This window comes from Desmodus rotundus, chromosome 5 (genome assembly GCF_022682495.2).
Source record: "Desmodus rotundus isolate HL8 chromosome 5, HLdesRot8A.1, whole genome shotgun sequence".
NCBI lineage: Eukaryota > Metazoa > Chordata > Mammalia > Chiroptera > Phyllostomidae > Desmodus > Desmodus rotundus.
The window spans coordinates 136907135-137154719 of NC_071391.1; the positions used below are offsets into that span (position 1 = coordinate 136907135).

The 247585-nt window shown below is 38.7% G+C and overlaps 3 protein-coding genes, 1 long non-coding RNA gene and 2 pseudogenes across 8 annotated transcripts; 4 read left to right on the forward strand and 2 right to left on the reverse strand.

Annotated features, from left to right (window-relative positions):
• The first annotated feature begins 21955 nt into the window (after window positions 1–21955).
• LOC123478968 (uncharacterized) lies at window positions 21956–41490 on the forward strand. 2 transcript variants are annotated; one of them, XR_008426907.1, is made up of 4 exons: window positions 21956–22325; window positions 22508–22600; window positions 40468–40606; window positions 41062–41490. It is a non-coding gene; the product is annotated as an uncharacterized lncRNA (long non-coding RNA). The 2 variants fall into 2 exon arrangements; XR_006654403.2 differs by having other exon boundaries at window positions 21956–22600.
• An 8423-nt stretch (window positions 41491–49913) lies between these two features.
• Window positions 49914–77013, reverse strand: FAM161A (FAM161 centrosomal protein A). Of its 3 annotated transcripts, none has more exons than XM_024552750.3 (7): window positions 76744–77013; window positions 66138–66373; window positions 63698–64864; window positions 63174–63341; window positions 61481–61580; window positions 54477–54631; window positions 49914–53997 (listed from the first exon to the last, which is right to left on the reverse strand). In XM_024552750.3, the coding sequence occupies exons 1-7, from the start codon at window positions 76945–76947 to the stop codon at window positions 53859–53861; spliced, it is 2169 nt and encodes a 722-aa protein (XP_024408518.1). In that variant the 5' UTR covers window positions 76948–77013; the 3' UTR covers window positions 49914–53858. The 3 variants fall into 3 exon arrangements, with proteins under 3 accessions (XP_024408518.1, XP_045045333.1, XP_024408519.1); XM_045189398.2 differs by having other exon boundaries at window positions 76773–76870; XM_024552751.3 differs by lacking the exon at window positions 63174–63341.
• Window positions 73845–74442, forward strand: LOC112297993 (small ribosomal subunit protein uS8-like; annotated as a pseudogene).
• Window positions 77014–81327: 4314 nt separating the features above from the next.
• CCT4 (chaperonin containing TCP1 subunit 4) lies at window positions 81328–95907 on the reverse strand. The gene is made up of 14 exons (XM_024552748.4): window positions 95632–95907; window positions 92365–92417; window positions 90961–91050; window positions 89740–89848; window positions 89037–89179; window positions 87448–87569; window positions 86979–87111; window positions 85536–85675; window positions 84216–84312; window positions 84024–84134; window positions 83797–83927; window positions 83426–83660; window positions 81784–81897; window positions 81328–81539 (listed from the first exon to the last, which is right to left on the reverse strand). The coding sequence occupies exons 1-14, from the start codon at window positions 95756–95758 to the stop codon at window positions 81525–81527; spliced, it is 1620 nt and encodes a 539-aa protein (XP_024408516.2). The 5' UTR covers window positions 95759–95907; the 3' UTR covers window positions 81328–81524.
• Window positions 95908–99177: 3270 nt separating this feature from the next.
• COMMD1 (copper metabolism domain containing 1) lies at window positions 99178–203341 on the forward strand. 2 transcript variants are annotated; one of them, XM_045189397.3, is made up of 3 exons: window positions 99178–99251; window positions 136489–136770; window positions 203128–203341. In XM_045189397.3, exons 2-3 carry the CDS (start codon window positions 136507–136509, stop codon window positions 203236–203238), a joined length of 375 nt encoding a protein of 124 aa, XP_045045332.1. In that variant the 5' UTR covers window positions 99178–99251; window positions 136489–136506; the 3' UTR covers window positions 203239–203341. The 2 variants fall into 2 exon arrangements, with proteins under 2 accessions (XP_045045332.1, XP_024408515.1); XM_024552747.3 differs by lacking the exon at window positions 99178–99251 and adding an exon at window positions 104145–104359.
• A 31814-nt stretch (window positions 203342–235155) lies between these two features.
• On the forward strand, window positions 235156–237867 carry LOC128780857 (phosphatidylinositol N-acetylglucosaminyltransferase subunit P-like; annotated as a pseudogene).
• Window positions 237868–247585: the final 9718 nt, after the last annotated feature.

Sequence of the window (247585 nt, forward strand, 5' to 3'; positions counted from 1 at the left end):
TTAAATTCTGACCCTTTTCTAAGGCCTCAAATTACTTTTAAAATAGATATATCACATATCTTTTTATCATTTTTTTCTTTCAGTTATAGTTGGTGGATATCAAATCTCTAATAATCTGGAATTGTATTTATATAATCTGATAGTACTATTTGCTACTATTTTCCTTTTTTGTGGTCATTTACTCTAACGTAATTATAATTTTATAGATTCTGACTTACAGAGGTATAATTCACCAAGCTACTTGGTGAATTATTTGGTCCATTAATAGGTGAATGAATAAAAAAGAAATGGCACATATATAGAATGGAATATTATTCAGCTATAAAAAAGAATGAAATCTTGCCATGCACAACAACATGGTTGGTCCTGGAGAGTATTATGCTAGGTAAAATAAGTGAGACACGGAAAGACAAATACCATATGATTTCACAAATACCATACGATACCAAACAATAAATGAACAAACAAACAGAAACAAACTTATAGATACAGGGGACATTTTGATGGCTGCCAGATAAGAGGGGGGTTGGGAGAATGAGTAAAAATAGGGGTAGGGAATAAAAAGTACAAATTGGTAGTTACAAAGTTGTCATGAGATATTAAGTGTAGCATAGTGAATATAGTCAGTAATATTGTAATAACTATGCATGGTGTCTGATGGGTACTAGATTTATCGGAGTGATCACTTTGTAAGTTATAAATATAAATGTCTGATCACTATGCTGTACTCTACCTGAAACCAATATAATATTGTATATCAACTGTAATTGAAAAATAAAAAATTATATTAAAAATAGAAAAAGATTCAGTAGGAAAATGCTAATGAAAAGATGGATATAGCACTTTTTTATTCATCCTTCTACTTGTATATTATTTAGTATATCACTGCAGTATTGTAAATATACAACTGTTTTATGGACTAAGTCATCTGAAGACAGATAATAGCAAGGTCTTCCTAAACCCATTGTATCATCCTTGCCCATTCCTACCCCACTGCCTGTAGGATTCCGTGTAACTCAGTAGGCACCAGTTCCAGTTTCCCCAGTGTTTTTCTACTCACTCTCAATGGACTCTAGACACATTCCCTCAAGCCTCTACTTCAAAACTGAGCACTGAATAAAACCGGCTACACTTGCAACTGGATCTCAATAAACTTGAAAGTCAAAATCCTTATCTTTCACAAGCTCAGTGTGTCTCTGCCCCAGGTCAGCCGCTTGCAAGCCTGTCCATATCGGCTCCAAGTTGGATCCCATTACAGGCCCATGCTCAGGTTGAATCTCCATTCAATGAGAGGCTTCCCAGGTTCCTGGGTCTTCAACCCATTCTGTGGAGACTGCCAGGCCTCAACTTCTGGCCTTACCACATGGGCTTTGAGCTTTTCCTCCTCTCTGCATTATTTAAGGGATGGCCCAACTGTGGTAATCCTCCTTCTGTCTTTTCTCTCAACTCCAAACAATTACATTTATGCCCCCAGGTTTATTCCTTGTAAATAGTATGCTGAATGTTATAGTTTTATTCTGTTCTAGGCATTTGGTTGCCAATGCTAGTTTAAAAAGATTTTTTTTTATCATGATCTACAGTAAAAAAAATACATTTTATATTGTGGCAAGGTACATACAAAAGTTTCCCTTACCATGTGGCAACACAACCTGATGTATTTTTTTATTCTATTAAAGAAATTCAGCCACTAAACTGATTTAACTAACCACTAATGGGTCAAGAATCTTGTTCTAAAGAGTCCCCAGTCTTTTGGCATCTTGTTTATCAGCACCTGGTCAGGTAACAGGAATGTATATCTAAAACAATCACTGCCTTATTTCCTGGATTTTCGAAGGAGAAATCCTTTACTGCAGAAGAACAACAGTTCATAGAATATATAAAAGGTACTTTTAGTTGTTGAAAATGTTGGAGATTTATTTAAAGTCTTCTAAAAAATGTCCACAGTATAGAATTTTGTTAAAGAACACAGGATTAAAAGTCAGGCAACCTGAGTCCTTGACTCACACTGCCACTGAGTGTTAGGAGGTAAATCACTCAGCCCTCTGAACCAAGGGTTCTTGATCTAGAGAATGATGTGTAAATCTGATGATATAGAAACTCTATATAAAAATCTAATAATTCCTTCACTCATTCATTTGACAAATGCTTCATTAAGTATGTGCTAGGTGGGGCTCTCACTGCTTATCTGACAATTCAAGCTGGGAGGGCCAACGTTATAAATTTATCACACATCATATGAGATCATATGCCTGGATTCTTTCTCATAAAATTTATGTTTCATCAGGCATCATAGAGGAATGAGCTGCTTCATATAAATCACATTACACAGAAAAAGAATGCTCATTTATATAAACCACTTAATAAAAATCTCTCTAATATGTAGTAGAGATTATACTGTACCTAATTTCATTAATGGTTTAATTAGTTAACTAATAGTAAGGAACTTAATTTTAAGATTTATAAATTCTTATACAACTTTAATTTAAAATGTCAAAAAATTAACTTTTACTCTAATTCCGTCCATTTCTCCCCCCCCCCAGGACTTTTTAATTCTTTTAGTTTAGTTTAACTTTCATAATACCAAGTGAGTTGGCACAATCAGTGGTCAGAGTATTACTAAAAGCCATTCGTACACCAATGTAGCAATCACTTAACTGTACACAAAAAGTGATTGTGAACTACATAAAATATTACACTAAACCCAAATTAAGTCCCCAAGCCCTCAATTCAGCATAATCCCCCAAATATCCACACCTACCCCCCAATGACCCATGTAAGGGTAAGCGTGATAGAGGACAAGCTGGACTGAAGAGACAGCAGTCTTAAATGATTGGTAATTTTACAAAGACATATGAGTATTGCCATGTGACCACACCCTTAGGGATCACCATTCCCAAGGCTCTGGAAGGGGCTTATATAAATGAAGGGGCCTGAAACTTAAGCTTCACTAGTTTATGATAAATCTGCTTACACAAATATCAATTGTTGAGTGAAGGAGCGAATACAGTGAGCTAGTTATAAGACTGGCTCTGAAGTTAAATGTATTTGTGTTTTATTTTTAAATTCACCATTTATGAGTTTGTGGCGTGAACAAGTTAACTTCTCTGTGCCTCTGTTTTTTAACCTGTGAAAAGGGGATAATGATATCTAATACATAGATAAGAATGTTCTGAGATATTGAAAGAGATAATGTATAAACCATGTAGTTTGGTGTCTGACAGATGGTTAACGCTAATAAATAAGAGCAATACTTATGTGACGGTGTTGATGACAGCACTATATTGAATATAATAAGGTAGGCAGAGGATGTTGAGGGGTATAATGCTTTTTGATCTTATAATAAATGTTTCCCAAACAACCTTGATTTAAAATATTTTTAATTTAAGTATAGGTGGTGCATTCTGATATTTTAAATTCCTTTGGTTGACTTGGTTTTAGTTTTCAAAGTTTTGCAAGATCCTGCAATAAAATCTGATGAAAAATGACTTAAAGAATTTTCTAATTTGAGTGGAACAGTAGCATGAACAAAAAGGGAGTTTAGGGGAAAAATGGCAAAACTTTGTGAACTATTTTCATATTCCCAGGATCCAGAGATATATATAATTTTTATGCTACTGTCAATTTTGAAAGCCATGTCTTCCTTCAGCACCCTCTCTGCTCTGTGGTCTCCTATCTGTCTTGGATCAATTATAGCTGATCTTCACATAATTTTAGCACTAATTTCCATGAATTTTCCTATTCCATGTCCCTCTGTAAAACCTTTGGTTTTGTGTAACTAAAGATGATAGCAGCAGGAGAAAGTTTAGGATGGAAAGAACATTCTGTCATCCACTTCTTGGCTGTGTTTAGTATCACTCCCTTGCTCCTCTAGTAGAGTCTTACCAGTATTTCCAAATGGCTAGATGCTAGCCTAACACATCTAGGGGGCATTAGAAACCTCCAACATGCTTGCTCACTGATCCAGAGATCCCCCAACTCCCCTCAACCAGTTCTTTAGAAGGGAGAGTTGCAGATGTTCTTATATGCACACACACACACACACACATTTCAGCATCCATTGAAAAGATAGGTTTAGTGTTTTAAGAAGCTGAAGAAGTGTATTTACTATAAGTGTTCTGTCTCTGGAAGCATAGATGAAAATCTCTGCTTTGGAGGAAAGTTGCCAAGATGAAACCTGCAAAATGCAAACATCAAGCAGGTATTCATCAATTGTGCTTGGAGACAACTGTGAAGACAGCTGCAGGCAGTTGTAATCATTTTAAAGCTTAAAATGTTAAGCCTTTCACTCAGGGATACAAACAGAGTATAATTAGCAGGACTATGTGCTTTCCAAGTAAGACAGCAGTTTCTTGTTTTTTGTTTTTCTAATTGTGAATACAGGCTTGAGTGTCCTTGAAAGTGATGGCTCATGGAGGCTGCATGTGTATTTTTGTTAAAACATTGGCTCATGAGAGATTGCAAGACTAGACAGTAAGCAGCATAATGTGTAGGTCTGAACTTCACCCCATGCTAGAAGAAAAGCTGTGACAAGGACTTAGAGTGTGTAAAATTATATATATATAATTTTATATATATATTGGTCTCTGCCCCCAGTTGCTGGCATAGCACTCTAAAACCCTTGTAATTATCTAAGTGATAAGTGTCTTTTTGTTCTGAGGCAATGGCTGGTGGGTTCCTGAATGAAGGCTGATCACCAGAAAGACCAAGTCAAGCTTGGAAATTTCAGTCCCACTCCCATCCTCCAGGAAGAGGAGAGAGGCTGGAAACTGAGCTAATGATCAATCATGACTATATGATGAAGCCTCCATAAAAAATCCCAAAAGTATGGGGTTCGGAAAGCTGCCAGGTTAAACACATAAAGGATAGAGGTACCAGGAGGGTGATGTGCCTGGCAAGGGCATGGAAGCTCTGCACCCCTTCCCCCCTTACCTTTCCTTATGCATCTCTTCCATCTGGATGCTTGTCTGTATCCTTTATCATATTCTTTCATAGTAGACTGGTAAATATAAATTGTTTCCCTGAGTTCTGTGAGCTATTCTATAAAATTATCAAACTCAAGGAGGGGGTCATGGGAACCCTGATTTATAGCCAGTTGGTCAGAAGTTCAGGGAAACTTGCAATTGGCATCTGAAGGTGATAAGGGGCAGTCATGTGAGAATGAACCATTAACCTGTGGGATCTGATGCTATCTACAGGTAGATAATGTCATAATTTAGTTAAATTGTGGGACACCTAGCTGGTGTCAGCAAATTGCTTGATGTGTGGAAAACACACACACATGTTGTGTCAGAAGTGTAGTGAAGTGTGGTACTATTGTGAGAGTAAAGGAGAAACACAGGGAGTGTTTTTTCCATATAGAGTGCTCTTGCTATAAGGACTACATTGCAGAGGGTTGGGGGGATGTCTGACACCTCAAGACCAGTAATCAGCTTCGGAAATACTGTCATCGATGATGATTGCATTATCCTGGCCATATGGAGCCAGACCACATCTGGGAATATTCAGAATATATAAACAACTCTGAAAACACAATACTGAGAAAATAAACAACACAAAAAATTCTTTAATGGGCAAAAGATCTGAAAAGACATTTCATGGAAAAGATAAAGAGATGGCAAATAAGCATTCTTCATCATTAGCCATTAGGGAAATATAAATTAAAATCACAGTGACATTTTGCCACCCTTATTAGAATGTCTAAAATAAAAGACTTACCATACTAAGTATTAGCAAGGATATGGATCAACTGGAACTTTCATGTATTGCTAGTGAAAATATAAAGTGATGTATGTATCTGACACAGCTGTCCTACTTCTAGGTATTTACCCAAGATAAACAAAAGCAAATGTTCATACAAAAACTTATACACAAATGTTCATAGAAACTTAGCTTGTAAGAACCCAAAACTGGAAAAAAAATCCAAACATCTCTCAGCAGTTGAATAGATAGGGTAATTATAACACATTCATAAAATGAAACACTATTTAGCAATAAAAAGGAAAAAAAGGATTGATACATTCAACATGGACTGATCCCAAAATAACTATGTCAGTGAAAAAAAAAGCCAGAGGAAAAAAGTACATACTGTATGATTCCATTTATAGAAAATGCAAACTAATGGGGTTGCCTGGGGCTGGGGGTGAAGGCAGGAAGGTGGAATTACAAAGAAGCATGAGGAAGACTTTGAAGGTAATGGGTTTATTCATTATCTTAATTTGGTGATGGTTTCTCAGGCTATAGATAAGTCAAAACTTATCAAATTGTATACTTTAAATATGTGCCTTTTACCATATTGTCAATAACATATGCCAAAAATACCTGATATTAAAGCGGCTAAATAGCATATTTCTAATTTCCTCTTAAAATTTTTTTTGAGGCACAACATATAGTGTATTCACCTTCCCCTTAATCAGATCCTATGAAAAGGCCCACAACCACTCCAGTACCACCATAGACAGGGAGAGTGTAAATAAGTAAGTGCAAACAATAGTAGAAATAGAGGTCTTATTGATTGTGATGAAAATATTTACAAATTTTACAAAAACAGACACCCATTTGAATACATTGCTAGGGCTTCTCCCAGGGCCCAGAAGGAGGCCTATGCAAGTCAGGGACTGATGGAAATGACAAGGAACTCCTAAGCACTCCCTGGATTTGGGGAAGGCGGGGAGAAGTGTCAGGATCCAGCAGAGAAATGGTCTTCTAGCTCCATGGGCTCAGAGCAGTGGTTGGGATATTAAGCAGGTGGCTTGTTCTGAGGTCACAAGCTAGTAAGGCCTAAGGACATACCAATTACACAAGGAATGGGGCAAGTTTTGAAAGGTCACTGGCACCAAACTCTGGAGTTTATGCATGATCACCCAGCACAGACCTGTCTAATCACTCAGGAGATGTATTAGTGTGCTGAGGCACAGGAGTGTAAGACAAGACTCATGGATTCTATTACTGTGCTGCTGCTGTGACTATCTGCTGATCTGTGCCTTGAAGCAGATCATATAATCTCTGGGTGTTGTTTTCAACAATAGTAAAATAGAATAACGAGAATTACCTATTGATGGCATATAATGAGATCTTCCCATGGAAATAATTTTTTAAAAGATTTTATTTATTTCCTTTTAGAGAGAGGAGAAAGGAGGGAGAAGGAGGGCGAGAAACATCAATGTGTGAGAGATACATGGATCAGTTGCCTCTCACATGTCCCCCAAATGGCGACCCGGCCTGCAACCCAGGCATGTGCCCTGACTGGGAATCGAACTGGCAACCCTTTGGTTTGCAGGCTGGCGCTCAATCCGCTGAGCCACACCAGCCAGGGCCAATGGAAATAATTTTTATCCTGTCTGAAATCTGGCCGATCTTTTCCATTATCTGAAGTTCCCTTTGCAGTTGGAAGAAAGAAAATAGGGAAGTTAAAGAAAATTAGATGGCATAGGCAGGTAACTCCAGGTAGGGCACCACTCCAGTTCTGCGCAGGGGCTGCTGACATCCTTCCCTCATGACAAGGAGACTTCACAGGGCCTTCGAAGGAGACTGTGCAGGTGAGGGGTCCTGAAACTTAATCCTCATTTGCTTCAAGTTAAATCTACCTTTGGAAGCTTTCTATTACTTTTTCTCTCCAATTATTTGAAGTTACCATTTATTGGGTACTTACTTTGTGCCAGCCACACATATGCTTGTAAATTTTTCTCAACCTCATCAATACATTAGAATCACCTGGGAAACTTTTAAACTATACCAACCTGGAACTGACTGAAACCACATCTCTAAGGGTGAGGCTTGAGTACCTAATGTTTTCATTATTTTTAAAAGATTTTATCTATTTATTTTTAGAGAGAGGGGAAGGGAGGGAGAATGAGGGGGAGAGAAACATCAGTGTGAGACAGGAACATCAACTGGTTGCCTGTTGCAACTCCACCAACCAGGGACCTGGCCTGCAACCCAGGCACGTGCCCTGACCAGGAACCAGCGACCTTTTGGTTTGCAGGATGATGCCCAACCCATTGAGCCATACCAGTCAGGGCAAGTACCTATCGGTTTTAAAAGCCCCCTAAATGATTCTAATACACAACCAGGGTTGTACCTCTTGGCACACAATGTGATTTTATGTATGTTAACTTCTTTTTTTTCCTTTTAATTACTTTATCGTTGTTCATTTACAGTTGTCTCCATTTTCCCCCACCACTCCCCCCAGCCCTAGCCAGTCCCATCTCCCTCCCTTGCTTCCATCCTCCCCCTTAGTTTTGTCCATGTGTCCTTTACAGTAGTTCCTGAAAACCCTTCCTCCCACTGTCCCCCCCTCCTCCCCTCTGGCTATTGTTAGATTGTTTTTAACTTCAATGTCTCTGGTTATATTTTGTTGGCTTTTTTCTTTTGTTGATTATGTTCCAGTTAAAGGTGAGATCATATGGTATTCGTTCCTTCACCGCCTGGCTTATTTCACTTAGCATAATGCTCTCTCCATTTCCAACTTCTTAAACCCTTACACAAACCTGAGAGGTAGGCCTTGTTATCCTTATATGTGAATAAACTAAGGGGCAGAGAGGTTTAATATCTTACTCAAGATCAAATCACAGAGTTGTAATTCAAACCGATTGGTCTGGCTTCACAGAACACTTGCTATACCAGTTCTTATCTTTATATACCTCTATGAGAAAAAAACACCTTTTAACTCAAACTTCTGCAATTGGCAAAATGCAATGATGAATAAAATATCATGTAATTATTTTCATAGTAAACATGACCTCCTTAACTCTAATCCTATAAGAAGCAATATAGTAAAGCCATATTCCAGAGTTTAGCTCTGAGTTGGAAGAGTACCTTGTATCCAACAAAATGTCTGATTATCTTCACTGTAGAGGAGCTCGTTGGTAATGAAAATCCCTAGTACCAGCTAGGATTGGAATGTGTCTATTTCATGTGGTTTTGGAGATCCTAGATATAAAGTAATGAGTAGTAACCCAGAATATACTGTACCTCAAGCCCCTACTCAGTTTCTCCCTTACATTAGTTCCTAAATCCCACATCTTCCTTTCTCTTGGATTCACTGCTCACTTTGCTAGAACGTTGCCAGATCATTATTGCAATAAAGATCCAAAGGGGGAAATCTTTCTGAATTTTTGGATATGCAAAAGTAACTGTATTTTGCACTCTCACTTGAAAGCTAGTTTTTCTCAATATCATTTTTCCTCAGATCTTTGAAGATACTGTTCTGTTCTCTTGCAGCTGTGTTTTCAATGAAAAAACTGAGGCCACATTGATTCTCATTCCTTTAAGCTTAACCTGTTTATCCCTTTGGAAGATTTTAGGATTTTATCTTTAACCCTGGTGTTCTTCAATTTCGTCATGACATGCCTAGGAATTGGTTCTGTTTCATTCATCTTTGTTAACATTTTTGATTTAAAGACTTGTATCTTTCTTAAACTCTGAGAAATCTTTTATCATTATTTTCTCCTCTGCATTCTCTCCTTTCTTTCTAGTGCCTCTATTACATGGATGTTGAAATTTCTATATCTATTTATTTTATCTTCTGAACTGCATTAAGGGAGAATTTCTCATCTTCTATATTCCACTCACTAATTTATTCTCCAGCTACCCCTCTTCTACTAGTAGATCTACTGATTTTTTAAAAAATAAAAAATATAGTTTCCAACTTAACTTTTTAATGTGATTATGGAATCCTCTCACTTTACACTGAAAATATTAATTTTGCTATGCACTCAAAGAGTGTCTTTGTTTGCTATATTAATTTGCTTTCTCTGAGTGTTTAGTTCTGCTTCTTCAGTGCTTTTCTTACCTTGGGTTAGTTTTCCACAAAATTTTAAGGATTCTTGTAATCTTTATCATTCTATCTGTTAATCCTTAGATTCCTGCTCAATAAATTCAGTATATGTTATGATAGCTTGCCTTTTGTAATGAGAGGGAAGAGATATGCTACTGGGAAGAGTATGTTCATGACTTCTTTTCTGAGGTGGGGTCTCCTGTCCCTCCTGGTGGCCAGGAGCTAGCTGAGGCAGCATGGCCCTCTCTCTCTGGTTTTAGTTCTCATGTCCTTCTTTAGCTTATGAACAATCATTTCTGCTGCCTGTTATTTAGCAGAGGAGTGGGAGACAGGTTGGTGGTCACCAGTCTAGTTACTTGTATATAGTCCCTCAATTAATCACTTTGATGAATGTCCAGGGCTTGTTCCTCTGACTTGTCTCATCATTGATTCTGGAGTTGGTATGACACTGAGCTCCTATCTTTATAGCCCTCTGCTTCTGCAAGTTTTTGGACTGCAGTTTCTTTCAGTGTGCCTTTACTGGAGATCAAACCCACAACCTTGGTGTTTGGGGATGACGCTCTAACCTAGTGAACCACCCAGCCAGGATGTTATTTCTTCTTTATGACTTGGAAGGCTAGCTGAATGTCAGCAACCCTGTGGTCACTCCATAAACATTTTAAACAGCTTTATTGAGGTATAAATAACTTACAATAAACTGCACATATTTAAAGCACACAATTTGTTAAGTTGATATATGTATACATCTGTGAAACTAGCACCACAATTAAGATAATAACCATATTGAACATATCCATTACTCCTGCCACCCCATTCCCATCCAGACATGATGGGGGCGGGGCTCTGCCAGCAGAATTCCCCCAATTGTCACAGATGAGAAATAAAAATGCCCAATGAGTGATTTGCTTGGGGAGGAAAGGTGACCAGTCCCTCAAAGGAGAAAGGTCCTGAATACCTTCTTCCCTACGTTTTTATTGGGTTCAGCTCAGGATACATAGTATGCATGAAAAGCTCATCAACCAGTGCTCAAAATGTTACTGACATCATTTACAGATAATAGTTGAAGAAAGACAGGGATTGTCTCTGGTCAGGGTTGGCTTTGGCTTAAGTGTCTGTTTCATAGCAACAGGGCAGAGCAGGTCTCAAAGGAAACAATGTATATTCTTTCTCTGGCCAGATTTGCCCCTGGGAGCCCTCTGATCCAGTACAAAGTCGCAGCTGCCTCTTGGCATAGTTCCCAGGCTGAATCAGGCAGGGAGAGCAAAGCAGACTAGAGACTAAGAGACTTTTGCAGAAAGACTGAGGACTCAGGCTATGACAAAGCCTAGGGGTGAGGGTCTTTTTGCCCCTTCTCTGAAGACCCCTAAGTCCTTCCCTGATGGCCCATTGTGACAGTGCCTGTCTTAGGTTGTCTCTTCTCCTTTGAGGGATCTTACCCGTCATTGGCTAACCTGTCATCCACCCGGGCCAAGCAGGGGGAAGTGAGGGAGGCAGGGGCTGCACTCCTGCCAGGAGATAATGTCCTGTCTCCTAAGTGGCTCATGTCCCCAACACAGCCCTTTCACTCAGCCCTAGTTGGGGGACAAAAGGCTACAGTCCCTGAAACCAGGCAGGACGGCTCCCAACACAGACACAATGGATAGTGAATAGTATCATTCAGATAAACTACACATCTTGCCACTTATGGTAAGACTGCTACATGCTCTGATTTTTTTCACATTTGCTGTTTAGAAAAGTAGTTCTCAATCTTTATTTTAGTATGCATTAGAATCACCTGGATGGTTAAGCTTATTAAAATACGGATTGCTAGGGTCCTAGCAATCAGAGTTTTTGATTCACTAGGTCTGGGAGAGGGCCTGAGAATCTGCATTTCTGACAAGTTTTCAGATGATGTTGATGTTTCTGGTCCATGAACCACACTGAAAATCACTGTTAGAGAATTTGTAAATTATCTCCCCCATTTCACCTAATTTCTTAAACTTTAGTCCTTCCTTCACCCCAGAATATGGTGTTCTGTGGTACAGTGTACTTATCCTATTACATAACTTATGTGTTAATGTAATGTCCTATTTATGTGTGTGTCTCTCCTACCAGACTATCATCCTCAGCACCTAACACAGTCTGACAGAGTAAGCACTCAATGTACATGATAACTGAATAGGTTCCTTAATTTTGATACTTTAGAAGACACAACTGAAACAATATCTTTACAGTCATAGGATATTTAGAAAGAAGCACTTCTATGTGCTAGAAATAAAATGTGAAAACATCAAGGATCCCTTTATTGATAAAATATGGCAATTTTTAATGTTCAAATTAAAAAATGTTCCTAGAACATTTTCTAGGAAGCATGTTTATTGCAATTCTTTTCAACCAAAACACCACACATTGAAATAATGACTAAAAACAAAGGTCAGGAATGCAAGTTAAGATACTTTACCCATTACTTTTTCAATAATTACTTTAGCATCTGTACTTTGTTCTTCTAAAAATATATTCTTTTCCCTTCAGACTAAACACCCTAAACTACAAAACTATCTAATATAACCAGGCTGTGAAATAACTCTTAAATTGACTCCCAGAGCTGCCAGATATTGAAATATGAACATATTTGCTTTCTCAGATCTATAAACCATTATCTCAAATTACAAAACCAGAAAAGCTCTAGAAACATAAATTTTTCATTCAAGGCAAACTCATTAGGCAGCAAAATCTGACCTGAACAAGGATGTAGTTATTACATAGATTATATAATCTTCATTTATCCTAGTCAAGGTTAATACTAATGCATTTTTATTGCATAAATATTAATGTTATGAGGTGTTGCCCCAGACCCTACTTAGGTATTGCAGAAAGTACAGTATATATACATAGTCCTGTCTAAAAATCCCGACTCTGAATTCAGAAACACATCTGGCCCAAAGGGTTTGCATAAATGATTATGTGTCTACATTAAGAGTGAGATATCAAGTTCTGGCCAAGATGGAGCATAGGTAAAAACCCTTTGCTTCTTCACACAACCAAAAGGAGGATAACAACCAATCTAAAATCAATAAACAACCAGACATACCAGAAAATCAAACTGCATGGAACTATGACAACCAAGGAATTAAAGAAACAGTCAGCCAGACCAACCAGACTGCGCTGAGTGCGCCTATTTCTTTGTCTCGGTGTGCAGAGACAAAGAAATAGAGCCCAAAGGAAAGAACAGAGCAAAACTCCAGAAAGAGAGCTAAGCAATGAGGAGATAGTCAATATATCTGATGGAAGTTCAAAGCCCTAGTAATCAAAATGCTCACAGAACTGATAGATCGTGGTTGCAAAATGAAAGAACAAATGAAGGATACCCAAAGTGAAATAAAGCAAAATATTCAGGGGACCAACAGTGACAGGAAGGAAACCAGGACTCAAATCAACGATTTGGAACAAAAGGAAAAAAATAATCATCCAACTGGAACAGAATGAAGAAACAAGAATTCAGAAAGGTGAAGAGAGGCTTAGGTGCCCCTGGGACAAGGTTCCCAACTTTAAACGTTCCAATATCTGAATTATAGGGGTGCCAGAAGGAGAAGAACAAGAACAAGAACAAGAAATGGAAAACTTATTTGAACAAATAATGAAGGAAAATTTCCCCAATCTGGTGAAGAAAACAGACTTCCAGGAAGTCCAGGAAGCCCAGAGAGTCCCAGAGAAGTTGGACCCAAAGAGGAACACACTAAGGCACATCATCATTAAGTCACCCAAGATTAAAGATAAAGAGAGAAACTTAAAAGCAGAAAGAGGAAAGGACAGAATTACCTACAAAGGAGTTCCCATAAGATTATCAGCTGATTTCTCAAAAGAAACCGTACAGGCAAGAAGTATTTGAAGTCATGAAAAGCAAGGAACTACATCCAAGATTATTCTATCCAGCAAAGCTATCATTTAGAATGGAAGGGCAGATAAAGTGCTTCCCAGATAAGGTAAAGTTAAAGGAGTTCATCATCACCAAGCCCTTATTATATGAAATGTTAAAGGGACTTATCTAAGAAATTGAAGAAGATCAAAAACTATGAACAGTAAAATGACTACACACTCACAACTATCAACAAATGAACCTAAAAAAAAGAAAAGAAAAAAAATGAAAACAAAAACTAAGCAAAGAACTAGAACAGGAACAGAATCAGAGAAATGGACACACATGGAGGGTTTTCAGTGGGGAGGGGGAGGGGAGGAATGGTGGGGAAAGGTACAGGGAATAAGAAACATAATTGGTAGGCATAATATAGACGGGGAGAGGTCAAAATGGTATAGGAAACAGAGAATTCAAAGAACTTATATGTACAACCCACGGACATGAAGTAAGGGGGGAGAATGCTGGAGGGTTGGGGGGTACAGGGTGGAGGGGGATAAAGGGAGAAAAGTGGGACAACGGTAGTAGCATAATCAATAAAATATACTTTAAAACATTTTCATAAAAGAATTGAGATATCAATTTCTCTTAATCTCTATTTTTTTTGTCTACTGTATTGAATATATTTATCCAAATAATGCCCTGTCTTGTTTTCATCTGAAAAATTGGTCTTACTAAAAATAGCTTTCTTCATTTTATGTTTTAATAATAGGTGAATATTCCCTATTTGGGTGGCTCAGTAGGTTGGAGCATCATCCTGTACACCAAAAGGTTGAGGATTCAATCCCCAGTCAGGGCACATATCTAGGTTGCGGGTTTTATCCCTGGTCAGGGCACATACGAGAGCCAACCAATTGATGTTTCTCTCTCTTTCTCCCTTCCTCTCTTTCTAAAATCAATAAAAACATATCCTTGGGTGAGAACTAAAAGAAATAAACAAAAAATAAAACACTAGCCAAATATTGTTGGAAACTCAGTGTTTCTATTTATATATAAGACTTTCTTTTAAAATCAGGTTATAGACAATTCTATATTTCTTTGAGATCCTTGTGGCTCATTTCCATCAGATGAATCATTGTCATACTCACATGAATCATCACCAGAACAACTACAGTTTAGAACTAAAATATATATCTAATGGAAAACATATTATTTTGAAACACATTTGAAAGACTAATTTCACATTTACAAGCCACTGACATTCAGAAGTCTCAACTGATGAAAGTAGAGTTGTTGTAGATTAAGATATAAAGTAGATAACATAAAACAGATGCTACCATTGTACAGAGCAAAAAGAAAACCTAAAATATATTTAGGAATGAATTAAACAAAAATGTACAGGATCTATGTGAAGAAAATGCTACCGGGAAACTTTAAAAGAAAACTTGGGAAAATAAGGGCCATGTGTTTTTAGATAACATAATTTGGTTTCAAAAGGAAAACAAATTATATAGGTGAGCTTAAACTAAAAGTTAATTTGAAAGAAGAGAGCTACCTTTTGGAGATTCCCTAAGAGCAGAAAGGACAGTAGGGCCTTAGTGAGGGCAAAGCAGATCCTGAAAAACCTGAGAAGCCCAGGCAGCTATACGACCACGCTCTTCTGGGGCCACAGGGTTTCTTAGCTCTGCTTCTCTCTGTGCATCTGCAGGCCTGCTTTCTCCGTGGGTCAAATGTCTCCCTGTTTTACCTTCTTTGTGTATTCACTTTCTAGATCAAGCGACCAGGTAAGGCTATTTGCAAATTTCTAGGAGAGAAAAATGTGATTAGATGAGCCTGAATCAGTTTTTCACATAACCCTAGTCTAATTAGCTATGGCAGGGGAGGAGAGAGTCAAGTGGATATCTGCTCATTAACAAATGATTGGGATGCAGATTAAGAGTTGAGGGGAGTGGCACAGGCAAGTTGAATGACATGTCCATTATAGAGGAGCAGATTCCATATTATAAAAAGGTAATATAACAGAAGTCAAGAGCAGAGGCTCTAGGGCCAAACTACCTGAGTTTGACTTTTGATTTTGCCACTTATTTCTTGCTTGACCTTCAACAAGTTATTCAATCTCTTTGTTTCAATTTCCTCATTTGTAAAATGAAGATGATAATAATAGAATTGTTGTATGGATTAAATATGTTAACACAAATAAAAATTACTTAAGTATTTATTATTTTTATAAAGCTGCACATTTCCCCTAAATTGATCTATAAAATTTACACAATTCCAACTAAAATCACAACTTTTTTGTAATTTGACAAAATGAGTTTAAAGTTACTATGGAAGAAACAATATATCTATGGAGAGGATGGCAGGAATGGGAAGAACACATAGGTTGATGCAATTTTTTGGTAGTGGTCTAGATCTGAGGTTGGCAGTTTGTTTCATATTATGTTTTTTAATTTATACATATTACACAATTTTCTTTTATATATATCAAATATATTGTTTAAAGATAATCATTAATGGACTTCCAGTCAAGATGGCAGCATAGGTAAATATGGCTCATCTCCTCACACAATCACATCAAGATTACAACTAAACTATAGCACAACATCATGCAGAACTGTCAGAAATCAAGCTGAATGGAAGTCTGACAACTACAAAATTAAAGAAACCACATCCAGCCCTGGCTGGTCTGGCTTAGTGGATTGAGCGCTGGCCTGCAATCCAAAGGGTCATGGGTTAGATTCCCAGTCAGGGCACATGCCTGGGTTGTGGGCCAGGTATGCAAGAGGCAACCACATATTGATGTTTCTCTCCCTCTTTCTCCTTCCCTTCTCCTCACTCTAAAAATAAATAAAATCTTAAATAAGAAAAAGAAACTACATCCATCCAGACTGGTAGGAGGGGCAGAAACATGGAATGGCCTGGTCCCACACCCTCATGTGGTAGATAAAAATTTGGGAGGGATATCTTGAGAGTTAGAGTCCCAGCTCCACACCAGGCCCACACCCCAGGGTTCCAGTTCCACAACTTCTGGCTGCAAAAATCAGCAGGGACTGAGTCAGTGGAAGACACTACTGGAGTCCCAAGCACTTTCTGCTAAAGAACCCACACATGGATGTACTCAGACTCACTCCCTCTGAGCTCCAGCACTGGGGCAGCAGCTTGAAAGTCATCAGTGGCATACAGGGAAGAACTGAAGTATCTGGCAATGAGCTGAGAGCTGGGGGACAGCTTTCTCCCAGACATAAAGGTGGGCAGAGGCCATTGTTCCTTTTCTGAACCCTCCCACCACAGAGCTACAGAGCCAGCAGGTGGGTGCCATATCTGAGACTCCATCAACCTGTCTAACCCTGTTTGCCCTGCCCAGGAGATCCCCTGAGGCTCAGTCCCAGCCAAATTACGGGCCCACCCAAACTTTTCACTGTGAATGGCTGGCTGGCTTTGGCTCATGCTTCACAACTTTCTAAATCCCCTCAAATAAGCAACAGCCTGACCTCAGTGAACTCCTAGTCCCCAACCTGTTGCTCAGTGGCCCCAGACCACTAGCAGCAGCCAGCCTAGATTCACACACTGGCTTCACCTGGGAATCAGAATAACTATTGGATGAAAGTACAGTGTAGGAAATGGAGTAGCCAAAGAATTTACATGTATGACCCATGCACATGAACAATGGTGTGAGGATTCTCTGAAGGAGTGGGGGTTGCTGGGTGGAGCGGGGAAGGGGAGAAAAAGTTGGGACAACTGTAATAGCATAGTCAATAGCATAGTCAAAAATATAAAAAATAAAGATAATTTTGAAGAAATACTCTGAATAAGACAATTAAACAGGGATTTACCTACCAGAAATTGAAAAGTGTATTAAAACAATATTACTGTCCAGTAACAAATCAATGAACAGAAAAAAAGTACATATGGAAATTTAGTACTGTATAAGTTACCATTTTATATTTGTAGGGACAATCGAATATTCAATAAATGGTGTGAGGCAACCAGTAAGTCATTTAGGAAAAAAAATTATAAAAAGATTTTATTTATTTATTTGGAGAGTGGAGAGGAGGAAGAAAGATAGGGAGAGAAACATTAATGTGTGAGAGATACATCGATTGGTTGCTTCTTGAATGTCCCCCCAACTGGTGATGTGGCCTGACTGGGAATCAAACTGGCAACCTTTCAGTTTGTAGGCTGGCTGTCAAATCCACTGAGCCACACCAACCAGGGCAGACAAAAAAATCAAGCTACATTTTTCCCTTCCTCCTCATAAATAAATTTCAAATAGATTAAATATTGAAATATTTTTAAAGATGCCTAAAAATGGTAGAAGAAAATACACAAAGGTAAGCATAACATCAAAGCTGGAAACAAAGAAAATGACTATAGATATGCCTACATAAAAAAAAAATTCACAATAACAGCCCATCACCTTAAACTTTTACTGATTTGCACTTATTTATGGGTTCTGATTCTGATTAATTCTATATAAACATAGTGTTTTACAATGTACAAAATTGTATAACCTTATCATATACTTTTTCTTGTACTCCTTACTGTCTTTCTGCTTAGTCTCCACATCATGTCAGGATAGTCCATTCTCCTCCACTGTGCTTCCCTCTCTCTTTTATATAGGTTCGGCCAAAAAGTCCATACGGTTTTTTCTGTAAAATAAAATACACGTTTTTCATTTTCACTAATAACTTTATTGAGTTGGATATTTTAAGTATGTCAGCTATCTCCCACATGGTCTAACATTGATTGTTCTCAAATAATGTCTCAATTTGATCTCTCTCAACTTTAACTGGTCTACTTGACCATGGAGTATTGCCCAGTGAGAAATCTCCGGCACTAAACTTAACAAATCACTTTTGACATGTTACGTCAGTCGCAGCACCTTCTCCATACACTGCACAGATCTTTTTTTTTGCATTTCAGTTGTGTTTTTACCTTTCTTGCAATAATAAAGCATAATATGCTAAAAATGTAGCATACTTTCTTCCATCTTCAATATTAAAATGGCTACACAAAAATTCACCAATTTTGATTTTTCTTTTTTTAAATGCATGCTGATATGAGATTGTCACAATACAATCCAATAAAATTGTTTTGAATGAAGTTAAAGAAAACAAAGCACTACTAGAGCCATCTTCTGGAAACAAACAAAACTTTTAGGACAAACGAATAAATAACTTTCTTTCAGCCCTGGTTAGTGTGGCCCAGTGGATTCAGTGCTGGCCTGTGAACCAAAAGAGTTGCTGGTTCGATCCCCAGTCAGGGCACATGGCTGGGTTGCAGACTAGGTTCCCAGTAGGGGGTGTGCAAGAGGCAACCACACATTGATGTTTCTCTCCCTCTCCCTCTCCCTCTCCCTCCCTTCCCCTCTGTCTAAAAATAAATAAATAAAATCTTTTAAAAAATAACTTTCTTTCAAAGTTATGATCATTGACTTTCTTCTCAAGTGAATTTTAGTATCCTTTTCTTTAGGATTATAAAATATCATTTTTTGTATTTTAATGTAAACTGTTAATATACAAATAACTCAGATGAATTGTAGTCTTTACTATTTTAGTCTATCTCATATCATATGATCTTCCTTTTTGCTAGATTTCCCTTTTTGTCTTCCAATAAAAGTCTTATTGAGTGGAAGCTGTAAAAAGGAAAAGTTAAGAGAAACTTCCTTCAGTAAATAAACACCATGGACCATATTAGAAGATGAATTTTAAAATTAAAAAAAACATTTCTTATTGTATTTCAGACAAAGGTTAACATTAATTATATACAAAAAGCATTTGTAATTTTTAAAATGTAAATATTTTAATTTTAAAACAGGCAGTAATCATGAACTGGCAATTTACAACAACTGAGCAAACAGATGAAAGGTACATTTAGTCAATGAAATGCAAATTAAAACAAGACAATAAAAATGATAAAAGATCTTTGAGCCCTAGCTGGTGTGGCTCAGTGGATTGAGTGCTGGCCTGTGGACAGAAAGGTTGCCTGTTCGATTCCCATTCAGGCCACATGCCTGGGTTGCAGTCCAGGTCCCCAGTTGTGGGTGTGCGAGAGGCAACTGATCGATGTTTCTCTCCCTCTCTTCCTCCTTCCCTTCCCTTTCTTTCAAAATAAAAAAATAAAATCTTTTAAAAATAAATAAATTAATTAAATTTAAAAAAGATTTTTGAAGGGTGATAAAGATCACACAGATTGACAATACTCAAGATTAGCAAGAAGACACAGCTGTCATTCACATAAGGTATTGGTGGAAAAGTACTACAGTAGCCCAATTATCCGTGGAGGATACATCCAAGATCCCCACTGGATGCCTGAAACCACAGATATTACCAAACACTATATATATAGTATGTTTTGTATTGTACATGCAGATGTAAGATAAAGCTTCATTTATAAATTAGGTAAGAGATTAACAATAAAAAATAAAAGATTATAACCATATACTGTGAGAAAAGTCATGTGAATGTGCTGTCTCTCGTCCTCAAAATGTCTTACTGTACTATGCATACAGCATGGATACACTGGAAAACGGGATGATTCTCATCAGGAGCAGGACAAAGCCAGACATCAGAGATTTCATCACACTACTCAGAACAGCGCCCATTTTTTTTGTCCTCACCTGAGGTCATGCTTACTGATTTTCACTTTTGTGACAGAAGCATCAATTGGGTTGCCTTCCTATGCACTCAGACCAGGGATCTGCACTGGGACCTGGGGTGGTACATGTCCAGACAGGGGATAAATCCACAACCTAGGTTATGAGCCTGGACTGAAATCAAACCCACAACCCTTTGGTTACAGGACAACACTCCAACGACTGAGCTACACTTCCAGGGTATGCTTATTAATTTTAGAGAGAGGGGAAGGAAGGGAGAGAGAGAGGGAGAGGAACACTGATGAAAGAGAAAAACACAGATGGGTCACCTCTCACAGGGATCTGGAGATTGCACACTGAACCCACAACCTAAGCATGTACCCTGACTGGGAATCGAACCCTCAGCCTTTCGGTTTATGGGATCTTTAGGAGAGGACGCTGCAACCAACCAAGCCACACCAGCAAGGACAGAACAGCCCGCAATTTAAATTTATGAATTATTTCTGAAATTTTCCATTTAATATTTTTGAGTTGCAGTTGACCCAGGTAACTGAAACCATGGAAAGTGAAATCATAGACAAGGTGGGGGGGCGCTATTATAAAAACATTTCAAGAGGCGAGTCTGGTAACATCAAGAACCTTTCAAATGAGCACTTCCCTTGACCCAGTAATTATACTTCTGTGACTTTATTATAAGGAAATAATCAGGTATATGTATACATTTATGTATAAAAATAGTCGAGTATTTTTTTTTGTACAAGTTAAAAACTGTAAGTAGCCCAAAAGTCCAACCATTTTGGAATTGTTTGAACATATTATACCCATACACACAGCCGTTAAACGCCATTAATTTACTGGAAAGATATGAGTCATTACTGGGACAACATAACATGCTCACATTTTTCTATTAAAAAAAACGTTACGTGTACATATGGACAGGCTCCAAGTTTATACAACACGATGTTAAGTAGTTATTTCTGGATGGCCAGACGGTGGCTGTGTTTAACTTTCTTCTATATACGTTTATGTACTTACTATTGTATAGTTTTGTAAGGAGCAGGCATTTTCCAAAAACTATTCTTACAAATATAAAATGCAAGGAAACTACACTAATCATGAGAGGATCCCGCCCACCCGCGAGTGCTGAGGTAAGGTGAAGAGGCTCAGCACCGGAAACACGCCACGTGAGCCCCCGGGAATTGTGGGTAACAAGACACCTCGTTACCTCACGAAGAAACTTAGCATTAAAAAAATACTTTTTCTTTAACACAGTATCTATAAATCTGACAGGGCCGTTTCTAGCCTGAGAAACTAGAAGCGGAGGTCGGGAAAGTGAAGGTTTTCTCTACAAAATAAGAAAGCCTTCCTCGCCCCTCCCCGCACTGTCCTTCCTCTCAACGCTTGGGGAGGGGGGGGAGCTTTGAATTCCCCTTTGGGAAGGCCGTTTCCACGGGTGACGATTTGCGAAACGGCGGTGAGAAACGTGCAGGCGAGCCTACTATTGTGTTCACTAGCCGCCCTAAGGGCTCGAAAGAGGCGGAGCCGGGGGCGTACTAGCGAGGCACGTTCTGATTGGCCCAAAGCTCTTCTCTCCGGCGCTCCACGGGCGGGCGCGGCGGAGCCGCGCGCTTGCGCAAAGGTGTCATTGCGCGGCGGCTAGTTCACCCTCTGCTCTGTAGGTCCTTCGATCTCGGAACTGGGCGGAGCGAGGGGAATGGTTACTGCCTGGCGTGGAAAAGGGAGGGGTGTGTTACTCGTCGTACTCGTAGCTAGCAGGCCCCACGGTGGGCGTGGGACTGAGGGCGAGGCGAGGCCCAGGTGGAAAGATCGGGTCAGCTGCTTGCCGCTGCCTGCGTAGCGAAGGGCTGGGAATTCCGCGCGAGGAAAGCGGGAGCGGAGGGATGACTGCCCCCGACAGCCTTCGCTGTGAACAGTGGAACCGCTAAGATAATATTTGAGGAGGTGGAGAGGCCTGGGAGATGGACAGGCCCACACCGTCTCGTTACTCGGGAGGGTCACTTGACTAAAATAGACCTGATTAATCTTCAGCTTGTTTTTGGAGTGGAGGTTGATAAACCGATTTTTGAATGACTCATTCACGATAAATGGTCGTTGGGTTTGAGGTAGGACAGATGTGGGTGGAAATGTTTACATGAGGTCTTTTAAGGCAATCTTTGTGAGTTCCCTGGAGAAAATGGGTCCCTGATTTGTTACTTCAGGATATTAAAAATAATTGGTAATGTGTTGTAAAATTAATTCTCTTCTCTTTGGCTAGCAGTCTAACTTTATGGTGATTAATTTGTAGCTTTGCTGTAAAAGGCTAACGTTTTGAGTGTCAGAGAGTGGAGAAGAATCAAAGTTTTGGAAGAGTAAAATCTGCAGGAGGCCTGGAAACCCGGTAAGGCTTCCAGATCAAAGATTTCCAGATCACATGGTGAATGATTTTCAAAGGGAAAATTAAGAGTATGTTTATCTATGAAACTTCAGACTTACGTTCCTGTTTGTCTTAAACGCAAATTACATAATTGATGAAAACTTTATGATAGATGATGTTGACCCACTGACTACTACTTATTAGAATTTAAAACTTAATTTGTAAATGTCAGAGAGCCTTTTACTATTTTATTCTTGGAATATTATTTTAAATTAAATAAAAACTTTTTCTTTCGAAAAGAAAATGCATAAAGGAGAGTTTGAATATAATGACATGTATTTTAAGAAAGAGACACAAAGTTTTAACTTTATAAGTGATTGGATGTTTATTTAGTCACACTAGAAAGTATAGATAAAGGAGAACTCTATTAATCCCACTACAGATTTAACTGCTGTTAATATTTTAGTGGTTTTTTTCTATTATATATCTTACAAACAATAGAATCATTAAACAGTATATTCACTAGAGACCAACCTGTGACTTTATTTAGGGGTTAGGACTATGAGAGACTTCACCTTTGTTAGATAATACTAACATTTGGAAAATATTATTGTTAACATAAGAAACATCCAAACCTGTGTCCAAAATGCCAGGACAACTGCCAGGAAGTAAAATTTCAATGGATTGAGAAAATACTCTGGAGAATGGCAGTTTTGTGGCTATTTTATACATTAGAATCACAAGAGAAGACATTAGGAGGCTTATATGAAATCCATTGATAGATTAAGGGGGTGGGATGAAGCAAATTGGGGAAATCTCTGGGATTGGATATAAAGTAAAATGGAGAGACACATGCTTCTTTTCATTGGTAGGTATGGGATAGTTAATATTTACAGCACACAGGAATGGTATTTGGGGAACAAGATAACAATGAGGGGTTTTGTGGTTTCCTGCTCTGGTGTGGTGGGTGGTCCCTGTGGGGTCTGGAAAAGGGATTTCTCTGATAGTTCAAAGATTTGTTACCTTAGATGCAAAAAAGACAATAGGCTCACTTAAGGTAAAGACTGACCTTTGTCACGGAAGCTATAGGATTAGGATGTGATTACCCTTCATGATCTGCATTTAGTTAGAAACTTTTATGGTCAGACCATCCTAAGCGGTTACTTTCAGTCTCTGAGTTTGTAAGTCCCACCAAGGCCTACTTGTCAGGTTTAGTATGTGACCCCCTTTTCATCCACATTATAATAAGCAAGCATACTTTTGTAACCAGAAAAAACAAAGGTATGAAATGAAACAAATATATTATGTTTTGTTAATATCACTTAAGTATTTTATAACTGCATCACTTATTTTAAAAGAATTCACAGTTTTGAAAACAAATATTCTACAAAGTGACTGATTTAACGAGAGATTAAACATGTTTATCTTATTTTGCTGTGAAACTCCACTGAAATGAGAAAATATAAAAAACCCACAAGGACTAAGAGAGGGAAAGAGACAATAGAGAATGAGATATTGGTATGTTCTTATTGGAAGAAGGAAAGGGGATGAAGAAACTGTTGGAGCTAAGAAACCTGAATGCAAAGGGGAATGCCAATTAGAAGGAAAGTAATTCACACCTCAGAATTCCAGAAAGGCTCTGTAAAGGAAAATTTTATTTTTCTCTACTTTCAATGCTCTGACACCACACATGTGAGGGTTTATCCCACAATAAGCAATTCTCCCACAATCTCTGCCCAACCCTACTTGGCTTCTGAGATCAGATGAGATTGGGCATGTTCAGGATGGTATGGTCATAGACAACACACCAAGCAATTCTCAACAGACACTGAGTGTCCAATAAATTTAGTTCAATTCTGACAGTATCTACTTGGAGACAGCATCAAATCCCTGAGGTTAAGAACAGTGATGGTTTATTTTATATGTCAAGTTGTCTGGGCTAAGGAATGCCCAGATGGCTGGTAAAACATTTCTGAATGCATCTGTGAGGGTGTTTCTGGAAAAGATTAGCATTTTATTAAGTAGACTGAGAAGAGATCTGTTCTCACCAAAGTGGGCTGGCATGATCCAATCACTTACAGTACCCAAATGAAACAAAAAGGTGAAAGAAGGGCAAATTTTCTCTCCTGGGGCTGGGATGCCCTGTCCTTGGACTTTGGTGCTCCTTGTTTTTGAGCCTTTCTGTGCTAGGAGTGACACCATCAGTTCCCCTGGTTCTCAGGCCTTCAGACTCAAACTGAATTATGCCACTGACTCATATTTATCCAGCTTACAGACAGCTTAGTGTGGGACTTCTTAGCCTCTATAAGGTGAGCTAATTCCTATAACAAATCTTTTTATCTTTTATATATTCTATTGATTCTGTTTCTCTGTAGAATCCCGTCTTAGCCCTCAAGACTACCCCTACTTCAGATACCAATAGCAAGTCCAGGTTGACAACTGTACTTCTGACCAACCAGCTATAAATTAGGGTTCCCATGACTCCTCAAGTTCAATAATTTGCTAGAATGGCCGACAGAACTCAGGGAAATATTTACATAAGTTTATCGATTTATTATAAAAGGATACAACTCAGTAACAGCCACATGGAAGAGCTTCATAGGACAAGGTAGGGAGAAGGGACACAGAGTTTCCATGTCCTCTGTGTACCACCTTTCCAGCACCTCCACATGTTCACCAGCTCAGAAGTTTACCATATCTCCTTGTTCAAGAGTTTTCATAGACCTTACAGTAATTTTTTAAAAATTGACTTTAAAGGGAGAGAGACATTGATTTGTTGTTCCACTTATTTATGCATTCATTGGTTGATTCTTGTATATGCTGTGACCAGGGGTTCAACTCACACCCATGGCATATCAGGATGTGGTTCTAATCACATCCTGGCCAGGGCCTTTATAGAGCTTAATCTCTAGTCTTCCTTTCCCTTTCCTGGAGATCTGCTAGCCAAATATAGGCCCCCCCCTAAATCACTTTATTAGCATAAACTCAAAAGGAGCACATTCTGGATAACAAAAGCTACTTCTGTCATTTATGAAATTCCAAAGATTTTAGGAGCTCTGTGCCAGAAACTGGGGATTAAGACCAAAGATACGTTTCATACCACAGCTCATAAAATAGAGGACAACATCAATGAGAAGATATAGAGAGAAAGACCAGAAGGTTGATTGAAAATCTGTACAGAAAAAAAAGAAAATCTGTACAGAGTAGTTAGACTCCTAGGTTTAGAATTTATCCTTAGGATAAACTAGAATAATATTAGATAAATTAGAATCTAATATTATCCTTAGGACAAATAGCCAAGTGACTAGTGAGTGTACTCCTAGTCATTTCTGTGAAACAGAAAGTTTACTTGGTAGAGAGTTTGAAGTGGAAGGGTCCCAGATTCAGGTCAGGCAAAAAACATTAAATGAAAAGTCTATATACTGAATAGTGAACCCCTCTCCACTGCTTTCATAATACTAGTAGCCAGTGTTGACCTCAACTTGAATATATCAATAGTTATATCACATGTAAATGACATAAGTACACCAATGAAAAGAGATTTAAAAATGAACACACAAATCTGCATGAACCAACATGTGCTGTATATGAGAAACTCATTTCACATATCTGAGGATTACATGTTAAGTACTGGAAGAAGATACTCTTTGAAAACTTGAATAGCTATATTGATACCAGAAAAGGTAGACTTCAGAATAAAGAAGATGACCCGGGGGTAAAGAAAGTTATAACAATAAAGGAGTCAGTTCATTAAGAGGACATAAAAATTCTAATTGTTTATATACCTAAGCATAGTGTTTCAAAATATATGAAGCAAAATCTTTCAGAAGTAAAAAAAAAGAAATATACAAATCCACCATTGTAGTTGGGGACTTCAATACTCTCTTAGTAATAAAGTGGGAACAGAAAGTCAACAAGGACATAGAAGATATGGAAAATATGGAAAATCTTAACCATAACAAGATTTAATTGACATTTATAGAACACCCTACTCCAAAAGAGAATATACATTCTTTTCAAGTACTCAGGGAAGATTCACTGAGAGGCTATATCCTGAGTCATAAGCCTTAACAAATATAAAAGAATTGTAGGTAATACAAAGTATGTTCTTTGACCGTAGTAGCATTGCCTTGGAAATCAAAAGCTGAAAAATAACAAGAAAATCTCCAAACACTTGGAAATTAAACAGTATACTTTTAAATAATCTATGAGTCAAAGAGGAAATCTCAAAGGAAATTAGAAAATACTTTGATGTGAAAAAATAGTATATGAACATTTGTGAGATGCAGATAAAGCAGCACTTAGAGGAAAATTTACGGCATTAAAGTGTTTATTTAGGGTCTCAAATCAATGATGTAAGTTTTTATCTTAAGAAAACTAGTAAAAGAGCCCTGACCCGAGTGGCTCAGTTGGTTGGACATGTCCTGCAAAGTGAAAGGTCACTGGTCCAATTCCTGGACAGGGCACATGCCTGGGTGTGGGTTTGGTCTCTGGTCTGGGCTTGTACGAGAGGCAACCAATCAATGTTTCTCTGCCTCTCTCCTTCCCTTCCCCTCTCTCTAAAAATTAAATCTCTTAAAAATATTTAAAAAATAAAACTAGAAAAAGAAGAGCAAAATAAGCTCAAAGCAAGCAGAAGGAAGTAAATGGTAAACATAAGAGCATAAAAATCAATTAAATGGAAAACAAAAGTAAAGGCAAATAATTCAAAAGTTGCTTTTTTCAAACAATAAAATTGATAAAACTTTAGCAAGACTAACAAAAACCCCCAATAAATATGGCTCATATTACAAAGCCACACTAAAATGGACATACAACTACAGACTCTGTAGACATTAAAAGGATAATAAGAGAATAATAAAATAAACAACTCTCTACACATAAACTTAAGTTAGGTGGTATGGCCCAATTCCTTGAAAACCGAAAACCACCAAAACTTACCCAAGATAAAAATAGAGAGGGAATAAGCCCCAACTCACTTAATGGGGCCATGATTATTACGATACTAAAACCAAAGACATTACAAGAAGAGAAAACTACAGATCAATATCCCTCAGGAACACAGAAAAATATTCAAGAAAATATTTGAAAATTAAATCCAGTAATATAAAAAAGAATAACATCCTCTCCAAGTCAGATTTTATGCAAGCCTGGTTCAATATTAGAAAATTTATGTAATCTACCAGCTTAACCATCTAAAAACAAAAGAAAATGACTATATTAATTGATTCAGGAAAATGATTTGAAAAATTAAGTATCAATTTCATGATAAAAACAAAACACAAAGCTCTCAGCAAACTAGAGATAGAAGGGACTTTCCTCAACAAGATAAAAGCATCTGAAAAAACCTACAGCTAACATTATACTTACTGATGAAAAGCTGAATACTTATCAAGAACAAAGCAAAGCTATCTCACTACTACAATTCATCATCATACTGGAAGCCCTAGCCAGTGGAAGCAAGAAAAAGAAATAAAAAGCATAAAGATTGGAGAGGAAGAAATAGAACTTCCCCCTATTTGCAGATGACGTGATTGATTGTCTATAAAGAAAACTGCAAGGAATCTAAAAAAAACAAACCTAGGAATAATAAGTGAGTTCAGCAAGGGTGCAGGATACAAGATTACAAGGTCAACACACAAAAAGTCAAATGTATGTCTATATAGAACTAATACATTGAAAAACAAAAATTTAAAAAATATTTATAATAGCTCTAAAAAAATGAAATACTTAAGTATAAATTTATCAAACATAATCTCTTTGCTCCCAACTATTTTAATTTCTGAGTTCCCCCATGTAAATAGTTTTAGGATCATTGAATCTTTATGTTTTTGTTTATATTGCACTTATATTTTTCATGTACTTTTTATATTGATAAAGTCATATTTATTATTTTAAGGGATGCCCAATATTCTATCATATTTACATATTAGCACAATATTGAGAGAAGAATGTGAGTTTTTTATATAAGCCTCGATTTAAATTCTAGTTCCTTAAAAGCTAAGTGTGATAAAGGCAGTTAACCTTTCTCAGCCTTGGTCATTAGTAAAATACCAAATAATCAGGTGCCCAACGGAGTAGCTGTTAGTAATACTATAATTTTAAGAATTGTTAGGATCTTGATCCTCAGGCTCTAAAATCAATCTCTCTCTCCCTCTCTCTCTCTCTCTCTCTCTCTCTCCCTCTCTCCCTCTCCCTCTCTCTCCCTCCCTCCCTCCCTTCCTTCCTTTCCTTTCTTTCCTTTTCTCTTTCTTTCTTTTCTTTTCTTTTCTTTCTTTCTTTCTTTCTTTCTTTCTTTCTTTCTTTCTTTCTTTCTTTCTTTCTTTCTTTTTCTTTCTTCTTTCCTTCCTTTCCTTTCTTTCTTTCATCCTTTCTTTTTTTTCTTCCTTTCTTTTCTTTTTTCCTTCCTTCCTTCCTTCCTTCCTTCCCTCCCTCCCTCCCTCCCTCCCTCTCTCCCTCCTTCCTTCCTTCCTTCCTTCCTTTTTTGTTTTTAATATTCACCTATGGTCATTAAGCCTTAGGGAATTGACTTACAAGTGCTGGCTTATAAATAAAAATGCCAGTTCATTAATAAACTGAGCAATACTTCTATTGGTTGCTTAGAATTTTGCTAAAAGCACACTTGCTGATTCTTGCTTTCTGTGTCTGTTTTGAACACTGAATTGTTCATTCCTCTTCAGTTTGCATTGATCATGAGTGATATAACCTCAGCCATAAAGTATTCCAGAATCCTATTGGCAGAAGTCCATGTAAGAGGCATGAGAGCTAGAGGAAAATTCACCCAATAGGCATAGTCTCCAAGAAGGGGATAGCAGTCCAAATAGAAAATTCCAATAGAATCAGTGAATATGGTTCCCATCTGAGGGACTGGGGTGGTGTCACAGAAGGGATTTTGAGGCAGACAGATTTTAGGTTCAGCAGCAGGGCAAAAACAGTGACAAGGAGGTCCATTTGGTGACATAGGAAGAAGCCAGTCACTGAAAGACAATGGGGAAAAAGCATACCTGCAAAGAAAGTATTGTCAAGATTTACAAGGCTAGGGTTCAAGGTCAGGTTCCAGTCCCAGCAGGGTGTTGAATTTGAAAACCAATAATGAGGACTGAGGTTTAGTCAGACAGACTGGCCACACCTTGAGGGAAAGCTACAGACTCATTGTTTATATATATGCCCAGGGTTAATTGCCAGGATGAAAGGAAGGACTGTTCTCAATCCCTCTCACTTGTGCAGAGAAAGAAAGCATTTCACTTCAAAAATCAGCCCAAGGGCTTTGGGAAGGGTTTAGTCATAAAATATACTATAAACAAGAAATGCCTCCATAATAGGAATGTTATTTATAGTCAAACCGTAATGTAGAATTGTGTTTGAGATTTCTTGTTGAAAATCCGTACCATCTGTATCAGTCAGGATTCCGGAAACAGATGGTACTATCAAACTGAGTAATTAAGGATAGTTTAATAAAGGGGTTATTTATAAAGGCAAGGTTTAGAAAAAATACATGATGTTGTAGTATCCTGTGACTAGTAACAGTAGGAAGCTAATTTCCAGCCTTAAGGTAGAAAGGGCAATCTATGGTGTATAGGTTCTCATTAAATCTAATCAAAATGTCACTTTCCAGGCCTGAGTGTCTTCGCTTTTTCATCCTTTTTTGCCTCTGTCATTACATCTTAGATTTTAGGCTTACCTTTCTTTTGGGCATATGGCCCTCTGTCCACTAAACTCACACCCCCTGTGGAATAGTCAAAGGGTAATCACATCTGCACCTCTGAGCTGTCACTTGGTTCAATCAAAGCCACAGCTGCCCCAGAAAAGGAAATTTGGTTCTTAGAGTGGGACAAAGCTCCTCCTACTCCTTTAAGCATGGTTGCCAGTAATTTAGGTGAAGGTATAGACAGTCCTATAAAGGCCTGTGAAGAAACAGAATCATAGCTCTGGAAGGCAATTCTTCCCCAACTGGAGAAAGTGACTGAGCATGTAGTGAACCTATCTGAGGAGGTGATTATCACTCAGCCTTATTCTGTCCTACTAGGTAGAGGCCTCATTCAACTTTCCAATGCAGCATAACTGTCAAGGAATAATTAAAACTGGCCAAATGGAAGGAATAGTCACCACTGGCAGCTTTCTGCTGCTTTTTTGACATTTACCTTCTTGTTTTTTCAGTTTTGCTCCTGGCAGAATAAAAGATGTGGTCCTTTTTTTGCAAGATGAATTTTGGTGTAGAGAATTGGTCTATAAAGAACAAGCTAAATGCGCCCTGGCTGGTGTGGCTTAGTGGATTGAGTGCCTGCCTGCAAATCAAAGGGTCTGGTTCGATTCCCAGTCAGGGCACATGGCTAGGTTGCAGGCCAGGTCCCCAGTAGGGGGTGTGCAAGAGGCAACCACACATTGACGTTTCTCTCCCTGTCTTTCTCCTTCCCTTCCCCTCTGTCTAAAAAGAAATAAATAAAATCTTTTAAAAAATACTAAATTAAGAAAAGAACAAGCTAAGTGTGTTACTAATACATTTAAATTGTCTTCTACCAATACATTTTTTTAACATTAAAATCCAATGGTTTTAATGATTGTGAAATGAATAATATAAGTGTGATTTAACTTCTTTATAGCCTATGTGCTCATTTTCAGCAAACAGGATGTAGAGCTTTTGTAATTATTTTCCTTTTTTCTATGTTATATTTGTTTTGTTATATTTATTGAAATGTAAACATAAAAGTCAATAGTTGATGTTGAATGAAAATTTTAAGAAAGTTCTGAGCTGTATCTGACATCTCTTTAACACGTTGAATTGTTGGAATAGATTTCTAAGAATTTCGATGTATAAAGATATGTTTATATCCCAAAGACATAAGAAAAAGATAATCTTTAAGGTATAGTATTTCTAGTGATTTTAAGTTCTTGGGTAGATTTTCACAGTGCTTAAGAGAATACATTTCTCAAATCATAAAGATTTACACTACTATTTAGTGAGTGAAAATATTTTCATCTTTTAGTTTCTACCCATGTATTTTAAACTAACTGTCCCTATTCAATTAATCATGTTTGTAATCAAAAGTGTTTAACAGCTCATTGATAGATAACAAATTTAGAACTAGCAGGCTTGAAAAATGGTATATTTGAGAGATGTGGTAGGTTTAAAGTGTCTGCAAATTTTTGAAGTTCTTTTCTTTAAGGGGTGAAGACTAATTCTGCTCCTTTGAGTGTAGGCTGGATTTAGTGACTCACTTATGGCAAATAGAATAAGGCAGAGAGTTATGATACACCACTTCTAATACTAGCTAATAAAAGGCATTGGGGCTTCCTTCTTCCTTGCTTTCCTGAGTCACTTGCTCTGGGGGAACCCAGCTGCCACATTGTTGCTAGATAACAAATTTAGACTAAAATGATATTCAGAAGAAATTATTTTATCTGTAGACCATAAAACAGCAACACCACCCTTTCCATGGTGAGCATTTAATTTCTTTTTTCTTTTCTGTGCTAGCAAAGAAGCAAATGGGTATTTGATTTGCTGATATTTATGTATGATTTAAAGAGTATTCAAACTTTTTGTATTAACTCCACATATTAATAAAAATCTTCAAAACGAATAGCAAATATTGTCCTTTTAAAAGCATTAAATATTATATCTTAGGCAACTTTAAATTATAGTTTCCCTGTGCACTCAAATATTTAGCACAAATAGCTCCATGGAGATAACAAAATGCAGTTCAAACACAATTCAATTCCTTTCTTCTCCAGTGTGTGTGATCTGTTTCCATGGAAATTTCATGTTGACTGGGGACTGTAAAAATACTATATGCAAACATATCTCAGAAGCAAACCTTTTTGGAAAATAATCATGATTTAATTTGAATTACTCCATTAAAATTAGTCAAATAATAGAAAAGAAGACTGTATTCTTCTTTAGCAGAGACCATTCTGCAGTTTCCCTTAGCTCAATATGTTGGTCTAGTAGAGATTATACGGACTTTAGTTTGCCTTTTTGTGAGAGTAAAATTAAATCTCAATGATTTGAGTAAATTTATTCATTCAAAAAAGATTAAGAATTTAGTATGAGCATAGTATTGTTGGAGTGCTGAAAGGAATAGAAAGGTGTGTACCAACACAATAATGGTGTGAAATGGGATTACAGTAAAATTGACAATGTGCTTTGGGAGTGCAGAGGAGGGAAAGGATGTTTCTGGTTGGGAAGATCAGGGACATCTTCTTGGAGAAAATGGCAATTATACTGGGTCTTGAACAAAGAAAAAGTGAGGAGGGGGCTTCCTCGTGAGGGAAATCATCTGAGCAAAGGCAAAGAGGTGGGAAAATGAGGAGATGTCTACCTTGATGATGTATAAGGGAAACTGGGGGAGAGAAAATGAAAAGGTAGGCTGGGGCTAGGTTTTGTAGGGCCTTGAATGCCATGCTAATCTGAATGCTATGCTCAACAGCAGTAGTGTTCAGTTAGGCAGTGATCATCTGGACTGTTGACAGTTGAATATTGGGTGATGAGAAAGTAAGGGAAAGGAATAACTGAAAGGAGTAAGAAAGTAGCAAAGTAGCTGAAGAAATAGCAGGCTTGAAAAATGGTGTATTTGAGAGATGTGGTGGGTTTGAAATATGTCTACAAATTTTTGAAGTTCTTTTCTTTAAGAGGCAGAGACTAATTCTGCTCCTTTGAGTGTAGACTGGATTTAGTGACTCACTTATGGCAAATAGAATAAGGCAGAAGAGATGGTACACCACTCCTAAGACAAGCCAATAAAAGGCATTGGGGCTTCCTTCTTCCTTGCTTTCCTGTGCATTACTTGCTCTACGGGAACCCTATTGCCACATTGTGAGGAAACTCAACCTTGGAAGTGGATTCTGCAGCCCCAAAACAAGCTCTGAATGACATTTTTATTGTAGCCTCATGAGAGACCCAGAGCCACAACAAGCATCAACTAAGCTGCACTTATATTCCCCAGAAACTGTGAGATAAGTTTTTGTTGTTTTAATCTGCTAAATTGTCAGATAATTTGTTATGCAATAATAACAAATGCAGGAGGTATGGGAATAGGATAGTTGTAAACATGTTTGGGGGTTGAGGAGAAGGAGTCAATGGAGGGGAAATCATAGATTTTGGAGGAAGTTTGTAGGGGAGAAGATCATCAGAAAAAGGTAGAGAAATTACTTTTGTAAAGGAAGAATGAGGATCAGAAAAAAATTTCAGATTGGAAAAATAGAAAGTGAAATTAAGCCTGATGCCCTTGATTCCTGTAGCAAAGGAGGTCAGGTCACCTGCTGAGATGAAGGAGCCTCTGGGATCAGGAGATCCAGGAGAGTAAGCAAAATTGGAAGAATTGTGAGATATCACAGAGAATTGGGTAGAGCAAAGAACATAATTCTCTCCAGCTATGCTTAGCACCCTGGGAGAAAAAGCTGAGAAAGCAGACAGCAGAATTTACTCAGGATTGGAGATCGATAAGGCAGATATGAGAGATCAAGTGGGTAAAGGATTCTGAGATGCTGATGTAATTAAAGTGGGCATGAAGTCTAGACTGGGCACAAGGGCACATGAAACTATAAAGGGGTTAATGAACTGAGAACATGAAAGGGTGGGTCTTCCATGGAAACTATAATCTGTACCAAACAGTTCACATTTTGTTCTTTTTTAATTTTGAGAGTACATTTATTAATGCTGGGACACTGAAACAAGGAAGGGTTTAGGACAGAAGACGCAACAGGAGAGAGCCTAGGCCGGGCTGCTTTGGCTCACTGGGAAGTCAGAGAATAGGGGGCCTTGGAGACAGGTTTAGGGGGTTAGTCCCAGACGAGTGGCTGTTGCCCATTGCTCCCCTGGTTGCAAATCTTGTGGGGTCCTTTAAAGTTTAGGAGGTACATGCCTGTTGGGGAAGAAGAGGGGGAAGGGAAAGGTGCAATAATACTCAAGGAGGGAGAGTGTGCCCTCACAATGTATTCTAAACTACCTTAAATTATCATGTAACTTTTTTGGGAGTATGCCTAGTTGCCCTGGTCAGATAATAAACTTAGGGTAGTGACCATGGCTTATACATTTTGTACTCCGTTAGAAACTAGGACTCATATATTTGTTGGATCAAAGGATAAAATCATTTTTTCTGTGTTTTCTACTGTGTTTTTTCTTCCTTCACAATAAGCATCTGATTGAGGTTAAAGATCTCCTTTCAGATAGTTGAGTGTGTTCCATCATTGTTTCTAAGAGCCAGGATTTCTGGATGCTTTTAAGAAGCATTCTATAATTATGAAAAGAAGGACAATACCTGGTTGGCTAAAAATAATAAGCCCAATTATGCCTATGTGAAACAACCTTGAAATAAACCTTGGATGATTTCTCTTCAATCCAACAAAAATCAGAAAAAAAGTAAAAAAAGTTTAGGGGGAAAAAGGAGACTAGCATTTTCCTAGTAAATGAGGCAAAGCAGAGGCCTCCATTCAGAGGAATCTCTCAAAAGCTTAAATCTGGTGAGAGCTCTGAAGGGAGCATCCGGTTTTCCAAGATTACAGAATAAATGGCTCCTTAGCCTAAGTGGACATCTATGTATTCTTTACCTGGTGCCTGTTAAGAAAAAATTGAAAATAGGCTCTAAACCACTGAAGAGAGTCACTGATTGCAATGATATATAGGTGGTTCTTCAAATTTTTACCACCTGCTGTTATATGTACTTTACAGTCACACATACACCACCTTTCCTTCAGTTCAGGTTTTTATAGGTTCAGTTAATGAATTAATATTACGAAATATTAAATGGTGATACAACCAAGAGTTTCAGTTCAGTTTTGGCAGTCATTACCTTTGTTGATGAGTTTGTATCTATAATTATTTTAATATTTTATTACATTTTGCCTTTCTCATTAAAATAAAGGGAAACAAAGATGAAAGTGCTGATCCCAGTGATAACAAGTTTAGGTTTCATACACTTAGTGCAGTTAAGACAAAGATGAAAATCATTCAACCTTCTAAAAGGAGCAGAAATAAACCATAATCAGATGCTCATTGTAAAGAAAAAGAAACCAATGAAAGAACACATATGAAGTGTTAGTACTAAATTACTGAAAATTCTGTCTGAAATTGAGGTGTAATTAGGGATTTTAAGATAATTCTTAAGTCTTATATCATGTTAGTTCTACTTTCAGTCAGTCAAATATATTTGAAAACACATTATGTTAGAAAAAGATAAACTGCCTATATTGTATTGTGCTCCAGGAGGCCATGTGGAAGTGCCACAGAAGCAAAGGTCAGGGCCAATGGCAAGAACAGTAGGCCTCCCGCCCTTGTATCAGCTTTCACCAAAATGAAGTTCCTTTTCTGCTTTATTCTGGATTCTGAAAAGGATTTCTTTCAAAGAAAAAGTTCCCATGTAACAAAAGTCTGAAAATCACTGCCTTACTCTGATAGTGTTTGTACAAGAATATATAGTGGTTCAGCTTTTTGAAGGGACTATTTGGCATATATATGTTAAAATATAAATATTCATACTCTTTGACTATGCAGTTTTCCCTCTAGCAATTGATCTTATACAAATACTCATTTAAGGGCATAAAGATATATGCACAGGTTATTTATTTTGGCATTGTTCCTAATAGCAGAAGACTGAAAACAATGCAGACACCTATAAATATGGAATTGGTTAGCATAATGATATTCATGTGTTGGGACGCTACACAGTCTGTTAAAAGAATGAGATGAAAGATGCCGAAGTATATTGTTAAGTGGAAAAAGCAAGTTAAAACAGTATGCTTCCAGCCCTGGCTGGTGTGGCTCAGTGGATTGAGTGCTAGCCTGCAAACCAAAGGGTTGCCAGTTCAATTCCCAGTCTGGACACATACCTGGGTTGTGGGCCAGGTCCCCAGTAGGGGGTGTGCAAGAGGCAACCACACATTGATGTTTCTCTCCCTCTCTTTCCTCTTCCCTTCCCCTCTCTCTAAAAGTAAATAAGTAAATAAACAGTATTATTCCATTTGTAGGTCAAATAAGTCAATAAATAAAAGAAACCATTGTTTTTGATGTCATTAATAGATAACTGTTACTTCTTAAAATTATTACTAAAATTCATTGGTTTTATTGTTTTAGTTTATACATTGAGTGGCATGATATTTTTATTTGCGTAGACTATCTTTATTCAACTTTGGGGTTTTTCATAATTGCTCTAAATGTCTAATTTCTTGTTCTGAAAAAGTAATCAATTAAACTTATAGTGTGATGGGTTTTAGAGAGTAAAAAAACAAAGATTTTGTATAATTTACATGGTAAGAAGATAATCAGCAATGACTTGGACTTATGGAATTTAGTCACATGGTATAACGAAAAAATAAGTTTGAGCCCTCAAGCCCAGCAAACACAATAACTTTATCACATTCAGGAGAATAATCATTTTTGCATGTTAGTGCAATAGAGATTTCCATAATTTAACCTTAGAGAGCTATTCTCTCTTTGGTTTTCAGTCATTAGTTGGGTAGGCCAAAGATAAAAAGATTTGTTCATAATAAACATGTCATAAGGAGCTGTGAAATCACGACAGTTAATTTGTATGACTGATATGGTCTTTTTACACTTATTTTGAAGCATGAAACTACAAGTGATGTCACAATGGAGAACTTCCTTTCCTCCGGTTGGTCTCAGCCTCAGTACCTCCAAAATATCCACGGAAAAGGAGGTGTTCAGCAAACTGAATATTCCTATAGACATGTGAGGCAGAAAATGTCAGGGAAAATTTTACAAATCATTTAAACCAGTAGTACCTAGGTAAGAACAGATAAATGAAAATTACAGATTTCTCAAGTCTCATACCAAATCCTAACAATGCTTTTTAAACACTTTAAAGGCATTCCACTAGAACACAGCATGATTTTACTTCTCATCTTCTAATTAGAAAGATTGCTGTCTCACACTATATATTGATGATTTCCTGAGAGGTTACAGTCGTGAGACCATGGAAAGAACAAGGAATGCTCATCATCTGGAAAGCAACTTACAGCATATAAGTTAAAACAACTTAGAGCATATGCAAGAGAGTTCAGAAAAATTCACAATGTTATAGACAAAGGAACAGGCTTTACTAGGAAACTTATATGCCAAGAAGGCACAGGGGAATAGTGGGGCCAGGGTGCTCTGTTGGACATGTCATAAGTGAGCATCCCAGCAAAGGGACATCCTCTCCCCTTTTGCTTTCTCTTCCTCAAGACCAGTTTTGAACATCCTTGTGGAGGATGTTCACACAGGCTGGATGGAGTCCACACAGGCTCCTTGGAATCAGGGTGTTTGGGTTTACATGTCAACTGTCAGCAGTTATCTCAGGGAACCAGGTGCCTGTATCTGGGCTCTTTGGGTGTCCATGGGAAGTTGTAGTTCCTCCTAGAGAGAGGGAGAAAGCCACCAGTGCCATGGGAAGCCGACTTTGGAAGAAATAGAGAGGCTGTTGGTCACAGCTAATTCATTGTTTGGACAATGAGTAGAGTAACTGCTGGGGTTACCTGGAACTCATCAGTAGCATCATTCTTTATATATAAATTGTAGGGTTCTGTTTTTATTGAAATTTTAAGATGCCTGTTTCTGTCATAACTGCTTGCCATTCTTAGAACCTTTTGTAGGCTTTCCATTTTAGTCATTTAAGCAAAATTTAAATATTTTAAAAGTTGGCATTTTATTAAGAATTTGAAACATTCAGTGCCCTTCTGGCTTTGGCTAGAATAGTTCTCTTTGGGTTACTCATTGCCACCTGCTGGAGAAGAGAAGAAGTGCAGTTGAATACTTTTCATTCAGGTAATAGGTTACCCCTTCTCCTCAGCCATGGAAATCATATCTCCTCAAAGAAGGTGTTCCTTATTGCCTCAGGTGAAGGCAGAAGAATGTGTGTGTTGAGAACTCGGGATGCAGTACGTTCTCTGACCTTTCCATTCCTGAATTGTATCCTGCAACCTGAATCCATCTCTTCACCCCAGAGGATGGGAAGTGTAGGAGTGGGCAACACTGTGAGTGGGGATAACAGGTTAGTTAGTTCACCTACTGGTTCTGAGTTGGGATAACAGCAGGTGAATTTATCTACTGGCTCTTAGAGCCAAGAAAGGTGTCTGCAGTGATAATATTGGCTGCTTCAATATCTACCCCTACTGGGAACAGAGTAGTTTGGATATGTTTCTATACTCTGTGGATGTGTTAGGTTTGCTTACTTAGGCTATATAACCTGAGGAATAAAAATTACAGAAAGTTATTTTTAAGCCGGTTTTTGTAGAGATAACATTAGGTTTATAAGAAAGATTTGAAAACCATAGACCACTAAAATATTTCACAGCTCCATGAAAGTATTTAAATTTATTGTTTGTCTTAATGTTACTTAGAGAAATTATTTTTCAGTCTGTCAGCTCCCTCAGTGAGCTCTAGTTCAGGTACTACACTGTCCCCTGGACCTCTCTCACCCCATCCTCCTGGCAGGTCACTGCCTTGTCTTGCCAACCTCCAATCCATTCTCTCACTGCAGCTAGAATGGTCATTATATAATGCAGATCTGAGTATACCATTGCCTTTCTTTAAAACCTTTTAATAGTTTGTTAGACTCTATTAAAAGTCTAAAATAGACTTTTAATCTAAGTCTAGATTCTCGGATAGGGGGACATTCAGGAGCAGGCAGTCCTCTTCTTTTAAACTTTTAAAAAGTCCTCACACAAGGGTATGTGTGAGGACTTTTGATTTATTGATTTTATGGAGAGAGGAAGGGGGAAAGAGTGAGGAGGGGAGGGACACAGAGAGAGAAATATTGATTAATTCATTGATTGGAAAGAGAAACATTAATTGGTTGCCTCCCATAAGTGCCCTGGCCAAGGATGGAACCTGCAATCTAGGTATGTGCCCTGACCAGGGATCAAACCCTCAACATTTGGTGTACAAAATGATGTTCCAACCAACTTAGCCACCTGGACAGGACATGCCTCTTCTTTTAAACCTTTCCCGTTACTCTCCATTCTTACCATTTGAAAGCACCTCCATTTCCAAACCACTATTCTTTCTCTCACTTTTGGAACTTCACACACACACATATACACAGCAGTCTCTGAGCAGCTGACTTTTACTGATTCTTTAGGCTTCAGCTTCCTTTCACATGGGGTGTCTGGAGTCCTGGAAGCTGGCAGGCTCTGCTGTACCTTCATGCCCTCTGCCAGCCCCCACAGAGCACCATCGCACTATCTGTAAGAAATCATGTCCTTGTCACCATCCCCTTTACACTGAAGGCTTCCTGAGGGCCGGGCCTAGGTCTTGTTTACTTTCATATCTCCCAGTGCCCAGTACTGTGCCTGGAGTATAGCAGGTGTTCAATATGTGCTGCATGAATAAACAAAATAGTAGATTTGAAGCACATTTTTAATTTTCAAGAAAAAATATGTTTGCTGTTGATTTTATAGATTAAATCAGAATAAAAGTTTTTCTTTCTTTAAAACTAGGTTTTCTGACAAAAAATTCATAATTTACTTTTACAATTTTATTTTTAATATTAATGCAAGAAATAAAATTAAAATGTTCCTCTGAATCCATTATAAGTGAAATAACATTCATAAGAATCATTAGAATTTTTCCTTTCTTAGAACTGAATTTCTCAATGGAATGTATTACTTAATAATGAGATTTTTTTCAAGAGTAAAATACTATTATGAAAACTAGGTGTGACTTTACACACTGATTAAATTTGACCATATTTAAATAAATCCCACTAAATAAGTAAGGATATTCTTTTGCACTAAAGATGATGTGAGAATACCTTATTTGAATAAAGCATAAGATACTTTTTTCTTTTTAAGAGCAAAAAGCAGGGCAAGTTTAAATTCTGGGTCTCTACACCAAATTTCAGAAAGACATAGTGTTAAAATGACCATATTGTTAACGATGCCTATTTGTCCCTTCATTGTAGGGGTTCCCAACACACCAAAGGCTGTGGAGCTTCAGCTCTAGCTGTGAAGCACAAGACTCTGCTCACTGGCATTTGGCAAGGACCCTGAGGTCACAGCCTACTTTTGTGATATGCAGATAATGACTCTAAGTGATGAATGGTAGGGATTTTATATTCTGTCTGCAAATCGTGATGGGATCGCTTGGTAAAAGATATAAAACAATTTGTTCTCACATACTGTTTTGCCACCTCCACTGAATATTAATTATTGTTGGAAGACAATCAAACACCTTTATGAATGAGTCACAAATGTTACTACACTGATTTCTTTGGAAAATATAATTCTGTTGTTATATATGAAAATAAAGTCATTGTCTTTCTTAGTTTTGCAGAAATAAACATATATTGCAAGGAGGGGAAAGGACAAAATCTGAAAGGAAAGATACCTCTTGGTAGTCCATGGGTTGAAACTTCCCTCCAACTAGAAGAACATAGGTGTACTAGGCTGAATGATGGTCCCCAAAGATAGCAGGTCTAATTCTTGGAACATGTAGCTGTTTCCTTATTTGGAAAAAAGGTCTCTGCAGATGTGATTTTTTTCATATTTCTTTTCAGAAAGAGATTATCCTGGATTGCCCAGTGGGCCCTAAATGCTACCACATACATCCTTGTAAGAGAGAGAGATAGAAATTTGACATGGACATAAAAGAGAAGGTGATGTGAAGATGGAGGCAGTGATTGATGTAATGTCACTGCAAGCAAGAAATGCTAGCAGCCACCAGAAGCTGGAAGAAGCAAGTAATGGATTCTCCCCTCGATCCTCCAAAGGGAGCAGGCCCTGCTGGCATCTTGATTTTGGCCCAGTGATACTGATTTTGTACTTCTGGCCTCCAGAACTGCAAAAAAAAGTTTTTATTGTTTTAATCCACCCAGTTTGTGGTCATTTGTTACAGAGCCACAGGAAACTAATATAACTAGGGTTTCATTAACATCCACTATAATGAGGTTATGGGGTACAATATTTATTTTAGTGGATTTTTATTATAATCCTGAGGATTCATTTGATTAATATTTATCAAACACTATGAATCACAAGAATATAAGCTCCATTAGGCAGAGATTTTCTGTTTCATTCACAACTATACACATAAATATTTAGCATCCAGAATAGTGCCTGGCACATAGCAGATACTCAGTCAATATTTTTGAATGATATGTGCTAGCCATTCTTCTAGACCTCAAGATAAAGTAGTGAACAAAATGATGTCTCTGCTCTTGTGGAGCTTACATTCTAATGGAGGAGAGACAATAAATAAGCAAATAAATACATTATATAATGCCTATTAATGATAAATTTATGATGACCAGTTCAGAACACTGGTTATAAGGATGTGCAATGAACTTAGGGGAAGAGTAGATGAACTTAGGGAGAGTTTGAACAAAGAGATAGGAAACATAAAAATAGAGATAGAATACATTAAAAAGAACCAGTCAGAAATGAAGAATACACTAACTGAAATGCAAAATACAGGGAATCAACAGTAAAGCAGAGGATAAAATCAGAAATTTAGAAGATAAGGAAGCAAAAAACACCCAATTAGATGAGTAAGAAGGAAAAGGAATTTAAAAAAATAATGAGGATAGGTTAAAGAGCACCTGGGGCAACCCAAGCATACCAACATTCTCATCATTAGTGTGCCAGAGAAGAGAGCAAGCAAGGAATTGAAAACCCATTAGAAAAAATAATGACAAAGAACTTCCTTAACCTGGTGAAGGAAATATATAAATCCAGGAAACACAGAGAGTCCCAAACAATATGAACGCAAAGAGGCCCACACCAAAACACATCATAATTAAAATGCCAAAAATTAGAGACAACAAGAGAATGTTTAAAGCAGCAAGAGAAAAGCAGTTAGTTACCTGCAAGGGAGCTCCCAAGAGAATGTCAACTGATTTCTCAACAGACACTTTGCAGGCCAGAAGGGATTGGAATAAAATATCCAAAGAGATGAAAAGCCTACAACTGAGAGTACTCTTAACTTTCAAATCTATCATTTAGAATTGAAGGACAGTAAAGAGGTTCCCAGACAAGAAATAGCTAAAGGAGTTCATCATTACCAAACCAATATTACAAGAAATGTTAAACAGTCTTCTTTAAGAAAAATGAGAAGAAGTAGGAGGAGGAGGAGAAAAAGAAGAAAAAGAGCAGAAAGGGGAAGAGGAGGAGAATGGGGAGAAGAGGAAGGAGAAATATCAAAAATATGAATAACAAAATGATAGTAAATGCATATCTATCAATAATTAAGTGCAAATGGATTAAATGTTCCAATCAAAAGACATGCAGTGGCTGAATGGATAACAAATAAGACCCTTACATATTCTGTCTATAAAAGACTTTAAAGACACACATAGACTGAAAGTAAAGGAATGGAAAAAGGTATTTCATGAAAATTGAAATAAAAAAATCTGGTGTAACAATATTTATACTAGACAAAATAGATTAAAAAAAAAAGCAAGACTTCTAGTCGAGGTGGAGGCATAGGTAGCCACACTTCACCTCCTCACACAACCACAAAAAGAATTAAAACTAAGTCTCAAAACAAAAACACCTGGAACTGTCAGAAAATTGGACTGTATGGAAGTCTGACAACTAAGTATTTATAGAACCCACAATCATCCAGACAGGTAGAAGGGGTGGAGGTGTGGAGATGGGGCAAAGAGGCGAGGGGATACTGTGTGGCATGGAGAGGTGGTAGTGGCAGTGGAATGGGCACAGGCAGTCCCACATTCACATGTGGTAGATAAAAATCAGGAAGGATACCTTGGGAGCAAGTGAATCCCCACCCCAAGTCAGACCACACAGCCCAGGGTCCCAGTGCTGGGAAGATAATTCTCATTATTTCTGGCTATAAAAGACAATGGAGGTTGAGGCAGCAGAACAAACTGCCAGATTTTCAGGAAACTTCACTTACAAGGCCTGCATGGTCTTAAAATGTACACAAACCCACCCACTCTGGGATTCAACACCAGGGCAACAGATGGAAGGGCACCAATCACATATGGGGAGTGGGTTAAGTAACTGGAAACAGGGCGAGTGCTGGGTAAACACCCAGAAGCATGGCAGTGGCACAATCCCCTCTCCAATTCCTTCCCCGCCCCCACACAAAGACACAAAGCAGTGAAGTGGGTTGCCCCATCCTGGTGATTACCTCAGACTCTGCCCCATACATTTTATAGGTGCCTTTTACAGGAGTCAAAGCAGCTCTGCCTAATACACAGAAACAAACACAGGGAGGCTGCCAAATGGAGGAGACAAAGAAATATGGCCCAAACAAAAGAACGAAAAAAAATTAAAAACCCAGAAAAAGAATGAAATGAAACGGATGTAGCCAACCTATTAGATGCAGAGTTCAAAACAGTGGTGATCAGGATGCTCAAAGAACTCATTGAGTATGGCAACAACATAAAGGAAGAAAGAAGGTTACACTAAAATAAAGAAAAATCTACAGGGAACCAATAGTTAAGGGAAGGAAGCCAGGGTTCAGATCAATGATTTGGAACATAAGGAAGAAATAAACATTCAACCAGAACAGAAAGAAGAAACAGAATTCAAAAATACGAGGATAGTATGAGAAGATTCAAAGACATCTCCAAATGTGCCAACATCCTAATCACAGGGATGCCAGGAGAAGAGGAAGAGCAAGAAATTGAAAACTTATCTGAAAAAAATAATGAAGGATAGCTTCCCCAATCTGGCAAAGGAAATATACATACAAGTCCAGGAAGCACAGAGAGTCCCAAACAAGTTGGACCCAAAGAGGACCACACAAAGACACATCATAATTAAAATTCCAAAGCTTAAAGATAAAGAGAAAGCTTAAAAGCAGCAAGAGAAAATCAGAGTTACCTACAAAGGAGTATCCATAAGACTATCAGCTGATTTCTCAAAAGAAACTTTGCAGGCAAGAATGGACTGGCAAGAAGTATTCAAAGTGATGAATAGCAAGGACCTACTATCCTAGATTACTCTATCCAGCAAAGCTATCATTTAGAATGGAAGGGCAAATAAAGCGTTTCCCAGACAAGGTAAAGCTAAAGGAGTTCATTATCACTAAGCCATCATTACATGAAATGTTAAAGGACTTATTTAATAAAAAGAAGATCAAAATTATGAACATTAAAAAGGCAACAGATTCATAACTATCAATAACTGAATCTATTTAAAAAAAGGAAGAAAAGCAAACTAAGCAAGCAACCAGAACAGGAACAGAACCATAGGTATAGAGATCATTGGGAGGGCTATCAGCTGGGAGGTGGAAGGGGGAGTATGGAGGAAAAAGTGCAGGGATTAAAAAGCATAAATGGTATGTACAAAATAGACAGGGGGGAGGTTAAGAGTAGTATAGGAAATGGAGAAGCCAAAGAACATATGTACCACCCATGAATATGAACTAAGGGGGGCGTTGCTAGAGGGAATGGGGGTACCAGGCAGAGGGGAGCAAAGAGGGAAAAATTGGGACAACTGTAGTAACATAATATACTTTAAAATAAATAAATAAAATTAAAATTAAAAAACAAATACAAAGGCTATAACAAGAGAAAGGAACACCCAGCAATTCCACTTCTGGGTGGAAGAAAACCAAAACTCTAAACTGAAAAGACATATGCACCCATATATTCACTGCAGCATTATTTATAGTACCCAAGAAATGGAAGCAACCTAAGTGTCCATTAACAGATGAATGATTAAAGAAGGGGTGGATATATACAAGGGAATATAACGCAGCAATTAGAAAAAAGAACTCTCGCCATCCACAACATTGATGGACATAGAGAGTATCATGCTGAGTGAAATAAGTCAGAGAAAATGCCATATGATTTCACTTATATGTGGAATATAAAAAACAAAATAAATGAATAAGCACACCAGAAAGAGGCTTATAGATACAGAGAACATTTTCATAGTTGCCAGATGGAAGGGGGTTGGGAGAATGGGTGAAAAAGGGGAAGGGATTAATAAGTACAAACTGGTAGTTACAGAATAGTCATGGGGCTGTAAGATACAATATAGGGAATATAGTCAATAATACTGTAATAACTATGTACAGTGTCAGATGGGTGCAAGATATATTGGGGTGATCATTTCATAAGTTCTGTAAATGACTAATCACTGGGTTGTACACCTGGAACTAATACAATATTGTACATCAACTACACTTGAAACCTAAAAATATATTGGAAAAAAAAAAAAGAAAAACGGAGGTTTCACATATCCTTTTCCTCACCTTTTCCTTCTTCCAGGATCTAATTTTTAGCGTGTTATTTAGTTTTATGGATGGTTAGATGGTGAGTTTAGGTTGTCTCTGCCAGTGGGGGTGGAGCTTAGACTTAGGCTGTTGGTGGTATTGTCTTTAAATGAATAGTGTTGTTCATCAAGACACATGAAAGGTGAATGAAAGATTCTGCTCAGCCCATGCTTGGCTGCTTTGTTTGCTCTGTGGGGTAATTTGTTTCCAGAATTCATTGTAAATAGGACATTTGGTTATTTGCAAGGGTGTAAAACTGACTTCCTTTATATAGGAAACACTACAATGCAGGCTTTTTTTCTGTGGGTAGGCTATTGACATAATCATATTATTTCCATTATGCAGAGCATTTATTAAAAGTTCTAATGAGACAATTTTGTGATCTACCTGGACTATCAGTGGCAGTCCTGATGACAGTTAATATCTGTTTCTGAGAATCTGACATTTCTGCTTTAGTGGATATATGCATTCCTTTTTCAAAAGTTAAATTTTACAAAATTGTGCTCTAAAGTCAACTGGACTTAGGAGAAAAATGGACCTGGTATAGACTGCTAAAATTTGATGCAATGTTGCAACTACAACACTAACAAAAGCAATAATAATGCTTATAAAAATATTAGCACATTCGATCGGCACCTGTCAGTTTTTGCAGTACCAATCCCTAAGGCTCACACTGCCTCCTTTGAGATGCAGATATATAAGGAATTAGAAAGAATCTCACTGGAGGAAAAAAGTTTCCAGGAATTAAATGAATCATGTATATGTCCAGCTTCTTCAGCTGCCTTTCAGTCACTTTTTACCAGATAGCTTAACATTGGGGAGAGATTGGTGGTTCTTGAAGCCACTAAATTACTACTACTTGCACTAAAGGGAGGCATTTCTGAGGGATTTTCAGTTTTTTCCCTTAAGATGTTCATATGTTGCTTCAAAATATTAACCTACTGTGAAAAATAGCATACAAACCAATGGGACTTCCATGTTATACTGTCCTCATTCTCCTATATGTTAGTTGCATATCAGCTAACTATTTTCACAGAAACATATGTCATAGTAGAATGAATTGTATTCAGTAGGTTAGGCAGGGGAGGATTTTGTATAGTAAAGGTCCTGTATTTGGGCTTCTTTTTGGTGTTAAAGAATGAAAACAATTGAAATGCTGAATGTGTCAGTCAGGCCCTGCACCTGAATGCATGTAAAACAGAAACCCGACTACAAGAGCTTTATCGAATAGGTATTTGTTTTTCACAAGAGTTGAAAGGTGGGCAGCCCAGTCTGCTGCAGCTGCTCAAAAGTCATCAAGAGCCCAGGTTCCTCCTAGCTCCCTGATTCTCCATCCTTAGGATGTTTCTTTCATTGTTATGCTGGCAAGATGGCTTCTCCACTGTCAAGCATTATGTGTATGAGTTAGGCAGGAAGAGGAGAAGGGCAATGGGCATGCTCCCAGAATCCCCACCAAGCCACTGTTTATAAAATTGAGAATTGGCCGGAATCATGTTATGTAGAGCTTATAACCAAAAGAGAGGCTGTGCGGTCAATATTTTAACTGGGTACTCTGTACCCAGAATAGAATTAGATTTTGTAAGTAAAAGCAATTTGGCAAAGCACCCACAGTGTCTACCACACTGGCATAGTATATCCCTTAAGGATGCTAATTATAAATCTAATATTTATTGAACTCTAGAATTTCTTAGGAGGACTTAGTGTAGAAGCTCAAAGGAAACATTAGTTCTTCTCTGTGGGCAAATATTGAAGAACTATTAAAGAACATGACTTCAAAAATTACTGGCATTCACACTGGCTGGTGTGGCTCAGTGGATTGAGTGCTGGCCTGTGAATCAAAAGGTCACTGGTTCAATTCCTAATTAGGGCACTTGCAGGCCAGGTCCCCAGATGGGGATGTGTAAGAGGCAACCTATTTATGTATCTATCACAAATTGATATTTCTCTCCCTTTTTCTAAAAATAAATAAAATCTTTAAAAAATTACAGGAATACATTCAGCAGACTCTCTTAAAAAGTGTTAATAAGAGACTTAGAGTAATGCTACCAGAAGGACTAGGAATGTAATACACTTACAATTAAGAAACAAAACAACAGGCTTAATCATGTGGTTTGGGAGCAGAGAGGGGGCTCTCTTGACCATGCAGCTTAGAAAGCAGCAGAAAAGCAGGATGTAGCAGCCCGGCAGGGTTCTCAACCATGAGGCTGGGGAAGGAAAAGCCTCTTAACCATGTAGCAGCAGTGCAGGGTCTTGACCACATGGTTTCAAAGAATGCAGGACTCCCACTGGCCCCACTGTGAGAAGTGCCACTCAGTTTTGGATTAAGAATGGGAGCCTAGCCAAGCTGGACTTCTGTTTTCTTTTCCTGAGATATGGTACCCCTGATTGGCCTGGTTTGGCAAGGGGAGGCAGAAATCTGTGTGGGTATTTGTGGGTGTTTTAAAGGGATTTTGGGATTTAACAGCAACATTCTGCCATTATTCTGAACCTGCATAACTTTTGAATAAATAGTTCCTTTCCTTTTTCCAAGAAAAGCTTGGGGAGAGGCCCAAAGAAATACTTAACTCAGCTCACCTGTCAAGAATCAACAGTAGTAACTTCTGTTCTGCCATTCATTGTACCTCCTTTTGCCCTTCTAATAACCTCCTTTTATCATACTATTAACAATTGACTCTTAGGAACTTTTTATAATCCCAATTCATCCAGGAAGAATTAATAGTGCTTAAACTTTGCTCAGAGCTCTGAGTTCTATCTAGTGAGTAATGCCACTCAGTGTGTTGCAAGCCAGAATCTTCAAAAAAACCCAAACTCTGATGAGAAGGAGATCTGAATACAGGAATTTGGGGGGGATGTGCTCTCAGGAATACTATCTACTCAGACTCACTCCCTCTGAGTTCTAGCACTGGGGAAGCAGCTTGAAAGGCATCAGTAATATACTGGAAGAGATTGAAGCATCTGGCTTTGGGTTAAGCAGAGGTCATAATCCCTTTTCTGAGCCCTCCCCCTGCAGAGCCATGGAGTTGACAGGCTGGTACTATATCTCTAAGGTGGTTTAAAAAAAGATTTTATTTATTTATTTTTAGAGAAAAGGGAAGAGAGGCGATGTGAGAGAGACATCAAACATTGGTGGGTTGCCTCTTATATGCACCCTGACTGGGGACGGAACCTGCAACCCAAGGCATGTGCCCTGACTGGGAATTGAACTGGTGACCTTTCACTTTGCGGGAGGATACCCAACCAACAGAGCCACTCCAGTCAGGACTGAATTTTTAAAAAATCTTCACTTCGGGATATGATCATTTATCTTAGAGAGAGAGGAATGGAGGGAGGGAGGGAGAGAGAGAGGAACATCAATGTGAGAAACATTGATCAGCTGCTTCTCAATCACTTGCCTCCTGTATGCACCCAACCACGGATTGAACCTGAACCTAGGTATGTGCTCTGACTGGGAATCACACCCACAATGTTTTGGTGCACAGGACAATGCTCCAACCAACTTAGCCACCCAGCCAGGGCTGTTCATTTTAAATACCTGGGGAATTCGAAAATTAACTATGCCTTAAAGTCAGATAAAAGACTAATGGTCTTGAAATTTTAATACTAATTCTCAGATTTTATTTAGAGTAAATCTAGGGAAAGAAGATTATATGAGTAATTGATATTGAAAAATTTAAATCATATATATGTGTTTTTCACATAAAAGCTTTTTAGGATTTTTAAATTTTTTATTTCTTGATTTTGAGAGGGGGTGGAGAGAGAGAGAGAGAGAGATGGATTTGTTGTTCCACTTATGTACGCATTTGTTGGTTGATGACTGTATGTGCCCTGACCGGTTATCAAAACCGCGACCTTGGCATATTGGGAGATCGCTCTAACAAACCGAGCTACCTGGCTCACATGAAAGCAATTTGCCTTCCAAATCTTATTTGAAAGAATCAAATCTCAACTCCAAATAACCCCAGCAATCTTGAGAAAAAAGAAAAAGTTGGAGGAGTCATGCTACCCGATACCAAACTATACTATAAGGCCATAGTAATCAAAATAGCATGGTACTGGTATAAAAACAGATATATAAATCAATGAAACATAATAGAGAGCCCATAAATAAACCCACACCTTCATGGTTAATTAATATTTGACAAAGGAGGCAAGAACATGAAATGGGGTAAACAGTCTATTCAATAAATGGTGCTGGGAAAATTGGACAGATACATGAAAAAAATGAAACTAGATCACCTTCTTATACCATACACAAGAATAAACTCAAAATATTTTAAAGACTTAAATTTTGGACTTGAAACCATACAAAATGTAGAAGAAAACATAGCCAGTAAAATTTTGGACATTTTTCATAGCAATATTCTTTTCTGATATGTCTCCCTGGGCAAGGAAAGAATATATTCACCAATGGTACACCTGAAAAGGGATTAATTTAAAATTTATAAAGAACTTATACAACTCAACACGAAAAAACAAACAATCCAGTTAAAAAATGGATAAAGGGCCCTGGTTGGTGTGGCTCAGTGGATTGAGCACTGGCCTGCGAACCAAACGGTTGCCGGTTCGATTCCCAGTCAGGGCACATGCCTGGGTTGTGGGCTGGGTCCCCAGTAGGGGGCGTGCAAGAGGCAACCATACAATGATGTTTCTCTCCATCTCTTTCTCCCACCCTTCCCCTCTCTCTAAAAATAAATAAATAAATCTTAAAAAAAAAAAGAATCTCTAAGATGATTTTCACATTCTTTTGTAAGCTGTACAAAATGACAGTGGTGTGTTCTTCCAGGAGAGTATTAAACCGCCTTCCGAAAAGCACTCAAGCTAATGAGGTAACAGAAGCCCAGAGGACTAAAATTAAGCAAAGCAAGTTAGTACTTGAAATGAAACTCTTAGAACCGCAACTTGAGGAAAATAAAGAATAAGGAAAGAAATTAGAATGAGAAAAAAAGACAGCATGTGAGGTGTTTATTAAAGTACTTTTTGTTCACATATTTAGTTTTTTAAAAATCCTCACTGAGGACATGTTTTTAGTGAGGTTTTTTGTTTGTTTTTTTGCAGAGAGAGAGAGCAAGCGAGTGAGAGATACGTTAAATTGATGTGAGAGAGAAACATCAATTGGCTGCCTCCACTGTACACCCCAACTGGGGATAGAATCTGCAACCTAGGTATGTGCCCTTACCAGGAATCGAACATGCAACCTTTTGGTGCATAGGACAATGCTCCAACCAACTGAGCCACCTGGCCAGGGCTGGAAATTGTACCTTTTCACCATTTCTATTCAATTCCCCTACTCCTCATTTTTTCCTTTTTGTAACATCTAAGGCTTTGGGGTCTTTGGCAAGTTCTAAAATGAGTGGAGAGACATTGGAATAAGGAATTGTAGCAATGATCATCAATGGTGGATAACCACACAAAAGATCATTAAACATCATATACTTCTTAATGGAAATGCACACCATGACCTATGAAGTATTCTTGCTAAAAACATCATATTTCAATCTGATCAGGCCTAGATCTAACTGCTAATATATAGGAAACATGGAGAACAGAGGAACACATAAAATGACAAAATTCAGAGTGGGATACACATGACAAAATATCAGTCCCTTGAACAACAATATTGCATGGAACAAAAAGACAAAAAGAAACTTAGATTTGTTAACCAACTGCAATGTTTGGATCCTTATTCAAATAAAATGTATAAAATGAATACGTATTTTTTTTAGTATCAAGAAAAGATATAACTATTTTTCTCTTTTCTTGCTATCAGGATACTATAAATCCATGAGTAGAAAGTAGCTTCCAAACAAGGCTAAAGCCTCATTTGTATTTTTCTTTAATACACACGTTGAAAGAGAAAAAACAAAATAAAAAACTAAGTTTTCCACTGCCTACTCCCAGACTCTGTCCCAGAGGCAAATTCTATTACCATTTTTTTACATTACCATGTTTTCAGAGTTAGAGATAAGCATGCATATTATTCTTTGACTTTTGGCAGTTATATACCACATTTTATTCTTTTTTCAATTTTTATCTCCTCTTACTGTGTAATGTCACATACACTAAAGAAATCTTTCAGTTGTCAACTTGATGACTTTCTTAAAAAAATGGTGATTTTGCATAGATGACTTGGAACTGCCAGTGTCTTCCAAGTTTGGCTCTGTGTTTACCAGATCACTGTCTTCCAAAAGTGATTCATACATTATCTCTAACAAAATAATATTCAAATCACTTTGTATCTCATTTTAATAACGTGTTTAAAGTTAAAATTCCTGCAGGAATATTCTGTCTTCTGACACTGCCATTTGAAAAGCTTAGTTTGCAAAGTGGTTTTTCATACACCTAATCCTTCCTATCCTACAGCTATCCAAGAAAGATACTATTCCCATTTTTAAAGAAAAGAAAACTGAAGATTGTTCCTAAAAGCAAGTCCTATAACTCCCCCCAAAAAAACTGAGAATGGGCAGAATGAGGAGCAAATCCTTGAAAGCAGGTCACATTTAAAATATTACAATCTGTGGATTGTGTTTCACAAGTTCTCAATAAATTGGAAAGGAATTTATTTTTTAAGAGAGAGGGAAAGGGAAGGAGAAAGAGAGAGGCAGAAACATCAATGTGTGGTTGCCTCTTGCATGCCCCCTACTGGGAACCTGGCCTGAAACCCAGGCATGTGCCCTGACTGGGAGTTGAACTGATGACCCTTTAGTTCACAGGCCCACGCTCAATCCACTGAGCTACATCAGACAGGGGGAAAGGAAATGTTTTTAATTCCACGTGTACTCGTTATGAAGTAATTATAAGTATAATTTAAAACCATAATAATCTACCTGCTCATCCAAACCTTTATTAAGTACATCCCACATACACAGTCCTAGGCAAAATATTAAAGGAATACAAAGATGAATTTTAAAGTGGTGCCAACTCTCAAGGAGTTTACAATCTAAGGATAGTGACAAATGGTTTAACACCAACTATAGTAAAGGAATTACAAGTAAACATTTGCCCCTGATTGGAAAAGTCACCTTATTCATTTAAAGCATAAACTCCCAGTTGGGAAACACTGCTATTATACACACCTTTATTAGTTCATGCTCTTTAAAGGAAGTTGATTGTTTTTATAAAACAAAATGTCTCACCCTGTCACATCTTTATGACTCATTTGAATTCTTATAAAATTTGCTTAAAGAGAAAAAATGATAGACTCATAAAATCAAATTAACATCATGCACAGAAAGACAAAGCATGTCTGCAATAATATGTAAAAAGGTGAACAGCACTGGGTCTCGTAGTAAAGAAGTAAGTCTGAATTACTTTGGCAATTTGCCATGGACAAGTTATTATGCACAATTTCATCACATTTAAAACAGGGTTGATATTTATTAATTCAGATGCTATAATTATTTCCATCTGTCATAATACACAGTTTAAAAAATGAGTATAAAAACTTTTCTAATAATTGATACATCAAAAATAATTTGGAATAAAACTAGAGATAAAAAGTGATGATAGTGTAGATTATTTAATAGTAAACTATTCAGTGCAGAAGTAAATGTAAATTTGCAAGTATCTTTTTTTTCTACATTTTATTGCTTTATAAAAATGGCTCAGATAAGAAACTTAACTAGTAAAACAAGTTTGAGGATTTATTTTGTGAGATGTGTTGCAGAGAAAAGGAATGGGAAAATAGTATAATTTTCAAATATTTGATTCACACTTTCCAGAAAATTTTTTTCAAACATATCACCAAAGACCCATACTTCCTCTCTGCCCTCAATGTTAAGCCATTTTTTCTAGCAAAAAATAATGACGTGATGTATATTTTTGTGACGAATCTGTTTGTGACAGCTGTGATTCTCAAACCCTTTTAAAAAATACAAGTAACCTCAAAGTTGCAAACCGACCACATGTAGCAATTTAAAAAACTGAATAGGCAAAGCCTTACTCTGACCAAATGACCAATCAGCTGGATTTGGACTTTGCTCAAGAGCCCTGCACACATCAGAGGGGGTCCCATCCATGGGGTCCCATGATCCTAACAGAAGCAAGGCTGCTACCACCGGGTGCTGCAAACCACAGCACAGGCACAGAGAGGAGGCCCTGCTGATTGTTTTATTCTTCAACAGATTTCTTTTCTCCACTCTCTTCATTGGCTTCATCTTTTTCCATGCAAGAATCCTGGCTGTTGGTTTCAGTAAAATAATTTTCTTCCCCATCTTCTCTTTCTTCTACATTTTCTTCTTCATTAAAGCTAAAGGAAGACATTTATCAATCTTTCAAAGGAAAAACGATTTGGTTTAAAGGTTAACAAACCCTTTTCATCAATGTATGTCATCGTGAAGTCAGTCTTCCTCAAGTGTATGAGCTCCAATTTATCAAGAAAACTCTTATAAAAGTACCAATTGTGAAAGTATTTCTCTGAGAACTAATTTATTTCAAAACTTGGTTGACTCTTTAAACTTCATTTGAAAGCATGTTATTATTTTCATTATTTATTCCAGTCAGAAGCTTAAATTATTCTGCCTTAAACACAAGATATTTCATCATTGGGTAATATGTTGAATGTGTCAAACATATTAAAATGTCAGTATGTTTTATAACAGTTCACATGTGTTTCATTAGGTAACAAAAACCTTTTAAAATTATTAATATCATAGAACAGAATTTTTGCCTTCCTGCAGGTATAAATTTTTGCAGACATATACCATTCAGACATCTTATATATGTTACCTTTCTTTATCTTCAGTGAAACTTTTCATCTCTTGATTGCTGAAGGGCTCAAATATTTTTCCACTTTGGCCTTTCTTTGAAACAAACTCATCAGATATTCCTAGTGCTTTTAAGGTGTTAGAATAATGCTTTTCTGCTGCCATTCTTGCATTTTTCTATAGGAAAGATAAACCTTTTTAGATGAGAACAAAAGACTTCAAATTTCCATTAAAATGTATGGGTTAAAATTAAATTCAATAATCACAGTTGGTTGAAAATATGCATACCCTCCGATCAGCAATTCCACTCCTATGTACATACCCAGAGAAATGCCTATATGTGACCTGGAGACAAATACAAAAATGTCCAGAATAGTACTGTTTGTAACAACCCAAATATATATCAACAATAGAATGGATAAATTGTAGTCTATTCATACAATAGAGTAAAATAAAGCAATGAAAATGAATGAACTCTAGCTATACACCATAACTTGGATGGATCTCACATAGTACTGAGCAAAAGCAGCAAAATACAAAAGAATGTGTGTATTCATTTCATTTACAAAAAAACCCCAAACAGGCAAAAATAAACCACATAATTTAGGGATATATCATAGGTGGTAAAATTGCAAAGGCAAACAAGGAAATGCCTCAGAGGTTAGAATGATGGTTACCTCTAAGGGAGAGGGAGGGGCACACAGGCCTGGGGTGGTGGCAATGCTATTTGTAACCTGGCTGGTGGCCACATGAGGGTTTTTTTTTTTTTTTTTTTTTTTGCCGCATGAGTTTTAATCTACAATTATTCTTTACACTATACCTGTTTTTATACACTTTTATAACGGTCTTACAGATATCTGGAAAAATCAGTAAGGAAATAAGTTCATATGATAGTTGTCAGGGAGTTCTTTTATTTTATGTGCCTACTGTAATATCTCCTTTTTAAAAATAATATCTCTATTCCATCAAAGATAATAAAATCATCAGTTGTTGCCTTTACTTTATGGAGGAAGCAATGGTTACAACAAAAAGAACATGAATTTAGAACTGGGTTCACATCTCCAGAACATTATTTCCTGGCTTTGGGACCTGTGGAACTTATGATGACCCTCTCATATCTGAAGTAAGTCGGACGTTGTCACAGTTCCTGAGGCCACAGGCTTTACAGAGCCTCAAGATGACTGGGGTTCACACTAGTGCCTTGGCGTTAGTTCACTTTTAGCTACGGGTGGATATGAACTAGTATTGGACCAAGAATTGCCATCTGGACCTGTAACTAAAGCAAAGTGACTAGGAATGGCCCAGTTCCAGTGGCATCCCATACTGGAAAGGGTATGGGAGAATACCCAGTCTCACCCCCAAATTTAACAAATAAGGAAACCAAGATGCTCCCAGCAACTCCACTGAAGTTAAGTGGTTTGCTTAAGGTCACAAGAATGGTAAGTGGTAAAACCAAGTCTCTTGATTCTTTCCTAGGTCAAGCACCATGACGCTTTTATCTAAGTGGCAGTAGTCATCCTGGAGTTTGAAGGTAGCCCAAAGCCTAATTTCAGCAATGCAGTTGTCAGACATGTGCCCAGTCCCGGCACTCCAGTGTAATGAGGGATCATGGAGTCTTGTGTTCCGTGGGAGAAATCAAAAGAGCAGAGTGATCACAATGGGTAAAACTATCAACAGTGCATTTTCTGACACTCTGGAAAACTAAAAAAACAGAACAAAACCCAAGCACTTTTAACTGCTGCTAAAATGCACCCACTGTGAATAACAACACTTTTTAGAAAAGAAAGTGAAAAAGCATCCAGAGGCTATGAACGCCAACAGACAAGCCTTGAGGGAACTGGAAGGCATGGCAAAGTAAGATGAGAACTATGCCCCAAAGACTGTGAAGCGGAATAAAGAAACACCCAACTTAACTCTGAATGCATTAATAATAATATATTTTGATTTAAGCTAATTAAATATAAAAGATTAAAATACTAATCAAAGTTATAGGCGTAAACCTTCACCTGAATTTGGTTTAAAATCCGATTTAACATCTACTCAGTCAATAAACCCTGTAATTTCCAAGAAACAGGACAGCATGGCTGCAGTGTGCTGGATCACAGGCTTACTCTGTCAGGGGGTAACTCAACAGCAGCGAGACCACAATGAAGACTTACGAATGGGTAATACATGAAGTTTTAGTGACTTTATTACATAACAGTTCTTAATTAGCACCAGTAGTCCCAGCAAAATAGAATGCAAGAAAAATGTACTGATTCCTGTTAACAAAACCAAAGCAATGGTGGTCACTGCCAGTGGTTCAGTATACAGAGTTAATTGCCTTTTAATATTTTACATCCAGGTGAATAGTGTGTAATTGTTCCTAATTGGAACAAACATTCCCCCCTTGCATTTCACCATGCAAAAGAATTATAAAGACTATGAGATAAAAGGAACAGTTAAAATAACTCCATGATTATTTGTTGTACAATCAAACACACTGTAAAAAAAAAAAAAAAAAGCTTTTGTTTCTTCAGGAAACCAAAACAAGTGATAAAAGCTCGTCTCCTATCAGCACTGTAAATTGAAGGGAAAAAATACTTACATTTTTATAACTGTTAATTTATAGTAAATCTTTCATTTATTTAATAATTACATAATACTTATTTTTTTGACAAGCCCTCATGGCATATGGGTGGTATATAGGAAAAGTATTTTGGGCAAAGGGAACAGCATATGTGAGGGCCAAAGGTGGTAGAAGAAATATCAGCTATAAAACTTACCTATTTAAAATTTCTTTATGGGTTTAATTTCATTCGTGCCTCTTGTTTTGCCACATTTTCTCCAGTGCTTAGAAACAGTGGGAGTTCACAGCATGGCAAACTGCTTGTTAATGCTGACTCATCACTAATGTGTCAGGGTAGCATCGTCAGCCCGGGCTAGTCCCAGAAAGAAACTGACAGTTCATTATCTGGCTAATTTGATCACAACGATTCAGTTTTGGCTCAAAAATGTTTATTAATGTCTCTCCTGTGCCAGATATTATCCTAGGTGCTGGGAATATAAAGATCTGATCATCACCTTTAAAAGTAACTAGCTGGGGCCCCTGGCTGGTGTAGCTCAGTGGATTGAGCACGGCCCCATAAACCAAAGTGTCACTGGTTCAACTCCCAGTCAGGTCACATGCCTGGGTTGCGGGCCAGGGTCCCCAGTAGGGGCTGCGCTAGAAGCAACCACACATTGATGTTTTACTCCCCCGCTTTCTCCCTCCCTTCCCCTCTCTCTCTAAAAAAAAAAAAAGTAACTAGCTGGGCCCTGGCTGGTATGGCCCAGTGGGTTGGAGCGCTGTGCTGAAGTGCTGTGCAATTCCCAGTCTGGGCACATGCCCAGGCTGTGGGTTCGATGCCTGGCTGGGGCAAGTACAAGAAGGCAACTGATTGATGTTGTCTCAAATCGATGTCTCTCCCTCTCTCCTTCTCTCAATACCTCCCTCTCCAAAAGCAATGAAAAAAAAAATGTCCTTGGGTGAGGATTAAAAAAAAACATTAAAAGTAACTAGCTGGAAGAAAAGAGAGATTATTAAGACAATTTCCATACAGCATGGTAGGAGCTAAAAGAGAGGTATGCAAAGGGTAATAAAGGAACACAGAAGAAAGGGCACCCAACCCAAGGAGGGGAAACAATGCAAGAAGTGATTTTACACTAAGACTTGAAAGAGTAGGAGGAAAGAGAGGAAGAAGCTCTATGAGTGAAACAGCATGAATAAAGATTTCAAGTTTGAAACTAGCAGTTTGGTATGACCTGAGAGTAAAGGGTGTATGTAGTGCGGCTTGTGGGAAACACAGTGGTAGATGAACTAAAGAGTATAACAGGAATCAGATCATAGAGGACTTTGTATATCACGTTAAGATTCGTGGAATTATCCTCTAGGAGAAAGAAGGACAGCTCAGTTGTGTTTGGAAGCAGAATGACTTGGGTTCCAATCCTAGTTCCATTACTTAATAACTATAAATCTTACAAATTACTTACCTTCTTTGAACTTAAGTTTCTTCCTCTGCAATATACAATAGGAATAACAACCTTGAAGTATTTTTTGGACAAGTCAATGACATGACCTCTTGGTACCATTAATTGAAAATGAGAAGAGTGTGGCTCAGTGGATTGAGTGCTGGACTGCGAAGCAAAGGGTTGCAGGTTCGATTCCCAGTCAGGGCACATGCCTGGGTTGTGGGTCAGGTCCCCAGTAGGGGGCATGCGAGAGGCAACCACACATTGATATTTCTCTCCTTCCCTTCCCCTCTCTAAGATAAATAAATAAAATCTTAAAAAAATAAAATAAAATGAGAACGAATGGTTCTGTGAAGTCAGGATTGCCACTGTTATCACGGGTTAGTAACCACCTACCCAGGGTAAACATTTTTGCAAGGGAATGGGAATGGCAACAAAAAGATATAATGGGTAGCTTTGCAAAGGATAGGACAGGAAAGCCAGTGAAATCACTATTTTAACTCAGCTAGGAAGTAACAGAGGTTTTACCTAGCATTTCTCTATCAGTAGTGGAGAAAAGTCAGATCCAAAAATTATTTAAGAATAAAATTTGTCAGTGCTCTTGGTGACAACTGAATGGGGAAGAAAACTGGTTCCCAGTTATCTAAATAGTGGCCCAACCAAAACAGGAAGTCAAAGAGAAGGATCTAGTTTGGGGCAAAATGAATGTAAAATGCCAGTGGGAATTCTAGATTGATACATCCACCAGATAAGAGGACATGAAAACCTGCAGTTCGGAGCTGCAGATAACTGTTTTGAGCCAAAGTCAATCACTTTATGCTGAGTAATGTAAAACAGCTTATGATTTTTCCCCCTAAAGTTGAAACTGAGATATTAAAAGAAACCCACCCCTTAATGACAAGCACTACATAAAATTATATCCAAATCAGTAAGTAAGGGGTTCCATAACTTTGAGAAATTATAGTATGTAGATTCACCCATAATATATGTCCCTAGTCCTCAATGAGTCATTGACAAGGACAGTCTTACAAAGACATCTGTCCCAGGTACATGCTGGCAGAAAGCTCCAAATGTAACAGCCTGAAATTCACAATACAGCACCTACAACCTCCAGTGATTCTGTCTATCGTTAAACTATGTCACCTACCGGAACCTCTCCCTATTAGGTACTAAGGAGAAGATGATCTGAAATCGACAAATCTCTCGTAAGGAAAAGATTGTAAAACTGAGTGCAAATTTAGTGTTTCCCATAAAAATCAAATCCTTTGAATAATTGTTGGTAAGGTTGAAAATTAGAGACTTACTTAAAAAAAACTGATCAACAAAATGAAAAGACAACCAACTGAATGAGAAAAAATATTTGCAAATCATATATCTGATAAGTGGTTAATATCCAAAATATATAAAGTATTCATACAGGTCAATAGCAAAAAAACAAATAATCCAACTTAAAAGCTGGTAAAAGACTGAATAGACATTTTCCCAAAATTATTCAAATAGCCAACAGGTACATGGAAAGGTGTTCAACATGACTAATAATTGGGAATGTAAATCATTAGGTGATGCCTCACAATGAGATAGGTTACACTGGTTAAAATGGCTATTATCGAAAAGACAAGAGATAAATGCTGGTGAGGATGTGGGGAAAACAGAACCCTTGTGAACTGTTGGTAGAAATGTAAATTAGTACATCCACTATAGTAAATAGTGTGGAGGGTCCTCAAAAACTTAAAAATAGAACTATATGATCCAGCAATTTGACTTCTGGGTATATATCTGAAGAAAACAAAATCACTATCTTGAAGAGATATCTGCACCCCACTTTCACTGCAGCATTATTGACAATAACCAAGAAAGAAAACAACCTAAGAGTACACTGAAAGATGAAGGGATAAAGAGAATGTGGTATATACACACAATGGAATAATATTCCTCCATAAAAACAAAAAAATTCTGCCATCTGCAACAAAATGGGTGGACTTTGAAGGTATTATACTAAGTGCAGTAAGTCAGACAGAAAGACAAATACTCTATGATCTCACTTGTATGTGGATTCTAAAAAAAAACTCATGAAAAAGGAGATCATAACCCTGGCTGGGTGGTTCAGTTGGTTAGAGTATTGTCCCATGCACCCAAAGGTTGCAGGTTCTATCCCCAGTCAGGGAACATATGGGAGGAAACCGATCAACGTTTCTTTCACATCGATGCTTCCCTCTCTTGCCCTTCTTCTCTCTCTAAAATCAGTTAAAAAAAAAAACATATCCTTGGGTAAAAATCCAAAAAATATTATTTAAAAAGAAAGGAGATCAGATTTTTTAAAAAAAGGAGATCATCCAGGAGGACCTGGATGAAGGTGGTTAAAAGGTACAAACTTCTAGTTATAAAATAAATAATTACTGGGGATGTAATGGAGAACATGATAACTATGTATGGGACGTTTGAAAGTTGCTAAGAGTACATCCTAAAAGTTCTCATCATAAGGAAAAAAAATTCTTGGTAAATATATGAGGTGATGGATCTTAACTAAGCTTGCTATGGTAATCATTTTGCAGTCTATGTATGTCAAGTCATCATGCGTATACCTTAAACTTATCCAGCACTGCATGACAGTTACATCTCAATTAAAAAAAAAACTTGCAGAAATAAATATGATTCAATTAGCCATTTTGTTTCATTTTTTAATTCTTGAAAGACCTCCAAACCATATCATGAAGCCTTAACTTAATATCTAGCCAAGATGGTACTGAAAAAAGACCAGCCATTAAAAACAGGTTGTGAAACTATTATTTTGCAAATGATTAGATTAGCAGCATGTTTTTGTTTGTTTGTTTTGTTTTTTATCAAGCTTATGTGCCTCACCAACAAGATTCCATGCTCAGATTTTGGAAAAATTACTTATTTGACTAATTTGATGAAGCTGTCACAGAAACAATATGTCTTAATACATTATATAGCACTAAGAAAAATGGACTGTAAATTAGAGCTGGAGATGTTAACAACAACTGACAGTAGCTTTTAAATTCCAACAAACACAACCTGAGCAACTCTTTCGAATAGTAACGGCCTGTTCTTTAATTTTTCTTTTCTTTCTTCTAGTTCTTGTCGGTATTCTCTCATCCTTTCCTTTTCACTCTTTCTAAAATCAAATAAAAGGAATGAAATTTTAAAAAGAAATAAGAACTTGCATATATAACATTTAGCTTAGATGACAAATCAGAAATTAAGCTATGAGATAATTTACAATTTACCACCATTCCTTTTCTAGACTGGTACATTTTTATGGAACACAGTAAAAAGTCTAGGTTCTGAGAGCATACATTCTCCATCCTCGGAGCGGTCTTTGTACTCTGAAGGTTCTGAAATGTTCAAGACAGAATGTATTAAGGGGCTTCAAACTGGCCTGAAAAGATTAATGAATGCCTTTTTATCTCATATATAAGTGCGTAGGTATCTTCTCTTTAAGGAATTTCTTCCAAAAACAAGACCTTGCTCTTTATTCCCTTAAATGAAATTTGCTATAGGTTGGAGACAAAATTAATTAAATGGGAACAGGTCAAGGGAGAAATGGGAAGTATGGGATTATGATATAGAGGAATAGAAATCAAAATACATAAATTCACAGTAAGTGTACTTATTATTTGGGCAAGATCTTATAATGAATTAAACTATGCTATTTTCTCTATGGAAAATACACTAACTCTACCAAGATAAGATTTCATGGATTAGAGAAAATAATTATACTATAAAATGATAATTATGCTTAATTATATACAAGTTGGTATTATGAAAAATAGTTTACTTTCTAAGGATGAATACTATATTTCTAAGGAATTTTTTGCTCAAGTTCATCAAATTAAGCTCCTATCAATGATTTACATTGACAGACATTATAAGGAATATGTACATAACATATATTATAAAGGAATATAATTATATATAATACACATTTTAAAAGAAATACTTATAATTAAAAGGAAATATAGATTTGGGGGGTTATTTATAGATCAGATTAAAAATTAATAGATCATATTACTTACCCAGCTTTGGGGAAGTTATTTTCCTACTTAAACATGAACATTTTTATGTCTATTTGTAACATAAAAATGTTCCTCTGGAACACTGATTTTCAAACTTTGTTCTGCAGAATTCCAGTGTTCTGTGAATATTTTTATCTATTTATATTAAAATCGTGACAAAATGCAACACATACCTCTAAACATTAACACATGTTAATTGACACTTCTTATAATTGATGTTAATTAACACCAATGTGTTAATTTGTGCTACCAAATTTCCTTTGTTCCTTAGAACTAAGCTCTTTGACATATCTGTTTATTAAATATTCTGAGATTACATGGCAAGCTGTTAAAAAAAAGATTTATCTGTGTGAATCAAGATTTTTCTCAATATTGTACTGTGCAATCAAAACTAATATCAAGAAAAAGATGAAATGCTGACATAAGATTATGTTAACTATGGCCACAATATAAAACATTTCTGTTCATCAACACGACTTCACAGTGCTCACCATCAGTTGAGTATACATGTTGGTTCTCACCATGAGGTGAGTGAATGTGAGTGTGTGAGTGTAATAAATATTAGTAACTTGAATCCAGAATCTAAAATACTAATACTCTTCTTAAACTGTTCATATATTGGTAGTTATTGATTAAAAAAAAGAAAGTTTGAAAACCAGTGGTCTGGAGGTTCAGGATTTTTGTCATGATACCTGAAAGATTTTATTCTGGATTTAGATATTTGAGCTAAACTTTGATGTGAGTCATAAGCCTTAGCCCGGGTTGTCAGGAGTTTCTGCAATTCTTTCATTCTTTGCTTCTGCTTAGTTAGGATCCGATTTCTCTCTTCTTCCAACATTTTCTTTTCCTCAAGCGATCTCCTGAGGGCAACAAACTAAGGCTTAATTCACTTTAAGCCAATGAGAATGTTGCTAGCAAAGATTTAACACAGGATAAATCAAAGGTTGAAAAAGGCAACCTTTTGAGAAGGATCTAACTTGTAAAATTGGAAATCAATAGAATGACTATAACCTTTTCTATCCCCATGGATTCATAAAATGGAAAATACATTTTTAGCACTCCTTCTAGCAAAATGTTCTATATTACAGAGTAAAATATATTACCAGATATAATAATTTCTTCATATTTTCAAATTCACCAACATAAAATCAATAGTGCTGCAGACACTATGTTAGGAACCATAAGTCACTGAGTACTGTATACTAGTTATATTTACCTTATGGCTTGTTCTCTCCCCCTGGAAGATACTGTGGGCATTGGAGGGTTGCAGTTAGAAGGCATAGGCTTTGCATTTGGACTCCTTACTGGTGATTTGTGCCTGAGAGACACATACGGCCAATGTGTTTCTTTTAAGTTTTCATCATCTGCTTCAAGATCTGCCAAAATTTTCTCTCTTTTAGTGGATGCATGTGAGGCTGCAGGAAGATCAGATGGTTTGCAGACTGTTAGGAGTTTTGGGCATTTCTGTTCTGAGAGATGTTTTTGATTTCTCTCAAGAAGTTCTCCAAAATCAGCAGTCTGGGTCCTAGCTTTGTATTTACACTTCAACTTCTCAGCCTGTTCAGGACACTTGGGCTTCCTTGCAGCACAACTTCTGTGAGCTGATCTACAAGGGAGAGGGGATGAATTCAGTAAAAGTTCTTGGGCTCTCGGCTGTGTCTTAATGTTTCTATAGAGCTCATCTCCTTTTACCCTGTCATTGGTAGTTGAACCATAAGTAGATTGAGGTATAGGTCTGGCTTTAAATCGATTTGTTTTTTTAGACTTAAAAATGTCTCTCAGCTGCTTTTCCCGGATTGCTTGTTTCTGTTCCTCCCTTGCAATAAACTTAAATGGCTTTTGTGAAGCCAAAAGAGCTTCTTTGTTTTTCTCCTTCATCGTCCTCCTCCGTTCTTCATTTTTTTTGACTATATCATGATAAAGGGGTAGAAAGACAAATGCTGGAACTGGGTTGGCTCGGAATTTTTTCTTACACTCTGCATCTTCTTCCTGTTTTTTGAGTAGTTCGTGTACCATTTCAATATCTGATTTAGATTTCAAATTCTCTTCTTTTTTTTTCTGTTCTCTAATCATCATTTGAAAAGGCTCAGGTACTGTAATCTTTGGCACCCACTCTTTTGGTTTTTTCTTTGTTTTTTCAACTGCTGGGAAGTCATCATCTTTATACTGAATGTACTCTTTAACAGAAAAGTTTGTCCACATGTTGTTGATGAGCTCCTTAGCATAGGACATCATTCTGTTTTTCTCAGGATACTCTTTTTCTAAGTTGGGCCATTCATCTTCAGAGGAAGACACAATCAAGGAGGAAGCATGACCTAAATCAGGTTCTGAAAGCGATGTGATTAACGAGATAGGGTGATAGGAGTTCTTTTCTGATACAGACCTAAGTGAGAAGAATATTAGATTACATTTTCAGTTGTATGAGACCAAATATAAAAATTAAGAATTATATATTTTCTTAGATCAAGGTATAATCAGTTAGAAGATAGGAACTGGCTTATAAAAATTATCACTCTTATTTAGAATAGAGCTGGAAGATGCCTATAAATTATGTAATCCTATGCCCTCATTTTATAACGGAAGAACATGAGACAGTTGAGGCTCCCTGTGGCTAACCTCTGAATTGAATTATCCACATTTTCCAGAGTCACCATCTTAAAATATACATCTAATCATGTCACTCGCCTTCTTCAAACTTTTCCATGATTTGTCATTGTTATAAAGTCAAGTATAGATTATAAAGCCCTTTAATATTAGCCCCTTCTGACCTTTCCAGTTTTACTGCTTAACCTCTCCTTACCCCAATCACCATTCTAAGTCATATCCAATCACATGAAGTTCCTCACACACAACATGATTTCTGCCACCATGCCTTCACACATGTGGTTTCGGCTGCCTACCAGGCCACTCCTTGCTTCCTGCATTTGCTGCAGCTACCTGCCCCCTCAAAGACTAAACTCAGATATGACACTTCAGTAGAAAATTCCTGCCTGTGTCCCCCAACTGACACCCTGACATGATCAGCTGCTTTTTCCTCTGTCTCTATAACACTGTTACATCATGTTATATTGCAATATTTGGCTCTCAGCTAGTCTTTGAGCTCCTTGAGGGCACCTCGATTTTGACTCCCTAGTGTCCAGGCAAGATCTAGCACATGGGAGATGCATAATCAGTGCAGACCAACTGGATGAGTTAAGGAACTTGCCTCAAGTTTCAAAACAAGCGAGCTTATAAGAGAAATAGGTCTTGAAAGACTATTTTGAAAACTTGAATCCAATTTACATCTTAGTCCTAAACTCTTTGTACTATATATTTAATGAGCTCATGTTAATCCACATAATATAGAGCTTTTAAAATTAAATTTTAATATTCATCATTTAAAAATGGCTCAGACTAAATATTTGCATATACGTCTACAGTTCTATGAATGACAGGACCAAGAGAAAAGACCAAAGGGCTACCAAATGACCCTCAAAGTAAAATGCCACCTGGTAGGTTAATAAGGCATTAAACATTTTGAATAAAATCCCTCCTCCATATATAATTAAAAGTACAAAGGGATACTTGAGAAAAAATATTCTGAAATAATTTTGTTTTGCACTTTTAAGTTTACATTTTATTTTACAGCCTACAAATAACATTATGTACAAACTTACTTGGAAGAGGTGCTAGAAGCTCCTTCCCTAATTATCACTGGCTGAACTTCCTTTAACTTTAATTTATTCTGATACATTTTCTCCAACTTTGCCATAGTTTCCATGTGGGCGGCCTTCAGCTCTTCTAGTTTCCTGAAATATTCTTCATTAGAGTGGTAAATATCAGAAAAGTCCACAGGGTCCTCATAGCTTATAAATGTTTGTTTATTCATGCCGGAAATGGTGTTAAAATTAGTCTGATAGGAGGGAAAAAAACCTGTTATGTGGTGTTTGGAATTGAAAGACAAAGTTCACACTGATTCTCAATGCTGCTTCTTATTTGTGGGCTACGTATATACACTAATGGATTATAAGTTACTTGTGGGCTATGTACATTTTCCACTCATGACATTTTATTAAGAACAAGAGAGAGAAACCAAGTTGCCAGAAAACAAATGCTATACAGTATAATAGGGCAGAACCAAACTATCTTTTAGAAAGAGTCTCCTTCAGTGTTGTAAGTGATAAATGAGATGAAGAACAAAGTTCCTCCTGCTGCAAACCAAGCAACCACAGTGCAACACCCTCCAGGAGCTAGGCTCCTACAGTGTGGGCCACAGGGTGTGCCAGGGGAGAAACTACAGGTTAAGAGGGGAATGAGGGCAATAGAACAGAGGAAACAAAGGCCTCATTGGCTCATCAAGAAGCCCTACTGGATGTGCAGGGGAGACCTCAGGAAACGGGTGGGAGGTACTTTCAGCACAGCCGCTCCTGGGGTCAACAAGAGCAGTAGCTCTCCTGGGTGACAGGGACTTTGGGAGTGAAAAGAAAACAATGGTATAGTATAGTATTATAGCTACACAAAGTGTAGTTATTCTATATGTAGGTCATGCCTAGAAGAGTCTGACATGTTCTCTCCCCTACCCCATACCAGTTCCTTTTTTTTTTTTTTAAGATTTTATTTGTTTTTTAGAGAGAGGGGAATGGAGGGAGACAGAAAGGGAGAGAAACATGGATGTAAGAGAGAAAAATTGATCGGATGCCTCTCGTACATGCCCCAAATGGGGACTGAACCTGCAACCAAACCTGTAACCAAGGCGTGTGCCCTGACTGGGAATCAAGCCAGAGACCTTTTGCTTTGAGGGATGATGCCCAAACAACACAGTCACACTGGTCAGGGCTCATAGTTCTTTTAATTGAAGCAACTATAGAGGTAAAAATCCCACTTTCTCCATAAACAAAAATTTTTAAATTTTCTCAGTTGAGAAACAGTTGAAGTTTTTATGAATACTATGCATAAAAGGTTGCTGACCATGGTCTTTTATTTAGCCTATTACCTGAAATATGCTCAGAATGAAAAACATATTTGCCCTAGGAAATTTTAGACTCAATTTGGTAAGACACCAGGAAATAAATCTGAGTAGCTTCTCTCAATGGGAAAATGCAGAAGAGCCACTTGTATATACAAGTTATAGATATGGAGTTTTTAAAAATGGGCTAAAGACAGTGTACAAGAGGCCTGTATTGTACTATGTGGACTAACTTAGAGAAAATGAATGAAGGAAAACAAGTTTTCTTCAGTAGAACTGGTGTGCAGAAATTTATTACCAATAAATCTATGACTCAGAGAATTGCTCTACTGTCTTACAACTCAATTAAGAAAATTTTCTGATATCTTCTATTGTTTTTACATGTGTTTCTCATCATTACCTTCTTAGGTGTGGAAATGAGTACTTTTTTTAACTTCCTCACTCATTAAATACTTAGGGACGCCCAGCCTTCAGCTAGCTGCTTAAAAATACAAATCAAATAAAAACTCCACCCTCCAGAAGCTTCCAGTTAGTTTAGGGGCGGGCACATACATAAATAATAGACAGCAGACTTTGAATGAGACAGAACTCCTGATTCCTGCCCATGAGCTGCTCCCAGCTGAGTGGCAGACAGAGAAGTGATTGTGTATATCACAATGTCAGTTACCACAAGAGCTCAGAGAAGGAGTGCCTAATTCTGACCTGGGGAAAAGAAAAGGCAGAATTTGCAAGGGTGAGCCAGATGGAGACATGATGTTAGATGAGGAAAAAGTTTAGGGACACAGTGAAAAACAAAGAAATCCCAGGCATAGTGCTAGAACATTCATTGTATCTTACATCACGATCATGCAACTGGCAGGTACTTTTCTTGATAAGGAAATTGAGGCTCAATTTAGGTGACCTCCCTGCAATCACAGAGCTAGTAAGCAGTAGGGCTTGGATTTATTCCACATCCCCAGTGTTAAGCTCCAAAAACACACCACAGGCCTCCTAAGGGCAGGAAGGGTTTTTTAGCTACAAGAGGAGGGAACAGGCATGGTGTACTCAGAGAAAGGTAAACAGTCTGGGGTGGGCAGGGTAGAACAGGGTATACCAGCACAGGGGAGGATGGGAAATAAGGTGAAAAGGGCAAGTCAAGAGCCCCAACCAAGGCAACAGAAACCTTGAAAGGTATGAGCAGAGGAGTGACACGATCAGAAATACTCAGAAGGATTTCTCTGGTAGCAAACAGTCAAAGGAAGAATGGTTAGCAGCAGTATTTAATGAGCTAATGCAAAGGTCCAGGTTGGAGATATCAGGGGTAGAATTAAGGGAGCAGCACCAAGAAGACTGCCTTGGTAAATTAAGGAGGCTGAATCATCAGCTCAGTAATAATCTGTATCGTGGGCAACAAATTGAAGATGTCAATTTGGAGCGCTGCCTGTCTGGGTTAAACACTGCTGCTGCCATTTACCAATGCAGTGATTACAGGGGAGGCGAGTGTTGTAGGAAAAGGAAACTAATCTCTCTCTTAGACTCACTGAGTTTAAGGGATCGTAGGGCAGCTGAGTTTCCAGGGAACAGGTGGGTAAATATATCTGGAGACCTGAAAAGGAGGCTGGGCTGAAGATGGAGATGTGGTAACCACTGACACACACACAAGTGGCAGGTGCAGCCTTGCCTGTGGACGAGGCTGCCTGGGGAGAGTGCAGACAATAAGACAGAAACCTGAGGGTGGGAATGTTGGCGAGCACCAATACTTAAATGAGCAGTGAGAGGAGGTCTAATGTGAAGCAGAAAGTGGTCGTGAGAAATACAAATACCACGTAATAAGGGTATTCAAACGAAGGGAGCTTTTGTTTGGTTTGAGTCTGTAAGAAAACAGAAGGCTTCCTGAAGGAGGTGCTATTTAAGCTGAGTCAAAAAATGGAAGAATCTGGAGGCTCAGAGAGAGTATGGCAAAAGGTACTGCAGACAAAGAAAAGGACATTAACAAAAGTGGTGGGGGTGGGAGGCATGGTGGAGAGCGAGGTGCGCCCAGCTAGCAGTTTTGGGAAGCAAGCTAGGAAAGGAAGGTTAGGGCAAGCAGGAGGTGGCTTTCCTTTTTTGTCACTACTGGCTCCTAACTACTCACAGGTCACTTGGTTTCAGTCCCCTTAGGAACCTCCAAATATAAAAGGGTTGGATGGAAGTTAAGTAACTTTTCAGTTTGGAGCATTCTTATAGCTTGGAGGAAGGATTACAGATATGGTGTCAAATTCTCATTCAAGCCAAGGTTCTGCATTTCTTAGTCTTGCAACATGAGCACTAACTTTTGTTACATGGGTTTTGTGTTTTTTTAAAGATATTATTTATTTTTAGAGAGAGGACCTGGCCCTCAACATAGGCATGTGCCCTGACCGGGACTTGAACCAGCAACCCCCTGGTTTGCAGGCTGGCACTCAATCCACTAAGCCACACCAGCCAGGGCATGAGCACTAACTTTTGAACACCAATTTTACAATACGTAAAGTAGGTATGCCAGGTGTTAAATTATTGTCTCTCAGCTCCATTGCCACCCTTCTATACTTTTGCTAGGAATGCTGAGGATGGGACTCTATAAACCATGTTTCTGCTTTGCCAGGGGCTGCCTGGTCGACTGTGCCTAAAGTGGGGCTAGAGGGAGACTGCAGGGCGAGAGGAGGAAGAAGGGACCTATTTCTTCCTGTTATTTCTCTGTCCACTTTTCTGCTTGAGTCACCCTGGTAGTGGTTCTTCCCTCGAACTGCAGCAGTGGCTGATGCCAGTTTGCAGTTTTCCCAATAGTCACAGAATCAGCAAAATCACCTCAGGGCCCTTATTCAATGTCATCTCCTCAGCAAGGTCTTCACGGGCTACCCTATTGGAAATGAGAACTTCTCCACCCAGTAATTATCAGTATCCCTTTTCTGCTTTATTTTTCTCACATGGACTCACCAGTAACTTGACGTTCTGCATATCTTCATTTATTTGTGTATTGTATGCCTGCCCCTTCTAAAAAGGAAGCATCACAAAGGCAAGGATGTGTCTGCTTTGTTCACGGTAGTGCCCCCAGTGCCTGGAAAAAGTGCATGACTAATGGCAGATGCTCAATAAATTTTTGAATGAATGTACAGCTAAAAAAATATTATTTCTATTGAGAGGAGAGGTATGCCCTCATAAAGGACTCAGTCCTTCTAAGAAATACTGGCTGCTCTAAAGATCTACATCCTACTAAGTATTAAGAAAAGGGCTTACTAAAAAATAAAACTGAAACAGGGAGGATATTCCACAGGACTGTTTTTAGACAAAAGTATCCATGTATTCTCCACACAATCTCTTATAACACCCTTAAGAGAAGGCCTTATAATAACCATTTGCCATTAAAGGGTAAAGTTTATTTGGTTCTGAAAAAACTAAAAAAGATACCAAAGTAGCTTCTGAAGAGATGTGTCAGGCGTGATAATTTATACTTATGCACTGACTTTTAACAGTATCCATTCCATTTCTGTTTAATACTTTTTTTTTTTAGAGTTTTGTTGCTTTGAGGAGTCTTTAAATATTTTATTTCTTTGCTTTTAGAGAGAGGGAAAAGGAGTGAGAAAGAGAGGAAGAGAAACATGTGAGAGATACATTGACAGGTTGCCTCTCACACGTCCCACAACTGGGGATCTGGCATGTGCCCTGACGGGTAATCGTTCACAGGCTGGCACTGAATCCACTGAGCCACACCAACCACGGCTGTTTAGTTCTCTTAACACTAGCCTAAACTTTTCAGATAAACTGATCCTACAGTGTTTTACCTAAAACAGAAGAATGGCTAATAAGTGAATTCTAACTCTATTTCATCTTCGTCTTTACACGGAAGAAAACATTTTAGTGGATCAAATAACCTAGATCAAGGACATTATTTTTCAAGAGCCTAAAGGAGCACTCTTTCCCTTTAATTGGTCAGCTTTTTGTGGAATGTTGTGCACGCAGCCACTAGATTAGGGGATAATCTTCCCTAGATTGGCTTGACCCATTTAGCTGATGGCTCCTTCCAGTGAATGTGCTTTATTATATGTGATATACTCTATCTAATATCATCTGCAATTCTGGAATTTTTACAAAAAAATTTTTTTTTGCATTAAAAGAATTTGTAAGAAATAAGGCAGATCTACATGTTCTAACATGGGTAAACCCCCTAATAAATGGTAAGAGGGAAAAGCAAGTTTCAGAACTATATGTACATATAAAATGTTACTGTATGTTACAATATTATATACACTGTAGACAGGAAAAAGCCCAGAAGAATATGTATCAGTTTCAAAACAGTGGCTACCAATAGGTTGGGAGGAGGGACCCAGACTTTCTTTTGGTAGGGAGAGACATTAAAAGCCTTATTTGTAATACTTGACATTTTAAAAGGAGAATGTGTTTGCCCTGACCTGTGTGGATCATTGGTTGGGCATTGTCCTGCAAAGTAAAGGGTCACAGGTTCAATTCCTGGTCAGGACACATGCCCAGGTTGCAGGTTCAGTCTCCAGTTGTGGAGTGTACTAGAGGCAACCAATAGATGTTTCTCTCTCACATGGATGTTTCTCTCCCTTCCTTTCCCCTCTCTCTAAAAATAAATAAATAAAATCTTAAAAAAAATAAAATGAGCCCTGGCCAGGTAGTTCAGTTGGTTTGAGCGTCATCCCAATACTCCAAGGTTGCAGGTTTAATCCCTGGTCAAGGCACACACATCAACCAGTGATTGCATAAATAAGCTGAAGAACAAGTCAATGTTTACCTCTTTCTCACTCCCCCTTCCTCTCTTTCAAATCAATAAAAACATTTTTAAAAATAAAAGAAAAAGAATGTCTTGTGAGAATTAATACTAAATTTAAATCTGAACAATTTCCAATAACTACTTTGTCTGTCTGGTACCTGCCTCTCACATTCCCCTAGCCATACTGCTTACCTTTCTCTTGCTCTTCTACCTGCTCCCACCCCCATCCCCCCATAATACCCTGCTCCCATCCCCCAACTGCCCATAATAACTCTTATTTAAGAAAACAAAAACCAAACCTGTCTGGTGTGGCTCAGTGGATTGGGCTCCGGCATGCAAACCTAAAACGTCCCTGGTTCAATTCCCAGTCAGGGTACATGCCTGGGTTGTGAGCCAGGTCCCTGGTTGGGGGTATACGAGAGGCAACACATCAATGTTTCTATCCCTGTTTTTCTTCCTCCCCTCCCTTCTCTCTAAAAAGAAATAAAATCTTGAAAATAAAACAGAAAGCATCAAAAAAAAGTTCCCTCATCTTTCCATCTATAAAACCGCCTGCTTTTGTGCCACTTTTCTTTTACCTCCTGCTTCAGGGATTAATGTCCCTTCTATTAGGAGTATTTGACACTTTCCCTCATCATTAAAACCAATGAATGGGGGACTTCCACATGCTTGTGATAATCCCATCACTGTAGCTAGTCTTTACTCTCTTTTGTCTCCTTTTTCTTTATCTGACTGTTAAATGAGGTTTTGTGGAGTTCTTTACAAGGCCCCTTCCTTCTCTGCTCTCCCTTACTGACTTTATCCATTCCCACAGTTTCAAAGGTGCTGAAAACTCCCAGACAGAAATCTCCAGCCACAGAACTAGTTTCATAGGCCCAATCGCTTCCTACACATACCTACTTGGTAGTTTCACAGACATCTCAAAGTTACCATGTTCAAAACAAACCTTGATTACTACCCAGCCTCTATACCCATTCCTCCCCAAGTTGTCCCCAGTTCAGTAAATGGTACTACCTTCCATTCAGCTTGTCAAACCAGAAACCTGGGGATGAGCAGTCTTGATTTCTTCTTCTTCCTTGGCCTTCAAGTTCATTCTTTAACAGTAAATCCTACCCATTCTAGAGAAATCTGTCCAGTTCTGTCACCTCCCCAGGTCTCTAGGTCCATCTACCACCTATGGCTCCTGAATTACTGCAATAGTCTCCCAACCAGTCTCTTACTTCTGCTTTGCCAAACCTGCCAATCATTCTCTGCAAAACCATCAGAGCCATTTTTAAAAAATATGAATAGGGCCCTGGCTTGTGTGGCTCAGTGGACTGAGCGCTGGCCTGCGAACCAAAGAGTTGCTGGTTCAATTCCAGGTCTAGGACACATGCCTGGGTTTGGGCCAGGTCCCCAGTAGGGGGCATCCCACAGGCAACCACACATTGATGTTTCTCTCTCTTTCTTCCTCCCTTCCCTTCTCTAAAAATAAATAAATAAAATCTTTATAAAAAATGTGAATAGGGCCCTGGCTGGGTAGCTCAGTTAGTTACAGCATCGTCTGGATATGCCAAGGTTGCTGGTTCCATTCCCAGTCAGGGCACATATAAGAATCAATCAATGAATGCATAAATAAGTGGAACAACAAACTGATGTTTCTTTCTCTTTCTAAAATCAATATTTTTTTCCTTTCTGCCATCTTTCCATGCTGCCATAATGGTGTGCGTGAGTGTCCTTGGCGGATGGTCTCAAGAGTATCCACAATACTGAAAAGAGAAGCAAATGCCAGGTTCTTATCAGGCCATGCTCCAAAGTCATCATCCAGTTTCTAACTGTGATGATGAAGCATCGTGACATTGGTGAATTTGAAACTACTGATGACCACAGAGCTGGGAAAATTATTGTGAACCTCACCAGCAGGTTGAACAAGTGTGGAGTAATCAGCCCCAGATTTGATGTGCAACTCAAAGGTCTAGAAAAATGGCAAAACAACCTGCTTCCCTCCGTCAGTTTGGTTTCATTGTACTGATAACAGGCATAATGGACCATGAAGAAGCAAGACGAAAACACACAGGAGGGAAAATCCTGGGACTATTTTTCTAGGGATGTAATACATATGTGCAAGTAAAATGCCTCAATGGACAAAAATAAAAAACTAAAATCAATACATTTAAAAACTTTTAAAAAAATGTAAATAGGAATGTGTCAGATCTCTTAAAAGTCTTCAAGGACCTCCTAATGCTTCTATAGTAAATACTCAACACCTTACCTAGGTCTATAAGGCCCTGAATGATTAAGCCCTGTTTACCTCTCCAAACTCATCTCCTCCCCTCACCCATTCTTCCCCTCTTTCCCAGTTCTTAATCTCATAAAGCTCTTGATCTTCCTATCTTAAGGCCTTTGCATATGCTTGTTCTCCCTTCTTGGAATGCTTTTCCCACACCCACTGTTCAAATGGTGACTCTTTTTCATCTATCAAGCACAACTTAAATGTTCAGTAATTCAAATAGTAGGTTCCCTCCTACTTTTTAAAAAAATCATAGCCTGTTCACTTCTTTCTCAGAATTTCTCATCTTGCAGTCATTTGACTGTTCATTTTTTATTACCTAACCTCCCCACCACATTGGAAGCTATGTCTACTTTATTCACCACTGAAGAGTCAGTGACTAGCACTTAATAAATACTCAATATTTGTTGAAAAAGGGAAGGCCATCCCATTAAGAAAGTCAGTGAAATTTTAGTTGTGGATTATAGAATATTGCTTTACGTATGTCATCATCAACTATATAAGGCCTATTAACGGATATCTCCAAAAAAGCTGGATTCAAGGAACATGCTTTTTTTAAAAAAAGGAACATGTTTCAGTGCCCATATGAGCATAGTCATGAGGGTGCTGTGGGGTGAGGGGAAGAGAGGCTTTGGCAAAGGACTGACAGGGACCTACTGTGACAGCTGGTTCTCTAATCAATATTTTGTGGTGGCTTAGAGTATCTGAGTTTACTATATTTTACAGATGACAAAGTTGAACCAAATTAACCTTTAAAAATCAAGGTGGAAAACTAAGCCAGCTTGGTACCCGCACTCTTTCTTTTCTAGTGCTTCTTCCCCACCCCAGTGTCCTTGGGCTATCAGGCAGTGAATGGCAGTTTATCAGGTTTGCTTTTGGATCCTTCAAGACTCTGCTTCCTATTTTTTTTTTCTTAGTAGAATCCTGTCCCTTTGAAACTAGTTCATTAGATAAATTAATCTTTCCTAAGGTAATAACTTTCTAATAATTTGAAGTTTAACAAGGCATTCTGGACAACACACTGCAACTATAGAAATGACAGACTCCTCTAGCACAGCAAGTCAAAGCAGAATTTTAATCTTTGGGCAGGTTGTTCAAATGACATTCCTATTGGCAGTAGTTATTATTATTACTACTGACTTATACAAACTGTTCTTTAGATATGATACACATTCTCTCATTTGGTTCTCATAACATCCTAGTGACACAAGAAAGAGAGACAGTTATTTTAGTTTTTTTTATAGGTAAGGAAACATCTTGATAGTCATACTCTAGGCTTCCAAATCTTCCCCTATCACTTTGGCTCCTTTGTTGGCTGCTGAAACTTGTGTTGAGGGGAAGCTTTATCATGAATGAAACTGGTCCTACAACTCTCACCCTGGTTCAGTTCAGGGTCTCAATCTGTCTTACTTTGGATAATCTCAAGTAGTTTAAGGGTATTGGTGAAATGCTTACCATAAAAAATGCTCCTACAACTTTTCTCATTAACAGTTTTAGTGTAGATTAAGGAGATTAGAATTCCAAAAATATTTAGTGATTTCTATTAGCCTTAGATCATAATGTCTTTTTCTTTTTGTATCTGAGAGGCCTGGAAAAATGGTATTAAGCATCTTTAACTGGAGACTATATCTGCAGATTGATAGTAAAAATTCAAGGTTTCTATCTCTTCAGGGAATAGAGCAGATGGCAGACTCCGCCCTCTACTTGGTGCGCAGGTGTTCGTGACACAAGTGACACTGAAACGTGATCAGTGAAAAGGCTATCTCACAACACCCTGAAGAGCCCTTTAGGAAATAATGGGTCCTTAGTAATTTGCTTCTCTGGATGTTTAATATACCTGTCTGACCTATCACTGAACTCTTGATGGTTTTAAATATTGCCTCTCATGTATTGTGTTAAGATGCACTAATAACCAAGACCTAAAGGTGACAACAAAACACAACTCTAATACATCGTAAGGGTTATCCTCTGCGGGTTAGGTAGATCAGTCTTCCTCAAGTTAACAAGAAAAGGGAATATCTACTTCTGAGAGATGCTAGATGTAAGGAGTAAGGTTCTGTGCTTTGCACTCTCTGGACTAAATATAGTAAAATAAATGCTCTCTAAGAAAATTTCACAACAATCTCTTTGGTAAAAATTAAAAGACGTTTTAATGCCTCGGTATTGAGTGTTTTCCATGGGGGCAGAGAGAAGGTGGTGGGCCGAACTACCGGGAAGGGAGGATCTGGACAGAGCACCACGTTTGCCAGCCCGTTGCTCAGCCTGCACACAGCCAAACAGAGTCCAACCCCAGCCCACGTCCCGCCCCTATATTACCAGCGCCGGTGCCCGCCGCACTGCCTTACGCTCTTCTTCCTCTTTCTCTTCCTCTTCCTCCTCCTCCAAGGCCGCCACCACTGCCGCCAGAGACTCTAAGAGGTCCTCGCGTTCATCCTGGGCTACCCGCGCTCCGATGTTGGGATTTACCGGGATTTGGATATTGTAGGCCGCCGGCTTCGCCGCTTGGTGCGAGGCGGCCATCACCACGCCGCCGAGGCCTGAGCGCCAGCGCCGGCCCGGGGCGGGGAAGCTAGTGTGGCTTCAGGTTACCCTGCTGCGCCCTGCTTGGGGCGGGCGGTTACTAGGGGCCCGGTAACTAGGGACGCTACAGGGACCGAGAGGGGCCAAATGTCACTCAAATCCTCACACGCTGCAGGAGATCCAAGGCGGGTGCCTCCTGTATAGTGGGAGTCAGTGCTGAGTCTCTGCTGGTTTAGAGGGTTGTTGGGCGGAAAAAGGTGCCTCTCCCCCAGCTTCTGCCTCACTGCCTATTCTCAGACTTCTCACCTTATACTAATGAAACAATTCACTCGTGGGGGTGGGAAGAGCGCATTTTAAAAAATATTTTATGTATTTATTTTTTAGAGAGAGGGGAAAGGAAGGGGAGAAACATCCATCAGTTACCTCTCACACGCCCCTAACCAGGGACTTGGCCTGCAACAGGCACGTGACCTACCTAACCAGGAACCAAACTGGCCACCCTTCTGTCCTGCGCTCAGTCTACTGAGCCACACCAGCCAGAGCAGAGTGCATTTTCATTCATTCAAATAACATGTTACCAACAGGAGACAGCGGTGGCAGAGGAAAAGCAAGAAACGTTATTGTGTGGCGGCCTCTAACAGTGTGACAAAGTTTGCATGCCGCTATGCGCTCCTCCCCTCCCCAGCCAGAGAGAAAGGAGTGTGGCACATTCTACTCTAACTGGCAACTAGCAGAATTCGAGGGATTCGAAGGAGGATGTTAAGTGTGCGTTTATCTTGGTCTGACCCATTGAAGTCCAGCGTTGGGTGGAGCCTGGCCCACCCACCACTGACAGTTCAGGTGTGTGAACCTGGCGTTTGCAGGTTGGGTCCGTCAACTTCACAGTGCTGGGGTTGGAAGGTGCAAGAACCCAACAGTAACCATAGGGGTCTCGGCCCCACACCAGGCCTCCGCAGCCCAGGGTTCCAAAGCCAGGAAGAGAAGTGCTCATAACTTCTAACTGTAAAAAAGGGCAGGGAGTGCGGCTAAGACAGAGCTTCTGTAGCCTCAGGCAGTTCCTTTTAAAGGGCCCAGGCACAGACTTAAACACACTGTCTCTGAGGTCCTGCACTGGGGCAGCAGTTTGAAAGGCACCAGAGACATCTAGAGGGCCTGAAGTGTCTGGTAACAGGGTGTGAGCTGGGGGTTGGACAGCCTTCTCCCAGACATAAGTGATGGCAGAGGCCATTGTTCTTTTGATAAGCTGTGCCTCCCACAGAACAGGCGACTGGCGCAGGATCCCAGCTCACTCTGTTCACTCTGCCCCACTCAGCCTGTTTTCAGTGGGATTTTCCAAACGAATAGCAGTTGCAGCTCATGCTTCAGATTTTCTTAAAATCTAACAAGCAGCACCTGGACTCAGCGTGTCCCATACCACTTGCCAAGTGGCCCCAAGCCCAGCACTAGCATCAGCTGGCCTTGGTTCACAGCTTAGCAGTATCAGCCATCTGCAGATTGCTTTGTAGTTCATACCAGCTGGCCTCAGGCAGAACACAGGTGGTGGCTGACCTTGGCCTGTACCTCCAGGGAGGCCCCCAATTGACAGCTTCAGACCACATACCTCAAAGCACCACCATCCAACCACCTCAAGCAACACTCTCAAGGGGCAGACTCAGCAGGCACTAAATCCCTACTTAAGTTCTGCTCTGTGGGGTGGGCCCCTGCACAGCTGATCCTCCATGGTAGTCAGAGGTTGGTGGTCACAGCTGGTCCTTGCAGCTGCTTGGCCCAGGGGATAAATTCTTGCCATTGATGAGCCAACAGCAGTCAGGGCTCAGGGCTCAACCACAAGGTGTAAACAGCCCACAAGGCAGGGGATAGGGGGTGGGTGTGGGGAGTGCACCTGGAGTGTCCAGCATGGGTGACTGGGGAGGTTATGCCACTGGACCCTGCACACCACCTAGTACATAAGGCCATTCTACCAATCCGAGATATAGCAGCTCTACCTAATACATAGAAACACAAGGAGGTTGCCAAAATGAGAAAGAGAAACATATCCCAAATTAAACAACAAAACTCCAGAAGAACTAAAAAAAAAATGGAGACAAATCTACTAGATTAATTTCAAAACACTGGTTATAGGGATGTTCAATGAACTGAGAACTTCAACAGCATAAAAAAGGATCAGTCAGAAATGAAGAATACACCAACTAAAATGAAGAATTTACTGGGAATCAACAGTATAGTGTGTGAAGCTGAGAATCAAATCAGCAATTTAGACTATGAGGAAGCGAAAAACACCCAATCAGAACAGCAAAATTCATAAAAAAAAAAAAAGATACTGTAAGGAGCCTCTGGGACTTCAAGCGGACCAATGTCAGAATGATGGGGGTGACAGAGGAGAGCAAGACATTGAATACCTATCTGAAGAAATGACAGGAAACTTCCCTAACTTAGTGAAGGAATAGGCATGCAAGACCAGGAGGCACAGAGCGTCCCAAACAAGATAGACCTCCCAAACCCAGAGAGACCCACAGCAAGACACATCATAATTAAAATGCAAAAGGTTAAAGACAATAAATAAAAAGGAAGCAAGAGCAAAAGCCCTGCAACAGGAGTGTGCTGGAATACAAGGAGGCGGTGTGAGAGAGGTAGAGAGTGCAAAGGGCAGTGTTGGGAGCTGAGGCACAGGTGAGAGGATATGACAGATCCAGGGTGGGTGTGTATGCTGATGAGAAAAGTATTCAGTGAAATGTCTTCCAATCCACGAACACGGGATGTTTCCATTTATTTGTCAATTTATTTCACCAATGTTCTGTAATTTTCATTGTGCGAGTCTTGCATCTTAATTCGAGGTGTTTTTTTTGATATATTTATTGATTATGCTATTACAGTTGTCCCATTTCCCCCCCTTCACTCAATTCCATCCTGCCCACCCCCTCCCTCCCACATTCCCCCCCTATAGTTCATGTCCATGGGTCATACTTATAAGTTCTTTGGCTTCTACATTTCCTACACTATTCTTACCCTCCCCCTGTCTATTTTCCACCTATCATCTATGCTATTTATTCTCTGTACCTTTCCCCCTTCTCCCCACCTCCCAATCCCCTATTGATAACCCTCCATGTGATCTCTGTTTCTGTGGTTCTGTTTCTGTTCTAGTTGTTTGCTTAGTTTTCTTTTTTGTTTTAGGTGTGGTTGTAATTCCTGAGGTTTTGTAATTCCCTTTTCAGACTGTATAGCTATGCAACTTCTTTTTACATGTTAACCTTACATCCAGTTATATTGTTGTATTTATTAGTTCTGATTCCTTTTTCCGTGGAATCTTTAGGGGTTCCATATATATGACACACAGAGCCCTGTGCTGAATGACTGATAAAAAGTTCCAATATAAATAATTTGGAGAGTATTTTGACTTAAAAGATTTTAGGACATACTTCATTCAACAGTTTCATGGCAGCCAGAAAAAGCTTATTTTACAGTAAGCTCTAAATAGCCATTAAAAGGGGGAGCTAGTAAATTGAATTAAATTCTAGACAATCCAGAAATAGGTATCTAAACATATTAAGACTTATTATTTTAGTTAACTATTTGAGTTGTCAGAAAATAAATAAGCTTCAGACTGATTGGCTGAAATCCTCCACAGATGCAACAGAGAGTCCTAGTTGCTTTTATAACACTCCATGTGAAATAGAAGAGATGATGGGAGTTAATACCAGACTGCGTAGGCCCAATTTAGGTCCACTTCAAAGGTCAGGCCTTTATGCAAAGGCAATCAGAAGCCATGAAAACTTTCATAAAGGTGAGTGCCTGATAAGTTTTTAAAAAATCAGTAGCTACAGTATGTGAAGAACTAATGGAAGAAGGTTAAAGTGAGGAAGAGATTACTCTGACTCTACACTATTCACGGTGAGACATATGCTTGATCAGGGTAGAGTCAATGAAAATGTTTAAAACCATTGAAACACGTATTAGTTAAGAATCCTTTTTGTATAAATAAAATTTGCTATTTATACGTACACTTTTATTTGTACTAGATATCTCAACAGTGCTATTCTTGGAAAAAGGGATTAGGATTATAAAGTATAGGGAGCCTTTCATTTTTTACTTTTATCTTTCTGTAATGTTAACCTTTCAAACAGTATATATATTACTTTGATAGTTTCATGTAAATTGGGATTTATCAGGGTGATGAGCATATTAATTTGGCCATTTTCCCCCTCAATACTTCTGTTAAAAAAAAGAAAGAAAGAAAGAAAAGTAACACATGGTATTTAGGGCTAAGATCCTAAGGAAATCAACAGGTAAATGTGAATACATCCCCACCCCACTTCTTATATACGTTTTTCAAGAGTGTCTGAAGTAACAGAATGTTGGGAGGAGGGCAAAAATAAATCAATCTGCCTTTTGAAACCAAATATTTAATATTTTCATCAAACTGTATCAATACAATTTCAAGTAAATGCAAACTGGAAGACCAGGCCCAGGAATTCATAGAGGAAACAGTATTTGAAACAAGTAACACCAGTAACCTTCCTTCCACTCCAGCTGCACTATTTAGTGGCCATGATGTTGCCAGTCCAGCATCATTATCCAGATTACCGGGTGTTTACCTGACAAGAGAAAAACCTGAGTTTTAAAACCTGTAATAATAGATTTTTAAGGATGGAAGACATTTTAGGCAATTATCCAAATCACCCCTATTGTAACAAGTGAGAAAAGACTATAAAAGTGTGAAGTGTTTTCACCTTAATGACTAGCAATCTATTATTTACCCCCCACCCCCGCCCAAGCAATTTCTTCAAAAAATATGCCTTTCTGACCCTGTAGGAAAATTCACAATCTATACATACTTACCACATCATCAATTTTCAGGATGCTCCGGACAGTTTCAGTTGCTAGAGTCAGTGCACTAACTGAAACCAACAGAGGCTGGACAACCAGTTCCTCCAAGATGTTGGAAATACCACCCTGCAAATTAGCACAAGTTGCTTTTAGTGTATGTAATTATACACATCGTCAACTACAGTTATCAGTACGGCTCAAGGCCTTTTCAAACGCAGCTTTCCCTTGGTATAGTCAAGAATGAAACATTCTCTGCTTCTCTACACTCTATGTTGTATTTCAAGTAAAATTTGGAAAAAAAATAAACCAATGCTGGATTCCCCCAATCCTAATTCTAAAATGTCTACATATTTTAACTTAAAAATATCCTGGCAAAAATTAGGTAGAGGATCAGAGAGATTAAAAACTACAAGATCCTTTTTTTTTTTTTTTTTTAAAAGAATTTTATTTATTTTTAGAGAAGGGAAGGAGAAAGAAAGGGAGAGAAACATCTATGTGTGGTTGCCTCTCACGTACCCACTGGGGACCTGGCCTGCAACCCAGGCATGTGCCTTAGACTGGGAATTGAACCAGCGACCCTTTGGTTCGCAGGCCTGTGCTCAATCCACTGAGCTATGTCAGCCAAGGCAAATTACAAGATCTTTAATGCAAAAATCATTTCTGAATCCTAATTCTAACTTTGACCAAGTCTGGTCTGTTCTGCCATTTTACAGCTCTCTCAAATCTCACTTTTAAATTCTTACTGCTACTGTCCTAGTTCCCTTCCCCTAAGGATTACTGCCGATGGCCTTAACAAACAAACCAGTCTCCTGTGTTACCATCTAAAAATATGCTTATTATCTTAGCCTCTTGGTTTAAAAACTTTAGTGGCTTTCAACCCATACCTGCCCCAATACCCCAGGGTCTTTTCATTATAGCTTTTATCTGATCCTTCCAACCTTAAAGTCCACAGTATCACCAGCAAATAACCTCTGCTCTAGAGTAAACCAGAACTTCTTGGTCTCTCTCACCTATAAACTATTAGCCCCTCCATCTGAAATTTCTTCATGCCCTACCAATGAAAGCTGCATTTTCATAAAGCTTTCACTAAAACCAGGTAGTGTCCTCCTTTGCAGTTCGGTACTATTCAAAAAAATATCAGCTTGGATTGTCAGTTTTTCCTATTAAGTATTATCTGTCTCCTCAATAAAGAGAAACGTTAATACAAAAGGGAAAATTATTACTGTCCTATGTGTTTACTTTAGATGATTATATTAGGCTGGTGGTCACAATAGCAGCAATGGTTAATATGTACAGTGTTCACACCGGGCATATTTGTAAGAGTTCTCTCGTAATACATTTAACCCTCACAACAGGTCTATAAGGGACATATTAATTATCAGTTTTTACAACTGAGAAAACTGAAGCACAAACTATGTAATTTGCCAAAAATTACAGTCAGTAAGTTGGCAGAGCTAATAAACAAGTACCTTTCACTTGAGGCATCATCTTCATTCTCACTCAATGGCATACATTAATTATCTTGCAAACCTTATATTTAAGTCGAAGACTATTTTTTACTTTCCAAGCTTTTCATTCAGTAGACAATTACGAAGCTTTAAAAAATTTTATAAGCATCAACATTTTCTGCAATAATTAAAGGTTAAATCATTACCTTTCGGACATTAATGCCTGTTGTTTTTTCTCCGTGGGCATGCCGGTTTCTTAACTCTGTTACTGTAGAGATGGGATTCAGGCCTGCATTTTCAGCTAGTGTAGATGGAATGACTTCCATAGCATCTGCAAAAGCACGAACGCAGTAGGATTCCATACCACTCAATGTTCGTGAGTATTCAGTTAACCGTAGGGCCAACTCTATTTCTGGAGCACCACCTCCTGCAATAAGAGCTCTGAAATTCACAAACATATTTTTAGCGTACTTTATCTAAGAGAAATCCATTTTAAATAATTTAGCATTTATACCTTTAAAATAGTCAAATTATAGGAGTTTCAATGTTCTCAATGTTAGTTAGCAATTTACATTACCTCTTCTTCACTAAACAGCGTATGACACATAGGGCATCATGAATGGAGCGCTCAGCTTCTTCAATAACCAATTTGTTGGATCCACGAACAACAATTGTAACTGTTTTTCCAGGGCTTGTACAGCCTGTAATCTTTTGTAAACAAATTCCAAATTAGGTTATTTGGGATAAGGATTAAAATAAACAAAAAAATCCCAGACAAATAAAGCTTAATTATAACACTGTTACCTTGAGCAGTTTGCCAGAACCATCTAAATTGACCTCCTCAGCTAACTCAGCTGATCCCAGCATGTCAGCAGTGAACTGATCAATATGAGCAACTGGCTTGGTTCCAATTGTCTAGGAAAAATTGTCAAATAACAAATTAAAACATTTGACTACTGGATATTTTCACACATACAGATGTCAGGAGTATTTTACCTTACAAATGAATTCAATATCTTCTCTTTCAATATCCTTAACCACCATAATCTTCATTTTGTTCAGGAAATGTAATGCAAGATCACTGAGAGCATCTCTAAAATACAAAATCAGCATGTCAATGATAGGTTAAAAAAATTGCTGTCCAACCACATCTCAAGGTTTTCATTACTTTACTGTTGTTTAAATGACCAATGACTCAAATTATTTTTGAATTTAAATTATGAGCTCAAAATTTTTTAAAATTTATTTTTGTAAGATTTATTTAGTTTTAGAGAGAAGGGAAGGGAGAATGAAGGAGAGAAATATTGATGTGAAAGAGAAACAGATTGGTGGCTTCTCATGTGTGCCCAACCAAGGACCGAATCCACAACCTTGGCATGTGCCCCAACCAGGAATCAAACCACTGACCTTTTGCTTTGTGAGACAACTCTTAACCAACTGGAGCTCAAAATTCTTAAATTAAGGTTTCCAATGGAAAATATTAAAACATACTCCAATGACACTATTTGTTAAACACCAAGATAATTATGTCATTAAAAAAAAAAACAAAAAAACCCAAGTATATCTCTGATAATTAAAACGTTATTAAGCCCTGGCTGGAGAGCTCAGTTGGCCGTGATATACAAAGGTTGCAGGTTCTATCCCTGGTCAGGGTACACATAAGGAGCAGCCAATGAACGCATAAATAAGTTAAACAACAAACTGATGTTTCTCTTTCTCTCCCTAAAAAGCAATTTAAAAAATTAAAAACTTTATTGATACCTCTTAACTTAGAATGAAGTATGATTAATTCAAGACCACAAATTTACATCTTCCCACAAATTACCTGGAATGATCCTGATAACCCTGTGATGCCAGATGGGGGAATATATAACTGAATTTTGAGAGCAATTTACTCAAGGTTACTACTTATTACACAAGAACCACATATTCCAACTCCTCATCAAAGTTTCTATATAAAATAAGCATCCACAGTACTTTCTGGAATAATGGATTAATAAACAGAGTACATGGGAATGCATCGACATATTAGAAGAAAACACTGAAAAACAAAGCATTCTATTTACTTGACATTTAGGATCTTGGCCTAGAAAGATTATACATCCCACATTTAAATTATCACAATGGGAAGAGAACCCACTTTAGAGGATTATCTGAATGCCCCAAAATGCAGATTCATTAACTGTCTAGTTGTTTACCCACCTTAAGTCACTTTTTAAAAACTGCTAGAGGGTCAAAATAAATTAAATAAAAATAACTTGAGGGGACCCAAAATCAATTATTATTAAAAGTTGAACAAAATAGATAGCCCCGCACCTGAGAATAGACTTCTGTATGAGAAGGACATTACATCCTGTTTTCTTAATTTGCTTCACCAAGTTTAGAATATAGGCTCTCTCCTCTCGTAGCACTCGGTCCATCTGGACATAGTCAGAAACTACTATCTGATTATCCATCTATTTAGAAAAAGAACATAATTTAAAGGGAAAAAGACTTAATGGAAATATTATTAATTATAAATCCAACCAAAATCATACCAAATATATATAAACATGCATAGAAAAGGTGTATGATGAATATGAATATACACTAACCTTAATGCAGGCCTTTTATACTGATCTGTGTGTGTGTGTGTTTATGCACACACACATACCATGTGTCATTCATATACAGGGTCCAGCACAAATAACATTCCTTTTTTATTACCAAATCATAAGCATGTATAATTCTGCAACATACCAATATCACACTCAAGCGTAGCATATGACATTTTAGGTGAAATGTTTAAATTAGCCCTGGCTGGTGTGGCTCAGTGGATTGAGTGCCAGCCTGCAAACCAAAGGGTCACTGGTTTGATTCCTGGCCAGGGCACATGCCTGGGTTGTGGGCCAGGTCCCCATTTGGGGGTATGTGAGGGGCAACCACACACTGATGTTTCTCTGCCTCTTTTTTTGCCTCCTTTCCCCTCTCTAAAAAATACATAAATAAAATCTTAAAAAAAAAAAAGAAATGTTTAAATTAAAACTGTAATTACACCCATATTATTACCCTACCAACCACACACAGTTGTGGCTCAGTTGTGACACAGCTGGGCTCCTGGGACACTCACCTAGTAGGGGAAGCCTGTATTACACAAGGCACCCACCCTTTAGACGATAATTCCAATTTTGGGGGGTCCCCCACTGTGTATGTAGGTATGTATGTATGTGTGTATTTATACAAGTACATTTTGATCATCAAAAAATGCACAAAATGATTATCTTGTTTTGTGAATATTCCAATTCTCTTTATACAATATATTACTGAAATAATTTCACTTGCATACTTGTTACTCTACCATTTATTTCTTCAGAGTATGGATATTAAACTGGCTAAAAGTTTCATTTGTACAAATGTAAGAAAAAGACCTGGCTGTTACTGTGAAGGTTTCTGTTCTCAGAAAGCTAGAAAGGATCTAGAAATCCTACCTACACTGTAACTTTTATATAACCTTTTTTTTATTATTTTATACCTATCATTAACGTATGTCTCCATCTATGAAGTAAATCAACGCTCAATTTTACTAAGTCAATTCATGCTATAGATTTTGTCATGCTTTGGCATACGATAATTTCTACTTGTGTTTCAATTTTACTAATTCTTTTGAGATCTGCTTTATACCACTAGTATCAGTACATTCTATTTTTATAATAATGAATACAAAGACTGTTTTTAGAAAGTTAAACACATAAAAAACCAACTTCATCTGGTTCTACTTACATCTGTTTTGGGAGCAGATAAGCAAAATTGAATAAGCCCAATCTTTGCCTTTTCAACTCTGGATATACCAGAATTTGCCACCTTTTGAGTGAGAACCAGCCCTTCCACCAACTCACAGTCATCAATCGTCCCACTATGAAAAAAGGAAGCAAGGGGATAGTTAACAGGGAGTAGAAGTCTATGTACTGAATAGATATCTAACAGATTAAAATTCACCAATGCGATAAAATGTGCTTCAGTCTCACTCACATTAGTGCCCCTTCCTGAACCTCTTTGATCACTCTACTGTCGTTAAGAGAGTACAAATTCTTGAGATTCCCAAATTAATCAAGTTCTCATGAAAATCAGAAAGAAGGAGCTTTGTGACTTTCACTTAAGTATTTTTCATTTCAAGTAATATTTAATTTTGGTAACAGTTTGCTTTCAAAATCAGCTTTTATTCATTAAAGTTATAAATACATATGCTTACCCAAGTTTCTTAACTATTTTAATATCTCTAAGATCTACACTGGTAGCTGTGGCTGGATCAATCACTTTCATCACTGCATTTACACTCATTGGAGAAAGCAGACTTGAATATTGAGAGACAACCTAGAATTAAAAAAAAAAAAAAAATCAGCTTCACAATGGAAAAAGTTCTAATTCTTTACTGACAAAGATTTTCAAAAAGTAATCTTGCCCTGACTGGTATGGCTCAGTTGGCTGGGCATCGTCCCACAAAGTTAAAGGTTACCAGTTGCGAGTTTGGTCCCCAGAATGCAGGCAGGAGGCAACTGATCTATGTTTCTCTTTCACACCCATGTCTGTCTCTCTCTCCCTCCCTCCCTCTCCCCCTTTCTAAAAATAAAATCTTTGAGAGAGTGAGAGTGAGAGTGAGAGTGAGAGAGAGAGAGAGAGAGAGAGAGAAAGGGAGGGAGAGAGATAAGAGTAATCAATCACTATTTTAGGGCTGGTGAGGAGGGAAAGTGGGTATATATGAGAAAACATTCCATACACACTCTTTTCAACTCAGGTTGCCAGCCACCAAGGGCACAAAATAAAAATACATATTTTTGGCCTTTCTGGATAGCTCAGTTGGTTAGAGCATCATCCAGATACACCAAGGCTGGGGGTTCCATTCTCAGTGAGGGCATATACAAGAAACAATCAATGAATGTCTATGTGGAACAGCAAATCAATGTTTCTCCTCTCTTCAAATAAACAAACTAAAAAAAGTGTATTTGTTTTCCCCTTTTATTAATATAGTAGATAAAAGAGAAAATTAATTTTATGTGGAGGTTTCCTATCTAAAATGAATTTGTAATCAGATGCTATGTATGAGCACCTGTATTTTTACCACTAAGGCACTGGTAAAAATAGCCACTAACATTTACTGAGCACTTACAATATGCTGGGCAGTCGTCTTATTATTCATTCAACCTTCAGATGAAGAAATTGAAATAGTCAACTAACAGTTTAGTTATAAAGTGATGGAGCCAGCAGTGAACTCTATGACCAATGCTTGTAACCATTATACTATTCTGTCTGAATTACTTCTGTGGACATTCAAGAATATTCTCTCCACTTAACATTTGAGAAAAAAGAATGTATCAATATAATGCTGATGAAAGAAAAGGAAAAAGAATGAATGTGTGTGTGACACAGAACATGACAAAACATAGAAGGTGACATAGTTTACCAAGAAATTGAAAAGAACAGCACTGCTTTAAATTTGGTAACTAAAAACAGCAGCACAGATGTTAGTTAAGAGATGAATTATGGATGGGCAACTCAGTCCTGATTCAAACCTCAGCTCTACCCCTTATTTATGGGTCTTAGATGAGTTATTTAACTTCACCGGGCCTATTTTTCCATCTGTTAAATAGTGATACAATTTATCTGAAAGCCTTGAAGAAGTAAATTTTACTTGAATCAGTTATACAAATTACTTTAGTTACCTAGTCACTCTTGAGACTTAACATTGTGTACAGCATCAAATAAAAATCACAGCATAAGAGCTGTGGTTCTTAACAAACCTTAAGCTATAATTTTAGAATGATCCCTTAGTGCTTGTCTCACCTTTGAGTTCAATGAAGTGGTTGCACTATTTAACAAAGTTTCTCTGTCACTCAGTTCCACAGGTCGAGACATGTCAGTCAAGATTTCAATACCCTTTTCCAAAGCCTTCTGGAATGACTCGGAAATGATAGTTGGGTGAATCCCTGTCATTTATGAAAATCTAGTTACTTAATTATAACAGATAAACTAGTATTTGACACACTTAAATTTTTTCTATTCATTAAAATTTCAAAGCAGCTGTAAGTTTTGAACTTATTTAATATTTAGTTTTTATTATTTATGCTATAACAGCTATTCCCGCTTTTTCTCCCTTTCCCTATCTCCACCCAGCTTCACCCTCTCCCTCCCTAAGTCAATCCCAATCTTGTTTTCAACTACAGATTAACTTATGCTTCAATTACAAATATAATGCTTTGAATAACCTTAACTGTTTAACTATGGCTAATAACCAATTTCCATTTAATTTGAAACAGATCAATTACATACACAAGCTAGTTAAAAGTGAAAACAAATTTTATACTTCAAAAAGGAAGTTGGCAAAAAAGGGGGGGAAAAAAAACCCTAATTCATGTAATAAACATAGCAAAATTTAATCTAAAAATTCCTGGTAAAAAGATTATTCCAAATTAAATTTTAAATCTGACATGACTTAATAACTTTTTGCCTTTATACAGTAATAAAGTATGTTCTATGTTCTACCTACCTTTCTGAAGAAGCTTGGTACAGGAATCTAAGAGAGAGCCAGCAATGATAACCACTGATGTGGTGCCATCTCCCGCTTCTATATCTTGTGCCTTAGACAACTCCACCAGCTAAGTGAACAGAACACATTAAGTCGTTCAATGACAAATGATAAGAACCAGTCCTGGCTGGTGTGGCTAAGTGAATTGAGTGCCTGCCTGCAATCCCAAAGGTCACTGGTTCGAGTCCCAGTCAGGGCACATGCCTGGGCTGTGGGCCAGGTCCCCAGTTGGGGGGCATGTGAGAGGCAACCACTCACTGATGTTTCTCTCCCTCCCTCCCTCTCTCTAAAAATAAATAAAATCTTTAAAAAAATATGAACCCAGTAACAACCAATTCAAATATAAAATAAATGGCCTTCACATCAGTGTCACAATTTGATTGTTATCAACACTATAAGATTCAATATAAACCTGGACTTGTTGTCTACCTTCAGTTTGATTTTAAAATGATGACCAATACATTTGTGGCATTAAATATTCTATCTACATACTCTGTAAGATGCCGTGTTATGATTTCTGGTTCACACTATGGTTTGTAAATACTTGCTCCCAAGCTACTTAAAAGTTCCTGTCAGAAAGGATAAATAATGTACGACAGTTATCCTGTGGCCTTGGAAGCTATGAAATGGAGGAATTCCAGGATAGAGTACAATGTCAGTTTGGAGTCTTTTGCCAAGTTTATCTGAACTGACCCTGTATAAGCATAACCCGACTCACTTAAAAAGTCATCTTTACATAATTAAAAGGGGCTTTTTAATAGGCAGAAATTTCTTCTTACTGACAGGGTAACTTTTCACTTAACGCTGAAATCATCATGTTTCTTAGATGAACTGGCAGTTGTTTTTAATAAATGTCATCCTAAGTTTAGACACATGATTTTTCACACAATTAAAATTATTTTGCTGTCATCCAATACTCATTAAACTAATAATTTATACAATTTCATGTTATTTCCTCCTTCATCAAGCGTATGGCACATTCCTGTTTACAAGCATAGGCACCTTGCACTGAAGAACATAATCCTAGGCACAGTGTATCCTAAAAATATGCCTGTTTCACCTAACAAGACAACAATCACAATGCTTAAATTATATCATGTGACCAAATAAAACAAATTTAACTGTTTACCAAATATCAAACGGTGCACTTAAAAATAACACCTCAGCTAAAATGATACTTACCATTCTAGCTGCTGGATGCAACACTTGCATTTGTTTCAGAATGGTGGCACCATCGTTTGTAATGGTCACATCGCCTTTCCCATCTTGAATCTATAAAGGTTTTTTTTTTTTACAAAGTTATAATTTCAAAATTGTTTTCTTTACCTAGCATTACTGTAACACCCTAAAAACTCTATTAATTTTAGTACTTCTCAGAGATGATTTGTCTGTATAACTTATAACTGTGTTTAATTTCAAACTTTATACTAACAATCACTGTATTATTAGTATGATGATTTAATAATATGCACAACAGCCCAACCTTACATGTGAAATAGCTGGCTTTGTTCCAACTATATCTTATTTGTGAAAAAAAGAGAAGGAATCTAGATACAAATAGGTAGAAACAATACTATAAAGAATCACTATCAGCCCTGGGTTGACAGTGTGTCTCAATGGATTGAGTGCTGGCCTGCAAACCAAAAGGGTCACTGGTTCAATTCCCAGCCAGGCACATGCCTGGGTTGCACGCCAGGTGCCCAGTTGGGGGCATGGGAGAGGCAACTGATCTATGTATCTCTCATACACTGATGTTTCTCTTCCTCTAAAAATAAATAAAGTCTTCAAAAAAAAAGGAATCATTATCATTCCTGGGTTCATAGCAATAATAATACCATGCCTTCCCCCAAAATTCAGCACCACAAATGTGGTGACCACAATTCTTTTTTTTATTAAATATTAGCTATGATTTTTTAAATAATTAAAAAAATTTTCAGTTACAGTTGACATACAATATAGTATTAGTTTCAGGTATACAACATAGTGATTAGACATTTCTATAACTTACAAAATTCTTACAGTCAACACAGTAAATTATTTTTTAGTATCCTTGGCAAAGAGCAAAAAAACATCATTACTATCAGGCGGATATAAAAATATCCAGAAGGAATAATGATCTGTGTACCATCCAGACAGTCCTCTATATTGTTTCCTTATCTTACATTATGGAAGTTAACTAGCACTAACTTTGAGGGTACATTACATAAAAGTCACTGGAATCTGTTTCATGCTTCCAGTCAACAAAGCGAGAAGTACAGTTGAAATCCCAGACCTGTCTACGTCAGCTCACAGAACTACATCAGTAAGAACATTGAACTCAAGCCCTTGCACCTCGCTTTTACTATACGTTCTAACAACACAACAGATAACTACTTTTGCATATTACTTTCATTGTTTAAAAAGTATTAAACAAAATATGATTATAATTAAGTCCTGTTCCTCTCCCCCCAAGTAATCTGTCGCTCTTCTGAACGCTCAAAGTGCCTAACACATTTTACTTTTTATACAGCACATCTTAACCCTCTATAAAGATCTTGCAGTGTGGACAGTAGCATTCAATTAAGTAATGCGTGATTTAGTTTTTACCATTTTATCCATTCCTTTTGGTCCAAGGCTTGTTCTAATAGCATCAGCAACAGCTGTAAAGGAAGAAAAAGAAATCAAGACTCTTTAAAGAACAAAGTGGTTTCTCATTTTGTCCTTATTAGGATATGGTGTAGAACAGTTCACTGTGTCCACTAGAGAAAATTGTTTAATAATAATCTATGGGAAACAGAGTAACTTACCCCTTTAATCGTATGCCATACAATTAACGTTTTGCTGTTAAAGTCACTATACACAGTTCTTGTGGTCTGCCTGTGGCAGAATAAATTTTGAAGATCTATCTAATTTTCTTTTAAATATCAAAATGATACTATCTAGCTCTGAATGACTATATTCTTTTCTCCATTCTTTAAAACAAGACAAGTAGCAACAGTACAGGCTAGACCTCCTACTATACTATATAATTATTTGTTTGACCCATCCCTCCAAAAAATAAAAAACCCAAATTTTAACTAAAAAACCAAAACTACCCCTGGCTGGTATGGCTCAGAGGATTGAGTGCCAGCCTGCAAACGAAAGGGTCGCCGGTTTGATTCCCAGTCAGGGCACATGCCTGGGTTGCAGGCCAGGTCCCTGGTTGGAGGCGTGCAAGAAGCAACATTGATGTTTCTCTCCCTCTCTTTCTCCCTCCTTTCCTCCCGCTCTAAAAATAAGTAAGTAAATAAAAAACACATCTAAAATTAGAGTTTCAGTCATTATTAATATGCTATTCAACATCTCTGGACATACAGTCTACCATTCCAAAGTTATTCTTACCATGTGTTCATGAGAATGTTTGTACTTCATTAGTCCACGAAAGTGGAATTGATAATACCTGACCCCCTTTCTTCGACAACGTTGGGACAACAGATTAAATCTCCCCCTTCTCACACAGCATCTTAACTCCACGCACACAGGGTTGAGATTGTGCCCTAACAGTTTCTGGGTACTCCACCATTACATAATGCTCACCCACCCCCATTTGTGTGAACAATAATACATAATTTTAAAGGGCTTAAGAGAAAATATTTGGTATAATTTAAAAATTGTTCCTATCTAATTATTTCATAGTCTTGGGCTGCTGTTCCTAATTATCCAGTCAATATTATATATTAGCCTTCCAGGCAATTTTAGTGGGCGCTTGTGGCTATGATTCTAAAGCAAACCAATTCACTTTGAAAATGCCCTTATATTGCGGGTTCGGTCCCCAGTCAGGGCACGTGCAAGAGGCCCAATTGATGTCTTTCTCCCTCCCTTCCCCTCTCTCTAAAAAAGGATAAAGCTAAAAAAAAAAAGCCCTTATATTAATCTACATAAAGAATACACATTATCCAAAAAATGAAAGACTTTAGACAGCTTGCATCTCCCAGAGTGTCCAAGGTTTAACACACAGTGTGGCACAGAGTACTACTGTTTGTTAAATAACTCGTACGGAATAGTACTACAACTATTACGACTTCTGTGCATGTGGTTTTTTACCTCAACCAATGGTACTATTCTCTCTTTTTTGGTAACATCAAAATAAAAAAACGGCTCCCTGAATTAAACTAATAATGCAAATGGTAGCAGCTTTTCTCAATCAGTTTGCAGAATTTTGTTGGACTTGAAAAGACTAACTGTGTCATTTTGCTCTGAGTCCTCCTCACATCATCTAGGTGATCTCTCCTTCCTACATGCATACCTCCCTTGTCCAGTTTCAATGCTCTGTTCACTGTTGTTTCAAAGGACACCTCAGTACACTTCCCATGCTATACCTTCCTTGTTTGTTGAAAATCTATCATATAGTTCTTTTAACCCCCTAAGGGGGTTAAACGACCCCAGAATTTATCAAACATCTTGTTTCTAATGTAATAAATCTAAGCTTCCACTCTGCCCCCTAGATAGCCATCTACCCAATCTTTATTTCCAGGAATATGCTCTCCTGAATTTCCAAATGACTCCCTAAGTCTACCCCTCTGGTTATTCTGACCTCTCCAACTCATTAGGCCCAAATTTGAACCTATTCTCTTACTCCACCATCCTTCCTCCAGTGTACAGTGAGACCTCACTTAGCATCACTGACACATCCTTGGAACTGCGGCCAAATAACATAATGAAACCAATGTTACCATAAGACTAATTATAAATACAAGAGTTAAGTTCCTAGGGCATCTTACTAACAACACAAAGAAACCACGTTAAACAAAGACATTATTCGAGGACCTACTGTACCTGTTTCTTTTAGCACTGTCACATCCTCTGTCACTTGGGATGACCTCAAATATGTGTAAGACTGTATTTTACACATGCGGCTGTTTATAGGCTTTCTTATTTAATCCCCACAGCAACCCTACAAGTTAGCTATTAACTCATTCTACTGAAAAATGATCTCTAGCCAGGGAGTTATGCCAAATCCTTTCCAAGACACCAGGCCCTTCAAGATTGGGCCCTTCATGATCACTCTAAACACACAAACGCAAGACCTCTAAGCCTTTGTTCTCATCTTCCCTTACAGACTCTGTATGAGCTAGATTTCTCTTAACCCTCAACAAATGTACTAAGAATCGAACATTTTCCTCCTATTTTATAGTTAAGTAAACCTCGGGTAGGGGTTAAAGGTTACAAAGCCAGGAAGTAATGGCAACAGACAATAAAACTCGGGTCTTGATTTCCAACATACGCCAAAGTGTTCTACAAAACCAACAAAACCTCAACTCCAGCAAACTGTCCACGTTTCTTGATTTGCTTGTGTTTAGTTGCACATGCAGAGAGAACATAAAAGCATAATGTGGCTTTCCGTAATTATTCTCAAAAAATCTATTCTCCACAGCCCAATACAAAGGATCCCGCCCCAAATTAGGCATTAAGAGTTTATCCAATTCGTTTCAACAGTTGTGCAAGGGAAGCTTATTTAATTGGCACTTTTACAGGATCAAGAGAACGTAAAAGTATCGTGCAAACATTTCACTAGTGGAACCAATAAGCAGATTAGGGACAGGGCTTAACTGTCAGAACCCAAAGGACCGTCGCAGGCGGGCGTTGACCCCTTTCATGTAGTGAGTGACCAGGAAGAAAAACTATGAGCGTCTAGGAGCAGAACGGGGCAAATCCCAAACCCTCCATAAGCGGGGTTGAGAATTATTGGCAGAAAGCAAAGCCCCTCCACAAAGCTTCTTTTTCTACATAAACACAAGAGGGGTCATCTGAAGAAGCAAAAATGATGAGCCCTGCCCACCCAAGACCAGGATGAGAACGCAGGGCTCCACCCCGTTCGGGCCCGGGGAGCGATACCTTTGGCCGCGGAGATGTTGCTGAAGCGGATCTGGGCCGGCTTATCGCGGTCCTTATAGGCGCTTTTGTTGCGGCCACCGGCAGCTCCGACGGGAGCCCCGCTCCGGGGTGCCACGTTCTCGGGCATGGCTAGCAGGGACGGGTTTGCGTGGGTTCGGGAAGAACGGATGGACGCGGATCCCAGCCGGCAGCGGTGTAAGAGTACGCGCCCAACGCCTTCACGAACCTTCCAGAAAGCGGCGCCGGCTGGGAGGCGGAGCGGGGCGGGGGAGGAGAGGTGGAGAAGAGGGCCTGCCTAGCCGCGCGGCGCGGGCGTGACGTAGCAGGCTGTCCGCCGCGTGCCGGCTGAGGGGACGGCGCCGGGGAACGTGGGCCTCGCTGGGGATAAGGGCCCGACCCTGGTGGTCGGGTCGGGAGTCGGCGGGGAGGACTCTTGTGAGGCGGAAGGGACGATCGGCTATTTTAAAGGCGGGAGTTGGGGCACCCACATCTCCGTTTTCCATCCCCGGCTGTGAGGTCCCTTAGCTAGATGTGTTTGAGGCGCTTTATGTCAGGTCACATCTTTCTGTATTTTATTTATTTTGAAAGGGAGTAGAAAGAGATTTGGGAGGAGTGTCTGGTTTTCCTTGCTTGAGGTGTTGGGGTTGTCTCCCACTGATCAATACCATTAGTTATAGTTTTAAATACACCCTTATTAAGTACTAGAGGATCTTTTTAAGTTCGCTGATGAGAGAGAAACATCGATTTATTGTTCCATTTATTCACATACAATAGTTTTAAATACACCCTTATTAAGTACTAGAGAATCTTTTTAAGTTCGATGATGAGAGAGAAACATCGATTTATTGTTCCACTTATTCACATACAATACAAGAATCATTGGTTGTTTCTTGTATGTGCCCTGGCTGGGGATCGACCTGCAGCCCTGGCTTATGGGCAAGTACTAGAGAATCTTACAAGGAGCTGTGGTTGCCTGCCAAAGTAGGACTGCCTTGCTATAGTATAAGCCCTTCGTTTTACACTAGATTCTTTATAATTTTACTTTTTTAAAGATTGCTCTCCTACACACTGAACCTACAACCCAGGCTTGTGCCTTTACCAGGCATTGAACCCGTAACCTTTTCCTTTGCGGAGCTACGCCCAGCTAACTGAGCCACATCCGTCAGGTCTAACACTTGTTGCTTGGACGTAAGGCAGCCACTGACTCTCAGGGAGCCTAAGCATTCAGTTGGGCCCAGTGCTAAACGCTTTACAAGTTTTAGCTCTTTTAATCTTCACAACAAGCCTATGAAATACTTCTGTTTGTTTTGCCCTCTTCCCACATCCACAGCCTGCTTATTTTACCTTTTGTATATCAAGAATCTCATATTCTCCAACCAAAGTGCCACTGTCTTAGACCCACATCATTTGATTACTGTGCTAGTTTAGCTTTTGGCTTACCCCAATTCCTCCAGTATGTTTTCTGTACGGCTAACACAGAGAAATCTTTTCAGAACTCAAGTCTGATGTTATTACTTGCCTGCCAAAAACCCTCTAGTAACTCCTCAATGGCCTAGTATGAAAATGGGCATTATGTGTAAAATATGACCCAGGCCCTGTTTATCTTTTCAGGTTTATATCCCTATACTCCCGGAACTGGTTCCACATTTGCTACTGTGGGGCAGGAAAGTATCTTTTTTTTCTTCTATCTTTCTAGGTCCTTGCCTGGTGCTCTGTAACAAAAGACACTAACAAGAGAAGCATATAGATTTATTTAATGTAAGTTTTATGTGACGTGGGAGCCTTGATAAGGAAATGTACAGCTGAAAAATGGTTAAACTTCAGCATTAGTTCAGCAATGGTTAAACTACTTTTTATGCTAGATTTGATGAATGGAAAGTTGTGGGGAGATGTGATAGGACACAGATATGAGCTAAAAGTAGTAATCTGGAAAAATTTAGGCCTGGTTGTTCAGATTGCTCTTGGCATCCCTTGTCTTTGGACCTAGGAATGCTCTGGGTATAGGAAGGGCCCTTTTCATGTGAGGGTCTTATGACCTGCTTCAGGAGAGAAGGGGGAGGTCAGAGAGTTCTTGCACCTGTCATTTCTAAAATTTTGTTCTGCCTGTTCCTTCAAATACTTAATACGCCACAGTGCCATATTTTGGGGTAGTATTTCTAAACCCATTACAGTGTACCTTAACACACTACTGTTTTTAATGCCCCCATACATAGGGACATGCTATTTTCTATGCAACATGCCCAATCATTTGTTGGTTTGCAGCCTCAGGAGTGTTCTGGGTAAAATCTGAATCCAGCACAACACCCACCCCCTTCCTACAAGCGGAGGGTGAGACCACTCCAGATTAATAAACAAGGGAACTTACTGAAGCTTGTCTTGTATTGTCACAAGACAAGTAGAGTCTGCACCTGCCCACCAGAATCTTAAAGTTTATATAGAGGGTTTAACTGGTCTCAGTCATATATATTGTCGAGATGGTGTCATCACCTCACTCTCAGGGCTGTGTCCTTGGATCTACTCCTACTGTGGAAGTGATAAACAGAACACACATTCCAAGGACAGGGAAAGGGAGGATTGTCCTGGTCCAGCTTGAAGGCCACCAGTGGGCCTATTCTCCCAATTACCTCTTCCAGTTCTATTCTGTTAAAGCCTCTCTTTGACTTACTGAAACTGAGTTAATCATTTTTCTTTTCTTCCACCACCAAATCTGTTATCTCTAGGTGCTAAGTAGTAACAACCCTTAGCTCATTATATTTTAGTAATTAGTTTATATAGAAGAGAAAATACTTTTCTCTCTACCTTTCTGAGAGTTTGGCTGGAACTCCTATAACAAAAGACAGATTAACAAGAAAACAAGTTTATTAACATGTATACTTCATGTATACATGAGAGATCCCTACAGAAACTGAGTAATTCAAAGTGGTGGCTTAGAAATCCAATTTATGTACCATCTTCAGCCAAAGAGGAAAGAAAGGTGTCAGGAAGGCCAGTGATGGGGAAGTGACCAGGAAATGCAAGGGAAACATGAGTAAGGTTTATTATGAAGATTTAAATTAGTGCCTTTTCCATTGATAAGGTTTTATAGTTGTTGCCTGGGATTGACTTTTGTTCTTGGTAGGCAGAGCAGGAGGGACACCTTTGAAAATTTCTGTCCTGCTTTTAGGCAAATAGGAGGGCATGGAGTTTTTCTTGTATCTGCTTCTTCTCAGTTGCCTTCAGCTCACAAATAATCCTTATACCAAAGTGGCATATTTTAGGGTGGCATATTCTGCTACCGTTTATTTACATATTATTTTCCCTTACCAGAATGTAAGATTTTAGGGCAGACTGTCTTATTCAATTCTGTATCCCCTGGAGCCTCACAGAATGACTGGCTCAAAGCTGTCAACTAATACCTGTTGAGTAGCTGGCTGAGTGGAGAGTGAATGGTAATTAAAGTAGAATTGGAAAAGGTGGAGCAGAGACAGGAAGTAGGGAGAGTTTATCACAAAACTTTGGGGCCCGTGTTTGCACATTATTTCAGTTCACATTTTAAATTTTAACATTTTCAGATCTAGAAAACCTCATTAAAAAACACTTGTTGCTGGCCTGGGACCAAACAGCCTGTGAGCCATATAAGGGTAAGTGAATAGGGAAAGCTACCAGTTGTTTAATGGAATGTTAAACGGAAACCTGTTTAACAGGAGAGCTGCTATTAGATGCTTGTAGTTTTTCTGTGCGCCAAGGTTTCAAGGTTTTTTTTTCTTTGCTGTTGCCTCACAGCAAACAATCCTTTCAATAGGCCCGTGTCCAGGTTTGTCTGGTGAAACAGGTTGTGTTTTGAGATTTAATAATGTTTTGTTCTCTGATCCTTTTGTTTCAAAGGCATTCTAAAAATGTGGCTGTTACCAACCTTGAACAGTTACATGGGCAATAGCAGCCCCTGGTGGCACAAGATGATTTTCTTTTATTGATCACTGGTGTTTTGGAGCTTGCTGTAGGCTCACACAGGCAATATATGTCTGTGTATTATTACATACATTGGAATAGGAGTAAAACGATGATAGTGATGTACAGGATTATCCCCCACCCTCTCTTATTTCCTGTGATGATTAATTAGCACTGGGAGTGCTGAGAGGGAGCTCTTAGGGCAAGTAGAAAACTAGGTTTATAGAAAGACTTCAGAGAGGTAAATTAACCCCTAGATGTTGTAACTACATTTGGTGTATATTTGCATTTTGAGGCGAAAGTATCTGAGGTTTCTATGAAATTCTGAAAGCTTATAATGCTATCAAAACATTTAAGACGCTCTTACTGGTGTGGCTCAGTTGGTTGAGCATCTTCCCACAAAGCAAAAGGTCACCAGTTTGATTCTTGGTCAGAGCACATGCCTGAGTTGTGGGTTTGGTCCCTGGACAGGGCGCTTATGAGAGGCAACCAATAGATATTGCGCTCTCACATTCATGTTTCTCTCCCTCCCACTAGCTATCTCTATAAATAAATAAATAAATAAATAAATAAATAAATAAAATCTTTTAAAATATGTTTAAGAAACATTATGTAAGGTGCATAGCTTTTCTCAGTCATGTAGGACACATGTTCTTTTAAAGCTTTTCATTAAAGGAAGTTTGATTTTAGTATAACTATTTATTTTATATTTTCATTACATAACTTTTTCTTACAACAGAATTACACGTACACTGCAGATGTTTAGAAAAATTAGGTAACCAGACAGAAGAAAATATAAACCATCCTCAGTTACTCAGAGATATACTCTATAACCATTTTGGTAAATAAACTTCCAGACTTTTACTATGCAGGTTGATAGATTCAACTATACAAGTTCTGTCCAGAAAGTATCCAGCCATGTACTGTGAAACAGAGACATTTATTGAAGAAGATACAAAAAACATTGTACACAGGACAGTGATGCCTCCATCCCCTTCACGTTGGGGCCTCACACAGTTCCCCCAGCATCTCTTCCACTGTTCAAAACACTCTGCAAAATCCTTTGTTGGAATCACCATGAACTCTCCCATTGTATTTTCCTGAATCTCATTGACAGTCTGAAATTTCTTCCCTTTCAAAGGTGATTTTAGTTTTGGGAAAAGGCAGAAGTCGCAGGGCACCAAATCTGGGCTGCTGGGAGGCTGAGTCACCTGGGTGATTTGATGTTTCTCCAAAACACTCTGCGAAGACGTGATGCATGAGTGGGTGTGTTGTTGTGATGAAGTTGCCAATCACCAGTTTCCCATAGCTGTGGCCTTGTTCGTTGTGTTGTATGTCTCAGCTGATGAAGAACATTGAGGTAATAATCCTTATTAATTGTTTGGCCTGGAGGGGTATACTTGTGATGGACAACACCTTCCCAGTCAAAAAACACAATTAACATAGTCTTGATCTTGCTGCAACTTTGCTGCACCTTCTTCAGGCGTGGAGAACCAGGTGACTTCCATTGGGACAACTGGGCCTTTGTTTCCAGATCATAGCCATAGACCCACCATTCATCTTGATCTTCTTGAGGAAATCTGGTTCATTGGTAGCAATTTGAATCAAGTCATTAGCAACTGTAGCAGGATGTTCCTTCCGCTTCGGTAGCAGAAGCCACAGAATGAATTTTGCCATGACATGTTTCATGCCAAGATCCTGTGTCAAAATCTTGGACACAGTAGTTTTTGGAATCCCCAGATCAGCTTCTAGTTCTTGTGTGGTCAGTTGCTGATCTTAGTTTGCAGCCTGTCCATGTCCAACATTCTCAGGTGTTCTGCTTGTTGCAGGCCTTCCAGAACATAGAAGGCCTTCCAATGAGGCCTTTCAACAGATTCTCGACCATCTTTGAAATGCTTGTGCCATACTTTTATTTGAGCTGCACTCATTGCATCATCCCCGAAAGCCTTCTGAATCATCTGAATAGTTTCGGTAGAGGAATATTCAAGCTTAATGAAAAATCTGATGCAGATTCGTTGCTTTACTTGCTCAGTCATTTTGCATGTGATGGTCACACAGCTCACTCACTGGCATCTACCGCCCCTGCCGACTCGTACAGTGAAGTTGTCATTGTTCATGCATGTGCATTCCAGTCCACTCTCCTTGTCTGCCAGGTTACATTGATGTTACAAAAACTGTTCTTATTATATTAACAATGGCTAGACTTTTTCCGGACATACCTCATATACATCCAGGGAAAATATTGAAGTATAGGTGATAAACATTAATATTCCAAATGTATAAAGAGTTCTTAGAGATCAATGAAGTGACAGAAACCCCCATAGAAAATTGTCAAGAAAATAGGAAAAAAATGCAAGCATTTAATAAATATATATAAGAAAGTATTCACTTTCAAATTTTAAGAAATACAAATTAAAATAAGATGTTTCTCATGTATCAGATGGCAAGAATTATAAAGAATAATACCAGTCAATGTTAGTACGGTTTCCTGGAAATAAATGAATACAGCCTTTCTGGTGGGTAATTTGGAAGTCATGTGCTTAATAGTGCTGTTTCTTTCCACTCACAACCCTTTAATTTTTCCATTATGTTGCCCATTCTCTGCAACTCCTGTAGGCACGCTGAATACAATGTATAGTTTAGCTCTCAGTTTGCTTTTATTGGAGCCATAAAAGCCTTTCTGAATTTGCCCTTTAGAAAATTAATTCCTTTCGGGAAAGAAATATCTTATATCTTTTCTATTATAAAGAATGCCTCGTGACTTCAGGCAAACGCTGGATAGATGTTAATTAAAGCAGTCTACATCAGTGGTTTACAACAGTGCAACAAGGTGGCACTACTTTGGAAAGGGGTATTTCAATTCTCACAATAATAGGGGGGCGGGGGATATAAGACATCCTGCCATTGAGGGGATGTTCATTTAGGTGAGAAATCTACCTGTTATTGTCTGAGCCTGAAACCTAACTGCAACATAAATATAAATACAATTATTTTTAGCATGGCTTTAAAGTAAACAGAGAATTCCTGGTGAAAGGTTTTCTTAGGCTCTGCCAAGGAAGAAATGCCAATCAGCCACAAAATTAGGTAGTACAGAGCTTTATTGAGGTTTGCGCACCCGGACGAGATCCTCCGGTCCGCATAGCAGGCCAAGGAAGTTGCACGGAAGCAGGGAATATGGCGGGGTTTTATGCACCAAATTCTGGTTGGCTCCCCTCGTGGGGGCTAGGGATTGGTCTCCTTGAACAAAGCGGCAATCCATTATTGGTGGTTCCCTGGTTTGACTTCAGCTGTCTCTTCCGGGTTGTAGTTCGGCTGCCATTTTGTCCTACCCCGCCCATCCTGACACCTGGTTTGCAATTACTGGGTAAAGTGAGGGAAGAGTTTTTTCCCCCTGAACTTTACCAACCATTGCTTGAATTTCAGAACAACATGTTACCAGTAGCAACCTGTCTCTCTATATACCTTCCCCTCCCTGGAGTTACCAATACAGCACACCTGTTATTTATATTTGTGGAAGTCACAGGTGGTTCTACCTAAACCTGCAGGCATCAGGCTACTTCATATGTCTCCTGGTCACCTAGTGTAGTTGTGCCCAAACACACATTGAAATACCTATATTTTAAATTACTTTCCTATTATTTTTATCCTAAATTAGGTCATTATACTGATTTTTAAATCGAGAAATAATTCACATACTGTGAAATTCATCCTTAAGTGTACAAGTCAGTGCATTTTAGTATATTCACAAAGTTGTACAATCATAATCACTACCTAAAATTCTAGAGTATTTTCACCAACCCTGCAAAAGAAATTTGGTGCCCATCATCCCCATTCACCCTTTCTCCAGTCTCTGGCAATCATCAATCTACTTCTGTATGGATTTGCCTATTCTGTACATTAGATACAAATGGGATCATATAATAGCTGTCTTTTTGCATCTGTCTTCTTTTACTTAGCATGTATCTGTACCTCATTCTTTTTATGGGTGAATAATATGCTGAATTATTTAAATTATATGGGTAGACAGTTATATTATCTATGCATGTCATTTCAGGACAGTAAAGGTGTTGACAAAATATTTGTTATGGAAAGGAGCATTGGTCAGAGCCTCTGATCTAGATGGAAAGACAATTACATGTATATAAGAAGGCAAGTAACAATTCAAGCAAACACATTATGTTATCAGGGGTTGTTAAATTTTCTTGGACAAAAGGTGGATAGGTAAGGATTAGGCAGATATTAGATCTGAATGATAGATCCTATTCAGTTGGTGGATTGGTAAGATCTGGAATGAGATTCAGCCCAACAAAAGTTAAAACTGCCACTTTCATAGGATGCTATTCCATCTCAAGTAATAACCAAGTGTTCTTTCCTTTGAGTGGGTCCTGGAGTAATGAAGAAAATCAGCAGAAGCAAAGTGATCCTTCTGGAACTGAGTGTATAGCTCAGTGGCGGCAGCCTAAGGGTCCAGTTTTGCAGAGCAAACCTGGCAGCTGCCAATATCCGCTCCGGCAGCAACTCGCTGCCACTTTCGCCCTCGGGCTTCCACCCGGGCTATTTAGGGCCATCCAGGCTGCCGTGGCGTCTTGGGCTCAGCTGTTGAGGGGCGGAGCTTCCAGTGACAATGGCGGGCGAGCTTGATAGTTGCAAGCTCTTGAGCGGGTTGCTGAGCGGCCTGGCCCAGAAAGATTTCCACGGGCACCCGGGTATTACCGAGGAGCTGCTGCGGAGCCAGCTGTATCCGGAGGTGCCACCCGAAGAGTTCCGACCCTTTCTGGCGAAGATGAGGGGGATTCTTAAGGTACCGTTCTTCCCTGCAGCCTCCGTCTCAGAGCCCAGACCCTTACCCGCCTCCCTCGGACTGTTTCCCCAGAAGCTGAAAGGCTGTTCCCCTTGGGCTCTTCTCCTTGGGCTCTGCATTATGCTCCTTCAGAAGCGGGGCGCTCGCTCCCTCGTCTCTTCTCACTTTCTTAGGGGTGACCCCTTTCTGCTCAAGCTCCCAGCGCCTCCAGCAGTGACGACCCGACACCCACGGGAGAGGGCTCTGGGTGTTTCTGTAGATACGAATCTATTGTTGTGTAGGTTAACAATTTCCAGTTGCCTCGGTGAATCTGCGGGCTAAATATTTTTAAAAATTAAGAGCGATTAAGTCGTCAGACTTACCCGTGTCGTGGAAGTGGGGAGCGTCAAAGTGAACCGGGATAAGGGGTGCACTGGCCAGATTGAAACCGTCAAGTAGTCCAGTGTGTAGTTAACAGAACATACTTACCAGCTTGAAATCAAAGGATAAGCCAGCCTGTCCGATAGAAATGTAATGAGAGCTAAATATATACTTTTAAGTTTTCTAGTAGCAACTTTAAAAAAGTGAAAAGAAATAGGTGAAGTTAATATTAATGTTTTATTTAACCTAGTATATCCAAAGTATAATCTCTTTACATGTAATTGATGTATAGTATTAGTAAGATTTTTATATTGTTATTTTCGCTAAGCCTTTGAAGTATAGTATGTATTTTACATGTAAAGCACATCAGTTCGGACCAGCCACAGTTCCAATGCTCAGTGGCCACCACGTTGGACAACACTGGTTTAGACAGAACTATTCATAGGAATGCGTCTAGTGTCAAAGTGTAGAGATAAGACTGTAAAAGTGATTTTTGATTTTTGTGGGCCTCCTATGTGTTAGGAACTGTACTAGACGTTTTACATTTTATTTAATTTGTTTCTTGCAAAAGTCTTATATGGTGGACACACATTTTGAAGATTAGGAAATGGGCTTAGGGAGCCTAAGCAGTTAGAGTAAAGTCACACTTTAGATTAAAGTCAGTGTTAGTATTTCATCTGCTATACTTTTGCTCTTATTTGTTTCAAAACTACTTATGCTTTAAAAAAAGCAGTTCTGTTTTTCTTTTTCAAACTGCTTTTGCTTATGGGATTTGAATACAGAAAAATAAATCAATTATTTCATAGAAAGTAAATGGATTGTCCCTTTGAAATATAAGGGATACTATTTCAGGTGTGCTAAGATATGCTAAGTAAGTTGAGTTGATACCACAAATCACTAGTGAATGCCTTCTGTTTCTGTCAAATCTTACTCTTTGAGTGGTCAGAAAAGGTTTCCTAGAGAATTTGATGTGTTACTTGGTTTTTTGAGGTGCTTGGTATGCCAGTGAGGAGGGGAACATAAGGCACTGCAGGTCAAGAAGTAGGAACAGTACATGTGCAGGCATTGTCTTAGGATGTCCAAACATTGGGGGCTACTTCTTTCTAGATGGACCATATTTTTGATACTTTTGTTTTCTTATGAGGTAAAAACTGCAGGATACCCAGAGAAGCGATTTCCTGGAAACTCTCCCATATTTTTCTTTAAGAATTTATTTATTTTTAGAAAGAGGGGGAGGGAGGGAGGAAAAGAGGGAGAGAAACATCAATAACCTGTTGCCTCTTACTTGCCCCCAACTAGGGACCTGGCCTGCCACCCACGCATGTACCCTGAACGGGAATCAAACTGGTGACCTTTTGGTTTATAAGCTGATGCTCAATCCACTGAGCCATACCAGCCAGGGTTCCCATATTTTCTTTTAAATACGTTGCCGATTAATATCCAAGTATCAATCCTCTGCCAGAGGGTGGAATACTTCGGGTTTCTGAGTGATTCTAGTTGGAAGAGCTGGCATGGCTCTCTTGGTGTTGGGAGCAGAACAGATTTGCCTGTGCTTGGCAGCACAGCATCTTCGAGATCGACTGGTCTGAGGTACTACAGGAGAAAGCCTTTAATTGTTTGACTTAGGGCTGAAACTGTAGGCTCTACATGACATCTAATTCCCATCTTCATTAATCTTGTAAGCAACACTGAGGAGTAAACCTCTCTCCAACTCCTACAGTAACCTAAAAAGCAAACATGATTTTATGTTTTTCAATTACAATTGACATTCAGTATTTTATTAGTTTTAGATTAGACATTTATATGATTTGTGAAGTGATCCTCCCCCATAAGTCTCATACCAGCCTGGCACCATACATAGTTATTAACAATATTATTGATTATATTCCCTATGCTGTGCTTTACACCCCCATGACTTTTGTAACTGCCAGTTTGTACTTCTTAATCCTTTCAACTTTTCACACAGCCTCCAACAAACATGATTTTAAAACCAAAGGGCTTTGAGTGGAGATAGATTGTCTGTCTGCAGTAAAAGAGAACATACACAAAAAAGCAGGATTCAAGGATGCTGTGTATTTGGAAGTAGAGGTCTGAGCAAGCTACTGTGGTCAGAAGAGAGAGATTAGTTTTTTTTGGCAGGTTTCTTAGAGATGCCATTTTTGCTGCTCTTGAAAGTGTAAAGTATTTTAGACTAAAGTAAGAGGCAGAAGAGGGCATTTCAGGTTAAGAAAACAGCAGGGGTGCGGCAGGAAAATGTAGAGCAGATTCAGGAAATGGTGAATAGTCCAATTTCACCATAGCATGGTGGTACCCATTATGTAGTATTGTTGTTGGAGGTGACAAGAAATAAAACAACTTTTTATTCTTATGTTCCTACTAATTTTTATTCCTGCTCTTAAGCAAAGTATATATTTTTTATTTTTCAGTTTTTAAAAAAATGTGCTAAAATACACATAACAAAATTTATTATCTTAACCATTTTAAAATGTACAATTTAGTGGTGTTAAATACATTCATACTGTTTTGCATTCATCACTGGCACCCATATCTCTAACTCTTTTTATCTTGTAAAACTGAAACTTCATAAAATTAAACAATAACTCCCATAACTCCGCCCCCCAACCCCATAGTCCCTGGCAACCACCATTATACTTTGTTTCTATGATTTTGACTACTCTAAATGTTTCATATAAGGGGAATCATAAAACATTTGTCATTTTTTGTGACTTATTTCACTCAGCATAATGTCTTCAAAATTTATCCATGTCGTAGCATATGTCAGAAATTCCTTCCTTTCAAGGCTGGAAATATTACATCATGTGTATATACCACACTTTGCTTATCCATTCATCTGTCATTGGACACTTGGGTTGCTCTCATGTTCTGTCTATTGTGAGTAATGCATCTGTGAACACTGGAGTACAGGTATCTCTTTGAGACAGCTTTCGATTCTTTTGGGTATAGTATACCGAGAGGTAGAATTGCTGGGTCATGCAGTAACTCTATGTTTAATTTTTTGCCATACTGTTTTCCACAATGGCTGTACCGTTTGACAGTATATTCCCACCAACGGTGTACAAAGGTTCTGATTTCTTCACCTCTCTCTCCAACACTTGATATTTTCTGTTTTTTAATTTTTATTTTATTGATAATAGCCATTCTCATGAATATGAGGTGGGTAGGGTGTGTACATTTTTACATATAGATCACAACAGAGGTCAAAATATTTTTTTCTTTTGTCTTTGTGGAGTCTCAGTAATCTTCAATTCAAACTGCAGGCTAGAAGAAAAGCAGTGAAGAAGATACTAAATAAAAATGTAGGAGTCTAAAAAATAAATAAAAAGAAAAAGAAATGCGGAAGTCTAAGCAAAGGGAAATGTACTGAGGATAAAAATGGAGTAGGACATCAATTCTACAGAAAATTAAGTTCTGTGAAGAAACTGAAAATGAAGAGGGACAACAGTGGTAGGAGGAACAGAAAGAAGGGTTGTATAACTCTCAGCAGGAGATAGGCAGTGGATACACAGGTTAGCAACCTTCGTATTACCAGCTGCCTGCATTCGTTCATAGACAGTGTTTCAGGTACAGATACTCCTCGAGCCTCAGCGTTTCTCTCTAATCTTCTCATCAAGTGACCAGGTACAGTGTACTGATCGCTGGCATTTGTACTGTTGCCTGTTTTCCACTTGGAATGGAGCTCTCCAGTCCTACTTGCCTGGGACATTGACCCCCTCTAGCTTTGCCTATTGATCACAAAAAGGCAAACCTTTCATCTGCTTGTAGATAAATGAAGCTGGCCATTCACTTGCTCTAGCTTTATTTTTGGTAGCTCCTGAGAGGCAGTGAAATCTGTGAATTGAGAGTGTTTTAATTAGGGAGTTGACATCCTATATAAATGCCCTGTCATTTTTTTATCTACTTTTTTTGGCTTACATTTATAATTGCAATTTCTTGTAGATATGTGTTTACATACTTCCAATTTCTTGCTCCTGCTGTTAACCCTGTGGGTATGCTCTTTAATTCCACTTTACTAGAATTCTACAGAAGGATCTTAACTGTGAAGCTAGATCGCCTTTTTTGCACTTAAGTTCTGTGTTCACTACTGCCCTCTGTTGCTGATGATTTTGTGTTTCCTCACTGAAACTTCATTAAATAAAATAATAAAAGTTTTATTGGCTGCACCAGTCTGCATTCCCACCAACAATGTACTGGGGTTCCCTTCTCTCTGCATCCTCTCCAACATTTGTTTGTTGATTTGTTTATGTTGGCCACTCTGACCAGTGTGAGATGGTACCTCATTGTGGTTTTAATTTGCATCTCTCTGATGGCTAGCAGTGCTGAGCATCTTTTCATATGTCTCTGGGCCCTGTGTATGTCTTTCTTGGAGAAGTGTCTGTTCAAGTCCTTTGCCCATTTTTTAATTGGGTGGTTTGTCTTCCTGGAGTGGAGTCATGTGAGTTCTTTATATTGTAATTTTGGAGATCAGACCCTTGTCTGTGGTATTATTAGCAAATATGTTTTCCCATACTGTTGGTTTTCTTTTCATTTTAATGCTGTTTTCTTTAGTCATGCAGAAGCTTTTTATTTTGATGAGGTCCCGTTTGTTTATTCTTTCCTTTATGTCCCTTGTTTTAGGGGACATGTCTATGAGGATGTTGCTGCATGGAATGTCTGAGATTTTCCTGCCAATGTTTTCCTCTCGGACTTTTATGGTGTTACAACTTATATTTAAGTCTTTTATCCACCTCAAATTTATTTTTGTGTATGGTGTAAGTTGGTGATCGAGTTTCATTTTTTTTGCACGTCGCTGTCCAGATCTCCCAACAGCATTTGTTGAAGAGGCTATTTTTGTTCCATTTTATGCTCCTGCCTCCTTTGTCAAATATTAATTGACTGTGGAGACTTGGGTTTATTTCTGGGCTCTCTGTTCTGTTCCATTGGTCTATGTGCCTGTTTTTATACCAGTACCAGGCTGTTTTGATTACAGTGGCCTTGTAATACAGTTTGATATCAGGTATTGTGATCCCTCCTGCTTTGTTCTTCTTTCTCAAAATTGCAGCATCTATTTGGGGTCATTTATGGTTCCATGTAAATTTCTGAAATGTTTGTTCTATATCTGTGAAATATGTCATGGGTACTTTAATAGGGATTGCACTGAATCTATAAATTGCTTTGGGTAATATGGCCATTTTGATGATGTTAATTCTTCCAATCCATGAGCATGGTACATGCTTCCATTTGTTTGTGTCTTCCTTAATTTCTTTCTTCAGTGTTGTGTAGTTTGGGATTATACCCTAAGAGCCCTGAAACACCATTCCAAAAGAACCTATGCACCCCAATGTTCATAGCAGCACAATTTACAATAGCCAAGTACTGGAAGCAACCTAAGTGCCCATCAGCAAATGAGTGGATCAAAAAACTATGGTACATTTACACAATGGAATTCTACACAGCAGAGAGAAAGAAGGAGCTTATACCCTTTGCAACAGCATGGATGGAACTGGAGAGAATTATGCTAAGTGAAATAAGCCAGGAGGTGAGGGACAAATGCCATATGATCTCACCTTTAACTGGAACATAATCAACAAAAGAAAAAAGCAAGCAAAATATAACCAGAGACATTGAAGTTAAGAACAATCTAACAATAGCCAGAGGGGAGGGGGAAGGGATAGTGGGGAGAAGGGTTTTCAGGAACTACTATAAAGGACACATGGACAAAACCAAGGGGGAGGGTGGAAGCAGAGGAGGGAGGTGGGTTTGGCTGGGGTGGGGTGGAGGGGTGGGGAGAAAATGCAGACAACTGTAATTGAACAACAATAAAATAATTTAAAAATTGAAAAGTTTTATTGGATTTTGTCTATTGTTGATATATCCTTATACTCAGTTCTGTCAATTGAAAGTTAATTTATCCATTTTTCTTTTTTCTATAATTTGAATTAAAATATATTTAGATCCTTTTTTAGAAGTCTGGAAATACATGAAACACTTTATGGATTGATCTTCCTGTTCACTTCTGCCCCCTCTGGTCTATTCTCGGCACAGCGACCAGCGATTCTTTTTTTCCCTAGGTTTATCTTCTTGTCTTTATTCCAACATCTTAAGTGCTTTCTAAATCTCTTCAGGACCCTTGCATTTGCTCTTCCATATGCCTGTCATGCTCTTCCCTCAGGTATTATATGGATTGTTAATTTGTTTCATTCATTCTCTACTTAAAAGTAATTACTTGTTAGGTCTTCCTGATCTATCCAAAGAGCCTCACCTTTCCTTCCCCACTGTATTTACTTTGCTTTACTTTTCTTCATACTTAGCACTACCTGAAATTATATTATGTACTTATTAGCTTGTTTATTTGTTGACTTTCCTGTTGGAATGTAAAAATTAAGAGGGCAGGACTTTATTACTCTTTTTTAATTCTTTATCCGTAACAACTAATACTGTTTCTGGCATGTAGTAGGCACTTAGTAAAAATCTGCAGAATAAGTGAATTTATTGATAGTGCTGAAATGAGGAGATTGACATTTAAAAATTGAATAATAAGCAAGAGAGAAAACCGACACTACTAAAGTATGGGGAAAGCTAGAAGCTGTAATACTCTACACCAGGTGTCAGCAAACTGTGGCCCATGGAATGAATCTGGCCTGCTGCTCATTTTTATAAATAAGGTTTGATTGGAACATGGTCATACACTTATTCATTTACATCTTGTCTACAGCAGCTGTCACTACTGTAATAATAGAGTTGAGCGGTTGTGACAGAGATCCTGTGGGCCTTCAAAGCCTACATCTTGGAACCTTTACAGAAAAAAATTCAAAACTCATAATGTTTAATATTTGGAAACAATATAACATATAAATTATATTTAGAAGTTGGTTACTTGATAAAAATCTAAAAGGTAGAAATAGGGGTTATTTGCTATTACATCCGCTTAAGGGATTTCATTAATTTGTTTAAGCTTATGAAATCTGTGGTAAATAAATGAATGTTTCTGTAATATTAAGTGTGTGTTCTTAGTAAGAGATAGAATTTAAATTTGGAATTTTTCTGCATTCAGAGGATATAAAACTTATGTTAGTTGATGTAATATAAGATAATATAAAATGTAATATTGTAAATCTGAGAATCAAGTGAAAACTATGAACATAGAAAAACTGGTTTAAGCTTATATAAGAAAATAACAATAAAAGACTATAAAAATATTCATATTTTAAATGGTTTCAAGAGACAGAACCATAAAAATTTGGTTTCTTGAAACCATAAAATTTTGTAATTTGTTTGAGAATTAGATTGACTAGAAAGGAAAGGCCCATGGTAATAGTTTTTGTATATTTTTTAATCAGGGTATGTCCCCTGAAGGATACGGAATTAAAAAAAATTTTTTTGCAAACATTCAACTACCTGTATGTTTTCCCTTATTAATTTTTTCATTTTTAGTGTATTTTTTCCTTTTTAAAAATTCATTTATTTTTTATTGTATATTTTCATTATCATTTATCCCCCTTATACCCTCTTCCACCTCCACCTAACCCCTCCCTTATTAATTTTTATTATAAACATTACTTAACAGCATTAAAGAAAGTATAGAAATTTGAGACATGTAAAAACACTCAAAGAGCATCAGGTGACATAAGCAGTATTAATATTTTTATGCATTACCTATCCTACAAATATTCTTAATAAATTCGATGCACGGTGCTTGGGATACAGTAATAAACATTACAGCTGTATTACCTGCCCTTGTGGGTCATACAGTTTCTGGTGAATATGGACATTAAACCAGTGGTTACTGGTATTTTGAAAAGACAGCCACAGAGTGCTGTGTGCCAACTTAAGAAAATCATAGGCAGTTTAGAGTAGTTCCTAGCCCACTCTACAATATGAATAAAGAAAGAGAAGAGGGGAAAGGCCTACTTACAAGAACTATCAGGAAAACAAATAGTGCAGAACTAATTTTTCTTTCCCTAGTTGTATACCCCTGGTCCAAGGTAGGGGTTTCTCATGAATACGGAGGGTTTTTTTTTCCCTTTTTCCTTTTTTAAAAAATGTAATTCTACTTTGAGTTTTTGTGTATGCATTAAATTTTTTTTATTGTTGTTCAATGACAGTTGTTCCCCTTTTCTCCCCATGATCTTTTTGTTGAATTTAGTGGGGTGACACTGGTTAACAAAATTACACAGGTTTCAGGTGCACAATTTCTCAACACATCATCTGTACACTAGTGTGTGTTCACCACCCCAATGCCAGGCACTGTCCTGAATATGGTTGACTAAAGTCATGGTAATTACCTTTTCTGGATGAGGATTTGGCTGCACTGGGACCTCATTTTAAATTTCTTGACTTGACTTTTGGGGCCAAATTGGCTGTTAAATTATCACCTGAACAGGCCAAGATGTGCATTGTAGTAGCTGCACCTTGTCACTGCTGCTTAGCTTATTTTGCCTCTTCTCAGATTTTGAAGCATGTCCGAAGGTACTTTTTTTTCTTTTTAAAATTGTCTCTCTTCTAGTCTCACATTTAATTGCTAATTTGGCTGAAAATATATTTCTAGATTATGAAATAATTGACTCAAAATTTTGAAGGCATTGTTTCATTTAATGTGATCATCTCTTTTTGGAAGCTTTTAGGGTCCCTTTCTTCTTTATTTCCGTTAATATCCTTGATGTGTGATTTTCTTTTGTTGCATTTCAGGTTACTGTGGTTCTTTCAGTCTGCATACACATGACTTTTAGTTCTGGGAAATGTTGTACTACTACTTAGATTCTTTTCTTTTTTAAAGATTTTATTTATTTTCAGAGAGCAGAGAAGGGAGGGAGGAAGAGAGGGAGAGTAACATCAATGTGTGAGAGAAACATCTATTGGTTGCCTCTTGCTTGCCTCCAGCTGGGGACCTGGCTCACAACCCAGGCATGTGTCCTGACCAGGGACTGAACCCGTAATCTTTGTTGTATGGGACAGTGTTCCAACCAACTGAGCCAACCCTCCAGGGCCAGAATGCTTTTTAATGTTGAACTTTCTTATGTTTGTTATAGAGTTTTTACACTTATTATATAATGTAGAAAGATTTTATTGTGTAAGATACTTTTAAATCTATTATTGGTCTCTATAAATGAGTAACAATGTGTACGACAGTATCATTTTGATACTTGAATCAATTTGGGAATGACTTCACCCATATACATTTTGGTATAATATACAGCAAATATTAAGTAATAAGAAATTAACTTGAGTATAAAATATGGATTCAAAATATCTGGTCTTAAAATATTTAGATTAGGAGACATGAAAGAAGTGACTGAAAACATTTGACTTATTCTGTCATACTTTGAGGATTCATTTGTCTTCTCTCTTGCATTGTCTTGACTGTAAGTAGTAATTCTGTTTTTCTACTTTAGGTGGCAGTAGAATATTGGCTTGCAATACACTGATAAACTGTTGGAAGCAATATTAAGTTAAAAATGTTCTTTCTCTTGAATATTCTAGTTCAGTAAACAAAGTTGGCTGTTCTACAATAAGAATTTCTTACCCAAAAGAAGTCTAAATATGTGGTTTGTTAATTTGAATTTTGAAATACTATTTCTGGCTTTGTAAATAGGTTCCCTTGCTATAGTTTTCTAGTTTTGGTGTAACTAAATTTTATTGAGCATTTTTGTTCATTTAGATGGTAATTCATGAGATGCACTCCTATGTCTTTGAAGGATAAGATGTTTTTTTAAAAATTTCTAATTAGAATGGATTTCCAATGCCATCCACAATGAAATTTATTTATTTATTTTTAAAGATTTTATTTAGTTTTTTAGAGAGAGGGGAAGGAAGGAAGAAAGAGAGGGAGAGAAACATTGATGTTTGAGAGAAATATCAATCAGTTGCCTCCCACAACCCAGGCATGTGCCCTGACTGGGAATTGAACCAGCGACCCTTTGGTTCACAGGAGAGCACTTAGCCCAGTGAGCCACACCAGCCAGGGCAAGCTGTTAACTTTTATTGTCACTGGACATCACATGATAAAGCAACAATTACAGATTACCAGCTGGAGTTTGCAGAATATTTTAATAGGTTCAAATTACCTGTAATGAGGTGTTCTGTCAGTATTTTTCTTTTTCTTAGTTTAGGGCAAAATCCATATTATTGAAGATCTATTTTGGGTCCTCCTTTTCTCATAGCAACTCCTCTAGGTCTGGAAACCTGACTTGGGTTAGAGGAGTTCCTGAGTAGGGCAAATTTAAAGAAAATTTCTTCTTTGATTTACCCATCGAATATTTCTCAGCCTATAATTTGTGTACAGCTATACCTGGCTGTACACAAATGTGAATATCACAGTCCCTGTCTTGAAGAATTCTATATCATATGGTAAATACCATAAGAAAGGTATAAATGATGCATTCTGGTGGAATGAATCCTTGTTTTAAATGACAGAAATATGAAATATCAAGGGTTTTTTTTATCCTAATAAAATACCCATTATCAGAGTATCAGTAGTATAATACTGCATTAAAATATGACCAAAATGTTTCAGGTCCTAATTTATGGGAAGCTGTATATTAGAAAGTATTATTTTTTTAAATATGTGTCTCAGTGGTAAATAGCCAGTCTACTTTAAAAATTATATGTTATATTCACTTAAATCTAAATATCAAATTTATGTTTTTGCTTTCCTTTAAGAAATTAATAAAGCTTTAATATTTGGCAAAAATACTCACATTTTCTGGCTTTGTCCTAACTTAGATTGTAGTTTATATAAATTTTGACTAATGTTTATTTTTAATAAAAAATTATTTCAACTAATCCCTTTTTAAAAAGAGCCATATTATATTAAATTGTAAAAATTTTGGTGTGGTTTATATTACATGTGCTTTATAAATGCTTAATTTTTAATGTCTTTTTATGCCAGTATGGGACTATTTTCTGTCATGACATCTGATCATGGTATAGCTCTATTCCACAATTTTCTACAGCCCTATTTTTAAACAAAGAATATGCCATTTATTAAATCCTTAAATTTTATTATGTTTATCCTGAGCATATGGTACTTAAGAAATAAGGAAATCATTTACAAATTATTTATCATTTATTTAAAATGTGCTTATTTATCAAATGAACATTTATTGAATACCTACTATGTGTCAATTGCTATGCCTGGCACTGAAGCATCAATGAACCAAACACAATTTTTCTGCCTCCTGGACTTGACATTTCAGGGAAACAGGGGTATCCTAACAGTAAAGAAGAATATTTGCATAAAGGAGTAGGGGCAGGAAAATGTATTCATTGTTTACATAATTCTTTGCCTTCACCTCTAATAATCTTTTTTGATCCCTTAAAATCGATGGCAGACATTTACCTGGGATAATGAATTTTACATCATTAGTATCTTTGGTTTTCTTATAAGAAAACCAGTAAATTTTACTTATAATCAAGATGATAAATGTTAAAATATTAATTTTGTATAAATTTGATGTTTAGCACAGAATCTCCCAGTATATTATTTTTATCATCCAGATTTCCTTAGTATGTAATAAATTTCTTTTTTTTTAAAGTGTATTTTGCTTTGGTCACTTTTTAAAAGATTTTTATTTATTTTTTATTTTTTAGAGAGAGAGAAAGAGAGGGAGAGAAACATCAGTGTGTGGTTGCTTCTCACGTAGCCCCCACTGGGCACCTGGCCCAGAACCCAGGCATGTGCCCTGACTGGGAACCGATCCGATGACCCTTTGGTTTGCAGCCCGTGCTCAATCTACTGAGCTACACTAGCAAGGGCAATAAATTTCTTGATATAGAGGTACAAAGCAACTTACTTTTTCTATTGAGAATTCCACACAGAGGGTTCTACTCCTACACATATATGATCCATGTAATTGACTTTTCTTTAGATTATATTTAATGATCTGTCCCTAACATTTAGTCTTTATACCCTTTCTGGCTTTTCAGCTTGTTCTATATAAAGGACACTTCACTTTTTTTTTAGGTTTATAAAATAACATTTATTTTTAAAAAGTTAACATATGCATGTAATAGGAAACTAAATGCACAAGAAGCAAAAAACAGAGTCATCCATAATCACAAGCATTTTACAGTTTGATGTGTCCTTCTAGGTCCCCCGTGTGATCTGCACAACGAAACTTCCATTTCTATGTAATTAAGATTGTACACTTATGCATCATGCTTTTTCACACATGGACATTTACCATTTCAAACTCCCAAAGTTATGTGAGTATTTTGATAACCAGGAATACACTATATCAACTCAATCTGGAAGAAAAAAATGAGATCCTGCCTTTCTTGGTGACAAAAATTCCATAGGGAACAAAAATAGCAGCAGGCCTCTAGATAAAGATATTGGCAGAGTTACAATTAAAATATTGCACTCCCTTAATGTCCAATTAAAAATAAAACACAAAGCAACAGAGTATACACAGTATAATGCTTCTAAGAGAATTCATTATGATATTTTAAAATACTAGCAAGGAGGCAAGTTTCCACTGAAATACTTTCAATGTATTCCTGTAAACAACCAAAAGAGATGCACACACCAGTGGTTATCTGCACAATGTAAATATGAACACATCCACATGCATCCCTCCCTCTATCCTTCCTTCTGCCCCTCTGTGGCCAGTTTAATGAACAAGTCTTGATGTCTGTTTCTGAGATGGTTTAACAATTTCATGTCCAAGATGCCTCTTTTCCATAATTATAACAAGAATATATTTACAAATTGATTAATTCACTAACTACTTTTTTATCATGTATTGTCACCTCAGGACATCTAAAAAATTCATGTTGCAAAATAAAGAACAAACCTTGTCTATAATAAACACAGGTACTTTATAAAAATGCACACATAGACCTATGGTTATAACCTAAAACTCTCCATTCCCTTCACCCTTCCTCTTCCTCCACCATTTCAATGACTGAGTACAGGATTACATCTAGCTCCAAGAGGTGGATTAATGAAGATGCTCCCAGAAACACAGTCCTTCCTAAAAACTAACAAAAGGGCACTATCAGGGGATTATTTTACTACCTCTACCTATAATTTACTTGGGGCATTAGTATTGGCTTATCCTTGAATACATAACACTATTTTTAAAATATTTTTTTATTTTATTGGGGTGACATTGATTAATAAAATTGTGTATGTTTCAGGTGTACAATTCTATAATACATCACCTATATATTGTATGTTCACCATCCCAAAACATTAACTAAAATGCACATATATAACAATGGTTAGACAATCTGAACTTGTCTAAAGACTCATGAGCACAGAACCCTTCTCTTGGTACTTCCTTCCCTCTCCCCACCCCGATCATCCTGTGAATAGTCAACGTACTCTCCAAGACAACAAGTTTAACAATTCCATTCCCTTTCCCCAAATACCACCATTCCTATGAATTAACAACAAAAAAAAATACTTAAAGGGTGTTACTTTAACTCTCTACTTTTAACATACGTTGTATACTTTTAAACATCTAGAGAGACTAGATGTTTCAAATAAGGATTTAAGTTTATTCACTGTACACATAGTAGCGTTGAATAAAGTGCACACGGGCTGTAATCTGAAAGAAGACACTTATTTTTAAGATCTTGTTATTGGGTATAGCGTCAACACAGAAAAGTATAGAGATGAGACTTGTGCAGCATATTGAATTTTCACAAACTGAACATACCCATGTAAGCAGCACCCAGATCAACAAACCAAACACTACCAGCACCCCAGAGCTTCCTTTATTACTCCACATTTATTTATTTTAATCAAATTCAAGTTTCAGGCAAAATGAATAAGTTCCAGATATGTACTGTACAACATTGTACCTATAAATTTACATAATGCTCACCTCTCTTCTTAGTCACTAGGCCATTTCCCCTTTCCCCACTTTTCTAATTTCTCATACCATAGTGTTTTTCCTGTTTGTTAACTTTATGTAAATGGAATCTTACAGTACATGCCCTTTTGTGTCTGGCTTCTTTCACTCAACATTTGCTTTATGAGATTTAGCATTATTGCATATAATTGTGTATTATTTATTCTTATTACTGTAGAGTAGGGGTCACCAAAGTATGACCCATAAGCTAACTCTGGCTCCTGTTTTTGTATAGCCAATGAGCTAATAATGGTTTTTACATTTTTGTATTTATTTTCTAGAATAAACATCTTTATTGCATGAACTTAGATAGGAGGGATGAGGATTTATTTGCATTTTGGGTCTTGGTTTTCCTCAGCTAGAACTCCAGCTCCTTGCCCTCTAGTATATAGCCATCTGCTCAGCCACGTGGGCCTGGTCTTGAAGTGATGCATGCAAGAAGCTTGCCCTGCTGGAACTGCTCCTCAAGAAAACTCATGGTTTTGGCATTTTTTTCCTTTCATCATATTTCTTCTGAATTTTCTTTCATCATTTTTTGTTTAAAAATCTCTTCCTCCTCAGGAGTCAGCGCCCTCTTCTTGTGGCCCAGGGGCAGTGCATAGTGGGACTTGCACCAGTGTCTGTACAGTGTGCTGTCAATGAGCCCAATGCAGTTCTTCACTAGGGTCTTGGCATGAACCAGTTTGTCATTGGATGCATTGCAGACGACATCAATAATCCTTGTTTTGCATCTACAACACTCTGAGCTTCAGGAGACGTTTCCCACTTCCTCTTGCCTCCCCACTCACCAGCTGTGTGTCTGCAGTGGGAACCAATGTCAATGTTGGCTGCAGGGCATCCCAGCTCCTATTTTCACTTCTTGTGGTAGGGGTTTCCCTTGCCCCTCTGTGTTGTGGGGCTTGTGCCAGTTGTCCTGAGAGATGCCCATGGCTTGACACAGGCTGGAAAGAATGGTTTTTACATTTTTACATGGTTAAAAAAATTTTTTACTGTGACCCATGAAAATTTCAGGAAATTCGAACTTCAGCGACTATAATACAGCACATGATTGCTTTTGCTCTACAAGGGCAGAGTTAAGTAGTTGCAACAGAGACTGGGTGGCTGGCAAAGCCTAAAATATTTACTGTCTGGTTCTTTTAAGAAAAAACTTGCCAATCCCTGCTGAGCACATGATTGTTTGAATGTGTCACAATATGCTTATCCATTCTACTTTTGAGGGGGGATTTGAGAAGTTTCTAGTTTTTGCCTTATTATGACAAGGATACTACTTTTTATCCTTAAATTTTAGCTATTATTTTCTCATTAGGTCTCTTCCATTGAGTAGAGAAACAGTTTTGTTTATGTTAAAATGTATTTTATTGTGAAAAGTAAACAAAATTTTAAGTATCCAATACAGTATTGCTGACTATAGGAATGTGCCAATGTTGTACAGCAGATTTCTAGAGCTTGAATTAATTTTCTTAACTGAAACTTGAAATTGATTAATTATACTATTAATTATAATTACTTTGAAAGACCCTTTGTAGACATCTGGTCAAATATTGTATATTACCTATTACAAGAAGGTTAAGATGGGGATACAGATCTTTCTGGAGGTAAACAATTAAGAATCAAGTTCATAGACTCACCATTGACTTTGCACAGTTTCCAGGTTAGCATGCAAATTTGTTCTCAGTGACTAAAATTGTAGATCTTTTTGTTGAATGACAATTTAATATAATCCTAATGTAATGTTCTATAATTAGACTTGGGTAATATGGAAAACAGCAGATTGCTTTCAAGATATCTAGCCTCGAGATTTTTATGAAACAGATACTAAGTAGGCTGTTCTTTTAGGCATTCACAATATATTGATTTGAAAACTGGCTTGATCAGTGGACTTAAAAACAGAAAATGCTACTTTTTATAGAATATATGTCAGAAATTTTTGTGAATAAGTTGTAAAGCCTTTTAACACTCCATCATATTAGGCATAGTCATTAATTTTCTCGGTCTAGGTGGGTAAACTAAATGATAGATGATGCAGAATTGGAGCATTCATTTTAATCTGGCAATGAAAGAAGTATGCAGTCTTCCTATATTCATTAAACTATGTACAAAGTATTGAGCTAAATTTGGGGGAACATTAAATGAGTAAGACAGTGTATTTCACAAGGAGCCTGTAGTTAACTGAGGGAGGTGAACATCTGAATACATGATTTGAATTGGAAACAAAATATAAAGCCCAATCAATAACTTGTAATTAATTTCAATTACAGGATGTAAGAACATTTAAAAAAATTGTATTTACTGATTTGAGATAGAGAGATCCATCTATTGTTCCACTTATTTATGCATTCATTGGTTGATTCTTGTATGTGCTCTGACAGGAGATCAAATCTGCAACCTTGGTGTATCGGGAGGATGCTCTAACCAATTGACCTACCTGGCCAGTGTAGGATATAACAACATTTAAGTTGGGTCTACAAGATAAGATTTCCACAAGCAGAATAAAGGGTTCTAGGTAGAGAACAACATTAACACATGTAAATATGGAAATATGTGTTGAGTTCAAGCTGGCAGAGTCACTTTCAAGCATGTGAGATATGAGATGATATAGGGGACAAGACTGTCAAGAATTTTCTACTAAGAAACTTGGACTTTATTTTGTGGATAGTAAGAAACCAATGAAAGGTTTTGATTGCACACACAACATAAAATCAGATTATATTTAGAAAGAGAACTTGTGAAATAGTTTGAAGCATGTGGTATTTCAGTATAGTTACCAAACCATGTAGCTCTGCAGTGTTTTAGGTGGATTAATTTATTTGTGAGGAGACCACATAACCCACCCACACTTACTCATTGTAAGATTAGATTAGATTTCTGGTTTACTTAGCCAAGGATAAAAAATCTCTCCCTGAGGGGAAGTGGTCATACAGTCCAGGAGAAAATGCAAACATATTTCAGCGTGGTGTTTTTTGGTTCTCACTGTTTCTCTACCAGCAAAGCTTAATTTTTGCTGCACATCTGTCCTTTTATATCAGCTCATCACCATTCCAGATTTTGAAATGTTTAAAACACCTGACTTGTGTCAATAAGGCTTCATTTTAATAATTAAGGTTGCTGAGAAAGATCAAAATTAATCAGTTTGAATTTCACCACATCCTGTTGCTACTTATTCAGCTCAGATTTTCAGTAAACAACAGAATGGTCACGTGAGTACTGCAGAAGGAAGCAAAGCAACCGACAGGATCCACAAGATGGGAGATCTTAAATAAATTATGAAGTTGCTTTTTCTATAGTACAAAATACTGGATTTTGATTACCATAGTTTTATTTATTCTCCTTTTATGAATGTGTATCCATTGAATAGCAAATTCACTTAAAAATAAATGGGTTTAAATCTGGAGTCACGGGCCTGATGAGTTAAACGGTTTGGATTAGGCTCTTTCTGAGGAATGCCAGTAGAATTGCTTTTAGTTTCCACTATGTCTTAGTCTGTTGGGCTTTCATAACAAAATACCATAGACTGATAGGCTTAAACAACAGAAACTTCTCAGAGCTCGGGAGCTGAGAAGTCTAAGATCAAGGTGCCAGCAAGGTAGGTTTCATTCTGAGTCCTCTTCTCTTGGTTTAGAGGCAACTTGCATTTTACTGTATACTCACATAACCTCTTCTTTGTGCGTGCATTCAGAGAGGGAGAGGGCAATCTCTCTGGTGTTTCTTTTGATAAAGGCACTAAAACCATCATATTGGATATTAGGGCTTCAACACATGATTTGGGTGAACACAAGTCCAATCCATAACACACTGCAAATTTTTTTCCTTCACAATAATAAATTGTTGTAATGCCACATGTTTGAAGAGGAAATTAATCTTATTATGTATACTATTTAGTTTGTATATAAATTTCTTCTTGAGAAATTTATAGCCATCATAATCTTTTAGCTAATGTTTGACATTTTAAGATTCATGGAGTCAAAACCTGTGAAGTGCTCTTATTCTGAAGTCTACCAAATCCAAATTGTTTTTTGCACAGAGACAGCACGCAGTAAACAGAACAAGAACTGGCTGTGCATTTAAACTGTGATGTTGGCATGTTCCTTCTTTTGACTTTCTGAAGAGGGGTAACAATGTCAGCTCCTGAAAAACAACTCTGTGTTCACCCCTTAAAAAATAAATGTCTGAAAATTTTCTTTTGATCATGTATGTCTCCTGATATGAAAACATGCATTTAATTTTCTCCATACTAAGATCACTGAAATATATTATGGTTACTTTTTTAAAAAAGTAAATTGACTTAATTTTTTAGAGTAGTTTTAAGTTCACAGCAAAATTGAACAGAAAAGTACAGAGTTTTTGGATATTCCACGTTCCCACATATGCGCAGCCTCCTCCATTCTCAACATCCTGGTCCAGAGTGGTACATTTATTATAATAGATGAACCTACATTGACACATCATCATTACTCAGACCTTAGTTTACATTAGGGCTCACTCTTTGTAATGTACATATTGTGGGTTTTGAAAAATGTACAATGACATGTACCTAGCGTTACAGTATAATACAGAATTTCACTGCCTTAAAAATACTGTTTTACCTATTCATCTCTCCCTCCTCCTTCTTCTCCCTCCCTTTCACTGATCTTTTTATTGACTTTGTTTTGCCTTTTTTCAAAATACTGTATAATTGGAATCATAGACTATGAAGCCATTTCAGATCAGCTTCTTTCACTTAGTAATATGCATTTAAGGTTCCTCCATGTCTTTTAATGGTTTCATAGCTCATTTCTTTTTTGTACTGAATAATATTCACTGTCTGGAGGTACCACAGTTTATTTATCCATTCACCAACTGAAGGACTTCTCAGTTGTTTCTAAATGTTGGCAATTTTTTTTCTTTTATTGATTCTAGAGAGAGGGGAAAGGAGGGAGAACGAGAGGGAGAGAAACACTGATATGAGAGAGAAACATCGATTGGTTGCTTCTTGCACACTCCCCGACTGGGGACTTGAACCCACAACCCAGGCATGTGCCCTGACCAGGAATTGAACCTGCGACTTTTCAGTTTGCAGAACGATGCCCAACCAACTGAGCCACACTAGCCAGGGCCCAAGTTTTGGCAATTATGAATAAAGCTGCTATGAGACATCTGTGTGCAGGTTTTTGTGTGCACATAAGTTTCAACTCATTTGGCTAAGTACCAAAGAGCACAATTGCTGGTTCATGTGGTAAGAGTATGTTTAGTTTGTAAGAAACCACTAACCTGTTTTCCAAAGAGGTTGCACTATTTTGCATTTCCACCAGCAATGAATGAAAGTTCGTGTCGCTTCCCGTCCTTGCTGGCATTTGGTGTATTCATGTTCTGAGTTTTGTCCATTCTAATAGGTGCATTGCTGTTACTTTTTGATTTGATGATTTATTTCTGAAAGTCTTAGGGACTGCTTGGTAGTATGAAGGTATTAGTATATTTCAGGATATAGACAATATATTTACCGGGGAATGGAATCTAATTGCAATTGCCAAACAGTCTTGAGTTGTGTCTGTATGTTTATATTGCCCTAAAGTATATCTATATATGATTACAACTATGATCTCAAATCATATATGCATATGGATGAGAGCTAGAAGGGAAGTTTAAAAAGTGATATGTTGGCCTACCTTTTGTTTTCAGTAGAGTTATAATGTCTGTGATAAAGTTTGAATAGTTTACTTTTTAGGATGTATTTCAAATATTTAATATTTGAGTTGATTTTAGTTATAATCCAGACCATTTGTGAAGTCTTTGTGACATTTGTTTTTGTTAGATACACATTTATAAAATCTTTTCTTAAACTTAGTAATTTTTACTTTGATTATGTTCCAGAAACATGGCAATTTGAGAAGAAATGCAATGTAGGCTACCATGGATTTTAGTGACTTTGTATATTTAAGATATCAAAGATGCCTAAATTACCATACCACGTAGGTCTGTAATTCAGATTGTTCAATGATTATCACCTTAAATTTTTAAAAATTCTTTTAGTTTCCTTAGAAATTTGATAAGTGTTTTCCTGGTTTGTGTTATCCTCAAAGAAAGGAAGAATAAGACTTGAAAACAAATTATGTTAGCAGTGTGTGCTAAGTCATGTTGTAAGAGAAAAAGACCACAGATTCAAAATTTAAAAATAAAGGTTTTTCTAGTACTGCATTCCAGGAGGGAAAAAGGGGAGTGTTCACCAGTTAGAGGGTGACGATTACCACCCCAATTCCTTATTACAACATCAAAATTATATTGGGTTGGCCAAAAAGCTTGTTTAGGTTTTTTCATATGATGACTCTAGCAGTGTTTAGTGGTCTTTAACTTCATTCTAAAACAATTTTGTTAGATTGTATTGTGACAGCTGTCATATCAGCATGCGTTTAAAAAAGATTGGTGAATTTTTATGCAGCCATTTTAATACTGAAGATGGAAGAAGATATGCAACATTTCAGTGTATTATGCTTTGTTATTTCAAGAAAGGTAAAAACTCAACTAAAATGCAAAAAAAGATTTGTGCAGTGTATGAAGAAGGTGCTATGGTTAATCGAACGTATCAGAAGTGGTTCGTGAAGTTTCTGTACTATTGACATTTTGGCCAAATAATTCTTATGCATTGGAAGATGTTTAGCAGCACCACTGGCCTCTACTCACTTTAGAAGCCAATAGTAGGAGATTGCCAACATACTCAAAATATCCAAATCAATAAAATTATTGGTGAAAATGAAAAATGTGTCTTTTCTTTACGGAAAAAACTAAATGGACTTTTTGGCCAACCCAATATTTTTCTTTTTTATAGGAAACCTTTTGTATATGCAGGGGGTGCAGAAGAGTGGATTGACTTACTATCAGCAGGGAGGAGGATTCTCATGACCCTCAAGTAGGAAAGAAGAGACTTGAATCTTAGAGGACATGAGGCCTCATGATACTCCGTCTTGGAGAAGGAACAGAGATGGAGCTGGTAGTCTTACAATAGCAAACATTAAAAAGACTACTTTCCCTTACCGAGTACCTCAGTTGGTTAGAGCATTGTTCTGATAGGCCAAGGTTGCAGGTTTGATACTTGGTCAGGGCACATACAAGAATTCACCAATGAATGCCTAAGTAGGTGGAACAACAATTCTCTCCACCCCCCACCTACACAAATCAATTTTTTAAAAAAGATTATTTGTTCAACAGACTGATAAAAAAAACCTTTGAAAGGAAACTTATTTATCCCCAAAATGTCATGGATTGTTTGATTCTTTTTCAGACTATTCAAATGAAATGCAGCCTTATTTTGGAGGACCCATTTTCTTCATATAAATCAAAGAATCCCAAAGTTTATCCACAGAATCAGTCCCTCAAGTTATTTTTTAAAAGATTTTATTTATTTATTTTTAGAGAGGGGAAGGGAGGGAGAAAGAGGGAGAGAAACATCAGTAAGTGGTTGCCCCAAGTGCACCCTCTACTGGGGACCTGGCCCACAACCCAGGCATGTGCCCTGACTGGGAATCAAACCAGTGACCCTTTGGTTCGCAGGCTGGCACTCAATCCACTGAGCCACACCAGCTAGGCTCAAGTTATTTATTTCTTTTAGATTGGTTATTTTTAAAGATTTTATTTATCCATTTTTAGAGAGAAGGGAAGGGAGGGAGAAAGAGAGAGAAACATCAGTGTGTCATTGCCTCTCATGTGCCCCTTGTTGGGTGTACTCTCTACTGAATCCACTGAGCTACACCAGCCAGGGCTCAAGTTATTTTGTTAAAGCATTTAGTGATCAATTAAGGTTGGAAAATGCCTTATACTGTATTCCTTTCTTGAAGGTAGGCATTAACATATTAAAAACACTAATGTAACAGGGTAGGTTGTACCATAGCTGGAGAATGAGGAACACCCCAGTCTGAGGAACCCCAATCCTCTCAAGAGGCTGCTCTCCCTCCCTCCAGGAGAAGGCAGGGAAAGGAGAGAGCTGCTGAGGTGGCAGATTGAAGCAACCTGCCTTCTCCAGTGGGAGGGGCCACTGGATCATAAAGATTGTTTGAGGCAAACCGTAAACAAAGGCAACTGTCAACTGTAAACAAGCCACCATACCTTACCCGAGGCAGCTGAGCAACTCATGACTCAGCAGAAGGGAGCATGTGTGACTGGAGACTTTGCCCCCTTGCTAACCATGGCAGCCAGAAGATGGGCAAAGGCAAATATGGCCAATACTGGCCCTCATTGGTTGAAAAGCTGGACACTCCCATTGGTTCACAGAATTCATGGAATTCTGGGAGAGGACTTTTAAACAGCAGGTGGGCAGAAGCTTACTCTCTTGCTCTCTCGGCTTCTTGGGCACTTGCAATGCCCAGCATAGATGGGAGTGCCTGTGGGACCAGCAGATGCTGGGCCCACCTGGGACTTAGGCCCCGCACAGTTGGAAGTCAGCTCCCTGGAGGTAGAGTCCCATGCTGGATGCGTGCCTCACTGGGCTTCAGCCTTTGGGATGCTATGACCCAGTGCAGCATGGCACATGGGTCCTGGACTGCTGCTTCTTTCTTGCTCTGAGAGCAGGGCATGGAGACTGAGAGTAGCACGCGGAGGCACAAGCTAGGAAGTTCCTTGTGTATGGAGCTTCCCTTGCTCAACTATCTGGAGTGATCTGGCAGTGCACCCCAGGCCCTGAGAGAGAGAAAGCTGCTTCGAGATGATGGCAACTCTGAAACCCACAAGTGCACACCCCAGAGAGGATGGAGACCTGTTTACATCACTGGCTTTAGCTCCAAAAGGATAAATAAGCAATAAGGGGGAACTTTTGGGCATGGCATTGGTTTGTGATCTTTTGGGGAGCAAGGGAGGTTCTCTGTGTTGTGGAACAGAAGGGTTCAGGCAGGAAAGCTCCCGTTCCCCTTCCCCCCAAATTGAGAACCCTGTTAATGAAAACCTATTTCCTTCCACATAAATCCTTGTGTTATGTGTGTACATGGTGACAGAGCAGCCGGACCCCATGCTACCAGGTTACACTAAGACATTCTGTATAAAGTAACATGTTTAGTACATTTACACAATGGAATTCTGCCCAGCAGAGGGAAAGAAGGAGCTTATACCCTTTGCAACAGCATGGATGGAACTGGATAGAATTATGCTAAGTGAAATAAGCCAGGTGGTGAGGGACAAATACCATATGATCTCACCTTTAACTGGAACATAATCAACAAAAGAAAAAAGCAAACAAAATATAACCAGAGACATTGAAGTTAAGAGCAATCTAACAATAGCCAGGGGGGAGTGGGGAGGGGATAGTGGGGAGAAGGGTTTTCAGGAACTACTGTAAAGGACACATGGACAAAACCAAGGGGGAGGGTAGAGGCTCGGGAGGGAGGTGGGTTTGGCTGGGGTGGGGGGGGAGGGGTGGGGAGAAAATGCAGACAACTGTAATTGAACAACAATTAAAAAAAAAAGAAGAAACATGTTTAACTTTCTTTGACTCAGGGTTTCTCAAAACTTATTTGATCCATGGAATATTTCCTCTCTTCCCCCCAGATAGCAACCATAATAGTTTTCTGTGGAATAAGTGGTCTGTAATAACTAACACTTACATAGTCCTTGAGCAAGTAATTTAATCTGTGCTTCGGTTTTTTAAAAGATAGAAACAAACTTTTATTATTATGTATTTCTTTAAAAAAATTTATTTTTATTCAATTACAGTTGTATGCCTTTTCTCCCCATCCCTCCACCCCACCCCAGCCGAACCCACCTTCCTCCCCAGAAACAAACTTTTTGAGTAATTATGTGTCAGGGAGTGGGAAAATTCCCTTTACTATTCTTAAATTCTAATGGCTAAACTAATAAAATTGGCACAACAAATGGTAATGGAAAAAGTACAAAAAAATAAAACCCTATAATAGAAAATTAACAGGTGAAAACTAATTAAATATGTGGGCATGAGATAATAATGAATGATGTGCTCAGAAATGATATATCAGCCAGCTTTTTATACTTTTTTTTAACAAAAACCAATAAATTTGTAAATATTTTTTCCTTTTTATTGAATTTATTGGGGTGACACTGGTTGACAGAATTCTACAGGTTTCACGTGCAAATTCCACAGCACACCACCTGTGCACTCTGTTATGTGCTCACCAGCCCAAGTTTTCTTCCATCACCATTTATCCCTCCATAGTCTCTTCATCTCCCATCACCTTCCCCTCCTCTGCAGTTACTACATTGTTGATCCTGCCCATGAGTATTTTCTTTCTTTCTTTTTATTTTTGCTTAATCTTCCACCCCAACACCCCCACCAGGTGTCATCTTGCTGTCTGTCATGAGTCTGCCTCGATAATTTGCTTATTAGTTCATTTTGTTCATTATGTCCACATATGAGTGAAATCACATGGTACTTGTTTTTCTCTGACTGGCTTATTTCACTTAGCATAATACTCTTCAGGTCCATCCACTGCTGTCATGAAGGGTAAGAATTTCTTTCTTTCTTTTTTTTTTTTATAGCCAAGTATTACTTCATTTTGTAAATATACCAGTTTTTTTTAATCCACTCATCCACTGATGAATACTTAACCTGCTTCCAAATCTTGGCGATTTTAAAGAACACTGTGATGAACATAGAAGTACATATATTCTTTCAAATTAGTGTTTTAGGTTTCTTTGAATATATTCCCAGAAGTGGAATCACTGGGTCATGAGACAGTTCCATTTTTAAAGTTTTGAGATAAACCCATACTGTTTTCCACAGTGGCTGTACCAATCTGCATTCCCACCAACACTGCATGAAGGTTCCCTTTTATCCAAATCCTCACCAACATTTGTTCTTTGTTGTTATATTGATGATAGCCATTCTGACAGGTGTGATGTGATATTCTGGTTTTAATTTGCATTTCCTTTATCATTAGTGATGTTGAGCATCTTTTAATGTGTGTATTGGCCATCTGTATGTCCTCTTTGGAAAAGGGTTTATTCAGGTCCGTTGCCCATTTTTAATTGGATTGTTTGTTTTTTTGCTGTTGAGTTTTATAAGTTCTTTATAAATTTTGGATATTAACCCCTTATCGCATGTATCATTGGCAAATATGTCCTCCCATTCAGTTGGTTGTCTTTTCATTTTGTTGATGGTTTCCTTTGATGTAGACCTATTTGTTTATTGTTTCTTTGTTTCCCTTGCCTGACGAGACATATCAGAAGAAATATTGCTACAAGAAATGTCCAAGATTTTATTGTCTATGTTTTTTTCTAAGACTTTTATGGTTTCAAATCTAACCTTTAAGTTTTTAATCCATTTTGAGTTTATTTTTATTGTGGTGTAAGAAAGTGTCTAGTTTCTTTTTTTTTAAACATATTTGTCTATTGTTTCCTGCACCATTTATTGAACAGATTATCTTTACCCCATTGTATGTTCTTTCCTTCTTTCTCAAATATTAATTGCCCATAAATATGTGGGTTTATTTCTGAACTCTCTATTCTGTTTCATTGATATATATGTCTGTTTTTATACCAGTACCATGCTGTTTTTTTGATTTTTTTTTAAAGATTTCATTTAATTTTAGAGAGAGAGGAAAGGAGGGAGAAAGAGAGGGAGAGAAACATCAATGTGTGGTTGCCTCTTGCGTGCCCTTTACTGGGGACGTGGCCCACAACCCAGGCATGTGCTCTGACTGGGAATCAAACCAGTGACCCTTTGGTTCACAAGTTGGCACTCAATCCACTGAGCCACACCAGCCAGGGCAGTACAAAGCTGTTTTGATTACTATGGCCTTGTAGTGTAGTTTGATATTAGAGAGAGTGATTCCTCCAAATTTGTTCTTCTTTCTGAGGACCGCTGTTGCTATGCGGGGCCTTTTGTGGTTCCATATAAATTTTTGAAATATTTTTCTAGTTCTTTGAAATATGCCACTGGTCTCTTGATGGGAATTGTGTTGATTCTATAGATTGCTTTGGATAGTATGAATATTTTAATGATGTTAATTCTTCCTATCCATGAATATGATGAATGCATCTATGTATTTGTATCTTCTTCAGTTTCTTTCTTCAGTGTCTTATAATTTTCTGAGTATAGGTCTTTTACATTCTTGGTTAAATTTATTCCTAGGTACTTTTTTTTGAAGCGATTGTAAAAAGGATTGTTTTCTTACTTTCTCTTTCTAATAGTTCATTTCCATGTATAAAAATACAACTGATTTCAGGATATTTATTTTGTATCCACCCACTTTACTGAATTCATTTATCAGTCCCAGTAGTTTTTTGGTGGAATCTTTAAGGTTCTCTATATACAGTATCATGTCATTTGCAAATAATGACAGTTCTACCTCTTCCTTTCCAGTTTGGATGGCTATTATTCCTTTTTCTTGTGTGATTGCTGTGGCTTGGACTTCCAGTACTATGCTGATTAAGAGTGGTGAAAGAGGACATTCCTGTCTAGTTCCAGATCTTAAGGGAAACACTTGTAGTTTTTGCCCACTGAGTATGGTGTTGGCTGTGGGTTTGTAATGTATATACCTTTATTACATTGAGGTATGTTTCCTCTATTCTCACTTTGCTAAGAGTTTTTGTCATAAATGGGTGTTGGGTTTTATCAAATGCTTTTTCTCTATCTTTTGATATGATCATGTGGTTTGTATCCTCCATTTCATTTATGTAGTTTATTGATTTGTGGATATTGTACCAACCTTGCACTCCTGGAATAAAATCCCACTAGATTGTTCTAACTGGGCAGCCTGGGGTCAGTGGCTTGTTGCCATGTATATGCATAACATGAAGAGTTGTAGGGAAGGAAATAGGTTTTTTATTAACAGGGTACTCTTTTGAGGAAACTGGGAGCATTCCTGCTCTGAGCCAGGCTTGTCCACAAGACAGAGAAAACCAGTCAGAAAGATTAAAGTCTAAATCCATGACCAGAAGTTCCCATTATTACTTATCTATAGCCCAAGGTTGTTACTCAAAGGGGTCTTCATCTCTCCAGCTCTAATTTTGTCTCTCTCTGGTGCCAGAGACACCATCACTTTGTAGCAGCTGTCTGGTCACAGTCCATTCTAGGCATCCTTTGGAGTCTGTGCACACTGACTAGCTGAAGTCCCACTCCTGGCACACTGCTTATTCCTTGGCTTCTAACCTTCCAGACCAGCACTCGCTCCCTGTCTTTCTGGCATTAGCTTGCGGTTGCAACTGTGCTCCTAGCCAGACAGCTTCCAGGATTGGCTGGGGCAGCTGCTGCCTGCTGTGGCAGATGTGCATGGGGGCTCCGTTCTGCAGTGCCAGCTGCCAGGGCACGTGGCTTCCAGGGCTGGCTATGGTACAAAGCACCGACCAGCTAAGCACCTTCCCACATTCCCTGCAGTGGGTCTTAACGCCCTGTGGGGCTGGAGCGGGTGGAGTGGGTGGAGCAGCAGTGACAGAAGGAGCTGAGGATGATGGGGCCTGTGCTGGAGGAGTGTGTGTGGGTAGCCGGTGGGTGGCTGCTGCCACGGCTTCCCTTGCGGGGGAGGGATTCAAGGCATGCCACCTGGCCATGCTGCCTCCTGGTCAGTTAGCCTGGGCCTCCTCCCTTTCTCCCTTATTGGTTAATGGCCCACTGTGCTCCTGGCCATGCAGGCCCTGGAGAGTTCAGGGAGTGCCACAGAGAATGCTCCATACCACTAGGTTCCCCCAAGGTCCACAGGCTCAGGAATCTGAGCCCCTGCCGGCCAACTGACCAGTGAGGGGAGGAGAGAGCACAGTGCTAGCATTTCCCATGCTCTGCTTTTAAAGCCTGTCCCCCAAGCCCCCCATATACCGGAAGTTGATGAGAGGGGATCTCTAACCCTTAAATCACCTTCCTAGACTGACACAAGCACCCTACACACCTCTTTCTGCTGAGTCATGGTGCAGTAGCCCCAGTTGCTGCATGCACGCCCTGGTCCTTGGTACTTCCCAACCCCTCCCCATTTCTGGGGAGTGATGGTCCTGGTTATATTATGGTGTATGATCTTTTTGATGTATTTCTAGGTTAGGTTTGCTAATATTTTGTTTACGGTTTTAGCATCTACGTTCATCAGAGATATTGGCCTATAATTTTCTTTGTAGTGGCCTCATAAAATGAGCATGGGAGTCTTCCTTCTTCTTGAATTTTTTGGAATAGTTTGAGAAGGATAGGTGTTAGTTTTTCTTTGGATGTTAGGTAAAGTTCACCTGTGAGGATGTACCATGAAGGACTTTTGTTTTTTGGGAGTTTTTTGATTACTGCTTCAATTTCAGTAGTTGTAATCTGTCTATTCAGATTCTCTGCTTCTTCCTGGTTCAGTTTTGGAAGGTTGTATGTTTCTAGAAATTTATCCTTGTAGAGAAAGTGGAGGCAGTCTGGCTTCTTTACCCAGGTGTCTGGGTAACTAAGGGAAGCAGTGTTCCCATAGCCTTGGAGGGGCCTGATAACCAGTGTTCTCATAGCCTTGAGACTGGGTCCAACAAACTGTTCCCATTACATGAAGTGGGCTCACATGCGCAGAATTATGTTATGTTATGTAATGTTCTGGCATTTTTCCGGCTTTGTTCCCCTGTAGTACTTAAACAAGTAGGGGCTTCTCACTAGTTAGACACGCAGCTTGCAGCATGTGTGGTTTGCCCACCTGTGAATAAAGGTATGTCAAGCATCCCCACGGCTCCACCCATTTTCTTCTGTCTCCCAGAAGTGAGAGTGGATCTGCTTGGCCTTGATTGGCTGCAACACAGTCCTTTTTGTCCATATTGTCCAATTCGTTGGCATATAGTTGTTGGTACTATTTTCTTACAAACCCTTGTATTTCTGTGGAGTCAGTTGTTACTTCTATCTCATTTCTGATTTTATTTATTTGGGGCATCTCTTTTTATTGATGAGTCTGGTTAAAGGTTTATCAGTCTTATTTATCTTCTTAAAGAACCATCTCTTGGTTTCATTGATATTTTATATATTTTTTAGACTCTTTCATTTATTTCTGCCCTGATCTTTATTATTTCCTTCCTTTTACTCATTTTGGGCTTTGTTTGTTGTTCTTTTTCAAGTTCCTTGAAGTGTAAAGTTATGTAGTTTATTTGAGATAGGCCTGCAATGCTATGAATTTCCCACTTAGGACTGATTTCTCTCTGTCCCATAGATTTTTGGTGGTTGTGTTCTCATTTTCATTTGTTTCAAGGTATCTTGATTTCTTCCTAGATCTCATTGTTAACCCATTCATTGTTTAGTAATGTGTTACTTAGCCTCCATGTCTTTGTGTGTTTTTCAGTTTTTTTCTTGTAATTGATTTCTAGTTTCATCCCATATGGTCAGAGAAAATGCTTGATAGGATTTCTTTTTTTAAAATATATTTACTGATTATGCTATCACAGTTGTCCCATTTCCCCCCCCTTCACTCCACTCCATCATGCCCCCCACTATAGTTCATGTCCATGGGTCATACATATAAATTCTTTGGCTTCTACATTTCCTACACTATTCTTACCCTCCCCCTGTCTATCTTCTACCTACCATTTATGCTACTTATTCTCTGTACCTTTCCCCCCTCTCTCCCCCTCCCACTCCCCTGTTGATGACCCTCCATGTGATCTCCATTTCTGTGGTTCTGTTCCTGTTCTAGTTGTTTGCTTAATTTGCTTTTGTTTTTGTTTTAGGTGTGGTTGTTAATACCTGTGAGTTTGCTGTCATTTTCACTGTTCATATTTTATATCTTCTTTTTCTTAGATAAGTCCCTTTAACATTTCATATAATAAGGGCTTGGTGATGCTGAACTCCTTTAAATTGACCTTATCTGAGAAGCACTTTATCTGCCCTTCCATTCTAAATGAAAGCTTTGCTGGATACACTAATCTTGGATGTAGGCCCTTGCCTTTCATGACTTTGAATACTTCTTGCCAGCCCCTTCTTGCCTGTAAGGTCTCTTTTGAGAAGTCAGCTGACAGTCTTATGGGAACTCCTTTGTAGGTAACTGTGTTCTTTTCTCTTGCTGCTTCTAAGATTCTCTCCTTCTGTTTCATCTTAGGTAATATAATTATGATGTGCCTTGGTGTGTTCCTCCTTGGGTCCAGCTTCTTTGGGACTCTCTGAGCTTCCTGGACTTCCTGGAAGTCTATTTCCTTTGCCAGATTAGGGAAGTTCTTCTTCATTATTTATTCAAATAAGTTTCAATTTTTTTTGCTCTTCCTCTTCTCCTTCTGGTACCCCTATAATTTGGATGTTGGAACGTTTAAAGATGTCCTGGAGGTTCCTAAGCCTCTCCTCATTTTTCTGAATTCTTGTTTCTTCATTCTTTTCTGGTTGGATGTTTCTTTCTGCCTTCTGGTCCACACCGTTGATGTGAGTTCCAGTTTCCTTCCCATCACTGTTGGTTCCCTGTCCATTTTCCTTTGTTTCTCTTAACATACCTTCCATTTTTTCATCTAATTTGTGACCAAATTCAATCAATTCTGCGAGCATCCTTATCACCAGCATTTTGAACTGTGCATCTGATAGGTTGGCTATCTCTTCATCGCTTAGTTGTATTTTTTCTGGAGCTTTGAACTGTTCTTTCATTTGGGCCATTTTTTTTTGTCTTGGCGCGCCTGTTACATAAAGGGGCGGAGCCTTAGGTGTTCCCTGGGGCGGGGTAATGCTGGTCGCTGTGCTGTGACTCTGTATGTGGGGGAGGGGCTGAGAGGGGGCAATGGCGCTTACTCCATTCTCTGCTGGGTTTCAGTCACTCCCTCTGCTATCCACAATCAAATTGGGCCCCTGTGGTGCTGATTCCCAAGTGGGTGGGACTGTGCATGCTCTTGGCCCCTGTGGGTCTCTCCAACGAACTCTCCTGTGAGGCTGGGAGTTTATCCTGCTGCTGCCTCAACCCTCACTGGTGTTTTCAATCAGAGGTTTGAGGCTTTATTTCCCTGCGCTGGAGCCCTGGGTGGAGCCTCTGTTTTGCTCCCCCTCTGTTCTTCCTGGTTTATCTGTGTGCAGACGTGGGGCCTCGGGGTCTGCCAGCCACCACCTTGTGGGGTCTGCTAGCTGCAGCCTGGCCTGCCTCACTCCACAATCTGCCACCTCGCTTGGTCCACCAGCCGCCACCTTGCCGAGAGTCCTCTCCGTGCCGGCTGCTTGTCTCCGTCCCTCCTACGGGTCTGGATGAATGTTTCTTCTTTATCTCCTTGGTTGTCGGACTTCCATACAGTTCAATTTTCTGTCAGTTCTGGTTGTTTTTTGTTATTAAATTGTTGTTGTCCTTCTTTTGGTTGTGCGAGGAGGCACAGTGTATCTACCCATGCCTCCATCTTGGCCGGAAGCCCCTGCTTGATAGGATTTCAATATTCCTAAATTTATTGTGAATTGTTTTATGTTTCAACATGTGGCCTATCCTAGAAAATATTCTGTGCGAACTTGAAAAGAATGTATATTATGCTGCTTTGGGGTGAAAATGCTCTGAAGATAATTAAACCCATCTGATGTAGTATGTCATTTAAGGCCATTGTTTCAGAGTAATGTTACAGTGAATGAACTATTTGGTTGAAGATGTACTACAAAGCTAAAATAATGCATTCATCTAACAAAATTTACTTAGTGCTTCTTATGGACAAGGCATCGTACAGTTATTGAATGTTAAACCAAGCCTGACTATTAGGCACTGTGAAATTATGTCAGATTTCATCAGAGAGCTAATTAATTTTATTACATTTTATTTTTAAATTATAATTGTATTATTTCCCCACCATAGTACTGGATATTTAAAAATTAGATTACAGTTATTGATACAGAATTTGAGTGACATGGAAGTTTTAACAGTAGCTTTTCTCATATTTTATATTTACAAAGGGAATATTTTTGTACTTATGAAGAGTTTATTCTCATTACTGTCCCTTGAAAACTTATTCATTGATTATAAGTCACTCAAAATATGATCTTTAGTTAAGGAGCTACCTATTTCTAGTTATATACCAAATTCAAATTCATTACTATTTCTGTCCTTATAGTCTATTGCATCTGCAGACATGGATTTCAACCAGCTGGAGGCATTCCTGACTGCTCAAACCAAAAAGCAAGGAGGGATCACATCTGATCAAGCTGCTGTCATTTCTAAATTCTGGAAGGGTCACAAGACAAAGATCCGAGAGAGCCTCATAAACCAGAGCCGCTGGGACAGTGGGCTTCGGGGCCTGAGCTGGAGAGTTGATGGCAAATCACAGTCGAGGCACTCAGCGCAGATACACACCCCTGTTGCCATAATGGAGCTGGAAATAGGGAAGAGTGGACAGGTGAGTTCAACTTCAATAAATTTCCCTTTATCACCTGTTTTTCCCTTACGTATTAGCAATAACTCAAATTAATTAATTTAATTAATAAATTATTCTCAAAGATTAATCATTGCAGAAATAGTGAGAATAATGGGAAAAGACCCTGTTTCCTAGAATCTCACTTCAGAGATGGAATCATCTAAGAATTTGGACACTACCAATTGTGTATACAGTCCGGAAACCAGCCTCGGGGTTCTGGCAGCTATCACAGAAGAACAAAATCGGTCAGTAAGGTGAAAGTACAGAAGTTGGCCACTACTCCATTTTTGTTCGATCTCAGAATTCTTGGCATTTGGTCAGAGTCTCCAAGGCAATGGTTAGAGATGCTATATAAAGACCAGGATTGAGATTAAACAACATAGAACAAAACTTTCTCACTTAGTCACATTTATAGGCAGTCAGGTACCGGAGACAATGTATCTTAAGTACTGTAATGTATTGTTACCAAAGACCCTAAGTGTGCTACTTCTCTCCTTGGGCCCACAAGTAATTTTTAATTTGATCTTGATTATTTACATGACATTGCTGCTTTTTCTTGCAGTTATTATAGCAGATGATTTTAGCAACCACATGGTTTTTCTTGAAGTCACTTGGTTTGTGCTCTAGAAGACTGCTAGATCAGATATTTAATGACCTGGTGTGTATGTCTTTTGGGGAGGGAAAGCAGCAATTTGTAATTAGGAAGAGAAAACCTAGATTACTAAATTAGCTAACCAGATTCATTTTCAGATAAATAATGCAATACATGTTTCTGTTACATTCTATAGTAGAAATGTATTATTTTCTTCTAATGGTTTCTTAGGGTGTTCCAGTGTCTCTACTTCCATAATGACTTTAATTTTAATTTAAAATGTAATTCCTTTTTTAAAATATAATCCTTCTTAAAAATACATTTGGAGGATCTTTTATTCAGTTATTGTAAAACAGTACTAATTGCCTTTGTTGACTTCGGTTTGTTTGACCCTAAAGTCCATTCTTTTAACTATTGTGTTTTATGGCTTTCATCCTTTTGTTTCTAGACCGAAAGTCTGGCAGATTAGCAATGTGCAATAAGTACATTTAGGTATTTCACCAGCAGTTCGTACAGGATATTGATTTTTTTATTATAGCTTCCATATCTTGGGGATTGTAAATAATGCTCCAATGAACACAGTGGTGCTTATATTCTTTCGAATTAATGTTTCGGCTTTCTTCAGATAAATTCCCAGAAGTAGAATTGCTGGGTCATAAAGCAGTTCCATCTTTTTTTTAAAGATTTTATTTATTTATCTTTAGAGAGTGGGAGGGAGGATGAGAGGGAAAGAAACATCAATGTGTGGTTGCCCCTCACGTACTCCCTACTGGGGACCTGGCCCACAACCTGGGCATGTGCCCTGCCTGGGAATTGAACCAGTGACCCTTTGGTTCGCAGGCCGGCACTCAGTCCACTGAGCCACAACAGCCAGAGCAGCAATTCCATATTTAGTTTTTTGTATCTCTATGCTGCTTTCCACAGTGGCTGACCAATGTGTATTCTTACCAAGGGTACAAAAGGGTTTCCCTTTCTCCACATCCTCACCAACACTTGTTTGTTGGTTTATTGATGACAGTCATTCTCACCAGTGTAAGGTGACACCTCATTGTGGTTTTTAATTTGAATTTCTCTGGTGATTTGTGATGTTGAGCATCTTTTTCACATGTCTATTGGCCATCTGTATGTCCTCTTTGGAGAAGTGGCTATTCAGGTCCTTTGCCCATTTTTTAATTGGATTGTTTGTTTTTTGGTGTTAAGTTTTATAAGTTCTTTATAAATTTTGATTTTTAACCCCTTATCAGATGTAGCAGTGAATATGTCCTCCCATTCTGTGGGTTGTCTTTTTATTTTGTTGATGGTTTCTTTTGCAGTGCAAAACCTTTTTAGTATGGTATAGTCCCATTTGTTAAGTTTTTCTTTTGTTTCCCGTGCCTGAGGAGATGTATCAGATGGTGTTACACTTTTGAAACGACCACTTCAGTCATAAGACAGTGTGCATCACCCCCTAAAAGTTTCCTTGTGCCCTTTTACAGTCCATCCCTATCTTCACCTCAATTCCTTAGCAACCACTAATCTGCCTTTTGTTATCACAGATTTTTTCTGCTTTATTTTTTCTTTCTGTCACTTATTACTGCCTACCATGTTATATACAGTTGAGCCTTAAACAGCATAGATTTGAATTGTGTGGGTTCACATATGCATGGATTTTTTTCAGGAAATATATAGTCAGCCCTCCAAGTCCCTGGTTGGGAATCCACAGATGTGAAGGGCCAACTGTATACATTGTTCTGTACCATTTTATATAAGGTACTTACTTGAGCACCCAATGATTTGGGTATCTGTAGGGGGTCCTGGAACCAATCCTCTGTGGATACTGAGGGACTGTAGTTAAGGTTTGGGGGAGTCAAAAGTTATGCGTGAGAGGGGGTGCTTAACTCTTGTTAACACCCACATTGTTCAAGGCTCAACTGTATTTTGTTTCATTGATTAACCTTGTCTGTGTTCCACATTAGCATATAAGGGGGGCAAAGGTTTTGCTGTTTTGTTCACTGCTGTATCCTTATGATCCAGGGTCTTGGATACTGCTTGGCAAATGGTGTTCAGTAAATATTTGTTGAGTGAATAGATGAATCATAATTCACTGTGTACTAAGCATCTACCATGTATCAGACACTATAGGTGTTGAGGACACATCATTAAACAATATAGACAGTTCCCTTATCTTATGGAGCTGACAGTAAAAGAAAAATAGTAATTAGTGTAAGAAAGTCTGTCAGAGAAAAGAAGTCTTATCAAATCTCAGAAGAGGGAATGGCTGTCTTTCCCCCGGAAATTGAGGAAGGTAGTTCTGAGGAGGTGACATTGACATTTGGTTTCTCTAACAACTTCATCGTTATTTTGAGCTGAGTGTCATGATCAGTAAAAAAGTTGGTATGTGCAGCACTAATTCTCTAAAGTTTATAAACATACTCTTGCATGTTACATGTAGGAGTGACTGTTGGCACTAGTTTAGTATGGTTTCCTGATGATTGCCATTTCTTTTTTATTTTAACACTTTCTACATGTTGGATTTTCAGTTTTTCAACCCACAGGCAGTAAGAAGTAGCAAGAAGTAAATTGGCAGAATATTGTTTTAAGGAAAAGCAAGACTTATTTAGTGCAGTGATTTTCAGCATCGCTACATATCATACTTACCTGAAGAGCTTTAAAAAATTATGGATGCTCAGACCCCACCTCGGAGTAAGGGGCACCACTTTAGTTTGAGTGAGGAAGGCTTCTCTAAGGAGGCAGGCTGATCTGGGAGTGTAAAACACGGCCAGAGGGAAGAGCAAAGGCGAGAAGTTGGCCTTGGTAAGAAATTTGGATTTTTATTCTAAGTATAATAGGAAACCATTGGAGGGTTTTAAACAGGGCATCATGCAGTGTGATTTATGTTTGCATAGGATTACTTTGATTCACATGTGAAGGATGGATTATAACATAGTAAAAAATGAAGCCATGATACTAAGATCCCAGGAAAAAAAATCACTAAGGTTGGAATTGTTTATTTGCACATTAAAAGCAGCTCTTTTTACTTCCAAATCTCTGTGTGATAGTAGTTAGGTAAAATGGGATTTCAAGATAAAAAACAAAAAGTTTCATTCTTCATTCTATTAACAAGGTTAAGTGTCCCAAATGAACAGAGCCAAAATTAATACTCCACTTCAAAATAGGGTTGTGTTCAAAATGGGGTTTTGGACAATCTCCATTCTACATTTCTACTTCTGACTGCAATACAATTCCATCATAACGTGTCAAAATTTGTTTTCAAGCCTAGGGATAACTAATACAAATCAGTATTGTGCCAAAAGGGAAAAAAAAGTGAAGCCAGAAAAACACATAGAAGGAGCTATTGCAGTGGTGAAATAATATTAGCAAGGTAGATGGAAATAATTTCAGCAGTCAAAGTGGAGAGAAGTGAGCAGATAGAAGAAATGTTTTGAATGTAGATGACTTCCTTTGAGATGAATTGGAAGGGATGTGGAAAAATGAAAGGAAGTGAGGAAATGGTGATAACTTTTTTTTTTGCGTGAATGTTAGTATGAATTGGTAATCCTAGTCTTGAACAGTTTTAGTACTAAATCGACCATCTAATATGCAACTTGAGTTCTTTGATAGCTTTAATTAGCCCTTGCACTTGGGAAAAAAATAAATCAAAAGAAGTTATTTAATATTTGGCAGTTAAGAAAATGCTCTTTGTGCTGAAGTAATTTTATTTTTAAACTCTCAATTTATAGAGATGCATTTGAGTTTATTGAGCTTAAATTTTTCCTTATAGACTTACCAAATCTTTCTTATGATGTATCCTTTTCTGTATATATATTATACTTCAATAAAAAGATATAAAGAAGGAGAGAAAGATAGAGTGTCTTTGCAAACTTGTTGACCTCTGAGAGCAGGGCTTTGGCAGAACTGAAGTCCTTAGCTTCTGACTAGTAACCTGCCAATAGGCAGCCCCTAGTTTTGGACTTCTTTCAGATTTTTGCTGTTCCGGCTCTGGTTCTGTTCTTGTGGACAGATGGGGGTGATTGAGAGGAAGCCAGGAAACCAAGCCTTGAGAGGACTTGGAAACGATTTTTGGATGTCAGTGTTTTTTGCTAAACTCAGGGTGACAGTATATCTTGCCCAGCAATGTTGAAACTGTTTGTGTTTGTCTAGTATTTGTGTACTGGCTGATTGGCTCTGGGCTTCAATCCATGCCACTGCTCCACTGCCAAGATGCACGTAGAAGGCCTGTGGCCCAACCCCATGCTTAGCATTTGTTTTGTATGTGTAATATGTCTCATATATTACATAAAATTTACCACTTAACCATTTTTAAGTGTACAGTTCAGTTGTATTAAGTATATTCACAACATTGTATAAACATCACCACTCTCAATTTCCAGAACTTTTTCATCATCCCAAATAGGAACTCTGTGTCCGTTAAACAGTAACTCGCTATTCCCACCTCTCTCTGGCCCCTGGTAACCTCTTCCTACTTTATGTGTTTGTGAATTTGCCTGTTTTAGGTACCTCATATAAGTTGAATCATACAGTATTTGTCTTATTGTATCTGGCTTATTTTGCAGAGCATAATGTCTTAGGATTTATCCATGTTGTAGCTTGTGTCAGAATTTTATTCCTTTTAAAGGCTGAATCATACTGTATCTTTATACCACATTTTATTTATCTGTTAGTATGTTGATGGATATTTGAGTTGTTTCTACCTTTTGACTATTGTGAATAATGTTACTATGGACACAGATGTACACATGTCTGTTTGAGTCCCTGCTTTTAACTCTTTTACATATATACCTAGGAGTGGAACTGCTGGATCATATGGTAATTCTATGTTTAAATTTTTGAGAAACTGCTAAACTATTTTCCACAGTGGCTGTGCCATTGTACATTCTTTCTGACAATGCACGAGAGTTCCAATTTCTCCATATTCTTATCAACATTTGTTATTTTTTGGGTTTTTGTGTTTGTGTGTATATATGTGGATAAATTGCCATCCTAATGGATGTGAAGTGGTATCTCATTGTGGTTTTCAGTTAAGTTCCCTAATAATTAGTGATGTTGACCATCTTTTCATTTGTTTATTGGCCTTTTATAAACTTTGGAGAAATGTCTATTGAATTCCTTTGTCTATTTTTTAATCTGGTTGCTGTTTTTTGTTGTTATAGTTGAGTTGTGGGAGTTTTTAATATATGCCTGAATATCAATCTCTTATCAGATGTATGATTTGCAGATATTCTCTCGAATTCTGTGGGTTTTCTTTTTAATCTCTAGATGAAAGCTTTTAATGCACAAAAATTTAAATTTTGTCCTGGCTAGTGTAGCCCAGTGGCTTGAGTGCCAGCCTGCACACCAAAGGGTCGCTGGTTTGATTCCCAGTCAGGGCACATGCCTGGGTTGGGTGCCAGGTCCCCAGTTGGGGGGTGGATGAGGGGCAGCCACACATTAATGTGTCTCTCCCTCTTTCCCCATCCCTTCCCCTCTCTCTAAAAATAAATAAAAAACATATTTTTAAAAATTTCAATATTGATATAGTCCAACATATCTATTTTTTCTTTTGTTTCATGCACTTTTGGTGTCATATCTAAGACCTCATTGCCAAATCTGATGTCATGAAATTGTTTCCTCTATATTTTATTCTAAGACTTTTATAGCTTTAGCTCCTATGTTTAGATCTTTAGGAACTACTATGAAGGACACATGGACATTTTGAGTTAATTTTTGTATATGATGTAAAACCATTCTTTGCAGTTTTGTATGGGTTTTTAAAAATGATTTCTCAATTGGGGAAACAGAAAGTGGGACTTCCTAACTTTTAAGCCAAGTTTCAGGTTTATCATTTTATTCCCAGGGTTATTAACCTAAGTAGAGTAGAGGAAGTCAATAATAGGGAAGTATGTATGAATTTTAATAAATCATTTGTGGATTTTCTAAGTCTTGTGGGTACAGTAGAGAAGCATGAACAGAATTATGATGATAAAGCTATTGAGATTGGTGATATCTAAACAATATTGATCACGAAATGAATTAGACCTCTCATCCTATGATACCTTCTCCTTACATACTCCCTTAATCTAGAGAAAACAGCCTAGCCTTCTAAGAATATGATTTAAGGCTTCTATGCTCTGTCACCTATTTATATGGTACAGTTCAACCAAGTGGTACTATATTTTTCATACATGTACATCCTTTCCTGTTGCTACTTGGAATGTTCTTTATCCATCCCCATTTTCACTCGCCAAAATCCTCCCTCTTTTCCGAGTCCATGTTAACTACCATGAATTTCTCCCCAGTTATCTCAACTGAATCTGATAATATAAATTCTCAGGATATTTTGAACTTTTTTTTAGCATTTGATACAACTTAGATTTAAAACAAAAAACAAGCAACTGTATTAGTGTCTAACTTAATTAATCAAAAAAGGGTATTAGTGGGATATGTGAGTCTATTTAGTAAGCCCAAAAGTGGTTCATGGTTTCAGATATCTCTTGGCTCTCTCTGGCTCTGTTCATGTCATTCTGCAAGCAAGCTTACTCCCTGTTGATGTAAGGTAATGGCTATCAGCCCATACCAGTAGAAAGAGGTACTCTTCTCTTCCCAACTTAATTGTGTTGATTAAAGACTAATTCTTATTTTTCTGGCTTAGAATACATGGCTACTCATGGAGAAGTCGCTGTTTACAGGAATTAGGGTAATTTAAGCTTGCAGTATTTGCCCAGCCCTTTCATCAGGGGCAAGTTAAGGCATAGACTGACAACTGATACCATAGGCAATAGGTGAGGAATTTCCCAAAGGAATTAGGTATATCGGACAAACAAAACCAATGTGTGTCCACTACAGTGGATTGTTTATGCCTTCAAGAAGCCTACAATTTATCATTAATATTTGTATCTCTTAAAGCCTTCAAATATTAAAGTAGATTGTTTGATAAATTTTGAGTGAATTAAGGGAGAGAATCTGTATATTAGTTATCTATTGCTACATAATAAATTTTCCAAAAAATTAGGGACTGAAGACACAAATATTTATTATCTCACATAGGAGTTGGAATATGAATTTGGGAGCAGCTTAACCAAGTGATTTTTAGTTCAGGGTCCCTCAAGTTGTACTAGTTGTGAACCAGGGCTACAGCCATCCCAGTCCTTGACTGGGGCTGGAGGATCTGCCTGCAAGCTCATTCATTGGCTGTTGTACAGTAAGAGGCCTCAATTCCTTTCTGGTTGTTGACCGTAGAGTACCATATTTTGCTGTGTATAATGTACTCCTGTGTATATGCACACCCACATTTTTGGCCTAAACTTTCAGGAAAAAAATCTTTCGTTTTAATTTTTTAATTCAATTTTTCATTTATTTATATTTAGAAGCAAAACCAATTATCATATTCCAGGATATTATTTTGCATATGGATATTGACATTGCTTTCTAGAGTTACACTTTTAATGCAAAAGCATAAACAAAAGAATTGAAAACATTTATATAGATATGGAATTAGTATTACCCATGTATATTGTGCACCCTTATTTCTCCGTCAAAAATTTGGGCAAAAAAGTGCTCATTACACACAGCAAAATATGGTAATATAGCAACTGGTTACTTCCATAGTGAGTGATTCAGTAGAGAAAAGGAAAGCATGAAGCCACAGTGCCTTGTATGACCTAATCTCTGACTTGCACACCATTACTTCTGCTTTTTTATTTTACTTTAAAACTTTATCTGTCTATTTATTTTTAGAGAGAAGGGAAGGGAGGGAGAATGAGAGGGAGAGAAACAGCGATGTGAGAGAGAAACATCAATCTGTTGCCTCTTGTAAGCACAGTGACCAGGGACCGAACCCACAACCCAGGCATGTGCCCTGACTGGGAATCAAACCAGTGACCCTTTGCTTTGAGGGACAGCACCCAATCAACTGAGCCACACCAGTCAGGGCTACTTCTGCTTTTTTTAAAAAAATAGTAAATATATGTCACAGTTTATTTTTGGTGGGAAATAATAAGGAATAGAGCAGTATCACAAGTATGGAATTAATGAAGCTAGCTCTTATTGGTTTGTTATTGTATGTTTTGCTTTGTTTTGCTTTTTATCTATTTAGCAAATATCTAATAGTATTTAACATAAAAAAGTAATAATAGCTATTATTTATTATAACCTCACCATACCCCAGGCACTGGTCTAAACATTTATTCATTAAGTCACTCAGTCCTCTTACCTACCCTCTGAAATAGGTATGATTTTTTTTTGCTATAGATTAACTTTATTCTTGAATAATTTTAAATTGACACAGAAGTTGCAAAGATAGTACAAGTTCCCTATACTCCTCATCTAGTTTTGCCTGTTAACATCATACATTACTGTGGTATATTTGTAAAAGTAGGAAACTAACATTGGTGTATTGTTACTAACTAGACTACAGATTTTATTTTATATTAACAGTTTTTTTTAAAATATATTTTAGTGATTATGCTATTACAGTTGTCCCATTTCCCCCCCCATTCCTTTCCACCTTGCACACCCCTTCCCATCTGTATCTGCCCCCCACCCCCCGTGCCCTTAGTTCATGTCCATGGGTCGTACGTATAAGTTCTTTGGCTTCTACTATTCTTAACCTCCCCCTGTCTATTTTCTCCCTACCATTTATGCTACTTATTCCCTGTACCTTTTCCCCCATTCTCCCCTTCCCCACTGATAGCCTCCATGTATCTCCATTTCTGTCATTCTGTTCCTGTTCTAGTTGTTTGCTTAGTTAGTTTTTGGTCTTGTTTTTTTAGGTTTGGTTGTCAATAGTTGTGAGTTTGTTGTCATTTTACTGTTCGTATCTCTGATCTTCTTCTTTTCCTTAGGTGAGTCCCTTTAACATTTCATATAATAAGGGCTTGGTGATGGTGAAATCCTTTAACTTGACCTTATCTGGGAAGCACTTCCATTCTAAATGAAAGCTTTGCTGGATAGAGTAATCTTGGATGTAGATCCTTGCCTTTCATGACTTCGAATACTTCTTTCCAGCCCCTTCTTGCCTGCAATGTTTCTTTTGAGAAATCAGCTGATAGTCTTATGGGAACTCCTTTGTAGGTAACTGTGTCCTTTTGTCTTGCTGCTTCTAAGATTCTCTCCTTATCTTTAACCTTGGGTAATATAATTATGATGTGGCTTGGTGTGTGCGTCCTTGGGTCCAACTTTTTGGGTACTCTCTAAGCTTCCTAGACTTCCTGGAAGTCTTATTCCTTTGCCAGATTAGGGAAGTTCTCCTTCGTTTTTTTTTCCAAATAAGTTTTCCATTTCTTGCTCTTCCTCTTCTTCTGGCATCCCTATGATTTGGATGTTGGAATGTTTAAAGTTGTCCCAGAGTTCGTAAGCCTCTTCTAATTTTTTTGAATTCTTATTTCTTCCTTCTGTTCTGGTTGAGTGTTTATTTCTTCCTTCTGCTCCAAATTGTTGATTTGAGTCCTGGTTTCCTTCCATTCACTGTTGGTTCCCTTTATTTCACTTTGCCTAGCCTTCAGTTTTTCCTCTATTTTGCAACGATACTCAATCATATCTGTGAGCATTCTGATTACCAGTGTTTTGATAGGTTTGCTATCTCTTCATCACTTAGTTGTATTTCTTCTGGAGTTTTGATCTGTTCTTTCATTTGGGTCATATTTTTTTTGTCTCCACATGCCTGTTTCGTAGTAAGGGGCAGAGCCTTAGGAATTCACCATGACCGGGCAACTCACCTCGCTGTGTTGCGGTGCTGTATGTGGGGGAGGGTTCTGAGAGGGAACAGTGCTGCTTGCTCAGCTCTCTGCCGGCTTTCAGTCATTTCCTCCACTACCCAAAAGGAAATTGGGCCCTTCTGGTGCTGATTCCTGGGTAGGTGGTTTTGTGTACATTCTCGGGCCCTGTGGGTCTCTCCAATGAACTTTCCTGTGAGGCTAGGAGTTTCTCCTGCTGCCTCAACCCCCATGGGTTTTTTCAGTCAGAGGTTTTGAGGCTGTGTTTCCTCATCACTTAGTTGTATTTCTTGGTTGTACCTTAAAAATAATGTTTTAAGGTACATGCTGGAACCCTGGGTTGTGCAGTCAGTCTCACTCCCCAGTTGTTTCTCCTGGTTTATCCGCATGCAAATGTGGGAATAACTGCTCCGCCAGTCCCCACCTTGCGCAAGTGACTCCTCTCTACCAGGCTGCCTCTCTTCTCACCTCCTACTGATGTGGATGAATGTTTCTTCTTTAACTCCTTGGTTGTTGTTTGATTTTCTGGCTGTTCTGGTTGTTTTTTGTTTTTAAATTTTCCGTTCTTCTTTTGGTTGTTCAAGGAAGCAAAGTGTATCTACCTACACCTCCATCTTGACCAGAAGTCTCCCCACTCCCATGTTTCCTTTAGGAAACCATTCCAAGCCTGTATATTTATTTAAATTTCACAGTCTGTGAAATCACAGGGACAAGCATAAGGGTAGTATTTCCTATCTTCTGGATGTTAACAATTAAATATCTGAAAAGAAATGTTCTTTTTTCCTTTGTTAAAACTCTTTCTACTGAAAAAAGTTTTTAGAATCAGGAATTCCATAGGAATTAGGAACTTAACTGGTTAGGTATTTTCTGACACAGTAAAATGTCCTCTTGGGAAAAAATTTAAAATTCCACGGTAAGTATAACATTAGCCATTTTTTGAGTACCTCTTATGTGCCAGTTCTTAAAATAATGTTTTAAGGTACATAGATGAGGAGAAAGGTTCAGAGATGTTAAACAATGTACTCAAGGTCATACAATGCAAGTAGGAGGGTGAAAGGCTTGAGCACAATTCTCCCTAACTGTAAAACTCATTTTCTTTTCCTGACCATGCTCTCTCAGTCAATAATCATTAATGAAATAATCTTTTACTTTTCAGAGTTATAGTTTCCCTTTCCAATTTATGCCAAGTGGATCTTTAATTTTTTTGTGATGAAATTAGACATAATATACCTAAAAATTAAAATCCAAAAGACTAAGTTAAAATATTTCAGGGAGAAAGTTAAAGTTGAAATCTTTGGAATTAAATATCACCAGCATTGATTTGCTTTGCTGAGGGTTTTAGTATACCCCATGTCAGCTTGTTTTTGTGTTATATTCTCTTTTTTTAAAGATTTTATTTATTTATTTTTAGAGAGAGAGGAAGAGAGGCTGATAGAGAAGGAGAGAAACATTGATGCGAAACATCGAAACATTGATCATGCCTCTTGTACATGCCCCAGCAGGGGACCGAACCTGCAATGCCCTGACTGGGAATTGAACCAGCAACTTTTCACTTTGCTGGACGATACCCAACCAACTGAGCCACACTGGTCAAAACTATGCTATGTTCTTTAGTATGGGGTTTTTCCTTGACCATTGACCACTATTTTCCTCTTCACACTGCTGTACTCCCTACACCTGAGAGATTATAGGCATCTTTTTAGTCCACACCAGAAACTTTGCTCTCCGTGACAAATGTAGGATGCAGTATTACCTTTAGTCAGTAGGTGCCGTCATATGACATATGACATACTTCAGCCTGAAACTTATTTATGGCTTTTGTTTATTTTAAATTAATTTATTTTTACTTTCTAGATCAGAAAATTTTTTTAATCATTTTTTAATTAATGTTCAAATACAGTTGGCTCCATTTTCCCACCACCACTTTCTCCCACCCCGCCCACCCCTGTCTCCCACCCTTAGTCCTACCCGCCTTTGGCTTTGTCCATGAGTCCTTTATCTAGATCAAAAATTTTGGATCCCTGATTTGTTTATAATGAAAAATATTTTGTTTTCTTTGATAAATTACATCTGTAAAGTTGATTTGTGTTTTCTTCTGCCTGTTTTATTATTAAAAGAAGTTGAATAATTACCGAGTTGTTTTTATGTATTTTTATATGCTGGTGCTGGGGTAATGGTGCCAGTGGTAAAAACAATCCTTTGATGAATATGAGCTATCAGGCCAGTTAATGTTTTTACCTCTCAAGGTATTTATGAGAAATTGAAATACCTCATTTTTAAGGCTAAACTATACTCCAAACATATTTTTTTCTGTGAAGATTTTGATACTTGAGAAGATTGTTAAGTATCCTCTAAGGAACTTTAGACTAAGCAACACTGAGTATACAGTCTTTCACTCACTAAACATACATTGTTTTATTCAAAGAGGCTAAGCCCTATCATCATCTTGAGATCTGTGTATGAGTCATAGCCTTTGGAAATACCAGCTAAACCCATGATACTGGGTATAGCTTTAGGTAAAGGGAATGGCTTGTATCTTGGCCAGTTGGAGATTAAACAAGAGTGGCAGTTACTGTTCACTGAAGATGCCTCTGCTTAATAATGGCTGGGTAGTCTAAGGGGATCTCTAAATTCTCAGACTTGAGTTCACTGCCTTGTTTCATGTTTCTTTGTTAGCTGTCCTCTCTTTAGCTCTTTATAATTTTATTTTTTATTTTTACTTTTTTAAATATTTTATTTATTTATTTTTAGAGAGAGAGGAAGGGAAGGAGAAAGAGAGGGAGAGGAACATCAATGTGTGGTTGCCTCTTTCACACCCCCAACTGGGGACCTAGCCTGCAACCCAGGCGTGTTCCCTGACTGGGAATTGAACCAGCGACCCCCTGGTTTGCAGGCTGGCACTCAGTCCACTGAGCTACACCAGCCAGGTCTATAATTTTATTTTTTAAAACCAAATCTCTTTGGAATTATTTTTTAATCTCATAAGGAAAGGTTTTTAGATTTTTGTTGTTGTTTAGTAGTATCCTGTATGCAGTTAGTATGTCTGTATTTGCTCTAAATTTGAATTAACTTGAAAGTTAGGTTCAACCAAGTTTATCCACATGATTGGAAATAGTGGTAGAATAGACTATTCTGTAGTGTTCTCTGTCCTGCTCATGTACAAGCTATTCGGGATATCCTACGGTCTGAAAAAAAATGAACTGAAACAAAGATGGCATACTAGTATAGGAGAGAAGGTGAAGGAGTACAATGTAATTCTTCATATGAGTAGCAAGGAAGAAGCTTAGTTACTTACCCTGGAAAGCTTAATCTGATTTCTTTTCATCCCTTATGTTTCCAATGTCCCTTGATTATGGAGACTTTTTCCTTGATTTCCCTTTTATACTTCCCCTATTATACTAACTTCCATATATACTTCTCCGTTTACCTTTTTATAATGCCTATCCATTTGTACTCATTTGTCTATTGTCTACTATCTGTTTCACTGGACTTTAAGGGCCATGAAAGTAGGAATGAATAATTTGCTATTATTCATTGTTGAATCACAGGTGCTTATGACAATATCAAGTATAGTGATACCAAATATAAACTTGTTAACGTTAGGGAGCAAATGAATGGTCAGATGTTGTGAGGGGCTATTAATTCGGGGTAAGGGCTTGCCTGACTCATTCTCCCCAAAATTTTAGTTCCCCAAATTAAGAACTTTCCTCTAAAATCCTTGAATTACTTTGCCTAAATAGATACTGAGGGAAGAACATTAAGAATGAATATGAAGTAAGTTAGCTGTTTCAAGAAAGGTCTTTTATAATTTTATAAGGTGGGTGGTCACTTATTTTTTAATAACCTCAGACACATTGAGCCATTTATTTCTAAATTTATTGTGCTGGCTTTTTGGAGGATATGTATTTTATTTTTCTACTTTCTGATTAGGCTGAACATCTTTTTTTTTTTTTGGATACTCATGTCAACTTATTATTTTTATCTGTGCATTCATTGGTTTGATTTATGAAAAGGATTAAAGATATATAAGATTTTACCATATTGAGAACCAAGACGGCGGCGTAGGTAGACAAACTGCGCCTCCTCGCACAACCAGAACTGACAGAAAATCGAACAGCAAGGGGGACCGACACCAAGGAAATAGAAAATAAACATTCATCCAGACCGGTAGGAGGGGTGGAGACAGGCACCGGGGTGGAGAGGACTTGCGTGGCTGTGGTGGGACTGAGACTGGCAGAGTGTGGGACAAACGGCGCAGGCAGTCCGAGCACTAGCAGACCCTGCGGCCACACATTTGCGCAGATAAACCGAGAGGGCCGGACTCGGAGTGGCGGAGAATGGGGCAGGCAGAGCGGTGGGTGGCACCCCACGGCACCACATTTGTGCACAGATAAACCGGACAAACGGCGGGGAGCAAAGCAGACCGCGCAACCCAGGGCTCCAGCATGGGGGAAATAAAGCCTCAGACCTCTGACTGAAAGTGCCCGTGGGCGTTGGGGCGGCCGTAGGAGAGACTCCCAGCCTCACAGGAGAGTTCGTTGGAGAGACCCACAGGGGCCTAGAGTGTGCACAGGCCCACCCACTTGGGAACCAGCACCAGAGGGGCCCAATTTGATTGTGGGTAGAGGAGGGAGTGATTGAAATCCGCTGGAGAGTGGAGCAAGCGCCATTGCTCCCTCTCGGCCCCTCCCCCACATACAGCATCACAGCGCAGCAACCAGCGTTACCCCGCCCCGGGGAACACCTAAGGCTCCGCCCCTTTACTTAACAGACGCACCAAGACAAAAAAAAAAAAAGGCCCAAATGACAGAACACTTCAAAGCTCCAGAAAAAATACAACTAAGTGAGGAAGAGATAGCCAACCTATCGGATGCACAGTTCAAAACACTGGTTATCAAGATGCTCACAGAATTGGTTGAATCTGTTCGAAAAACAGATGAAAAAATGAAGCCTATGTTAAGAGAAACAAAGGAAAATGTACAGGGAACCAATAGTGATGAGAAGGAAACTGGGACTCAAATCAACGGTGTGGACCAGCAGGAAGAAAGAAACATCCAACCAGAAAAGAATGAAGAAACAAGAACTTGGAAAAATGAGGAGAGGCTTAGGAACCTCCAGGACACCTTGAAACGTTCCAACATCCGAATTATAGAGGTGCCAGAAGGAGAAGAGGAAGAGCAAAAAATTGAAAACTTATTTGAACAAATAAGGAAGGAGAACTTCCCTAATCTGGCAAAGGAAATAGACTTCCAGGATGTCCAGGAAGCCCAGAGAGTCCCAAAGAAGCTGGACCCAAGGAGGAACACACCAAGGCACATCCTAATTACATTACCCAAGATTAAACAGGAGAGAATCTTAGAAGCAGCAAGAGAAAAAAACACAGTTACCTACAAAGGAGTTCCCATAAGGCTGTCAGCTGATTTCTCAAAACAGACCTTACAGGCAAGAAGGGGCTGGCAAGAAGTATTCAAAGTCATGAAAGGCAAGGGCCTACATCCAAGATTAGTGTATCCAGCAAAGCTTTCATTTAGAATGGAAGGGCAGATAAAGTGCTTCTCAGATAAGGTCAATTTAAAGGAGTTTAGCATCACCAAGCCCTTATTATATGAAATGTTAAAGGGACTTATCTAAGAAAAAGAAGATATAAAATATGAACAGTGAAAATGACAGCAAACTCACAGGTATTAACAACCACACCTAAAACAAAAACAAAAGCAAACTCAGCAAACAACTAGAACAGGAACAGAACCACAGAAATGGAGATCACATGGAGGGTTGCCAATAGGGGAGCAGGAGGGGGAGGGGGGGGAAAGGTACAGAGAATAAGTAGCATAAATGATAGGTGGAAAATAGACAGGGGGAGGGTAAAAATAGTGTAGGAAATGTAGAAGCCAAAGAACTTATAAGTATGACCCATGGACATGAACTATAGGGGGGCGGAATGTGGGAGGGAGGGCGTGGCCAGGATGGAGTGGAGTGAGGGGGGGAATGGGACAACTGTAATAGCATAATCAATAAATATATATTTTTAAAAAATTAATAAATAAATCTTAACTATTTCAAAAAAAAAGATGCACTTTTCCCCCCAAATATGGGAGGAAAATGGGGGTGCGTCTTATAGTCCGAATGTAGCATACATTTACATTGGTGGAATATTACATTATTTATGTTATTAAATATTTCACCACATTTTCTGCTTCAAAATTTTTTTCCTGTTTTCCTCCTCTAAAACCTAAGTGCTTCTTATGGTCCAAAAAATATGGTAACTATTTTATTTTCTTCCTTTCACTCTCTACTCACACACAAATGTTCACATATCTGCTAGTAAATATGGTAAAATCTTTTTTTTTCTTTTTAAATATATTTATTGATTATGCTATTACAGTTGTCCCATTCTCCCCCCCACTCCACTCCATCCTGCCCACCCCCTCCCTCCCACATTCCCCCGTATAGTTCATGTCCAGGGGTCATACTTGTAAGTTCTTTGGCTTCTACATTTCCTACACTATTTTTACCCTCCCCCTGTCTATTTTCCACCTATCATCTATGCTACTTATTCTCTGTACCTTTACCCCCCTCTCCCCCTCCCACTCCCCTATTGACAACCCTCATGTGATCTCCATCTCTATGGTTCTGTTCCCGTTCTAGTTGTTTGCCTAGTTTGCTCTCATTTTTGTTTTAGGTGTGGTCATTAATAACTGTGAGTTTGCTGTCATTTTTACTGTTCCTATTTTTGATCTTCTTTTTCTTAGGTAACTCCCTTTAACATTTCATATAATAAGGGCTTGGTGATGATGAACTTCTTTAACTTGACCTTATCTGAGAAGCACTTTATCTTCCCTTCCATTCTAAGTGATAGCTTTGCTGGATACAGTAATCTTGGATGTAGGTCCTTGCGTTTAATCTTGGGTAATGTAATTAGGATGTGCCTTGGTGTGTTCCTCCTTGGGTCCAGCTTCTTTGGGACTCTCTGGGCTTCCTGGACATCCTGGAAGTCTATTTCCTTTGCCAGATTAGGGAAGTTCTCCTTCCTTATTTGTTCAAATAAGTTTTCAATTTTTTGCTCTTCCTCTTCTCCTTCTGGCACCTCTATAATTCGGATGTTGGAACGTTTCAAGGTGTCCTGGAGGTTCCTAAGCCTCTCCTCATTTTTCCAAGTTCTTGTTTCTTCATTCTTTTCTGGTTGGATGTTTCTTTCTTCCTGCTGGTCCACACCGTTGATTTGAGTCCCAGTTTCCTTCTCATCACTATTGGTTCCCTGTACATTTTCCTTTGTTTCTCTTAACATAGGCTTCATTTTTTCATCTGTTTTTCGAACAGATTCAACCAATTCTGTGAGCATCTTGATAACCAGTGTTTTGAACTGTGCATCCGATAGGTTGGCTATCTCTTCCTCACTTAGTTGTATTTTTTCTGGAGCTTTGAAGTGTTCTGTCATTTGGGCCTTTTTTTTTTTTTGTCTTGGTGCGTCTGTTAAGTAAAGGGGCGGAGCCTTAGGTGTTCCCCGGGGCGGGGTAACGCTGGTTGCTGCGCTGTGATGCTGTATGTGGGGGAGGGGCCGAGAGGGAGCAATGGCGCTTGCTCCACTCTCCAGCGGATTTCAATCACTCCCTCCTCTACCCACAATCAAATTGGGCCCCTCTGGTGCTGGTTCCCAAGTGGGTGGGCCTGTGCACACTCTAGGCCCCTGTGGGTCTCTCCAACGAACTCTCCTGTGAGGCTGGGAGTCTCTCCTACGGCCGCCCCAACGCCCACGGGCACTTTCAGTCAGAGGTCTGAGGCTTTATTTCCCCCATGCTGGAGCCCTGGGTTGCGCGGTCTGCTTTGCTCCCCGCCGTTTGTCCGGTTTATCTGTGCACAAATGTGGTGCCGTGGGGTGCCACCCACCGCTCTGCCTGCCCCATTCTCCGCCACTCCGAGTCCGGCCCTCTCGGTTTATCTGCGCAAATGTGTGGCCGCAGGGTCTGCTAGTGCTCGGACTGCCTGCGCCGTTTGTCCCACACTCTGCCAGTCTCAGTCCCACCACAGCCACGCAAGTCCTCTCCACCCCGGTGCCTGTCTCCACCCCTCCTACCGGTCTGGATGAATGTTTATTTTTTATCTCCTTCGTGTCGGACTTCCTTGCCGTTCGATTTTCTGTCAGTTCTGGTTGTGCGAGGAGGCGCAGTGTGTCTACCTACGCCGCCATCTTGGTTCTCCAAAAAACTGCATCTCATAGTCTGAAAAATATGGTATTTGAATGACCCCTTAAACCATTTCTTAAATAATAAATGTTATTGTTCATAATATTCCTGTACCACTCATTGTGGCATTTAGGAATACTTGCTGCATCATTTGCAGAATATTTTGTTTCTCTAGGGAGGAAGGGAGCATCAAAACATTTTTACTATCATGATCCTCAAATGGCAAAGTTTGTTCTTTGCTGTCTTTATGGCCTTCCTGCTGCTAAACTCCAGGTGTTTCCTTTTGCCTTTTGGCTTCCTTCTTGCTTGTATTAAATATAACAATAATTAAATTCCAAAACCTTTGCAAATTTTGGCAACAAATTTGTACTCCACATGTTTATTCTTTTTCTTCATTGTGATTCACCAAGACTAGGTTTTATTTTACAGATTTACTTGAACTTGTGGCTTGTGTAACAGACCTTCATTCTGTCCAGTCAGTCTTGTAACAGTAGGTGGAGGAGAGATGTCATTTTGAAGGGAGAGGGCTTTCTCTTATTTCTGATTGCCTTCTAACCTACTGCCTGGTTAATCTCTTGCTTTTGCTTTTTGTTTATTTCAGTTTTCTGCTTTGATCCTTTTTACTGATTTCTATGTTGGCTTCATTTTCTAAAAGTACCAATTTAAATTGGATATTAGGCACAGAATTTAGAAATGTGAAAGTAGCTGTTTAATATGTGTTCTTTGCATTAGTGCCTTTCCTTTGAAGTGCTTCCTGTCTTCTTGGCATCTTTGCAAAATAGATTTAAAACGACTGGGCTTACTCTGTTTCTTTTTATATATATATATTTTTCAAAGGCTAAACCAAGTGGGGAGAAAATGCAGACAACTGTAATTGAACAACAATTAAAAAAAATAATCATTTGGCCAAATAAAAAAAAGGTTAAACCAGGGATCATAGACTAGCATCCAGTGTCAAAGAAAGGTGAGAAGAAGTGAAAAAATAGGACTTTAGGGACTGGATTTCCATTCCTACTCCAATCACCAACCAAAGAAACAGTCTGGTGAGAATGGGCTTCTGTTCATTTATATAGGATCTATGAGGGGCAAGCTCCTGACTGTGAAAAGAGCGACCTATTTTTTTTTTCCTTTATAAACTATTAGAATCCTTCTCTTGCCATGTTCACTTTATTTTGGTCTGTGATACAAAGTTTGGGGGACTAGGATTATTAGTATTGTTTTATAGAAGACGAAATTGAGTCCTGGATAGGTCATATAACTTTATTCTATTTCAGCTATCCTTTTAGAAAGTGCAAATGTGAAGCTAGTTCTGTGCTATATAGACATGCTGCACAGAATTTGGTCTGGATTAAGGAGACAAGACAAGCTCCGTGGATATAGTTCTGAATGATACAATTTATGATAACGTGACTGGAAGGACTGTGGCAAAATGCTAGACAACTCAAAGCCAAGAGGAGTAAGGCTAGTTTAAGGGGGAAAAAAAGAGTTCATGAAATGGTGACTTGAGTAGGATTTATCCAAACCCCCTTGGCTTTTAACAGAGCTGGGTTTGTGGTTCATCATGGAATTCATTACATGCTACCATTTTATGCCTAAAGATTAAAATTACTGTGGGACTCACCATGAAACGTTCATTGAAGAAGTTAAGCAAAGGGAAAAGCTTATGAATTCTTACACCTGTTTTCTGTTGGCTTGATTCTCCATACACATTTCATTTTCTTTGCAGTGAATCTTTACAACATGATTCAAAAGATTTAGTAAATGCTGGTTTTGAGGAAAGAAACCTGATGGATGCATTTTTTCTTTCTCTCACTCCAGTTCATGATTTACAAAGCCTTAGATGTTTAGTTCTCTACAGTAGCTACTGTTCTGGACTAGGTAAATGGGTGAACTAATTAATATGTGACTTAGAAAGATGAGATAGGCAAGTGAAAGAAAGTATTGTGAAACAAAGTGTTTGTGTTACTGAATAGAGACCCGTGGGGAAGCCCAGATACTGTTACCGAAACGCCCCTCCCCCTGCGTCTTTCTGTCCTAAGTTTGTCTTTGCCTGCTGTCAGTGCTCAATGCTAGAGTTTGGTGAAAAGGAAAGGAACTATTTATTCAAAAGTTATACAGGTTTAGAGTAATGGCGGAATGTCACCATTAAAATCCCAAAGTCCCTTTAAAACACCTACAAACACGCACACACAGTCCTGCCTTCCCCGCTTTGCCCAGCCTGGCTAATCAGGGGTACTATATCACAGGAAAAAGAAATAGAAGTTAGTAGCTCGGCTAGACTCCTGGTCCTCCCAGTAATCCATGCTCAGCTGGGCAGGTCTCCCACAGTCCCCAGCACCATCAGCTGTGTCACTGTAATCTCCAGTTCTTTTTATTTTTTAAATTTTTTGAAAAATATTTTATTTATTTTTAGAGAGAGGGGAAGGGAGGGGGAAGAGAGGGAAAGAAACATCAATGTGTGGTTGCCTCTCATGTGCCCCCAAATGGGGTCTGGCCCACAACCCAGGCATGTGCCTTGACTGGGAATCTAACCAGCAACCCTTTGGTTCATAGGCCAGCACTCAATCCACTGAGCTACACCAGCCTGGGCTCCAGTTCTTAATCCAAAACCATGTGGCATCTCCTCATGGCCCACCAGCAAGAGTCCTTTCACCCCTTTTCTTCCTGCATGGTCTCGCATTGTCCTTGCATTGTCTCCTGTAATGCTTCTGACCTGCATGGTGGCCTGCCTTTAGTTTAAATCCCAGCCTGGAACCTCCTCTGTAACCCCATTTCTGACTCCTCCCACAATTGGCTACACCTGCCAGCACTCCTGTATTTTTTCAGCCTTTCTTGGCTGGCATAGTTAGTCTGGGCAGGTGTGGCCCTGTAGCATGGAGCAAACCATCTCTAAGCTCTCACACAGGCGCTGTAACCACGGGGAGCTGCCTCTGAGTTACATCATGGGTCAAAGTTATGCATACCTTCTGACTCCATTCAGGCTGGAAGACTAGTCTGCTGTTATTGATGCACAAAGTGACCATTTTTGCATATCAGGCATGAAGCTGGCCTGCAAAATAACTCTCAATGGCCCTGCTCCATGTCTCCCCCCAGCTGGGCCTATTATCCTATATTCCTGAATACACCAAGTTCTGGACCCTTGTTACAAATCCCCCCTTTGGGGGGCCCAGGGGCCTCCCAGCCTACACTCCATTACATTTGGTCTCTCTGTGTTATCTTTGGATGCAGATTTGAAGTGGTCACTCCCACCACCACCTTTAACTGTGGAAATAAGCCAGAGTTCCTTGCTTGAGGTAGATGTTAAGAAAGATTCATTCAGTTTTATTAGACACCAAAGAGTATTCAGGAGAGTTACAATATACAATCCCTACATCCAGGTTCTCTGTAATCTGATTGAGGACACAGAAATGAAGAATATAACTTGTCTATGTATTGTTAGTACTTTACAGTTTATGAGCACTTTTCTCACATACTCTATTTTATGAGATTTTCAGAATCACCAGTTTTAAGTTGATTTGGATGAGAAACTAAATTTCACCACTTAAAATGACTAAATGGTATAGTATGGACAATAAATATTAGTAATCATTCAGGAATGAGAGAAACCATTGCCTATGAATAGATTTTAAGAAATTCACAAACTCCCTGAAATTATAAAGTTTATATGTAAGTGCATTTTTCTAGGAAAACAATTCATAGTTTTCATCAGATTTTTAAAAAATTGATGTATAATTGCCTATTTCATCAGATTTTGAAAGTGAGTCTGTGGCTCGGAAAAAAAAAATTAAAAAACTACTTGTCTAGAGTGTTTGAAGAACACTTAGAGAATGAGGCCTTGAGATGAGTTCTGAACAGTATGTCGAGAGAAAAGAGCAATCTGGATGGAAAGGTGACAGTATCTAAAATTTCTTTTATCTTCTATAAATAGCAGTGCCCTGAGCTGTTAAATCTTCGGCACAGATTCCTTTCGTTCTTATGCTAATTTTCCATCCAATGATCCTACTTCCTATTGCTATCCCACGTGTACCAAGAGTCATAATCGGTTTGGATATAGGTCTTATTGGTTACATAATAGGTCTTAATAATTAATTTTTAGATATGATTTAACTAGGAGGGTTTTTTTCTAGTTAAAGTGGGTGAGAGAAATACATTTAAGAAATGACAACAGCCCTTATTGGTGTGGCTCTTTTGGTTGGGCATCGTTCTGCAAAGTGAGAGGTCCTCGGCTCAACTCTCTATCAGGGTACATGCCAGGGTTGCAGGCTCAGTCCCCCTGTTGGGATGTATATGAGAGGCAGCCAACTCATGTTATTTTGTTTTTTTAAAGAAAGAAATGACAATACATGGAGTAGAAATCATGATAGTTTAACCTGAAATTGAATACTAAGGGTATATAGTATCTCCATATTTTAGCTTATTTAACTAACATTGTCAAACACTTACCATGGCCCAGAAACTGACTGCTGAGAATACAATAGCCAGAAAAATCAGACCAAGCTCTTTCTCTCATCGAGCTTTTAAAACGAATTTCACAAATGTGTCTATAATTTATAAACTCAGATATACTCTTAGGTGTTTCTTTTTGGGAAAATCCCAAGTAAGATAATTGACCTATATTAACAGGACCCTTTTCTGATGGTTGTTGTCTTACTATAGTAGTGATTCTTATTGGGTCTTGTAGCGTAGCGAATGGGTTGTCTCTAAAGTACATTTGAAATGTTAGGAAACAGCTGAGGAGATGCTACTGGCCTCTAGAGGAGGTGAGGGATGCTATTAAACCTCTTATGATGCACAGGACACCTCCACAACAAAGAATTATCCAACCTGAGCTGTCAGAAGGGCCAAGTTGAGAAACCCTGTCCTAGATGGACATTTTAAAGTAACTGAACAAAGCTGTTGAATAGGCCTTAAGATAGAATCGGGGCTTACTTAAGCATTCCAGTACTACAGTATTATGCCACCCTATGTTTCTAGTGCTTCCTCATTAGTAGGTTACAGATTTTATTAAAAGAAAAGATTCTCTGGTATACCAACTAACATTCTGCTTTGATTCATTCCAGTGGATGTGGTTAATGTAGTAGGGGATGGTGACTTGGGTTTGAAGTTTGGAACTATTCTTCTATAAACATCACCCCGATGTCGTGATATGATTAATACATTCTTATTGTTATTGTCAATACTTACTGACTAGTGTCATTAAATATTTGGGTAAATCCCCAAACATACTTGTGGACTGACATATAGGAAGGATTTAGAAAGGAATCAGTATAGGTATTTATTCCTAGGTGAATACTCTAGAACAGCAATTTTCAGCCTTTTCCATCTCATGGCACACATAAAGTAATGACTAAAATTCTGCAGCACACCAAAAAAATATTTTATTTTTTGATGATCTGATGGAAAAAAAAAAGGTATAATTTTGGTTCATTCACACCAGGCGACTATTGTTTTGGCTGTTGTCATTTTATGATTTGCCAGTCTAAGGGAAAAGAGGTCGGTGTCCCTGACTAAATAATCAGGTATTGCATATTTTAAAACTTCTTGCAGCACATCAGTTGGAAATCGCTGCTGTAGGACAGTGATTCACTAGCTTGATGTGTGTTGGAAACACCTGGAAATCTTACTAAAGTAAAGGCTCATATCTGAAGTGAGGCCCGAGATTACACATAGATGATAACACTATTCTCCGACCAAGAGAAGGTTAATTTTTAAAATGCCTTCCACTTTTTATTTTTGTAATTTCACTTTTTAGTTGTAAAAGTGATAAAACTAATGTTGGAGAAAATTTGAAAAACAGAAAAGAAGACAGATCTCTAGTATTAATCTCTACCACACCAATGAAGTTGCTAGTACTTTGTATATTTTCTTTCAATTATTTTATCCCAAGGGTCTTTAAAAATATATCCTTAAACCCAGGCTCTGCATCACACAATTTTATATCTGATTTTGTTGAATAAAAAGGAAGAGAAAAATTTCCCTTTTCCCCCTTTTATTCTCCTCTCTGTTCTGCATTTTGAATTTATCAGTTAGGAAGTCTTGCTCCAAGGGATAAAGGATCACATGGCTTGCTGTAGAGACTTCATTTTGTAAGCTGACATATGTCATGTGGCCGTTAAAAATATATTTCTCATAACTGGGAAAAATGAAGCTCAGTAATGGATATTCTGGAAGTTGACCTCATCAAGGAATGCCATTCCTATTTGAAATTGATCTTTTATTTTCTTAAGGAAATAATTTTTCTTCTTAATAATTAGAAGCTCAGTGACAAATGTGCACTATAATTTTTCAGTTACCAAAAATCTGTGGGTGAGTTGAGTATCTGTGACAGTGAATCTTATTTTCCATTTCCTTATTTTATTGGTTCAGAAATGTCCTCTAATGAGATTTAAAGAAATTTACAGATTGTTAGAAAAAATTAGCCTTTGCTCTATGCTTTTGTTGAAACTTATTTATTTCATTACCTACTCACCTTACTAGGCTCAGTGTATCTCCTAATAGTTTTCTAGATTAACAAGCAAGTAATTATATTCTGGAATTTTTCATTGTTTTAAAGGTCTATTTAACTTAAACCATCTGAGGTCTGAGTTTCATCGAACCATATATATTTCTCTAATCTCAACTAATAATTTGTAGAAAACATCAAATTTAAAATAGTCAAGTCATTTTATAGTTTTAAGAAATTTATTGCTCTGCCAGAAAGTGTAACGTTTTTTTCATATTGTGTCTTGTCAATCTAAATCAGTGATTTATAACAAACTTTCTTTTCATCTTTAGTCTTTGTCTTCTATAACATTGAAATCTTTCAAGTCTCTTGATACTTTCTTTAAACTGACAAATTTCTGAGACTGGTTATACAGTGTATTCCATTGGTTATTTAGCCCTGTTATGCTGTTGAGAGTGATTGTTTTACAGATTTTCTTAGGTGTGACTCTTTAAGAAATGGATTTTTAAGTCTCCTGTGGTTATATCACAATTGGTACCATTTGAGCCTCATGGAATTCATTGAGAGCAACACTGTAAATAGTCCAAAGGTTTTTTAAAGCCGTATGTTCAGTAAAGCATATTAATGATTTAGTGAGCTCGTGTACTCTGTCATCAATGTGATTAGAGCAACTCTCTAATCACATAGCAACTTGTGATTAGAGAGTTGCAACTTCATAGCAACTCTCAGCATTCTGTGAATATGCCAAAGACTTAGTTCATTCACTCAGCAGAGTTAACTCTTTAAAAGACTCTTATTTATGCTATACAAACAACCTTTAGACTTGCCTCATTATATTTCCTTTCTCAGCGAATGTATTATCCTCTCTCAGTCTACTTTAGTGGGATGATTTTACAGCTTACTCAAAAGGGATCTTTTTACCATCCTATTTTTCTTTACTTACTTTATTAGTTGGGATTAAGTTCAGCTGCTAGTCACAGAGATTCAAATTAACAAAGCCTTAGAAAAGATTGAAGTTTATTTCTCCTCTACGTGAAATTCCAGAGATAGGCTCTGTTCCACACAGTGTCCGAGTCCCAGACTTTTCCATCAGATCATTCCACTGGCCCTTGGACATGGTCCCTGTCCTCATGACCCAAGAGGCCATTGTATCTACATCTCAGTCAATAGAGTGCAGGAAAGGGTCAAAGAAGAAAGGGGCAAAAGTTACATTTCTCCTGCCTTTAAGGAAGATTCTTTGAAGCTGCTACAATTTTTCCACTTATTCCCCATTGATTAGAACTTAGACACATGGCCATACTTAGTTACAAGGAAGGGAGGAACATTGCTTTTATTCTGGGTAGCTACATGCACAATTTACTATGGAAGAAGGGACCATGTATAAGAGGAACAGATGGCAGTCTATCACTCTATGACTTCTGTTTCTTACAGTCATTGAGTAGAATAAATTTCAGTACAGTCTTATCACAATTTTAGCATAGTGTCTTTGGGATATTACTAATGAGAACTTTGGTAGGGGTAGACTAAGATTGGGGGAAACAAACAGAACTGACATGATCTATGTGTAAGTGTATCACAAAGCTTTTCTCATTGTTGAATTTCCATGTATCAGTTCAGAGTTTCTCACTAGTCATTGCAGTTTCTTTATCATTTGGACCAAAGGGACAGATGATTGGGGGTCATGCTTATGGAAGATCCTTCCAGTCTTCAAGAGTCCTGGGCATCAGAAACCTAGACCGATGAAAAAGTATCATTCTTTTTTTTTTTTTTTTTAAATATATTTATTGATTATGCTATTACAGTTGTCCCATTTCCCCCCCCACTCCACTCCATCCTGCCCACCCCCCTCCCTCCCACATTCCCCCCCTATAGTTCATGTCCATAGGTCATACTTATAAGTTCTTTGGCTTCTACATTTCCTACACTATTTTTACCCTCCCCCTGTCTATTTTCCACCTATCATCTATGCTACTTATTCTCTGTACCTTTCCCCCCCTCCCCCTCCCACTCCCTTAATGACAACCCTCATGTTCTAGTTGTTTGCCTAGTTTGCTCTCATTTTTGTTTTATGTATGGCCATTAATAACTGTGAGTTTGCTGTCATTTTTACTGTTCCTATTTTTGATCTTCTTTTTCTTAGGTAACTCCCTTTAACATTTCATATAATAAGGGCTTGGTGATGATGAGCTTCTTTAACTTGACCTTATCTGAGAAGCACTTTATCTTCCCTTCCATTCTAAGTGATAGCTTTGCTGGATACAGTAATCTTGGATGTAGGTCCTTGCGTTTAATCTTGGGTAATGTAATTATGATGTGCCTTGGCGTGTTCCTTCTTGGGTCCAGCTTCTTTGGGACTCTCTGAGCTTCCTGGACTTCCCAGAAGTCTATTTCCTTTGCCAGATTAGGGAAGTTCTCCTTCATTATTTGTTCAAATAAGTTTTCAATTTTTTGTTCTTCCTCTTCTCCTTTTGGCACCCCTATAATTCGGATGTTGGAACGTTTCAAGGCGTCCGGGAGGTTCTTAAGCCTCTCCTCATTTTTCCAAGTTCTTGTTTCTTCATTCTTTTCTGGTTGGATGTTCGTTTCTTCCTTCTGGTCCACACCATTGAATTGAGTCCCAGTTTCCTTCTCATCACTATTGGTTCCCTGTACATTTTCCTTTGTTTCTCTTAGCATAGGCTTCATTTTTTCATCTGTTTTTCGAATAGATTCAACCAAGTCTGTGAGCATATTGATAACCAGTGCTTTGAACTGTGCATCCGATAGGTTGGCTATCTCTTCGTCGCTTAGTTGTATTTTTTCTGGAGCTTTGAAGTGTTCTGTCATTTGGGCCATTTTTTTTTGTTGTTTGTCTTGGTGCGTCTGTTACTTTAAGGGGCGGAGCCTTAGGTGTTCACCGGGGCGGGGTAATGCTGGTCGCAGCGCTGTGACGCTGTACGTGGGGGAGGGGCCGAGTGGGAGCAATGGCGGCCGCCTCACTCTCCTCCGGCTTTCAATCTTTCACTCCGCTACCCACAATCAAACTGGGCCACTCTGGTGCTGGTTCCCGAGTGAGTGGGCCTGTGCACACTCTAGGCCCCTGTGGGTCTCTCCAACAACCTCTCCTGTGAGGCTGGGAGTCTCTCCTGCTGCCGCCCCAACTCCCACGGGCGTTTTCAATCAGAGGTTTGAGGCTTTATTTCCCTGAGCTGGAGCCCTGGGTTAAGCGGTCTGCTTCTCTCCCCGCCGTTTGTCCAATTTATCTGTGGGCGAATGTGGTGCCGTGGGATGCTACCCGCTGCTCTGCCTGCCCCGCTCTCCGCCACTCTGAGTCCGGCCCTCTCGGTTTATCTGCGCAAATGTGGGGCTGCAGGGTCTGCTAGTGCTCGGACTGCCTGCGCCATTTGTCCCACACTTCGCCAGTCTCAGTCCCGCCACAGCCACGCGAGTCCTCTCCACCCCGGTGCCCGTCTCCGCCCCTCCTACCAGTCTGGATGAATGTTTATTTTCTATTTTCTTGGTGTTGGTCCCCCTTGCTGTTCGATTTTCTGTCAGTTCTGGTTGTGCGAGGAGGCGCAGTGTGTCTACCTACGCCGCCATCTTGGTTCTCCCCGAAAAAGTATCATTCTTAATACTTTTTTTTTTTTAAGTCTGATGCTTACCTCACCACCTTAGAAAGGTGAGTGTGGGAGCAGTTATAGGCAAAAAAAAAAAAAAAAAAAAAAAAAAAAAAAAGACACAAACTGTGTTAAATAGAAAAGTTTCCTAGTATTTCAGGGTATTGAAGACAGGATACTTCATAGAAACAGAACATGAAACCATGAGTTAGAATCCCTAGAAAGGAAATGAATACTAACACCAGCTATGGGATTAATAGGATTTTGTACAATGAGAAGAAATTGGGTGATGTTTCCACCTTGCTTTTCCAGTGGGTGGAGAAACAATATTCTCAACTCTTTCCAATCCAAATGTGTTTTTGAGGCTAATGAATTGAATTTAAGGCTAGAACTTTGAGAAAAAAAGAATAGAGAGGGATAGTTCCTTCTTTTCAGTTGTCCACATGAGCTCAGTGAGTTTTTTGGGGATTGACTGACTTCAGCAATTAGATTTCAGGGATGACTGAAATGGTTGGCTTGGCCATAATGCAGTCCAGCAGGATATCTGGAAACACATTTGACCTAATTACAAGGAACAATGGACATGTCCATGGATATCACATTGATGTCATACCTTTTACCCCAGAGGAAGGAGCTTTTTGTGAATGAGGTATTATGGCTGACATATTTTCTATGTACATAGAGTATTTATATACTGCTGAATGTTTCATTTTTATTTTTGTCCATTGTTTTTTCAGAGAGAGAGAGAAAGGGGTAGAGAAAGAGAGAGAAAGAAAGATCGATTGGTTGCCTGATTGCCTTCATTTTTCAAAAAAAAGATTTTATTAATTTTTAGAGAGAGGGGAGGGGAGGGAGAAAAAGAGGGAGAGAAACATCAATTGGTTGCCTCTCCCACACTCCCAACTGGGGACCTGGCCCGTAACCCGGGCATGTACCCTAAGCAGGAATCCAACTGGCAGCCTCTCAGTTTCTGGGATGATGCCCAACCTGCTCAGCCATATCAATCAGGCCCCTGGGTTGCCTTATTGTACACATCCAAACCAGGGATTGAACATGCAACCTGGGTATGTGCCCTGACTAGGAATTGAACCCACGACCTTTGTCTACACAGGGTGACACTCCAACTGAACCTCACCCCCCAGGGCCCTTACAGTATTATTAAAGCTATTCTGTATTGGGTGGAAGCAAATGTATAATTCAAAGGGACACAATCAATCAGCCTTATTATATCAATATTTGTCAGTGTAAAAATATTCTATTTTTATGTGTAAGTGGGTGACGAAGCTTGAAATACTATCAGGAGGATGCAGAGATTCAAAATATATGAATCAAAACTAATTACACCAGACTACCATGATTCAGAAAATTACAGTAGTGATATATTATATGCACTTACTTCAAAGGGAATCTGGAATTTAATTGTTATTTTCATTTCAAATGCTCTTTTAAGAATAGTACCATTTAGATGATGAGGACATGATGCTTATTATACTTGTTAATTTGTTTTTAATTAAAGTCCTCAGTAGAACTTTCATAGATTATGGTTCAAGGCAAAAATTAACCTAGATGTGCCCTGGCTGGTGTGGCTCAGTGGATTGAGCACCAGCCTGTGAGCCAAAGGCTTGCTGGTTCGATTCCGTCAGGGCACATGCTTGGGTTGCGAGCCACATCGTGCCCTCAGTACGGGGCACATGGGAAACAACCACACATTGATGTTTCTCTCCCTCTCTTTCTCCTACCCATCGCCTCTCTCTAAAAGTAAATAAATAAAATAAAATAAAAAATAAAAAAAATAACCTAGATGTTTCTGTATAATTCAGGAGGAATCATTTAACTGGAAAACTCTTTGTGATGATTTGAATTCTGTTATGCAATTTGATTACTAAATTAGAATTAGAAAAGCTGTGAAAGAAAATGAGAGAAAAAGAGAAATAAGAATGGGAAGTAGCTAGTCACCACAAAAGAAGTATGCAACAAACCCAGTGGTCTTGGTACGGTGGTTGGGTCTTTCCATTTACCACTCTAGAAGTGCATCTGATTAACAGTGCAATTTCCCAGTTAGTTTCGCTAGTTATAGGTCATGAAACTGACATTATTCAGACTTACTTTGAATTGGTTAAGAGTTCTTGTTCCCATTTTTTTTAAAGATAAACTTGGCGAGGAGAGAATTAGATTCTTGAATTAGTTATTTATAATTCCACAATTATTTTCTGAAATGACCAACCGAAGAGAAACACCCACCTCACCGTTTTTCTTCTCTTTACTAGTGGGCTTTAACTCTTACAATGATCTTTGTTTAGCATTTCAGTACTTACAGTACAGATTGAAGGAGAAGAGGGCAAAATATCTGCCTGAAAGTGATTATGAAAATGCTTAAATTCTCAGGGACAATGAGGGGAAATTTTGACTACAGCTGCTTCACTTCTATGATAGCTGATCAGGGATGCAAATCAAGACCAACTTTATACAAATTTGATGGGCTGTTTGTTATTGCTAAAGTCCCAGATTCAAGTTTAAATATTAAAATATGGAGAAAAAGATGGAAACTGGTGTTCATGAGTACTTAAAATTAGACATCTATGTGAAAAATGAGAAAAAAATATCTGTAACCTATTCAAGGCATTTTTCTGTTTTCTCGCTTGACCTTCAGTGATCCTATATAGTAGGTATCTTTATCCCCCAGACATATGGAGGTATATCTATCTATCTGTTTATTCCTTTGTCAGATATTAACAGAAAAAAACTGAATGAACTGGAAATCAGTGAGAATTAATACATAAGGCTTTTATGCAGCATTTAAATAAGTAGGGAGTGGTATATAATGTGAATGAAACACTGAAAAATAATATCTGTCTGAATATAATCTTTCCAAAAGGTCTGAAGTAAGCACCCCAAGCAGTTCTACATCCTTAGAAATATAAATAGTTGTACACCTCAGAATGCTCTTGCAGAAATGGCTGGCATTTTGTGTTATTTGCTTTTTTTATCTATCTGTCATATAAAGAATATGCTTCCAAAGAATGTCCTCAAAGAATGCCATGATGAAGATGAAACTGCCACAGTGTCTGCTTGCTCACTATTCTCTCCTTAGTGCCCAGCAGAGCTGGTTGTAAATAAGTGTGCTTTGATTAAGTGAATAACCTGTGCACTTGGTGTACGTTACATTGGTATCTAAGATGTGCATTTGGATTGCATTGTGGTCAGAAAAGAAGTTGGGTACACAGCCCCGACAGCAGTTATCAGTGGAAGTTGTGTGCAATTGACTTCTAGCAGAGGAACAGGTTTATATAGTCCCAACTCTCTCTGGTCACTAAATGGGACAAAGAAGTCCCTTGTCAAGTAAATTTCATTTATGAAGCTCCTTTTTAAGAATTCAAAACAATACTTATAAAACTAGTGAAAAAATACAAAAATATGTCAGTCTTTAATAAGATATTCCCCATCTATCAATAGTCATATTCTTTTACATTGTCTTTCTTGCAAGTACAAACAATTATATTTACAAGGTTTCAGGGAGTGGTTGGATATTTTTACCAAAATTGGACTATATGATGCATATTACTCTTACAACTTGCTTTACCACTAAATAGATTGTGGGCAACTCTCCAGGTCAGTACATATAGGCATAAATCATTATTTAAGAGCTGCATAATCCTCACTTCACATCCTAGTAAACTATTCTATTTATTGTACATTGAAGATATTTCCACTTTGTTTTTAATTGCTGTTTCTACCACTCCAAACCTGCAATTTTCAACTGGTGTGCCACAGCAGGCACACTGGAATGCTGCAAGAATTTTTTATTTTTTATTGTTTTAAGATTTTATTTATTTTTAGAGAGGGGAAGGGAGGGAGAAAGAGAGGGAGAGAAATATCAATGTGTGGTTGCCTCTTGAGCACCCCCCACCAGGGACCTGGCCCACAACCCAGGCATGTCCCCTGACTGGGAATTGAGCCAGCGACCGTTTGGTTTGCAGACCGGCACTCAAAAGAATTTTTTAAACACGCAATACCTGACTATTTAGTCAGGGGCACTGACCTCTTCTCACTTAGATTGTCAAATAAAAAAATGACGACACTGAACACAACAATAGCTGTTCAGTATGAATGAATCAAAATTATACCTATTTTTTGTCAGATTGGCATACCTTCTGGTGTGCCTCAGAATTTTATTAATTAGTTTATATGTGCCATGAGATGAAAAAGGTTGAAAAGTGGTTCTCAAAACAATTAGCAAAAATATATCTCCTTCTATGCTGGTGCCTTTGTTTCTATAAAAGAGTCCTAAAAGTAGAGTTTCTGTTGCAAAGGGTACATGTGTTTTAACTTTTAATAGCTATTGATGAATCACTTTTCCAAAGGTGATAATTAACACTTCTGCCAGCAATGCATAAAATTGTTCCTTTGCTTTCTATCTTTACCATCCTTGAATGTTACTCTCTTTTTCTTAGCCTGTGTTTTAAAAAGTGATACCATGTTCTTGCTTTACCCTGCATTTCCTTGTTCATTAGTCGAGGCTGTAGTCAACATGTCCATTAGCCATCTACGTGGATTTCCTCTTATTAAATGCCTATTTACATCCTGTGCCTGTTTCTTCTATTGGATTGCTCATGATTTCTTTATCAATTTATAGAAGATTTTTGTATTATTGGGTTTTAAAATCTGTTATGTATTGTAATTTATTGCTCTGTTTTATTTTGTTAATGGTGATTTTTTTCCAGAAAGATTTTAAATTTCTGTATATTCAGATATGCCAGTCTTTTTTCTTGATGCTTTTAGGTTTCCTGACTTTTGTTAGCTCTCCTTTAAAAATATTTTCCTATTTTGGGTTTTTCTGTTATCTCTTGACATTAATATTAAACTTGTAACCCATTTGAGATCTGTTTGTATATAGTTTAAGTCAGATGTCTAATTCCCTTTTCTAAAGTGTCATTTAAATATTATACACTTAAGATGGAGGCGTAGGTAGACACACTGTACCTCCTTGAACAACCAAAAAAAGGATAACAACAATTTAAAAACAAAAACAACCAGAACTGACAGAAAATCGAACCACAAGGAAGTCCGACAACCAGGGAGATAAAAAAAAAAAAAGAAACATTCATCCAGACCAGTAGGAGGGGTGGAGAGGACTTGCGTTGCCGGGGCCGGACCCAGAGATTGGCAGATTGTGGAACAAACGGGGCAGGCAGTGGGAATGCTAGCAGACTCTGCGGACCCACATTCGCGCATAGATAAACCAGGAGGAATGGTGGGGGAGCAAAGCAGACCTTGCAACCCAGGGTCCAGCACGGGGAAATAAAGCCTCAAACCTCCGATTGAAAACACCCGTGGGGGTTGTGGTGGCAGTGGGAGAAACTCCGAGCCTCACAGGAGAGTTCATTGGAGAGACCCACAGGGGTCTAGAGTGTCCACAAGCCCACCCACTCGGTAATCAGCACCAGAGGGGCCCAATTTGATTGCGGGTAGAGGAGGGAGTGACTGAAATCCGGCAGAGAGTAGAGCAACCACCATTGCTCCTTCTCGGACCCTCCCCCACATACAGCGTCACAGCACAGCGACCAGCGTTACCCCGCCCTGGTGAACACCTAACGCTCCGCCCCTTTATGTAACAGGCGTGCCAAGACAAAAAAAAAAATGGCCCAACTGAAAGAACAGTTCAAAGCTCCAGAAATAATTCAACTAAGCAGTGAACAGGTAATCAACCTATCAGATGCACAGTTCAAAACACTGGTAATTAGGATGCTCACAGAATTGGTTGAATTTGTTTGAAAATTAGATGAAAAAAATGAAGGCTATGCTAAGAGAAACAATGGAAAATGTACAGGGAACCAATAGTTATGGGAAGGAAACTGGAACTCAAATCAATGGTGTGGATCAGAAGGAAGAAAGAAAAATCCAACCAGAAAAGAATGAAGAAACAAGAATTCAGAAAAATGAGGAGAGGCTTAGGAACCTCCAGGACATCTTGAAATGTTCCAACATCCAAATTATAGGGGTGCCAGAAGGAGAAGAGGAAGAGCAAAAAAATTGAAAACTTATTTGAACAAATAAGGAAGGAGAACTTCCCTAATCTGGCAAAGGAAATAGACTTCCAGGAAGTCCAAGAGGCTCAGAGAGTCCCAAAGAAGCTGGACCCAAGGAGGAACACACCAAGGCACATCATAATTACATTAGCCAAGATGAAACAGAAGGAGAGAATCTTAGAAGCAGCAAGAGAAAAGGAGACAGTTACCTGCAAAGGAGTTCCCATAAGACTGTCAGCTGACTTCTCAAAAGAGACCTTACAGGCAAGAAGGGGCTGGCAAGAAGTATTCAAAGTCATGAAAGGCAAGGGCCTACATCCAAGATTAGTGTATCCAGCAAAGCTTTCATTTAGAATGGAAGGGCAGATAAAGTGCTTCTCAGATAAGGTCAATTTAAAGGAGTTTAGCATCACCAAGCCCTTATTATATGAAATGTTAAAGGGACTTATCTAAGAAAAAGAAGATATAAAATATGAACAGTGAAAATGACAGCAAACTCACAGGTATTAACAACCACACCTAAAACAAAAACAAAAGCAAACTCAGCAAACAACTAGAACAGGAACAGAACCACAGAAATGGAGATCACATGGAGGGTTATCAACAGGGGAGTGGGAGGGGGAGAGAGGGGGGAAAGGTACAGAGAATAAGTAGCATAAATGATAGGTGGAAAATGGACAGGGGGAGGGTAAGAATAGTGTAGGAAATGTAGAAGCCAAAGAACTTATAAGTATGACCCATGGACATGAACTATAGGGAGGGAATGTGGGATTGAGGGGGTGTGCAGGGCAGAGGGGAGTGAATGGGGGGAAATGGGACAACTGTAATAACATAATCAATAAATATATTTAAAAAAATAAATATTATACACTTATCATTGGACCTCCAAATTGACATCTTATCCAGTAATTTAATACAATTTATCACTGGATGGATAAGTAAGAATTGGATATAGGACCCGCCCTAAATGACCAATTCCAAAAGTTTGTTCCATAAATTTTTGATTTGTGATGTTAAAATTTTTATATCTTTGTGATGCTGAAGAACAGAACAAATATTTTTTTTCACTTCTGAATGCATATATGCTTTGTAATTACCTGTACCACGGTCAAATAAATGTTCCGATATTGCATTGTTTTGTGTCTTTTTAATCTAGAAGAGGGTTACCAAATTTTGTCTGTAAAGACCTGTATAATAAACATTTCGGGCTTTGTGAGCTATATGGTCTCTGTCACAACTATTCAACTCTGCCATTACCGTGTGAAAGCAGCCATACACAACATGAAAAATAATGAGCCTGACTGTTTTCCAATAAAACTTTAATGAAAAAAAAAAAAACAATAGCTCAGGGCAAGTCACATTTGGCCCATGGGTTGAAGTATGCCAATTTCTGATTTACAGCAGTATTACCTTCCTGTCTGTTGTGGTTTTTTCTTTGAAGAGTCTAAGCCAGTGTTCTGAAGAGACATCTAAAGAATGTCTCTTTAGATGGCAGCCATTACATTTATACATTTCTTATCTTACTAGTATTCTTTTAAATGGTCCACATAGGTACTATAGTTGTTGCAACTGGCCTACATCTAGATTACACAAGCCAAGATTTATATCTAAAGTATTTTTAAAAAAATATTTAGTCTTTTCCAAGCTCAAACTTTAGGTAAACCTGAGGTAGGAAAAATGGCATCAGAATAATTCCATTTATCATGGATAATTAGGATCTTCCATCTTTGGAATTCAGAGAGCTACAAGAACATTATCTCATAATTCTCAAATCACTCTCTTAAGGCAAATACTATTAACTTATAAATGTAGTTTGTCATCTTTAAAGGTTAGAGAGCTGCTTCGCATAAGTTAAAAGCAAAAGTAGAGATGAATTTGAAAAGCTGTTTCATAATCTTTCTAGACCACTGTTAAGTCCACAGTTGCTTTTATTAGAATTATAAGGATTATTATAATGTAGTTTGAAATTTTTCTAATCAAAAGATAAAAACATGAAATGGTAATTTCAGTCTGTTCTGGTTAGTTCATTTTATGCTTAACTAAACATTTCTGATGGGTGCTGAATAAATAGTTAATGATAATGGTCCTTATCAAAAATATTAAAGAGTTTACAGAGAACAGCAGACACTACCTTTATTATTTATCACCTAAATGTCCTTAGTGTGAATAACATTTTGTTCTTAAAGGCTCTCCAGGACTAGACAGTATATCTAGCATTCAAAACTAATTTAGGGTTCAGGTTATTAATTTTTCTAACTTTTGGATAGAGACATTTCTATACATGAATGTATGATGTGTGTTATTCTTACTGCAAACATATTTCTTCCTCTTATTTCCTGTTTCAGTTAATGGCGTCTTATAACCCAGGCTGGAAATATCAGTGATCTTCATTACTTTTCTCTCCATTTCCTCTAATCAATTCGGTTACTTACTCCTGTATGTCTACAGTATTTTATGTGCCTGCCCAATTCATTTATTCATTCATTATTTACTTCCTTCCCTCCCATGGCCACTGCCCTAAATCAGTTCCTTTTCACTGAGCTCTGATCTTTCCCTTTCTAGTCTTTCACACTACTTCCTGAAATACACACCCAACCATTGAAATCTTCTCAAATGACTTCCATTATCTGAAGTTGTAATGCCTTATTATGAAATCTCACCTTGACTGTATCTCATCCTTACTCTCCTTCCATAGGAGTAGACTTTTGAACTTTATACAAATAATCTCTGCATTACTTCTGTTTTTCCCCTACTCTGAAATATCCCTTCCTCTATTTTTTTCCTGTAAAAATCTTAGTACATGTGCCATTTCCTTCATAAAGCTCTTTAATTCTTCCTGTCAGACTTAATTATTTCCCTTGTATATGCATTCATAAGACTAGTATCAATCCTTTTCTTTTTTAAAAAATATATTTTATTGATTATGCTATTATAGTTGTCCCAGTTTTTACCCCTTTCCCCACTCTGCTTGGTACCCCTATTCCCTCCAGTAATCCATTCTCTATAGTTCATGTCTGTGGGTCATGCATATAAACTCTTTGGCTACTCCATTTCCTATACTGTTTTTAATATCCCCCTTTCTGTTGTGTACTTCTTAATTCCTGCACTTTACCCCCCAATCTCCCCCTTCCCCCTCTCATCTGTTAACCCTTCAAAAGATCTCCATATCTATTATTCTGTTCCTGTTCTGCTTGTTTGCTTAGTTTGTTTTTTAGATTCAGTTGGTAGTTGTGAATTTATTGCCATTTTAATGTTCATAGTTCTGGTTTTTTCTTATATAATTCCCTTTAACATTCCGTATAATAATGGCTTCTTGATGATGAACTCCTTTAACTTTACCTTGTCAGGGAAGCAATTTATCTGCCCTTCAATTCTAAATGAAAGCTTTGCTGGATAAAGTAATCTAGGTTGTAAGCCCTTGCTTTTCATGACTGTTAGTACTTCTTCCAGTCCCTTCTAGCCTGCAAAGTTTCTTTTGAGAAATCAGCTGACAGTATTATGGGAACTCCTTTGTAGGTAACTCTTTGTTCTCAATAGAGAACAAACTGATAGTTGTCAGATAGGAGGGGGATGCAGTTGGGGGGATAGGTGAAAAAGGTGAAAAGGATTAAGAAGTATGAATTGCCAATTATAAAAATAGTCACAGGGAGAGACTTCAGCCAAGATGGAGGTGTAGGTAGACACACTGTGCCTCCTTGCACAACCAAAAGAAGGGCAACAACAATTTAAAAACAAAAAACAACCAGAACTGAGAGAAAATCGAACTGTGTGGAAGTCCGACAACTAAGGAATTAAAGAAGACACATTCATCCAGACTGGTAGAATGGGCGGAGACAAGCAGCTGGGCGGAGAGTACCCGAGGCAAGGCAGAGGCTGGCAGACTGGGGCAGGCAACACAGCGGCTGGCAGACCCAGCGAGGCAGCGGATTGTGGAGCAGGGTGGGAAAGGCTGCAGCTGGCCAGCAAGGTGGCAGCTGGTGGTCCCAGCGACAGATGGTGCAACCCAGAGCTCGAGGGCAAGGAAATAAAGCTTCAAACCACTGATAGAAAACACCCGTGGGGGTTGAGGCAGCAGCAGCAAGAGAAACTCCCAGCCTCATAGGAGAGTTTGTTGGAGAGACCCACAGGGTCCTAGAATGCACACAAATCCACACACTGGGAATCAGCATCAGAAGGGTCCAATTTGATTGTGGGTAGCAGAGGAAGTGCCTGAAATCTGGCAGAGAGCAGAGTGCCACTGTTCCCTCTCAGACCGCTTCCCCAGCACAGCGATGTGGGTTGCCCTCCCTGGTGAACACCTAAGGCTCCACCCCTTTATGTAACAGGCGTGTCAAGACAAAAAAAAAAAAAATGGCCCAAATGAAAGAATAGATCAAAGCTCCAGAAAAAATGCAACTAAGCGATGAAGAGATAGCCAACCTATCAGATGCACAGTTCAAAACGCTGGTGATAAGGATGCTCACAGAATTGGTTGAATTTGTTTGAAAATTAGATGAAAAAATGGAGGGTATGTTAAGAGAAACAAAGGAAAATGGACAGGGAACCAGTAGTAATGGGAAGGAAACTGGAACTCACATCAATGGTGTGGACCAGCAGGAAGAAAGAAACATCCCACCAGAAAAGAATGAAGAAACAAGAACTTGGAAAAATGAGGAGAGGCTTAGGAACCTCCAGGACATCTTGAAACATTCCAACATCCAAATTATAGGGGTGCCAGAAGGAGAAGAGGAAGAGCAAAAAATTGAAAAAAACTTATTTGAACAAATAATGAAGGAGAACTTCCCTAATCTGGCAAAGGAAATAGACTTCCAGGAAGTCCAAGAGGCTCAGAGAGTCCCAAAGAAGCTGGACCCAAGGAGGAACACACCAAGGCACATCATAATTGCATTAGCCAAGATGAAACAGAAGGAGAGAATCTTAGAAGCAACAAGAGAAAAGGAGACAGTTACCTGCAAAGGAGTTCCCATAAGGCTGTCAGCTGACTTCTCAAAAGAGACTTTACAGGCAAGAAAGGGATGAAAAGAAGTATTCAAAGTCATGAAAGGCAAGGGCCTACATCCAAGATTAGTGTATCCAGCAAAGCTTTCATTTAGAATGGAAGGGCAGATAAAGTGCTTCTCAGATAAGGTCAAGTTAAAGGAGTTCAGCATCACCAAGCCCTTATTATATGAAATGTTAAAGGGACTTATCTAAGAAAAAGAAGATATAAAATATGAACAGTGAAAATGACAGCAAACTCACAGGTATTAACAACCACACCTAAAACAAAAACAAAAGCAAACTCAGCAAACAACTAGAACAGGAACAGAACCACAGAAATGGAGATCACATGGAGGGTTATCAACAGAGGAGTGGGAGGGGAAGAGAGGGGGGAAAGGTACAGAGAATAAGTAGCATAAATGATAGGTGGAAAATGGACAGGGGGAGGGTAAGAATAGTGTAGGAAATGTAGAAGCCAAAGAACTTATAAGTATGACCCATGGACATGAACTAAAGGGGGGGAGTGTGGGTGGGAGGGCAGAGGGGTGTGCAGGGCAGAGGGGAATGAATGGGGGGAAATGGGACAACTGTAATAGCATAATCAATAAAAAAATATATAAAAAATAGTCACAGGGATGTAATGTACAGCATAGGGAATATAGTGAGTAATATTGTAATAAAAATGTGTGATGTCAGATGAGTACTAGACTTAGACTGATTACTTCATAAGGTACATAAATGCCTAGTCACTATGTTGTACACCTAAAACTAATATAACATTGTATGTCAACTGTAAATCAAAGATTATTAAGAAGTCTTTCATGGTCTGCCCTGCCTGCCAATTGACCTGAGAAATGCAATTTTCCCTGCTGGTCCCAGCTAATTAGATCAGAGAGACCCTGAACAAGGGTAGCCCATCATTAGGCTAAACATGTGTGTTTATATTTATAGCATGGTTTGGGTATGACAGTTTCAGCTAAGGCAGAGGTAATAATTTGGGGGTAAGAATGAGTCTTTTCAGGACTTCAATTTTTTAATGTAGGGAAGCTGCCAAATGGTGATGAGCTCTACAGCTGAGAGGTTACATGGAGCTTGTGTTAAGGTAGTAATTACTGGCCATCTGTTTCTTACAGCTTTCTGAAAAGAACAGGACCCATCAACTGAGGTAGAGACACTGTGTGTGGGATGTTTGTATGCATAAGATAGTTTGTGCATATGTAAGAGAAAGATACATGCCTGGAAGAGTAACAATAGTTCCTGATAGTATCCTAGGCCCTGGGAGGCCCAGACTGGCCTAGCTGTCCTATAGACCTACCATGCTCATCCAAACTCTGTATATTTGCTTAAGCTGGTCTACCTGCTTTTAGTCTTTCTCCCCTCTTCAAGCCATCCTGAATATTACCACCAGGTTAGTGTTGCTTAAAATCTGCTCTGATCATGTCATTTGTTTGGCCAAAAATCTTTAATGATTTCCTCATTCCTTTGTAATAAAGTTTAAGTTCGTTAGAAATGTGTGCAACTCTACTTCTGGGATATTTTCTCTAAAAGAACAAAGCCCATTTGATTTGGTATTTTAATATCACAGGTTATGAGAAAGTCACTAGCTCTGTTCTGTTGGCTATTTGTTTCAAAGAATTTTACTGAGGCTATCAACTAGACTGGAAGCCCCAAAATCATTTGGTGCAGGATAAAACAGAAATGGCTCCGTGGCTTGTCTCTACCCAGTGAATGTGGATGGTGGTGTGTTCTGGGGCTTGTGCCCTGGTGGAAGACTTTTTATGAGGCTAGCCTTCTGCCATCCAGCTTCTTGCTGACAGACAGTCTGATGAGAGCTCTGTCTGATGATGAATCTGACAATGTGCCAAACTGTCCAGTAACCTTTTCTGGGTTTTAAATTTTAAATGTTTTTATTGATCAGAAAGAAATAGCCCTTTAGAGATCATTTAATTTTTGCTTTGAAAGCCTTGACCTCCAGTGCCAACAGAGTTGACTTGTAGTGTGTGTGGTTGGTTAAACTGGCATTCATTTGGGAATTTTTTTTTGGAACTTCGCAAGTTTCATGGGTCCATGTTCAGCCTTATCCTCTATTTTGGAAAAAAAAAAATGAGAACAACAACATGCAACTCTTGGCAGGATATGAAATACAATGATCCACCTCCTCATAATGGCTCTCCATTGTCTATAGACTGTCTTTTAAAGGTCATCTATAAACATCTTAACTCTGTATTCTAGAATTTAGTGTCTTTCAACTTTTTTTCCTATCTGTGCCCCTTCCTTCTCTAAGGGAATTCTCTTTTTCACCAAACTGGTCTGTTTATTCTCCTCCCTCCTCATATCATGCCAGGCATACTTCTACCTCAATGTCTTTGCACATGTTTGCCTAGCCGGAAGTGTTCTCTTTCCTGTCTCTAGCTTGTAAGGCCCTTCCTTTAATATTTACTTCCTCAGATCAGAATAATGATAAATTGTATATCAGCATTTAATAAATACTTTTTAAATAAATGACTTGCCTTTTCACTGGCAGAAGAATTCTGCCTTGTGAATTTATAGTTGCCCCAGGTGACTATGGGCATTTTGTAAGTAAAATAAAATTTTGGAGGTGTTATACAAAAAATGTGGTTTCTGGAATCTTTTGAAATAACAAAGATCAACATGGAGCCCACTTTTGTACAAACAATAGGCTAAAGCTGAGAAGTGATTATTCTTTTGAATGATTCTTGTACCCACTACTTCAATCCTGCCACTCCTCACTCTCTCTGCATATTGCCCCAGCCTGCTTTGGCTCTGTACTTGGCTCCCCTACTCCATGAACAGTTGAATTTAAGATGGTGCCTATAAGATACCAAAGGAAAATGAACGTGTAGTCTTTCAAGGAGAAAAGAGATTATAACATCATGGTCCTTGATAATTCATCTTAGCAGCTGAGAGAGAGGACTTCATACTTACTTATTACCTCCTAATTGATAATAATCAGCAAGAATAACTCATAAATGACATTCAATCATGGGATAGGATACCAAGAACTAAAATACCTTTCAGAAAGTAATTTTCTGATCTTGGCTGAGTAGGCAGTAATCACTACTGTCAATAAAGTAGAAACAAAGGTTTCAAAACAGCTAATATGCAAGAAGGGATTCATTTTGGTCTTAAATATAGTTATTTCTGTCTCTTCCTTCAAACATTTGATTAGGCTATAATGGTTGGTATTTGCCCAATGTTTTAACTGTTTTCAAGTTCTGTTTTTATATTGCTTCATTTAGGTTTTCCTAAAACACCCTACAAAGTGTAGTAAAACAGATGAAGAAGGTCATGCTCTAGGACTTTAGTGAGTTACCCAAGCTCACGTGACTAATAAGTGAAAGAATTGGAAGCAAATGCTGGGTTTTAGGGTTTCTGGTCTTGTGCTCTGTAATTTTATACTGTCTAGGTCTTCATTATCTTCCTACAAATGATCTCATCCTGCTTTTGTGCGTGTTACCAAAGGACAGAGGCAATGACACTAAGTCCATAGCAAGGAGACAATAATGTGAGAATTGAATTTTGGAACTGGGTCAGCCTGTATCTGTAATTTATTCAGTGTTCTTTACTTCCTTGAATAAACTACCTGGGAGGTGGCTAACAGTTTCTTATAACGTCAAGTTTTGATTTACATGTTTACTATAGGTCAAAAATATTGATCTACTGAAATTGCCTAAGTTAAAGTGTTCTAATTTTTGTTTTAATCTTCACCCAAGGATATGTTTATTGATTTTAGAGGGGTGGAGGGTGGCAGAGAGAAGAGAGAGATATAACATTAATGCGAGAGAGAAACATCCTGTATGTTCCCTAACTAGGAATCAAACCCACAGCCTTTTTGGTGTACAGGATGATGTTCCAACCAACTGAGCCACCCAGCTAGAGCTAAAGTGTTTTAATTTATTGTCCATTTTTTTCCCATTAGAATGCAAGCTCCTTAAGGGCAGAGACTCTATTTGTTTATAGCTAAATCCTCAGAGTCTAAAACTACACCTGTCCAGTATAAGACACCCAGTAAGTATCTGATGCCTAATTCATTGCCTTAGTGTTTTATGATCCTCACATTGAGAACACATTCCCCCAAGTCAAGTGTTATCTGCTTTTCTGACATTCACTTTCTCCTTTAGAACTGACAGGGGTGGTCCTCCCTATAAAGAAGGTGGACATTGACCCAGAGCTGCTTGGAGTTGAAACAATTATGTTTATGTGGTAAAAGTCTCTGAGTCAGGTGACAAATAATTTATCTTTGTATACTATTTCTCTCTCACTGCTGCTGGTACTTTAATCTTTTGTAGCAATCAATACTTTCAAGTTCCTTTATTTCCGAGATGCCATGTGTCAAGGTCTGCCTGTCCACAAAGTGGAAAAGGTCATGAAGCATTGCTTTATTAGATTGTAGATGGAGTCTGAGATTCTGGACTTTAGTAAGGACCCCTCTACGTGCTAAGGGTTTTGTGATATTGTAGGTGAGGGAAATACACAGATGTGTTTGAACCAGTACATCAGCAAATCTGCTTTTTCCAAGAGCAGAAAACACAAAAACCCAGGTATTAAAAGGTTAATAAAGGCTTCTGTCTATTCCTGAGACTTTGCCAGTTTCTTCATGGCTGAACCTGGCCTTTTCTGATTGTTAATATTTAAATCCATTGGGTGGGCTTGTTGAATAAAGAACTCTATTAAGAAGGGGAAAGAGGACAAATAATGTGCCTGATCCTTGTAAGGGAGAAAAGACTATTGAAAGAGCACAAAGCTCTCAAGATACAACATGATAAAAACATTCAGAAATTAATTTACTGCTTGGGGCTGGTCATAGCCTGAAGCAATTGGTGCTGTTCCCCAATATGAGAACTTCTTTGTTTCTGGTGGGCAATGTCAGGCCTCAGGAGTCTTTCACATGACTATTTATTTGTCACTAGTAAGAGCCATGTGCCTGTTTTGAAGAAAACAGAACTGGTAGTAAAGTGTTTAGCGAAATTCCTTATGAAGTATCAGGGGACAGAATGTGTGTAGCAGTAGAACGGGAGGCTAACGTTTATTGAGTCTGTGTCACACTAGACGTAATGCTAGGTGCTTGCACATGTGCTGTTGTATTTAGTCTTTGTACCTTTCCTATTAGATAGGTGTTATTTTTCTATTTTCTAGATTTGGAAACCAAGACTCATGAAATGACTTTCCCAAGGTCGTACAGCTAATAATAGTGGAGCCAGATCTAAATCCAAATTGTCTAACTCTGAAATCAGTGATTTTTTTCCCCCCTCATAATACTGCTTTGGGTTCCATGGGTGATGATGGATTGAGCTCACTTCCTCATCTTCTTATAAAGGGAGAAACTGAGTATAAAATGGCAGAATTTACATACTCCTTTCTAACCCTAACCTTTAAAATGTTTTAAGTATATTGAAATTGTAAACATAATACTGAGATTTCATGTGTGTTGCAGCGGAATGAGCTGAGGAGTATTTTTCTCCCCAAGTTAAAGATGTTTGCAAAAGTATATACAATAGTCCTCTATATGTGGTGTTGCTTTCTGCAGTTTCTGTTACCTGAGGTTAACCGTGGTTCTAAAATATTAAGTTTCCTCAACTATCAACACTGTCTGCTTTTGATTTCCAACAGTCGACATCATCACAGCTCCATGATCCAGGATCACCTAAAGCAGATGATGCTCCCTCTGACATATTGCCAGAAAGTCAGTAGTAGCCTAACACTAGGTCACAATGCCTACGTCATTCACCTTACTTTATCTTATCACATAGGTATTTTATCATCTCACAGCATTAAAGGAAAAAGAAGGGTGAGTACAGTACAGTAAGATATTTTGAACAAGAGAGAGACTATTTGCATAACATTCATTAAAGTGAAGGGGTTCAGAACAGGCCTCCCCAAGATGTGCTACTTTGGTATGTGGATCATTTGAGCTGAAGGCAGTGGTGGCTTTGCAAGCCCAAGAGAAACTTGTACTCTTCTGTAAAATATTTAAATTGGGAACCTGGCCCATAATAAATAGTTACTACCAGAAGTAATTTGTTATGACTTGTCTCTAAGCGGGACAAACTTCTAACTACTGAATCTGATCTTCAGATCATCATCCAAATGACCTTCCTTCCCTCCCTCTGAAGTCTTCAGGTGCCTTACCTCATCCTCAGCTCTGAATGTCATACATACCTCATTTTCTCTGTCTCTGAATCTTTCCTGTGTGGGGGGTTTCTGATTCCCTAATGTTTGGGGTTCCTATATGTTATGTATATAATTAAACTTGGTTATTGTCTCTTGCTAATCTAATCTGTCTCATATAGATTTAATTAGACTAGCTGAAAGAACCTAGGAGGGTTCTTCCTCCCTCACAACAGTATATTGTTATAATTGTTCTATTTTATTATTAGTTATTGTTGTTAATCTCTTAACTATGACTAACTTTATTATAGGTATATATGTATAGGAAAAGCCGTAATATATACCGCATTCAGTACTATTTGTGGTTTCAGGCATCCACTGGGGTTTTTTGGATATATCACCCTTGGATAAGGGAGGACTACTGTACGACTTTCTGGAAATTTCCAGTAGAGCTGTTATGTCCTAATAAACACGGGTTATAGTGACCTTCAAGTGTAGCATCTTAATTGTCATCTATTTAGATTTAACCTCCAGTTTATAATTCTCATTTCTAAAACAGTTCATTTCAATGAACTTATTTGGAGGGAGACTCAAACTTAGGGCCTCTACCCTATAAATGACAGAATTAATGGATGTTCTGTCTTAATGTTCATGTTATAGTATTTCTACTTTTCATTTATGAAGATAAAAATAAAGATTTGCATTAGAATTTTCTTATCTCTTTTCAGACTACAGATGTAAGCCCTAATTTCAGCACCGTTGTGAGAATATAATTTTCTATTTGCTTTGCTGGAGGCCTTTCCTTACAGTTTGAAATTTGGGACACAAAAATTTTCTTGTTTGTTGCATTTCATTTCATTTTCTTTTTTTTAACCTCAGGGCTCATTTGACTTTCATTTGGAGTTCTAATGGACAGAGGGGGTAAAAAACAGAAAAATGATGGAATATTTGAGTTACTAACATAGAAAAACCCAGATTAAATTAGACTCCAAATCTCAAAAGTGGGTCTGTACTTCTGCACTAGCTGCTATAATCATTTTTTTGTTTTGTTTTAATCTCTGACATAAAGGATTGGTTTAACATAAATAGAATAATTTTATTGATGTTTTTTAAGAGAATGTAGCGGTTGTTAAAAAACAAAATTCAGCTGAGTAAACTTGAAGATCTAATTGGCTTTAAGTGATTCACGAATCCTGCAGCATCACATCAAACAACTAGAAGGGCTCCCTGTGGGTTGTACGAAATAGAATATTTTTATGGGAAGAAGGATGGGGCTAGGGATCTATCCACAAAAGCAAACAAAGGATTATTTTCTGGCAGACATCTTTTTTTGGGGGGGAAAGATTAGGGAGGGTTTTTATTATGCATACTGCCTCTTTCTACAGGATTTGGAGAAGGCTCATGTGACAGATTACCTTACTGGTGCTTGACCCAAAAATTCTATACTGGTTGATTAAGATTATGTCTCTGGGAGAGGATGAAACTGCAATTAAATCAGGTATTAAATCATGGGCTTTTAGCAGGAGAGACACCATTTTGGGCCTATGTTTTTTTTTCTTCAGCAGGAAGATATTATCATACTAAAATAATAGATTGGATGAGCTCTGCATACCAACTCCCTCACCCTCTTGCTATGGGCAAGGGAATGGTGGAAATGAAGTATGAATATCAGTTTAACTATGGACCTCCTGGTTTTTACAGTGTTTTTAAAAAAACTATATTACTGATTTTGCTGTTACAGTTGTCCCACTTTCTCCCCCTTTGCCTCACCCCAGCACCCTGCACTCTCACCTCAGGCAATTCTCCCACCTTTGTTCATGTCCATGGGTCATACATAAGTTCTTTGGTTACTCCATTTCCGATACTGTACTTTATATCCCCATGGCTATTCTGTAATTACCTATTTGTACTTCTTAATACCCTCACTTCTTCACCCATTCTCCCAAACAACCCTCCCATCTGGTAACCACCAAAACACTCTCTGTATCCGTAATTCTGTCTCTGTTCTTCTTGTTTGCTTAGTTTGATTTTTTAGATTCAGTTGTTGATAGGTATATGTTTATTGCCATTTTATTTTTCATAGTTTTGATTTTCTTTTTCTTAAATAAGTCCCTTTAACATTTCATATAAGAATGGTTTGGTAATGGAGAACTCCTTTGTTATTTCTTGTCTAGAAAGCTCTTTATCTGCCCTTCCATTCTAAATGATAGGTGTGCTGGGTAGAGCAATTTTGGCTCTAGGTACATGCTTTTCATGACTTAATATTTCTTGCCAATCCCTTCTGGCCTGCAAGTTTATTTTGAGAAATCGGCTGACAGCCTTGTGGTAACTCCCTGTAGGTAAGTAACTGTTTTTTTTCTTGTTGCTTTTAAGTTTCTTTGTCTTTAACCTTTGGCATTTTAATTATGATGTTCTTAGAGTGGGCCTCTTTGCATCCATCTTCTTTGAGACTCTCTGTGCTTCCTGGGCTTGCATGTCTATTTCCTTCATCAAATCAGGAAAAATTTCTTTCATTTTTTCAAATAGATTTCTAATTTCTTGCTCTTTAACTTCTCCTTCAGGTACCCCTGTGATGTGAATGTTCGTTTGCTTGAAGTTTTCCCAAGGCTGCTTACACTATCCTCATTGTTCTGCTTTGTTGTTTTTTGTTTCCTTATGTTCCATACCATATTTGATTCTTGACTTCATCCATTCTACTGTTGAATCCTTATAAATTGTTCATTTCTGTTAGTATATCCTTCATTTCTGCCTGGCTCTTTTTTGTGCTGTTGAAGTACTCACTGACTTCTTTGAGCATCCTTATAGCCAGTGTTTTGAATTCTACATCTGATAGATTGTGTATCTCCATTTTGTTTAGTTCTTTTTCAGAAGTTTTGATCTCTCCTTTTATTTGGGCCATGTTTGTTTGTCTCCTCATTTTGGCAGCCTCCCTGTGTTTGTTTCTGTGTAATAAGCAGAGCCACTAGGACTCCCTGTCCTGGAGGCTCCAATGGCACAACCTTACCCATCACCCAAACTGTGTACTCAAGTTTCGCCCTTGTGTGGGCTGAGTGCATCCTTATCTTGTAGTTGAGCCTTGCTCGCTCTTGGCAGGTATGTGGAAGGGATTTACCCAGTCCAGTCAGCTACAAGGACTGGCTGTGACCACTGACCACTAACCTCTGCCCTCCATGGAGGATCAGCTGTGCTGGGACAGGGTGGTGGTGCTCTGAGGTGTTCTGTAGCTGTCCACTGTGTGCACAGGTTTTGGGGTTTCCCGGTTGGTGTAGGTCAGGGTCAGCCACTACCCATGTTCCACCTGGGGCTATCCAGCATGAGCTACAAAGCAATTTGCAGATGGCTGCTACTTTTGCTGGGCTTGGAGGTTTCCAGGCAGAGCCAAACTATGATCCAGAGCTGGCTGCTGCTAGGGCCAGGCCTCAGTCCACTTAGCCAGAGGTATAGTTCTGTGGGTGGACTGTAATTTGGGTGAGACAGAACCTCAGGTAAACGCCATGGTGGGGTGAACAGTGTAAGCCAAGTTGATGGAGTCTCCTTCCTGCTGGCTCTGTGGCTCCATGAGGGGAGGGCTCAAAAAAAGCACAGTGGCCCACTTTTCGCTCTGGGAGAATGCTGTCCCCCAGCTCTCACCCTAATGCCAGACACTTAGTTCTTCCCCATATATCACTGGTGCCTTTCAAGCTGCTACCCCGGTGGTGGGGAGCTCAGAGGGAGTGCATCTGAGTAAGTTCAGCATGGGCCCTTTAAAAGGAACTTTTGGGGTGTCCAGTAGTCTTTTTCACTAACTCTAATCCCACTGGTTTTTACAGCCAGAACTTATGGGGGCTTCTTTTCCTGGCACTGGTACCCTAGGCTAGGGGGCCTGATGTGGAGCTGGGATCTGTCGCTTCTGAGATATTCCCCCAGAACCATCATTCACCGCATGTGGTGTGGGTCCTGCCTGTCTGTGTCTCTTACCAGTCTGGATTGATGTGGTTTCTTTAGTTCTATAGTTGTTGGATTTCCATTCAACTTGACTTCTGACAGTTCTGAGTAATCTTTGGTCTGTAGTTTAGTTGCAATTTTGATGTGGTTGTGTGAGGAGATGAGCCCGTGTTTACTGACACCTCCATCTTGACCTGCTACATTGTTATTGTTGAATATTGATCTCTTAATTTGAACTATCAGAAAATTACTTCATTTTGGTATTTTCTTTCTTAGGATTGACAGTAACGGGTTGACAGGAAGACAGAGTTTGCACGTGAGACCCTGCCCCTGCTTGTAGTCAGAGTACTCATCATCACGTTCACATTCTTGGTAGTTCCAGCCTGGAGGCTTCTTTGTATTTGGTGCCTTTGTCATACTCTTCCACCCCACTGCCCTGGCCAGTGTCTGTCTCTGCAAGAACTCAGCACGAAGGAACACGCTCATTGTCACACCTCTGGTATTCTTTTACTAGCCAGTGCTTGTGTACTTCTTGGCTAGTACAGGCAGAGGCAGGATATCTGGAGGGGGCCAATAATGGAGACATTCAGGAAGTGAGATGCTGCTGCCAGTTTCCGGCTGGCAATGAAGTGCTTTAGCCATACTGGATTGCTACAGGCAGCATGTAATGTCAGAGTGAAGTCCTCTTTTTCCCTTTGTGGAAGTTTAATAGAGGTGCTGCTTAATCAACCAGTATTATTTTCATACAGCTGGGTATGAGATACTGTGGTTAAATTAGAGAGGTGTAAAATACAGTTCTGCCCACCCCCAAAAAACTGTGTTAAGTTGCTTTAGATACATTATCTCATTAAATTTCACAGCAACCTTACCAGTTAAATCTGTTAAATCACCATTTTACAGATTAGGAAACTAAAACCTAGGCAGTCTCATAGCTCAAAAGTGGTGGAGTTTTATTTAGATTTGAATTTAAGTTTGTATGACTTCAAAGCCTGTGTTCACTAACCACTGGAGATATAACTAGTAAATAGATTAGGCATACTTACACACACAGAGAATCTAATAATGAGGAAATATCAGACAAACTCAAGTTGACATTCCATAAAGTAACTAGCTTGTATTATTTTAAAAAATGTTGAGTTCAAGAAACACAAGGAAGGCCAACCGAGAAACTTTTCCGGATTAAAGAAGACTAAAGATACATCTAAATGTAATCAGTGTGTGATTGTGGATTTGATTTGGGAGCAGGAAAAAACTTTATAAAGGACGTTATTGGGGCATTTGGTAAAATTTTAATAGAGACTGGATGAGATGACATGACTATATAAGAGATTATCCGTATCTTTGGGAAGAACATATTAAAGTTATTAGGGACAAAAAGGAATGATATCCCTACCTACTCTCAAGTGGTTGTGTGATAGAGAAAGAAAATGACAAAGTAAATGCGGCAAAATTTGAACAATTGAACAAATGGTGACTCCAGAGAAAGAGTATGGGAAAGTCGTATTTTTGTCTATTTTCTATTTACTTGAAATGATGTAACCAAAAATTTTAAGTGCCTTATATTCTACACATTTGTTTAAAATTCTTCAGGAACCAGAAAAACCCAACTCAGGAGTTAAAGATGACATTCATCCTTCCTCCATTGGCAAAGAATTTGCCAAACCACATTCACAGAGGAAATATATGCAATAGTGTCAAGATATTTTTCTTACACATCCATTAGAGAACATATTGGATTGGCCAAAAAGTCCATTTATTTTTTCCCATAAAATAAGAGGCACATTTTTCATTTTTACCAATAACTATTGATTTGGATAATTTGAGTATGTTGGCTATTTCCTACTATTGGCTTCTAGTGGGTAGAGGTCAGAGGTTCTGCTAAACATCTCCCAATGAATAAGACAGCCCCACAGCAAAGAATTATTTGGCAAAAATGTCAATAGTACCAAGAAACCTTACAAGCCACTTTTGACATGTTACAGCACCTTCACAGCACCTTTTCCATACACTACACAAGTCTTTTCTTTTTTTTGCATTTCAGTTATATTTTTGCCTTTCTTGAAATAATAAAGCATAATATGCTGAAATGTTTTGTATTTTCTTTCATCTCAATATTTCTCAATATTAAAATGGATACAAAAAATTCACCAGTTTTTAAAAAAAAATTTTCTTAAAGATTTTGTTAATTTATTCTCAGGGAATGGAAAGGGAGAAAGAAAGGGAGAGAAACCTCAATGTATGTTTGGTTGCCTCTAACGTACTCCCAACTGGGGACCTGGCCTGCAACCCAGCCACGTGCCCTGACTGGGAATCGAACTGGTGAGCCTTTGGTTCCCAGGCTGGTGCTCTCAGTCCACTGAGCCACACCAGCAAGGGCAAAAAAATCACCAGTTTTGATATTTTTTAAAATGTGTGCTGATATGACAGCTGTTCACAATACAATCTAGCAAAATTGTTTTGAATGAAGTTAAAGACAATAAAGCATTACTACAGCCAGAGAAAAATAATCGTACAGAAAAAAAAAGAACTTTTTGGCCAACTCAGTATTTTACTTTTCTTCAAATTAATTTTTTTACTATTTTCCCCCATTTCTTTTGATGTTTTTTAGATAGTTCATATTTCTGTATTATTGACATAATCTTGACTAGAATGATAAATGTGTTTGTAATGCAGGACCTGCAAACCGAGAGCTACACTACATTGTGTTCATGATATTCCAAAAATCCACCCAGAGGACTAGCAGATATGAACATGCTGTGGACATGCTGTTTATTACTCGAATTATAGGGGAGTGCACCACTGGTGGTGGATTGGTGTGAGAGTGACCGTACCCCACTTCTAGCCTTGGTGCTACTTACAAGGTTAAGGCAGTGAAGAGGGAGCCAGCCCCAGTAGTGTGTGAAAATGCTATAGGGTTGTGATAAACATAGGGGTCTTGAGAAGGCTGGGACTCCAGATATAGGCTATTCTCCTTGTTCCCTATGGCTGCTGGCCAGGCAGCCACTTGTCAGAAGTGGAGGGGCCATGTCTTGAGCTACTCCACAGTGGGTTTTTTTTTTTCCGTAAAAGGATAGACTACAAAGTAGAGTAAGCATTATTTATTTTTACCAATTATTTGTCAGCTTATTTTTATTTATAACAATGTGCATGCTGCCTGCAGTCTTTATTTTTTTAGTAGGCAATTATGTATGACTGAACTATGCTATTTGGGGCATTATCAAGAGCTCTCTTTCCCTTTATTCCACTCATTCCTATTTACCCTTGGCTTGGCCAGAGAATAGATGTGGGCCAAATATGAAGGATATTAAAGGTTTAAACTCACAATTTAATGTATTTATCTTTTTGCATCCCAAAAGTTCCTTAAATGCTATTCTGATTTTTTTCAATTTGAATAATTTGGTGTTCTTGGGTTAGACAACAAGGTAGAATTGGAAATTCCTTCTGATTATGTTGGAAAGAATCCCAGGTTTAAGCAAGGTATTATTTTGGTTCTGTTGACTGTGTTTTGGGTAAGTGGGAGAAAGAGTATCTAATTCAGGGAGCTCTACACATTAGCTCATAGAACAACAAAGGTAAATGTTTTTGTCCAGCTCTCCTGGTGATGGGGACAAGTAGCTAGATATACATACAGTCACACCTTGGTACTTACTGGCTTCAGAATTCATCAAACCCTGTACTTGTTGCATTTTGACAAGAAAAAAATGTTTCAGCACTTGGCACTTGCTTGAGACTCATCACGCTTGCTAGAGCTTGTGTAAGTCACACTGCCGCCCCACAAAAGAAAATGCTTCGTCACTCATCACATTCAGTGCTCGTCTGTTTCAGCACTCGTCATGAGTTCTGCAATGAATTAATGACAAGTACTGAGGTACCACTGTAACTGAATTCTCCCTGCCTCTTCCTCCCTCACAACCTCCCAAACGCACAAAGAGTAAGAGAATAAAAGCCTGTCTTTCTCAAAATAAGAATTTAGTCTCCTTATGATATGCTTCTGTGCCTAGGTCATATGCATATATTAACTTAGCTATGCTGTTACTCCATTACACTTAGAATAAAGCTAGAAATCTTTCTATGCAACCAGGATTTATCCATTGCCTATGCAAATGTTTTGATAGACTACTTTAGATTGACTTTGAGTAATCATACTGTCAGCACTCAACTTTCCTTGGAGTCTTTGTTAAAGTTAACTAAGTCCTAGAATAGCTTTCACATGTGGGTACTTAGTGCCTATTGATGATGTTTATGTTATATATGAATGTGAGTCAGGGTTGTGAAATGATTAAGTGCTCAGGCTCTAAAGCCAGACACACCTGGGGTTAAAACTGGCTCTGCTACTTACCACCTGTGTGGTCTTACACAAGTTGGTCCTTCTTCCTCACTTTCATCATCTGTATAATGGGATAAAATTATCCTCACCAATGTTAAATGATGCATGTAAAGCACATAATGTAATGTCTGGCATTTTTTATGCATTCAATAAGTCTTAGCCATCGTTAGTTATTGCTACTAATATTATCTTTATTATAATTTCTGTATCCCTCTGAATTTGATTATGTCTTCAAATTTGTCACACTTTTCCTACAGTCTCTCCTACTCCTGTCTTCTAGATGGACTTTTTAAAAATTGTGGCATTTCATTTTTCTCCAGGGTCTAGAGATGATCCTTGCAACCCCTCAAACTTTTGTATTCCCTCCACCGCTCCCAAACTGTACTGAATGAATGGTAGTCAAATTAGGAAGTCTATTTCTTCTCCAGTTAGGACCTGACTGCCTGCTCTGTTTTTTACAAAGGACTGAACTTTTAATATCTAGTTTCTAGATTTGTGGGCTCTCTTCCTACATAAATTGGATCATAAGTATATAAAAACCCATAAAAACCATTGCATTATCTGATAATGCCTTCCTGCCAAATATAGCTGAGAAGATCTGCTTTGGATCAAATTGACAAGGTCTGTCAGTTCTGCAGTTGTTCAGAGAACCTGATTCCTGGCTTGTACTCTTTCTAGTTAACAGGTCTGTTCTAAGGATCAGATGAGATCATACATGTGAAAGTGATTTCTAAACTGTAAAGCACTGGGTTAATCTGAGGGATGATAATTGCATGTGAACAAAGGCCAGGCAATTTAAGTGATGTTAGAATTCAACCCTATATAATAAATGTAGTCTCCTCTCTTCTGCCATCTCCAGAAGTTTGCAGTAAGTCATTTGAGCTAGAGAAGCCAGTGACTATCTTCATGCAGTGACTACAAATCCTTTCTCTTTCCTTCATCCCCATATTCTGTCACAGAATGGTGTGCCAGACCCTGAGCCATTTCTTCAGGGCTGGACGCTGGGACGTAGCATGGCAGGCAAGGTATATAATAGGCTCTGGGAGTGAGGATTATGAGAGAGTTTTTTAAAGCCATTTCCCAATCCCATTCCCAGCAGTTTTTATTCTGGCAGACCCCGTAGGTTAAATGACATTTCAAAATCAAGTTCAGTGAGGATGAGGCCACATACAACTTTTCCCAAACTGGGCTAGCAGACCTGAGCAACCCTCAGATAGGTTTTGTATGTATCTGGTTTTTTGTGTTTTTGGACTATTAGAAATTCTTTTCTGAGATGCTCAGCATCACTAGCCATCAGAGAGATGCAAATTAAAACCACAATGAGGTACCATCTCACACTGGTCAGAGTGGCCAACATAAACAAATCAACAAACAAATATTGGAGAGGATGCAGAGAAAAGGGAACCCTAGTGCACTGTTGGTGGGAATGCAGACTGGTGGGGCCACTGTGGAAAACAGTATGGAATTTCCTCAGAAAACTAAAAATGGAACTGCCCTTTGACCCAGCAATTCCACTGCAGGGATTATACCCTAAGAACCCTGAAACCCCCATCCAAAAGAACCTGTGCACTCCAATGTTCATAGCAGCACAATTTACAATAGCCAAGTACTGGAAGCAACCTAGTGCCCATCAGCAAATGAGTGGATCAAAAAACTATGGTACATTTACACAATGGAATTCTACACAGCAGAGAGAAAGAAGGAGCTTATACCCTTTGCAACAGCATGGATGGAACTGGAGAGCATTATGCTAAGTGAAATAAACCAGGCGGTGAGGGACAAATGCCATATGATCTCACCTTTAACTGAAACATAATCAAGAGAAAAAAGCAAACAAAATATAACCAGAGACATTGAAGTTAAGAGCAATCTAACAATAGCCAGATGGGAGTGGGGAGGGGACAGTGGGGAGAGGGGTTTACAGGAACTACTATAAAGGACACATGGACAAAATCAAGGGGGAGGGTGGAGGCAGGGGAGGGAGGTGGGTTTGGCTGGGGTGGGATGGAGGGATGGGGAGAAAATGCAGACAACTGTAATTGAATAACAATTAAAAAAAAAAGAAATTCTTTTCTGTAAGATATGAACAGCAAGCCTAAAATCATGTGTGAGATAATCATCATTAACTGCAAATGTTCATCAGATGCTTGATAAACATGGGCTCCTCCAAGCACTGGGGATTGTATGGACTGGGCATCTCCTTTGCAAAATGATATGTTAATGTCCCAACCCCTCCTAGTACCTCAGAATGTGACTGTATTTGGAAATTGTTGGAAATGAAACAAAATTAGTCCTCTTTCCCCATAACCTCAAGAAAAAACAATCATTTAAAACTTTCCCCCCAAAATTAGCATTTTCTGAAGTTGAAACTCCTTTTACCCTTGGTCAAATATTTCCACTTTTGCCCTCTTTGCTTATTTGCTTCCTCCAGAGAAGGGCCAATGGAAATGCTGATCTCACTATGCCTATTTCTGCTTAATTGTGCAGTCATTCATGACTTAAATGGCAAGAGAAAGCTGGGAACAGAGAGATGGTGCTGTTGGCAGAGCCATGTTGGTGATCCCTCTAGTTGGAGAAAATCTGGAATCACAGAATTGGTTTGATTAGTACCGCTTCTGTCTTCCTCCCCTGCCAAGGAGTCTGTTATTCATTGCCGAACTCCTATCTTTTTATTGGACATATTGAGATGTTCCCCCCCATCTTGATCTGTAGATTATCAAGAACCCCAGAAAGCAAGTACATTGCATACTTTGTTCCTGCCTGACCAGTGGTATTGCCTAATAAACAAGCAACTCTGGATGAGTATTTTGTTTATTTTTTTAATCTCTGTTCCTGTCATGTAAATATATTTTAGTTTGTTTGTCAAAGTTGTTTGCAAATGAGTTTGCTCTGGAATGTACCTCTTCAGGAATGAGGAGGGCCCCAATTTGAACTTTAAAACTAAAATTAGCAACCCCCCCCCCAACACACACACACACTCCCAGCCCCACTCCGGCCCAGTGCTATAGAGTTCTGTCATTTGGTTTCTCTAAGGTTTAAGATAATTTTTTTCCTTCCTTCAGTGTGATTTGCCTTTTCAGCGGTTCAGCTGTTGCTCCTCTGTCTTTGTCCATTTTCACATGGGAAGTAATTCTACTTAGCCAAAAGCTAGTATGACTTTCTGCAGATCCAATCAGAGCACCTAAAAATAGTTTCCTACCCAAATATTTTTCAACCAAAGTTTTTCAAAATACAGAAGATCTGAGTAGCTTAACATTAAATCCTACCCAAAATGAAAAGTCCTAATATGACCTAGAGCACATTTTGAAAAACACAGAAATCAGCCAATGATCTAATTGTGTTGAGCTTTTCATGTTTATATAATTTGGCTCCACTTTATTTTCTTTTGTTGGGTGTTCTAAAATATCTTCGTAAAGGCTTGAGTCCTAGTGTTTATGTAAATCAGCGTAAAATGTGTAATTTTTAAATTAGTTTCCATTCCACTTTGCTACATGTACTTTATTAATCATGTTTGAAAGTGTCCAAACTCAGAGTCAGATGTGTTAGTGGGTGACAGTTTAAATCAAAGAGCTGGGAATTCTGGGCTTTGCGTAATTAGTGTTATTCTGTGAGTTTCTTTTGCTTTTTTCTAGTGATAAAATGAAGATTGATGGTACCTCTATCGTTCACTGTCCACTGACCTGTAATAGGGAGCAGAATAAATGTCAGGCTGCTTTGAAATCTCTTGGGGGCGGGGAAGGATAGTGATAGCCTTGGTTTAGCAACATCATTCAGCGAACAAAAGAACCACTCATTCTTGCAAGGTCAAAACTGTTTCCTCCCTCTCAGAAACAAGTCAGGGTTACCTAGGCCAAAAATTCGTGTTCCTTTTGACCACACACTGGCAGGACAAGCATGTATAGTTTTCTTCTAAATCATGGCTCTGTTTTTTTTCCATCTTAGAACCTTAAACCAAAAGAATCTCGGGGTCCTATTCGTGGCATACTGCCACTTTCTCTCTTAGAAATTCAAACAACTTTGAGTGAACAGTGTTCTTGACATCTTGTTGGCTTGGTGGTTCACATATCCTGACTCTGCAGATAAAAATGAAAGCACAGCGTCAGAAGGATATGTTTGTGTTTATGCGTAAATTCATCCCTTGGTTTTCATTGAAATTATCTTGCTAGTGCTCCGTTTGTAAGATTTCCTAGGTTTTCCTGGTGCCTAGCAACTTCTGTGATCAGGTGACCAGAAAGGCATGGAGAGTATGGATCAGGGAATCCAAGTTACCTAATATACATCACCTACGGATCTGTGCATCTGATACGGGTTCCGGGGTAAAGAGAGGGATTTGCCTTTGGTACTTTCCTAGTTCTTTTATATTTTGTGCCTGATCTACACCTCTTAATGGTAAGGTACCCTGTGTTTTAAGGCAGACTACTTGGGTTCATTCCTCTTGGAAGAACACATGTCTCCTGATTAAAGTAATAGAAAGGTGTTAATAACTTTTCATAATACCTCTCCTGGGAGTACTTATGTTTCAAAGATGTCTAGGCTGAGAACAGTAGTGCTGGTTACTAAATGAAAGGAAATATTTGGATAAGAAAATCTTTTTTACTTAAATTACACTACATGGGTATGATTTTCAAAAGTAGTTATGTGAAATCAGGATTAAAGTTTCTCCCAATAGCTCTAATCTCCTTTTCTGTAAAGCATCTTGCAGAAATGTTATGATTTAGTCTGGCTAACCAGTTTAATTTTTTTCTTTTTTTCATTTTGTGGAAATAACTTAAAAGATGGACCAAAAAGAGGAGGAAGAAGTGAAGCAGCAGAGACACATATCGTGGGACTCTGAATAATTAAGATCTGATGTTATTTTTGAAATGTTTCCACTTTTATATAAAATGAGTGTGTCATTGGTAAAATTGAAGTTAGTTGCCTCAGCTTTGTTTAACAGTAAACTAACATCAGTGGTAGGTGTGAAACCTCCTAGATACCCAATGTCTTTTTTTGCCCTTGAGTTTCTAGTTAACTGATGGAAAGTTTCTTTTCCTATAGAGTTTATTTTTTAATATAATTAGAATTTATGGCAGTGTGGGCTTTAAAATTTTCTTAAAGCACTTTAATTTCTTTTGTCAGGTTGTCCTCACAAAAATCTCCAGAAAATTCAGTAATTGTTGTCCAGTAATGGTTAATGCTTTTATGCTACACTGGTAATATACCTTGTCCTTTTCTAGGAGATAGTGGGACTGTGGAAAAATACTTCCTCTAGAACAGGGCTGTCCAACCTTTTGGCATCTCTGGGCCACACTGGATGAAGAAGAGTTGTCTTGGGCCACACATTAAATACACTGCAACATGTAATCACAAAAAAATCTCTGAATGTTTTAAGTAAATTTACAATTTTGTATTGGGCCACATTCATAGCCATCCTGAGCCGCATGTGGCCTGCGGGCTGCAGGTTGGACATCCCTGATTCTAGAAGCTGGTCTGGCACTGAAAGCACCTGGTATGTGCTGAGCCATTGCTATTTTCATTTATTATAATAAATTCTTTTAGTTCTTGGAGACCCTATCTCAGTCCCACATCATTCTTAGAACATTATAGACACCTCTTGAATTTTGGGGTGAGCCATTTTAATCTAGTTGCTCGGTCGTTAAGTTGCAGTCTTAGAGCTCCAAAAGAGTCTGATTTCAGTCTCTTTTCATCCTCAGTAGGATGATTTGTTTTGTGATTTAGAGTACAATTATTTTTCCCTTTTGGAGAATTAGGTTAGCCTGTTCTTTAAACAATAGGTGTAGGACTTGTCGGCTATTATATTTGAAATGAGGATTTCCTTAGGATAAAAATGGCCTCAGTAAAAACCATTGGTTGTAATATGTATTGTTAAAAATTGCAAGTTTTCTTTTTTGAAGTATTGTTTTAAGCCACAGCTGAGCTATCCATTGTTTTAGGTATAGGATGTAAGAACAGGCTATAGAGATGAGGCCATGTTTCTGATATCAAGACCTTTGATGCTAATTCTTAATGAAATCTAACCTTCCACAGTTGTCACTGCTATTGTTATTGTTGTTGTTCTTTAATATCAAAGTGCAACTATACAAGATTTTGATATCAAATAAGAGAAAAAAAATGTGCTGGATTATCCTGTTTTTTACACTTGGAGGGCAGCCTTTCTACCAACTTAGGCATGATGAAAAGCCTTGCTTTGCTCATTTTTGGAGTTGTATTGGATGAATATGTACTTCGGCAATCTGAAGAAACTCATCTTAATGTTTATACTGAAGTACCAATTGAAACCAGACAGTCAAGTGAGAAATGAAGAAATAACACTCCCATGTAGCAAATATTGGCAATAGTAGAGGAGAAGGAGTTGGGGGTTGGGAAATAAACATCCTGATCGCTCTCTCCTCTTGCCTGAACCCGGCTCTATGCCAGAAAACAAGGGGGTAATACAGTCTTAGAGACCAGCTTCACAGGGCATGGAATAAGGCAGAGAACAGTGGAGAACAGATACAAAAGGACAAGTGGAGAATAATCACAGTTTTTAGGGAACTATAAAATTTTAATTTTGGGTAAATGGTTCCTTAGGAAGGAACTTGGAAGATCCTTTGCCACAGAGAAGCTATTTGAGATCTCATGTAGGAGTTAGGGAACAGTATCAATGATAATTCTGAGAAAGCCATAGGATGTATGAAAATGAGTAGTGAACACAGGTTTACTTAGGAAGATGTTTTGAACTTCTCTGGTGGACAATGTTCAAAACTTTTGGGTATCTTATTTATTATATAATTGCTCTTTAAGAAGCTATTACCAGTTTTGACCTTTGCTCCATGTTCTTGTTCTCTCTCCCATTCTTAAAAGACACAGAGGAGGTAGAGCTGCAGATCAGAGGGTTAATTTAAATTTATGAAATAAACAGCGCAAATAGGGGGATAGGCCTTTTGACTTAAGTTTTTACTCAGCAAAGAGTCCCTTTGTGTCAGTAAATACTGAGCAGGATAGTAAGAAGCTAGGAAAATTCCTTGGCAAGTGGAATGGGGACACTGAGACAGGTAGCTGATTCAAACTTACCCTATCCAGAACCCTGACTCACCTACTTCCTTCTCCCTTGCATGGCCACTCCCTTAAGCATTAAGCCCACAGGACAATGAGGTTCTGATCTGCATCAAATAATCTTAGGAGTTTTGATCAAACTAGAGATAACATCTAGGCCTCAGTTGTGTTTTAGCTCCAGGCCCAGAAAAGCAGCAAAAGCAGACAAAACTACACCAAGGCTGACAACAGGACCACGTACAATGACTAATGACTTCCCAAGTGCCAGCCAATCAGCAGAGACCATGACACTGACCCTATAAAAAGTCTTTTAAGACAAAAGGACTCAGTGCAGTCGCTCATGTTCTCTCTCTCATTCTTTCTCTCTCACACACCTTCCCATATCTCCCCCACTCCTACCGCCACCTTCCACCCCTGCCACTGCCCTGTCCCTTCTTTCATGTGTGTATCATTGTTTTCTTTCTCCTAAGCTCGAAGGGCCCTTCTTTTGCCTCTGTAACTTGTTTCCTGAGTCTGTGGATCCCAGCTGGCTTACTTCTCCCTCTGTGACTTACTTTCTAAATGACCAAGGCAGCCCGGATTGGTGTGGCTCAGTGTGTTGGGTGTCATCCTGTAAGCCGAAAGGTTGCTGGTTTGATTCCTGGTCAGGGCACATGCCTGGGTTGTGGGCCAGGTCCCCAGTTGGGGGCATGTGAGGGACAACCAATCAACATTTCTCCCCTTCTTTTTCCCTCCCTTACTCTCTCTCTAAAAATAAATAAAATCTTAGGAAAAAAAAAAAGCCAAGGCAGATCTCTGAGCAGTCCGTTTGATTCTTAACCTCAACTGTACTTTCACTTTGCTTGCTAAATAAATGTCATACACTACAGTTCTTGCCTCTGACTTCTTTATTTGCTGAACTCAAAAACTAGGAGCCCATATCACTAGTAACAAAACCAGAAGAAAAACTTTGGGAATAAGCCTTATGAAATCTGGCCAGATGTGTGCTGCCTTCTTGAGTCAGTATCGGTTCATCAGGACCCTAAGGCACCCTTTCCCATTCTCACCCTCCAACCCCCAACTTGAGCATTTTTCAAGAAACCACAGCATGTTAGAACTTGCCAATGTTGTATTATAATGCTAAATATGGTTAATAAATTGAGAATACAGCTTTGTGAAAATTTCAATGGAAAATTATAATAATATAGAAAATAGGTTATAGGATTTCTATTTTGTTTTATGTTGAATTGATTCTAAATGGTTTAGAGGTATTTAGTACGTTGTAGTCTTTTTTATTTTCTATTTTTAGCATCATCACTGTAGTATTTTAATGGGGGGGCCCTCCTCCATGTAAATGGGGGAAGGGTGGAGAAGCCCAGGATGGCGCATGAGCAGTGGCTACACTGCAGCAGCCGAAACAGTGTGAATTGTCCTGACAACCGGGGTGACAACGCAGCTACTTCCAGAGTGCAGGGGATTCTGGGGGCATCCTGTAAAACGAAGAGCGTGCGGAAATGCGGTGCTCTTTGTTCTCTCCTCTTTCCCAGCTGCCCGGGGGCCAGAGTTGCTGGGCCCCAGGCTATAAGACCACGTGGTCTGGGAACGTTCCTGGTGCCCCCCCTCGAGCGCTCCAGGGCCGACCTGGAGCACAGCGGGCACTAAGCCAGTAAGAGGGGAAAGGATGAGGCTCTAGGCAATGAGTCCTGGGAGCCTCAAGGCAGGGCAAAAAGCCCTGTGCCCCGTTCCCACGTGGGAAGCCATTGTGGGAGTGGCCCACTCTCCACCCATGCTCTCCTCCAGTGTGGGCGGTCAGCAGCAGCTCTCACAGGGGCAGCCGCCTGCCTGCCGCTCACGTGCTCCTCCAGCAGGTGGGCTGTCAGCAGCGGTCAGTCGCTGCCGCTGTGCCCACTTCATCCTGGGCAAGGCCTTGGACCTACTGCACCAACATGTGGGTCAGGGCTTAGAGGACTAGTCAGTGCTGGTCCTGGAAGCCCCGTGGCCAGGTGGCAAGTCCTGCGCCTTCCGTACACAAAATGGGCAGCGGCACAAACGACTGGAGCTGTGCTGCATGAGTCCTGCCTGGCCAGACACACAGACACACCGGAGGGCAGCAGCGGGGAAAAGAGGACAGCTCACCGCAAGTAGGATGCCTGAAGGCAGACTCCAAAAGATGCGTGAAGCTAGACAGTGACTGGAAACCAGCTAAGCCACATAAATTTCTTAAAGGATGGTGCCTTTGGTGGAAGAAGAGGTTCCTGGTGCAAACCGGAATTAAGTTGGCAGAGGGTAGCAGGGTGATTTTCTTTGGGTGTCTTGGAGGAAACAGGCTTTGAGACAGAAACCTGCCATTATTTCAAACTGTATGTACTTTAAGTAAAAAGTTTCCTTTTCCTTTCCACCAAACTCTGTCTCCAGGGTTTTTGCCTAGTGGTGGTGAGCTAGGTAGGACCCCACTGGTTGTTTGGTTACACTATTATTTTACCAAAGAATTGCTCAGAATATGCTTATGGGCCAAGATAAGGAAGTCATCTAAATGGACATCCTATACAAAGAGCTTACTTAGTGTGAGATGGGGGAAATCCAAACACTTGTTTAATAACAGTCTTCAATTATTATATAAATGAATAACCAGTTATACTCTCTGACCCTGCTTGGAAATAAGCTTCAGATAAAGAATTAAAGACTTAGGCTTGACAAGTTAGAGCTTCCTGAAGAATGTTAGAGTGACTGATTACCTGGGAAAGGAGTTTCTGAGGAATCTGTGAGATGGCCTTCTCTGGAAGTCATTAAAGCTAGCTTGTTTTTATTTGTTTTGTTTTGTTGTTGGTTCAGACAGGGTGGTTTCTCAAGGATCTCTTCTTAGAATTTTGTAGCTTTTGCACTTGGAGAAAATATTTGACTATTTTGCCTCTACTTTCCTAATTTAAAATAGTTATTTAAACCCTTGAGCTTAATACAATGACGTACTCCCCTTGATCACAAAGTACATAGTCTTACTAATGATATGCTTGCTTATTCATCTGCTAACCACTTTCTGACCCTACCCCATGCAGTATCCACACTCTACTGAGAAGAAGTAGGTTCTAATTCTTTACTCAGATATTTACATACAGGAATTTAGTCTTGTCATCTCTTATTATGGTCATTTAGGTCCGGATCAAGGTGGATAACTGAAAAAAAGCTGAAGTGTTTCATATTGCTCTGTACTTTTTCCCTGTGGCTTAATAAGCACCACCTATGTTTCTAAAGATATTTTCAAGTGCATTAAATGTGCTTTTGGTAGAGTACTCCAGTCAAATGTGAAATTTGAAAAAAGCCCCATGTATTAATTTCAGTTTAAAGGCTCTTGAATTACTGATAAAATATTGATAGCATAACTAAATGAAGCTAGGCGTTGATAATAAAGTTTCAGGTAAACTGTTTCTTCAAGACTCATGTATGGTTATATGTATCTTTCTAAGATTGTTACTGTGCATTGTTTCAAGGGGTGAGAGGTGAAGGTTGGGAGAGGATAGAAAATATTTGTTTAACTTTCAACTCTCTTTATCTAGCCTGCTATTTCTCTTTAGTATTTGATTTCCTTTAAAAATAAACTTGAGCTTCATTAATACTTAAGAGGGCTAATCAAAAATAATGTGAGTACTAAAACCTCTTACAAATTAATGATCCCTGCTCAGAAAAGATCCTGGCTATTTATTAATAAACTGTGCTAAGGCTTTTCTATCTCTATGAGCATTGTCCTTGATAATCTCTTCTCATATAAATAGAAATTTATCATTGTAACAGACTTTCTCTCACTGAGGTGAAACAGAAATTACGTCATTTTTTCTGCCAGTTTCCTAAATATATGTTAGACTCTGCTAATTATTATTTTCCAGGCCATTATTTCGAAAAGCCAAATGTTAAAAAATGTTTAAAAGTCAAGCTAAACATCTTAGTGAAACTGAATGAATAAAAGGCTTTCAAGTCTGAGATCTGTTCTTAATTTAGCCAGCTGAACTGCCTAATTTGGCGTAAATATGCTCCTCCTGAAACTTAAACACAGCAAGCAAGCTTCCTTCTTTTTTTTTTTAATTGATTTTTGCTTTTGACTAATTGAAAATCTGGCAGTTTTCTAAGCTCACATATGAGAGACTATTCCCCTGTCCTACCCAAATACACGTTTGAGGAGCAAGTTTCCTGCTAGGGAAAGCTGCCTTCCCTCCCCTTTGGGAGACTCTCTTCTGAGAGACCCCTTATTTTTCCTCTGCATTTGTTTTTTCTGGGGGATGTCCAATGCCATCATTATAGACTCAGCATAGGGGCTTAGCAACAGCAAAGATACTTTTGCAGAATCAACTCCTGAAGGTTTTTCCAGCTGATGATAGAGTAACTCCCTCCCTCTGAAGAAGCTGTGGTCTTCTTTTACCTTCCACTTTGGGGATAGAGGTGGGAAATGCCATAGTGTTTACAGAGGAAAATGTAGAGAAGAGCACTGATCTGGTGGCTCTGCCATCAACAGAGGGACGGGCAATAGGCATGCCATTTAATATGCCCTGGTCCTCGATTTCATTATCTAACAAATAAGGCAGTTGGATTACATGATTTCTAATAATTCATACTGCTCTAAAATTATGTGATTATTGTTCTCAAGAATCTTGAATATAGTTCCTCTTGGATATATATAATTTGCCCTTGTCTCTCAAGACAGTGTGCACCTAGGATTTGTTTAGTGCCATGAAATTTCTTTCACCATACTTTAAAGGCCTTTTTCTTTGATATCTACCTGATACAGGATTGATAGACTGATCCTTAACAGTGATTAAAGGGAATGTGTTTGAGGGAAATCTTGGGAGGGCTGGCTTGCAACAAGTAGAATAACCCTAGACTTATTTAGGGCTGTTTCACGATCTGGTTATCAGTTAATCTGATTGATACTTCCCAAGAAACTTGGACACCACTTGTCACAATTTCTAGTATCACCACTAAATCCAAGTTAGCCCAATTCCCAGGGTCACACAGAGCTAAACCAAATCCTCCTTCCATTTTATGTTGCAGGATGCTGTGGAGACACCATGGAGTTCACAGCCTGACCCTCCCCCTTTCTGATTTTGTGATACAGGTTAACTGTCTGTGTCCCAGGACCGTCATCTATAAAACAGCATACTTAAGTACTTCCTTAAAAATTATTATGGGGTCAAATGTGATGACAGACAAGAAGAGCTTCTTACGTGCTTCATAATGAGAACACCTGACATTTGAATACCTCTTTACCATTTATGAAACACTTCAGAGAAGTAGTTTCATTTAGGGCGTTGTCTTGGATTTGCTGTGCTGAGTAAAATATCAGTTAGGTTTTGTTTCCTGAGTAAGGGCCCTAGTCCTTTAGAGCTGGGTCGCACCAGATCCAGAGCTCTAGCTATCTTCTATCTGTAAAACACCCTTTTATGTTTTGCAGGAATCTGAATTTCTGTGTTTGGAATTTGATGAGGCCAAGGTCAATCAAATCCTGAAGAAGCTCTCAGAGGTAGAAGAAAGCATCAGCACACTGATGCAGCCAGCTAGCTGAAGATGGACTTGTTGAAGCAAAGGTGTTCACGATCCCTCCTCACTGACCTTTTTTTTTCTCACCATTATTCACTATTAGTATTAAATCCTCAAATTCAAATCTTGCCTGCCTCTGCTTGCTGAGACTTATTTCTTCCATTCACTCTTACAGTTGTTCTACTGCAAAGGTTCTTATACTTCAGCATGTAGAGACACTTGACTTGTAGCAGCATTTTTTTAAAAAGGAAGCGTCCGGGACCCTATCTCCAGAGACATGGATTCGGGTGGACTGGGCTAGGGTTGACTTTAGAAACCTTCGCTGTGGAGGCTTGTTCCTGGGTTGGATTTTAGGAATCTATACATGATAAGTTATATAAGAATTAGAAAACATTTTACTCATACAAAGACAAGGCTGACCAAATACCATATATCTTGACCTGAGGCCTAGAGATTTACTGATCCCCATCAGTAAAACCAGAGATGCTTCTGGAACTGATTTCAGGTATTTGAATTTGTTCTGCCCAAGTCTAGGGTGTCTGGTTTGATCTGAGCTACTGAGAAACATGTCTTTTCTAGAACCTAGAAATAAACTGGCCTCATCACAAAGGGGCTCTCTGTCTTACCCCCAGTCAGGATTGTGGGGAGAGAAAAATGTCTATGGAGGTGATGTGAGATTTTTTACCTCAGAAAATTTTAGGTGAGTCCTAAAAACCTCTTCCAGAAAATTTCTTCAAGAGAACTAGTATACAAAGTAGATCCTAGGAGAGAAGTTATGTGAAACATCAAGATTATTCCAAGAGGAGGATGCTCCCAACCTGTACATTAAGGCGATGGTCCTTGTTGAACAGGTTTTATCATCTGATATTGACAAAATTTAGAAACCTCAGTTGTCTTTGGGATATAATGTGTTGAAAAAATGTAGTTCTCTTGATCTGTGGTTATATCATATGTCAATTCTAATGAGTTTATTCCAGGGCAGGAATAATTCCTCTTCTTTAAGCTTTTTCTCCTAAATCAGTTAGGAGACATTTTAGGAGTTCTTCCAACACCCAAGCTGAAAATACTGGCTTCCTCCCTGATTAAAACCATCCCAGCAGTTAGCAAACAATAACCAGAAGGTTTTAAATATAGCCCCTGAGGACCCTTCAGAAAACATCCTGAAATAGTAGGGTAGTGTGCTTTGGCCACAGAACTATTAAAATTTGCTCTTTGTTCCCAGGGCTACTGTCATGTGCTTTAGAAGAATTTAGATAATGTCTTTCCTGTAAAATGGAGATAAACAGTATCTTATTAGATAATGAGATTCCAGTGTCTTTGGAAGGAAGGAAGAACTGTAGCTACCACATTATTATTAACTCTCATTTCAATGAGAGTTTGTGGAAGCCTGAAGGAACAGTCCATGGGCCCACAGAGAAAGCTCTGTTTAGATCAGCCTATGAAAGTAACAGCCACAAAAGTGGACATAGGCTTTTTTATTATATCCCCAAATCATAGATCACTAGAAAAACTGGTTACATACACTGTGTTTTCCATCATCATCATCCCCCCCCCCCCCAAAAAAAACCCCAAAACTGGCTACTGAAGGTTAACACTAGCACTTTTGAATGCAAGTGGTTCTGGGCAGGGGGTGTTTGTGTGTGTTTTGTATTTAATGGTGATTTAAAAATTTCTGATTACCAAAGGAGTAAATGTTTATTATAGTCTACTGTGAAAATACAGAACACACTAAGATAAGAACAGTTAAGCCCTGGCTGGTGTGGCTCAGTTGATTAGAGAGTTGTCCCGTAAACCAAAGGGTTGCGGGTTCAATACTGGTCAGGGCACATGCCTGGGTTGTGGGTTCAGTCCCAGTCACGGCATGTGTGAGAGGCAACTGATTGATGTTTTTTTTCTCACATCAGTGTTTCTCTCCCTCTCTCTTTCCCTCCCTTTCCTTCTCTCTAAAATCAATATGCGTGTCCTCTGGTGAGGATTTAAAAAAAAAACAAAAAAAACCAGTTAAATGACTCATCAACCTAATACACAGAGATAATAGAAAGAAGGCTAGAACCAGGAGAAAAGTTGACTTGCCCTGAATACATTCTTGGAAGTGGAGCATACTGTTTGTAAGACTTTGATAAACACTGCCAAATTCTCTCCAGAAAGTTCTATCAGTTTATATTCCCGCGAAGAAAGTATGAGAATAAAACACTCTCCTTCTTGTCTAATTGTGTATATTATCTGTATTTTCTGGGACTAACTTGCTTTTGTAAATTTTTGTATGGGACACTTAAACTAGGACATCTCCCTGGAGAGAGGACTGGGGAAGGAGAAAACTGGCTTAAGGGTCCCAGCAGACTCCACTAGGTTTCCTACCTCTGTAATCCTAGGTTACAACCACTTTATTTTGAGTTCAGGGTATGTGGGGCAAAATAAAAATAATCCTCAGCCTGAATTAGACCCTGTAGAAATTGTCCCTGTTTAAGCAATAAGCACTCTAACTTGTCTGTTGAGAAACAGTCCAGGCAGGCCAGGCCAAAAGTTGCTTTCAGAATAAAATCAGGCAGAAACTCCAGACTTCAGTAGTTTCACATCGATAGGAAGCAAAGCATCGGCCCTATCCTCAGGACTGGCTTTCTGTGGAAGCGCTGGTTCTTATCAGCTTCATCAGTGAAGCCCTAATTCCACCATTACATCCTCCCCTTTCCTTTATATAACTCTCTCTTTCCCCAGTCTTATTTTAATGATGATTCAAAAGAATTATAGTATTTTAAAATTTAGTTTAACTTATTCTCCCCCAAATGCAAGAAGGCATTGGAAAAGCCAAGGATGATATTGAGTATCTGAAATCTTAAATAGCTGCCATTGTGTCAAGCTAGTAGTTACTGAAATTCTTTTTTTAGACCTGAGTGAAATTTTGCAATACAAAATATAAATAGAAATTAAATGAAAATAAATGTTAAACAGAATGTTAGAAAATATTTTTTTCTGAAGTGCACAATAACTATCTAGACCAGTAAAGAGACAGGGAAGGATCTAGAAGGAAGTTTTCTAGGGTCAGCTCAGAAATGAGTGGCATTTTTCTGAAAGAGCAGAATGTTGGAAGCGATGGGCCTTTGCAGGACAATTGCCACCCTATCATTAGCTGTCCAATTTTCCAGTCAAGGTTTTCAAATATTTTCAGGGGTGTCAAACTCTTTTTCACCAGGGGCCACATCAGCTTCGTGGTTGCCTTCAAAGGGCCGAATGTAATTTTAGGACTGTATAAATATAGCTACTCCTTAGCAGTTAAGCAAGAGCTCGGCGCTGCTGCCTGGTAGAAACAAGGTGGAGGGCCAGATTAGGTCCACAGGCCTTTTGTTTGCCACTTGTGTTTTAATGGTGATTTAGCCAGCAAAAGAGAAAATCCAAATAGAACATAATTAGTTTGAGCTTAATTCTAGTTGCAAAGTATATTGTTTTCACCTTAACATTTGAGAGATAGCAATTTTTATCTAAGTACAGTCAATTCTGCCTTTTCTGGGGCTGGCCATAATTATCACTCATAGCATCACTACTGTATGCAGCACTGAGCCAGCCTTTGTTACAAAGGAACCTGCCTGTGCCTGCTTCCTGTCAAATAATGGTGCCAATTGACATAAGTTACTGGTCCACTACATATGCTGTCAGAATAAAATACTAAACCTATACATGAGCAAATAGAAAACTATGGGTATTTACATCATTTTACTCACCAAGGACTATAATTAGGCCTTTTGTTTCATTTTTTTCTCTGCTCTTGGCTAGTTTTCTATTTCCTGCTGTTGTTAGGGTTTCAGGTTTCTTTGATTCACAGGATACAGGCAGGGAGAAATGGAAAGGGGGATAATAAGGATTTGAAAGCACAAGTAGAACACAAGATTAAACTGTTAGTTTAAAAGAAATTTAGCCCTGGCTGGTGTGGCTCAGTTGAGTGAGTACCAGCCTATGAAACGAAAGGTTCCATTCCCTGTTAGGGCACATGCCTGAGTTGCAGGCCAGGCAACCAATCGATACAAGAGTCAGCCATTCAATGTGTCTCTTGCCCATTGCTGTTTCTCTTCCTCTCTTTCTCCCTCCCTTCCCCTCTCTAAAAGTAAATAAAATCTAAAAACAATAATAACAGCAATATTACCTTTTAAAAAAGGAAATTTAGGTTGAAAGGGGAAAGCAGTTAAAATCTTTAATGCTACTATTATACTGTTTTTATATTAAAAGTAAAAATAAATTGAGAGATTTTATGTGATTCACATTCTGGATATTTTGAGAACCATGGCAAAAATTTAGCGCTGATCTCAGAATGACTGATTTGCAGGCTTTTGGTAGAAGCTATGTTCTCATCTTGTCAAATGGGGAAACATCTGGGCAGACAGGGCAGAGGACTTGTAGAAGGCCATGGTTAGAAAGAGACCTCAGGGTACTTGTCTTTCAGCTCAATGTTCTACCTGCCAGACCCTCTAAAAGAATAATATGTACATGTAAAAAAAGTCTATGTCCTTGTTCATTATGTTTAGATGATGACAGTTCCTACAGTGATGATTTTGAATGCACATGTGACCTTGGGGGCAGTGAGGTTCAATTTTACTTGCAGCCTACATCCATCTTCAACCTGTCCCTGTGCAGAGACTGCTGGTGTTTCCGATGGCCTTGGCCTTACTGTCTATTCAATGGCACCCGTCTCTGGGAGCCATGTGCAAGATGAATCTGCTGCCATATGGGGCTTCCTGGCCATCCACAGTACCCGTTAGGCTGCAATTTATCATTATCCAAGCTGGACGGACAGCCATGACCCAAGCTTGCCAAATACAGCATAACTCTTGGCCATTAATTCATTGTAACGATGTTTATAATAAATTCTGTAGCAGCTACCTTCACACTATTATGGTTTTCTCAACATAGCCTACCCACAGTGCTAGAAAACAGAGATCGGATTCTCTCTACATTTTAATTTTAAAAGTAATACATGCTCATTAAAAAGTATTAATAGTTATTTAATTTTTAAATCAACAGAATTGTATGGAGCAAAAATGACTCTCTTGCCTTCTGCTTTAAAACAACAATCTCTTTTCAGAAGTAGTTGCTATTAATAGTGAGGTGTGTTTCCTTCCAGATACTGTCTATGCACACAAAAATAAGTGTGTGTGTGTATATATGTATTTATATAGTTGTCTATAGTTATATGTTCAGGCATACCTTCAAATTACATTTTAGTGGTTCTTAAATTTTGGATGACACTTATATTTTAAAGAGTCCACTAAAAATCATGGATTATCTTTCCCAGAAAAAAATGTACATAGTCACTGGATTTTTCATTGTGTCAGGAGTTTCCAGAATTCCCAGAAGACGATCTGTGACCACCTCTATCCACTCATTATGGAACCAGGGGCAACATAGGAAGTAGCAACAATATAATGGATTGGGAGGGTATTATTATTCATAGCAAAAACCTAATGAACCAGAATACTCAGGGTGCTCTTCGTTGAATTTTCGGGTCAACAGAGTTTATCACAAAATCTTTTTTATCACAAAACCTTGGGTTAAAACCCTTGTAGAAACGTAAGTTCATTTCCCTATGTGACAATCCAAGGGTCCTTTGAATACAACCTCTCACTTTATGGTTGCTGAGCCTTCACAACTGCCATCACAGCACCTACAACATTTTAGTACGTCTCCTTGTCTGCCACCTCCCTCACACATCTTTTTACCCTTTCTCCTCCCTCCGCCTGCAAATGTCTCTACCAGTGTGCATGACATGAGTATCTGAGGCATAACGCTAATCGAATCCATGGTTTCCGCCTGGTGGAGGGGAGAAAGTATTAGATCTAGGCTTGTATCACAGCTCTCCACAGGCTCCTGGTTGTGTGACCTCAGGCAAGTTTAATTTTCTCATCTGAAAATAGGGATGATAAATCTGTTTTTTAAAAAGATTGTATTTATTTATTTTTAGACAGAGGGTAAGGGCAGGAGAAAGAGAGGGAAGAAACATCAATGCATGGTTGCCTTGTATGCGCCCCACACTGGGGACCTGGCCTGCAACCCAGGCATGTGCCCTGACTGGGAGTCAGACCAGTGACCCTTCGTGTGCAGGCTGGCGTTCAATCCACTGAGCCACACCAGCCAGGAAGTTGATGAATCTAATTCCCAGGGTTAGGTACTATGGAGTGAAAAGGACTTAGGGATTAATGTAAAAGATATCTTTTAGAGACCTAAGGGCTCTTCAACTTGGGTTAAAGCCTGGCTTCTTTATTTACTAGTTGTGCAAGCTTGGCACCTTGGTTTCTTCTGTTGTAAAAAACAAACAAAAAGGTGATACTACAGTAGTACATACCTCAGTAGGATATTGGGGAAATAAAATGAGTTAACATGTGGAATATTTCATCTGCATGGAGTCAGTCATCTATCATCTATAAATGTTTGCTGCTGCTATTATTATCATCATTACTACTGTTAGGAACTGCCTCCTTAGGGAGCTGAAACCTGTAACATGAAGCAGTTTATGAGCAATACAAGTCACTAGCCAGATAGAGTGCCACAACAATTGCTGGGAGAGGCTCAGCAAAGAGAAAGGTCAGGGGGGATTGAATTAGCTCCCCACCCTGGCAATTACCTAAGGCTCCATACCAAACAATTTACTGGTGTTTTTCTACAATAGGCCACACTACTAAGACAGGGAGTCAAAGCAGCTCTACCTAATATACAGCAAAAAATGGGGGGGGAGTAGGGGGAGCTGCCAAATTGAAGAGACAAATATAGCCCCAATGAAAGAACAGTACAAAACCCCAGAAAACTAAATGAAACAGAGATAACCATCCTATCAGATGCAGAGTTCAAAACACTGGGGATCAGGATGCTCAAAGCACTCATTGAGTACAGCCCCAAAATAAAAATAATGCAGGAAGAGATTAAAGTTACCCTAAGTTGAGATAAAGAAAAATCTACAGGGAACCAACAGTGGAGGGGATGAAGCTGGGATTCAAATCAACGATTTGGAACGTAAGGAAGAAATGAGCATTCAACCAGAACAGCAAGAAGAAAAAATAATTCAAAAAAGACGAGAATAGTTTGGGACATCTCCAAACATACCAAGATTCAAATCATAGGGATGCCAGGAGAAGAAGAAGAGCAAGAAACTGCAAACTTCTTTGAAAAAATAATAAAACACAACTTCCCTAATTTGGTGAAGGAAATAAACATTTAAGTCCAGGAAGTACAGACAGTCCCAAACAAGTTGGACTCAAAGAGGACACACCAAGACACATCATAATTAAAATGCCAAAAGTTAAAGATAAAGGGAGAATCTTAAAAGCGGCAAGAGAAAATCAGAGTTACTTACAAAGGAGTTCCCATAAGACTGTCAGCTGATATCTCAAAAGAAACTTTGCAGGCAAGAAGGGACTGGCAAGAAGTATTCACAAGAAAAGCAAGGACCTGCAACCTAGATTACTCTATCCAGCAAAGCTATCATTTAGAATGGAAGGGCAGATGAAGTGCTTCCCAGATAAGGTAAAACTAAAGGAGTTTATCATCACCAAGCCATTATTATAAGAAATATTAAAGAGATTTATCTAAGAAAAAGAAGATGAAAACTATGAACATTAAAATGGCAGCAAATTCACAACTATCAACAACTGAACCTAGAAAACAAACTAAGCAAACAACCAGAACAGGAAACAGAATTATAGATATGGAGATCACTTGGAGGTTTATCAGCTGGGAGAGGGAGAAGGGGGTAAAAGGTACAGGGATTAAGAAGCATAATTGGTAGGTACAAAATAGACAGGTGGATGTTAAGAACAGTGTAGGAAATGGAGAAGCCAAAGAACTTATGTGCATGACCCATGGACATGAACGAAGTGGGGGTGGATTGTTGGAGGTAATGGGAGTACCAGGTAGAGGGGGCAAAGGGGGAAAAATTGGGACAACTATAATAGCATAATCTATAAAATATATTTGAAAAAATTATTTATTTTTAGAAAGAGGGGAAGGTGGGGAGAAAGGTGGGGAGAGAAGCATGGATGTGCAAGATTGCCTCTTGCAGGCCCCCAGCCAGGGACCTGGCCCACAACCCAGGCATGTGCCCTGATTGGGATTTGAACCGGCGACCCTCCACTTTGTGGGACAATGCCCAACACACAGCCACACCAGTCAGGGCAAAGCCAAAGCTCTTAAAATCAGGTCAACTTGTGAAGGACAGAAGGATATGTCTTTGGATCTGGAGGTGGAAAGGGAACACATTTCCAGAAATGAGTGGGATCACACGCCTTCACGGAAGGGGACTTTCTTTTCTCTTGGTGGATGTTTACAAACCCAGATGATATCCAGCTCATCATCTGGGGCTCAGGTCCTTGGTGATGAGTTGTTATGAGTGGAGAGCTGAAAAAAGTTGTGTTCCCATGGAAGACAATCAAACAAAGGTAAACATAGCTGGACTAAGAGAACCTATGACTGCTAACAGACATGCAACTGAACAAACCCCAAAGCTTACTCCCTCCCTGGGGAGTTGAGGCCAGAAACAGTTTTTGTAGCTTCCTCGGCAGAGCTGTGTGCCCATTCTGGCTTGATTGGTAAGGAAGGTGAGATTTGCTGTTCTTTCAAGGCGGTTATCTACCCCCTGAAGAGAACCCCCAGGGGTATAGTCTGAAAAGGGAAGGGAAAGTGAGGAGAATATACAAAAAGAACCTTTGTCTTAGCCCATGTAAATTCCTGTTCACATCCTTTAAGCAGTTTGTAGAAAGGAATGAGGGTTCCTAAAAAAAAAAAAAAATCCCCTTCTACTTTTTCCCTCAAATCAGAGTTCAGTGGTGGCAGACTTAAAGGGGGTGAGGGTTGTTGCTCAATGCAGAACTAAACTGCCTAAAGGGCTTACATTAGCTATCAACCAACATCAGCCAAAGAATAGACAAGAAGGCAGACAGACCGTGTAACTTTTCAATCTTCCCTGGAGCCTCAGCCTGACTGGATTTGGCTGGCCAGGGCAGGGCCAAAAGTAAGGTGCCAAATCCTCAGGGCACAGAGGGACCACCTGACTTTGGACCTCAGACCAAGGAGATGCCTTTCCCCAGCTCCCCTCTGAACTCAAAGAAAGCAAATCACTTCACAAGTTACTGTGTGATTCATTAAACCACAGATGTAGCCATTTGCTGGATAGTGTACCCCCACTTCAAATATGACTTATAGGGAATTTAGAGGAAAATCTTTTTTTCCCACTATCAGGAAGTAAAGTAAAAAATATTACGTAGATAATCTGGGTCCAGGAACATCTAGTGGGAAACTTAACAGACACACCCAATTCCCTTGCTGAGACAGGTGGAAAAAGCTGATCCTTCTCTTCATCAGTGTGTGTACTTGTAATTTTAATAAATGTGAAAAGATAATGCAACAGTTTAACAAACAGTTTCTTTTCCTCTCCCTGTACACATAGGGAGCAGATATTAAAAAGCTAAGGGAATTTGATTTTGAAGGTCCCTAAAGAGCTGAAGAAATCTCCTTACTGGGGACCTGACCCTGAGAGAATCAACTTGCAGCCCCTGTGGGCAAGCAGGCCGGGAACCATTGCTGGAGGGGCAAGACCAAGCAAGTCTCTGTTGTCTTGCTTGAGCCGAGGGAGAGAAGTGGTTGTTGAGTAACCAGGGAGCCATTCTTTGTAGATCAAGCACCACACCTAGTTTTTCACCTGGAAACTTAGCCAATTAACTGCGTGCATGGCTTGTTAAGGATGTAGTTTGATGAGACGAATAGTGATTAAATTCTTGTCCTTTCCTTCCACTTTATCTCATCCTTGTCTTGGATAAGGACTATAAAGATTGCTGATGACTTGTTCCATTTTTCATTCATGTGTTGCCAGGTGCTAAATCATCCAGTTAGAATTAAGCACGTGCTTCCAGCTAAGCTGAAGTTTTTTGAGAGATTTAAAAATTTTCAAATATCGAAAATATCACCATAGTCATAGGAAAAAAATTGAACTTTGAAGGATTTTTACTTTAATAGTATTTTTATTTTGAATTATGAATGCAGATAAGGGAGGAGAATCATTATCTTTTCAGGGGCTGTTCAGGATTTTAATCAGGCCTGATATCCCTGCAAAATTTCCACAATGCCCAGAGAGAGAAGTGTAGGGCCGCTCCAGAGGCCTGGGCCACTGGAGGAGGAGAGATTGTGTTCCAGAAGTAAGAAGGTGCCTCCCCTTGCAGGAGCTCAGGACAACTGTAATAGCATAATTAATAAAATATATATTTTTTGAAGTGCTATCTTCTTTGGCCTGGCATTTTCCCATTCATCAGTGAGGTGGAGAATCTCTTCATGTCTTTGCTATTTTTATTCCCTCTACTGTGAAATAGTCCATAGCCTTTGCCTGTTTTTCTTTTGAATTATTTGTCTTTTTCTTATTGATTTGTAGAATTCCTTAATGTAGTCTGGAACCATATTGTCCACCAAGGAGTTTTAAATCTTTTCTAAAGAATGAAATTGGAGGAATATTCCCAGATTTTATTGAGCGCCTGCTATGTGAACATACCCATCGAGGGCTGGGACTGAGAGAAAAGTACACATTATGTAATCAAGCTCTGTGTGTACTTGTTTAACATTGTGGAGGATCAGTGGAACACACACAGGCATACCAGTAATACTACAAAAAGATAATTATTGTAGAAAAAATAAGTTGTATTTTGGCTCAGTCAGCCTATTTGTCATTTCTTTTCACAAGTATCTTACTGATCCTCACTTCTGTTGGGGTTACTTAGGTCCCTGGACTTTTTTTTTTTTTTTGAGGGAATCCGTATGCCAGCATTTCTGCTTTTCACTGTTGGCCCTGATCTAAAGGTAGAGTGCTTCTCTCTTCAGGCTTTTCCCCTAAGAATGACTGGCTGCTACTAGCTTGCTGTCCTCTGGGATGAATTAGGAATTCACAGGTTTTTTTCTCTGGGTCGAACTCTTCCCAGAATCCCTCAAATGCACGTGGCCTGTTCTTACAAAGGCAGGGCTGTGTAGGAGGAAACATAATAGAGATGTCATCGTAGCTGGGAGCAGTTATCTGCAAAATGCAATTTTGATGGCTTTAAATGTGCTGCTCAGAGATTTCATACTTCAACCAGACATCAAATGTTTTACATTGATGCTGAAATAGCACTAGGTGGTAATACAGATGTTAGGAAAGGCAACAGTTGAATCCTCCAGTTCCCTGGCATTCTTACCCTTCCCCCTTCCTCCCACCGCCATGCCCAGTACTGGTTTTACTGAATTCTGAGAGTATCTTGATTCTCTGAGTTTGCACCAAACCGGAAACAGTAGCTTTGGAAATATGTTAGAGCACCAGGTAATTCTTAACCAGGGATAGACATCAGAGTCCCCTGGGGAGTATCTATGAAACATGACAAGCCTGCTGAATCAGACTCTGGGAGGAGGCCAGGCACATACATTTGACAAAAGTCATGGAATGATCCTGGTATGCCCTCAAGAGTAGGAACCACGACTCTAGTGCCATTCTATGACAAGATTGGTACAGAAATTCAGAGTAAATGTTTGGAAACATTTATAGTAATTTCATAGAGTATGTATGTTGAATAATAAGTTTGGGTTTGTATTGTACATATCTTGTATTTTACAAAATTATGTATCTTATAAAATTATCAGGCTATGATAAATTGGAAATTTAAAAAAAAAAGTGCTTCCTCACAGGTTTAGAAGCACAGTCTTAGGGTAGTTTAGCTATGTCCAAGTCAGACAAACACAATAAAAAATTGTCTGGTTTGGTAGCTTTGTGATCTTACATGACTAAGTCTCAGTGACTTCTTCTGCTGGGTCACCGGGGGGATCAGAAATAATGAATGCATCTAAAGCACCCAGCACAGTACCTGATGTTAATATAAGTTATTGGAAGCCCATGATGGAACAGTTTCTAAGAAAACTATCTTCCAACCAGTTGGTTGTTGAACACATGGGATCATGGAACATGGTGAGTGAATCTTTTTATTCAGGGTCGTGCATGATAGTCTAACCGACCTAGAGTATGTGGCATGACAGAGATTTGAGTGGCCTCTATTATGGAGTCTGTAAGCTGTTCAACCACAAGTAAGGGGGCTTAGTGGCCATGGCACTCATAGGGCCAACCTCTGGTTAGCAGACTTGCCCTCAGCCTCTGCTTCCTGACTCTTCTTTCATCTTCCCCCTTCCCCATAGTCCTAGTTTCTATTGCTCCCCCCAAATACCCCAACTGCTTTTTTAAAAATCCTCACCCAAGGTTATATTTATTGATTTGAGAGAGAGAGAGAGAGAGAGAGAGAGATGTGGATGTGAGAGAGAAACATCAATTACTCACTTCCAGTACAAGCCCTGACTGGAAATCGAATCTGAAACCTTTGGTGTATGAGACCACATTCCAACCAGCTGAGCCAACTGGCCAGGACCCAACTGTTTTTTATTTCTTAAAAGCATAGTCATTTTCTATTCCTTGTGGAGGGAAAGGAGGACAGGGGATGAAAATTCCTGCCTGTGGTCTGGCCTCCTGTTCAGGCATTTAAAATAACCATGCACATATATGTTCATTGCAGTGTTATTTACCATAGCCAAGACTTGGAAGCAGCCCAGGTGCCCATCAGTAGATGAGTGGATAAAAAAGCCGTGGTGCCCTGACTGGTGTGGCTCAGTGGGTTGGGCATCATCCCGCAAAACAAAAGGTTGCTGGTTGATTCCCAGTCAGGGCATGTGTCTAGGCTGTAGCTTCAGTCCCCAGTCAGGGCATGTACAAGAGGCAACCAGTTGATATTTCTCTCTCACACTGATGTTTCTTTCTCTCCCTCCCTTCCCCTCTCTCAAATAAACAAACAAACAAATAAATCTTAAAAAAAAAGCTGTGGTACATTTACACAGTGGAATACTACTCAGCCGTAAAAAAGAAGGAAATCTTAACTTTTGCTACAGCATGGATGGACATGGAGAATATTATGCTAAGTGAAATGCTAGTCATAGAAAGACAAGTGCAATGTGATTTCATTTATATGTGGAATCTAAAAAACAAAATAAATTAATAAAATAGAAACAGACTCATAGATACAGAGAACAGACTGACAGCTGTCAGAGACAGGGGTTGGGGGGTTGGGCAAAAAAGATGAAGAGATTAAGAAAAACAAAACCCATAGACACGGATAGCAGTATGGTGATTACCAGAGGGGAAGGGAAGTACAAGAGGGTAAAGAGGAGATAAATGGTGATGAAAGGAGATGAATTTGGGGGATGAACACACAATACAACATACAGATGATGTATTATAGAATTGTATACCTAAAACCTACGTAATTTTATTAGCCAATGTCATCTCAATAAATTCAGTTAAAAAAAATAACTCAACCACTCATACTGGGCCAATTAACCTCCTGCTTACATCACTCCTGTGTCCCTATGGTGCTGAGAATCTGTCCCTTCTTTTGACTTACATTACAAAAAACCTTCTCTTGCCTTCACTTGAAAGTCACCATTGTCATTATTAGTTGGGACAGTGCTGCGAGAGAGTTAAATACAGGGGCTCTGGAGCTGACAAGTTTGGAATGATTTCTTCTTACTCTGCTACTTGTTAGTTGTGTGGCTTAGGAAAAAAATTATTTAAAAAATTATCATAATAACTATTAGAAGCAACAATAGCAGGGCTATTTTATTCTAATGGATAATGATGTGAGCCATTTGACCTAACCTGAATATACAGGAAAGTTGAATCGAGTAAAAGGGTTTAACAGGTCACCTCTTCCAGGAGCTACAGTTTTGTTTTGGGTTTTTTGGATGACAAAACAGAACACTGGGTTGGTCTGACTATAATTCTGAAGTTCTCTGGTTAGGGTTTTAAAATTTAAGACAATGTGATTTTAAAATCTTCTGTCCCCAGTATTTCCTGTAAATCAGAAGTTAGGTCTAGAGTCTTGATTAAGATTAAAATTTTGGGCAAGAATACTTCATAGTTTTCTTGAACCTAAATTCCTACACAGATATTTTTAATCCTTACTCAAGGACATTTTTTCATTGCTGTTAGAGAGAGGGAGGGAGAGAGAGAGAAACATTGATGCGAGAGAGAAGCATTTATGGGTTGCTTTCTCATAGGTGCCCTGATTGGGGATCGAACCCACAACCTGGGTATGTGCCCTGATCAGGAATCGAACCCACATTTCAGTCTATGGAACAGTGCTCCAACTAACTGAGCCATGCCAGCCAGGGCTAAATTTCTACACAGATTTAATTCTAGTCACTAACTGGTTAGCTGTTTACCTCCTCATGATTCCTCTGTTTATCTCCACTGACTCAGTCACTCTTCAGGCCTCAGCTTAGACAACAATCTCTCAGAGAAGCTGCCTCTATCCCTCCACATCATTGGATCCTGCACCAATGAATGAGCTGCTTGAGCCCACCTCCCCTTGCTCCAACTTCCCTGCCTTTCTCCTTCTTGACATACGCCCATCCTTCAGTCCTCAGCTTGCATGGTACACCCTCTAGATCAGCTTTCCCCATTACACAGAGCCATATTCTCCTGTGCTTTTCTTTCATAGCATGTACCACATTATTTCTGGGTTTTCTTTTTCATGAGTATCTTTCTCATTTATTAGACTATAAACTCCTTGGAGGCAGGGTCCATGTTTGCATTAGTGCCGTGTCCCCAGCAGCTAGCATGGGTCTTGACTCCTTGTAGCAGTTACTAAATGTTTTGATTATTGATGTTTGTGGCTTCAGTATTTAGCTGGTACGCCACGTCTTCCACAAGATTTTGGTGCACAGGTAGGTACACATGTCCTTCATAGTATGAGAAAGAAAGGCCGGAAAATAGGTGTGCAAGGGGGCCAACAAGATGGAAAAATAGATTTCTGTCACTTGTGAACTGTTCTTGCCAAAAGTATTTAACTGGAATCTAATCAAGCCTCTAGACCTAACTTCCAGTCTACAGGAAATAAAGAGATAGAAGAATATTTCATAACACCATGAGGAAGCAATCAAAGACAGAAATTACGAAACATTCTGTAAGACAACTGGCCTAAACAAAAGGTCAGGAAAAGGAAAAAAATGACAAGAATTATTTTAGATTAAAAGACTGCAGAGACATTACATCCAAATGTGTTATATAATCTTTGATTGAATTGTGGTAGCAAGAAGGCAATTACAAAAAACATTTTGAGTACTACTGGAGAAGTTGGAATATGGACATATATTAGATGAGACTTTGGAGTTATTGAGGGAAGGTATACAGATGGCTGCAGTACAAGATTTTTTGTGTATGGTTTTTGGATGGCAACTGGGTCAGGTTTAACAAGATATAATTTACATAGAGTTAAATTTAAAAATTTTTAATTTACATAGTATAACATATGATTAATACATGCAGTTGTTTACCTCTTATCACCATCAGGAACCAGACTTCTATTGTTCTCAAAATTCTCCCATGTCTCTTTGTAGTTAGTCCTTCATCCTGCCCCCAACCTCTGGCACCACCGATCTGTTCTCCATCCCTACAGTTTTGCCTTTTCCAGAGTGTCTTACAAACACCACTTGGGTATGACTTTTTTTTTTTAACTTAGTGTAATACTTTCTTAGGGTTGCTGTAACAAAGTAGGTGGCTTCCACAACTAGGTGGCTTACACAACAGAAATTTATTATCTCACAGTTCTGGATGCTAGAAGTCCGACATCAGGTTGTCAGAAGGGACATGCTCTCTGGATGGCTCTACGGGAGAATCTCTTCCTGCCTTTCTCTCTGTGTCTGGTGTCGCCAGCAATTCTTGGCATTCCATATTTTACAGCTACATAACTCCAGGCTGCCTCTGTCCCTGCATAGCGTTCTCCCACTATTCAGCCTTTGTCATTGCATGGCTTCTCCCTGCGTGTCTCTTACAAGGACCCACCACTCATATTGGAGTAAGGACCACCCTATTCCAGTATGGTCTCATCTTAACTAATTACATCTGCAGTGACCCCATCTCTTTTTTCTAAGTAGTGAAATCACTAGCCTTTATTCAGTACTTATAATGTGCCAGGCGCTTAAGCTGTTTCTTTTATTTTGTACAGTGACCACATTAAGTAAATATTATCATCTCCTTTTATACACGAGAAAACTGAGGCTTGGAGAGGTTAGTGGCAGCCCATGGACATGCATGTAAGAATCCTGGAATCAGGCAGTTGAGTCCGTGCTGCAGTCCAGTGCCTAGCATACCGCGTATTCATGAAGGGTGGGCCCTGTTCTCTTTGCTTACCAGCAATGATCCTATTTCTAAATAAGGTCACATTTTGAGGTGTTAGGGGGTTAGGGCTTTACTTTTTGGGAGAGAGGCATAATTGAATTCATGACATGTAACATAATGCATTTGAGATTCATCCATGTTTTTGCATGTATCAGTTTGCATGTTCCTTTGTATTGCTGTGTGGTATCCCGCTGTGCGGACGTATCACATCATGTTTGTTCATTTATCAGTGGAAGGACATTTGGCAATTATGAATAAAGCCACTATAAACATTTGCATATGGAACTTTGTGTCAACACAAACTTTTACTTCTCTTGGGTAAGTAAATTAAGAAGGGACATATTTAATTCTCAAAGAAATTGTGAGACTTTTCCAAAGTGGTGCTACCATTTTCCATTCCCCTCAGCAATATGAGAGTTCTAGTCATCTACATTTTCACAGACACTTGATGTTGTCAGTTTTTCTGATTATAGTCATTTTAATGCTTATGTAGTGGTAGCTCATTGTTTTTTAAATATATTTTATTGATTATGTTATTACAGTTGTCCCATTTTTTTTCTCCCCTTTATTCCCCTCTGCCCTGTACCTCCCCTTCCATGTAGTGGTGTCTCATTGTGATTTTAATTTTGCATTACCCTAATACCTTTTGTTCAGCATCTCTCCACATGCTTACTTGCTATTTATATATCTTCAGATTACTTGTTTTCTTATTATTTAGTTTTGTGAGTTCTTTGTATATTCTGGGTACAAGTCCTTTATCAGATGTGCTTTTAAAATACTTCTCTCAGTCTGTGGCTTGTCTTTTATTTTTCTTAACAGTGTTTTTCAAGGAGCAGAAGCTTGTAGTTTATTTTTATGGATTGATTTCCAGAATGGCAGAGTAAGGAGCTCAGCCAACCTCCTTAGCAAACAAATTGGTGAAAATTATTTTTAAAGAAAACTCTGGGAATTGACGTAAGAGCATACTGCAAATGAATAAACATTCATTGAAGAAAATCTTTATCCCAAGCAGGCAGAGCTCCTCCCCAGAGCTCCTAGTCTGAGATGACAGTCTAACCCAGGAGGGGCAAACTGCCAGTGTTCTCATCCCTCTCCCACAGCGCCTTGCTGCAAAAGCTCTATAGCAGGCAAGCATGGTAGGGAGGGCCGGCTCTCCCTTCTCCCACTCCGCCTTCATTCATAGAAACTGGATCACTCAAGCACTCCTGGAGAGAATGTAAAATGGTACAGTACTTTGGGAATCAGTTTGGCAGTTTCTTAAAAACCAAAACATACAACTAGCATACAACCCAGCAAGTGCAATCCTGGGCATTTATCCCAGAGAAATGAAGACATATGTTTAAATCAAAACCTGAACACATATGTTTATAGCAGCTTTATTTGTAATAGCTCAAAACTGGAAATGACCCAAATGTCCTTCAATAGATGAATGTTTAAACAAATTGGTATATCCATATGATGGAGTACTCCTCAGAAACAAACTACATACCATGCCAACAACCTGGATGAATCTCCAGAGGGTTATGCCAAGTTGGGAAAAAATCCCAAGAGGATATATACTGTATTATTTCACTCAAATAACATTTTTGAAATGACAAAATTGTAGAATTGAAGAACAGATTAGTGGTTGCCAGGGGCAAGAAGGGGTGGGAGCAGGGGAAAGTGAAAGGGCACTGGAGGGGGATCCTTGTGGTGATGGAAAAGTTCTGTGTCTTCACTGTATCAGTGTCGGTATCCTGGCTGTGATATTGTACTATTGTTTTGCAGAATGTTATGATGGGGAAAACTGAGTATATGATACATAGATGTTCTCTACATTATTTCTTATTGCTATACAATTACCTCACAATAAAAGCTTAATTTTAAAAAAATTTAAAAGAATTTGAATAGATATTTGTCCAAATGAGATATACAGATAGTGAATAAACACATGAAAAGATGCTTAACATCATGAGTCATCAGGGAAATGTAAATCAAAACCACGATGAGATAAGATAGCTATAACCAGCCCTGGCTGGTGTAGCTCAGTGGATTGAGCTCGGGCTGTGAACCAAAGGGTCGCCAGTTCGATTCCTAGTCAGGGCACATACCTAGGTTGCGGGCCAGCTCCCCCATGTGAGAGGCGACTACACATTGTTGTTTTTCTCCCTCTCTTTCTCCCTCCCTTCCCCTCTAAATAAATAAAACTCTTAAAAAAAAAAAGGTAGCTATAAAAAGCCAGCCAATAACAAGTGTCCAGGAGGATGCAGAGAAACTGAACTCATTATACATTGCTGCTGGGAAAATAAAGTGCTGTGGCTCAGTGGATTGAGTGCCAGCCTGTGAACCAAAGGTCACTGGTTCAAGTCCTAGTCAGGGGGTTGTGGGCCAGGTCCCCAGTAGGAGGTGCGCAAGGTGCAACCAAACATTGGTGTTTCTCTCTCTCTCTCTCTTTCCCTTCTCCTCTCTAAAAAGTAAATAAAATCTTAAAAAAATTATTAAAAAATTTAAAAAGTGCTGTTCTTCAAATTCTTAAACAGACTTACCATATGACTTAGTAATTCTATTCCTAGTCATATATCCAAGAGAAATGAAAACATACATTCACCAAAAACTATTTTTCAGCAATAAAAGAATAACTAATACATGTCACAACATGGATGAACCTTGAAAATATTCTAAATAAAAGAAGCCAGCCACAAAAGACCACATCTTACATTTACAATTATTTTGTATGAAATGTGCAGAATAGGCAAAGCTCAAGACAAAGTAGATTGGGAGTTACTTGGGGACAACCTGTGTGATTGGTAATGGGTATAGGATTTTTTTTGGAGAGAATGAAAATGTCTAAAATTAAATTGTGGTGATGGCTGTACAACCCTGTGAATTTACTAAAGAACACTGACTTTTACCCTTTATGTGGGTAAATAGTATGGTACATGAATTATATCTCCATAAAGCTGAAACAGAGAGAATCAAGCTTGACTCCAAGCTATTTGTTTCTTCTTTACTTAAAAAAAACTTTATTTGAAAAGAATTTCAAGATTACAGAAAATTGTAAGATTCACCAATTACCAACATTTTTGCCTGTTTTAAAGGTTAAATCCCATCTGCTTCAGTCTCGTGTATTCATTGCCTTTTTTTGTAGGTCTAGATTTCAGATTGCATTGTTTACCCCAGTAGTTCTCAATGGAGCATCTGGCAATGTTTGGAGACATCTGGGGAGTGGCTGCTACTGGCATCTAGTGAGCCGAGGCACAGGATGCTGCTAAACATTCTATAATGCACAGGGCAGCACTCCCACCAAAAACTTATCTGGACCAAAATGCTAATAGTGCCCAGACTGACAAACCTGCTGTACTCTGGTATATATTTATCAAAGAGAGAAATATTATAGTCTGCTTAAACGGAATGGGGACTTTACTTCCAAATTAGGGCTTGGGAGCATTGAGTGTGTGTATCTCACATGCTTTATTTATTAGCCGGTCTTTCAGCTTCTCCCCACCTAAACATTTGCCTGTTGCCGGTAAGGGCAGGAGCCAGACAGAAGGTGCTAGAGTATCTGAGCAGTGCTATAAACTAATGGGCACTTAAGTATTTGGAAAGAAGGATAGGGCAGCAGCTGGGAAGTCAGGTGGCAGCATTAACAAAGCCCAGGAGGGCAGTAAAGGCTGTGGGTTGGGAGATCGGGATCCAGACTGGGGCGGCCCTGTCATAGCACTGGGATAAACCAGTCACAGAACTTAAAGGGTACAATAGGTCATTTCACATGTGACTTCTTGCTAATGTGTTTTCTTCATGAAATGGTAGCACTGAGGCCATTCCCAGAGGTTGAGTGCTTGAGGGAGTTACTACATGCCAGAATATCTTTTATTCTTTTATTCAGAATATCTTATATCTTTCTTTAATTAAAAAAATTATTGAATTTATTGAGGTGCCATTGGTTAATAAAATTATATAGGTTTCAGGTGTACAGTTCTATGACGCATCATCTGTATACTGTATCGTGTGTTTACCACCCCAAATCAAGTCTCCTTCTGTCACCAATTATCCCCCTTTACCTTCTCCTCTATCTCCTCCTACACCCCTTCCCCTCTGGTAATCACTGTACTGTTGTGTGGGCCTGTGAGGGTTTTTTTTCTTAATCTCTTCACCTTTTTCACCCAGCTCCCCAAACCCCCTCTCCTCTGACAGTTGTCAGTCTGTTCTCTGTATCTATGAGTCTGTCTCTATTTTGTTTGTTTATTTTGTTCATTCGATTCCACATATAAGTGAAATCATATGGTATTTGCCTTTCAGTGACTGGCTTATTTCACTTAGCATAATAATCTCTGGTCCATCAATGCCATGGCAAAAGGTTAAGATTTCCCCCTTTTTTACAGGTGAGTAGTATTCCATTGTGTAAATATAGCACACCTTTTTTATCCACCCATCTACTGATGAGCACTTAAGCTGCTTCCAAGTCTTGGCTGTTGTAAATAATGCTGCAATGAACATAGGGGTGCATATAGTCTTTCCAATTAGTGTTCCAGATTTCTTTGAATATAGTCTCAGAAGTGGAATCACTGTGTCATAAGGCAGATCCATTTTTAATTTTTTGAGGAGACTCTATACTGTTTTCCACAGTGGTTGGTACACAGTGGTTGTACCAATATGCAATCCAACCAATAGTGCACAAGGATTCCCTTTTGTCCACACTCACAACACTTGTTTGTTGATTTATTAATGACAGCTATTTTGACAAGTGTGAGGTAATATCTCATTGTGGTTTTAATTTGCATTTCTCTAATAATTAGTGACTTTGAGCATATTTTCATATGTCTATTGGCCATCTATATGTCGTCTTTGGAGAAGTGTCTATTCAGGTCCTTTGTCCATTTTTAAATGCATTGTTTGGGGGGGGGGTTGGTGTTGAATTGTATAAGTTCTTTATAAATTTTGGATATTATTCCCTTACCAGATGTACCATTGGTGAGTATGTTCTACCATTCTGTGGGTTGTCTTTTCATTTTGCTGATGGTCTCCTTTGCTGTGCAAAAACTTTTTAGTTTGATGTAGTCCCATTTGCTTTTTGTTTTGTTTTGTTTTTTTCCCTTCCCTGAGGAGACATAACAGAAGAAAATATTGCTACAAGGAATGCCCAAGATTTTACAGCCTATGTTTCCTTCTAGGATTTTTATGTTTTCAAATCTAACACTTAAATTTTTAATTCATTTTCAGTTTATTCTTGTGTATGTTGTAAGAAGGTCATCTAGTTTCTTTTCTTTTCTTTTTTTTTTTTTTGCATGTATCTGTCCAATTGTCCCAACATCATTTATTAAATGGACTATCCTTACCCCATTGTATGTTCTTGCCTCCTTTGTCAAATGTTAATTGACCATAAAGGCATGGGTTTATTCCCGGGCTCTCTATTCTGTTCCATTGCTCTATATGTCTGTTTTATGCCAGTATCATGCTGTTTTGATTACTTAAGACTTGCAGTATAGTTTGATACTAGGTAGTGTGATTCCTCTAACTTGGTTCTTCTTTCTCAAGATGGGTATGGCTATTTGGGGTCTTTTGTGGTTCCATATAAATTTTTGGAATATTTGTTCTAGTTCTGTGAAATATGCCATTGGTATCTTGATAGGAACTGCACTGAATCTATAGATTGCTTTGGGTATAGTGGACATTTTAATGATGTTGATTCTTCCTATCCATGAACACAGTATGTGATTTCACCCATTTGTATCTTCTTCAGTTTCTTTCTTCAGTGTCTTATAATTTTCCAAGTACAGGTCTTTTACATCCTTGGTTAAATTTATTCCTAGATATTTTACTTTTATTTAAAAATATTTTACTTATTTATTTTTAGAGAAAGGGGAAGGGAGGGAGAAAGAGAGGGAGAGAAACATTGATGTGAGAGAGAAACGTCAATTGGTTGCCTCTCACATGTGCCTGCAACCCAGGCATGTGCCTGACCTGGAATCGAAATGACAACCTTTTGCTTTGTGATGACACCCAACCAACTGAGCCACACCAGTCAGGGCTAGGTTTTGGTGTGTGTGTGTTTTTTTTAAGCAATTGTGAGTGGGATTGTTTTCTTATTTTCCCTTTCTGTTAGTACATTATAGGAATATAAACTGATTTCTGGATAATTATTTTGTATCCTGCTACTTTACTGAATTCATTTATCAGTTCTAGTAGTTTTTTGGTGGACTCTTTAGGGTACTCTATATGCAGTATTATGTCATCTGCAAATGATGACAGTTTTACTTCTTCCTTTCCAGTTTGGATGTCTTTTATTTCTTCTTCTTGTCTGATTGCTGTGGCTAAGATTTCTAGTGCTATGTTGAATGAGAGTGGTGAAAGTGGACATCCCTGTCTTTTTTCCAACATTAAGAGAAATGATTTTAGTTTTTGCCCATTGAATATGATGTTGGCTGTGGGTTTGTCATGTATGACCTTTATTACATTAAGGTATGTTCCCTCTATTTCCACTTTGCTGAAAGTTTTTCTCATAAATCTTTGCTGGATTTTATCAGGTGATTTTTCTGCATCTATTGATATGATCATGTTATTTTTATCCTTCATTTTCTTTATGTGGTGTGATTTGCAGATATTGTACTAACCTTGCATTCCTGGAATAAAGCCCAGTTGATCATGGTATATGATCTTTTCAATGTATAGCTGGATCCAGTTTGCTAATCTTTTGTTAAGGATTTTAGCATCTGTGTTCATTAGGGATATAGGTCTCCCTAAATTTTTTTCTTTGTAGTGTCCTTATCTACTTTTGGAATTAGGATAATGCCTCATAAAATGAGCTTAGGAGTCGTCCTTCCTCTTGAATTTTTTGAATAGTTTAAAAAAGATAGGTGTTAGCTTTTCTTTGAATGTTTGGCAAAATTCACCTGTGAGCCATCCAGTCCAGGACTTTTGTTGGGAGTTTTTTGATTACTACTTCAATTTTATTAGTTGTAATCACTCTATTCAGATTTTCTGATTCTTCCTGATTCAGTTTTGGAAGATGGTATGTTTCTAGGAATTTATCCATTTTGTCCAGATTGTCCAATTTGTTGGTACATAGTTGGGTGTAATATTTTCTTACAATCGCTTGTACTTCTATGGAGTCAGTTGTTACTTCTCTTTAATTTCTGATTTTATTTATTTGGATAGTCTTGTTTTTTCTTGATGACTCTGGTTAAAGGTTTGTCAATGTTGTTTATCTTTTCAGAGAACCAGTTCTTGGTTTCACTGATCTTTCATAGTAGTGGTGTTCACCAAGTTGAGAGAGGTTCAAACTCAGTGCTAGTGCTTGGTCTGAGGCCACTGAGCAAAAGTCCCAGGGTATACCAAGTTTAGCTGCCATTCACCGGGTGCCTCTACACCTTTGTTGTAGGGCAGGATCTCAGGGAGTCATCAGAGTGAGGCCAGCAGAGTTTACCAGGCCCAAAGAGACCAAGATAGGGCTGCATGAAGGGAGGGCTCTGTACTGGTCAGCATGGGAGGGAAAAACGACCCCCATCTTAGAATCACATGACTCAGTCTGTCCAAGAATCTGCCAGGAGCTGGAAACTCAACAGGGTGAGGCTGCTAGGATATCTCTGTAACAACTAGCTAAGGCTTCTCAGTAGATAGGCCACTCCCAGTTTCACATGCTGGGCCTGTGCTGGGTTCTATGGTCTCCAAAGAAGATGGGAACCACAAAGGGGAAAGGATCTTTTCTTAAAGACCTTTGTATAGGAAGTTGAAGCTTTCATCCACCATTAGTTATATGTACTATGATGGGTCTTGGTGGGTGTAGGTGTAAGGTGCTGATCATGAACTCCTGAATCTTTTAGTTCTTCATATTCCCAGGAGGTCTGAGGAAACTATCCTGCTCAGAGAGGGTACTAAGCAATTTCATTCAATATTTTAATCGGTATTATATCCCAGGCACTGCATGAGGCATATTGTAGACAAGAGGTTCCTAACCTCAGGTAGCATATATTGTATTAACAAGAGCACTTCAATATATGCTTATTTAGCAGTTGATGTTTCCCTCTGAGAAACTGGCCTTATCACATTTTTGCTCATTGTCACCAGAAAGTTTTCAAGAACAATAATGCTTGTCTATGGGAGCAATAGAGTGGCCAACTGTTGAATTTTCTAGAAGGGTTAATAGTCATCAGCTAGAGTCTTAGACTACTGGAAAATCTTTCTTAAGATGCTTGTTTAAGTGGATAATCCACAAACAGCTCAGTAATTGAACAAAATGGTAAAATAGAAAATATGTAAAAATAGTATGGTATGTGTCTAAATTGAACATAAAACTTTGAAGACATCATATGGGGAATTCAAATGATGGCTTTGTAAAAGAGTATAGTTACATTTGAGTATTAGAAGCTAAGAACAGTCTTGAAAGCAAAATATAATCATTGTGGATGATAAATACTAATTTGGCTACACCTACTTTTCTGCCCCTTTAACTAGTTTTGGTTCTATTTTCCTCTTTGCTGTTCTGTTTTATGTAGGAACTTTAAATAATTTTTTAAGCTTCTTTTGGAGTAGTGTGGAATATAAATAAATACTTTTTTTGAAAAATAATACCAGAGTGCAGACAATAGGTGTCCCTGTGGTGAAGGTCAGAAAGGCAGGGGTGGAGAAAGAATGCCAGGAAGGACAGAGAGTCCCGTGATAGCATTATGCCTGTATGAGTTCCGGAGCAGAGTGTTCTGTCATTCCAGACAAAACTGACCTTTGTCTAGAGAGTTATTTTGTTTAAAGCCGAATATTTTTTGACACATCAAGGCCCCCCTACTCCTTAGGTAACTGAGATCAAGTTGAACTATACAGTAACATGGTTTTATCTATATTCACAACTGTCACTGAATGGGGCTTAATGCCCTGGCTGGATACAACAGAAGGAAGTTGAGGAAAATAAGAGAACCGAACTTGGATAATAAACTAGGAATCTACTTTAACAAAATCCACTAAAAAGGGCATACTCTCAGGTTGAAAATCGGTCCCATTTTGCCACAGGGGGCATTTTGTTAGCTTTGTCCTATTTCTTTTCAAAACACACACAGAATCTGATTCCCTGTTAGGATACCCAGAGAGTACATGTCATTTCTTCACCTGGAGTTTCAAACAGTTGCCTTTGAGCCTCTGCTGGATCCAGATAATGATTTCCTTCCCTACCCCTTTCACAGAGTTGTTTCTTTTTTTTTTTTACCCTCTAGGTGCCACAGAGATTTCCCTGACAACAGGTTCTTGTTAGGGGCTCAGGGTTTATCAAAGAAACACACATTGTTACTAGTCAGTCTGTAGGGTTTATAGTCATGACTTTGGAGGAATAGGCTTCCTCTCATGCTTTAGTCTTGCCTCTCCATGCTCTTGCATGCAGGAGCTGGGCCTACTTCATATTCAAAGAGCCTAACTTGGACCAGGCACAAAGACGTTCATGTCTTTCCAAAAGAAAGCATGTACACATCTAGCAGAATGGCTAAAATAAAATTAGTGATAACACCAAATGCTGGCAAGGATGCAGGAAAACTGAATCACTCATACATTGCTGGTGAGAATGTAAACTGGTAAAGCCATTCTGGAAAACATTTTGGCAGTTTCTTACAAAACTGAACACTCACTTATCACATGACCCAGCAATTGAACTCCTTGAATATTTATTTTAGAGTAATAAAAACCCTATGCTCACACACACATGAAGACTTGTACATGAATGTTTATAGCAGTTGTATTCATAATAGTTAGAAAGCAGAAATAATCTAGGTGTCCTTCAACAGATGAATGGTGAAACAAACCGTGGTAGTGCTATAGCCTAGAATACTATGCAGCGATGGAAAGGAATGAACTATTGATACACAGAGCAACTTGGATAGAACTCAAGTTATGCTGAGTCCAAAAAATCCAGCCCATCCAAAAAGTTATACATTGTACATTTCAGTTTATGTAACATTCCTAAAATAATGAAACTGTCGAAATGGAGAACAGATCATTGGGTACCAGGGATTAGGGATGTAGGAAAAAAGGACAGGATGGGGATGGGTGTGGTTATAAAAGGCAACAAGAGAAGTCCTTGTGCTTATGTGGCTGTTCTGTATCTTGACTGTGGTGGTAAATATACAAACCTGATCATGTGAGTACAAGTTAAACTAAAAAAATCTGAATAAAATTGGTGGGTAGTAATGCCAATATTCTCATTGTAATATTGATGTTAGCTTTGGGGGAAACTGGGTAAACACTACACGGATCTCTCTGTATTCTTTCTTACAACTGCATGTAAATGTATAGTTAATTAAAATTTCTACAGTCATTCATGAAGAAAACTCAGAAAACTGGGAATAGAAGGGAACTTCCTCAATTTGACAAAGATCACCTACAAAAGACTTACAGTTAAATCATACTTAACACTGAGAAGCTGAAAGCTTTCCCTCTATGATTAAGAACAAGGCAAGGAAGTTCTCTCTCACTACTTCTATTGAACGTTGTACTGAAACTCCTACCTAGTGCATTATGGCAAGAAAAGGAAATAAAACATGTATAAATTAGAAAGAAAGAAATAGAACTCTTCATGGATGACATGAAAATCCCAAAGAACCAACAAAAACACCTCCTAGATCTAGTAAGTGAGTATAGCAAAGTCGTAGGATACAAAGCTAGTGTACGAAATTCAATTGCTTTCCTATATGACACCAGTGAACTATTGGAATTTCAAATTTCAAAAAGGAATTCCATTTACAATAGCACCCGAATTAATGAAATACTTAGGTATAAGGCTAACAAAATATGTCCAGAACCTACATGGAGAAAATTAGAAAACACTAATGAAAAGAAATAAAAGAAGATCTAAATAAATGAACATATAGTCTATGTTCATGGATTGGAAGACTCAATATTGTTAAGATATCAATACTTTCCAACTTAATCTGTAGCTTCAATATAATCAACATAAAAATCTCAGGAAGCTATTTCATAGATAACAACAAAATGATTCTTTTTTAAAATTGATGTTCAAGTACAGTTGTCTCCATTTCCCCCCACTGCACCTCCTGCCCCGCCCATCCCCACCTCCCACTCTCGATCCAACTCTCCTTTGGCTTTGTTCATGGGTCCTTTATACATGTTCCTTAATGACCCTTCCCCTTTTTTTCCCTCGTTATCCCCTTCCCCTGTCCCTCTAGTTACTGTCAGTTAGTTCTTTATTTCAATGTCTCTGGTTATATTTTGCTTGCTTGTTTGTTTCGTTGGTTAGGTTCCACTCATAGGTGAGAGCAGATGGTATTTGTCTTTCACCACCTGGTTTATCTCATTTAGCATAATGCTCTCCAGATCCATCCATGGTGTTGTGAAGGGTAGGAGCTCCTTCTTTCTTTCTTTCTGCTGCTTAGTATTCCACTGTGTAATGAATCAACAAACAAGTTTGGTGAGGGTGCAGAGAAAAGGGAACCCTAGTGCACTGTTGGTGGGAATGCAGACTGGTGCAGCCACTGTGGAAAACAATATGGAATTTCCTCAGAAAACTATAAATGTACCACAGTTTTTTGATCTCCTCGTTTACTGATGGGCACTTAGGTTGCTTCCAACACTTGGCTATTATAAACTGTGCTGCTGTGAACATTGGGGTGCATAAGTTCTTTTGAATTGGTGTTTCAAGATTCTTAGGGTATAATCCCAGCAGTGGAATTGCAGGATCAAAAGGCAGTTCCATTTTTAGTTTTCTGAGGAAACTTCATACTGTTTTCCACAGTGGCTACACCAGTCTGCATTCCCACCAACAGTGCACTAGGGTTCCCTTTTCTACACAACCTCGCCAGCACTTGTTGTTTATTTGTTTATCACAGCCATTCTGATTGGTGTGAAGTGGTATCTCATTGTGGTTTTAATTTGCATCTCTCTGATGGCTAGTGATGCTGAGCATCCTTCCATATGTCTCTGGGCCCTCTGTATGTCCTCCTTGGAGAAGTGTCTGTTCAAGTCCTTTGCCCATTTTTTAATTTGGTTGTCTTCCTGGAGTGGAGTAATGTGAGCTCTTTACTTATTGGAGATCAAACCCTAGTCTGAGGTATCATTGGCAAATATATTTTCCCATAGAGTTGGTTCCCTTTTCATTTTGCTGATGTTTTCTTTAGTTGTGCAGAAGATTTTTATTTTGATGAAGTCCTATTTGTTTACTCTTTCCTTTATGTCTCTTGCTTTGGGGGACATTGGTGAAAATATTGCTGTATGGAATATATGACATTTTCCTGCCTATGTTCTCCTCTAGGACTTTTATGGTGTCGTGACTTATATTTAAGTCTTTTATCCATCTTGAGTTTATTTTTGTGCATGGTGTAAGTTGGTGGTTGAGTTTCATTTTTTTGCATGTAGCTGTCCAGATCTTCCAACACCATTTACAACAAGCTGATTCTAAAGTTTATATGTAAAGGCAAAGGACCTAGAATAATCAAACACAATACTGAAGAAAAAGAACAAAGTTGGAAGGCTAACATTACCCATTTTCAAGAGTTATTATAAGGCTTCGTTAATCAAAATAACATGGTATTGATGAAAGAATAGACACATAGATCAATGAAAAAAAATACAGAACCCAGAAATAGACCCACACAAATGTAACCACCTTACTTTTGGCAAAAGAGCAAAGGTGATTCAATGGAGAAAGGATAGTCTTTTCAATAAGTGGTGACTGAACAAATGATGAAGGCTGTTCATGTGCAAAGAAGCAAACCTAGACACAGACCTTTCACCTTCTATAAAAAGTAACTAAAATGGATCATAGACTAAAATATAAAATGCAAAACTATAAAACTTCTTAAAGATATAGGAGAAAATCTTCATGGCCTTGGGTCTAGTTATGAGGGTTTTTTAAAAAAAGATTTTATTTATTTATTTTTAGAGAGGGGGGAGGGAGAGTGAAAAAGAGGGAGTGAAACATCAATGTGAGAGAGAAACATTGATTGGTTGCCTCTCTTATGTGCTCCAACTGGGTACTGAACCCACAACCCAGGCAAGCAACTACACTGGCAACTTCTTGCTTTGCCAGATGACATCCAACCAACTGAGCTACACTGGTCAGTTTTTAAATACAACAACAATAGCATTATCCAGGAAAGAAAAATTAATGTTTGACTTTATTAAATTAAAAATGTCTTCTTTGAAAAAGACACTTAAAACAATGAAAAAACAAGCCAAGAACTTAGAGAAAATATTTGCAAAGCACATACCTGATACAGGACTTGTATATAAAGTATACAAAAATATATCTACAACTCAACAATAAGAAAACAACCCAGTTAAAAATTAATAAAGGAATGGAACAGATATCTCACCCAAGAAGATCTACAAACGGTAAATAAGTATATGAAAAGATACTCAACATCATTTGTCATTAGGAAATTTCAAATTACAACAACAAGGTGATACTACCACATACTTATTAGAATGGCTTTAAAAAAAACCCAAAACTGAATACCAATTGCTGGAGAAGGTAAGGAGAAACAGAGACTCTTGTTCATTGTTGGAAATCCAAAGTGGTTTTGGAAGACAGTTTTAGCAGTTTCTTATAAAACTAAACACAGTCTTATCAGATGATCCATTAGTCATGCTTCTGATTTGAAAACTGGTGCCCCAAACTGCTTTGAAAATTATGGCCACACAAAAACCTGCATGTGAATGCTCACAACAGTTGGATTCCTAACTACCAAAACCTGGAAACAGCCAACATGTCCTTCAACAGGTGAATGGTGAATGGTAACAGTGAGATATTACACAGCAATAAAGAAGAAACAAGCTGTTCAAGACACTGGTGAATCATAAATGCATACTACTAAGTGAAAGAAGCCAGTCTGAAAAAACCCCAACATACTGTACGAACCCAATTATGGAATTCTGGAAGAGGCAAAACTATAGAGATGGTAAACAGATCAGTGGCTACCAGGGGTTCAGGGTAGGGGAGGATTGAAAAGGTGAAACATGGGGAATTTTTTGCATTGAAATTATTCTGTATGGTGCTATAATGGTGAATATAAGACATTAGTATTTTTTCAAAACCCATAGAGCTTTGCATCACAAAGTAAATATCGAGGTATGCAAATTTAAAAAAATCATCTAGTAGTTTAGAGATCCCATGATAGAATACAGAATGTGATTAAAGAATATAAATATATTCCAAATGTATGAAACAACCTCACTAAAGGAGGTTGGGAAACAAGGTACTGACCTCAGTGATTTTGGAAATGAGAGGAGTCTGTGAGACTGAAAGCAAAGGGAATTGTACGAACTACCATTTCCCATGGGGCTGTGGGTTAGCAATTCTGAAACCACTATGCATGTACTTTACCGGAACTGAAGAATTAAATAAATGAATGATGGGTGATGGGAGCCAGGCTATTGTTGGAGTGGAAGGTTACAGATAAGCAAGGGGAAGGGTCTAGAATTATCCAAATATACAAAAATATACACAAATACTTCTGGAATTCAACAGTAAGAGTTAGAAATATCAGTACAAACTCATGTTTAGCTTAATATGGGTATAAGAGATTACTTTAGGTACAACATAAAGATATATATATGGGTTAGTATACACACCTATATTTATTTGCTCTGTCAACTGGGAGAACCTAAAAGAAATGAGATCCCAGTACCAATAAACATACCTAGATCCCAGCTCTTGGTTTCTAATTCACCAATAAAAGGAATCAGTGCTTCATGGAGAAAAGGCTGATACTAGGAATAGGACAGGAAAGATATAATTTGAGCCTAGAGCATTTTCTAGTGTGAGGAAGTTTAAAAAAAGCCCCTCCCACCAAAAAACCACCAATTTAAAAAAAAAAAAAACAATGCTTAGTGGTGGTCATATGTCAAAGGGATATAGGAGGCAAATGAAAGAGCTCCTAATGGCCAAAGCTGGGACAATTTGAGCAATAAAATGAATAAAATAGTATTGTATTGTTACCCTAAGTATTAAAATAAATATTCATGAGTCCATATGGATGTAAATAAATGATTGAGTAAATTAGTAAATTGGGTAGTTTAGATCTGTCTCCCGTACAGAAGACTTGCAAATAATTAATGCAGATATATTGCTTGTAAGAGGGTAACACATTTCCCACTCCTTAAATGTGGTCTGTGCATAGTGACTTTCTTCCGAAGAGCACAGCATGAAAAGGGCGAGGGAAAAAAAGGAGTAATTTTGCAGTAGAGAAATCTGAAAACATTGTCTCAACCAGGAGGTTAAGAGTGACATGAGCAGTGACAAGTCATATTGGTAGTATGTTCCCTTGTTATGATGTGGGAAGGATGGGACTCACCTCTCTGGTTTTCCTCCCCAAAGCACTTTACCCCAGCATAACCATGAGGAAAACATCAGACAGATTACAACGGACAGACGTTCTACAAAACATCAGAGCAGGCCTCCTTAAAATTCTCAAGGGTCATCAAGAAACAAGGGAAGTCTGAGAAACAGCTGCAGTCAAGCAGAGCCTGAGATACGACTACAAACATTATGTGGTATCCTGGATGGAATCCCAATAAAGAAAAGGGATGGCAGGGAGAAAGCGTGGAAATCTCAAGCATGGATTAGTTAATTAGAATGGATCAAAATTGGTACATTAATTGTGTCAAATGTACCATACTGATGAGAAATGCTAGGGATAGAGGGAACAGGATATGGGTGTGTATAAGCACTCCCTGTACTATCTTAACAATAATTCTGTTAATCTTAAAACTATTCTAAAAGTAAAAATTTATTTTAAAACAAAAAGGTTGAGAATGGTCCCTCCACAGCCCTAGAGAGGGTCCCATGCCCCTGTGCCCAGGATGGGGACACCATTGCACCCTGGCTTTTCCCTCATCATTTTCCTCTCCACCCCCACCCAAATGTGCTTGTGCAGAGGACTCAGTGCTGAAATTGTCTAAAGTCCCTGGGGAAATTGTGGGATATTCACCATCATCATTGCCGGAAAGAGCAATTTATGGCTTTGTTCTTAAGCTCTTAATTTGACTTCACATTATATTTCCTGTGGGCTTTTATTCCTGAATCTTGGCTGAACTCTTTAGCTTAAACTTTTGGTCTCAAAAATGTTGGACAGTTGCATTACCTATATATCTTCTTTTTTCTATAGTAATTGGTTACAACCACTACCTATGTACTCTTTTATTTTTTTATTTAGAGGGCTTTTATTTTTTAAGTATATTCTATTATGCTATTACATTTGTCCCATTTTTTCTCCCTTTATCCCCTTCTACTTGGCACCCTGCCTCCAGCACTCCCCTCCTTTAGTTCATGTCCATGGGTTGTACAAATAAGTTAGTTGGCTTCTCCATTCCCTATACTATTCTTAACCTCCCCCTATTTTGTGCCTGACAATTATGCTCCTTATTCCCTATAGCTTTTCCCCCATTCTCACCTTCCCTCTCCCCACTGATACAACCCTCCAGGTCACAGGTGGCAAACACAAGGCCCATGGGCTGAATCCGACCCCTCCACCTTGTTTTATCTGGCCCAGCACCTTGTTTCTACCCAGCAGCAGCTCCCGTGTAAATGTTAATGAGTATTTACATTTATACAGTCCTAAAATTATATTTGGCCCTTTGAAGGCAACTGCAAGGCTCATGTGGCCCCTGGTAAAAATGAGTTTGACACCCCTGCTCCACATGATCTCCGTTTCTGTGATTCTATTCCTGTTGTACTTGTTTGATTAGTTTTTGTTTTTATTTTTTAGGTTCAGTTGTTGATAGTTGTGAGTTTGTTATCATTTTACTGTTCATAGTTTTTGATCTTCTTCTTTTTCTTAGATAAGTCCCTTTAACATTTCATATAATAAGGGCTTGGTGATGATGAACTCCTTTAACTTGATCTTATCTGGGAAGCACTTTATCTGCTCTTCCATTCTAAATGATAGCTTTGCTGGGTAGAGTAATCTTGGATGTAGGTCCTTGCCTTTATGACTTTGAATACTTCTTTCCAGCCCCTTCTTGCCTGTAAGGTTTCTTTTGAGAAATCAGCTGATAGTCTTATGGGAACTCCTTTGTAGGTAACTCTCACCTTTTCTCTTGCTGCTTTTAAGAGTCTCTCCTTATCTTTAATCTTGGGTAGCTTAATAATGATGTGTCTTTGTTTGTTTCTTCCTGAATCCAACTTCTTTGGGACTCTCTGAGCATCCTGGACTTGCAAGTCTAGTTCCCTCGCCGGATTGGGGAAGTTTTCCTTCATTATTTGTTCAAATAAGTTTTCATTTTCTTGCTGTTCCTCTTTTCCTTCTGGCACCCCTATGACTCGGATGTTGGAACATTTAAAGTTGTCCCAGAGGGTCCTCAGCCTCTTCTCATTTTTTCGAATTCTTGTTTCTTCATTCTGTTCTGGTTGGATGTTTATTTCTTCCTCTTGTTCCAAACCATTGGTTTGAGTCCTGGTTTCCTTTCCTTCACTGTTGGTTTCCTGTATATTTTTCTTTATTTCACTTTACGTAGCCTTCACTTCTTCCTCTATTTTGTGACCATATTCAACCAATGATTACCAGTGTTTTGTGAGCATCCTGATTACCAGTGTTTTGAACTCTGCATCTGATAGGCTGTCTATCCCTTCATCACTTAGTTCTATTTTTGGAGTTTTGATCTGTCCTTTCATTTGGGCCATATTTCTTTGCCTTGGCACCCCTGTTAGGTTATAAGGGGTGGAGCCTTAGGTACTCACCAGGGTGGGACAACCCACTTCACTGCATTGTGGCTCTGTATGAGGGGGAAGGGTCAGAGAGGGAACAATGCCACTTGCCCCACTTTCTGTCACTTCCCTCACTTCCCACAAGTGGATTGTGTCCTTTCAGGTGCTGATTCCCAGGTGGGTGGGTCTCTCCCATGGACTTCCTGTGAGACTGGGAGTTTCTCCCACCAAGCATCCCCCACAGGTTTTTACAGCCAGAGGCTTTGAGGCTTTCTTTGCCTGCGCTGGAACCATGGGTTGTGCGGTTTGTCTTGCTCCCCAGTTGTTCCTCCCGACTTATCCGCCCAGTTTGCCAGTCACTGCCTTGCCACACTTCCTCTCCCCACAGCTTCCTGACTCTGCCCCTCCTACCAGTCTGGATGAATGTTTCTTCTTTAACTCCTTGGTTGTCAGACTTCCATGCAGTTTGATTTTCTGGCAGTTCTGGTTGTTTTTTGTCTTTAAATTGGTTGGTATCCTTCTTTTGGTTGTACAAAGAAGCAAAGCAAAGTGTATCTACATACGCGTCCATCTTGGCCAGAACTCCCCCCAGCTATCTACTCTTTAATTTAGAGTTAACAAGATGAGTACCAGTTTACTGAACTCCATTCGTAACAAGAACTATGCTAAAAATCAACAGCAGGATAAATATTAAGAGAGGCCATCCCAGCGTTATGGGATATTCCTTTTAGTGAAGTAAAGCAAATATTCTTTTTTTCATCCAAAGAACACCAAAATCCAAATGATATGTAGACATACTGACACCAAGAATTTGTGTATATGTTTTTGAAATAATAAGTTTGACCATAATTATTTTGACTATCTCTCTTATTAATACCTAGGATTGAGATGTAAATAAAGAAAAGTTGCACTTCTCTTAGATTGTTATGATTATATTATAAATATTCTTATATATTAGTTATTATGGACATGACAAAAATACTATACTACAAAAATAAATAAATAAAAGGGGTGAATTATTGGTATATACAACTTGGATGGACCTCAAGGGAATTATGCTGAGTGAAAAAAGCCAAACTCAGAAAGTTACATTTATACAACACTGTGTATAACATATAACAATTTATGTTAAAATTTTGAAATAAACTAGAGATAGAGAAGAGATTGGTGGTGGCTAGGGATTAGGGATGAGGGGGAAAGGGAGGGCATGAGTACGGACAGGCAGCAGGAAGGAACTGTGTGATGATGAAACAGGTCTGTATTGTGACTGTAGTGGTGATTACACGAATATACACATGTGATGAAACTGCATAGGACTACATGCTCACACACACATATGGGTGAATATAAAGTTGGTGAAATTAGAATAAGCTTTATGAATTGCACTAATGTCATTCTCCTGGTTGGGATATGATACTATAGTTACGGAAGGTGTTACAATTGGGGGAAATAAGTAAAGAGTAAATGGAATCTCTCATTACATTTAAAAAGGCACTAGCCATTGCTATTCTGCATTCTTTTTTCTTATGGACATATAATTCATATGCCCTAAAATTCAGCCTTTAAGCAGGGGTATCCAACCTTTTGGCATCTCTGGGCCACACTGGAAGAAGAAGGGTTGTCTTGGGCCATGCATGAAATACACTGCAACACATAATCACAAAAAAATCTGATAATGTTTTAAGTAAATTTATGATTTTGTGTTGGGCTGCATTCATAGCCATCCTGAGCTGCGTGCAGCCCATGGGCCTCAGGCTGGACACCCCTGCAAGCATTTTAGTGTAGTCACAGATATGCTACAGTCACCACTAATTTCAGAACACTTTCATCACCCCAAAAGAAACCCCATATGCATTAGCAATCACTCCCCGGTCTCCCCTTCCCTGTCCTCTAGAAACCACTAATTTCCGCCTCTGTTGATTTGCCTATTCTTGTTATTTCACATAAGTGTAATCACACAATATGTGTTCCTTTGTGCCTGGCATCTTTCACCTGGCATGTTTTCAAGATTCATCCATATTGTCGCATGCACCAGTACTTCATTCCTTTCTGTGGCTGGATAATATTCCATTATATAGACATGCCATATTGTGTTTATTGATTCATTAGTTGATGGACATCTAGAATGTTTCCAGATTTTGCCTATTATAAATAATGCTGCTATGAACATTTATGAACCAGGTTTTTTTTTGAACATATGTTTCAATTTTCTTGAGTATGTATGTATGAGTGGGATTTCTAGGTCATGTGGTAGTTCTATGTTTAACTTTTTGAAGGACTGACACAATTTTCCAAGGTGCTGTACTATTGTACATTCCCAGCATCGGTGTGTGAAAGTTCTGACTCCACCACATCCTCACTAACACGTTATTGTGTCTTTTCGATTATAGCCATCCAAGTGGGTGTGAAGTGATATCTCATTGTGGTTTTGATTTTCTGTTTCTTATTGACTCAGTTTCAGTAGCTTTTGTCTTCCTAGAAATTTTTCCATTTCATCTACATCATCTAATTTGTTGGAATACAATTGCACAGTTTTCCCTTCATAGTCTTTTTCATTTTTGTAAGGTTGGTAGTAATATGAGTCTTCTCTCCTTTTATCTTTGTCTGTCTAGGTAAATGCTCATCAATTTTGTTGATCTTTTCAAAGAACCAACTTTTGCTTTTATTGATTTTCTATACTGTTTTTCTATTCTGTTTCATTTATTTCTTCTCTAATCTCTACCCCCTCCTCCTTCCTTCCACCTGCTTTGGATTTAGTTTGCTCTTCTTTTTCCAGTTACTTCAGGTAAAAAGTTAGGTTATTTATTAAACAATTTTCTTCTTTAAAAGTATAAGCATTTATAGCTTCTCTGTATATTTTTTGCAACTTCATTTGAATCTATAGTTATTTCAAAATAAAGGCTTAGGAAGAAAGGATGTGTTATGCTATGCAAGGAAGCTGTGTAGGTCTATGACTCGGCCACTGTACTTGCCCTCAAGGAGCTTAGTTTCACAGAGAAAGATAAAAATAGAATCATTCAGAAGATGTGGAGATGGTTGCCTGCTGCAGAGATGAGAGAAAGTACTAAAGGCTGCCCAGGAAAATCATGAAGGCACAAGTGAGGGCTTATATGAATTGAAGAGTGATGCTCATAATGGGAGTGCCATACTCTGTGAGGCCGGTCCCTCAGGAGGCTGTCACTTATTTCTCCTCAGACCTTTAGGGACCACAACTGAAGCCATCTGGGATGTGGACGGAACTGCACTCTGATTAAGGCTAATGGTCCTAGCTGAGGGCTTTTCTCTGCAGCTCAAAATGCTCTAAGATGCCCCCATCTTCTACCAAGTCACTCAAAATGTTCTAAATGTGCAGACCAGCTCCCTTCATGAAAGAGAGCAAGAATGATGTTAAACAGGAAGGAAAGCCTAAAAAATTTGCTGGGGTTGCTAACATTGAAAACATTTCTTTTAACTGTAATTTTGAAATAATTTCAGACTCACCAAAAAAAGTTACAAAAACAGCAATGAATTTCTATATAGTCTACCCAACTTTCTCAACACTGCCAAACCTTAAAAAATTAGCACTGAGTTTCCAACACTTGTTTAATTTTAATTTTAAATTTTTTTAACTAGATAACATGCAGGTGAAAAATCTTGTTCACACCTCTGCCCTTTCTAGTCCATCACTCTCACTGCTCACAAACACTTACAGGTGGCCACCTGCATTTTTCTTTATGCAAACATAAACAAAATATTTTCATACCTTCCCCTCTTCTCCCTATCCCCCACCCCCACCCCGCCTCCCCGCCACAAGCTAGCATCCAATGCATTCTGCTGTGGACATTGCATTTATCATTTAGCAATATAGCTTTAAAAGATTTCCAAAACACAACATAGTTATGTGGGTTTTTTTAAAGGAACATCAGTATTTATCCCATCTCAGCCTTACTGCTCTTCAGTATTACCTCAGACATTGCTTATGCTCTCTCTCTTTTTTCTCTAACCTTAATTGTTTGAATCCCAAATTTCCCAAGCATCGTTTTCTGTGCTGACAAGCCCAGGGGTTATACAGACCCCAGACAGAATGACTGGGGCAAAGCCACCAATAGCCTGTGCTATCAGGACCACAGGGGCACATTCAGAAGTGACAGCAACAGTGTGATGATTGCCTTAGCATGAGCGACACCCCAAAGAGATCACTCTGGGCCAAGGAAAGGAGATGATCTGGAACAAGGCCTTGTTGCCAAGCAACCCCAGAGGGAATGAAATTAACGCAATCTGTTTTTCATGTAACTGCATCCCAAATGAAAGCTGAGGCCAGAGTTGATCCCATGCAAAATTAATAATTACCACATGATTCTTTCTTTTAAATGCCTGTTGCGAAAAGACTGGTGAGTAAAGAAACCAGTATATCCTTTTCTTAAAGAAATGAGGGAAAACAAATAAATTCAGATCCTGTCTTCCATTTTTTTTTCAGTGAGAGAGAGGGGAAGGGAGGGAGAAAGATAGGGAAAAAAACATCAGTGTAAGGGAGAAACATCGACTGGTTGCCTGCTGTACAGACCTGGACCAGGAACCGAACCCACAACCCAGACATGTGCCCTTGACTAGAAATCAAACCTTTTGCTTTGCAGGAAGATGCCCAACCAACTGAGTCACGCTGGCCAGAGTGAGATCCTGTGTTTTTCCATTTGAATGTTAGGTAGGAAATAAGGCATTTCTATCTTAGACTGCTGTTGAATCTGCCCATTGGGAAACCTGCTTTAAAAGCCAGATCCCAAATAGACAAAACAATACACACCAAAGAGGTGAAGGAGGATATTTTTCTTAGAGGCGAGAGACAGCTTTGGATCATTTGAGACCCTTTTAGTCTCCTTTTCAGAAAATTTACAATGTAATTTTCCCCATTAGTGTGTTCAGAGATGGTAAATTGTCACAAAAACAAAAATAGCCCTACTGCCTACAGCCTACCCACTGTCCCTAACCTCATTCTAAAGGCTGAAAGAGGAACATAGCTTGATATGCTCACTAACCTTTGCTTTTTGAGAGCTTATCAATATTTAAAAGGCAAAAATAACGTAGAAAAGAAGATTCCACTCCCACCCTGCTTCAGCTGCATTAGTTTGGGTAAATTAACTGTGTGGTTGGAGCAGAGCAATGGCTTCTCACCAAGAGAACCTTTTGATTATTATTTTGTGGTAGTGTAACTCAAAGCACTTTTAGCCAAAGAAACTAATTTTATCTGAGAAGGAAAACTTTCCTGCTCAACAGCGGGTCAGATCCAGACTTTATCCTGGGGAAGGTAGCTACCAGGTTGTCTTTCTCACTTAGCATTCATGCAATGTATTTACTGGCATTAAGGCCAGTAAAGCTTTCTTGCTCTTTGAGGCCTCCCTTGCTCTTCTTCCACCACCCCACCACCCTCACCTCACACTAGCCCAGTTTGAGCTAATGTCCTCTTGGCCAACTTGTCTCTGTGAAGCAATGAGTGTTTGCTGATAGAACTGAGCAGAATTTACTAGTACCGAGAGAAGAAACCAGATAGCAGAGTGCACACTTGAGTTTTGTAAACCTCTGTCAGTCAAGGGCTCAGCAGGGAACATTCACATTGGGTGCTTTGAGGAGTGTTTGATAAAAGGATTATTTCCAAAGGTTGGTGGGAAAACCACAAAAGGTTGGTGTTACCTTGTGCTAGTAACACTGGGTTGGAAGTTGTTACCAGGTCTAGGCCCAAAGAGGTGAGGCCTAGGTGGAAGAGGGGTGACATTTACAGGGCCACATTATAAGAATGCAACCTTCATGGAGGTGTGAATATCCCAATATCACTTGTCCTCTTCCTTCTTATCTCTGGCTAGATTTTCCCATTTGGCTGAACCCCACTACAAGTCAGAGGGCAAGGAACCCCTTAAGTGTAGTACCTACAGGTCAGCCTCCTGGGGTATGGAGCACCCCCTAGCCTATGGGGGTGGGGTGACCCTTAGGCTCGGCCCCTGGTCTTGGACAGTGGCCATTCCTGGACATGGAAGACCTTGGTGCTTTCTCTCTGAGCAGGGAGCAATAGGTAGGGCAGGTTCCTTTCTATAGGAGACAGTTGGTGTGGCAGAGTCCATAGCTGACATGCCTTGGGTCCCTGACAACTAGATGATAAGCTCCTGGAAGGCAGTGACCAGGGTCTGACATTAGTTTTCCAGTAGAAGATGGCATTATTTCTTTTAAGTCAGCCACTCAGTTGATATTTATTGCATTAGGCTGGGTAAAATGATGCCTATGTTACAATTATCTACCTCAGTTACATTTGTTCTTGGGGATATTTTAAAACACAAGAACATTTGACATTTGTTGAGAAGGACTTTGTTGGTCCACAGGCAGAGAAGCCAACCTAAGTTGGGCTGATGAAGAGACATGCTCTCAAAGCGTGTATCCTGTCGGGGACAATGGCTTCTTTTTTCCTGAAATGCCTCCCAGCTGTGCAAGGCCAAGCCAGGGGTAGGCTCAGTTCCTTGCACTAAGAAACCTCTCACAGTAGCAAGAGAGCAAGTAAGGCACTGCCTTCCTGTTTTGGTAACCCTCTTACTGCGTTTCAGTGATATGAGCTTACTGACATTGTGGAGAGACACCATCGGTTCTTCCCAGAGTGAAGATGGCCATGAGTGAAGGATGGGACTCCATGCTGTGTACCCTAAGATGTTTTCTTCCTGGGTGGACCTGAGGGATAGAGTTTCTTTGGTTAAAAAGTGAGGGTGTGAGCTATAGTACAATCTGCTAGCAGAAACATCTGTGGGCTCTTCTACACTTCTGGTCTAGGATCTCCGAGGCAAAAAAAAACCCAACAAAAAAACCCCTGTTTCCCTTGCAGGGACAACTGGCACTTTCAACATGGCACATCTTTTCAGACCAAACTGCCAAGTCTTTGGGAGACTCATTCATCCAGAGACAGCTGGACAGCAACTTGAAGGTTATTCATGAACAGCAGGGTTTGACCCATGGGACTGGGGAAGGTTTTAATTTACTTCGTCTGACAAGTTATCAAGGACTTTCCATCTGTTTTGGAATGCTCTGTTCCAAGCTGTAGAAGTTAAAACTTCTCCTTTCTGGGGAAAATCGTTCGTCTAAAGTCACAATCTCCAGTGTCCATTTTCTCTCTCTTTTCCTCCTTTAACTGATCTGCCATCTCCCCAGGTCAAGAAAAACACATCCAGGAAGGCATTGTCTTCCCTGTGCCTTGCACAGAACTTTTCACCTTTAAACCAAACCAGCAACCTATAAACCAAACCAAAAGAGAACAGAGGGAAGGAAAAGTGGAGCTGGTTTCCCTTGAGCTCTGCCTGGTTTTCATCTGGCACAACCTCATTCTAAGTCACACTGGCAAAAAGCCGGATTCACTTTAACTCTTCCCATCTGCCCACTCTTTCATTAAAAAACCATTTAAAAATGTATGTTTTCTGATTATAACAATCACAAATACCATTTGGAAAAGCGAGTGCACTCTTTCCACCTCTAGTTCAAAAATGAAACTATGCTTGACTCTTCCCTCCCAGGGGTTTTCAGAGGATGTGGGTGAGTACAACCCTCCACCTGGGACCCTTGATTCCATCATGGTACCTGCTGCCCATTGAGAGAGCTTTGGCCCGAGTGCCTGTGATTTCGTGCACATGATCACAGCTGTCTAGATGTTCATTTTAACCAGATTTTACTGGTAAAAGTGTAGAGGGACAGTCAGGAAATAGCACTGGACTGTTATTTCATTAGAAACATTCTGAGTCCAGGCTTTGCCAGTAACTAGCTGTTACCTTATGAGAGTCTCCAGCCTCTCTGAGTGTTTATCATTTGTGAAATATTAGCTGTTTGACTATTTCTAAGGTTCTATAAATTGCCCTGAGCCACAGTTTAAGAACAAAATGTTTATTTGATTAATCTACCTTCTTTCTCCATCCGGTTCTTACCCTTTCCACTTCAAAGACCTACAAATTTTACTGTTTTCTCATTACCCAGCCCTACTGCTTTTCCATGTTGTAAGGAGCGAAATGTTCTCTTTTCCAACTGTTCATGCCAGTGATCGAATGTGTCTCACTTCTTGGTTACTTCTCATGTTCTTTGTCTCTGCTCTTTCTGTTGTCTTCCCAGTCTTTCATCCCAAATGAGTCCTCACAAAAGCAGGTTTGCTTCTCAGTTCTATGGCTTTAACTGACATATGCAATTAATGAGCAAGTCTTTATTGGGCACCCACAATGAACAAAGCACAGCTCAGCACTGTTAAAAAGGTAAAATAGTTTTAAGACATGTTCTCAGCCTTCCAGGAGACAAGACTTCTGAGGCTGCAAATCCTAGTTGCCTCTGGCTCAGCGCTGACCTCCACGCAGCTGACTCGGATAACCGCCCCTCCATGCTGAAACACTCTCTTCTCTGAGCTGCTGCATCTCCACACCGTGTTGCTTTCTGAATGAGGAGCGTTCAGAAAACTTTAGGTCTCTACTTGTAGAATGAGGAGTAACCAAACTCGGGTGAACAGTTTTTCTTATTGAAATATATATATTCTTACTAATATATATTCGTGTGTGTGTGTGTGTGTGTGTGTGTATCAATAAAGTTCTACCACATCTGACTCCCCATTACAATAGTGGCCATATCAGAATCCAGCACCTCACTCTACCTAGAATTTCTCACTTAGCTGAAAAGCTTGGGGTTTCTGTAACACATAGTCTCTGTACTTCCTGAACATATACACAAACGTTCATGTGCATGGCTTTAATTCTTGGGTATTTAACTAGGTATGGAACAATGAACAAATTAATTCCCCAGCTCTTTTCAGTGATGACTACTTTCATACCCTAGCATAACACTTTCTATGAGCTGGCCCTACAAGATTAGTAACAGAGCTAGAGAATGTTCAAGGGGCTGGGGGTGGGGAGACAGGGCTGCATCATGCACAGGCTGTATAAAATGTTATTTTAGTATTTTCAGTGAGACAGAGAAAAAATTCATGCAAATATCTCTATCCACTACCCGCCCCCCCCTCTTTTTCTGTTTTTTAAAGCCTTTCTTTGTCCAAATCTCAATTTTGGATTAGACCCTTGTTGACTACGTCTGTTTAAGTCCTAAATAAGGGCTTATTTGTTTGACCTGCCATATCCATAATTGCTCTAACTGCTCATTTGATTCCCTATTGTGTAGACTGTGCTAGGAAGCTTGGCAGGAAGCACACTATGAAAATGTGGAACTGAACAGCTTAATGTGTGTAATTTGGGAAGTTCAGCAGATGCCAGGGCTTAGCAGCCTCCCGGTTCGTTCGAGACTAATCCTGTGGATTTTCATTCTTGTGGGCATCATGCCTCTTAAGTCTGAGGGCTTGGGTCCCACCCAAACTCAGTCCACACAGCCATCTCCCAGCCATTTCACTCTTAAAAACCAGGACAGTAGCTGACACTTGGAAGCTCTCCTGTCGCTTCTTCCTAAGGAAGTAGAAGGGTAGTGAGATCATTGGATTCCAGAGGTGGTTCTGGTAAAGGCTGACATGGTTTCTCAGGACATAAGAATGGATTCCAGGTTGGTATCTAGGAGACCTGGACTGAGCTAGGGATTGCTCCCCTACAGTGGATGACATGTCGTGCCACCCCGATTCCCCCTCCAGGACTGAAGCTCTCATTTCCCAATCTATTGGGAGTGTTAACAGCAGCAATTTCAGCTGAGATCCTCTCTGAGATTTTTTCTCTGCTGAAAACTGCCACTTTGCCAATGGTCACGCTCCTTTCCAAAGGGCAACCCTCATCTAATGTCTGGTGGATCAAGAGTAAGAAGGCTCAGCTCTCTCACACTGATTTAGGACAACTCTGAGCTATCCTAGCACCAGAGCTCCCTGAAAGATCAGCGAAGGCCTTTATTGTGACTGTATTGCAGTTCAACTTCTCTATCCATTTGTGCTTACTTCTCTTCCTCCATGCGTTGATGCTGAGAGTACTTCCCAATAAAATTCCTACATGCGAATCTCTGTCTCAGGGATGGGGAAACCCTGCTGCAACACTCCCTTTACTCTGGTTGGTACTAGACTGACTGTGTTTGGGGGTCCATACCTCCTTCACATGATCACTCAGGAGTACACTGTAATTGGTCTAAGCTAGTCAGGTGGCCTCATTCATTTAGCCAGGGATTGGCTTAAGAAGGGTCATGTGACCAATGATGGGGGAAGGGAAATCTGGTAGGAAACTGTAGGAAAGCTTTCCTGCATCATAAAAAGAGACAAAGGAAAAAGAAATTCTTTTTTTTTCTAAAAGGAAACTTTTTTTTACTTTATTTGTCATTAGAGAAACTTTATTAGTTTCTGTAATAAAACACATGTAGATTAAGACCTGTACAAATAGAAAAAATATGTGGAATCTTTCTAGACCGGTATAGATGTTAACTTCTGTACAATGCCCACCCAACATGGTACAACTGGGATAGTTTTTCCAAAGTGGACAGCCCAGCTACAGTTTCCAAAAATTCAAATTTTATATATACATATATATAGTATATATATATACATGTACATATACATATTTATATAAAAAGGCCAATAACAGTATGTTATGTATCAATAGC

What these genes read in the sequence shown, in the direction of transcription:
- COMMD1 (XM_024552747.3), top strand. Translation starts at nt 104,183, where the DNA reads ATGGCGGGCGAGCTTGATAGTTGCAAGCTCTTGAGCGGGTTGCTGAGC. An exon ending in AGATGAGGGGGATTCTTAAG is followed by an intron (nt 104,360 to 136,488) that starts GTACCGTTCTTC and finishes CTGTCCTTATAG; the next exon opens with TCTATTGCATCTGCAGACAT. An exon ending in AAATAGGGAAGAGTGGACAG is followed by an intron (nt 136,771 to 203,127) that starts GTGAGTTCAACT and finishes TATGTTTTGCAG; the next exon opens with GAATCTGAATTTCTGTGTTT.
- FAM161A (XM_024552750.3), bottom strand. Translation starts at nt 76,947, where the DNA reads ATGGCCGCCTCGCACCAAGCGGCGAAGCCGGCGGCCTACAATATCCAA. An exon ending in GCTTCTAGCACCTCTTCCAA is followed by an intron (nt 64,865 to 66,137) that starts GTAAGTTTGTAC and finishes CTTCTCACTTAG; the next exon opens with GTCTGTATCAGAAAAGAACT. An exon ending in GGGAGAGAACAAGCCATAAG is followed by an intron (nt 63,342 to 63,697) that starts GTAAATATAACT and finishes TGTTGCCCTCAG; the next exon opens with GAGATCGCTTGAGGAAAAGA.
- CCT4 (XM_024552748.4), bottom strand. Translation starts at nt 95,758, where the DNA reads ATGCCCGAGAACGTGGCACCCCGGAGCGGGGCTCCCGTCGGAGCTGCC. An exon ending in AAAATAGTTAAGAAACTTGG is followed by an intron (nt 87,112 to 87,447) that starts GTAAGCATATGT and finishes CTTTTTTCATAG; the next exon opens with TGGGACGATTGATGACTGTG. An exon ending in CGCTGTTTAGTGAAGAAGAG is followed by an intron (nt 83,661 to 83,796) that starts GTAATGTAAATT and finishes TGTGAATTTCAG; the next exon opens with AGCTCTTATTGCAGGAGGTG.